General features: G+C 47.2%; 4 protein-coding genes across 4 annotated transcripts; 2 read left to right on the top strand and 2 right to left on the bottom strand.

The window, feature by feature from the left end:
• Window positions 1–76,680: 76,680 nt before the first annotated feature.
• Window positions 76,681–120,809, bottom strand: LOC132586988 (uncharacterized). Its single transcript, XM_060259160.1, has 13 exons — window positions 120,594–120,809; window positions 111,733–111,879; window positions 109,960–110,068; window positions 106,853–106,965; window positions 105,610–105,775; window positions 103,382–103,610; window positions 99,090–99,213; window positions 96,655–96,823; window positions 88,354–88,532; window positions 83,816–83,959; window positions 81,188–81,349; window positions 77,172–77,287; window positions 76,681–77,044 (listed from the first exon to the last, which is right to left on the bottom strand). The coding sequence occupies exons 1-13, from the start codon at window positions 120,723–120,725 to the stop codon at window positions 77,002–77,004; spliced, it is 1,833 nt and encodes a 610-aa protein (XP_060115143.1). The 5' UTR covers window positions 120,726–120,809; the 3' UTR covers window positions 76,681–77,001.
• Window positions 120,810–123,587: 2,778 nt separating this feature from the next.
• RNFT1 (ring finger protein, transmembrane 1) lies at window positions 123,588–147,203 on the top strand. Its single transcript, XM_060259076.1, has 9 exons — window positions 123,588–123,735; window positions 127,128–127,549; window positions 129,479–129,555; window positions 135,069–135,169; window positions 138,944–139,097; window positions 142,290–142,448; window positions 142,556–142,621; window positions 143,900–144,001; window positions 146,509–147,203. The coding sequence occupies exons 1-9, from the start codon at window positions 123,710–123,712 to the stop codon at window positions 146,641–146,643; spliced, it is 1,242 nt and encodes a 413-aa protein (XP_060115059.1). The 5' UTR covers window positions 123,588–123,709; the 3' UTR covers window positions 146,644–147,203.
• A 990-nt stretch (window positions 147,204–148,193) lies between these two features.
• RPS6KB1 (ribosomal protein S6 kinase B1) lies at window positions 148,194–185,285 on the bottom strand. The gene is made up of 15 exons (XM_060258908.1): window positions 185,045–185,285; window positions 177,367–177,416; window positions 174,658–174,778; window positions 172,618–172,686; window positions 169,459–169,606; window positions 168,524–168,581; window positions 167,077–167,177; window positions 163,300–163,390; window positions 162,656–162,746; window positions 161,196–161,303; window positions 160,345–160,407; window positions 158,482–158,559; window positions 156,519–156,626; window positions 154,516–154,628; window positions 148,194–153,652 (listed from the first exon to the last, which is right to left on the bottom strand). The coding sequence occupies exons 1-15, from the start codon at window positions 185,114–185,116 to the stop codon at window positions 153,415–153,417; spliced, it is 1,509 nt and encodes a 502-aa protein (XP_060114891.1). The 5' UTR covers window positions 185,117–185,285; the 3' UTR covers window positions 148,194–153,414.
• A 166-nt stretch (window positions 185,286–185,451) lies between these two features.
• Window positions 185,452–210,083, top strand: TUBD1 (tubulin delta 1). Its single transcript, XM_060259191.1, has 9 exons — window positions 185,452–185,707; window positions 188,573–188,774; window positions 191,546–191,693; window positions 192,653–192,869; window positions 196,221–196,452; window positions 196,690–196,854; window positions 202,045–202,185; window positions 207,277–207,460; window positions 209,528–210,083. Exons 2-9 carry the CDS (start codon window positions 188,603–188,605, stop codon window positions 209,628–209,630), a joined length of 1,362 nt encoding a protein of 453 aa, XP_060115174.1. The 5' UTR covers window positions 185,452–185,707; window positions 188,573–188,602; the 3' UTR covers window positions 209,631–210,083.
• The last annotated feature ends 2,976 nt before the right edge of the window (window positions 210,084–213,059 follow it).

The raw sequence follows: 213,059 nt of genomic DNA, 5'->3' as shown, positions 1-213,059 counted from the left end.
AGCGTGCCCAATCAGGGGAAGGATTGAAACATAAGCAGCCAATCAACATCCAGGCTCATACTGTACCCTGATAGGCCCTTAGGGCCCTGTAAATAGCCAATCCGTGTAGATAGTTAAGGACCAATCAGAAGGGGGCAAGAATTGTATAAAGGAGCGGGAAGTTTGAACAGGCCAGTGTTCCTGAAGTAAAGCTTGCTGAAATCACTCTCCGACTCTGGTCTCTTACTGCGCTGACCCCAGTACTTTACAGTTACCTTGTCTTTTCACCTAGCATAAGCATCCTGAACAGCGATAAAGCTGGCAGAAGAACCAGAGTCCAACAGATATATTAATAAAGGTCACAAAAGGGCCCAAGAGATCATTCATTAGTCCTGCAGTAAGGAGGGGCTTAGGAAGCCTCCTTCAATAGGGAGTTCCACATCAAGCTGCTGTCACCAAAACACAAATCAAAGTGCAGGGGTCATTTTGTAGAAAAATAGGTGGTGGAGCTCATTAGCATAACTCGTTAGCATATGCCACACACACCCCAACCAGCCAAAAGCAACCTGACACAAGAAAGGAGAGCCCTGGGCAAGCGAGGCCTGCTTGGGCTAGCTAGAGATCCAGCAAGCCCAAGCAGGTCTTGCTCACCTGGGGCTCTCCTTGGCTGCCCCCCCCCACAAACAAAAGGTTAGCAAGCCACCTGCCACCCAAAATCACATGAGAAGTGAAGAAAGGGTGGTGTGGGCTTCTCCAGGGGTTAATGAGGGCTGCTGGGGGTGTGGCAAAGCTCCTGGTGGCTGGCTGGCTGGCTGCCCGCTCTCCTAATCCAGGGATTGTTATGCAGCTGCACCTACTATTCAATGGACAAGGTAGGTGGGGAAGAGGAACCCTCAGAAAGGCTCAGGAGCTGCACTTCTGTGAGCTCCTGCTGAATTCAAGGCCTGATGAAGCGGATCCTTCTTTCCTCCAGAGGACAGAGATCAGTTCCCCTGGCGAAAATGGCTGCCTCAGAGGGTGGATTTTATGACATTGTACCCTGCTGAGGTCTCTTTCTTCCCCAAACCCCACCTTCTCCAGGCTCCGCCCCCAAGCCTCCAGGATCTCCCAATCTGGAATCAGCAGCTCTAAACACAAGTCAATGCAGTCGATAGGATAAAACGGCCAAGAAGCCATCTGATAGCGTGTTCCTAACCACTGGAGAGCCAGTTTGGTGTAGTGGTTAAGTGTGTGGACTCTTATCTGGGAGAACCGGGTCTGATTCCCCACTCCTCCACTTGCAGCTGCTGGAATGGCCTTGGGTCAGCCATAGCTCTCTTTTCTGGGAGAACCGGGTTTGATTCCCCACTCCTCCACTTGCACCTGCTGGAAGGGCCTTGGGTCAGCCAGAGCTCTGGCAGAGGTTGTCCTTGAAAGGGCAGCGGCTGTGAGAGCCCTCTCCAGCCCCACCCACCTCACAGAGTGTCTGCTGTGGGGGAGGAAGATAAAGGAGATTGTGAGCCGCTCTGAGACTCTTCGGAGTGGAGGGCGGGATATAAATCCAATATCTTCTTCTTCTAATTAATAAGAAAAATCGTAGTAGTTTCTGTGCTGTTACCGCTCCAGATTTTGCTTTGCAGTCTTAAACACTGTAACAGATCTCACTTCAAGGCTGATGAACGATTTCCGTGCTTCACCCATTAAGCCACTGAAACACACAGTCCTAATTCACACACGTTTAATTGGAGATTGCCCTACGGAGTAGAATGGCCAACTCCACGTCAGGAAATGCCTGTAGATTTGAGGGGAAGCCTGGGAAGGGTAGGATTTGGGAAGGGAAGAAACCACAGCGGGGTATAATGCCATGGAATCCACCCTCCACAGCACCCCTGTTCTCCATGGGAACTGATCGCTATGGTCTGAAGGTCAGCTGCAATTCTGGGGCAGTTCCGGATTAAACCCTGCGGAGGCCTCTAGGCAGTCGAAATCTTGGGGGACCCCTCCCCAATTATCTCAGAGCCTGAGCACTGGCCCCATCGCCCACAGCCCCCACTACAGCCTGCAGGCCCCTTCTCAAAAGCCCCTTTGACAAAGCTGCGGGGGAGAGGCTGAGAGAGGGAACCTTGGCGACAACGCCAGCAGCAGCCGCACCAGACAAGCTGGGCAAAGAGCAGCTCAGTTGCTGGCTGCACGTGCAGGCTGGGAGGACTGCAAGAAGGGGGGAAACGGGGAGGGGGGGAAGCCGACCTGAGGCCCCTAAAGATGTGGGGGCCCATAGGCCAGTGCCTACTTGGCCTAATTGTTAATCAGGCTCTGTTCTTGGAGATCTCTAGCCCCCCCCGAGGTTGGCAACCCTACTATGGAGACCTACTATGGAATCCTCTGTCTCAGAGCAGCCTGAGGGCCAGTCTGAAGAAGAGCCCAAAAAGGAAGAGGATCCAGCGCCAACTGTTCCTCCGAGGCCAGTCTTTCAGGCTCCCTGAACATGAAGAGAGACTCCACAGTGCCTATAGATCCTCAGGGAAGTCAAACATGTGGCCTGGGGGCCGAATCAGGCCCCTAGAGCAGGGGTGGCCAACGGTAGCTCTCCAGATGTTTTTTGCCTACAACTCCCATCAGCCCCAGCCAGCATGGCCAATGGCTGGGGCTGATGGGAGTTGTAGGCAAAAAAAAAAACATCTGGAGAGCGACCGTTGGCCACCCCTGCCCTAGAGGACTCCTATCAGGCCCTCGAGCAACTGGCTGACATTTGCTTCCTTCTCCTTCTCTCTTGCTTCCTTCTGCATAACTGCTTGCTTTGCGAGGCTTACTCCATTGCACAGGAGCTACAGAGCAAAAGCTCTGTTTTCTTCATTGGTTGAGGCTCCTCTCTTGGGGAGGAAGGGGGAGAGGCGGAGCTTGTTTTTCCAGGCTCTCTGAGCCAAGCCTCTCTTCCTTCTATTGGATGAGGCTCCCCCCCCCAGTCCCCTGGGGAGGGGAGGGAAGAGCCACAGCTTCCTTTGCCCAGTTCCCTAGATCCAATGGGAGAAATACAAAGAAAGCACCTTTAGGTCCAACGAGTGCTAATGTTTTAATCATCTTTCATTTTAAGCTTTTTTTAAAATTATGTTTGTCTGTGCCCTTTATAAAGTTTATAGCTCTGCTACCTAATTTTAAATAGGTACGCACATGGCCTGGCCCAACATAGCCCGGCCCAAGAAGATCTCATTGATGTCAGATCTGAACCTCGTAACAAATGAATTTGACACTCCTGTCTTGTATGCTTCTGATGAGGTTGCGCCTCGAGAAGGGGATGAGACGAAACTTCACAGATTGCTGGATGCTGATTTCCATTTCGGTTTTGCTCTTCCTCTGCGAGAACTGAATCTGTGAATCTTCATTTTCACACCATGGGTCTGTTGCTTCATGCCAATAAAACGTGTGCATTTTGCAGCTTTATTTGCACGAATTGCACAAAGATAAATGACACGGGCAAACAAATGTCACAAGGAAAGGAAAAGGAAAGGTCCCCTGCGCAAGCACCAGTCGTCTCCGACTCTGAGGTGTCGTTGCTTTCACGACATTTTCATGGCAGACTTTTTACGGGGTGGTTTGCCATTGCCTTCCCCACAAACAAAGGATCAAAACCATCACTAGAGACAGCTGCAAAACTTGGGGGGTGGAAAGTTCTGTCAGGTGCAGCCAACTTATGACAACCCAGTAGGAACTTCAAGGCAAGAGACGAACAGTGGCGATTTTGCCGTCGTCTGCCTCTGCATAGCGACCCTGGACTTCCTTGGTGGTCTCCTCCTGTCCAAGTAATGAGTGACCCTACTTAGCTACTGAGCTTCTGGGCCATCTGCATCAGAGCCCACAAAAATTAGGTGGACCAAAATCAGTCATGACTGCATAGGAAACCAAAAAGAAATGAAATGCCTACAGTGGGCGATTTCTTCCACAAGGTTTCCCAGATATCCATAATGTTTTAATTATTATTTGCAAGCCACCTTGGGCCAAGAAGAAAGGCAGGCATTTATGTTTTAATAAGTAAAAATTAATATAGTGGAGCACCAGGCTGGGGCTTCATTACTTATCGTTGGAACTCTCTGTCTGGGGCAAGTGATGCTCTGTATTCTTGGTGCTTTGGGGGGGGGGGCACAATGGGAGGGCTTCTAGAGTTTTGACCCCACTGATGGACCTCTTGATGGCACTTGGGTTTTTTGGCCACTGTGTGACACAGAGTGTTGGACTGGATGGGCCATTGGCCTGATCCAACATAGCTTCTCTTATGTTCTTATTCAAAGAGCTGATTCTCTATTTAAAGGCTGAAGAGGGTTCAGTCTTTCCTTGCTGTTATTTTCATTATTCCCGGGAGTTTGTTCTGTCTTGTTTGACCAAGGGCCTTACAATCAGCTACATTCTCCTTGCATCCACCACAAATCCAGCCAGTCAGAAATGCACCACTCAGAACTCAGTCCCTGGGGGCAAAGGGGTCCAATTCAGATCGAAACTATGGCGCAACAGGGAAATGTGCACCAAGAGGGTTGGACTAGACTAAATTTTCTAATGGCTGAATGGAACTTCTGCCTCCTTTGTCCCAAAACGTCCTCCCTTGTCACAAAATGCTGTTCCTGAGGGACAGGAGAACTGATGATCTAAAGCAGGGAGAGTCCGCAGCAGGAAGGAGGGATCGGTGGAAACTGGATCCAACCCATGGGCTACATGCACATTTCCCCATTGAGGTGTACAGTGGCTCCCCAGGGCCATTTTAGGTTCAGAAAAATGGTAAGGGGGGGGGGGAGGCTTAAGCTCCCTCTACACCGGATGGCACACTCCCAATCTGAATTAGGATTCTACGTACCTAAGAACTGAGTTCACAGTGCACATCTCATTGACGGGACTGAGGAAAATGTAACATGCAGCAAGGCCCGCAGACTTACCGTATTTTTTGCACCATAAGACTCACTTTTCCCCCCAAAAAAAGTGGAGGGAAAAGTGTGTGCGTCTTAAGGAGCGAATACTGCAAAAAATTCACACAAATGCCTCTAAATTCACACAAACAGCTCTAAAAACTAGGTGCGTCTTATGCTCAGGTGCGTCTTATGGAGCGAAAAATACGGTAGTTGACTGGACTTCTGCTCCCTTTTGCTAGATTCACAACATGGAGCTGTCCATTCTAGGGCTTGTTCAGCACTTTGTGGAGTCACAGAATTGCCAGATAAGGACACACATCTAAGCATACGGCACATTTACACACCAGAGTGAGTTGCAGTTGCCCTTGTATTCTGGGGTTTTTTGGTAGAAAAAGCCCAAGAAGAGCTCATTTGCATATTAGGCCACACCCCCTGACATCACCATTTTTAAGCAGGGATTTTCTGTAGAAAAAGCCCAGTAGGAGCTCATTTGCACATTAGGCCACACCCTCTGACATCACCATGGTTTCACACAGGGCTGTATGTAGGAAATGCCCAGCAGGAACTCATTTGCGTATTAAGCCAAACCCCCTGACATCACCATTTTTACACAGGGCTTTTCTGTAGAAAAAGCTCAGCAAGAACACGTTTGCCTATTAGGCCACACCCCCTGACATCACCATGGTTTCACACTGGGCCTTTTTTGTAGAAAAAGCCCAGCAGGAGCTCGTTTGCACATTAGGCCACACCCCCTGACATCACCATGGTTTCACACAGGGCTTTCTGTAGGAAATGCCCAGCAGGAACTCATTTGCATATTAAGCCACACACCCTGACATCACAATTTTTACACAGGGCTTCTTTGTAGAAAAAGCTCAGCAAGAACTCGTTTGCCTATTAGGCCACACCCTTGACACCAAGCCAGCCGGAACTGCATTCCTGCTCAAAAAAGCCCTGCTTGTATTTGATGGATACTGCATAGAGGAATACTGAAACTTTTCTCTCTGACCCAGGGGAGGGGTTGGGAGGGATCACATATATCACAGCTGCTTAAATGGCTAGATTTCAGTCCAGGAGTACCTTAGAGACCAACTAGAACAGAGGTGGCCAACGGTAGCTTTCCAGATGTTTTTTGCCTTCAACTCCCATCAGCCCAGCTAGCATGGCCAATGGCTGGGGCTAATGGGAGTTGTAGGCAAAAAACATCTGGAGAGCTACCGTTGGCCACCCCTGAACTAGAACATAAGAACATAAGAGAAGCCATGTTGGATCAGGCCAATGGCCCATCCAGTCCAACATTCTGTGTCACACAGTGGCCAAAAAAACCCAGGTGCCATCAGGAGGCCCATCAGTGGGGCCAGGACACTAGAAGCCCTACCACTGTGGCCCCCCAGCACTAAGAATACAGAGCATCCCTGCCCCAGACAGAGAGTTCCAACAATACGCTGTAGCTAATAGCCACTGATGGACCTCTGCGCCATATCTTTTTCCAATCCCCTCTTGAAAATGGCAATACCTGTAGCTGCCACCACCTCCTGTGGCAGTGAATTCCATGTGTTAATCACCCTTTGGGTGAAGTACTTTCTTTTTTTGCAGGGAAATGAGCTTCAACTCTCAAACGCTCCTACCACGCCCAAATCTTACTGGTTCCAAAGATGCTCCTAGGTTCGAATCTAGCTGTTCTACCGCAGACCGACATGGCTACCCTCTGAAGCTGTTTAAAGAGGCTTTCCGGTTCCCTGAAAGCGATGGGTCTACTTGCGCAGGGAATGTTGTTAATGTTCTAGTACAATGTGCTTTCCTGGGTTGTCTTTTTAAGTGCCTGCTGTATTTTAGACGGATGGCTTCAATTATTTCTTTCACACAGCAGCCTTGGAAAAAGAAGCGCTCTCCTTCTTGATCAGTAAACTGAATGATGAGTCCCCCTCTTTCGCCTATTCCCCAGCCTGGTGCCTGGCGTGGATTCGTCTACGTTAAAAAGTGCATTTTGCCATCTGCCAGCCCAGTTGTCTAAACGACCCTACTCCTAGCTGCAATCCGAAAGCAAAATAAAAAGTGGCGCAGCGAGCCCGGACTCATCGGCAATTGCGAGCGGGGCCACAATCAGGGGTGGAATTCTAGCAGGAGCTCCTTTGCATATTAGGCCACACCCAGGCCTGCAGCGTCCTATGGGGCCCAGAAGGCCCAGCCTCCTTTTGGATTTTACAGGCCCCCTCCCCAAGCCTTGGCTCCCCCTGGGGACCCCTCCCCCTGATTGCCTCAGCACAGGAAGCAGGTAGCAGCACCGGCAAGCTCTCCCCTGAAGTACTCTGAGCAGAGTTGGGTGGGTGGGCAGATTCCGAAAGCTGGGTGGGTAGTGGGCAGCCAGCCCCACCAGCCCTTAGTCTGGCCATGAAGAGCTGGGGGCTCCATGTGCTGTCTTTTTCCCACCGCCATGAGCCTGAACGGTAAGTTCTTGGGTGGGAGGGAGGAGAGGTCCCTAGACTGCACAGGCTGCAAGGGCAGCTAGAGTTCTTTCGGGGTGGGGAGGGAGAGAGGAAGGCAGCCAGGACATGTCTCCCCCAGCCAGCATGTACAAGCTGCGTGCATTCCCTGCTGGGGAAGGGCACAGGAAAGCAGGGAAATGGGGAAGGGAGCGCAGAGATACAAATCAGCCTTCTTTTGAATTTTGGAACTGGAAGCTGATCACTGCAGGCAGTTAAAAGGATCAAGCAGGAGGTGTTGTGAAGGACCTCTGCTTGAGACCCTGGAGAGCCACTGCCAGTCTGAGTAGCCAATACTGACCTTGATGGACCGAGGGGCTGATTCAGAAGAAGGCAGCTTCATGAGCGTTCAACCCCAAAACCTAATGATTTCCCCTCTTGTGGCTTTGGGGCTGTCAGGCATGTAGCAGCTCCAGATGCCTCCGGTCTAGCCCAGGGGTGTCAAACATGCAATCCGGGGGCGAAATCAGGTCCCCGGAGGGCTCCTATCAGGCCACCGAGCAACTGCCTGTCATCTGCTTCCTTCTCCCTATATCTTGCTTCCTTCCGCATAACAGCTTGCTTTGCAAGGATGGCTCAGGAGCTACAGAGCAAAACCACTATTTTCTTCATTGGCTGAGGCTCCTTGGGGAAGAAGTGTGGGGGGGTGGAGCTTGTTTTTCCAGGCTCTCTCAATCGCACAGCAGAGCTACTGAGCCAAACCTCTCTTCCTTCTATTGGCTGAGGCTCCTCCCCCTCCTGGTCCCCTGGGGAAGGAAGAAAAGAGCCAGAGCGTCCTTTGCCCAGTTCCCTGGATCCCATGGAAGAAATACAAAGAAAGCACCTTTAAGACCAACAAGTGCTAACATTTTAAGCATGGTTTTAAGTTTTTTTTTTTTAATTGCGTTTGCCTGTGTCCTTTATAAAGTTTATATCTTTGCTACCTAATCTTAAACAGGTACACACATGGCCTGGCCCAACAAGGTCTCATTTATGTCAGATCCGGCCCTCATAACAAATGAGTTCGACACCCCTGCTCTAGCCGTTTAGTCTGGACCTGCCATGCGTTGTTCATGCCATTTGCAGAGAGAATCCAAATGCAGTTGATGGCAAACCACTGCCTGGGAAGCAAAGGGTTTCCCCATCGTCCTCCCATCTTTTCGAGTCCTGATTTGTTGCGATTTTCTAATTATACAAAACAAGTTGCACCCTCATGTTGTTCAATGTGAATAGACAAAACACTACAGAGCAGGGGTGGCCAAACTACAGCTTGGGAGCCACATGTAGCTCTTTCACACATATTGTGTGGCTCTTGAAGCCTCCACCGCCCATCAGTCGACTTGGAGAAGGCACTTGTCTCTTTAAATCACTTCTCCAAGCTGAGTCAGCAGGCAGCTTGGAGAATGCATCTAAAGTTAAAGTTGCTTTCTTTCTACCTCTCTCTACCTCCTCCCTCCTGTCATCTATTTTCCTTCCTTTCTTCCTTCCCTTACATTAAGCAAGTTTGGCAACAGAGGTTTCTCAGAGCTGCTATTTATTTGCATTTTTTCCCTTTTCTTTCTGCTTCCAGCACACTGTTTTATTCTTCGTGATCATTTTAATGCTATTATTATACTATGGCAATAATTTTTTTAAAAAGAACAAAATAATGCTCTGTCTGCACCATGAAAACTACTTAAATTTCACCTCCCACACATGCCCATGAAAGCTTACACCCAGAATTAAACTTTGCTAGTCTTCAAGATGCCGCTAGACTCCAACTTTGTTCTACGGCTTCAGACCAACATGGATGCCCACCCCACATAAATAAGAAGTATCCACGAATACTAGAGGCACTCATTAAGAGAACAGGAAGCAATTAATTAAGCCATGAAATTAAGGCACAAAAGGAAAATTGTGAGGGGAAGCAAGACCTTCAACAAATGAAATTTATCTCCAATAAAAAAGTATTGTAGGATCTTGCCCATGGGAATGGGGGGGGGGGGAGATACTGTAAAGGTGCAAGCACTAAGTAATTACCGACCCATGAGGTGACGTCACATCACGTTTTCTTGGCAGTCTTTTTATGGGGTGGTTTGCCATTGCCTTCCCCAGTCGTCTACACTTTACCCCCAAGTGCGCTGGGAGATACTATAGCACTATATTAAATTTCATTCCATTTCCATCTGACTGTGGATGAGAGAAGGCAAAAACTACAAGTTCCACTTTTCTAACAGCTGGGTCCAGATTCCCTGGACCCAACTAGGGTTCTCTCTGGTCACACAGCAGCAGAGGGGAGTGGCTTTTAAAAATAAAGGAAGCTCAAAGGAGCTGAGAACACTGCCACGGGAGAAGCACATGATGTATTCATGTAGGTATATTTAACTTGCTGGGCACAGATTAACTCCCAAAAAAGTTACTACAGCTCCAAGCCCGGGTAAGAGAGAAGAAGGGAGGTCCCATATTAGATGGAAGATAGAAGGCAAGCAAGGGCCCAAGAGGCTCAATGTGGGCAGGACCGGCTTCCCCACTAGGCAAACTAGGTGGTTGCCTAGGGTGCCAGCAGGGCAGGGGCGCCAAATTCAGCCTTCCCCCCATCCTCCTTAGGCAAACACCTAGTTTTCCTGCTCACCAGCTTCCTACTCCTCTGGCAGGGGGTGTGTGCCTTTAGATGGGCTGCCGGGGTACGCAGCGCTCCGCTGCCTGTTCCCCAGCACTGAAATTGACCTGGTGGGGAAGGGAGGGAGGAGGAAATGGGGGGAGGCGCGTCTTTACCCACCAATCAGCTGATCAGCAGGGGGGGCATCTTTAGATGGTCCTCTGGGGACTGCAGCGCTCCACCACCTGTTCCCCAGCACTGAAATTGACCTGGTGGGGAAGGGAGGGAGGAGGAAATGGGGGGAGGCGCGTCTTTACCCACCAATCAGCTGATCAGCAGGGGGGGCATCTTTAGATGGTCCTCTGGGGACTGCAGCGCTCCACCACCTGTTCCCTGGCACTGAAATTGACTTGGTGGGGAAGGGAGGGAGGAGGAAATGGGGGGAGGCGCGTCTTTACCCACCAATCAGCTGATCAGCAGGGGGGGCATCTTTAGATGGTCCTCTGGGGACTGCAGCGCTCCACCACCTGTTCCCTGGCACTGAAATTGACCTGGTGGGGAAGGGAGGGAGGAGGAAATGGGGGGAGGCGCGTCTTTACCCACCAATCAGCTGATCAGCAGGGGGGGCATCTTTAGATGGTCGTCTGGGGACTGCAGCGCTCCACCACCTGTTCCCTGGCACTGAAATTGACTTGGTGGGGAAGGGAGGGAGGAGGAAATGGGGGGAGGCGCGTCTTTACCCACCAATCAGCTGATCAGCAGGGGGGGCATCTTTAGATGGTCCTCTGGGGACTGCAGCGCTCCACCACCTGTTCCCTGGCACTGAAATTGACCTGGTGGGGAAGGGATGGAGGAGGAAATGGGGGGAGGCGCGTCTTTACCCACCAATCAGCTGATCAGCAGGGGGGGCATCTTTAGATGGTCCTCTGGGGACTGCAGCGCTCCACCACCTGTTCCCTGGCACTGAAATTGACTTGGTGGGGAAGGGAGGGAGGAGGAAATGGGGGGAGGCGCGTCTTTACCCACCAATCAGCTGATCAGCAGGGGGGGCATCTTTAGATGGTCCTCTGGGGACTGCAGCGCTCCACCACCTGTTCCCTGGCACTGAAATTGACTTGGTGGGGAGGGGAGGGAGGAGGAAATGGGGGGAGGCGCGTCTTTACCCACCAATCAGCTGATCAGCAGGGGGGGCATCTTTAGATGGTCCTCTGGGGACTGCAGCGCTCCACCACCTGTTCCCTGGCACTGAAATTGACTTGGTGGGGAAGGGAGGGAGGAGGAAATGGGGGGAGGCGCATCTTTACCCACCAATCAGCTGATCAGCAGGAGGGGCATCTTTAGATGGTCCTCTGGGGACTGCAGCGCTCCACCACCTGTTCCCTGGCACTGAAATTGACTTGGTAGGGAAGGGAGGGAGGAGGAAATGGGGGGAGGCGCGTCTTTACCCACCAATCAGCTGATCAGCAGGGGGGGCATCTTTAGATGGCCCTCTGGGGACTGCAGCGCTCCACCACCTGTTCCCTGGCACTGAAATTGACTTGGTGGGGAAGGAAGGGAGGAGGAAATGGGGGGAGGCGCGTCTTTACCCACCAATCAGCTGATCAGCAGGGGGGGCATCTTTAGATGGTCCTCTGGGGACTGCAGCGCTCCACCACCTGTTCCCTGGCACTGAAATTGACCTGGTGGGGAAGGGAGGGAGGAGGAAATGGGGGGAGGCGCGTCTTTACCCACCAATCAGCTGATCAGCAGGGGGGGCATCTTTAGATGGTCGTCTGGGGACTGCAGCGCTCCACCACCTGTTCCCTGGCACTGAAATTGACTTGGTGGGGAAGGGAGGGAGGAGGAAATGGGGGGAGGCGCGTCTTTACCCACCAATCAGCTGATCAGCAGGGGGGGCATCTTTAGATGGTCCTCTGGGGACTGCAGCGCTCCACCACCTGTTCCCTGGCACTGAAATTGACCTGGTGGGGAAGGGAGGGAGGAGGAAATGGGGGGAGGCGCGTCTTTACCCACCAATCAGCTGATCAGCAGGGGGGGCATCTTTAGATGGTCCTCTGGGGACTGCAGCGCTCCACCACCTGTTCCCTGGCACTGAAATTGACTTGGTGGGGAAGGGAGGGAGGAGGAAATGGGGGGAGGCGCGTCTTTACCCACCAATCAGCTGATCAGCAGGGGGGGCATCTTTAGATGGTCCTCTGGGGACTGCAGCGCTCCACCACCTGTTCCCTGGCACTGAAATTGACTTGGTGGGGAGGGGAGGGAGGAGGAAATGGGGGGAGGCGCGTCTTTACCCACCAATCAGCTGATCAGCAGGGGGGGCATCTTTAGATGGTCCTCTGGGGACTGCAGCGCTCCACCACCTGTTCCCTGGCACTGAAATTGACTTGGTGGGGAAGGGAGGGAGGAGGAAATGGGGGAGGCGCGTCTTTACCCACCAATCAGCTGATCAGCAGGGGGGGCATCTTTAGATGGTCCTCTGGGGACTGCAGCGCTCCACCACCTGTTCCCTGGCACTGAAATTGACTTGGTGGGGAAGGGAGGGAGGAGGAAATGGGGGGAGGCGCGTCTTTACCCACCAATCAGCTGATCAGCAGGGGGGGCATCTTTAGATGGTCCTCTGGGGACTGCAGCGCTCCACCACATGTTCCCTGGCACTGAAATTGACTTGGTGGGGAGGGGAGGGAGGAGGAAATGGGGGGAGGCGCGTCTTTACCCACCAATCAGCTGATCAGCAGGGGGGGCATCTTTAGATGGTCCTCTGGGGACTGCAGCGCTCCACCACCTGTTCCCTGGCACTGAAATTGACTTGGTGGGGAAGGGAGGGAGGAGGAAATGGGGGGAGGCGCATCTTTACCCACCAATCAGCTGATCAGCAGGAGGGGCATCTTTAGATGGTCCTCTGGGGACTGCAGCGCTCCACCACCTGTTCCCTGGCACTGAAATTGACTTGGTAGGGAAGGGAGGGAGGAGGAAATGGGGGGAGGCGCGTCTTTACCCACCAATCAGCTGATCAGCAGGGGGGGCATCTTTAGATGGTCCTCTGGGGACTGCAGCGCTCCACCACCCGTTCCCTGGCACTGAAATTGACTTGGTAGGGAAGGGAGGGAGGAGGAAATGGGGGGAGGCGCGTCTTTACCCACCAATCAGCTGATCAGCAGGGGGGGCATCTTTAGATGGTCCTCTGGGGACTGCAGCGCTCCACCACCCGTTCCCTGGCACTGAAATTGACTTGGTAGGGAAGGGAGGGAGGAGGAAATGGGGGGAGGCGCGTCTTTACCCACCAATCAGCTGATCAGCAGGAGGGGCATCTTTAGATGGTCCTCTGGGGACTGCAGCGCTCCACCACCCGTTCCCTGGCACTGAAATTGACTTGGTAGGGAAGGGAGGGAGGAGGAAATGGGGGGAGGCGCGTCTTTACCCACCAATCAGCTGATCAGCAGGGGGGGCATCTTTAGATGGTCCTCTGGGGACTGCAGCGCTCCACCACCCGTTCCCTGGCACTGAAATTGACTTGGTAGGGAAGGGAGGGAGGAGGAGGCACAGGGGGAAGGCATGGGGGGAGGCGCGGAGGGGGGGCGCTGCGGAGGGGGCGGCAGGCTGTGGGTTTGCCTAGGGCATCATGCGCCCTCGAGCTGCTCCTGCCCATGGGAGGGGGAACGACTGCCAAGTGTACCCCGGCGAGAGAATTTTTTTTAACCCCTTCCCTCCCAGATCCTCTTGCATGCAGAATTAGAGTATCCAATGGTGTTTTCGCACACACTAAATAGAGCACTTTCAATGCACTCGGCAACTGGATTTTACTGTGCGGAATGGCAAAATCTACTTGCAAACAGCTGGTGAAGTGCATGGAAACTGCATTATTTAGCATGTGTGAAAGCGCCCATTAATGTCACAAGCAAGACTTCTCAAGTTTCAGTTTCTCTTGTAGTTTTTCAAATCTGTCTCTTGAGAGAGGCTTGGTCAGGATGCCAGCTACCATCTCTGCTGTTGAACGGTCCACCTTCTCAGTTTGGTCACGCACTAAGTGAAGCTTCAAAGGACTTGCAAATGGTAACAATCGCAACTTCTTGTTACCTCTGCCGACGAAATCTCAAGAATTCACATAGAATGTATGAACTTGAAAGAGAAGATGCAGAGCATCTCGTTCAACTGCCTCAGTACCAGAAATTAAGATGCTTGAAAATAGGAAAAGGCTGCCAGAGAGCAAATGGCTAAAATCCAAAGTTTTAGAACTGAACTGTTACCTAAAGAGGAAGGGAAGGGTGGGGGATTGATTTATAGCTTGTCAGAGACGAACAGCCACATGTACTATGCCTGTATATATTATATTAAATTTTCATTCCACTTCCATCTGACTGTGGATGAGTGAAGGTTGCAGTTTTTTAAGGGCTGGGTTCAGATTTCCTGGACCCAACTAAGAGGGGACAGAACATGAGAGAAGTTTATAAAATTATGCGCTGGGGGGGTGGGGGGCAGAATTGACAAAGATAAATTTTACTCCCTCCCCTAATATACTAGAACGAGGGCAACCAATGAAACTGACGGGTAGCAGATTCAGGATGGAGAAAAGGAAATAATACTTTACACAGGGAGTGATTAAAATGTGGAATTCGCTGCTAGACGGTGTATTGATGTCCACAGGAATAAACAGCTTTAAAAGAGGATTAGATAAATTCATGGAGGAGAAGTCTATCAATGGCCACTAGTCGTGGTGGCTGAGGGGAAGCTCCACATTCAGAGGCACTAATCCTCTGAACCCCAGAGCCACGAGGAGACATCGGGGAAGGCCTCAGTCTCTGTGCCCTGTTGTTGTCCCTCCAGAGCAAGAGTGGGGAACAGTGGCTCTCCGGATGTTTTTTTTTTTTGCCTACAACTCCCATCAGCCCCAGCCAGCATGGCCAATGACTGGGGCTGATGGGAGTTGTAGGCAAAAAAACATCTGGAGAGCCACTGTTCCCCACCCTTGCTCCAGAGGAACTGGTTGGCCACTGTGTGAGTCAGGAGGATGCTGGACTAGAAGGACTGCTGGTTTGATCCAGCAGAACTCTTACTTATTCCTCTACATTTCTAATCCATCCCCCTGCTGAGGACTGGGATCACACAGCAATTATCAACTCATTCTTAATGTACACATTCCCTTGTTTCAGCCTTCCCTCAGAGAGCCACTGCGAAGAGCCTTGCATCTTTCAAAACACAGAGCTTTTGGGAAGCACTAGTGGCCCCAGAATTTTGACTGCATTTTTTTTAATTATTAAAGGTTAAAACACAGAAGAACATGCAGGCTTCAGATTCAGTGGGAGCTCACAGGAGCAAAGCTCCTGAACCTTTCTGAGAGTTCCACCTCCTCCTTCTGTGAGTTCCACCTCCTTGTCCATTGAATAGTAGGTGCAGCTGCATAACAATCCCTGGATGAGTTCCACCACCTGTTTTTCTACAAAATGACCCCTGAGAACATGGATACACATCTGGCAGCTTCCCCTTTTATGGAGAATCAGAAAGGACACAGGAACCATTTGATATTCTGGACCTTGCAACATTAAAATCACACATCCCCCCCAGACAGGAGTTACTGAGCATCTGTGGGGGCTGGGGCTCAGTAGCAGGGCACCTGCTTTGCATGTGGAAAGACCTGGGTTCAAGTCTTGACATTTCCAGTTAAAAAGGTCAGTTGGCGGGTGATGCAGAAGATCTCAGCCTGAGACCAATGGTGGCTCACTGGTAGAGCATCTGCTTGGTAAGCAGAAGGTCCCAGGTTCAATCCCTGGCATCTCCAAAAAAGGGTCCAGGCAAATAGGTGTGAAAAACCTCAGCTTGAGACCCTGGAGAGCCGCTGCCAGTCTGAGTAGATGGACTTTGATGGACCGAGTGTCTGATTCAGTATAAGGCAGCTTCATATGTTCATATATGTTGGGGAGGGACAGTGGCTCAGTGGTAGAGCATCTGCTTGGTAAACAGAAGGTTCCAGGTTCAATCCCTGGTATCTCCAAAAAAGGGTCCAGGCAAGTAGGTGTGAAAAACCTCAGCTTGGGACCCTGGAGAGCCGCTGCCAGTCTGACAAGACAATTCTGACTTCGATGGACCGAGGGTCTGATTCAGTATAAGGCAGCTTCATATGTTCATATATGTTGGGGAGGGACAGTGGCTCAGTGGTAGAGCATCTGCTTGGTAAACAGAAGGTCCCAGGTTCAATCCCTGGCATCTCAAAAAAAGGGTCCAGGCACATAGGTGTGAAAAACCTCAGCTTGAGACCCTGGAGAGCCGCTGCCAGTCTGAGTAGATGGACTTTGATGGACCGAGTGTCTGATTCAGTATAAGGCAGCTTCATATGTTCATATATGTTGGGGAGGGACAGTGGCTCAGTGGTAGAGCATCTGCTTGGTAAACAGAAGGTCCCAGGTTCAATCCCTGGCATCTCAAAAAAAGGGTCCAGGCAAATAGGTGTGAAAAACCTCAACTGGAGACCTTGGAGAGCCATGAATGGGGCTATGGCTCAGTGGTAGAGCATCTGCTTGGGAAGCAGAAGGTCCCAGGTTCAATCCCCGGCATTTCCAAAAAAGGGTCCAGGCAAGTAGGTGTGAAAAACCTCAGCTTGAGACCCTGGAGAGCCGCTGCCAGTCTGAGAAGACAATACTGACTTTGATGGACCGAGGGTCTGATTCAGTAGAAGGCAGCTTCATATGTTCACCAGACAGGTGAGACAAGATTGACTTTGATAAACCAGCTGTCTGATTCAGAATAAAACAGCAACACGTATTTGTGTGTCCAGGTATGCTGAGACGCTTCTCTCCCGGGGCCTCTGCGCAAAAATCAGGTCTCCTCAGCAGCCACACCACCAGGGCTTTTATTGTATAAAAAGCCTGGCAAGAACTCATTTGCATATTAGGCCACTCCCCCCGATACCAAGTAAGTCAGAACTGCATTCCTGCTCAAAAAAAGCCCTGCACACAACTATGAAATGTGAGTAATTATGCATCGACCACAGTGAGCATGCCACAGATATATAATTGCATTATTGGGTATATAATGAACAGCATCTATATAAAAATCAAACAGCTGGTTTACTCTTGCAGGACTTGACACTGAGACTATGTGGGACTCAGGGTGTGTACGGAAAAGTGGGCTACAGAACCCTTGTGAAAGTACGTGAAACAGAACTGTAATTTTCAGGGGGGGGGTTGTAGCAGGAACTCCATGGAGCTGAATTGGAGCCCTGCTTGCTATAGCAGACAAGCAAAGAGCTGCAGGTGCACCATGGAGGGACGGTGGCTCAGGGGTAGAGCATCTGCTTGGGAAGCAGAAGGTCCCAGGTTCAATACCCGGCATCTCCAAAAAAGGGTCCAGGCAAATAGGTGTGAAAAACCTCAGCTTGAGACCCTAGAGAGCAGTGGAGGGATGGTGGCTCAGGGGTAGAGCATCTGCTTGGGAAGCAGAAGGTCCCAGGTTCAATCCCCGGCATCTCCAACTTAACAGGGTCCAGGCAAATAGGTGTGAAAAACCTCAGCTGGAGACCCTGGAGAGCCGCTGCCAGTCTGAGAAGACAAGACTGACTTTGATGGACCAAGTGTCTGATTCAGTATAAGGCAGCTTCATATGTTCAAATGTGAAAGGAAGAGAGCTGACCATCCCCTCCACCCTTTACAACAGGGGTGGCCAACAGTAGCTCCAAGAGCTTACAAAAAAGAGCCTTGTAAGCTCTGGTAGGATTGGCTACCTCAGGGGTGTATGGCCTAATATGCAAAGGAGTTCCTGCTACAAAAAAACCCCTGGTAATTTTACTTGCCCACTCCATTTTACCCTATTCCCTTCTGTACTATCCCATGTGGCATTTGTCCCATAATTCCCAGCATTGTCTATTTGGGTGGTCAAAGGGGACCCTTTATTCACCAATGGAAAAGTTAGTTGGATTCACCCCTGTGTGTTCTAGGTGACGGAGCTGCTGCCTGTAACACTGAGGCTTCAGAGGGTGGCTGCCCAGTTGCTAACCAGAGATGCCATTGATGTGGGACCTGCTCTGTTCCTCTAATGCAGGGGTCCCCAACCTCTGGGCTGTGGACCGGTACCGGTCCAAGGCCTGTTAGTAACCGGGCCACGGAGTGAGGCAGAGACCTTTGCCTACTCCTCATTTAAAGACCCCCCATGGGGGGCAGGGACAGTGTGTGGGCGTGGGGACAGCCTGGGGCAGCAAAAGCCCCAGCACCCCCACCGGTCCGTGGAAAAATGGTCTTCTACAAAACCGGTCCCTGGTGCCAAAAAGGTTGGGGGCCGCTGCTCTAACGGTTTGCACAGACCCTCCTCCCTCCATCTTCCATGGAGCTGAATTGGTGCCCTGCTTGCTATAACAGACAAGCGAAGAGCTGCAGGTGCACTGTCCCCTCCACCCTTTTACAACAGGGGTGGCCAACGGTAGCTCTCCAGATGTTTTTTGCCTACAACTCCCATCAGCCCCAGCCAGCATGGCCATGCTGGCTGGGGCTGATGGGACTTGTAGGCAAAAACATCTGGAGAGCTACCGTTGGCCACCCCTGCTTTACAAGATCTTGGGGTCTGGAGCCAGGCAGCCCTATTTAAGAAGAAGCCCAGTGCTACAAAGCAAGAAGCCTGCTGTTCCAGGTGCTCCCAATTGCTTAGACGAAGCGACAACACCCGAAACGCCCTCCCCGCGTGGGGTTGACCGGCACAGAGCTTTGCAGGTTGTAGGCACCAGGAAAAAGAAAAAGAAGGGGGGGGCAGGGAGAAAAGGAGAAGGAGGAGGAGAAGAAGGTATAGTAGTAGTAGTAGCAGGAGTAGCAGGAGTAGTGATTGGATTTATATCCCGCCCTTTACTACCTGAAGGAGTCTCCGAGCAACCTACAATCTCCTTTCCCTTCCCCTCCCCACAACAGAAACCCTGTGAGGTAGGTAGAGCTGAGAGAGCACTGACAGAAACTGCTCTTGAGCACAGCAACCTTGAGAGAACTTGTGGCTGACCCAAGGCCATTCCAGCATCTGCAAGTGGAATAGTGGGGAATCACCCTGGTTCTCTCAGGTAAGAGTCTGCGCGCTTCAACACCACACCAAACCCCTTTCCCCTCCACCCTTCCCCAGCCTGTCAAGGATTCTTACCCCCCAGTTTCTCCACTGCTTCCCCCTTTGCCTCATTCTTGAGTTTGCATTATCTCCAACTGCTTATTGTGAGGAACATCTGTGGGAAATACAAGAGCAACTGAACATTGCACACAAAAGCAAATGTGTTTATTTAAGACATTTATATGCTGCCTTTTCCCCGAATGGAGTCCACCAAAGTGGCCAGTGCACGTTTTTTTTTGGGGGGGGGGAAGAGGGAGGGAGGGAGAAAGACTGATTCCTACTAACAGTTGCTCTGCCCCCAGGCTTCAGCTTTCCCCAGCTCAAGTAATCAGTTCCCCACCAGTTGCTGCATGGGGACGTTTTGATAGGGTTGTCAAGTTTGATTCAAGAAATATCTGGGGACTTTGGGGGTGGAGCCAGGAGCATAGTTGTGACAAGCATGATTGAACTCTGAAGGGAGTTCAGCCACATCACATTTAAAGGGACCACACTCCTTTTAAATGTCTTTCCTTCTATTTGGAATAATGAAGGATAGAGGCACCTTCTTTGGGGACTCAGAATTCGACCCCCCAGTCCAATCTTTTTGAAACTTGGGGGCGGGGTGTTTTGAGGAGAGTCACCAGATGCTATGCTGAAAATTTGGTGCCTCTATCTCAAAAAACAGCCCCCCCAGAGCCCCAGATACCTACAGATCAATTTTTATTATACCCTATGGGAACTGGTCTCCATAGGGAATAATGGAGTGCCAAGAAGATATTTCCTCCCCCCCCCCCTGCTTTCAGATGACCCTGAAGCTGGGGGAGGGTTTCCAAACCGGGGGATCCCTTGCCCCCAACTGAGGATTGGCAGCCCTATTTTGATCCGTGGCTCTCTCCAATTCCCCTTGCAGCTTCTTGTTCATGTTTTTTGGTGCTCCAGAAGCTGTGGGGGAAATGGGAGGGAGCCAGGGATCAAAATGTGCCCGCGCAGCAACTGGTGGGGAATTGTTCGCTTGAGCCAGGGAAGGAAGCAGCTCAGGGGAGGAGCAATTGCGAGTGAGGAATTGGTAAGAGAAAGAGATGAAAAGGCAGGCATGCAGCAGGGGAAGATCTGAAGCAAAGCTGTGGCTGGTGGGAAAGAGTTCAGCACATGCACACCACCTACAACACACCTCTCTAGTCTATAACTGCTCCCTCTCCAGACAGCTTTTTCTGCCTCTAAAAATAAGCTGTCCGAGTTTCATTACAGGCAAAGGCAGAGCTTTTTTGTAGAAAAAGCCCAGTGGGAACTCATTTGGGAACCCAGCGGGAACTCATTAGGCCACACACCCCTGACATCACCATTGTTGGAAGAAAAAGCTCAACAGGAACTCATTTGCATATTAGGCCACACCCCAGCATCACTATTGTTTCACAAGGGGCTTTTTGTAGAAAAAGCCCAGCAGGAACTCATTTGCATATTAAGCCACACACCCCTGACATCACCATTGTTGGTAGAAAAAGCCCAACAGGAACTCATTTCCATATTAGGCCACACCCTAGCGTCACTATTGTTTCACAAAGGGCTTTTTTGTAGAAAAAGCCCAGCAGGAACTAATTTGCATATTAGGCTACACCCCTGGTGGCAAGCTAACCGGAACTGCATTCCTGTGTGTTCCTGCTAAACAAAAAAAAGCCCTGGGCAAAGGCATGTTGATTTCATCTGTAACCAGGCCTTGAGGGGCAAAAACTTGTTTGATAAAGTCTGCTGAAAAAGTAGAACGCTGATCTAGTACATTTTAATTCCCCTCTGCATCCGAGAAACATAGGTTTCTCTTCTTCCCACAAAGACCCAATGAGATAGGTAAGGTTTAGACTGAGGCTGATCCTGCACTTACCTTGCTCCGGGGCAGGCTTCCATTTCTGTGTGGAGCAAGCTGGCAATTGCACACCAGTTGCTCTGCGCTGCCATTTTGTATGCAGCAAACCCACAATTTGCCACACCGCAGTGTAAACTTGAAAAAACACTAAAGGTAAAGGTAGTCTCCTGTGCAAGCACCAGTTGTTTCCGACTCTGGGGTGACGTTGCTTTCACAGTGTTTTCACAGCAGACTTTTTACAGGGCGGTTTGCCCTTGCCTTCCCCGGTCATTACACTTTCCCCCCCAGCAAGCTGGGTACTCATTTTACCGACCTCAGAAGGATAGAAGGCTGAGTCAACCTTGAGCTGGCTACCTGAACCAGCTTCTGCTGGAATCGAACTCAGGTCGTGAGCAGAGGGCTCCGACTGCAGTACTGCAGCTTTAGCACTCTGCACCACAGGGCAAATCGTGGGTTTGCCCCACGCAAAATGGTGGCGTGGAGCAACTGGTGCGAAATTGCCAGCTTGCCCCACACAGAAATGGAAGCCTGCCCTGGAGTAAGGTGAGTGTGGAATCAGCCAGAAGGAGCATGACTGGTCCAAGGTCACCCCACGATCTTCATGGCCAAGTGGGGATTTGAATCCTGATCTCCTAAGATCCGAGTTCGACGCTCTGACCGCTCAACCATGCTGATTCCCTGGTTTACTGTTATCCATTTCTCGCACGCAGTGTTGCAGTGGTGGTTGCCTCCTGCCAATCTGTTGTGCTCACAAACACAAGGCTGATGCTGGAAAAGTCTTGTACAGATGCCAATTTTATGTTTGAAACTCCCAAGCTGCACGGTTTCCCCATATGCTATGTTTAAAAATGCACGCACGCGCGCACACACACACACAAACACCACAACTTGGCTTCCCACTCGAAAGCTGCTGCATTTAGGAAAATTAGCTCTTTTTCAACTTGCTTCATGTTTTCATTTATATACAAGCCCCCCCCCCCCCCCCCGCTTTTGACGCTGCCTGTGCCAGACTTTGTATTGCAAAATAATTTACAGTAAAATCATAATACATTTATATGCAGTATTGATTTTGGCATTAATTTTCAAGCCATGAATGTCGGGGTCGTTGTAAATCTGAAAATAAATTGGCCAAATGAAACACTTAAATGACAGGAGGGAAAAAATGGTTCGCCGGAGAGCTGCATGTGTCTGTTGTGTGTTATTTAGCTAGTTAGATGAGAAATATATCGGGAGAGGCCCCATAAATTCTAAGATGGGTAATAAATGTAGCAACACACAGCGATAGACAGATTCAGAGAGGAGAGAATAGCAAAAGAGTCTTGGGTTGGAGACAATCATGTTTTTAAAGATGCTTTGAAGGAGGGCTGTGTGTACAGAATATTCATTGTTCCATTTTCAAAAGAATGTGTTGCTTCAACAACCTGCAAAGGTTGAAACCTCCAAAGCGCCCGTTTTCTCCAGAAGAACTGAACTCTGAAGCCCAGAGATGAGCTATAGTTCTGGGAGATCCCCAGGTCTCACCTGGAGGTTGGCATCTCCAGGCACCACTATAAAATGGCCAGCCTCCAAACTGATGGGCACGAGGTCCTGCACTGCTCTAACACAGGGCTGGCCTGCCCACTAGGCAAACCACGCATTTGCCTAGGGCACCGGCACCAATTTGGCCCTCCCCCCCCTCCCCATGCCCTAGACAAATTGCTAGTTTGCCTCTTCCTCCGCCCACCTGCCCCTTCCCCTCCTCCACAGCTTGCCTGCCCTGCCTCCTCCCGTCGCTTCCCTGTTTGTTGCTTCCCACTTCATCTACCTGCCCCACCTCCTCCCCGTCGCTTCCCTCTCCTCCCCGGCAATTCTCCGCTTGTCGATTTTCCACCCGCCCCACCTCCTCCCCGTCACTTCCCTCTTCGTCTGCCTGCCCGCCCCGCCTCCTCTTCATCACTTCCCTCTTTGTTGCTTCCCTGAGAATTATACTGCATTACTCAAAAGAAGAGCCACAGCTCTGCGACCTGCCTCCTAAACTACTACTTCTTCTCCTGCCAGCCTCCTCCCACTTCACCCTTCCTCCCTGTTTATAGCCCCAGCTTCACACCTGGCCAGTTCGGCTCCGCCCTCTCTCTGATGCTCCCTAGGGCTGCCAGGTCCAACGAAAAAAATATCTGGGGACTTTGGGGGTGAAGCTGGGAGCAAGGGTGTGACAAGCATAGGGAGTTCTGGCCGTCGCATTTAAAAAGACCGCACACCTTTTAAATGCCTACTCTTCATTGGAAACAATGGAGGATGGGGGCACCTTCTTTGGGGGCTCATAGAATTGGACCCCCCAATCCAATCTTTTTGAAACTCAGAGGGTGTTTTGAGGAGAGGCACCGGATGCTATGCTGAAAATTTGGTGCCTCTATCTCAAAAAACAGCATCCCCAGAGCCCAAGGTACCCACGGGTCAATTCTCCATTATACTCTACGGGAATCAATCTCCATAGGGTATAATGGAATGCCCAACAGACATTCCCCCCCCCCGCTTTCCGATGACCCTGAAACAGGGGGAGGGCCTCCAAACTGGGGGATCCCCTGCCCCCATCTGGGGATTGGCAACCCTAAATTGTTCTGTGCCTTGCCTCCCAGAGGGCCCTTGTTCTTCCACCCAGACTTGCTCGCTCACTGCTTCCACTCCCTTTGAGCTTCCCGGAGGCTAGAAGGCAAAGGCTGCCCCTGTGGCTGCGGCGACTGCATCTTTCTGCCCTTGGTCCCACCCTGCTCCACCTAGGCAAGTTTTGCTGCTGGATTTAAGGGCTTGTCCTGGCATCCAGTCCATTTCTGGGTAGCTGGCCGCCCTCATCCTGAGATTTCAAGATGGTGATATTCAGGTGTGGAATTATAGCAAGATCTCCTTTGCATAGAGCCCCGTGGCGCAGAGTGGTAAAGCTGCACTACTGCAGTCGGAGCCCTCTGTTCACGACCTGAGTTCAATCCCCGGTGGAAGCCGGGTTTTCAGGTAGCCAGCTCCAGGTTGACTCAGCCTTCCATCCCTCCGAGGTCGGTAAAATGAGTCCCCAGCTTGCTGGGGGGGAAAGTGTAGATGACTGGGGAAGGCGATGGCAAACCACCCGGTAAACAGTCTGCCGGGAAAACGTCGTGAAAGCAACGTGACCCCAGAGTCGAAAACGATTGGTGCTTGCACAGGGGACTACCTTTACCTTTTTACTCCTTTGTCTATTAGGCCACGCCCCCCTGATGTAATCAATCCTCCAAGAGCTTACAAAAAAGAGCCCTGTAAGTTCTTGAAGGATTGGCTACATCAGGGGTGTCTGGCATAACATGCAAAGGAGCAAAGATTTCAGGTTTTCACGGCTGGTAACATCATTAGGGTTTGTAGAATCTTTCGGGATCAAGTGCCGTGTTCTCCTGGAGAAAGTTTTCCTTCCAGACGTTTCGTTCTCAGCTGCGGAGAACATCCTCAGTGGCGTTGCAGCCAGAGCAGGCGCTCAGACCTTCTTGGCTGCTGTGCATTGAGTGGGGCCAGGGCTGCTGGAGAGCTCCTATTTCTAGGCTGGAGGGGGTGTGATGAAAGGGTAATTAGTTTGTGGATGTGCCCATTGTTTGGTGGGGCTTCCTGGAAGGGTAGTGATAAGGAAACTGGCTGTTGAATGTGACCATTGTTCCGTGTTAATTGCTGGGAGGGTTGGAAGGGGTTTGAAGATAAGGAAGATGGTTGTTGACTGTGCTGATTGTTCTGTTCCAGGAAGCCCCACCAAACAATGGGCACATCCACAAACTAATTGCCCTTTCATCACACCCCCTCCAGCCTAGAAATAGCAGCTCTCCAGCTCTCCAGCAGCCCTGGCCCCACAGCAGCCAAGAAGGTCTGAGCACCTGCTCCGGCTGCAACGCCACTGAGGATGTTCTCCACAGCTGAGAACGAAACGTCTGGAAGGAAAACTTTCTCCAGTAGAACACCGCACTTGATCCCGAAAGATTCTACAAACCCTAATGCAAAGGAGCTCCTGTTAAAATTCCACCCCTGGTGATGCTGCAAACTACGGTGAGTCCCGCAAGGGAGAAAGGTGGCTAAGAAATGTTTTTAAATAAATAAAACAAATAAAATCTGGCGAATAGGAGGTTCTTCTGTTGATGCTTTTGATAGCAAGAGTTTTCCTTCTCAGTGCCGTGTTCATCTTTTCTTCCTCTCTTGGCTGTTTCAGGTTTACACCTATCTTTGATATATGCTATCAGCTAGATCGCTGAACGGCTCTTGACAAAGTCTAACCCCCTCCCCCTCCACATGTGATTTACTGCAACGCATTCATACATTGGTGTACGGTTAAACACACACACACACAGAGTCACTGTACTCTTCAGGAAAGTAAAGAAATATTGCCAGGAGGTCAAGACCAGCTCAGCTAGACTATCGCTCAAGCAAATTTAATAGCAGGCGACAGAGGAAGATCAATTTAGAAAATTAAAGGAAAACCTACTCTTCCCTAAGTGAGGGATTGGCTACCCTTTCGATGGCCCCGTTTTGCGGCTGCCTTGATGGGATTCTAGTAAGTTCTCTACGAGAGACCCAAAGGGGGAGGGGTGCCATTGTGAATATAACGACACAGCTTGTTCAAACCACCCCTCCCCCCCGTCCCAGTTTGTACCAGGAAGGTTACGGTTTGAGAGTTAGACCAAAAGCACAGTGTCTGCGGGTACACAAGCTCTTTCAACCACAGACAGAAAAAAATAGATCCGAGCGGGCAGCCGTGTTGGTCTGAAGTCGTTGAACAAAGCAGGAGTCAAGCTGCACCTTTAAGACCAACCAAGTTTTATTCAGAACGTAAGCTTTCGAGGGGATCAGGTATTGTGGGCCTCTCCGGGTGCCCGGATGTAGCATCCGGGCACCTGGAGAGGCCCACGATACTTGATCCCCTCGTATGATGAAGTGTGCTTAGAGAGCACACGAAAGCGTATGTTCTGAATAAAAATTGGTTGGTCTTAAAGGTGAGGTTGACTCCTGCTTTGTTAGACAGAAAAAGAAATTTGTATTACACAATGCATCTGGAAGGTCCTGATGTAGTTAACTAGTCACCTGGCCTTCTGCCTCAGTCAACAGAGCAATACCTCCTGCCTGCTCTGTTTCCAACTCAATCCTCACCCCAGCTCCAGAGACTAGAGCTGCCGGGTCTAATTCAAGAAATATATGGGGACAGTGCCGGAATAAACCCCGTGGAGGCCCCTAGACAGTCAAAATCTTGCCCCCCTTGCAAATTATCTCAGAGTCTGAGCACCTGCCCCACCGCCAGGGCCCCCCTGCAGCCCGCAGGCAACTTCTTAATAGCCCCTTTTACTAAGATGCGGGGGAAAGGCAGAGAGAAGCAAACTTGGCAAAGACACCAGCAGCAGCCACACTAGGCAAGTAGGGCAAAGAGTGCCTCAGTTGCTGGCTGCACAGGCAGGCTGGGAGGGTTGCAGGCAGGGGGAAAACCAGGGAGGAAAGCCGGCCTGGGGCCCCTAAAGGCGTGGGGGCCCATAGGCCAGTGCCTACTTGGCCTAAATATTAATCTGGCTCTGTCTGGGGATTTTGGAGGTGGAGCCAGGAGACATTGGGGGTGGAGCCAGGAGACTTGGGGGTGGAGCCAGGAGCAAGGGTGTGACAAGCATGATGGAACTCCAAAGGGAGTTCTGGGCCATCACATTTAAAGGGACCTCACACCTTTCAAACGCCTTCACAAATGTAATATTGAATTGACCACTAGAGGGAGTAAAACGCATGCGGAAAAAGAAAAAAAAACTTGACGCGACAGGGACACCCAAGCAAAGAAAATGAGAATGCGGGAGTCATTTCCAGCACTGAACTTGGTCCCTGGAACAACAGAATCAAAGAACACAGAGAACAGTGCTCTCAATGGATGTACATCAGTCATTTCCCGCCTCCCCCAACAGAGTGAAGTTGGCTGGTAACTTTAACATGACTTTAAAAAGGTAAAGGTAGTCCCCTGTGCAAGCACCAGTCGCTTCCAACTCTGGGGTGACTTTGCTTTCACAATATTTTCACGGCAGACTTTTAAAATGGGCTGCTTTGCCCTTGCCTTCCCCAGTCATCTACACTTTCCCCCCAGCAAGCTGGGTACTCAATTTACCAACCTCGGAAGGATGGAAGGCTGAGTCAACCTTGAGCCGGCTACCTGAATCCAGCTTCCGCCGGGATCAAATTCAGGTCGTGAGCAGAGAGCTTGAACTGCAGTACTGCAGCTCTACCACTCTGAGCCACAGGGCTCATTACTTCAATTCTCCACCCTCCAAAGCAAATGTGGGAATCCAAATACTACTAGCAACTTGTAAGCCATTTACCTATCAATGCAAAAGGAACCCAGGGAGGAGCATCTATTTTAAAAACAAGGCAAGATAAAGCAGCAACTGATTTGCTCCCATTTGCTCAATGTGGGGCACATATCCATAAGCTGGAAGTGACCAGACGGCACTTCAAACACACACACAGGTTGAACAGCGCTTCGTTGGAATTTTTTAAAAACACTGTACACATTAAACGATGTAGCACTAGCTGTAAGTATATGACATAAGGTTTTGGTTCCCTTCCTCTCCATCTAGATTCATATGGAGTTACTGGAAAACTTGAATATGTGTGTTTATCTAATTGGTGCCGTGTTTACTTCAGCGGTTCCTGACTTGATCTAACACGAACATGAGTTTGGTTGAATATTTTTCCTATTATAGGGGGGTTGTAAGGGAGTGGTAATTATACTTGTGAGTAACTAAAAGCTTGGGTAGGATAGCGCCCCCTGAGCTAGTAAGCATTCAACGAGTTTCACCTTAAGGGAGTACACAGGGTTTTGCTCCCTTGTTCTCCTGGTAATAGGGGAGTGGTGAAACTGACCCCCGAGGGTGGGGAGTCGGGTTATTGGTTTAGTTTGTTGTCTACATGCTTAACAGGTTTTTACTTCCTGTTAATCTTTTAGCACTTTTGAATAGTGCTAACTTCTGTTGGGGGCAATTGTGCTCCGGTTAGTTCAGCTTTTCTTTAGGGCTTGTTGCCTTGGGTTGTTTGATGGTTATACCATGTCTAGCCGTATCAAAATTGCATCTTGGAATTGTAGGGGTTTCAAAAACCCTATTAAACGTAAACGTATCACCAATTACCTGGAGAAGAAAAAGCTTAATATTGTTTGCCTGCAAGAAACGCACTTAAAAGAGAAAGCTGTCAAATGTTTCAAGTCACGATGGTTCCTTCAATCATTTCAAGCTCCTGGCACATCTAAAGCAAGGGGGGTGGCCATTCTAATATCGAAGCACACTCCTTTTGTATGCCACCAGACTAAAATTGATCCAATGGGCAGATTTATCTTTGTTAAAGGTGAACTAGATGGAGTGGCCACCACCATTGCTTCAATCTACTCCCCCAATAGCGGTCAAATTGACTTTCTAAATAAAACACTCTTAGAACTACAGCAGTTCCAACAAGGCAATGTAGTGATTGGCGGTGATTTAAATTTCGTAATAGATACATTATTGGACAAGTCAAATTATTCTAGATATGCAAGGGAGTATTTGTCATCTTGTACAGAACTGAGTACAGTTTTAGATAACTTTAATTTGGTAGATGCCTGGCGTACCCTGCACCCGAACGTTAAAGACTTTACTTTATACTCTTCGGTACACGATTTGTACTCAAGAATTGATTTTATTTTAGTACCCCAGTCATTGATCAATTCCATAGAAAATACAGAAATAGATATTAGAAATATTTCTGATCATTCCTTGGTAGGATGTGATTTAATAGCCCAGGATGCTGATGGGAAAGGTCTGAACTGGTCATTAAATAAACTGTTGTTGACTAATGCTGATGCAAGTAAAAAAATTGAGCAACATATTCTTTCTTACTTTGAGTTAAATACCGACAGTGGGGTCTCTCAGACAATAATCTGGGATGCCTATAAGGCGGTGATGAGAGGTAACCTAATTTCGCTAGCGTCGGCCTGTAATAAAGTGCGGAAAAAGTCTATAGAGGACTTAAATTCTCATATAGCGGATCTGCAAGCCAAACATTGTAAGTTTGGAGGGAAAAAAACGCTTAAAAAACTTAATCAGGGGGGAGTGGCACTGACCAATATCCGGTCAGGAGCTTTTGCCTAACGGTCTCCCAGCTGTCTCCAAAGTTATATCTTTTTTCACCCCTTTAACTATATTTTTTGAACTTTTGAAAGATGCCTCTGAAAGGGGGAAAAAAACCAAGCAGAAGGAAAAAAGCTTTCAGCCTTTAACTAACTTCTTGGAACAGCCGTCCACCCCCCACGCAAGGTTGGGGAGAGATGAGGAACCAGAAACTGAAGATAGCCCTCTCACTTTGAATTTATTGTCTCAAGCTATGTCTAAATTAAGACAAGAAATACGAGAGGACATAACTTCTATGCTTCAACCAATGTGTCAGCGTCTGGATGAATTAGAGAATTCTTGTAAACTGGCAACCCAGACTGCACAAGAAGCCTTAAAAAAAGCTCAAGAGACTACTTCAGATGCATGGACGAGGGAACGGGTTTTAACAATGGACTTTCGTAGCTGGGAGCTGTGCTTAAAATTTAGAGGTTTTAAATCGGATGTGGAAGCTGAAATGGACTTATATATATTCATGGCAAATTGGCTTGCTGAAGTAACCCACCTGGAAGTCGAAATTCTCCCACTCATTCAGAAAGCATATTGTGTTGGCAAGGTATGTGAAGACAATTCGTCTTATACCAGAGATATTGTGGTGCAGTTCAAGGATTATAGAATGAGGCAAAGAGTCTTTGCAGAGGCTAGGGAGAGGGGAGGCTTCGACTACCAGGGGTTAAAGATTCAGGTCTTTCCGGATCTTCCTCCTGAAATTTTTAAGAATCAGAAGAGACCTTAAGGACACAACTGCCAAATTGCGGGACTTAAAAATTAAATATAAATGGCTACAATCAGGCAAACTATGTGTCCAAAAAGGCTCCACTTCGTTTACAGCTTATGACGCAGCCTCGGGTGAGATACAACTCTCTAAATTAATTCCCTCCTCCCCTACATCAAGAGTTAATAAGAGAAAGGAATGCTCTCCACTCGTTCCTCCAAGGACAACCCGTGCATGTACTGAGGAAGTTCATGTCAATCTGGAAGAAAATATGGACTCTATTTAAAAGACACTGAAGCAACAAGAAAAGGGAAAAGCTGAAGAAACTTATAATTTATATTTATTGTTTTTTCTTTCAGAATTAAAGGCTGGGTGGGGTCAGCTGGTGAGAGCACATCCCTCCTTGTTTAATTCAGCCCAGGTGAAGAAAGAAGGGTTTTGGTTTTTTTCCTTCTTGACCTTAATTTTAAGGTCTCCAGGGACTGAGATATATAGTTAGAATTTATTCTTATGGATTTTTTTTTGAGAGTAGAAGGAATAATCAAGATATAGAAGAAGAAGGAAAATAAGAAGTTATATTGAATGCTTGTGGTATTAAGTTTTAAAAAATCTGTTAGGGAAAGCAGCATTGTTAAGCTTAATTATTCCTCTGCTATAAAAAAATAGAAAATATAAATAGACACATAAATATATTTAGTGGTGTGGAATGGTAACATATGAGATATTTTTAAGTTGCGTTGTTTTTGATTTGTTATTATGGTACACCTACCTGTTGGAACAGGTAGTAATTGTAGTGAGTCTATAATGAAAAATTTGAGAAGATAAAAAAAAACTTAATCAGGCTAGAAAACAGCTGGAGCTATTAGAATCAGCGTCCATTCAAAAGGATCTTCTTTTCCTAAAACACAGATTTGTTACGAAGACCTCTAAATCAGTTAGATTTCTAAAATTTTGTATAGCACAGAAAAGGTCTCAAAACTTAATACATGCCGTACGAAATTCTCAGGGTATTATTCAATCTTCCTCTAGGGGGATTTCCAAAACCTTTTTTGATTTTTATAAAACTTTATATGAGTCTGACAACCCAAATTCACAGAATATTGAAAAATACTTAAGATCCATCAAATTTAATGCCTCCCTTACGAATGATCATGTCTCCTTTTTAGACAGGCCTTTTAATTTGACGGAACTAGATGCGGTCATTTCAAAAATAAAAAATAATAAGGCTACGGGGAGGGATGGGTTCCCAATTGAATATTACAAACGTTTTAAATCTTCTCTTTTAAATCCCTTACTTGTTACCTGCAACTCGGTCCTGGAAGAAGGTTGACTTCCGCCTGGTTGGCTGGAATTTCGTATGATTCTAATCCCCAAGCAAGGCAAAGATAAAATTAATCCTGCCTCTTTCCGCCCAATCTCAGTTTTAAATCATGATTTCAAGATTTTTTCCTCCCTGTTAGCTGAACGATTGAAGAAAATCATTACGCAGTATGTTCATCCTGATCAGGCCGGTTTTATGCCAGGTCAGTCTATCACCGACAATATCCGTAAATCATTAAACCTGATTCATGTGGCTAAGAAGACCAAGTCGTCATTAATCCTTTCATTAGACGCCGAGAAGGCATTCGACAAGGTGGAAATCAATTATCTAAAAACGCTACTTAAATTTATGAATTTTGGTCCTAGTTTCATGAAAGCTATATCAGCAATCTACAGTGCTCCCTCTACGCAAATTATTACAAATTCTTTTAGGTCAGATGAACTACATTTACATAGAGGGACGCATCAGGGTTGCCCTCTTTCTCCGCTTTTATTTGCCCTTTCTGTAGAGCCCTTTGCACATGTAATACGGAATGCATCTGAAATTAATGGCATCGTAGTTGATGGGATAGAGTATAAAGTAAGTCTCTTTGCCGACGACATGGTCTTTTATCTAACTAACCCTCTAACCTCACTAATCTCTCTTAAAAACAAACTTGATCAATTTAGCTGTGTTTCTGGATTTTCAATTAGCCTTAACAAATCAGAAATTTACCCTATTAACGTTGCCCCAGACCTGCAGGGCAGGATTGAGTTCTCTTTGCCTTTTAAATGGGTAACCAACACCTGGAGACACTTAGGTATTTTATTTCCGTTGAATTTGGCAGATTTATATCAAGTTAATTATAAGCCAGCTGTTAAATTTATGACATCTATGCTAAGCGATTGGTCGAAACTAAATTTCTCTTTACTAGAAAAAAATAGATCTGCTTAAAACATTCTTACTTCCCCGTCTATTGTTTCTATTTCAAAACCTACCGATTCCGATTCCAAAGAAAGAGCTCTTAACATGGCAATCATAATGGACCTCCTTTCTCTGGGATAAACGGAAGCCCAGAATAGCGTTATCTCTTTTAGCGAAACCATATAATAGGGGAGGTCTAGCAGCTTCATTGATAGACAAATACTTCTTTGCAGCTCAGTTAAGATGCATCATTTTCTACGCTTCTCCCTTCACTACTCCTGCCTGGGTACAAATCGAAAAGGCTGATTTACCAAATGTTCTTCTACATGAATTCATTTGGTATCCAAAGACGGATAGAAAGGAGTATGTCATATCTAACCTATACTTAAAATTTACACTACAGCTATGGGATAGGTGGAGGAATACGCTGACTCCGGCCTCCTCACCAGTAATGGCATTCTTGGGCCAACCATGGTTCCCTCCAGGCAAAGATAAAAATCAGTTTAGAGAATGGAGAAAAAACAATATATTTAAGCTTACAGATGTCTCAATTAATGGGAAATTATGCTCACACTCGCAACTAGAAAGCAAATTCCAAATCTCCATTCCGTGGTTTCAATATGCCCAGGTACATCACGTATTACATCAAATAATACCAATAATCATGACCAACAGATCGCTGAACCCGCTGGAAAAATTAATTAATAAAGGAAACACCACTATAAGAGGGGTAATCTCTATTATATACACGCTTCTAAATCAAACTCTTTGGAAAAGTACAGCTAGACATCAAAATATCTGGCAAAAAGATTGTCAAACGCCAATTAATGAAGATCATTGGGAAAAACCGTGGTCCTCATCTTTATTTAAGTCTAAATCGCTTTATTTTCGTTTACAGAATTATAAAATATTTGCTAGGTGGTATGCTACTCCTCTCAAATTGTTTAAGGGAAAAGCGAAACTTGATCCCAGCTGTTGGAAAGGCTGCGGACAGATTGGTTCTTTCTTTCACTGCTGGTGGGAATGTCCAACGATTAAGGCTTTTTGGAAAAATATTTTAGAAAAAATTACAGAAATAGTGGGGAGCATTGTTCCACTGACACCAGAAGTGGTATTATTGAATTTGTGGCCTGATTCGGAGCTTTCATCTCTAAAACAAGAATTAGTTGCATTACTACTCTTGGCGGGAAAGATTGTTATTGCCAGTTGCTGGAAACTAAATAAAAGTCCTTCCTTTCAGAACTGGAGTAACAAAGTATGGGACTTACTAATTCATGACAAACTAACTACCAGTATCTCTTTATTAGAAAATGCGAAAGCGGGAGACTGGTTTCTAGAAAGATGGTTTTGCTTTCTTGAATATGTCAATAATAAGAATACTGCATTTGGTAAAATTCCGGATAAATATATGAATTTCATAATTTATTAACTTTCGATTGATGAATTGCTTCTCCCCTCTATTTCAATGGTGATTGGTATAATTGTTATCTATATATTGTTATGTACTCCGTACTTGATAAGGCTAGCGATATATGTATAACTCTTATCTATGATGATTGAACTATCTGGTTCTCGAAATTGGGTTTCTGTTATATTTTGTTAAAATGTTCTTAATAAAAAATTTAAATTATAAATGATGTAGCACAACTACTTGAGAAAGAAGAACCACGGTCTCCCTCACAAACACATACACAGAATCAAAGATGATTATTTGTCAGAGATGCTTTAGGCTGATCCTTCATGGAGCAGGGGGTTGGACTAGATGGTCTGTATGGCCCCTTCCAACTCTTATTATTTATTTATTACTTTAAATGTCTATCCCGCCCTCTCCGCAAGTGGACTCAGTGCGGCTAACAACATACATTTTTACAATTTAACCAATAAAAACTACAATTTAAAATTATTTAAAACACTTAAACATTAAAAACATTCCATTGCATTTTTGGTGCTGTATCACTATGATATAATTTAACATAAATGCAAATGGTGATCATGGTGCTCTGTAATGGTGTAGAGTGGCAGCGCTCTCTCAAATTAGGTTAGATCTCAAAGGCCTGTTGAAACAGTTCGGTCTTACAGGCCCTCTAGGATTCTATGAATTTGTTTGCCACTTGAAAGCAACACAGAGAGCCATCTTGAACTGGGCCTGCTAGGATGCAGAAAGAGAAATACTCGTGTGGTGGAGGATAAATTGTCAGATTGGACCAGGGGAAACCAATTGAACTAGGATAGGAGTGGCCAAACTGTGGCTCGGAAGCCACATGTGGCTCTTTCACGCATATTGTATGGCTCTTGCTACTGCCCTATCAGAAGAAGAAGAAATTGGATTTATATCCCACCCTTCACTCTGAATCGCAGAATTCTCAGAGTGGCTCACAATCTTCTTTATCTTCCCCTCCCCACAACAAACACCCTGTGAGGTAGGTGGGGCTGAGAGAGCTCCCACAGAAAGCTGTGCTTTCATAGACAACTGTTGTGAAAGCTATGGCTGACCCAAGGCCATTCCAGCAGTTGCAAGTGGAGGAGTAGGGAATCAAACCCAGTTCTTCCAGATAAGCGTCCATGCAAAAAAAAACCCACTACATCAAACCGGCTCTCCAATCAGCTTGGAGAACGCATTTCTCTTTTTAAATCACTTCTCCAAACCAAGTCAGCTGGCAGCTTGGAGAATGTATTTACAGCAGCGGTCATTTTGTAGAAAAATAGGTGGTGGAGCTCATCCAGGGATTGTTACACAGCTGCACATACTATTCAATGGACAAGGAGGTGGAACTCTCAGAAGGAGGAGGTGGAACTCTCAGAAAGGTTCAGGAGCTGATTTAAAGTTCCTTCCTTCCTTCCTTCCTTCCTTCCTTCCTTCCTTCCTTCCTTCCTTCCTTCCTTCCTTCCTTCCTTCCTTCCTTCCTTCCTTCCTTCCTTCCTTCCTTCCTTCCTCCCTCCCTCCCTTCCCTTTCTGTCTTGTGGCTCTCAAACATCTGACTTTCATGTCTTGTGGCTCTCAAACATCTGACACTTATTCTATGTGGCTCTTATGTTAAGCAAGTCTGGTCACCCCTGAACTAGGAGATCCACACAAGTGGGCTCAGGCACCTTCTTCTCTGTGTCCGGTGTCACTCGAAGTGAGCATGCAACTCACAAAAGCTCATCCCTTACTGCAAATTTTGTGAGTCTTTCAGGTGCCACTGGACTCTTGCTCTTTTCTACTGTTGCAGATGGACTAACACAGCTACCTAGCTTGATCTGTCTCCATAGTTACAAAGATGTTTTAACTGGATATTGTATCTCCTGACTCTTGTTTAATCAGTTCCTTGCTTGAAGTACACCCCACCAGTGAAAACTGCAAGTGGCAAAACATTTCCCCTTCCTAAGCAGTACCAAACATGGAGGGGAAAATATTTTATGTACTGCCTAGTTGTATAACAGCGGTACTCTCTATTGATTTGCAGTATTCTGGCAATAAATAGCTTTTGAGCTTTAATTAAACCTCTCAATTTGTTTCTAGCCATTAGTCAATCTCAGCAGCACCACCTCGCCGGTCCTGCACGCTGCAAAGCTGAGAGAAATTAGCTCATCATTTATTTAACAGACACATTTTCCGGGGATAACTTATTTGCTGAGGATGGAAGTTATGAAGAATGCAAGACTGAGGGTGAAGGCTGAAGAGCTGGGCCGTGCCAAGTTCTCCTTTATGTAACACGGCAGCTTCACATATCCCTTGTTTTAATGCCACGACAATGTACGTGTCCCTGCTCTCACAACACATCTTCAGCAGCAGGCTGTGCAAGCACCGGTCGCTTCCAACTCTGAGGTGATTTTGCTTTCACAATATTAGGTAGCAGAATGCAGATTGCAACAATATCAGGGCTTGGGGTACGTCCAAGGAGATGATAAATACACCCTGACCTGGACAGGCCGGGCAAGCTCGATGTCACCAGATCTTAGAGGCTGACTCTGGCTGACTTGGAAGGGTCAACTCTGTCAAGTATTTGGGTGAGAAACCCCCTTGGAATACCAGGAGTCGGGAGGCAAGGGCTGGCTTTATTCAGCCACCTCTCTGAATATCCTTCAGGCCCCCAGTAGGAGTCAGTCACCAGAGATCGCTAGGACTTCCAGGTGCAGACACACACACAATCAGGGGTCATTTTGTAGAAAAATAGGTGGTGGAGCTCATTAGCATAACTCATTAGCATATGTGCCCCCCAACAAACCGAAAGCAAACCGATGCAAGAAAGGTGAGCCCTGGGCGAAATCCAGCTGGCCCAAGCAGGCCTCACTCTCCGCTCTCCTTGGCCACCACCTCCCCAGTTAAAAGGCCAACAAACCACCTGCAGTCCAAAATCACAGAAGTAGTGGAGAAAGGGTGGCGTGGGCTTCTCCAGGGGTTAATGAGGGCTGCTGAGGGCGTGGCAAAGCATCTGGTGACTGGCTGGCTGCCCAGACTCCTTTCCCTGACTATGGGAGTGGGGTGGCTCCCTATCAGGCTGTGCACTCTCTACTCCCTTCCCCTTGGGTGATGGGCTGCTTACTGCCCCAAGACGGACAGGGAGGACTGAACTCACCACACTTAAGCCTCTTGCACTGATCGACTGAGGAGCCGTGATGGTGCCGAACAGGGGTCCTTTTGTAGAAAAAGAGGTGGCAGAACTCATTAGCATAACTCATTAGCATATGCCGGCCCCACCCCCAGCCAAAAACAACCCAAAGAAAGGAGAGCCCTGGGTGAAAGTGAGGCCCAAGTGAGTGAGGCCCAAGCAGGCCTCACTCACCTGGGGCTCTCCTGGGCTGCCCCCCCTCCAGTCAAGCCACCCGCCACCCAAAATCACATAAGAAGTGGGAAAAGGGTGGTGCAGGCTTCTCCAGGGGTTAATGAGGGCTGCTGGGGGCGTGGCAAAGCTGGCTGCCCGCTCTCCTAATCCAGGGATTGTTATGCAGCTGCACCTCCTATTCAATGGACAAGGTAGGTGGGGAGGAGGAGGGGGAACTGTCAGAAAGGTTCAGGAGCTGCGCTCCTGTGAGCTCCTGCTGAAGTCAAGGCCTGCAGACAATAGACGAAGAAGATGAAGACAACGACAACGAAGACGATAGATGGATGGATGGATGGATGGATGGATGGATGGATGGATGGATGGATGGATGGATATGACATAAGGCAAGTTGACTGCCTCTTAACCTTGCAGTCATACATAACATTGGAAAACCAATGTTCCCAACTGTTCACTGGACCAGTTTGGCAGAGGAGCCTGGCATGGTTTTTCTGAGCTGAACTAGTCCTGTATGGGGCTTCGTGCATACTGACTGCTGCATGTGGCACCCTGCAGTGGGACAAAGAGGGCCCCCTGTGGCCATTTTAGCTCAGGAAAATGACCCAGGAGGGAAGGCTGAAGCTGCACCTCCCCAGCACCATCCATGCTCTTAAGCCAAATCAAGCCTCAGACTTCTCTGGAACTTTAGTTCTGAAATGTTACATGCAACTACTCATGTCACATCTAGCTTGGTCCTCAGTGGCAGGGCAGGGCAGGGCGGATGGAGAGGCAGAGAAGGATTTTAGTGATGACTCCGAACCAGGCAAGAGCTGGACCCAACCAGCTGTTGCACAATGCCTGGGCAAAGTTTCCCAGTCCTGTGGTCGAAATCTCAAACACTCATAATAGTCTTCAACAGGGTTTTCTTTGAGTGGGAACGCACAGGAATGCAGTTCCAGCTGGCTTGGCATCAGGGGGTGTGGCCTAACATGCAAACGAGTCCCTGCTGGGCTGTTTCTGCAAAAAAAGCCGCGTGTGAAGCAATGCTGCCGTCAGAGGGTGTGGCCTAATATGCAAATGAGTCCCTGCTGGGCTTTCCCCACAAAAAAGCCCTGGTCCTCAAATAGTCAGCAATGAACTAGTTTAAAAATAACAGAAATAAATTTCAATAGCACAGCATTAAAATAATGAGGAAATTCTGTTCCATGCGAAAGGTCTCCCTCTTCCTCCCTCCCTCTCTCCTTTTGTAAAAAAGAAGGTTCCACAGAGCAGACCTCCCAATGCAGCTTTTCAGAGCTACAAATTATCAAAAAATATTTGCAGACGGGTCAAGATTTTGTTCACGAGGGGATCTTTCAACACAATATTTTCCTGCAGCCTGGGTGCCAAACGGCAGCATTTGTTAACTTTCCATGGTTTCCACGTCGTTTCTCTGTGCTTCGCAGAGAAACGACAAGGAAACCACAGAAAAACAACAAATGGAAAATTATTCTACAAGGAAGCCCGGGGCAGGAGGTGGAAGCCCTCTGCAGATTGACACTCAAACCACAGGGAGACCACAGGGAGGTCTCCTTGCATGGAGGGGGAAAAAATGAAAAATAAGAGACATTATTTTGAATTGGGGGTCAAGAAGTCATTGTGCAGATTGATTTAATTAATATTGCAAAGTGATTCTCCCCCCCCCCCCAGTGCTTCTATTACCCAATGATAACAGGAGCATTTCATCCCGGTAGAACATCACAAACCACCACTGAACTAACAAAAAAACAGGTTGCCTACCTGTAACTGATGATCTTCGAGTGGTCATCTGTGCAGTCACACTGATGGGATTAAGGCGCCTGCGCCGATCACGATCGGTAACTTCAAAAGCTGCGGATTTCCGCGCCCCAGGCCCGGTGCGCATGCGCACAGCCCCCACTGCGCATGCTCACCGAGCCCGGAGCGGACATCCCGCCAGTTCCTTCTGACCGCTGCATGATCCACTGATAGACCGGCAGCAGAGGGGAAGGAGGGCGGGTAGTGTGACTGCACAGATGACCACTCGAAGATCATCAGTTACAGGTAGGCAACCTGTTTATCTTCTTCGTGGTCTCTGTGCATCACACTGATGGGAGACTAGCAAGCCAATGTCCTACCTGGAGGAGGGTGCTCCGGTTCATCAGTAAGACAGCGACTGCAGTACCGCCTGGCCCACCGAAGTGCCCTGATGCCATCTCAGGTCCAACGCATAGTGTCTAACGAAGGTATGCGGCGAGGACCACGTGGCTGCTGCACAAATGTCACTCAGGGGCACTCCCTTCATGAAGGCTGCTGAAGTGGCCATCGCCCTCGTGGAGTGTGCTCTAATGGGGCCAGGCAAGGGCCTCTTATTTATCAAGTAACAGAGTTTTATGGTCTCTGAGATCCATTTTGAGATCCTCTGAGCTGAGACCTTGCTCCCTTGAGACGCTGGGGCGTAGGACAGAAAAAGTCTGGAGTCCCTCCGGAAGGGCCCCGTTCTGTGTAGGTAAAAGGATAATGCCCTTTTGACATCTAGTGCATGGAGTTTGCGCTCCCCATCTGTCGTAGGGTTCGGGAAATACACCGGCAGGTATATTTCCTTATTTAAGTGGAAAGAGGATACCACCTTGGGGAGGAATCTGATATCTGGTCTTAACCAGACACCGTCTGCACTAAAGCGTAAGTATGGGTTGTCACATCGGAGAGCGGCCAGTTCACCTACTCTCCTGGCCGACGTAATGGCTAAGAGGAAAGCCGTCTTCCACGTTAGCAACTGCAGAGGACATGTCGCCATGGGTTCAAATGGTTTCCCCGATAAGGCGTGTAGGACTCCAGGGAGGTCCCATGCGGGGGCTGGAACCCTTACTACAGGGTACAGTCTGGCAAGGCCACGAAGGAATTTCTTAGAGTCTGGGTGTGAGAACACCGAGTGGCCTTCAATGTTCACGTGATTAGCTGATATGGCAGCCAAGTACACTCTAGCTGATGATACTGCTAGTCCCTTGTCGATTAGGGCGAGGATGAAGTCCAACACCGTGGAAAGGCCCGCTGTGGCGGGGTCTGCTCCCTCTGATGAAGCAAACTCCACAAACTTAGACCACTTGTAGTCATAGGACTTCCGAGTGGATAGTTTTCTGCAGTTCAGAATAACTTCTTGTGCCCTGGCTGATAATGGGGCAGTTATAGCCGCCACGCCGTCAATTTCAGGTGCGGTGCATCGTGATGAGTCACCCTTCCCTGATGCGATATTAGTAGGTCTGCGGCTGGTGGGAACTGATGGTAGACCCCTTCGGATATGCTTAGAATTGGGGCAAACCAATGTTGTCTCGGCCACCAAGGGGTGACTAGGATTCCCCGTGGCCTTTCGCTGTGAATCTTGTGGATCACCTTGGTTATGAGCGGGATGGGAGGGAACAGGTAAACGTGCTGTCCCTTCCATGGAAATATCAGGCCGTCTCCCAGCGATCTCGGGTCGGCTCCCCCCCTGCAGCAGAATTTCCTGCACTTTGAATTTCTGCGAGTCGCAAACACGTCTATTTCCGGTGTTCCCCACTTCTGAAAAACTGGTTGAAGGAATTGCCAGTTCATTTCCCATTCGTGGAGTACGGCACCTCCTCTGCTTAGAGAGTCCGCACAAGAGTTGAGAGTGCCCGGGAGATGTGCTGCAGTTAGGGTTGTCCGCGTTTCTCTGCATATCTCCCAAATGCGTAAAGCTAGCAGGCAAAGCTTCCGGGACACTGTGCCCCCTTGCCTGTTTATGTATGCTAGGGCTGTCGTATTGTCTGTAAGAATTGCCACCGATCTGTTGGTGAGTAGTTTCCGGAATGAGATGATGGCGTGATGGATTGCCAACAGCTCTAAAAAGTTTATGTGAAATTCTAGGTGGCATGGAGGCCACCTGTCCCCAACGCACATGCCGTTCAGATGTGCTCCCCAGCCCCATAAGGATGCATCTGTGGTTATCGTCAGGGAAGGGGCCCTCTTGTGAAATGGGGCACCCTCCGTTAGATGTTGTCTCTGGTGCCACCACGTTAGAGAGAAAAGGACTGGTTCTGGAATACGCATCCTGCGTGACGGGGGGTCCCTCAGGCAGTTGAATGCATTGATGAACCATAATTGGAGCATCCGCATGTGGAACCTGGCAAACGTGATGACTGCTGTGGTTGCGGCCATCAGCCCTAAAAGGCGCTGTATCTGTCTCGCTCTCACCGTTGGGTTGTGGAAGAATTCTGACACAAGCGAGACTATGTCGTTTGCTCTGCTTGGTGGGAGAAACGCCTTGCATTTCCTTGTATCTAGGATCGCTCCTATGAATTGTATCCTTTGGCATGGTTGGAGATGTGACTTTTTGTTGTTGACCTGTAACCCCAGTTCTTGTAGAAGGGTTAAGGTTATCTGGATGTGGTGTAGTAGACAGTCCTTGGAGTTTGCCACCAGGAGCCAATCGTCTATATAGGGAAATATCACTATCCCTTGCAGTCTCAGATGTGCTGCCACTACTGCCATGGTCTTCGTAAAGACCCTTGGGGCCGTTGAAAGTCCGAATGGCAACGCCCGGTATTGGAAATGGGATTTCCCGATGGTAAACCTGAGGAACTTCCGATGGTCTGGGTGGATACTTATATGGAAGTATGCGTCCTGCAGGTCTAACGTGGCCATCCAGTCTCCCTGGTTGATCAGAGGTAGAATGTTTTGCAGTGAGGTCATCCTGAACCTGTGATGAGTGATGAAAATATTGAGAGCTCTCAGGTCCATGATAGGCCGGAGGCCACCATCCCGCTTGGGGATTATAAAATATCGGGAGTAGAATCCCTGTCTGTCCTGACACTGTGGGACTGCCTCTATTGCATTCTTGTGTAGAAGAGCTTGTACTTCTTCTTTTAGTATTGGAGAGTGTGTGGTGTAGACGACCGTAGGGACAGTGGGTTGTTGTTGAAACTCTATTTGGTAGCCCAGTAGAATAACAGATAGGACCCATTTGTCGGTAGTAATCTTGGTCCAAGCTGGGAAGAAAGGGTAGAGTCTTGTCTGGTTCCCAGGGGATGGGGATAGGGAAAAACACAGGGGGAGGCAGTCAAAGGCTCTGTTTGGGCTGCCTATTTCCCTTTTGGCGAAGGGTCTGCGTAGAAGTTGGTGAGTATTTCGTCTTTGCACCATACTGAGGCTTGGAGAAAGAGCACGAACTTTTTGGTCTCCACTGCTGGTCCCCTTGCTGCTTTGAGAACGGTTTCTTGTTCCAAGTCTTTGACCAAGGTCGTTTGGTCTGTGTTTTCGATGAGGTGGATACCCCTAGGTTTCTTGATGTTTTAATGCTTTTATCTAATTCTTGTAAAGCGGTGTCGGTGTTTGCACTGAACAGACCGCTACCATCGAATGGCAAATCCTCTATATATGATTGAGTATCCGGTTGGAGGGCCGTTGACCTTAGCCACGAATGCCTTCTGAGTGTCACGGCCGAGGAGATGGTCTTTGCCCCTATATCGCCGACGTGTTTTGCGGAACCGATTTGTTGTTTCGCCAGTAGGATTCCCTCTTTTTGCAGTTTCCTGACTGCTGTCTTTGCTTGTTCTGGGAGAGTAGGTAAAATGGAGGAGAGTTGGTCCCATAACGCATATTGGTAGCGCCCCATGCATGCTGTGTAGTTCGCCATTTTCACGCCTAGTGAACCCGCTGTATAAAACCGCCTACCCAGGTTGTCCAGTTTCTTGCCCTCCCTGTCAGGGGGGGTCGAATGGGTCTTCCTAGCTTTGGAAGAGGAGGCGACCACCACCGAGTTCGGCTTAGGGTGGTTAAATAGAAATTCAGCAGTCGATTCCTGAATTCTATACATGTGGTCAAGCCTGCGTGACGATATTGGTGTCGACGCAGGTTTGTCCCATGCGGATTTGGCCGTGTGTAGCATGACAGACGTTAGAGGGAGTGCCACTGCCGTGGAGGTGTCGAGTTGCACTACATCGAACACATTGTCAGTGACTACCGGTTGAGGCTGAACAGTAGTCAGGGCCAGTGTCTGGGCCATGCGTTTGATAAGATCCCCATAAGATTTAAGATCTTCAGATGGGGATATAGGTTGTTCTTCCCCGACCTTCTCCGGAGGTGATGGTTCCTCCGGGGAGGAAGGGGTGCCTTGTTCTTCTGAGGCAGACTCCTCCCCTGACTTCGAATCGTCTGGCGATTCTGAGTGCTCTGACCTAGGATGGGGTTCTGGGGTCTTATCCGGTTCTGGTGTCACCTTTTCCTGTCCTCGGGGTCGAGGAGAGCTTTGCTTTGGGGGCTTTTCGATGCTCGGGGGTTTTGCCAGTGACGCCGATGATGCATGCCTCGGTGTATGATAGGAGGTTCTGGATCTCACTGACGCCTCAGATTGCTGGTCCCAGTCTATTTGTCTGGGGGGCAACCAAGGAAAAACTGAAGGCATCTGGTAAGAGCCGTATAAGTATTGCCACTGTCTCTGGTCCCATGGTATCGGGGGTGGTGGCTTCCGGAGTGGTGAAATGTCTCTGGGCTTCGATCTCGGTGAACGATCGACCGGCGATCTGGCCTTGGTCGACTCACGTGATCGGTGCCGACGTCTAGGGCTCCTGGAGCGGCTATGTGATCGGTCCCGACGTCTGTTTCGGGAGCGATGGCGGGGGGTGAGAGGTCTGCGTGGGCTCCGCGACCGACCCCTTGGGGGAGTAACACGGTCATCTCTCTTAGGTTGCGGGGATGGGGTTCGAGGGCGGTGCTCGTCCGTAGGACTCTGTTCCGTTCCCGAGCGTTGGGCGAGTTCGATGTCGGAGTCCGATGAAATCGCTATCTGCGTCGACATGGCTGAGAGTGTCGGTGAGCTGTGACGATGGCTAGGCGAGGCGAATAGCCTAAGCGGTGGAACCTTCCCGATCGCCTGTACTGATGGCGATGTCGGGGCGGAAGAAGCAGAATGCCCACTGGGTTTGGGTTTGTCTGCCTTCTTTTTCTTTGTTTCGGTGTGGGCGACCTTCTCCTCTCTAGGCCGTTTTGCGGGCGTAGAGGAGTCCGACTTCTGTGCCGAGCCCGCTTTCTTGCTGGGGCGATCGGCGTCGGTAAGGGCCCTGTCGGTACCGACCGACTCGGATGTCGACGGTTTTGAAGCGGTCGACATCTTCTTCGGTGAAAGTGCCCTCTCCATTAATGCGGCGGCCAGCCGGGCTGCGCGATTTTTTCTGGTTTGCTTTGAAAATCTCGAACAATGTATGCAAGAGTCAGGAATATGGGACTCCCCAAGGCAGAGTAGGCAGAGGGAGTGTCCGTCTGGAGGGGCTATCTTGCTGCCACACCTCGTGCACCTCCGGAAAAATCCCCAGCGCCTTTCCATGCGTGGCGGGAAAGGATGAGGGGGGGGGGAAGGCGAGGAAAAAACGGGAACTGGAGAGGAGAATCCAAATTTCGTTCCCTCCTCTTAAAACGAAAATAATAAACTAAAATAAGAAAGAAAATAAGAAAAAACCTCTGGAAATCCACAATCTACGTATAGATATAGGAGAAAATACCGACCGTAGCGAAAAGATCGACTGATCCGAGCGGCGGTCAGAAGAGAACTGGCGGGATGTCTGCTCCGGGCTCGGTGAGCATGCGCAGTGGGGGCTGTGCGCATGCGCACCGGGCCTGGGGCGCGGAAATCCGCAGCTTTTGAAGTTACCGATCGTGATCGGCGCAGGCGCCTTAATCCCATCAGTGTGATGCACAGAGACCACGAAGAAGATCTGTTTAAACCAGGACATTTTTTGAGGGAAAAAAAGCCCAGCAAGGACTTATTTGCAAATCAGGCCACACCCCCTGATGTCACAATTGTTTCACACAGGGCTTTTTTGTAGAAAGAAGCCTGGCAGGGACTCATTTGCATATTAGGCTACACCCCTTATGCCAAGCCAGCCGGAACTATGTCCCTGTGCATTCCTGCTCAAAACCCCCCCTTGTATAAACACTGAACACAGATGGAAGAGATCGAAGGCAGACCGATTCCCCACTAGCCTTACGCTGCTCTCACTCTCCTCTTCCCCGCGGGGCTCCCATCGGATTCCGCATTATCTGCCCCGGGGCTGCAACTCGCTCCGCCTTTTTCATGGGGCAAACAAGATCCTCTAAAAACCAGTTTCTGTTTGCCATGCGGAAAAAGCAAAGCTAGTTGCAGCCCCGGAGCAGATAGAGTGAAATCCGACGGAAGCCCAGCTGAGAAGAGGAGCGTGAGAGCGGCATAAGGCTAGAGGGAAATCGGTCTCAGTAGAACAGCAGAAGAGTTCAAACAGTGTTCTGAGGAACCCCAAATTCCTCTAGTCTATCCCTAACTGGCAGGGCTGCCATCTCCAGGTTGAGAAATTCCTGGAGACCTGGGAGTGGAGTTCAGAGAAGGGGGAGTTTGGGAAGGGGAGGGATCTCAACAGGCTACGATTCCACAGAGTCTTCCCTCCACAAGAGCCATTTTCTCCAGGAGATCTGAGCTTAGTAGTCTTGAGACAAGCTGTAATGCTGGGAAATCTCCAGGACCCACCTGGAAGAAGGCACCTCTACCTTATAGTACCTCCTAAAAATTCCTGGCATAGCCTTTTCAGCAGACAAAAGGGGCCACCGTCTCCCCTTTTCACCAGCAGAAAAACTGATAGGAGTCAACTCACTATTTTTCTTGAGAGTATCGCAAGTTAAAGAAAAATAGCAGCACTGCCTCAGACTGGGCTGTCCCTACCACTAGGTGACTGCCTAGGGTGCTGGCCTTCAGGGAGCGCCAAATTGCCCCCCATATGACTCACTGATGTTATCTTTGCAGGGAGGGGGTGCCAGAAGTTATCCTTGCCTAGGGTGCAAGACCGTCTAGGGTCGACCCTAGCCTCAGATCTTGCATTCAAGTTCCAAACAGTGCAATTGCACCACAAGGCATTTCTCACTAAGCTATTTCACAGTTCTGTCCTCCTTTATCCCTTAGTATCTGTTATCAAATAACAACCATTTCTCTGACTGTCTTCTCAAACCCTGGATATCTGCTTGGTTTACTTTACTTTACTCACAGTCCTGCTTTCCCCGATGAGACTCAAGGTGGATTACAGGATATAAACAGTGCAATCAGACAGCATAAGATGACCAACAAACAACACAAATATGACTCGGATCACAGAATTAGAGACCAAAGCCAATAACAAACTCCCCGTTGGAGCTGGATGAAGAAGGAGACTGCAGATTTACACCCTGCCCTTCTCTCTGAATCAGAGACTCAGAGCAGTTTACAATCTCCTATATCTTCTCCCCCCACAACAGACACCCTGTTTGGTGGGTGGGGCTGAGAGGACTCTCACAGCAGCTTGTCAAGAGTCCACCCCCTCACTGTATCCTCTTAACATAAACTGCTCAGACAATGCTTATCAGTAACCCTGAACACTTGTGTAACTTTTGTAACTGATGAGTGAAACTGTCTGCATTCCAATCTGAACTATATAATTGCTGCTTCGCTTTGCTTAGAGAATTCATCCCCAAATGGTTATCTTAGAAACTTGTTAACATGGCAACCAAGTTCATGCTGGAGGAGATGGAGAGGCTAGTAGATAGACACCTGGACTTAAGGGATGAGAAGGGGCAGTAGAGAGCCCACCAAATGTACCCGCTTTTATTTGCCGCGCTTTGCTTGAATTGGTAACAGCCCACCAAGGCTATATAGGTGATGCCTACTGGCTGGAACCCCAGTTTCAGCAACTTCTTGTACTGCCTTAAAGTTGCTTGGAATAAACGTCTGAAGTTAACCTCTTCATGTTCCTTGACTCTGGGGTCTGATACAGCTGCCCTTTCAAGGACAACTCCTACGAGAGCTATGGCTGACCCAAGACCATTCCAGCAGCTGCAAGTGGAGGAGTGGGGAATCAAACTCGCTTCTCCCACACTTAACCACTACACCAAACTGGCTGCCTGCAGGAATGAAAGGCCCGGGGAAGGTTCCCACGGGGGGGTTGAGGATGGACCCGAACAAGGTACAAGCAGTAATCGATTGGGAGCCTCCCTGCACCCGCAAGCAGCTCCAGAGCTTCCTGGGGTTCGCCAATTTTTAAGGGGGTTCATCAATAACTTTGCTGAAGTCACCCTACCCCTCACCGAACTGTTAAAAACAAAAGGGAAGGGACTGCAAGCCTTAAAACATGGTTCCGGTATCCAGTGGACAGGGGAGTGTCAAAAGGCATTTGATGAACTGAAGGCACGGTTTACATCTGAGCCCTGCCTAGAACACCCTGACGAAAACAACAGATTTGTGGTCCAATGTGACGCAAGCGATGTCACTCGCGCAGTCGTATTGCTCCAGGAGAGGCCGGACGGCCAACTACACCCCTGCGCGTACTTGTCCCAGAAATTTAACCCAGCTGAAAGCAATTGGTCTGTTTGGGACAAAGAAGCCTCCGCCATTAAACTCACCCTAGAAAAATGGAGGCACTACCTAGAGGGGGAGAAGGAACCTTTTGAGCTGTGGACTGACCACAAAAACCTGGCTGCCCTTATTGCTATCCACAACCTCAACAACAAACAAGTGAGGTGGGCGGGCTTGTTCCGGCATTTTAATTTTAAATTGGGCCACATCCCGAGGAAACTGAACTTCCTAGCCAACGCGCTGTCCCGCCTCCCTCAACACGACAGCAAGAAGGAGGGGGTTATAGATTTGCTGTTCATGCCCTCCCAACTGAGTGCCCTAGTGACTACACGTGCGCAGAGCCAGAAGGGGGCCGAACCCCTCGAGGGATTCCTAATGGAACTAAAACAAGCTGCTTCGGATAACCCACCCGGGGGGGGGGGCGGACTCCAACTAGAAAAGTCTGAGGATGGGCTTTGGCAGAAGGGGGAGAAGCTCTATATACCCCCTCCCTTATGCAAACAAGTGATTCAGAGGTCGCACGATTCCAAGCTGGGGGGGCAGTTCGGGTTTGTCAAAACAGTACATTTGGTCCAAAGGCAATTTTGGTGGCTGGGGCTTAGAAAAGACGTAGGGGGATATACAACAGGGTGCCCCATTTGCATCATGGCATAGAAGGGGGGGTCTTCCCCTCGGCCTCCTACAGCCCCTCCCTCCGGCCTCACGCCCCTGGGAATGTATATCCATGGACTTTATAACTGACCTTTCCCGTGATCTGAGTGGTGGTAGACACCTTTTCTAAGCAAGCACACTTCATACCCTGTAAACAACTACCCACGGCCAAGCAGTTAGCCCAAATGTTTATCCAGTACGTCTTTCGGCTACACACCTTCCCCAGCACGGTGATTTCCAACCGCAGACCACAATTTGTTGCCAAATTCTGGTCGCACCTGTGTGAATTGGCTGGGATGGAGCAGGGGATCAGCTCCACCTACCACCTTCAAATGGATGGACAGACGGAACGCACCAACGTGGTGCTGGAGCAGTTTTTACGCTGTTACATATCCTTTCAGCAGGACAATTGGGTGGCCCTGTTGCCTTTTGCGGAATATGCTTGCAACAATAGAGTGCACAGTGCTACCAAAATAAGCCCATTCCAAGCAGTACATGGCTATGAAGGCAAACCTTTCCCCGAGCTCACCTCCCCCTCGTCAGCTCCAATAGACTTTGCAGAATGGTGGAAAGGAATAGCAAGGGGTTGGACAGTTATAAGGCAACAGCTCCAGAGGGTGCAAGAGGCCTATAAAGCCCAATATGACAAGAAACACTCTGAGCTGTGGGACTTGGTGGTGGGGGATAAAGTATACATCTCAACTAAGCACTTACCCAACACCCAGAGTTGTAAAAAATTGAGAATGAAGTACTTGGCGCCTTTCCCGATTAAACAGATTATAAATAAAGTAACAGTAGAACTAAAACTGCCGAAAAACCTTAAACATGTGCACCCTTGTTTCCACGCCAGCTATCTGAAGAAGGACCCTGGGCCCTCGTCATGGCACCCCCAGACGGAACCGCTGCCCCCAACCCTGGTTCATGGTCAGATTCATCATGAGGTGCAGGAAACCCTTGATGCCAAGCTCAAATGTGGTGAACTCTTTTACCTGATCAAATGGACCCATTTTCCACTGAGTCAAGCAAAATGGGTCAAAGCCACGGATACAAATTGCAAAGCATTGATCAAAGACTTTTATAACAAACACCTCGACAAGCCCGGGGGAAGGGGACCTTAGAGGGGGGCAGAATGTCAAGAGTCACTCCATGTTTGTTCCTCTTGCCATGTGTATCCAAATAGCTAACAGTTATACAATGTTAACGCTTGTGCTTGCTATGCTAGGTGATTGCTTTGAAGCATCCTCGCTGCTTATCTAGAGAGAGGGTGGTATGTCTGAGAACTTGCACGTTACTATGCAACCAAGGTCAAGAGAGCTGGTGGAGATGTGGCCGAGGGGTTAGATAACAGGCACCTGGGGTGATGAAAGAGTAGGAGGGAACCCGCACAAAATCCCCACTGCTGCTTGGCGCGCTTACTTGAATTGTAATGGTCAAGTCAAAGGGGTTATAAGAGCTGGGAACTGGCGGGAGAGCCAGTTCCGACAATGCCTGTACCTGCCTATGATGCTGGAATAAAGATCTTGAACTTTACTTGTCTGTTCTTTGCCTCTGGGCCTGACACAGTGAGGTCCTCAGTGGGAAGGAGGAGGAAGAGGAGGGTTTATACCCCACCCTTCATTTGGCGTATCAGAGTGGCTTACAATCTCATTTCCCTTTCTCTTCTTATAACAGACACTGTGAGGTAGGTGGGGCTGAGAGAGCTCTGAGAGAACTGTGACTGATCCCAGGTCACCCAGCAGCTGCATGTGGAGAAGTGGGAAATAAAACTCAGTTCTCCAGATCAGAGTCCGCCGCTCTTAACCACTACATCAAACTGGCTCACCAAACTGGGAGGGCTAGAAGCAGCTAAGCAACCTTTTATCGTGCCTGGATATAGCTCAGCTGAGAATCCCCCTTCCCTGGACAACACTTGCATGAATTTGGATAGTTATTGTGAGAGTTATTTCTCATGAGCTACTTTGGAAACCAATTTTGGCTGAAAAGTGGAATAAAAATATAACAACCGCTAAGCCAAAAGATCAACAAAGCTGCCTTCAGGCATATATGTCACACATCGTCTCAAACTGGTAACCAATATAAATTGCATTAAAAATTTAAAACGGTAACATTAAATATAGAAGTGCACGTAATAAATAATGACTGTAACCTCAATTGTTCGGTTGGGCTTTGCTCAAAAGAAATCAATTTCCTGGTGGAAATAAAGATGATTATCATGTCCATATAATTAATTTACTACTCGCAGGGTGGGTCTGTCAGGCAGAAGTGGTGGGAAGAAAACTGCCTTCCATAAAATCAGTTTGGGAGATTTCCCTGAAACCCAAATACATGTTTCCAGCTGTCAAAGCAAATTGGGAATGATTACTTAACCAACCTGAAGTTCACAGACGCTGAGTGGTCTCAACTTTCCTCTGCCTTCTGAAGCTAAAGCTACAGGCCAGAAGCCAGAAGAACTATACAAACAATTCTGCATGCTGAAGGTCTTGTGTTTTCCTGTGCTGTTTGGTAAACCACTTTTGAAAGCTGGAGGGTCATGGTCAAAACCTGGTCAAAAAGAGGAAAAGTAAAGACAAAGAGCAAAGCAATGATTCCTAAGGGTTGGTGTTTTTTCTTTTTTAGACAAACAAAATGTAGTTTGTGAGGAGAGCAAGCCCGTTTGATGCTAAGGCTCACACATTCCCTCCAGGGGTGTTCTTCACAAATGGGCAACCAGGGCAGCTTATCTGGTCCCCCAGAGGGGAGGGTAACCTCCCATGGCCCCACTGTCATGCCAAGACCAAGCAAGGGGTATCCTGTACCTTGTGTGAGGTAGGCAAAAGCTGTTGGTGGGAGCTGGCAGCTCAAACCTTATACAGGAGGGGGTCCACGTGACTACCACCAAGCTGGGGGGAAGTGCTTTGGGGGGGAGGCAATCCTAGACTTTGGTCCTGGACCCCAGAATTACTAAGAGTGGCCCGACTCCTTCCCTGTTTCTCCTTTCATACTGTGCCAAGTCTTCATTTTGTTGTGACGTTTGCAGGGGGGAGCTTCAATGGATTGGGGCTATATTTTTGTGGTAACCGGGATTCTAAATGACACTTAAATGTTATAAAATCTTGCCTACTGAAGGAAGAAAAATCAGATTCCTTAAAAAAAAAGTACTTGGCCAGTTCCACACTAGACCTTTAATCCTGGTTCAGCCCTGTCCTCAAACTGACATTCTACACTTGAGTCATAGAAACCAACTCAATGAGTTTATGATTCCATCATTCTAGTGTACAATATCAGTTTGGGGACAAAGCTGAACTAGGATCAGCAGGGAAGAACCTGCTGACTATTCCCGGGCCAAAAGACTCAAAACTCCAGAGTACCCGTACTCGGGCTTTCTCTGTTATGGCTCCACAGCTGTGGAATCAGCTTCCAGAAGAAATGCGGGCCCTGCGGGACTTTGAACAGTTCCGCAGGGCCTGCAAGACCGTTTCTTTCGAATGGCTTTCACTGATTAAATTGCTAAGTAAATTCATCATCTGAATAGCGCCAACATATCAACATACTAACACTAACTTATTGTTTTTAGAATTTCAATAGTTTTTAATTACCTGCTGGTTTATATTGTTAATTATAACCTAATGTATTTTAACTCAATGTATAATTCAATGGATTTTGTCGTGAGCCGCCCTGAGCCTGCTCCGGTGGGGAGGGCGGGATATAAATAAAATGTGTTGTTGTTGTTGTGTTAGGATTAAAGACCTAGTGAAGAACTGGATATCGCAACGAAACCAAGAAGTCCTCAATCATGCTGCATGCCTAAGTGGAGGAGGTAAGGAGTGCATGAGAACTAACCAGATGCCATCTCATCATGAGCAGATCTGGTTAGTTGGTGACATCTGAAGGCAGACCACACGGTTCTGGATGACACTGGTCAGGGCTGATTCGGACACAGGCATGCAGTTAAGTTCTAATAATAATAATAATAATAAATTTATTCTTATATCCCGCCCTCCCCCGCCAAAGGCGGGCTCAGGGCGGCTCACAGGCATGGAGTTCCATGGTTCAATAAAACAATACAATACAACAACAATTTTAAATAATCAATTACATAATAAATAAGTTAGTTAAAATAGATAAAATAGGTGCTACATTACTATGGGTCATAATATCCACAAGATGGCTGGATGGCTACACATCAATTTAGCCAGGTTCTGTTTCGAAGGCCAGCTGGAAAAGAAATGTTTTACAAGCCCTGCGGAATTGATTCAAGTCCCGCAGGGCTCGTACCATCTCTGGTAGATGATTCCACCATCGAGGGGCCATTGCTGAGAAGGCTTGCTCCCTGGTTGTCTTCAATCGAGCCTCTCTTGGCCCAGGGATTATTAGGAGATTTTGCGAGCTAGATCTCAGTGCTCTCTGGGGAACATATGGGGAGAGGCGGTCCCTTAGGTAGGCAGGTCCTCGGCCATATAGGGCTTTAAAGGTAATGACCAGCACTTTATAGCGAACACGGTACACAACCAGCAGCCAATGCAGATCCCGCAGCCCAGGCCGCACATGTTCCCACCGTGGTAGTCCCAATAGCAGCCTGGCCACCGCGTTCTGGACTACCTGAAGTTTCCGTGTTCGGTATAAGGGCAGCCCCATGTAGAGGGCATTGCAGTAGTCTAGTCTCGAGGTGACCGTTGCGTGGATCACAGTTGCTAGGTCGCTGCGCTCCAAGAAGGGAGCCAACTGCCTCGCCCTCTTGAGGTGAAAGAAGGCGGATCTAGCAGTGGCAGCTATCTGGGCCTCCATTGACAAGGAGGATTCCAGTAACACTCCCAGGCTCTTGACTTTGCGCACTGGTATCAGTGGCGCACCGTCAAAAGCCGGTAGCGTAATCTCCCCTCCCGGTCTGCCGCGGCCCACGCAAAGGACCTCAGTCTTCGCTGGATTCAACTTCGGCCCGCTCAGCCTGAGCCAGTCAGCCACGGCTTGCAGCGCCCGGTCCAGGTTTATTGGGACATTGCCAGCCCGGCCGTCCATCAATAGATAGAGCTGGGTGTCATCTGCATACTGATGGCAACCCAGCCCATACCTCCGTACAATCTGGGCAAGGGGGCGCATAAAGATGTTAAACAACATAGGGGAGAGAACTGCTCCCTGAGGCACCCCACAATGAAGTGGGTGTCTCTGAGACAGCTCCCCCCCAATTGCCACCCTTTGTCCCCGACCTTCCAGGAAGGAGGAGAGCCATTGTAGGGCTAGCCCCCGAATTCCTGCGTCGGCGAGGCGGCGGGTCAGCAGCCGATGGTCGACCATATCGAACACAGCCGACAGGTCTAGCAGCAGCAATACTGCCGAGCCGCCTCGATCCAGTTGTCGTCGGAGGTCATCCATGAGGGCGACCAAGACTGTCTCCGTCCCATGGCCCGGGCGGAAGCCGGACTGGCATGGGTCTAGGGTGGAGGCGTCCTCCAAAAAGTCCTGTAACTGCAACACCACAGCCCTCTCAATAATTTTGCCCAAAAAGGGCAAATTTGAGACCGGTCGATAGTGTGCCAATTCGGCCGGGTCTGATGAAGCTTTTTTCAGGAGAGGGCGGACCAGTGCCTCTTTCAGGGGTGTTGGAAAGGCGCCCTCTGAAAGGGATCGATTTATAATATCCCGTATAGGATATCGTAATTCCTCCTGGCAGGCCTTAATTAGCCAGGAGGGGCATGGGTCCAGATCACAAGTTGTGGATCGTGCAGTGCCAAGAATTCTGTCGACCTCCTCCAAGCTGAGCGGGTCGAAGCAGTCCAGGGTTGAATCAGAAGACACGCATTGGGCCTTGAGTTCACTTACTGCATCTAAATTGGCAGGGCAGTCGTGGCGGAGCGATTGGACCTTATCAGCAAAAAATTTCGCAAAAGCCTCGCAGCCAATCTCCAATTCCTTAGCTTTTGAGTCGCCCTGTGGCAACGTAGTAAGGTTCCGAATTATTCTAAATAATTGGGCCGGGCGCGAATTTGCAGATGCAATCTTAGCCGCAAAGTATATTTTCTTTGCGGTCTTGATTGCCATCTCATAGGACTTCATAAACTTCCTATAAGATGTTCTAGTCGCTTCGTCACGAGTACGCCGCCATTGCCTCTCTAGCCGTCTAAGGCCTTGTTTCAGCTGGCATAATGCCAGGGTATACCACGGAGCCAGCTTAGTCCGAGGTCGCAGAGGGCGCCGAGGTCCGATCTCCTCAATGGCCCTAGAGAGCCGGCTATTCCAGGTCTCAATCAGGCCGTCGAGGGAATCGCCAGCGGGCCAGGGGTCCCAAAGAGCCATCTGGAACCGTTCCGGGTCCATTTGGCTCCGCGGGCGAGCCATAATCGGCTCCTCGCCTAAACAGGTTTGGGGAGGCATATCTACACGAGCCTTGAGGGCGAAGTGATCCGACCATGGCACCGCCTCTGCGGTTATATCGCTCACTGTAACCCCAGCCGCGAAGATCAGTTCTAACATGTGTCCGGCCTGGTGGGTGGGGGTTACAACAAATTGAGAGAGTCCCAGTGTCGCCATGGAAGACACTAGGTCCGTCGCCTGACTGGAGGACGGGTCATCAGCATGGACGTTGAAGTCACCCAGGATTATCAATCTTGGGTGCTCCAGCGCCCAGCCTGTCGCCGCCTCGAGCAGGGACGGTAAGGCGTTGGCTGGTGCGTTAGGCGTACGGTACACCAGCCAAATCGCCAACCCCTCTCCAACCTCCCACGCCAGACCGGCACATTCAATACCCTCAATCTTTGGGGCTGGGAGCGCCCTGAAGGAGTAAGCCTCCCGTGCAAATAATGCCACTCCTCCCCCCGCCCGCTAGTCCGCGATTGGTGGAAGACTGAGTAACCTGGGGGAGCTGTTTGCGAGAGGGAACACTAGGCGTCTAGTTCGTTGTCTTATATCAAATCATCTAATGCCCAGCACGAGATATACCTCAATAGCATTCGTTGTCAGTACAGAACACATAATACCATTCGAGAACCTTCGCTTCTATTTTACCATCTTTAACAGCACAGCTATATGCAGCTTTACGACGGAGTAACATAAGGTGGAGATCTCCCACCAGGGCTTTTCTTGAGCAGGAATACACAGGAACGTAGTTCCAGCTGGCTTGGCCTTAGGGGTGTGGCCTAATGTGCAAATGAGTTTCTGCCAGGCTTTTTCTACAAAAAAGCCCTATGTGGAACAATGGTGACATCAGTGGTGTGTGGCCTAATATGCAAATGAGTTCCTTGCTAGGCTTTTTCTACACAAAAAGCCTTGTCTCCCACTATTATAACTGATCTCCAGACAACAGAGATCAGCTCCCCTGGAAAAAATGATACAACACAGGCACCGATGTATTAACAATGGCAAAATTCAAAACTCCACCGGTTGAATTTTTACTCTCACACAGGCTTCCCAATCCCCAGGTCCCAGCGGGGGATCCCCCAGGTTTACAGGCTTCCCCCCATCCCCAGCCAGCTGGTCGGCGGGGGAAGCCCCGCTCCCATAGCCACCATACAGGAAGTACTTCATGGGAAGGGTCAGCAACACAGTTTGTTTTGCTTTTGTTTCAGAGCAACTAAGTGTGTGTGTGTGTGTGTGTGTGTGTGTGTGTGTGTGTGTGAGAGAGAGAGAGCAGCATAGCCCCTGTTCTTTTCAGATGTCTTTGTGGAGGAACCAGACCCAGTAAGTGTGTGTGTGTGTTAGAGAGGGTTGCCAATCCCCAGATTTGGCCCTCCCCCCACTTTAGAGTCATCAGAAAGCAGCGGGGGGATGGGGAAAGGAAATGTCTGCTGGGCACTTCATTATTCCCTATGTGGAGATCGATTCTCATAGGGTATAATGGGGAATTGATCTAGAGACATTAGGGGTCTGAGGGGGGGGGCTGTTGTTTGAGGTAGAGGCACCAAACTTTCAGTATAGCATCTAGTGCCTCTCCCCAAAATACCCCCCAAGTTTCAAAACGATTCTATGAGCCTCAAAAGAAGGTGCCCCTATCCATTATTTCCTATGGAAGGAAGGCATTTTTAAAAGTGTGCTGTCCCTTTAAATGTGAGAACCAGAACTCCCTTGGAGTTCAATTATGCTTGTTACCCCCTTGCTCCTGGCTCCGCCCCAATGTCTCCTGGCTCCACCCCCAAAGTCCCCAGATATTTCTTGAATTGGACTTAGCAACCCTACTCTCACTCATAAAGTGTGTAAATAAGCATTTAGTGCAATATAAAACAATACATGCAGCAAAACATTAGAACGCACACCCTCTCATCGCTCCCCCAGTCTATTTTCCTTGTCAAGGTTTTAGAGACGTTGCCTTCTGCTGCTTTTTGCAGTCCGGACCTCCTCGGGTGAAGTTGGGGGCGAGAGCCGGTAGCAGAGATTTGTGAACGCATGCATTGATCCATGAATGAATTCAGTGTACTGTGGCTCCAGTAAAAGCAGAATTGAGAGAAGACTGACGAAGGGTTACTCCTACGAAACCGTAAATAATCCAGGAAATACGGTCTTTGTTCTCTCTAAGAAAAGTTGTACAGAATGACGCCCCCAACTCCACCACAGATCCAGACTGCAAAAAGCAGCAGATGGCAACGCCTCTAAGACCTTGACAAGGAAAACGGACTGGGGGAGCGATGAGAGGGTGTGCGTTCTAATGTTCTGCTGCATGTATTGTTTTATATTGCACTAAATGCTTATTTACACACTTTATGTGTGAGAGTAGTAATTCAACCGGTGCAGTTTTGAATTTTGCCCCTGGAGAAAATGGCTGCTTTGGAGGGTGGACTCTATGGCATTGAACCCTGCTGAGGCCCCACCCCTTCCCAAGACCCACCTTCTCCAGGCTCCACCCCCCAGATCTTCAGGTATTTTCCAACCCAGAGCTGACAACTCTAACTCCAGAAAACCCCACCACCCATTATTGCTACCTGGCTCATCAAATGAGAGCGATTACATGAGTTCTTACCCAAAGGTTGCACGCAAGCGGCCCCTTCTAAGAAGAAGCTCCCAATCAATTCAGCTCCCCCTGTTTGGGGGCTTTTAAGAGAATCTCCTAATAATGCCCAGCTGTCCACTTGACAAGTAAACAAATTCTGGGCTAGCCAATTATAACTTCAAGCGCCATGCAAAAGTTTTCCATGCTTGAATACCTTCTTACAGTATATAAAAATGGTTAGTTCATCCTCGCCATTTTTTATCAAAACAAAAACGGTTAGATCATCCTCGCCATTTTTTATCAAAACAAAATCTATTTAAAAATAATGATTACAAGTTTCTTATACGTACGAGCATAAGAAACATACGTTTTCTTATACGTACGAGCATCTTTTGGCCTTCAACCAATACATCCCGTCTTCACTTCCGTGAAGTTAGACATTCTGGCCATTCTCTGCCGCTTCTGCATCTTGGCCTCAACACATAATATTCATTGATGTCAGTGAGACAGTTCCTAATCTACAAACAGCAGTATCGCGCTACTTCTTTGTTTCTTGCCCCTCTCCCAGGCTGCTTCATTCTGGGTTTGAGGGACCAGGTGAGCCCTGTTTCTGTAAGTGTTTCTGGCCTGCAAAAGCTCGTTCCTTTATATTGCTGGCCAGGGCTTTTTTTGTATAAAACAGGGGTGTCGAACTCATTTGTTATGAGGGCCAAATCTGACATAAATGAGACCTGGTTGGGCCGAGCCATGTTGGGTTGGGTCGGGCCATGTGTGTACCTATTTATGATTAGGTAGCAGAGATATAAACTTTATAAAGGACACAGACAAACACAAAGTTTAAAAAAAAACAAAAGCTTAAAACATCCTTAAAACATTAGCACTTGGTCTTAAATGTACCTTCTTTGTATTTCTCCCATGGGATCCAGGGAACTGGGCAAAGGAAGCTCTGGCTCTTTCCTTCCTTCCCCAGGGGACTAGGAGGGAGAGGAGCCTCAGCCAATAGAAGAGAGACTTGGCTCAGTAGCTCTGCTGTGCGATTGAGAAAATCGGGAAAAGCAAGCTGTGATGCAGAAGGAAACAAGAGAGAGGGAGAAGGAAGCAGATGATGATAGCCAGTTGCACAGGGGGCTGACAGGAGCCCTGTGGGGGCCTGATGAGGTCCCGGGATGCATGTGTTGACACCCCTGGTATAACAAGTCCAGCAGGAACTCATTTGCATCTTAGGCCACACCCCCTGATGTCACTATTATTTCACACAGGGCTTTTTGTATAAAAAGCACAGCAGGAACTAATTTGCATATCAAGCCACATCCCTTGGTGCCAAGCCAGCAGGAACTGTGTTCCTGTCTTTTTTTTTTTTAAGCCCTGTTTCTGGCCGCAGTGATGACACAACATTATGTTTTGTGCATTTGCAAAGTGCTATCATGTTGCAGCTGACTTATGGTGATACCCTGTAGGGTTTTTAAGACAAGAGACCAGCAGAAATGGTTTGCCATTGCCTTCCTTTGTATAGTGACTCTGGGCATTTGCTGGTTTCCCATCCAAGCAGGGTGTCATGAGTCCTGACGAGGGGGAGCTGGAAGGGTTAACAGACCTGGAAGAGTTGCCAGCCAGTTCCTCAGCTGAACAACCAGCAGCTGGCCCATCACTTTCCCCACATTCCAGGCACCAGTGCCGGTTGTTGACCATCTCCTCCAAGCTCTCCCCCTCCCATCTCAAGAGTTTGAAGCAGGCTCTAGAAAGAACTTCCAGAGTGAAGACATGAGGCACGCCGATGCTTCAGATCTCTCAGCCCTGAGTTCTAGCAGAGTTGCTGCCACGCAGGGAGCAGGCTGATTGAGGCTCCCATATAACTTCCACCCAGGACCTGGTAACCTTGTGGAAGCAACAGGTCTATTCTCTGGCTTGCATCCATGCTTCTCCCTGATCCTGACCTGTTTGAATTCCTTGGCACCCTGATCCTTTGGCTTTTGGACACTGACTTCTGATTCCGGTTTGTGATTCTGCGTTGGTGTCTTGGCTCCTGCTTGACTTCCTGGACTTTGACCATGGACTGGCTTTGGACTCCCGCCTGCCTGCGCCCTGAGAACATGACACAGGCGTCGTTTTGTAGAAAAATAGGTTGTGGAGCTCATACAGGGATTGTTACGCAGCTGCACCTACTATTCAATGGACAATAATAATAATAATAAATTTTCATTTACCCTATATACTCGAGTATAAGCCTAGTTTTTCTGCCCAAATTTTGGGCAGAAAAAACCCCTCCTCGGCTTATACTCGAGTCACTATTCCGCCCGCATCCCCGGAATTCCAAGGACAGCTAAAGCTGGAGTTCAACTCTCCCTGTCGTCTCCCTCATTTGGCAACCTTCGGCTGATCACTCCCTCATCACCATTCTCCTCATCTTTCATTGCAGGCAGCATTGTGGCCTTACCTGCCACAGGAATAGTAACTGCTGCGTTTCCCACCCTCGGCTTATACTCGCGTCAATAAGTTTTCCCAGATTTTTGGGGTAAAATTAGAAGCCTCGGCTTATATTCGGGTCGACTTATACTCGAGTATATACGGTATATCCCGCCCTCCCTGCCAAGGCAGGCTCAGGGCGGCTTACAAGACATGGAATGAACCATGATTATAACAATACATTATATAATAAAATACAATAAAAACATTAATAGATTAATTAAAAAACCACTACAGTTAAAGGTGCTACCCTACAACGCGGTGTATATGTATATATCCGATGGCTAGGTGTCACTTCAGGATTCCATCTTATAGGCTATTTGAAAAAGGACAGTTTTGCAGGCCCTGCGGAACTGATTATAGTCTCGCAGGGCCCGTACCTCTTCTGGTAGTTGATTCCACCAATGGGGGGCCGTTATTGAGAAGGCCTGCTCCCGCATTGTTTTCAGTTTGGTCTCCCTTGGTCCAGAGATTTTTAAAAGATTTTGGGAGCTAGATCTCAGTGCTCTCTGGGGGATATATGGAGAGAGGCGGTCCCTAAGGTAGGCAGGTCCTCGGCCATATAGGGCTTTAAAGGTAATAACCAGCACCTTGTAACGAACTCGGAACACAATTGGCAGCCAGTGCAGCTCCCGCAGCCTAGGCTGTATGTGTTCCCGCCGAGGTAGTCCCACTAACAGCCTGGCCGCTGCATTCTGCACTAGCTGTAGTTTCCGAGTTTGGTACAGGGGTGGCCCCATGTAGAGGGCATTACAGTAGTCCAACCTCGAGGTGACTGTTGCATGGATCACTGCTGCTAGGTTGCCGCGTTCCAGGAAGGGTGCCAGCTGCTTCGCCCTCCTAAGGTGGAAAACGGCGGCTTTAGCAGTGGCTGCTATCTGTGCCTCCATTGTCAAGAAAGGCTCCAGTAGCACTCCCAAGCTCTTGAACCTGCACACTGATATCAGCGACGCACCGTCAAAGGCTGGTAGGGAGATCTCCTCTCCTAGCCCGCCGTGACCCATGCAAAGGACCTCTGTCTTTGCTGGATTCAGCTTCAGCCCACTCAGCTTGATCCACCCAAGGTGAGGAGGAGGGGGAACCATCAGAAAGGTTCAGGAGCTATGCTCCTGTGAGCTCCTGCTGAATTCAAGGCCTACATCCAAATATTAGCCAGGGCCATTCCTGCTTAGCTGCAAATATCTGAAGAGATCAGGCTAGCCTGGGCCATCCAGGTCAGGGTAAACTATATTTTACCAGACATATATTGTAAGTTCCCATCTGGGAACTTAATCCCAAGCATCCATGGACAGGATCTGGATTGGGAATGTAGCACGGGATTTAAGCCTCCTGACGTTCTCCCCCAACCTGAAAAGGCCTAGGGGCACTCTTTGCCCAGCTGGGGAAACTTAGGTGCACCCCCTCAGATCACAGGAAACCCCCAATGGGGCAAACAACAGCCCCTGGGGGTCTTTTCAGGTCTAAAGAACAGGTGGGAAGGGGAATGAGGCGTCTTCTCCGCATATGTTGTGGTCCCCAATTTGAATTCATCCAGCACACGCCTGGGATAAAAGCTTCCAGCACAGGACTTCCAGTTCAGGTTTGACCGCACAGACCTGGGGGAAATGTAATGTGTTGTTGGGCCCCCGAAGCAAATTCAGCCAGGAAATTTCTTGCAAGAAGCAGCGCTGCTTACAGCTGAACAACTTTTAATGAACTTTGACTCCCTACTGAAAGAATAAAGGGTAATCTTTGAGAAATAATGAAAAGTGGAACCATCACATGGATAATTTCTATCGTATATTTTTATCCTTCCCTTCCTCCTGTCTAGGGCGACATCTGTGGCTCTTTCATCTTTAATTTTGTCCTCGTAAGAACTCTGGGAGGTACGCTAGGCTGAAAGCGAGTGCCTGGCCTCAGATCACCCACTGAGCAAACATTACTTTTCGTGCAAGCAGAAAAATACACAAACACAAAGAAGGTGGCACCCTGCTCATTTTCCTCTGAAGTCTAGAAAAGGCATTTCCCTTGTATTTTAATCAAATCGCTTGGAACCCTGTTTTTCAAAAGGTTCTCTCTCCCCCCCCCCCCCCCCACCGCAGCCCAAGCAATTTACCTTCCTGCCAGCAAAAAGATAACCAGACTCTGGAAATCTTAATCAGCTCTTAATGTAAGGAGATCTTTGAAAATTGGGTACACTACCCAGAGACAGTGGCTTCTGGGCATTTGGATGGTCTTTGGGGCTTGAGTTGCCACCTCTGGGTTGGGAAATTCCTGAAGATCTGGGGGTGGGGCCTAAGAAGGGTGGGATTGGGGGAGGGAAGGAACCTCAGCGGAGTATAGGGTTGCCAAGTACAATTCAAGAAGTATCTGGGAACTTTGGGGGTGGAGCTGGGAGACATTGGGGGTGGAGCCGGGAGGCATTGGGGGTGGAGCCAGGAGCAAGGTTGTGACAAGCATAATTGAACTCCAAAGGGAGTTCTGGCCATCACATTGAAAGGGACTGCACACTTTTTAGATGCCTTCCCTTCATTGGAAATAAAGAAGGATAGGGGCACTGTCTTTTGGGGCTCGTAGAACTGGACCCCCTGGCCCAATCTTTTTGAAACTTGGAGGGTATTTTGGGGAGAGGCCCTAGATGCTATGCTGAAAATGTAGTGCCTCTACTTCAAAATGTAGCCCCCCCAGATATTCACAAATCAATTCTCCATTATACCCTATGGGAATCGGTCTTCATAGGGAATAATGGAGTGCCCAGCAGACATTCCCCTCCCTCCTGCTTTCTGATGACCCTGAAGCTGGGGGAGGCCCTCCAAACCGGGGGATCCCCCTGCCCCCACCTGGGGATTGTAGCAACCAAAAAGAGTAAAGTGGAAATTAGCCGGTGTAAGAGTTGAAAGCAGCAAGGCATCAGTCGCAACAGGGATGCATGTAATGCCCTGCTTCACTCGGGGTTTCTACAAGCTTCAAAAGACATTTAAACAATTCATTTGGGAGACCAGAGCACCAAACATTCTCTATTTGTCAACACTGGCTATAAGAGGACTTGAGCGTTGGACTCTACTTTCTCGATTTATTACACCACAACCCGGAGTTCCAGTTTTCAAGTATCAACTATAAATACGGACTTTGTATTCGGGTGTGGTTTTTGTTTGCACTTTGTGTGGAATTTGTGATATTTATTAGTGACAATAAGTTTTGTATAAATATTTGAATTACTGAGGCTGGTTTTGATGCGGATGCTTTTTGGCTCCCTAGCCTGCCCACCTGCGGATTGGCTGGCAACCCTAGTGGGATATAACTTTCCACAGCAACCATATTCGGGTGGGGGGGGGATGATCTCTGTGGTCTGGAGGCCAGATGTAGTTCTGGGAGATCTCCAGGCCCCACCTGACAACCCTGATGCTAAACCAGACCCATTGATAAGATCATGTGTATCATCAAACATGCTACGCACATACTGGAAACAGGAACCACCATGTTTTCCCCTTCAAGCAGCAAGGCAGTTTCTCTCAAGCAACAGCTCATTCCCCACCCTGCCCCGCCCCCCAACTGAATGCTGATTAACAATGCAATCCTAACACTTTCCTGGGAGTAACCCCACTGAATAGACCTGGGCAGGGCTCTTTTTTTGCAGAAAATCCCAGCATGAATTCATTTGCATATTAGGTCACACCCCCTGATGGCACCATTGTTTTGCAAGGGGCTTTTTGCAAAAAAAGCCCAGCAGGAACTCATTTGTGTACTAGGTCACACCCCCTGACACCAAGCCAGCCGGAACTGCATTCCTGTGCGTTCCTGCTAAAAAAAAGCCCTGGACCCAGGCCTCAGATTCAGCGGGAGCTCACAGGAGCAGAGCTCCTGAACCTTTCTGAGGGTTCCCCCTCCTCCTCCCCACCTACCTTGTCCATTGAATAGGAGGTGCAGCTGCATAACAATCCCTGGATGAGCTCCACCACCTATTTTTCTACAAAATGACCCCTGCCTGGACCTGGGTAGGATTCTGAGTAGACCTTCTTAGGAGGGCACTGTTCATGTTCAGCTCTGCCCCCCCCCTTTCAGACAGATTTTCCATCTCTCCCCACCCTTATGTTTACAGTGCCACTTGAAAATTCAACTGGCACATTAAAAAAACAACAACAGCCTTTGTGTTTTAAGCTGAAAATCTGTTCTAGGAAAAGAAAACAGTGGATTTGTGATATAACAAATACTGTGCTGGCTTCTGTTTCAAACTGGCGGAAACACCTGGTTTGATCTTGGGGAGAATCTTTACTTCTGATCCAAATACAGGGTGTTTCCGCCGCAAGACCACTGGTCGAACTTAGATGTACCTCTCAGATCACAGGGAACTCGAGGTACACACCTTTTATCTCACACGCGAGACTGGTCTAACACATGGTCTAACAGCACCACATCTTCAGCTCGGCACACGATTGGACCTAACCAACCTGGTGCATGAATTCTAAGCACATCATCCAACCGGTGTGTGTTAATAAACAACCTTTTTAAAAAATGATCAGCGCGTCAGCTGCCGACACTCCAATTACAGTAAATCAGTTTTTTGGCTCTAATGCTTTAGGTTAACAGGCATACTCATAGGTGAGGCTTTTGAGGCTTGCTTGAGGTTATATTATGTATATACAGGCCTATTTTGTAGCAGGAGCTCCTTTGCATATTAGGCCACACGCCCCTGATGTAGCCAATCCTCCAAGAGCTCACAGGGCTCTTAGTACAGGGCCTAGTTTGGTGTAGTGGTTATATTCTATGGTTGTTCGGTGATGTTCCAGTTTGTATAATTTTTTGCATTGGTTTTGCTTATAGTCTGGTTCACAATGTAGTAGTTTTGATAATATTGTTATTTGTGGCATTTGATTGAGGCTGGTAGTGGTGTAGTGGTGTAGTGTACACCAGTTTGGTGTAGTGGTTAAGTGCGCGGACTCTTATCTGGGAGAACCGGGTTTGATTCCCCACTCCTCCACTTGCAGCTGTTGCAATGGCCTTGGGTCAGCCATAGCTCTGGCAGAGGTTGTCCTTGAAAGGGCAGCTGCTGTGAGAGCCCTCTCCAGCCCCACCCACCTCACAGGGTGTCTGTTGTGGGGGAGGAAGGTAAAGGAGATTGTGAGCCACTCTGAGACTCTTTGGAGTGGAGGGCGGGATATAAATCCAATATCTTCATCTACCTCACAGGGTGTCTGTTGTGGGGGAGGAAGGTAAAGGAGATTGTGAGCCGCTCTGAGACTCTTCGGAGTGGAGGGCGGGATATAAATCCAATATCTTCTTCTTCTTCTTCTTCTTCTTCTTCTTCTTCTTCTTCTTCATCATCTTCTTCTTCTTCTACTGGAAGCTCCAGGAGGATTGGCTTCATCAGGGGTGTGTGGCCTAATATGCAAAGGAGTTCCTGCTACAAAAAAAGCCGTATATCTATATCTGTCTGTCTGTCTATCTGTATAGTGAGTCAGTCAAATCTACACAAAAATACACACGTTTCAAAAATTCCAAAAAGTCACGCAAGCCCATGCTCTAGCTTTGCAAGGGAATTTCATGACAGTCCCTGGCTTCTTCTGTGCTTGTTCTGATATATCCTCTGACCTAGATACCTTTGTACGGCTCTCCCTAAGCAGCAATTATCTCACGGTTTCTTATCGTGCTTTGCCAGCTTCAGGTTTTCGATATAGCTCATCAGATTCCACCACATTAGGTGACTGTGATGCGCTCTTATCCAGGAGCTGCCTTTGAAAAACTCAGCTGGTTCACCATGCGGCAGCTGAGCTACTTTCTGGGGTGGGATACAGGGCTCATATTCACCCCCACCCCGTATTGGTAGCCTGACTACTTGTGGGTACAATTCAAAGGACTGGTTCCTAACATTAAAGCCAAAGCCGGCTTCAACCTGAAGGACTACCTCCTTCTTCCCACCTGGAGAGCCAGTTTGGTGTAGTGGTTAAGTGCGCGGACTCGTATCTGGGAGAACCGGGTTTGATTCCCCATTCCTCCACTTGCACCTGCTGGCATGGCCTTGGGTCAGCCATACCTCTGGCAGAGGTTATCCTTGAAAGGGCAGCTGCTGTGAGAGCCCTCTCCAGCCCCACCCACCTCACAGGGTGTCTGTTGTGGGGGAGGAAGGTAAAGGAGATTGTGAGCCGCTCTGAGACTCTTCGGAGTGGAGGGCGGGATATAAATCCAATATCTTCTTCTTCTTCTTCCTTCTGTACTGTCCAGCCCACCCAGCTAAGATTTATCTCACAGTCAGGGCCAGTTCCAGCTCTGTGTGTAGGTCACAGAGTGCAACCTCCTTTCCCACTTTAAATCCCTATTGGGAACAAAGGCAGGGTTCAAATGAAGTAAAGAAACCAATGTCTCAAAAGAACCCTGATAGGTTAGAAAAAGCTAGGGCTGCCAATCCCCAGTTGGGGAGCAAAGAAATAAGCACAAAGCTTCCGTGATTACCAGCCTCAATCAAATGCCACGAATAACAATATTATCAAAACTACTACATTGTGAACCAGACTATAAGCAAAACCAATGCAAAAAATTATACAAATTGGAACATCACCGAACAACCATAGAATATAAAGTCCAACTTTAGAGCAGTCCAATGCTGTATTCGTAGCCAAAAAGTCCGATGATATCCTGAGAAGATTGATGTCACGTTTAGTCCAACTCTGAATTCATAAAGTAGCCAGCAGTCCAGTCATTGCAACAAGGATGTACTAATGCCTTGTTTCACTATTGTTTCTTCAAGCTTCAAAAATCCATTTCAGATACGAGGGTGTGAACACAACAACAATGTAAGTCTCCTCAAGCATTGGCATTGATTTGCTTGAAGAGACTTGTATTGTTGTGGTGTTCACACTGTCAAGCATGTGGTTTCAATGACAAGTCGAGTTTGATACAAAGCTACATTTATTGATAGACCGATACTTTCAGTGTAACAGATTATTGAGAGTGATGCTACAGATACATTGATACAATACTTTTAAGGCTAACGTCAAAAGAATTCCAAAAGGTGGGGCAAGGGATGCGCTCTCACACATAAACTATCGTAAATGTCTACATTCTCATGGCGTTATCAGGACTTTGCCCTTGCTTTCCCCAGATGTGTCATACTCCCTACCAGGAATGTATGGGAAGGTGCTGATTACTTATTCTCAAGTTAGTTTCGTTTCTCTCTACTTCTACTTTGCAAGCAATAAAGCAAGAAGGGGGAGGGGAAAGAATAACAGAGTTAACAGACCTTGGTCCTCCATGATATTTCACAGACCAGTTTCATGAAAGACCCTAAAACAATCAATTACCAATGGAATTTTACCATGCTTGACACACACCCTTGTATCTGAAATGGATTTTTGAAGCTTGAAGAAGCAATAGCGAAACAAAGCATTAGTACATCCTTGTTGCAATGACTGTAGTTTTGATATTGTTATTGTGGCATTTGATTGAGACTGGTAATCATGGAAGCTCTGTGCTTATTTCTTTGCTACCTAGGCTTGCCAATCCCCAGGTCCCAGCAGGGGTTCTCCTGCTTTCCCAGGCTCGTTCCCGTCTCCAGTCAGCTGGCCAGCAGGGGGAAGCCCCGCCCCCACAGCCACTATGTGACTTTCCACCTCTGGAGGCTTTAGTCTCCACTTGGAAAGGCTTCCTCTTGGGATGGTGTGTCTGTGTTACTTTGAAGAAGTTGGCAGCAACTGGCGAGTAGAGATGCCAGTCCCTCGCTTCAGAGCCGCCAGAAATGGGGGGAGGGAAATGTCTGCTGGGCACTTCATTCTCATAGGGTATAATGGGGAATTGATCTGGAGGGCTCTGGGGGGGCTATTTTTTTTAGGTAGAGGCACCAATTTTCAGTATAGCATCTAATGCCTCTCCTCCTAATGCCCCCCAAGTTTCAAAATTATTGGATCAGGGGGTCCAATTCTATGAGCCCCAAAAGAAGGTGCCCCTATCCTTCATTATTTCCTATGGAAGGAAGGCATTTGAAAAAGTGTGCTATCCCTTTAAATGTGATGGCCAGAACTCCCTTGAAGTTCAATTATGCTTGTCACACCCTTGCTCCTGGCTCCGCCCCCAATGTCTCCTGGCTCCACCCCCAAAGTCCCCAGATATTTCTTTAATTGGACTTGGCAACCCTATTGCTACCTATTACCGTGATCCTCTTGTGTGGTTGCTTAATCCCCAGTTGGGGGCAGGGGATCCACTAATTTAGAGGCCCTCCCACCGCTTCAGGGTTATTAGAAAGTGTGGGGGGAAATGTCTGCTGGGCACTCCAATATACCCTATGGAGACTGGTCCCCACTGGGTCTATAATGGAGAATTGATCTGTGGGTATCTGGGGCTCTGAAGGGGCTATTTTTTGAGGTAGATGCAGCAAATTTTCAGCATAGCATCTGGAGCTGCTCCTAAAAAAACAAAATATTGGACCAGGGAGTCCAATTCTATGAGCGCCAAAAGAAGGTGCCCCCATCCTTCATTATTTCCAAATGGAGGGAAGGCATTTGAAAGGTGTGAGGTCCCTTTAAACGTGATGGCTAGAACTCCCTTTGGAGTTCAATCGTGCTTGTCACACCCTTGCTCCTGGCTCCACTCCCAAAGTCCCCAGATATTTTCCTGAGTTGGACCTGGCACTCTAGATAAAGCTATAGTGACTTGGTCAAAAGATTACACAGTGAGCTGATATTAAGACTGAGAGATGAGACTCATTCATGGCCGGTGCATAGGAGTAGGCCAGGTAGGCTGCCTAGGGCGCCACCTGGCCTACAGGCACTCCTCCCCCTGACGTGCCTCCAAGGCCCAGCAGCGTGTGTGGGCTCCTCGGAACCGTCTTCCCCAAGGGATGGTAGGCTCTGTGGAGCGCACACACTGCCCAGTTGCTTTTGCATTCTCGGGTCGGTGAGGCTGCCATCCCAACTCCATTCAGCCCTCCTGGGACTTGAGAAGGCTGAGTGGGGTCGGGTGGTGGTGCAGCAATGGGCACACTCAGGGGTAGAATTCTAGCAGGAGCTCCTTTGCATATTAGGCCACACACCCCTGATGTAACCAATCTTCCAAGAGCTTACAAAAAAAGAGCCTTGTAAGCTCTTGGAGGATTGGTTACATCAGAAGGGTGTGGCCTAATACGCAAAGGAGCTCCTGCTAGAACTCCATCCCTGGGCACACTCCAGGCTTTGAGCGTGCCCACTACCGTGCCACCACACTGACTGGAAGTCAGGGGCAGGGCCTTGCCTAGGGCATCAGAATCCCCAGCGCCGGCTCTGGACCCACTGGCAGTTCTCACTGGTCAACAGGTGCCCATCTACACCTATCCATAACGCTGGCCCTGCTCACAATCTCTGAACATATATGAACATATGAAGCTGCCTTCTACTGAATCAGACCCTTGTTCCATCAAAGTCAGTATTGTCTTCTCAGACTGGCAGCGGCTCTCCAGGGTCTCAAGCTGAGGTTTTTCACACCTATTTGCCTGGACCCTTTTTTGGAGATGCCGGGGATTGAACCTGGGACCTTCTGCTTACCAAGCAGATGCTCTACCACTGAGCCACTGTCCCTCTGCTTTCTGTGTCCTCTTCCAACCAGAAAAGGTGAGGCCTTTAGCAACCAGAAGCAGGTCTTTGAGTAGAGGCACTTCGTGAAATGTTCTTCCCCTTTGCCTGGAGCCAGCCAATACTGGTCTTTTAGCCAAGTCGAAACGTTTCTTTTCATTTGTATTTTTAGCTAAGGGATTGGTCTTTTAATACTGTCTTTTTAGCTGGCTTCTAGTCTGAGAACCATTTTACGAGAGACTGATTCCTCACTCGCCTTATGCCGCTCTCACACCTCTCTTCTCCACGGGCTTTCGTCAGATTTCACACTATCTGTCCCGGGGCTGCAACTCGCTTTGCCTTTTTTGGTGCAGCAAACAGAAACTGGCTTTTAGAGGACTTTGGTCGCTGCACAAAAAATCCTGCAGCGAGTTGCAGCCCCGGGGCAGATAGTGTGAAATCTGACGGAAGCCCCGCAGAGAAGAAGAGGGTGAGAGCGGCATAAGGCTAGCGGGGAATCGATCTCACTTTCAAGCGTTCCGTGTTTGATGTTGTTTTAATGCTGAGGCTGGCTTTGTAAGGCTGGGTTTTGAAGAATTTATTATGAATTTTACACTGCCGTATACTTTTATGATGTTTTACTTTGTAAGACGCTTTGAGCAGGTTTTCCGCAGAAGTGGTAAATAAATTTTATAAATCGCCGCAAGACAAATCAGGCAAGCCTAAAGACATTCTGATCCATCATCGTCAACTGTAGCAGTTATATATCATTTCACAACATTTAGAGCGCTCCACAGACATCACTTCAACCAGGATCAAAACCAAATAACAAATAATACCCCCTCCCCCCAAAAAAGGTATCCTCAAATGACCCATAAAGGTAAAGGTAATCCCCTGTGCAAGCACCAGTCTTTTCTGACTCTGGGGTGACATTGCTAACCCTTTCTCCACTTCTTATGTGATTTTGGGTGGTGGGTGGCTTGCTGGCCTTTTGACTGAGGGGGGTGGCCCAAGAGAGTCCCAGGTGAGCGAGACCTGCTTGGGCTAGCTAGAGATCCAGCTCAAGCAGGCCATGCTCACCCGGGGCTCTCCTTTCTTGCATGAGGTTGCTTTTGGCTGGGGTGGTGACGGCATACGATGAGTTATCCTAATGAGCTCCACCACCTATTTTTCTACAAAACAACCCCTGGAGCTAGCTCACACTAACTCAGCTTAGAGGGAACACTGCCTGGGACCTTCTGCATGCACACCAGAAGTTCTACCCCTGAGTTACAGCACCTCCCTTTAGAGTGTTCCTCCTGATTTTGGTCATAGCTTGACCTCTAGCAGTAACTCATGTTTTCCAGGGCATCTGAAATCTCTCCTAAGCTATACTGGCTACTGTGATCCACAGGGGTTTTCTTTTTAACCTTTACAGTCTCCTCTTGATGCTCTTCAATATTAACATCAACCTAGTTTTTTAAAAAAAGGGATATGCTACCTTCAGATGAGCTGAGCCTCGGAGACAGATCCACAAGCAGCCTGCACATTCAAACAGCGCTAATTAGTGGGTTTTCATCATTTAACTTCCTCCATTCTCAGTGCATTGAGGGAGGGCAGCAGGCAACAATCGGAGTTAAATTCTCATTTTAATTACTTTTGGTCATTAACGTTGTCCTGGAGCCTGCGATGAGGAAACAACAACACATAAGTAGCAACAACAGACCTAGGCACTTCCGATTTTTTGTGTGTGTGTTTAAGTTCCCTTTCTGCAGAGAGCACAGAAGAAGCACACACAATTCCCCAGTATAAAATATTAATTGCAGCTGAAGGATTCGGAATTGCTCTCCTTAATTTATAAGTCAAATGAGACACAGTTGCAAATGCAAACAGCCCCCCTCTGTGCAATGAAGAAGGTGTAATGGGCAAAGACAAGAGCATAGCTTCCATGCCACAGCGGACCACGGTGTGCTGGTATGTCAGTGAACCAAAGGGATTTCAAGCTCTTGTGCTCCCTACTCTCTACCCCCTCTGCCGCCCATGCACAGGTAACCACTACAGGCTTTTCAGGTTCATTTCCAAGTCCTTCTGAATGACCAGTATAGGGCTGCAACCTTGAGAACAACATTTTGGAACTACACTCCGCTGAATGACGTGGGACTTCTGAGTTGGGCTGCTTATAGGGCTGCCAAGTCCAATTCCAGAAATATCTGGGGACTTTGGGGGTGGAGCCAGGAGACACTGGGGCTGGAGCCAGAAGCAAGGCTGTGACAAGCATAACTGAACTCCAAAGGGAGTTCTGGCCATCACATTTAAAGGGACCACACACCTTTTAAACGCCTTCCCTCCATTGGAAATAATGGATAGGGGCATCTTCTTTGGGGGCTCATAGAATTGGACCCCCTGGTCCAATCCTCGTGAAACTTGGAGGGTGCTTGGAAGAGATGCTATGCTGAAAATTTGGTGCCTTTACCTCAAAAACAAAGCCCCCCCCCCACCCAGAGCCCCAGATACCCACGGATCAATTCTCCATTATTCCCTATGGGAATCGTTCTCCATAGGGAATAATGGAGTGCCCAGCAGACATTTCCCTCTCCCCCCCCACACCGCTTTCTGATGACCTTAAAGAGGGGGGAGGGCCTCCAAACCAGAGGACCCCTGCCCTCACCTGGGAATTGGCAACCTGAACTGCTTAGGAATATACCTTAAGAATTGCACTTCGGCTTCAAACCAGGATTCCAATCCTTTCCTTTTTAACAATAAGCTCCACTGGCCTGAGGTCATGAGCCAAACAGCACAATACATTTAAACCGTGGACCACATCAGAAACATTTACAAATAATAATTGAAGAGATATTGTATTGCTAACAAAATAGCATTAAAAGTTGTTGCATGAATGCATAGCAGAGGAGTGCCATACGGATATCGTAAGAGACAAAAATCTGGCCCCTGATCGTGTCACCTCAGAGTTAGCATCAGCCAACAGGAAAGAAACTGCTGGGGGCTAGGGTTGCCAGGTCCAGCTCAAGACATATCTGGGGGCTTTGGGGATGGAGCCGGGAGACTTTGGGGGCGGAGCCAGGAGCAAGGCTGTGACAAGCACAATTGAACTCCGAAGGGAGTTCTGTGTCGGAGCGGGAGTAGCAGAGTGAGGGAGATGACTTGCCCGACACAGGGCTTCAGGGAAGAAAATCAGGCAGACACGTGCAACTAGTGCCAAAAGGTGTATTAACATATATACACAACAAGTGCTCTCTTGTGCAGTCTATACAATATCACCTCCACGGACAAAGTGCTTCGCCTAACCACCATCTCACAGGGAGAGACCTGTGTGATGCACACACAGATCATATATAGTCCAAGCAGCCAATCCTGGCCATGCTGACTCAGCAGATTGCATCACTTGGCTTCTGCCGGCTCAAGCCGGTCTGCTGATCAGGTCACTGTGACCTAGCCTGGCAGCTAGATCACCAGCTGTCATACTGTAGCTGTCAGACTGGGTTTATGTAGATTCTTGCTCCAACACACCTCCTAATCTATTTAAACCCAGTGCACCAAAACACTTTACACAGTTTACATACATGTCCACCAGCAACATTACAGTTCATATTTACGTAGCTCGGAACCCTTTCCGGAATTCGTTCAGGAACTCATCATGATTGTAAAACACATCATCGTGTTCCTGTTCAGCCAGCTCTTTCAGACGCTTGGCTTCAGCCTCCTTCTCCCTTGCCTCGCACTCTGCCACCCAGGCTTTCCATTTCTTAGCCTTTTCTTTTAACATTTCCTCAAATCCGGGTGGGTCTGGATTGACAGTCAGAGTGACATAGGGACACTTGTACCTAGCGGGACGTTGGCCTTTGGTGGACCTGGCAGACACCCGTGGCCCTGTGCTTGGACCAGCTTTGTCTTCTTCGGGTTGCTCTGTTCCCACCTCCTGGGCTGGTTGCTCTGCCCCTGTATTTGGGTGTTGAACCTCCTGACTCTCACACTTTACCTCCAGTTCCTGCATTTGAGGCTCTGCCTCCTGACTCTGCTCGTCAGGCTCTGTGCCAGCATTCGGCTCACCTTCTCCAGCCCCACTGGGTGCCACCTCCTGGGCTGGAGTTCTGGGCTGCGCTCCAACATCGTTATCGCTACTTGGCAGCAGGACAAATTGTTTCTGCAAGGAGTGCAACCTTGGCCAGCTGCTTTCTTCATTGAACTGGGCACTCTTACTAAGTGTTATCTTGCTTTTGCTATTGCAGAAACGATAACACCTGGCCCTTGGCTTGTAGCCCAGAAAAATTAGGCTCTCTGCCCGGACATCCCCCTCCCCGCTACTCGTGGAGTGGATGCCAACCCGAGCCCGTGACCCAAAGACTTTTAAAGAACTCAAATCTGGGGTCTTGTTCAACAGTAACCTGTAAGGCACATTTTTCACAGTATTACACCAAACCCTATTTTGCAAAAAAACAGCTGCATGTATGGTTTCTGCCCAATAGGTCATTGGCAGTTGTGCATCCTCTAACATGCAATACATCCCATTCTGCAATACAGCCCCATGCCCATTTTCTCGGGGCGTTGCCGGGTTCGTCAGACGGTGGGCGATGCCCTTGTTCTCCAGCCAACGTTTCATCTGGTTAGATAAGAATTCCCCCCCTCTGTCGGTTTGTACAGCTAGGAGGTTAACCCCTAATTGTCTCTCCACTGCTTTGACCCACTTGGTGAATGTCTTATACACCTCAGACTTATGCACCATGGTGAAAACCCACGCGTACCTCGTGTGGTCGTCGGTGGCCACCAAGCAGTATCTCCTCCCCGACAGACTCTTTGGCAATGGGCCAATAACGTCTAAATGGACTAGTTCCAGGGCTCGTGTGCTTTCCCTTGAGCTTTCTTTAGCAACAGCACACGCCTTGCTTTTGGTCTTCTTGCAGACCTGGCAATCCAAGTAACATTTGCAAGGATTTACTTTCAAACTAGGCACAAGCTCCAGGGTTTTCTTTAACGCCCTAAATCCGCAGTGCCCAAGTCTCCTATGGAGCAAATGTATACAATTATTGTGCACAGGCTCATTCGACACCTGAGCCACCTGGGCACAATCACTCTGGACCACATACAGTTTACCTTCCCTCTTTCCTGTCACAAGCAACTTTCCCCCACCTCCCAGGATTTTGCAGCAGGTTTTCTCAAATCTCACCTGGTATCCCTGGTCAAACAGTGTGCTAACACTCAACAGGTTAGACTGCAGTGAGGGTACATACAACACATTTTGCAACATACATTTCAGTGCAGGAAATTCCACATTGCCTGAGCAAACAGAATTGGCAGTGGTCCCATCAGCCAATCTCACATACTTATGCTCAGGACTGTCAATGTTTTTCAACAACTCCTTCTCGCAGCAGAGATGGCTCGTTGCCCCAGAGTCTAAAATCCAAGCAGACCCTGTGCTCTCTACTGCAGACGTGACCAGCCGGGTTGCTTCCTCACACGGGCTGGCGGTCCTCCGCTCTCGCCGCACACGCCCCCGCCTCTTCTCCCTCTCGGGGCAAGCTCGGAGCAGGTGCTGCGACGACCCGCATCCATAGCAGCGACGGACTGCAAACGCAGTCGGCTCCACTTCCTCCACCTTCGGACGCCTGCCAGCAGCAGAAGCTGGCTCATTCTTGGCTGTCTTCCCGGACACACCGATAACAGCACGCTGCCCGGCCGACACCCCCGGACAGCTCACGGCCGCAATTCTCTCTTGGAAGTCAAGCAGGTGGGCACAGACGTATTCCATGGTGAGGGTCGCTACGTCCACCGTCTCCAGAGAAGTTATCAGGGGAGTGTACTCAGGTGGCAACGACGACAGCAAAATGTACACTCTGTCGTCTGGAGCTACAGTCTTGCCTCTTGCCTCCAGCTCAACGAAACAGTCCGTTAGCCGTTTGATGTGATCTTTCACACACCCTCCAGCCGGCATAACGGTGCGGAACATCCTCCTTGTCAAGGCCATGAGGGAACCAGCAGTGGTGCTAACATGCACCGCACTCAACGCGTCCCAGGCAGCCTTGGGAGTGTCCTTCCCTCGCACATAAACCAGCTGGTCATCTCCTATAGACAGCACTATGTTGGCCAGTGCCTTATCCGATAACACAGTCTCGGCAGGAGATAAGTCAGCAGGGGGGTTACTCACGAACAGCCATTGCCCTTCACGCTTGAGGTAGTGTTGCATTCTCAGGCTCCACACCGCGTAGTTGGCTGAGGTGAGCTTCTCAACGGCTACTCCAAGCTGTTGCTGAGCCATCGTGCCGACTCCTCCTCACGGCTGGCTGCCGACGTCCCTCTGGCTCTCAAACAGAGAACGGTGGTGCTTCTGTGTCCTTCACCGGCGTTCCTCGCCTCCGGCTCTTTCCAAACTCACAGTCAGCTCAACTCTCAACTCTCTCCTCCGCGCAGCGGAAGCGCCCTGGGCCCATAACCCTGTCGGAGCGGGAGTAGCAGAGTGAGGGAGATGACTTGCCCGACACAGGGCTTCAGGGAAGAAAATCAGGCAGACACGTGCAACTAGTGCCAAAAGGTGTATTAACATATATACACAACAAGTGCTCTCTTGTGCAGTCTATACAATATCACCTCCACGGACAAAGTGCTTCGCCTAACCACCATCTCACAGGGAGAGACCTGTGTGATGCACACACAGATCATATATAGTCCAAGCAGCCAATCCTGGCCATGCTGACTCAGCAGATTGCATCACTTGGCTTCTGCCGGCTCAAGCCGGTCTGCTGATCAGGTCACTGTGACCTAGCCTGGCAGCTAGATCACCAGCTGTCATACTGTAGCTGTCAGACTGGGTTTATGTAGATTCTTGCTCCAACATTCTGGCCATCACATTTAAAGGGACCACACTCCTTTTAAATGCCTTCCCTCCATTGGAAAATAATGGATAGGGGCACCTTTTTGTTGGGCTCATAGAAACGGACCCCCTGGTCCAATCTTTTGTAAACTTGCGGGGTGTTTTGAGGAGAGTCACCAGATGCTATGCTGAAAATCTGATGGATCTATCTCAAAAAACAGTGTCCCCCCCGAAGCCCCAGATACCCACAGATCTATTCTCCATTATACCCTATGGGGAACTGGTCTCCGAGGGCATATTGGAGTGCCCAGCAGACATTTCCCTCCCCCCTCTGTTTTCTGATAACCCTGAGGTGGGGGGAGGGCCTCCAAACCAGGGGATCCCCTGCCCCCAAGTGGGGATTCGCAGCCCTACTTTGGGTTCAGTGGCAAGATAAGGACTGATTCCCCACTAGCCTTACACCACTCTCACTCTCCTCTTCTCTTCTCCATGGGGTTTCAGTCGGATTTCACACTATCTGCCCCGGGGCTGCGACTCGCTCCACCTCTTCCGCCAGCGATCAAGATCCTCTAAAAACTGGTTTCTGTTTGCTGCGTGAAAAAAGCAAAGCAAGTTGCGGCCCTGAGGCAGATAGCGTGAAATCCAACGGAAGCCCCACAGAGAAGAGGAGCATGAGAGCAGCATAAGGCTAGTGAGGAATCGGTTTATATTTGCTCAGTATGGCAGATCACCCTGCAGATTTAACCTGCAGGTTTTTATGTTGGACATTAAGTGCTGTTATATCGAATTGACCACTAGAGGGAGCAAAACATATGCAGTACAGGGGGGAAGGAAACCCTAAAGCAACCAGGAACACTCGAGCAAGAAAAACGAGAAAGCAAAAAAGCCCGATGTTGCCATTCCACACATTAAAAATCCGATTGCAAATTGCATTGTAGTGGATTAAAAGCGCATTATTCAGCGGGTGTGAAATGCCTTTTGTTTTGAATATTTTCTTTCTGTTGATCCCGATTCATTTGTTTCTTTAATGGCATTTTTATGCCATTTCTAGATGACGTGCCTTATATGCAACTGACACAAAAATGATGTTAAGAATAAAATTTATCTGGTGGGGCAAAATTCAACACGAGGAGACAAAAAAGATGCAAAAAACTTGCTGGTTCCATTCACAGAAAAGGAAACTGCAGGGTTGGAGGGATGCCCCTTGAAATGGTGAGGCTGCGAAATTTTACTGGATCCCTAGACTTTGTGTCACCGTCTCCCCCAAAGGATCTAAGCAACCAATCTTCTTTTGAACTTTCATTGAGACTTGTAAGACATTCTCCTTTCAATTAGCATTGAATCTATGATCTCGGTAGTGAGGTATTTCCCAGGGCAGGCTTCTGAAAAGATTTGACGAACGAGATGTTTTACTGGCCTGTTTTAATTGATATACAGATGTGTGATTTGTATTTATTGACCAAAGTTTGATACCCTCCCTCACGGTTGGAAAGTTGGCCTATAAATCATTTGAATAACTAAAATTAAAATAATGGTCACGATAAGAAAGGGATTAATTGTAAACTTTGTACAACTTGTAAATGAGGAAAGCCCTGCTACAAGGCTGAACAGTTGAGCATCCAAGACGGCATTCTCTCTAGCTGTGTTTCCTTTTCCTCCACGTAGATCAGCCACGGGGTGCAAGGAAGCGCTCTCTTCTGTGAGCACCACGTTAATCTGGCCAAATCTATATTCGTTGGGAGTCCCCTAAGAGGCCAGCAACCCTGTCCCTAAAATTAGAGAAAAGAGATACAGTGGAGACTTTGTGGAGGGGTCAAAGTGGCAGAGAAATGGTAAGTAACCATTTCTCTGAAATGAAAGAAAGAAAGAAAAAACAGTTGCGTGAAACCTCTTTACCTATGGCTCAGACTGTTATGCCCTGGAATGTCAGTGGGTAAGCCTCCTTGCTGCAGGTGAATCCAGGCCTTCTGAATATCAGCCGTGAGAAGATGAGAAGGATACGTGAGAAACACCTGGGAGGAAGAGAACATAAGAACATAAGAGAAGCCATATTGGATCAGGCCAATGGCCCATTCAGTCCAACACTCTGTATCACATAGTGGCCAAAAATTTATACACACACACACACTGTGGCTAATAGCCACTGATGGACCTCTGCTCCATATTTTTATCTAACCCCCTCTTGAAGCTTGCTATACTTGTAGCCGCCACCACCTCCTGTGGCAGTGAGAATTTGAATACATGGCCCAATACAGACCTAACTAGAGTTGCCATCAGGTCCATCCTGGCAGCTGGCAGGAGACCGGGACTGGGCTTACTGGGAGCAGGGAAGCTCATCCAATGTTTCAGCGACATGCCCATGTGACTTCCAAATGACCCAGAAGTGATATAGGCATATTGGGGTGATGCTCTGGTTTTAGTTTGAAGGGGAGGGATGGTGGCTCAGTGGTAGAGCATCTGCTTGGTGAGCTGTAGGTCCCAGGTTCAATCCCCGGCATCCCTAACTAAAAAAGGGTCCAGGCAAGTAGGCATGAAAAACCTCAGCCTGAGACCCTGGAGAGCTGTTGCCAATCTGAGTCGACAAGACTGATTTGGAAGGACTGAGGGTCTGATTCAGAAGAAGGCAGCTTCATACGTTCATATGAAGGGACCATAACTCAATGGCAGAAGAAATGCTCTGCAAGGCATGTATAAAAGTCTTGAGATGCCCCCAAAAGGTCCAAAGGGCTAGGTAACACTTCTTTTGAGGGTGGGACAGTGGCTCAGTGGTAGAGCAACTGCTTCGTAAGCAGAAGGTCCCAGGTTCAATCCCCGGCACCTCCAACTAAAAAGGGTCCAGGCAAGTACACAAGGAAAACCACAGCCTGAGACTCTGGAGAGCCGCTGCCAGTCTGAGTAGACAATACTGACTTTGATGGTCCAAAGAGGGTCTGATTCAGTAGAAGGCAGCTTTGTATGTTCATATATGTTTTAGCTTCTACCACAGAGTTTTAATCCAAAAACCAGAGCATCACCCCAATGCCCCCGATGTGCCTATATCACTTCCGAGTCATGGTGAAGCCACATAGACATGTAATGTTGCTAAAATATCAGGCATCCCCCCCGCACACATTTTTTTTTGTGGTAAGTACCCTTGCTAACCAGCTGATGGTGGAGGGGTGGGCCTGGGAACAGGGGACCCCCCCCCCCCACCGGGGAATATGGCATCCCTAGACCTAATATTAAAGATCTTATAATTCTGAAGAGCCCTTCACAGCTGGAAAAGGGAAAAAAATCACACAAGAAGAGCTGGATCAGACCCATGAGGGTCCATCTAGTCCAGCATCTTGTCTCACACTGTGGCCGACCGGTTCCTCTGGAGGGCCAACAACAGGGCATAGAGGCCAAGGCCTACATAAGAAGAGCCCTGCTGGATCAGACCAGTGGTCCATGTAGTCCAGCTTCCTGTCTCACACAGTGGCCAGCCAGTTCCTCTGGAGGGCCAACGACAGGGCATAGAGGCCTTCCAAAGAACATTAGAAGAGCCCTGCTGGATCCAACCAGTGGTCCATCTAGTCCAGCATCCTGTCTCACACAGTGGCCAGCCAGTTCCTCTGGAGGGTCAACAACAGGGCACAGAGGCCTTCCAAAGAACATCAGAAGAGCCCTGCTGGATCCCACCAGCGGCCCATCTAGTCCAGCATCCTGTCTCACGCAATGGTCAACCAGTTCCTTTGGACTGCCAACAACAGGGCAGAGAGGCTGAGGCCTTCCGCCAGTGATGCCTCCTGGCTCTAGGATTCAAAGGTCAACTGGCTCTGTGTGTGGAGGCTTCTTTTAGTCACCCTGGCTAGCCACTGATGGACCTTTCCCCTAAATGACCTCTTAAAGTATGCATTTAATGTCGCTGCAACCTTGCTTCTTTCCCCAACGCTCGCCTCACAGCTGCAACGCCGAACTGGCTTTGTCCACGGAGCTTATTTTCCTATCGATTTCTTTCATTTCGTTCACATATACAAAGTGTAATGATGACATTATTGTCATCGTTATTTATATAGCCCCCATCGATGTACACGGCGCTTTTGGTGCTTTCGAGTAACCCGAGAGCCTGCAGCCAAAGAACTGGCTCACGAGTTCCGATCAATAAGTGAAATCCAGCCTTCTCCCCCCTCCCCTCCAGCACTTCTCCGAGCTCTCATTGCCCCCTCGGGAATGCCAAGTTGGCTGAAGAAGCTGTTACTGGCAAAATCCCTCTTCTTTGCAGTCATTAAAGGAACAGCAGTGGCTGTGAGTCTGGAACTAGGGAAGCCCTGCACCCTCCTTGGCTCTCCGGTTCCTGCTCCCCACCCCTTGCCTACTTTTCCCCTGCCTCAAACTTACTTTCCCATTTGGTTTCTCCTTTATAATCATTATTAATATTATTATGTATTAAATTTATGAATCGCCCAGACCCGTAGCCATGGGGGGGCCGGGGGGGAGGCGCCCCCCATCCAACCCCCCCTCGTACCCTTATGGTCCCTCCTTTCCCTGGCCCCTGCTTTCTCCGCTGCCACTTTTCAACCCCTGCAGCTCCGGCGGCCCCCCTCCGAGCGGCACCTCCCCCTCCCTCCCTCCCACTCACCCACTGGGAGAAACTGTAAAGAGCGGGCTCTGGGGGCTCCTGCAAGGCGCCCTCCGCCCTCACTGATCACATGATCGGCTGGAAAAGCAGCTCCAAAGGTGGCGGTATCTACGCCGCCTTTCCAGCGCGATCGGCAAGTTCAGCGCTGGGGCAGCCAGCGCTGAACATGCCGATTGCGCAGGAAAGCCGGTGTAGGAACTGCCGGCTTCAGAGCGGCTTTTCCAGCCAATCACGTGATCGACGGGGCGGGGGGAGCACCTTGCAAGAGACCCCAGAGCCTGCTCCTTAAAGATTCTCCCGGTGGGTGAGTGGGAGGGAGGGAGGGGGAGGTGCTGCCCGGAGGGGGGCCGCTGGAGCTGCAGGGGTTGAAAAGTGGCAACCCTAATCAACCCACAGTATTGCGTTCCCAAATTAATTCTATTTCATCATTCCTTGTAAGCTGTCTTCAGGATCCTTCTGGATTGAAAAGTGGAGTTAAAAATCTAAATAAATAAATATACAGAATTTTTTTTTTTTTAAAGGAGAGAAAGGCTAGGGCTCCGGCTCAAAGGATTTATGGCCTTACTTCAACAGTATTAAGGCACAAGGAAGGAAGGTTAACAGTGGGAGAGCACAGGTAAAGATTTTCAAGTCTGGAGCTCTGGCTCTTAGCCCGTCTCTGTTTGCAGCCTCCAAACAGGTAAAGATTTTCAAGTCTGGAGCTCTGGCTCTTAGCCCGTCTCTGTTTGCAGCCTCCAAACAGGTAAAGATTTTCAAGTCTGGAGCTCTGGCTCTTAGCCCGTCTCTGTTTGCAGCCTCCAAACAGAAAGAGGCTGCTCTCAGTTGCTTTAATGATGATAAAGAACAAAGCTGTAACATGTATCCACCGGTGTTCCCTCTAAGCTGAGTTAGTTTTAGACTCCAGCTCACACATTTTTGTCTTAGCTCAGGAAGGATGACCCCAGAGTACACTAATATATGCAGGAGCTCACAACCAGGGCCGGCGCGTGGGAGTAGGCCAAGTAGGTGGCTGCCTAGGGCCACGAGGCACCCCCTCTCCTCACACCTCGCTGTCATCCTGATGGTGTCAAGGTTCCCCGAGGCTCGGGAAGCCTCGGCGAAGTCGGGGTGTGTGGCAGTGACATCATCGGTGACATCATCGGGGACATGCGCAATTACACAGCTTGGGGGGGGGCGGAGGTGCGGGGTTCGGCCCGGGGCACAAGAACCCCTAGCGCTGGGTTTGCTCACAACTTTAATGCCAGTGGCTCGCAAAGTAGAATTTTTGCTCACGAGACTCTGCAGCTTAGAGGGAACACTGGTATCCACGCACCTCTCTGACTGCAGGGTAGTCGCCAGCTGCCATGAACGAATCCTTTAATAACAGAAGGATCGAGGCACAGAAAGTTTGCATCACGTTTATGTTCCAGTTCTGCATGAAGAGCTGATCCCAGACCAACAGCAGGGCGGGTAAGTTCAGCACACCGACAAACCCCTACGTAAGAGAGCAGAGACAGCTACGTTTACCCCAGAGTTCCCGAAGCAGTGGATAGCCAGGCCCCGTATCCTTCTTTGAATTAAAACTGGTAACACAACCCACAAAAAATTACAACCCACAAAAAACTTTGTCAAGAGGGAGAGGAAAAAGAGGAGGAAGAGGAGGAGGAAGAGGAAGAAGAGTTAGGTTTACCCTTCACTCTAGAGTCTCGGAGCAGCTTAAGTTACAATCTCTTTCTCTCTCCACAACAGACACCCTGTGAGGTAGGTGGGGCTGAGAGAGCTCTGAGAGAAATGCTCTTGAGAGAACAGCTTTGTGAGAACTGTGACTGGTCCAAGGTCACCCAGCTGGCTGCATGTGAAGGAGGAGTGGGGAATCAAACCCGGTTCTCCAGATTAGATCCCACTGCTCTTAACCACTATACCAAGCTGGCCAAATCACTACAAATAACCTTGAGCCAGAGCCCTAGTATTAACCACTACAGCCAAGCTACGTAATAAGACATATGGCCACAAGTCATGAGAACATAAGAATGTAAGAGGAGCCCTGCTGGGTCAAACCAGTGGTCCACCCAGAGGACAAATCTGCACTTCCTACTTACAGGCAACCAAGCACCAAGGCTTTGCATTTTTTTCAGGCAAGAGAGAAAGCTCCCTGTACTTACATCAAACTTCTCCCAACAGAGATAATGGATGAGCATATGAACATATGAAGCTGCCTTATACTGAATCAGACCCTTGGTCCATCAAAGTCAGTATTGTCTTCTCAGTCTGGCAGCGGCTCTCCAGGGTCTCAAGCTGAGGATTTTCACACCTATTTGCCTGGACCCTTTTGAGTTGGAGATGCCGGGGATTGAACCTGGGACCTTCTGCTTCCCAAGCACATGCTCTACCACTGAGCCACCGTCCCTCTCCCACGGCCCTTTTAAACTGAATTAGAGCAGCAAGGGGACCCCAGTTCAGATCAAGGCCTTGTGGGGAATGGTAGAGAGGCTTTAACCCTTCTACTCTTGCACAGTTTTAAAAGTTGGTATCATCTCTTTACAGGGATTTACAGGTACCAGCACGAGGGGAGTCAAACCGGTGGTCCGTCCAGTCCAGCATCCTTTCTCACTAAATAAGAAGAGCTCTGCTGGATCAGACAAACGGTCCACCTAGTCCAGCCTCCTGTCTCACACAGTGGCCGACAACCTCTGGAGGGCCAACAACAGAGCACAGAGGCTGAGGCTTCCCCTGATGTTGCCTCCTGATGCTACTATTCACAGGTCCACTGCCTCTGAATGCGGAGGTTCCATTTAGCCACCGTGGCTAGTAGCCACTGACAGACGTCTCCCCCAGGAGTCTATCGAATCCCCCCTGAAAGCCAACTATGCCTGTAGCCACTATTACATTCTCTGGCAGTAAATTTCGCATTTTAATAACTCGCTTTATAAAGAATTATTTCCTTTTATCCATCCCGAATCCACTTTCATCCGCTTCATTGAATACCCTCGAGTTCTACTCCGCTCTGCTGGGAGAGGAAGAAAATGTTGTCTCAACTCAGGGTTCTTTTGGCTCGCCTTCTCTGCAGCAACTGTAGGGAACTTACTTTCCAACTCTGCTAGGTGACTTAACCACTGCCAATGCACAGAGACAGCAAAACTGCCTAACATCTCAACAGAGACCAGGGGGAAAGCTAGAACAATAGGTCATGCAGCTATGCAAGGTGCAGCCTTGGTGAATCTCTAAATGGCGAATCTCTAAATATTTGATTATTTCCTTGAGATGCGATAGCAGCTCTCTCACAGCCCGCAGCTTAGGGCTTTCTGCCCTAGACTGCGCCCTGAGTATATTCTACAATCCACTGGAGCTCTGTAGAAATCTGACAGTCCAGGTATTGAAGTGGAAGAGTGATAGCGCAGCTGAAGCTGCAACAGTGCCCCCTTGTGGCTTTAAGCAGCAATAGGCTCAAGGACTAAAACAGTGAGGGCCAAACTTGCTTAATGAAAGAGCCGCATAGAATAAATGTCAGATGTTTGAGAGCCACAAGACATGAAGGCAGATATTTGAGAGAGGAAGGAAGGAAGGAAGGAAGGAAGGAAGGAAGGAAGGAAGGAAGGAAGGAAGGAAGGAAGGAAGGAAGGAAGGAAGGAAGGAAGGAAGGAAGGAAGGAAGGAAAGGAGGGAGGGAGGGAGGGAGGGAGGGAGGGAGGAAGGAAGGAAGGAAGGAAGGAAGGAAGGAAGGAAGGAAGGAAGGAAGGAAGGAAGGAAGGAAGGAAGGAAGGAAGGCAGACCTAGCAAACTGATGGGGGAGGGAGGTGGAGGTGGAAAGAAAGCAACTTTAACTTTAAATGCATTCTCCAAGGCAGGTTTATACAACTATCTGATCAACCCAACAATGCTTGCAGTTACTACCTGGTTTCTACCCTGGTTTCTCTACCAATGATGTTTGCCATTCCCTTCAGTAAACCAGACTCTCTTTTTACCTCACCCATCCACTTCCTCAGGAGGAAAGCCGGGTTTGCCAGCAGCTCCTTGGCCACGCTTGGTGTTGACTGACTTTTCTTCTCAAATGCCAAGATCTGCTGAGTTCTGAATGGTTCCTGAAGTATCTGATTCACCAAGAAATCCTACCAAAGAAAGGACAGGCATCCCGTTGTGAAGGGAACAACAGGACTCAATCTAGACCCCTGGTTTCTCTACCAATACTTGACTCTTTGAAAGAAACAAAATGAGCAACATAGCAGAGAGACCACAGTAAAAAAAAATATTGTTAAGCCTGTTTCCTCTTGCCTGTTTACATGGTGCATTTGGGGGAAATAAGAAAGACAACCGAAGAAACCCACAAGGAATGACAGGAGATGGATTAACTAGGAAATCCTTCTCCGTCAAAATCAAATTAATTCCCCCTTTTCCATTCAACTGACACGCAGTTCCTCTCAACTTTCATGCCCCTTAACAGCATGCTGAGTCCTCATCAGGCAATTTGGGCTTCTTTCTTTTGGCTAATTTACAAAGCCATATTTTACTGCATACTGGGAAGCAGGGGAGGGGGATAAAGAAACCCCTATCTTGTCCGTGAGCAGCCAGGTTTTTCTACTGATTCTTATGAGTCACTAATACATCTAATTCCTAATATGACCTCATCTGTGGATACTTAAATCTGGGAATCCGGGCCATGTAGAAAGAGAAGAAAAGATCTTTTTACGAACTTGGGGAAAACCTCAGGTTTACAGAAAAGAAGAAGACCGTAGATTTATACCCCATCCTTCTCTCTAAATCAGAGTCTCCGAGTGGTTTACAATCTCCTTTACCTTCTTCCCCCACAACAGACACCCTGAGAGAGCTCCTTTCAGGGACAACTCTGTGAGAGCTATGGCTGACCCAAGGCCATTCCAGCAGGTGCAAGTGGAGGAGTGGGGAATCAAAGCTGGTTCTCCCAGATAAGAGTCCGCACACTTTACCACACCAAAATCCAAAAACCTTAAAAAACGAAGAAGGGTTTAAATCCCCCCTCCCCACATACAAATTGCCTGCGCTTGCACAGAGAGTGCCCCTCCCACTGGTCCAACCTCATCCATGTGGGGCAGGGGGCTGCAGTGGGGAAGGAAGAATGCAAACCATGTGACCCATGGAGGCGTGCAGGGGGAAGGAGCTGCCACTGCCTTCCCTGCTACTGCATGAGCTATGGAGGGTGGCTATGGAAACGGGCAGGTGATGGAGCCAGCCTTCCCATCATGTGATGCAGAGGTCACCAGCTGGCAGGTGAATGCGGGCTCAGATGGGTGGGCTAGCTGGAGAAGAGTGAGACCCCCACCACAGCCCTATGAGCTGCAGAGAGGCGAATGGAGAAGGAAGGAATTGCCGCTGCTCCTCCTCACTGCACGAGCCACGGAGGCAATGGTGATGCTGGGCTGGCCGGGGGGGAGTGAATGGAAGCCGGAAATCGGGCAGCCTGGTGAGCAGCGAGAGGATGGAATTCTCCACCCGCTAGTTTCACAGGACCCCCCCCTTGCCCAGTTTCCAATTATATGCAGTGACCACAAGTCCTAACTACTTAGGGCCAGCTCTTGGGGTGGGAGTGGGGGGCAGGGGAGGTCACACATTTGCTGGCTTCAACCTTAAAAGACCAGAGGCAGTGCAAGAGATCTCTCAGGCTGATTCCACACTAACCTTGCTCCGCACCAGGCTTCCGTTTCTCTCCGGAGCAAACCAGCAATTTCACACCGGTTGCTCTGCACCGCCATTTTGAGCCGGGGCAACCCGCGATTTGCCGCGCTGCAGTGTAAACCTGTTTTTTCAGGTTTACGCTGTGGCGCAGCAAATCACGGGTTGCCCTGGAGCAAAACGGCAGCGCGGAGCAGCTGGTGCGAAATCGCTAGTTTGCTCCGGAGAGAAACGGAAGCCTGGCGCGGAGCGAGGTTAGTGCGGAATCAGCCTCAGTTTACACATATTTTTGCTGTCACTGTTCTGACAGCCAAAAAAAACAACATGGGATCACAGTTCACCAAACTGAGAGCCGGTTTGGTGTAGTGGTTAAGTGTGCGGACTCTTATCTGGGAGAACCGGGTTTGATTCCCCACTCCTCCACTTGCACCTGCTGGCATGGCCTTGGGTCAGCCATAGCTCTCACAGAAGTTGTCCTTGAAAGGGCAGCTGCTGTGAGAGCCCTCTCCAGCCCCACCCACCTCACAGGGTGACTGTTGTGGGGGAGGAAGGTAAAGGAGATTGTGAGCTGCTCTGAGACTCTTCGGAGAGGAGGGCGGGATATAAATCCAATATCTTCATCTACCTCACAGGGTGTCTGTTGTGGGGGAGGAAGGGAAAGGAGATTGTGAGCCGCTCTGAGACTCTTCGGAGTGGAGGGCGGGATATAAATCCAATATCTTCATCTACCTCACAGGGTGTCTGTTGTGGGGGAGGAAGGGAAAGGAGATTGTGAGCCACTCTGAGACTCTTCGGAGTGGAGGGCGGGATATAAATCCAATATCTTCTTCTTCTTCTTTTTTGTAGCAGACACTCCTTTGCATGTTAGGCCACACACCCCTGATGCAGCCAATCCTACAAGAGCTTACAGTAGGCCCTGTACTAATTGCCCTATAAGCTCTTGGATGACTGGCTACATCAAGGGCATGTGGCCTAACACGCAAAGGAGTTCCTACTACAAAAAAAGCCCTGACAGTTCATATAACAGGCAATACAAAAAACAAACAATATGACTCCAAAAAAAACTGGCAAAGATGAGTAAAAAGATGTCGGATAGATGTTGGAAACGTAAGAAACATGAAGGTTCTTTTTATCATATGTGGTGGACTTGTGGAAAAGCGAAAAAGTTTTGGCAGATGATACAACAAGAAATATCTAAAATTTTGGGATATGATTTTAAGAAAGTTGCAGAGACTTTTCTGTTGGGATTACAAATGGAAAAATTTCCAAAAGAAGATAGAACTCTAATCTGGTACTTGCTCTCAGCTGCTAGGACACTGTATGCGCAGTTATGGAAGCAAGAAAAAATACCAGAGAAATGGGACTGGATCGTGAAAGTTTTATCGTGGAGTGAGATGGACAAACTAACAAGAACTTTAAGAGACTACGATTTGGAAGTGTTTAAAAGGGAGTGGAAGAAATTTAGAGGATATATAGAGAAAGAGTGGAATGTAAAAAGACATTGGACAATTTTTAAATAATGAATATGAGAAAAGGGAGAAATTGAACATTGATTGGTTAAGGGTACCTTTATAAGTGAACTCAAGTATATAACTTTGGCGGGAGTCTAGTAATGGAGGGAGGGGGGATTAGAAAATATCATATGGGTTAGGGATAGTAATGATATGTTATTAATAAAATTGTTAAAACTAAAACCAAAAAACAACACTATGATATACTGGCTAACAACGTTTAGTAAAGCCTTTTTAAGAGTCATATAATCTTTTGTACACATTATAAAGAAGTACAACATTAACAATATTACAAGAAAGGTCTATTCAGTGAGCACTAGATATAGGCTCATTTTGTCAAAAAACCTCCCCAGGAGTATCAAAGATTTCAGGTTTTCATGGCTGGTAACATCATTAGGGTTTGTAGAATCTTTCGGGATCAAGTGCCGTGTTCTACTGGAGAAAGTTTTCCTTCCAGACGTTTCGTTCTCAGCTGCGGAGAACATCCTCAGTGGCGTTGCAGCCGGAGCAGGCACTCAGACCTTCTTGGCTGCTCCGGCTGCAACGCCACTGAGGATGTTCTCCGCAGCTGAGAACGAAATGTCTGGAAGGAAAACTTTCTCCAGTAGAACACGGCACTTGATCCCGAAAGATTCTACTCCCAGGAGTATTTCTTTTTCCTTCAGGGTTATCAGCCTCTTGTTTCAATTCAGTGTTAATACTCTCTGCAAAATCTTTATTTTCTTCAAAATCTCTCATCCTCTCAGTACCACCTAAGTGTTTATATTTATATTAGGAGCTTAAGCCAGTTCTGAACTTCTTCTTGCAACCAGATGCAAAAACCTTCTGGATTTTGCTGGCCAAATGCTCTCTACAATATTTATATTAGGAGCAAGCCAGTCCTAACCTCTTCTCTTACCAGATGCAGAAGCCTTCTGCATTTCTCTGGCAAAATGCTCTCTACAATATTTATACTAGGAGCAAGCCAGTTCTTTAGGAAAAAGCCAATCCTGAACCTCTTCTCTTACCACATGCACAGCCTTCTGGATTTCTCTGGCAAAATGCTCTCTGCAATTTTTATTAAGAACAAGCCATTTCTGATTGACGGCAAAATGCTCTCAATGCCACTTAAGTGTATCGTTTAGTAGCAAGCCAGTCCTGTACCTCTTCTCTAATCAGATGCAAATGTCTTCTCAATTATGCTGGCAAATGCTCTCTAAAGAAAAAACTTACACCTATTTTTGCTGTCACTGTTCTGGCTGCCAGCAGCTCTGCCAACCACCCCCCTAGAGATTCCAGTTGATGCCCAACTGGCCATAAAGCCTACCCTTTAGGCAAAGATTTCAGCTAGCTAAACAGAAATTTACTTGAGGATCAATGGTGATATTCTTTCTCAAAGAACTCCAAAGGTGATTGAAGAATGTGGCATCTTCTCTCTCCAGAAAGCTCATCACTGTGTCAGCTGCGGCATGGACTTCTGCCCAGCTTGGGAACAGGTTCTGGCGCAGGGAATGTAGGTACATGGCTAATTCATAGGGGTGTTCATCTAAAATTAAATGATCGCATTGAAATCACAGGAAGGGGCCTTCAATTAGCAACGTAATAGGATTAAGAAACTGAAACCAAGGAGAAATCTGGCACGAAGCTGAAGTATTAATGTGGCACATCAAACAATGCAGAAATTACATAAACAGGATAATGAAGACAGCGACAGATCATATGATTCCTCATATGATATGATCATATGATTCCTCAGTGGAACAGGTTTCCTCGGGAGGTGGTGGGCTCTCCTTCCTTGGAGGTTTTTAAACAGAGGCTAGATGGCTATCTGACAGCAATGAAGATCCTGTGAATTTAGGGGGAAGTGTTTGTGAGTTTCCTGCATTGTGCAGGGGGTTGGACTAGATGACCCTAAAGGTCCCTTCCAACTCTATGATTCTATGATTCTATACGTGTTAAACACAGTACGACAGTCCACAGTCTCTTTCCCTTTATTGAAGCATTCTTCCTGGCTCATTCCATTATAAAAAGCCCAATTTCCTCTGTAAAAAATGTATTACTGATTGCATTGCCTCACATTGTGCCATGAGCCTTCCATCTCAGGGAGAAAGGCAGACTTTACATAAAAGGTAAATAAGAACTTCCTGACAAGAGCAGTTCCTCAGAGGAACAGGTTTCCATGGGAGGTGGTGGGCTCTCCTTCTGTTTTAATTTGGTGGTTCTGGTCCACCCATTTTAATTTGTTGGTTCTGGTCCACCCTTCCGAGGCAACAGAAAACTACTCTGCACCATCCTCTATATCAGGAGTCCCCAACCCCCAGGCTGTGGACCAGCCTGTTAGCAACCGAACCACAGAGTGAGGCAGAGACACAGCACCGCCCCTTTCGCCCATCCAGGTCCCAGGCGGATGAAAGAGGCAGCGCAGCCTCACTCCGAAAGCCCCACATCTTTCATTCGCCCGGGTCCCAGGTGGGCGGAAGGGGCAGTGTGGCAGTGACCTTCGCCTACCCCTCATTTAAAGACCCCCGTGGGAAGGCAGGGATTGGGTGTGAGCGTGGGGGCAGCCCGGGACAGCAAAAAAAACAGGTTGCTTACCTGTAACTGATGATCTTCGAGTGGTCATCTGTGCAGTCACACACATGGGTCTTGCCGCAGGCAACGGATCCGAACCTCGGAGCTCCAATAGCTCGCCTATAGCGTCTTTTGGCGCGCTTTCCTCCCGCCCTGGGGAGCAGGCAGCGACTGCGCATGCCTGGAGCGGGGGGAGAGCGCCCATTCCACTCAGTTTCTTCCAGCCGCCGTTGGCACTGACACTATACAAAGTTAAGCAACGATTACAAGAGGCCAGCAGCGGGGAAGGCTGGGTGGGTGTGTGTGACTGCACAGATGACCACTCGAAGATCATCAGTTACAGGTAAGCAACCTGTTTATCTTCTTCGTGGTCTCTGTGCAGTCCCACACATGGGTGACTAGCCAGCTAAATGTCCTGGAGGAGGGTGCTGGTAAAAGAAAGAAGTTAGTCACGTAATCCAATCACATAATATTATGCAACATAGAGATGGAAGCGGATGCACTCACCCCTGACTTCAGTGGAAGATGGATCTGAGGACCGCTTGACCGAAGGAGACGTCACGTCTCGCACGAACGTCTAAGGCATAATGGGAGACGAACGTGGATGGTGAGGACCACGATGCAGCCGCACAAATGTCCTCTAGGGAGACGCCTTGCAGGAAAGCCGAAGACGTCGAGACCGCTCTAGTAGAGTGGGCCTTAAGACCTTCGGGCAGAGGCTGTTTAGCCAGTTCGTAACACAACCTGATGGCACTAACTACCCATTTAGATAGTCTCTGGGTAGAGATTTTGTGTCCTCTGTGAGGATTTCCGTAGGCCACAAACAGATTGGGGTCCTTACGGAAAGGTTGTGTACGATCAAGGTAGAAAGATAAAGCTCTTCTAATGTCCAGAGAATGCAGGGCTCGTTGACCCTGGTCGGATGGGTTGGAGAAAAACGTTGGTAGAGAAGTTGAAGTCGATAAGTGGAACTGGGAGACGACCTTCGGAAGGAACGCAGGGTCCGGTCGCAGAACAACTTTGTCCTTGTGGAAAATAGTGTAGGGAGGATCGTGACGGAAGGCGCATAAGTCACTTGCCCGTTTACCTGAGGTAAGGGCTACCAGCAATGCAGTCTTCCAGGAAAGAAGGTTAAGGTCTATGGTAGCCATAGGTTCAAAGGGAACTTTCATCAGGCAGGAAAGGACTAACGATAAACTCCAAGTCGGGACGAAGGGCTTAACAGGTGGATTGAGGTGCAACATGCCCTTAAGAAAGGACTTAGACAAAGGATGGGAGAACACAGTTTTGCCATCAACCGGGTTATGGAACGCAGAAACTGCAGAAAGGTGAACCTTTAAGGAGGAATAACAGAGCCCTGATTTCTGTAGAGAAAGTAGATAATCAAGGATCAGGTTAAGGGGTGCTGACTCTGGCTGCAGGCGGTTAGAAGTCGCGAAAGAGCAGAAGCGCTTCCATTTGCGTTGGTACGAAAGTCTGGTGGAAGGCTTCCTTGCGTTGAGGATGATGTTGGCTACCTCTGTGGAGAGGCAGGAGGATGTATTCTTCAGGCTGCCAAGGCCAGAACCCGAGGGTTCTGGCCACTGGCCTGTGATAAAAGATCGCCCGCCGGAGGAAGGCGGCGGCACGTGTGGCGGGACATCTGCAGAAGTCTCGTGAACGCAATGAGGATGCAGTCTGTGCCATCTCGTGCTATCTTTACCAACACCCGTGTCAGAAGGGGGGTTGGTGGGAAGAAGTAGTGAAGAGGACCTGTCCAGCTGTGAAGGAAGGCATCGTTGCCCCTCCTGGAATAAAAACGAGGACATTTGGCATTCTCCCTGGAAGCAAAGACGTCCACCTTGGGTGTTCCGAAGCATCGGAAGATACGACGAAGGTAGGTCGGATTGATGGACCATTCGTGGTCGTCTATGCGAATCCTGCTGAGGGAGTCGGCCAGAATATTCTCCACACCCGGGAGGTGAATGGCAGTCATGTAGATGTTGTGCTTGACACACCATTCCCAGAGCAGTACGGCTATACGGCACAGGCGGAGGGATCTGGTGCCTCCCTGCTTGTTTATGTAGTAAACTGTTGCCATATTGTCCGTGGAAATCTGAACGTGTCGGTCCCTTATCAGAGGGAGGAACGATTGGAGGGCCCTGTGTACAGCAATCAGTTCTAGGCAGTTTATGTGCATGGCCCTCTCGGAGGGAGTCCAAAGCCCCCTGACGGTCTTGTCCTCTAAGTGGGCTCCCCATCCCCACTTGGAGGCGTCTGTTGTGCCGACAGTCATCGGAGGAGTCGGTAGAAACGGCATGCCTGCGAGCAGATTGTCGGGTACAGTCCACCACGTGAGAGATAGAAGTGCTCTCTGTGGAACAGTGAGTAAAACGCTCTGCGATTGCGCCTGAGGATGGTAGGCTCGTACAAACCAGAGCTGTAGTTGTTGCATCCGTAGCCTGGCAAAGTAAAGGACAGACGTTGTGGCGGCCATGAGGCCCAGCAGGCGTTGGATTGTGAATGCAGACTGACGAGGCTGTTGTTGAACTGACTTGGCTAAGGCAATGATAGTTAGTGCCCGATCCTCGGGGAGGAAGGCACGATGGAGAGAAGTGCGCAGAAGGGCCCCTATGAACTTAAGGTCCTGGGTAGGTGTGAGATGAGATTTTGAAGCATTCACACGAAGGCCCAGGGATTTCAGAAGGGTGAGAGCTGTGTTGAGGTTGCTCTGCAGTCGATGTTGAGTCGGAGCTATGAAAAGCCAGTCGTCGATATATGGGAAGACTGGGATGTTCCGGATGCGAAGAGCAGCTGCCACCACTGCCATGCACTTGGTGAAAACGCGGGGTGCAGTGGAGAGGCCGAATGGTAGGGACACATATTGGAAGTGGTCCTGGCCCATAGCGAATCGCAGATACCTCCGATGCTGAGGTCGAATGGTCACATGGAAGTAAGCGTCCTGGAGATCTAGAGAAGCCATCCAGGAATTCCTGGGAATCAGGGGCAAGATGGACTGCAGGGAAATCATTCTGAACTTCCTGTATTCGATGTGTCGGTTGAGGTTTCGCAGATCTAGAATGGGACGCTTGCCTCCATCCCTCTTGGGGACCAGAAAGTATCTCGAGTAGAAGCCTGTCCCTCGATGTTGAGGAGGGACGGGTTCTATGGCATTTTTCTGGAGCAAGTCCAGAATTTCCTGATGGAGGAGTGTAGACGGGGGGGTAGCAATGAAGTAGTGGTGGCGAGGAGGAGAAATGAACTCGATTGCGTAACCTAGGCGCACGATGGTCAGCACCCAGGAGTCGGTTGTGATCTAGTTCCAACTGGGAAGGAACGGAAGGAGACGTGTGCTGTAGGACGGTGGGGTTTGGAGAGCAAGTGGGTTTTTGAAAGAGTCAAAGAGACTGCTTAGTCTGGAGGGAGGTCTTCTTGGTTTGCTGGGGCTTAGGTCTCTGTTGGAAATGAGGTTTTTGTTGAGGACCCTTTCGCCTCCAGTAGTCACCTTGTTTTGGTGACCGTTGTCGTTTTGGAAATGATGGTCTCCAAGTTTTCGGTCGATTGAACTGCTGGGAGTTTGGTTGGGAAACTCCCAGACGTTTGGCGCGTTTGCGGCCATCGTCGACAGAGGTTAGCACTTCATCCGTGGACGCATGGAAGAGGCCTAGGCCATCGAAGGGTAGGTCCTCTATCTTCTGCTTGATGTCGGGCTGCAAGTTAGTAGAACGCAGCCAGGCATGACGGCGCAAGGCGACGGAGGAGGCGAAGACTCTGGAAGAGCAGGAAACAGCATGTTGTACGGTGTTTATCTGCTGTTTGGAGACTCTGGACAATTCTGAGACCAAATTGGAGGCCGTTCTCTGAGAGGTTTCAAGGAGAGAAGGGATCAAGGGTGTGAATTGATTGGCTAGATTGAAGACATAGGCAGAAAAATAAGCCAAGTAGTTGTTGAGCTTAGAATTGGTAGAGGCCAGAGTGAATAACTTCCGTGCCAAGGTATCCAGTTTTCTCCCTTCGCGATCTGGTGGTGTAGGGTGTCGTGAGGGCTTGGCCTTAGTTGCAGAATGAACTATAATAGAGTTGGGCGCTGGGTGAGTAGCCAAGAATTTAGCATCCAGGGCATGAACCCTGTAGAGCGAGTCAAATCGTTTGGAGGTAGGTGGGACAGAGGCCGGCTTGTCCCACGCCTCTCGCAACCCCTCGAGATGTACAGGTAGCATCGGAAGGAGCGACCCTGGTGGGAAGTCAGCCTGTACTAAATCATGTACAATGTCTGAAACTTTAGGAGAGTCAGACGGCAAGGCAATTTGGAGAGCGTCAGCCATAGTGGTGATGAGATTTAGATATGCTTTGGAAGCATCAGATGGTGAAAGGCGCAGCTGTGGTGCAGACTCCGAGGCGACAGAGGCAGGGTGGTCCTCCGAATCCGATGAAAGGGAGGATTCCCGATCAGAATGGGAGTCGTCAGCATTGGGTGAGTGGTGCGGAGCGATCGATTCCGAAGCCGAAGCCCGAAGCTTGGGAGCGTGAGTGTCCTGGGCTGGTCGAGTCGGAGAAATCCGGATGGGAGCCGTGGTGGCTCCGGAGGGAATAGTAACGGGCTTGTTGAGGTCCCGAGGACGATCAGGAACTGGAGACAGAGCCGACTGCCGAGGGAGGTGATCGGATTCTCGAAGCTCGGAAAAGTCTCGGAGTCGATCGACTTCACGGGTTCGAGGAGAATGACGGATTGGAGGAAGGTCACGGAACCGACCGTATGCTCGGGTTCGGTGAGGATCATATGCTCGGGTTCGAGGAGAGTCGTCATAGCGGATCCGAGGGGCAACGACATCACGACCGAGGTCTAGATATCTGGAGCGGTGAGTTCCCTCGTAGGAAGGAGAACGAGATCGGCGATGACGAGACCTAACCCTTGGTGAAGGCGATCGTGACTGAGAAGAGTAGTCGTAGCGCGGACGAGCATACGGGTCATACGGGTCATAGTAGGCGGAGGAGCCGGAATCGCGGTGTCTCCGCGGGGAGCGAGAGCGAAACCGAGGAGGCATAGGTGTCGGGGAACGTGATCGAATCCGACGCGGTATGTGCTGGGTCTCTGGAGAATGCAAACGAAGTCGATGAGTAGAGCTTTGGGTCGCTGAATCCCTATAGAGGGGGGAAAGTGCGACGTCCTGGAAAGATCCGATTCGAAGTGAAGACTTCGCGTAGTGTTGAGTCGGATCAGATGGGTCGGGTTCCAAGAATTCCGATGGAACCACGCTGTGGACCGATGGTGAACGAGATTGAATAGGAATCACTTCTACGGCCGTAGAAGACTGATGAGTGAGCTGCGGCATGTCAGTAATTACATCTGACGGAGCCGAGAGTTCCGACGGAAGCCGGAGTTGAGCAGTCGAGGAGGCATCCATAGAGTCAGGAGCCGAAGTCGAGGCCCGATGCGAGTGCGAGGTCGGGTGCGACTCGGTCGAGTGCGGCTCGGAAGACTTCCTCGGAGTCGAATCAGTCGCTTTCGAATGACGTGGTGCTTTCGGCGCCGAGTCCTCGGAGCCGGAGTGACGCGACTTTTTTGAAGACTTATGGCCGGTCCCGGCGTGCTTTGAAATTTTCTTTACGGACTTGTGTGTCTGCTTTTGAGAGAGAGGCGCGTCCGAAGTGGCCGAATCTCCCGCTCTAGGTGGGGGAGGCGGCGAGGCAGATGTGGGCATTGCCCGCAAAGACAATTCAAGCAGAAAGCTCCGGAGCCTTGCTGCGCGATTTTTACGAGCCTGTTTTCCGAAATTCGCACAGTGTGCACAGGAGTCGACCCGGTGGGCTTCTCCAAGGCAGAAAAGGCAATGGCTGTGGCCGTCAGTGGTGGGGATCTTAGCCCCACAGCGCCTGCACTTTTTGAAGGTAACCTTCCCTTCCATGCGCTCCGGACAAGGGAGGGGAGGGAGGGAAAGAAAAGGGGAAAGGAAGCGCAGAAATGGAATTTTTTTTTTTGTTGTATTTTTAAGGGACGAAAATAGAAAGGAATAAAAGGCGAGTGAATACGATACCAGATGGAGATAAGGATGAAGAAGAAAGCGAGCTAAGGAGGAAACGCAGCGAGGTAGGTGATGTCCGGGCGGCGGTAGGGAAGAAACTGAGTGGAATGGGCGCTCTCCCCCCGCTCCAGGCATGCGCAGTCGCTGCCTGCTCCCCAGGGCGGGAGGAAAGCACGCCAAAAGATGCTATAGGCGAGCTATTGGAGCTCCGAGGTACGGATCCGTTGCCTGCGGCAAGACCCATGTGTGGGACTGCACAGAGACCACGAAGAAGATCCCCAGCATCCCCACTGGTCCATGGAGAAATTGTCTTCCATAAAACCGGTCCCTGGTGCCAAAAAGGTTGGGGACCAATGCTCTATATGACAACCCTTTAAGTACTTGAAGATGGTGATCATATCACGTCTCAGTGGCCTCCTCTCCAGGGATACTTCTCCTTTTTTTTTTTGCCATCAAGTCACTGCTGACTTAGGGTGACCCCAGAAGGTTTTCAAGGCAAGAGATATTCACAGGTGGTTTGTCTCTGCCTGCCTTTTCAGCAACCCTAACATTCCTTGGTGGTCTCCCATCCAAACACTCTCACTCAGGGGTGGAATTCTAGCAGGAGCTCCTTTCCATATCAAGTCACACACCCCTGATGTAGCCAATCCTCCAAGAGCTTACAAAAAAGAGCCTTGTGAGCTCTTGGAGGACGTGCTACATCAGAAGGGTGTGTCCTGATATGCAAAGGAGCTCCTGCTAGAATTCCACCCCTGGTCTCAATACTCACAATGCATTTTATTCATTCATTCATTCAATTTCTATTCCACCCTCCCTGTAAGCGGGCTCAGGGTGGGTTACGGAGCCCCATAAAAATTGTGAGACAAATAGAGAATTTAACAATAAAATCAACATTAAAGTCAACTGCAAAACAAGCTGGAGCGAGCTTGCCTTTAATAGCAAGCTCAGATGAAGACGTTTCAAAGTGGTGCAGCTGATATATAAATATCTATCAACAGTACATTTGGACTGATTCAGAAGTGCCTGAAGGCTTCCCCCAGGGGAAGAATGATGAAAGGAGAAGTCAAAAGTCGTGTTTTGCTATAAATTATTTACCTGTTGGTGTTTTTTGCTGAAATGCCACCTGCAGAGGAAAGAGCCAGTGGATAAGGTACCCTTCGTAGATACCACTGGAAACGTACAAGACGTTTAAGCTTTTGCTGGACTCTAAAACCATCTGCTCATTCGTAGCAAAAGGACTCATGCAAGGGATCTTGCTGTAATTCTGTCAGGAGGAAGTTGGGGAAACAATTATTTGTTTTGGGGCACAGCTGCGAGAACAAGCCAGATGGGAGGGAGAGCTCTGTCCTAAGCAAAGTTAAACGGTTCCAAGAATGCTGAAGCCAACGAGCTCCATTAGAAGGGTGTAATTCTTGTTATGACTGCACCAGGGAAGCGCTTTACTGCCATAATTAATGCAAGACAATACAACACATTAATACAATGGCAAACAACTCTACTAAGACAGCTGCAACATCATGCTGTAGTTTAACACCACTTCCCAGATTGGCCTGAAAAAGCTCGTAGTCCTCAAAATCGCTTTACTGCTGCCCCTGCCATCACCTCTCTTTAGGAATAAACCTAGGGCTTTTTTTTAAGAAAAAGCCCAGCAGGAACTCATTTGCATATTAGGCCACACCCCCAGATGTCACCGGAACTGACGTCACCCGTTCAATAGGTTACTTGCCACATATTAACACAGAACAGTATTGTGCCATCGGCTGCATTTCATGGATGGGTGTTGTCAGACAGCCCAATGAGAGACACACACAGCCCTTGTTTTGCCCCCCTCCCCATGGCCAGAGAGAGAGAAAGAGAGAGAGCTACATGCGGTGGAGCGGGTGGCAGGGCCAGTTCTAAGGGTTTTGGTGCCGTAGGTGAGCTGCCCACTAGTGCCCCCCCCCCAAATTTAAAAAACAGAGAATTAGGAGAAACGAAGAAACTTGAAACTATTTGCATTTTTCATTTACTTTTATTTTAAATTGTGAGATGAAGCAATAAGAATTGCGAGAATACCACTCGATCCTTTTAGTTGGAGGTGCCAGGGACAAGACCTCGTGCATGCGAGGAAGAGGCTCTACCACTGAGCTAGGGCTCCCACCCCAGGGCTCCGTTAAAGTAGAAAAGAAAGGATGAGCGGCAGCAGACAACCTCAACAGGAACCAATTGTTAGAAACTGGAATGGGCTCTTCTTCGGCTTTTACAATGGGTTATTTTATCCTTCCTGGGCTCCGAGGAGCGCACTGCGCAGTAGGGTTGCCAAGTCCAATTCAAGAAATATCTGCGGACTTTGGGGGTGGAGCCAGGAGACTTTGGGGTGGAGCCAGGAGACATTAGGGGTGGAGCCAAGATCAAGGCTGTGACAAGCATAATTGAACTCCAAAGGGAGTTCTGGCCATCACATTTAAAGGGACGGCACACCTTTTCAATGCCTTCCTTCCATAGGAAATAATGAAGGATAGGGGCACCTTCTTTTGGGGCTCATAGAATTGGACCCCCTGGTCCAATCTTTTTGAAACTTGGGGGGTATTTTGGGGAGAGGCACTAGATGCTATACTGAAAATTTGGTGCCTCTACCACAAAAAACAGCCCCCCCCCAGAGCCCCGGATACCCGCAGATCAATTCTCCATGATTTTCTATGGGAATAAATCTCCATAGGGATTAACAGAGTTCCCAGCAGACATTTCCCTCCCCTCCCCATGCTTTCTGATGACCCTGAAGTGGGGGGAGGGCCTCCAAACCGGGGGATCCCCTGCCCCCACCTGGGGATTGGCAACCCTACTGCGCAGGCACCGTCCGCTTTCGCATTTCCCGGGTCTGTAACAGACCTGGGGCGTGCAAAACTGGCCAGGCAGCGTCTGTGCTCCATGCAGCCTGCTCTCCATTGGGGAAGGCAGGCTGCAAAGAGCACACACGCTGCGTGTGGAAAGAGGGGGCGCCTGGTGGCACCCCCTAGGCCAGGTGGTGCCCTCGGCAGCTGCCTCCTTGGCCTATTCCCATGCACCGGCCACGGTGGCAGCAGCCCCAGCTTTCCCCAGGAGAGGGTGCTCATGGGTGGCTCCACATCTCTGGCTCTCTTTGCAATCCCATTGAAGCTGGAGGCGGCAGAGAGGATGGAGCGCACGGTCTGGGAGCACGTGGCTGCCTAGTGCCTTCCCTCTGCCAGCAACCCTTCTTCTGAGGTGCAGCCCTGGCCAAGCTATCCGGGACTGCATTCCCATGCATTCCTGCTCAAAAAAAAAAAAAGCCGCATTTGGTTAGATGTCTTATAGTGTCCCTGTAGTGTCGTGCGTCATTCGCATAATCCAATTTGAGCCTCCGCAATAAAGGTTGGATTGCAAAGGTAGTTAACAAAAAACAAGTACTTGAATTAAAATCAACTATGGAAAAAATGCTCCACAATTAATTAAAAAAAAAACAATGAGGGGTTTTCCACAAGGGTTGTTTGCCCTGGTTTCAATGCCACTGAGAAGTGGGGTTTCCAACTCACCTGCACAACTGCACTTTCAATAAGGCCTGAAACTGGTGACCGAGTGGCAGTTCGCAGTTTCAGTTCGGCAATCCGCCGTGCTACTGCATGCCCAAAGCTCGCTCTGGCTTCTCTTTCGATAGATCTGAGAAGATTAACAAACCATATATGTGTTTTGAGCCCTGTGGCACAGAGTGTTAAAGCTGCAGTACTGCAGTCCTAAGCTCTGCTCACGACCTGAGTTCGATTTCTGGCGGTAGCTGGGTTTTCAGGTAGCCAGCTCAAGGTTGACTCAAGCCTTCCATCCTTCTGAGGTTGGTAAAATGAGTACCCAGCTTGCTGGGGGGAAAGCGTAGATGACTGGGGAAGGCAATGGCAAGGAAAAGGAAAGGTCTCCTGTGCAAGCAACAGTCGTTTCCGACTCTGGGGTGATGTTGCTTTCTCAACGTTTTCACGGCAGACTTTTTACGGGGTGGTTTGCCATTGCCTTCCTCAGTCATCTACACTTCCCCGCCAGCAAGCTGGGTACTCATTTTACCAACCTCGGAAGGATGGAAGGCTGAATCAACTTCGAGCCGGCTACCTGAACCCAGCTTCCTCCGGGGATCGAAAACTCAGGTCGTGAGCAGAGCTTAGGACTGCAGTACTGCAGCGTTAACACTCTGTGCCACAGGGCTCATGAGTACCCAGCTTGCTGGGGGGAAAGTGTAGATGACTGAGGAAGGCAATGGCAAACCACCCCGTAAAAAGTCTGCCGTGAAAACATGTTATGCGATGTCACCCCAGAGTCGGATACAACTGGTGCTTGCACAGGGGACTACCTTTACCTTTTTATTTGTGTTTTAAAAGATAATTCAACAAATTCACGGATGCAGGGCCCACTAATGCCTATTAGCCGTGATGACGAAGGGGATCCACCTCGTTCGGAGGCATTACACCTTGAATTACCACTTGCTGGAAGGCAAAAACAAGGAGAGGCTTTGCTTGTTGTCCTTCTGTGGGTTGGCCAATGAAAGAGCATGTGGGACTAGGTGGATCATAGTCCCACCCAGCAGAGGTCAGCGTTTGTCTCATCATCAGAAAAATATGTTTCAATGAGCCAGAAATAATCATTCAGTCAAAATGGTTACCAGCAGCCACAATGAAGAACTCCAGCAACATTCTAACACACATTTAAGAGCTGGGGAGAGCCAGTTTGGTGTAGTGGTTAAGTGTGCGGACTCTTATCTGGGAGAACCGGGTTTGATTCCCCACTCCTCCACTTGCACCTGCTAGCATGGCCTTGGGTCAGCCATAGCTCTGGCAGAGGTTGTCCTTGAAAGGGCAGCTGCTGGGAGAGCCCTCTCCAGCCCCACGCACCTCACAGGGTGTTTGTTGTGGGGGAGGAAGGTAAAGGAGATTGTGAGCCACTCTGAGACTCTTCGGAGTGGAGAGCAGGATATAAATCCAATATCTTCTTCTTCATAAATTACACAGATTTCAAAAAGAAGAGCTAAGCATGGGTCCAAAAAGACTCTGGCTTGTGCCTCCAGATCTTACGGTGCTCGTTCTGACCTTTAAAGTCCTATATTAGGATGGTGCGGTCTCATTTGGAATACTGTGTGCAATTCTGGTCACCGCACCTCAAAAAAGATATTATAGCATTGGAAAAAGTCCAGAAAACAGCAACTGGAATGATTAAAGGATTGGAACACTTTCCCTATGAAGAAAGGCTGAAACGCTTGGGACTCTTTAGCCTGGAGAAACGTCGACTGCGGGGTGACATGATAGAGGTTTACAAGATTATGCATGGGATGGAGAAAGAAGTACTTTTCTCCCTTTCTCACAATACAAGAACTCGTGGGCATTCGATGAAATTGCTGAGCAGTCAGGTTAAAATGATAAAAGGAAGTACTTCTTCACCCAAAGGGTGATTAACATGTGGAATTCCTTGGCACAGGAGGTGGTGGCGGCTACAAGCATAGCCAGCTTCAAGAGGGGGTTAGATAAAAATATGGAGCAGAGGTCCATCAGTGGCTATTAGCCACAGTGTGTATATATATGTGTGTGTGTGTGTATATGTATGTGTATATATATATATATATATATATATGTATATATATATATATATATATATATATATATATATATATATATATATATATAATTTTTTTGACCACTGTGTGACACAGAGTGTTGGACTGAATGGGCCATTGGTCTGATCCAACATGGCTTCTCTTATGTTCTTATGACAACCGGTGTGGTGCCCCAGTTGTGTCTAATGCACTCATGAGCAAAACAGACAAAAAGAAAGGACCTCTTCACACAACTTTTAATAAGCTTACAGAATCTAATGCCGCATGTCATGGTAAGGGAAGCTAGCTTGGATTACTTTAAAATACGTTAATAAAAGATTAGGTCTATCCAGGGATGGAATTCTAGCAGGAGCTCCTTTGCATATTAGGCCACACACCCCTCATGCAGCCAATCCTCCAAGAGCTTCTAAGACTCTTTTTGGTAAGCTCTTGGAGGATTGGCTACATGAGGGGTGTGTGGCCTAATATGCAAAGGAGCTCCTGCTAGAATTCTGCCCCTGGGTCTATCAGAAGCCATAATAGGTAAATGGAACTTCCATTTTCAAAGAAGGTGCCTTAGAACACCAGTGAGAGGGTGGAGGGGTTTGCAACAGCATGGGAAAGCTACTGCCTTCATGTCTCTTTGTGGGCTTCTGAGAGGGGTGGCTGAGGGAAACTGGATTCTGGGCTTCCAGTAAGACTGAACTGGGTTCCTCTGCTGTTCTTATTTCCAAAACTAGATTGGTGCCATGTCCTACCCAGAATCATTACATTGGAGGGTGGGGGAGAGGGAAACAACATTTTCTACACTATTTCTTTTCAAAAGGAAATGTGCGCGACTGTACTGGAGAGGTGGAAAGCACAGTCCCCAAGAAGAAAAAGCAAATGCATGTGGTTTGAAAAACAGTGGCACGTAAAGTGGAGAAAAGGAGAATGCTGTAAACCACTCTGGGTCCTCACTGGAGGGAAAAAATGGGAGAAAGGGAGAAAAGTACTTTTTATCTATGCATGGGATAGAGAATATAGAGAAAGAAGTCCTTTTCTCCCTTTCTCACAATACGAGAACTTGTGGGCACTCAATGAAATTGCTGAGCAGTCAGGTTAGAACAGATAAAAGGAAGTACTTCTTCACCCAAAGGGTGAAAAACACATGGAATTCACTGCCACAACAGGTGATGGCAGCTACAAGCATAGCCAGCTTCAAGAGGGGAATGGATAAGCATATGGAACAGAAGTCCATCAGTGGCTATTAACCACTGATATTATTATTATGTTGTAAGCCGCCCTGAGCCACCTGGTGGGAAGGGCGGGATATAAATTACAAATAAATAAATAAACCACAGCGTATTGTTGGAATTCTTTGGGGCAAGTGATGCCCTGTATTCTTGGTGCTTGGGAGGGGGGGCAACAGGGTGAGGGCTTCTGGTGTCCTGGCCCCACTGATTGACGTCCTCATGGCACCTGGGAAGGTTTTTTGGCCACCGTGTGACACAAGAGTGTAGGACTGGATGGGCCATTGGCCTGATCCGACATGGCTTCTCTTAAGCTCTTATGGAAAATAAATGAAGTAAATAAATAAATACATGAAACTCTGCAAGGACTGGGGAACAGGGTGGATATTGTCTTGTTTTTTGCAAACACGTCCTGGCTTCAGTGGCCCAAACAGAAAGGTAGCAAAGTGGTGGCATAGCAGGGCTGTATCAGGAATTGGGTATCATCACATTATCTAGAGTTTTTCCTTTGGCCACTGATGCCACTGCACGAGGAGCAGCTGAGTACTCTGGGGAAGCGGTAGCGGCAGAAAGACTTTGAAACCTGGCCCAATTTTTCCTTCTCTGACTGGCAGCAGCTCCCCAGAGCCTCTTTCCCCAATACCGGCTACCTCCTTTTAACGAGAGGTGCTGGGGATCAAAACCCACAAGCCTATGCGTGTCACTCATGAACATATATGAACATATGAAGCTGCCTTATACTGAATCAGACCCTCGGCCCATCAAGGTCAGTACTGTCTACTCAGACTGGCAGCGGCTCTTCAGGGTCTCAAGCTGAGGTTTTTCACACCTATTTGCCTGGACCCCTTTTTGGAGATGCTGGGGATTGAACCTGGGACCTTCTGCTTCCCAAGCAGATGCTCTACCACTGAGCCACCGTCCCCTCCCCTCCCCTCATTCTGTCGTTATGGCACACCTCTTCCCCGGAAGAGCATCCTCACAGCGAGGGAATCGTTAAGCGCCTCCTCGTAGTCCTGTGGATACTTACGCCAGCGTTTTGGCCTTTTGGCTTTTGGAGTCTGCCCTCAGGAGGCGACTAATCCAAATAAACTGACGAAGTCTCATGGGAAGCAGATTCCCCCTAAGCCTTTCGCACACTGTTAAGAGACTCTCTGATCCTCTTGCGATAATGGCACACAGCAAATCCCCTAGTAAGTCACTCTCTGGGCAACTGAGAACGGGAAGGTTTGTCGCAGGTCTGATATGCAAGTGGGCACCTGTAAGAAACCCAAATATAATAATAATAATATATTTTATCAAAGATTTCAGGTTTTCACGGCTGGCATCATCATTAGGGTTTGTAGAATCTTTCGGGCTCAAGTGCCGTGTTCTACTGGAGAAAGTTTTCCTTCCAGACGTTTCGTTCTCAGCTGCGGAGAACATCCTCAGTGGCGTTGCAGCCGGAGCAGGCGCTCTGACCTTCTTGGCTGCTGTGCGACTCAATGCACAGCAGCCAAGAAGGTCAATTGACTCCATGACTCAATGCACAGCAGCCAAGAAGGTCAGAGCGCCTGCTCCGGCTCCAACGCCACTGAGGATGTTCTCCGCAGCTGAGAACGAAACGTCTGGAAGGAAAACTTTCTCCAGTAGAACACGGCACTTGAGCCCGAAAGATTCTACAAACCCTAATGATAATATATTTTATTTATATCCCGCCCTCCCCACCGAAGCAGGCTCAGGGCGGCTCACAATGTATAAGAATTACAAATTACAATATAAAAACATGATCTCAGTATGATATATATAACTTACTGATTAAAACCATTATAATTGAAACCATCAATGTTTTCTAAGGAGCCACGGAAAGCAGAAATGTTGCTTATTTGAAACGCAAAAGCCCACGGCAACAACACTCCAAGGAATTACAAAGATCTGAGACGGAGCAATCATTTATATCAAGCAAGAATGAAGGACCAGCGTCAGTTTCGGAGCGGGACTTTGAATACAGAAGGAAATCAATTCAAGCTATTCGGGGCTTTTTTTTTGTAGCAAGAGCTCCTTTGCATATTAGGCCACAATCCCATGATGTAGCCAATCCTCCAAGAGCTCACAGTAGGCCCTGGAAGTTCTTGGAGGATTGGCTACATCAGGGGTGTGTGGCCTAATACGCAAATGAGTTCCTGCTACAAAAAAAAGCCCTGAAATTATTTGTCAATGACAAGTGAGCATCATTTGACACTAAATTCGCTTTTTTCCTTTGATATCCAAAAGATATTCCTTTGATCATACTTGTATCCAGTGATAGCTAGGTACAGGTCAGGACTTGCTTAGTTAACTTCAGAGATGACAGCTTGGACAGTTACCCAAACTGTTTTCATCAAAAGTTTATCAAACTTTGACACCCATCGCTTTTCTTCTGCTCCCTGTGATGCGTCTCCAGAACTTTCTGCACTCTTGAGATTTTGTTTGGTCGTAAGATCTTGGCCTCTATGGCCTGTCGTTGGCCCTCCCGAGGAACTGGTTGGCCACTGTGGGAGATGGGATGCTGGACCAGATGGACCACTGGTCTGATCCAGCAGGGCTCTTCCGATGTTCTTATGACAATGGCTATTCTCAGTACAACCAAGGCTGTACTAAAAACAAGAAACTCTACCCTAATGCAACCCAAACCTCACGACAGCAGTTTCGAGCCAATTTATCTGCCAAGAAACCCTGGCACACCGGCAGCAGAATCTACGCCTGCTGCAGCACGATGCTTCCTAAGGCAGAAAACTCAGAGCACCAGCCAAGTCCCTGCCACCCTGTGCAAACCGAGTGCGCCTCAGAATGCGCCCAGTGCTTCCATGCAGCTGAGCATTGCAGGTGAAAGACCAGTTACCAGCGGAGGAGCTGCGTTTCGAGCAGGCTGTTCAATGTGCCCCATCTTCCTGTCAGGAACTTTTGATAAGCTTCAAAGGATTCATGGTTTCAAAACCACTTTTCTTTAAGAAGAAAAGCCAAACCCAGAGGCCAGAATAAATTGCGCAAAATTAGGCAAACATGCTTACATTTGTGTAGGGGGGGCAGTGTTAGAAAAATGTTTTAACGCCCTCCGACAGATCTAAGAAAAAGAACACAACCCTAAACCAGGGATGAAGAAAGACGTTGAGTGAGGAAACGTATCAACAGCAGCTTGAAAAACAGAATTTTACAAAGATAAAAGTCTAGAATTCCAGCCAAGATACACAAATCTGAGACGAATGTGCTGCCGAATCTCATGAATACACTTGGAAGTACCTTCTCCATTTACTTGAGAAACTGGTGTTTTCAATAAGGCCAGATGGATGTCTTTACTTTCGATGGATTTGGGCCTCTTGTACTCCCTGGAAGGCTGTTGAGGGTTTCTTGCCATTTGCAGCTGGGATACTTGGAAATAACTTTCGCAATCTTGGGCATCTTTCTCCTATGAAGGCAGAAGTTGCTATAATGAAGTGAGTGGCAAATATAGCTTGACAAAGGTGCTGATAATTCTAGGTACTTATTAGAATTCCCTTCTCCTGCCTTTTAGCCCATTTCTCCTCCCTTAGAAGCTCAGGAGGAAAATATATATACCTTCTCCTGGCGGAATCTTCCATGACCAGTGTTCCCTCTAAGCTGAGTTAATGCGAGCTAGCTCACAGTTTTTTAGCCTCTGGTTCACACATTTTTGTCTTAGCTCAGGAATGATGGCCCCACAGCAAACTAATTTATGCTGTAGCTCACGATTTTAATGTCAGTAGGTCACAGTTTTTGCTCACTAGACTCCACAGGTTAGAGGGAATATTGTCCATGAGCGAGGTCACCCAGGGCAAAGAACAGGTTTAGCCTTTACTCCAGCGGAGCCCTTGAATGCACCCTTCTCATAGCAGTGAACAGCTCCAAAGAAGCAAGTGGTTGCAATTCACTGCTTATGGGGAAGAATAAAGTCCCATTTATGGTCCTTATTTTAGATGGCTTTAAAAGGGGCTCAGACAAATTAATGGAGCAGAGGGATCCAGCAATGGCTATTAGCCATGAAGACTAAAAGGACCTTCCATGTTCAGAGGCAGCTGCTAGGAGGGGTTGGGGGCTACAAGGGGAGGCCTTGAACTCCCTGCCCTGCTTGTTGGTTTCCTAGGAGCACATGACTGGCCACAGTATGGAACAGGATGATCAACCATTGGAGTAATCTAGTGTGGCTACCCATAAGTAACACTGCAGAACCAGCCTATCGCCCCATCTCTGAGTGGTCCAGCCTCACCTGAGAAGCAGGCCGGTCCTGCCACTAGGCGAACTAAGTGATTGCCTACGGCGCCGGCCTTCTGGGGCACCAAACTGGGCGCCTCCCCCAATGTGACTTGGTGATGTTATCAGTGCGGTGGGAGGGTGCCAAAATTTAGCCTTGCCTAGGGTGCTAAATTCGGCCCTGCCGAGAAGGACCTCACAGCGTACAAGTCCCCCATATCGCTGGAACTCAAAACAATAAAATCAAGGTGACCAGCAAAATGGGAGAGTGAACTACCTTCTTCTGGACTTCACAGATGGCCAAAAGCAGCTCCATTTCTGCTACAACAGTGTTGTAGATGTCATTGAGAAAATGAACCATTTCAGGAGCCAGACTGGACGCCTTTGCACCTATTTTATAGAAAGTGAAAATTTGTTTTGTAACAAAAGCACTCTTGCCCGATATCAGCTTAAAAGAATATTTGTAAGGAGGACTGCTGGCTGATGAACATTTCTAGAACCCGAAGAAGGTGCTTGTCTACTGTCTGGAAGCTACTAGCTGCAACAATTCATAACACTACCCGACTGCATGAACGAGGGCTACAGAGAAACAGTTTGGCAGTTTTGAATGCAGCCAACACAGGCTCGGGTAAAAAAGGCCCATGTTTGCAGAGGTGGGGAGAGGGGAACTGCTTAAAAGAACAGCCCCATAAGGATCCCTGCTTTCTTTTTGGTGCTCAGCTTGTACATTTGCAAATAAATGGGTATCATGAAAGTAGGGTTGCCAATTCCCAGGCGGGGGCAGGTGATCCCCTGGTTTGAAGGCCCTCCCCCCGCTTCAGGGTCATCAGAACTCTATTATTCCCTATGGAGATTTATTCCTATAGAAAATAATGGAGAATTGATCTGTGGGTATCTGGGGGTGGGGGGGGGCTGTTAGAGCAGGGGTGTCAAACTCATTTTGTTATGAGGGCCGGATCTGACATAAATGAGACCTTGTGGGGCCGGACTATGTTGGGCTGGGCCATTTGTGTACCTATTTAAGATTAGGTAGCAGATATCTATATATTTTGAAAAACTTAAAACATGCTTAAAACGTTAGCACTTATTGGTCTTAAAGATGCTTTCTTTGTATTTCTCCCATGGGATCCAGGGAACTGGGCAAAGGAAGCTCTGGCTCTTTCCTGCCTTCCCCAGGGGAGAGCCTCAACCAATAGAAGGAAGAGAGGCTTAGCTCAGAAGCTCTGCTGTGCAATTGAGAGAGCCTGGCAAGCTGAGCTATCCCCCCCTTCTTCCTCTCCAAGGGAGGAGCCTCAGCCAATAGAGAAAACAGTGGTTTTTGCTCTGTAGTTCCTGTGCAATTGAACAAGCCTCGCAAAGCAAGCTGTGATGCAGAAGGAAACAAGAGAGAGGGAGAAGGAAGCAGATGACAGCCAGTTGCTTGGGGGCCTGATAGGAACATAAGAACATAAGAGAAGCCATGTTAGATCAGGCCAATGGCCCATCCAGTCCAACATTCTGTATCACACAGCGGCCAAATATATATATATATATACACACACACACATACACACTGTGGCTAATAGCCACTGATGGACCTCTGCTCCATATTTTTATCTAACCCCCTCTTGAAGGTGGGCATGCTTGTGGCCGCCACCACCTCCTGTGGCAGTGAATTCCACATGATTCTGCCCCGAACTGCATGTTTGACAACCCTGAGATAGAGGCACCAAATTTGCAGCATAGCATCCAGTGCCTCTCCCCAAATAATTCCCAAGTTTCAAAAGGATGGGACCAGGGGGTCCAATTCTATGAGCCCCCCCCCCCAAAAGGTGCCCTTATCCTTCATTATTTCCAAGGGAGGGAATGCATTTAAAAGGTGTATGGTCCCTTTAAATGGGATAGCCAGAACTCCCTTTGGAGTTCAATCATGCTTGTCACACCCTTGCTCCTGGCTCCACCCCCAAAGTCCCCAGATATTTCTTGAATTGGACTTGGCAACCCTACATGAAAGAAGAATTCCTCCTATAAACCTCCTGTCTTCTCTCTTTCCAAAGAAACTGGTCCCTTTGCAGCTCTCTGAATTTCCTATTCCCCAGGGAAGCGATTACAAATTTCTAACCCATAAATGCTCCCAAACGTCCCCCTGCACCTCTCCGCGAATGCAAGTGGGGAGTTTTTGGTGCGTCAGGAATACAAAATCGATCCCCATTAAACTTTTCGGGAAGCATTTTTTCCCCCAGGCTTCTTTTAAAACAGTGATGTTATTAGCATGAAGCAAAACAGATGTCTTTTTCACATGCAAACTAATCTAAGGCAAAATACTGAAAGGGGGGGCGGGGTTGACAGACTGCAATGGCTTAATTTGGAGGGGGGTGGGTCTCTAGCAGAACAATATTTTTTTCCAGGTTTCCTACAATGCGAAGTTGATTCGGAAACAGCAGGACTTTTCCCGATTCGAACTGTAATTACCTCAAAGCTCACATGGAGATTCCTCCCCTCCCATTTTTCATCCCGTTTGCCCATTTGTTTTTAATTAAACACAGAATAAAATCATTACGAAGGGGGGGAATCAACAACAGGAGGCCAGTGAGCATTCCAGGGCAGGCTCAAAAAGCCCTGCTCAGCAAAGATAATTCACTTGACGGCCCTGGGCGAGTCACTCAAGTTAAAATAAGAATCCTGCAACTCACTCTGGGCCTTAACAGAGAAGAGTGCATCTAGACAGACAGAAACATGAATGCACAACTGCCTCCGTCCAATAGGCAGCCCCGTGGTGCAGAGTGGTAAAGCTGCAGTTCTGCAGTCTGAGCTCTCTGCTCACGACCTGAATTCGATCCCAGTGGAAGCTGGGTTCAAGGAGATGGCTCAAGGTTGACTCAGCCTTCCATCCTTCCGAGGTCGGTAAAATGAGCAGCCAGCTTGCCGGGGGGGAAAGTGTAGATGACTGGGGAAGGCAATGGCAAACCATAACCACCCCATTAAGAAAGTTTGCCGCGAAAACGTCGTGATGCGACGTTACCCCAGAGTCGGAAACAACTGGTGCTTGCACAGGGGACTACCTTTACCTTTTAAAGACAGAGAAGCTGGCTCCCACACACACACGCACGTGCCGCCTGGAGGATGAGGAGCTCCATATGCAGCTGTAGCTGGCACTAAAGTCAGCCTGGAAAGCCCAATTTGCAGAAAGGAAACAAACTCCGTTTGCAGAGGCACCTGCTTTTGGAGGTCACAGCAAACAGAAGGAAGCAAACAAGGAACATGTGCCACACGTGAGGAGGAAGCATGTGAGCGAGCGAGCTATCTTTGTGCCAGTGCAGCTGGAGGTTGGGCTGCTTGGCCGGGTGGCGATTACGGGCAGCTGATAAAAAACAATTTGTGCTTCTACCGGACGTCACCACTCACCGAGGCTGAGCTGACAGTGAATGTGTTCTGCTGCCTTCAAGCACTGATCCCGTAGCCAGGTCTTTGCATCTTCCTCCAGTTTGCTTTTGTCGCTCGTGCCCACGGAGGACTAGGGATAGATGGTTATTTTAAATTAATATATTTATGCACAGGAACACTGCCAAAGGGGGGGGAACGCACTGATACCTTGAAACTCGCAGCACTTCATGCCTAGAATCTCAATTTTTTAACTTTTTTTTCTAGAAAGCAACTCGTTGTAAGTTATCTGGGTCATCATCAGGTCTCTGGGCAGATCATGATCAGTTGTTAACTTATGGCTTGGTGTTGTCTATCTGTCTGTCTATCTATCAATCACTGCTTATACAGCTATTGCCTGAAGCAGAAATTAAAATTAGAAAAGGCTTTACGTAATGTTATTTCCCTGGTATTGAATTATTGCTCCTATACATTTTGCCACTGAAAGGGTGACAAGATCGTATGCAGAGCTTCTTTGGCAGGAAAAGCCCAGCAGGAACTCATTTGCATATTAGGCCACACCCCTCGACACCAAGACAGCAAGAACTGCGTTCCTGTTTTTAAAAAAAGCCCTGATCGTGCGTGTCCGATAGTAGCCATGTCACCTGGGCTTTTGTATGAAGCAATTCCATATTTTTAAGTAAAGGGGTGATTAAATTAGCCCTCAACTTGTTGTATGCTGAGCACATAAGCTCAATGGTTTCTACTTTGTCGTATGAACACCTACAAGCTCTATTTGTGTATGGTACTTTTATATCTACCCTCCGCAACCACTGAGGAAAGGGCACTCATTCTTGCCAGAGTAAAAGCTTCTGAGCTTTGGTACTGTCCAATGGGGGGGGGGGAATACTTTGGCAGTTGCATAGAGAGGGCAAGTTTGGTACTGGGGAAGGCAATGACAAAGCACCCCGTAAAAATTCTGCCATGAAAACGTTGTGAAAGCAACGTCACCCCAGAGTCGAAAACGGCTGGTGCTTGCACAGGGGACTACCTTTACCTTTAAGAGCCCCATGGCGCAGAGTGTTAAAGCTGCAGTACTGCAGTCCTAAGCTCTGCTCACAACCTCAGTTTGATCCCAGTGGAAGCTAGGTTCAGGCAGCCGGCTCCAGGTTGACTCAGCCTTCCATCCTTCCGAGGTCGGTCAAATGACCACCCAGCTTGCTTGGGGGAAAGCATAGATGACTGGGGAAGGCAATGGCAAGCCACCCCGTAAAAAGTCTGCTGTGAAAATGTTGTGAAAGCAACGTCATCCCAGAGTCGACAACGGCTGGTGCTTGCACAGGGGACCTTTTTATGTACCTTTACCTTTTTTATGTAAAGACAGACTCTTTTGGGATCATTTGTCCACCATGCATTACAATCCACATTGCTGTCTATGAAACATAAAGCCCCATGAGTTCATAAACCACTTCTCCAGCCTTCCAGAACCTATAGGAACGCCTCTCTTGGACATGTGGATCTGCATCACTGGATTTCTACTTGTGAATATTTAAATAAACACAGACAAACAAAACACGAGGCCCAGGGCCTTTTTTTTTTTAGCAGGAACACACAGGAACATGGTTCTGGCTGGCTTGGTGTCAGGGGGTGTGGTCTAACATGCAAATGAGTCCCTGCTGGGCTTTTTCTACCAAAAAAGCCCTGAGGAGGCCCATACAGCCAGAATTCGTAACTACCACTGATTTCGACAGAATAGCCATGAATCGGCAACAATGTCCTTAACAGAGATTGGGTCACCCAAGCGCAGAGCATACTTACTAGCAAATCAGAACCACCGGGACAACTGCCAAAATATCTTTTGACAAAACTCTGGCCGAGGAGACGGAGAACGACTTCTCTCCATGCGGAATCCTTCAGCTGGTGCTTCACTTCAGCGGCCAAAGCCGCTTCCAGTCTACCTAAAACCTAAAGGAGTCATAAATTGTGATAAATGTCACACGCGCAAGAGATACTCATTTTCCAATTTAATTCCCCCCCAAACACACTTGCCTCCAATAAGCCAGAGCCAGACCAACATGCAAAACTGGTCTGCATGGTTTCTCCACAGCTTTTCCTTGAGGCACAAAATGGTTCACAATAAAATTAGACAAATTCAAAACCAACCAGAAGCTGGCAGAATCAATCAATAGCACAATAGCACAAATCTCAGCTCCTTTCAGGAAGGCAAAGAATGCTAACTTAAGGGCTGTCTGGGCACATATCTACAAGTAACTATTTTTTTGGCATCAAGTCACAGCTGACTTATGGCAAACCTGTAGGGCAGGGGTCCCTAACCTCCAGTCTGTAGACCAGTACCGGTCCGTGGCCTGTTAGCAATTGGGCCATGAGTTGTATAATTATTTCATTATATATTATAATGTAATACATATTATAATGTAATAATAATACTACTACACTGGATTTACATCCTGCCCTCCACTCCAAATCGCAGAGTGGTCCACAATTTCCTTTATCTTCTCCCCCCCACAAGAGACACCCTGTGAGGTGGGTGGGGCTGAGAGGACTCTCCCAGCAGCTGCCCTTTCAAGGACAACCTCTGCCAGAGCTATGGCTGACCCAAGGCCATTCCAGCAGCTGCAAGTGGAGGTGTGGGAAATCAAACCCGGTTCTCCCACTTAACCACCGCACCAAAATAAAGTGCACAACTGTATCATCCCGAAAGCATCGCCGCTGCCCCCCCACTCCGGTCCGTGGAAAAATCGTCTTCCACAAAACTGGTCCCTGTTGCCAAAAAGGTTGGGGACCGCTGCTGTAGGGTTCTCAAGGCAAGAGAGGAACAGAAGCAGCTTGCCATTACCTGCCTCTGTCTAGCAACCTTAGACTTCTCTGGCTGTCTCCCATCCAAGTTTTAGACAGGACCAACCCTGCTTAGCTTCCAAGATCTGACAAGAACAGGGCAGCCTGGGCCACCCAGAGGAGGGAAGATAATTTCTTAGGGCATCAGAAGCGCCGGGTATGAAGAAAACTGGTTCCCTAAAATTTCTCGTTTATTTCAAAGTTCGGTTCAGGCTGAGATGCGGCCTGCTTTTGGTTCTCTGAGTTAGAAAGCGACACTGCTAAGGAAAGAACAAGCCGACCTTCTGAAACTGCAGATAACACCCAGCTGCGGAGAGGAGTGTCTCGTACCATCCAATTAACCACATTCCATTCAATTAAGGTATATGATTTTTACCTGTGGGAAAAGGGCGGAGCCCAGCTGCTGAGAGTTTTGTTTCTTTCTCCCAGGTCAGACCGCAGCTTAGGTCATCTGCTTAGTCATGGGCCCGGAAGTAGAATTCTATTCTCTAGCCCAGGGGTGTCAAACTTATTTGTTATGAGGGCCAGAACTGACATGAGACCTCCAACAACATAAGCCCAAAGGTTACTGCGACAAAAATTACTAAAATACATACAATATTTATTACAATAAAAAGGTAACAGTAGTCCCCTGTGCAAGCACCAGTCGTTTCCAACTCAGGGGGGACGTTGCTTTCACGTTTTCGTCGCAGACTTTTTATAGGGTGGTTTGCCGGTGCCTTCCCCATTCATCTACACATTCCCCCCAGCAAGCTGGGGACTCAATTTTACTGACCTCGGAAGGATGGAAGGCTGAGCCAACCTGGAGCCAGCTACCTGAGCCCAGCTTCTGCCAGGATTGAACTCAGGTCATGAGCAGAACTTAGGACTGCAGTACTGCAGCTTTACCACTCTGTGCCACAGGGCGGAGAGCCAGTTTGGTGTAGTGGTTAAGTGTGCGGACTCTTATCTGGGAGAACCGGGTTTGATTCCCCACTCCTCCACTTGCACCTGCTAGCATGGCCTTGGGTCTGGTAGAGGTTGTCCTTGAAAGGGCAGCTGCTGGGAGAGCCCTCTCCAGCCCCACCCACCTCACAGGGTGTCTGTTGTGGGGGAGGAAGGTAAAGGAGATTGTGAGCCGCTCTGAGACTCTTTGGAGTGGAGGGCAGGATATAAATCCAATATCTTATTATTATTATTATTATTACAATAAGGACAGGCAAACCATAGAAATATTAGTCACACAAAGCAGTTCTCAGTCCAATCCTTCTGAATATAGTTCACAGTACTCCTGTAGAATTCACAGTATTCCTGAAGATATCAACGTATCCCATACACGTAGTAATGTTCCATCTCCATAAATCCCATGAAAATACGTGCGCAACAGGACAGCTGGTATTTCAGTTCCTGTTTCAATAATGCTTTTCCTCAGGCGGCATATTATTTCCATAACAACTAAAGATACAAACACAATACATAAGCTTATGTTGGACAATGTGTCTCTTCCTATATCCTTCTCACAGGGAAATGCTCAGTCGGCGCACGACTTTAGCATTTTGGCCGTGAGGAGCGTATAGGAAGAAATACATTGTCCAACGTAAGTGTATGTATTGAGTTTGCATCTTTAAGGATGTTATGGAAATAATATTATAATCCCACGCGTGAGGAAAAGCATTATTGAAACAGGAACTGAAATGCCAGCTGTCCTGTTGCACACGTTATATTTTCATGGGATTTATGGAGATGGAACATTACGACGTGTATCGGATACGTTGCTATCTTCAGGAATGCTGTGAATTCTACAGGAGTACTGTGAACTGTATTCAGAAGGACTGGACTGAAAATTTCTTTGTGTGACTAATATTTCTATGGTTTGTCTATCCTTATTGTAATAAATATTGTATGTATTTTAGTAATTTGGGTCACAGTAACCTCTGGGTTTATGTTGTTGGTTTCCTGTGGGACCTCTCTCATTGTGTGTTGTTTTCCTATAAATGAGACCTCGTCAGGCTGGGCCAAGTGTGTCATAAAATGTAATGCCAGGTAGCATAAATTTATGTTTTAAAGCATAAATTTATGTTTTAAAGACTTTTATTTTATTTTAAAGGATACAAAATAAAAAAGGAAAAAGAACTGAACAAAGAAGTAACAATATATGTGTGTGTGTGTGTGTGTATATATATATATATATATATATATATATATATATATATATATGTACATAAATACCCCCCTTCGGCAATTTCCAAGCAGCTAATACATAACATTAACAATGCCTTCAATTGTGATCACACCAATACAAATCAACTCGAGTCTTCAAGTACACTGATTTCTCTTAATTGTTAATGATTAAGTAATGATTTCCTTAATTATTATCAAAACTTTCTTCTGCCATTACTATTTATCCCCCAATTCAACATACATCAATTATTCAAATATGGACAAATTTTCTAAGAGAAGGGGAACACCAATAAGCTGGAAAAACATTCATTTATACAAGATACATACTAAGATTACATTTCATATATATAAATGATATTTGAAAGAATAACTATCAAATAATTAAGTTTCTATAATTTCTTTCAAAAATATAGTTATATTCCCCTCTATTTACAATAGGCAGAATAATTTTCCCATTTTTTTTCCTAATCGCCTCTTATTTATGTAAACAGTTATTATAGAGGTAGTTTCAGAAAACAGTTATAATTCTATAATTTCTTGCAGAAGGTATATTGTTATATTCATTTTACATTTTATCCCCTTTCATTTTTTTTCAAATTCTTTTGTAGTAATGTCACACGATTCAGAGATGAGGTTCCTTCTGAATGAGGAACCGCAGCTCCTCCAAGTGTTTCTGCTGGGTGTGCGAGAACTTTCCTCCCGTACTCACAAATGAAGGGGTCGTTTGAGGACAACGGAGTGCACTCAAAAGGGGTCTGTTCCAGACGTTTTGTGAGAAGGGTCCCTGTTTGGGCGCCACATGTAGTAATGTCACACGATTCAGAGATGAGGTTCTCGCACCAGTCTGTCCATCCTGTCCGTGGCAGTGGTTGCGTTGCTTTATTTTATACATTATTCTTTACACAGTCATTCACTAACAGTCATCAGTGCAGAATGAAATAACTGATACAACTGATGTTTACTTTAGCTTGTTATCCCAAATGCGCATTCCAGGAAGGAGGTGAAAAGGTCAGCACATCCTCAGCATTCTTGCCTAGGTCAAAGTACAGGAAGGTTGGAAGCCTCCCTTCTAAGACTATAGATGAAATCCGGGCAGGGGGGTTTGCCAAGCCGTTGCCCTTTCCTTCATTCTTTAATCAACCTCTTATTTATATAGATAGTTGCATATTCCACCATTCTATCTTTCCAGCTTGAGATATAAATTTTTAAAGGACACAGACTACGCAATTAGAGTTTTTAAAAATTTAAAAGATTAACACTTGTGATGTTTTGTTTAACAGTTTCAGATAACTGACACCTCTTGCTCGGAATTATTGCATCAAAAAGAGACAATGTCAGGGCTGTAGCAACCTTGAGTATGCTGTTCAGGTGTTGTTCAAGTGTGTATTTGTAAGTTGCAAATCTACTTTTGATTTATTGAAATTAATTTCAGAAATCTCATGGTCAATGCTTTGAGCCTAAGACCCAGAGGAAAACATGAAATTCCTGGGCATTGCAAGCTTTTGTACATGTTGCTTCTTGTGCTGGTCAAGAACATGTAAAGGAACCATGACACAGACTGAGGGTTATGTGTTTGTCTGCAAAATGACAGTCTTCCCCAGAGAAAGAACTACAACTCCTTTGTGGCAGTTCAAGAATAGAAAGACAGAAATGTATACTGGACCGTATCAGCCTATTTATATGGGAAGAATAGGTTAAACCCAAAAGAAATGTGCTGGGCGAACTTGGCCTGGACACACACTCTCAGCCTAATTAACCTCACTAGCTTGTTGTTATTCCTTATCTAAATAGTTCACACTGCTTTCCTACTGAGAAAGACCAGATCATGAAGGCGTGAATACAGAGAAAAGGGAGAGGTAAATCCCAGTTGCACACAAGTGAGCTCTGACATAATGAGGTAACAACAACACAAACATGCACTTTCTCTCTCTCTCTCTCTTTCTGGTTATTTGCCTTCAACTTACTTCAATTTAAGTCTAGCATCTTAGACTGGGCAACCACCTATCAGGATAACTGCTTTTGTGAGAAACTCATTAAACAAGCCTATGTTGCAGGGCTGACTTTCTGGTTTAGTCCCAGGGAGGCTGGAAGCTTGCCTTTTGGCTTCTAATTGTTGGGAGTCACCCCCCCAGGGTTTTGTAATTTTATGTTCTGCAGTCTTTAAACAAAGATTCCTGGCCCCAGACTGAACTGGGAACCTTTGACGCAAGCTAGCCTAGGAAATGCTTGAGAGGAAAACATAATTGCCTGCCCCTCCCCCTTCCAGCCTGAAACCAGGGGCAGCTGCTTCATTTCTCACTCCATTCTTGCAGTTTCTTCTTCTCTTCCCATTTGTTTAAGGTCCAAGACCCTTGGCATTGGTGTTAAAATGGTGGGGCCGGAACCCTGGGGCCCCACTGTAGCTATGGCCTTGGGTCCAGGGAAAAGAGCTGTCAGTAAGGAAATGCAGTCATATAAACCATGCTAACCCAGCACAAGTCTTGACTGTAATAGCTTTTCCGGGTGAAAATGCCTTCAAGAACAGTCATGAAATGTCAGGAGGATCTCTATATCGGTATCACAACTTGGGTCTCACAAGTGGCATAGATCACAAAGGCCCCACTGTGGCCCTTTCTGCTTTACAGGGATGTAGTCTGAGTGCAGGCTGCATTTGGGTCAGATGCACCATGCTGCAAGGACTTTCTGCAAGCACCGCCTGTGCAAAGGCTGGGAGGTCCTTGGGGACAATATTTGTAAAAAGTCCAGCCACCTCTGCAGGGAAGATGCAGGAAGAAAGAACAGTTCCCAGCCACTGAACATTTAACTGAAACTGGCATTTGGTGGGCAGGAATAGGTTCAGACAGGGCTTTTTTCTGAGCAGGAACACACAGGAATGCAGTTCCGGCTGGCTTGGCACCAGGGGGTATGGCCTAATATGCAAATGAGTCCCTGCTGAACTTTTTCTACCCAAAAAGCCCTGGGTTCAGATAAGGCATAGAGCTTAACTTGTCAATATTGCTAGGCAGGGCTTTTTTGGTAGAAAAAGCCCAACAGGAACTCATTTGCATATTAGGCCACACCCCTAGCACCAAGCCAGCCAGAACTGCATTCCTGTGTGTTCCTGCTCAAAAAAACACCCTGCTGCTCGGCATTGCTTACAATAAGTAGGAAGCTGTTATGGAATTACTGGCCTGCTTAATGTGTCATGTTAATACTTATGCTAAACTACAATTCCTTCTGGCTAGTTTCAGACTTCTACAATCCTAATGTGTTGAATATCCCATTTGTCAATTGTATTGACTCACTGTTTGTAATCTACCTCGAATCCCTGTGGGAAAAACAGACTATAAGTAGCATAAATAAATACGTAACTTGATTGTTAATATATTGTTATTTGCCGTTAGTCCTTGGGATGGATGTAAAAGGAAATCCTATCTCAAAAGAAAAAAAAAAACCTTTGAGAGTTTTCTGAAATGGTTAACAAGCAGGTTGATATGCATGATCTTGTAGATGTGATAAAGTTTTACTTCCAAAAAAACTTTTTACCAGGTTCCTGTTCAAAGACTTCACAACAAACTTAGCAGTCATGGGATAAGAGGACTGGATTCAAAACTGGTTGAACAGGAAGCAGCAAGGTAGGTGGAAATAGTTCACATAAAGGAGTTAAGTAAGTAGCAGGGTCCCACAAGCATCAGTTCTGGGACTGGAGAGAGTGATTTATAAATGATCTGGAATTAGGGGTGAGCAATGCAGTGGGCAGATTTGCAGGTGATGCCAAATTGCTAAAGATGGTGACAACCAGAGCAGATTGTGATAAACTCCTCAAAACAGGCAAAAACATGGTGTGAAGTTCAGTGTAAGTAACTACAAGAACAGAAAAGTTCAGTGTAAGTTACCTGGGAACAGAAAACTCCTAGCTTTAGATGTATGCTAAAGCAGGAGGGACGGTGGCTCAGTGGTAGAGCATCTGCTTGGTAAGCAGAAGGTCCCAGGTTCAATCCCTGGCATCTCTAAAAAAGGGTCCAGGCAAATAGGTGTGAAAAACCTCAGCTGGAGAGCCGCTGCCAGTCTGAGAAGACAAGACTGACTCTGAAGGACCAAGGGTCTGATTCAGTATAAGGCAGCTTCATATGTTCATATGCTGACAGGGTCTGAACTGGCAGTTCCCAAAAAGGAAAGAGATCTCAGGATTCTGGAGAACAGCCCATGAAAGTGTTCGTTTGAACAATCTCCATCCTTGGGATCATTAGCAAGGGAATGGAAAATTGAACGGTCAATATTGCAATAATTTTATACGGTGCGGGCCGTATCTGGTTGAGGGCAGACGGGGTGCTTGACGGAGGGGGGGGGGGGCGCCAAATTGGGTATGGAGTCCACTGTATTCTATGGGACCATAAGATAAAATGGCCCAATAGGGGGCACCATTTTTTAATTCTGTTCCCCCTCAAAAAAAATGTAGATCCAGCCCTGCCTGGTGCAACCATATTTGGAATGTAATGTATGTTTAAATCCAAAAAAAAGAGAAAGTGCAGAGCAGGGCACTTAGCCACTAGATATAAGAGGATGCTGGAGGAGACAGGTGTGATCTAGCAGGGCAGATTTCTGCACTGGCAGCACCGCTGGGGACAGTGGCACAGAAGCCGCCAGGCATGGTTTACGCCCATCATCACCTCCCACGCTGCACAGCCAACAGCTGGGTCCCCGGCAACTCTCTGAAATGTTGCAGCCCAACTAGGCCTACAGGTCTGTCTGGCGAAGTGCAACCATCACTCTTCTATAAGAGCCATTGTCATATTGCGTTTATTGAACAGGTTCCCCTGCTGCTTGCATGATTTCCACTTGCCACGTCTTCTAGCCGGCGAAGGCAGAAGTGTAACGTTGGCCACGGCAAAGTTTATAGTCCATGTTCTTAGAATCAGGCAGGCACTTGTTAAAAATAATAATTCTGGGTTTAAGTATCAGTGGGATTACAGACTATTTCTTTCGCCAAGGTGCCTGTGGGCTTGGAGGTGTTTTAATTTTCGTACAGGAACATCCCTCCCCCACTTTGTTTGCCAGCACACTGACATCTGGTAGATGTTGCTTCTTTTATTTGTCATTTGGGCCGAAGATAGGGTTGCCAATCCCCAGGTGGGGGCAGGGGATCCCCCGGTTTGGAGGCCCTCCCCCCGCTTCAGGGTCATTAGAAAGCGAACGGGGGAACTGTCTGCTGGGCACTCTATTCCCTATAGAGATCCATTCCCATAGGGCATAATGAAAAATTGATATGTGGGTATCTGGGGCTGTGGGCGGGGCCTGTTTTTTGAGATAGAGGCACCATATTTGCAGCATAGCATCCAATACCTCTCCTCAAAAGACTGTCCAAGTTTCAAAAAGATTGGACCAGGGGGTCCAATTCTATGAGCCCCCAAAGAAGGTGCCTCTATGCTTCATTATTTCCAATGAAGGGAAGACATTTGCTGTCTTTTTAAATGTGCTGGCCAGCACTCCCTTTGGAGTTCAATTATGATTGTCACACCCTTGCTTCTGCCTCCACCCTCAAAGTCTCCTGGCTCCACCCCCAAAGTCCCCATATATTTCTTGAATTGGACTTGGCAACCCTAGCCAAAAAAGTTGGCTACCTCTACTTAGAACACAGAAAGTAAAATAAAAATGTACTTTACAGTTGGGGCTTGCTTCAATACCTTATGCCATGGCTTTCCAGGTAATAATGTCTCCTGTATGCAGAAATTTAACCAAGAAGCACCAAGATCCTGATCGTTGTTCCGTACACCTGTTCTTGAGCATTCTGATTTTTCTCCAGCTTGCTTTTCCATTTTATGCAATTTTTTAAAAAAGATGGATACAGCGACCCTTTGTCAAGCGTCTTGTCAAATGTTCTTTTGCTATGGAACACCTAAGAGAAAAAAAAAACCCACACAGATGAAGGGATGGAGTTGCAAGTTACTGCAAATACAATCCCATGAACTAGGTGAAGGGGAGAGTCTACCTTAGTGAGTCTACCTTACTCTATCCTAGTTGGGTAGCAAAGTGTGGTGAGCAAATAAGATGTATCAGGGCTGTAATCAGCAACTATTAAGGCTGACAGTTTGCTGCTAACTTCTGTTGAATTCTAGCCGCCAAATATTTTATTTTAGTGGCACTCTAACAAAGAATTAAGGTTAGTCAATGCGGTGTTGTAGCAAGAATAGGCCATGGAACCCAGATTCAAACCTTGACTACTTGGGCAAAAGTTCCCTTTGCTCTCTCTGCTTTGGTTGCGACGCTGTAAAAAATGCAGCATTCTCCATCTTTGATTTAAGATACCACTGTAATACATGATTTAAAAAAATCAACATCCACTTGCTCAGAACGCTGATTTGGACCCTTCAAACAGTAACATTTATTACTGTGAAATATAAGTTTTCAAAAAGTAACAGTAGTAGTAAACAAAATGAACAAAACACCAACAATTCAAAGATAACATACTAATAGCTCTACTACAATAAAATAACAAGAATAAAACATACTATCTCAATTGAAACTAAAGCAATGTTGACCATTTAACATATTAAAGTAAAATTAACCCACACTGTAATAAAACGACCATGCAAATAAAGCAACACTCCGCAATGCTGAAACAGAAATAAGAATCTGGAAACAAAACAAGAGACAATTATTAATTTAATAATAATAAAAAAAAAACCTATGCAAAATGAACCGGGGCGGGGAGAGAGTTTGAGTCTAGTGCCACCTTTAAGACCAACAAAGTTTAATTCTGGGGATAAGCTTTCCTGTGCATTCAGATACATAAGAATATAAGAGAAGCCATGTTAGATCAGGCCAATGGCCCATCAGTCCAACACTCTGTGACAAACAGTGGCCAAAAAAAACCCCAAATGCCATCAAGAGATGCACCAGTGGGACTAGAAGCCCTTCCACTGCCCCCCTCCCTCAAGCACAAGAATATAGAGCATCACTGCCCCAGACAGAGAGTTCCAACAATATGCTGTGGCTAATAGCCACTGATGGACCTCTTCTCCATATGCTTATCCAATCCCCTCTTGAAGCTGACGCTTGCAGCTGCCACCACCTCCTGTGGCAGTGAATGTGTTTGGATGAAGAAGGACTTCCTTTTATCCTTTCTAACCCAACTGCTCAGCAATTTCATTGAATGCCCACGAGTTCTTGTATTGTGAGAAAGGGAGAAAAGTACTTCTTTCTCTGCCTTCTCTATCCCATGCATAATCTTGTAAACCTCTATTGTGTCTCCCCTCATTTGATCTTTCTCCAAACGAACGAGCCAGATACATCGAAATCTTGACTCTAACCAGCCCTTTCCGGCAACTACCCTGTCCCTCTTTTACCCATATGTAAAACTTGAAGAAATCTTTTTCAATTTATCTGAGGAAAGAGTGCATACACAGGAAGTATTATCCTCAGAATTAAACTCGGTTGGTCTTCAAGGTGCCCTGGACTCCAACTAGGGTTGCCAAGTCCAATTCAAGAAATATCTGGAGACTTTGGGGGCGGAGCCAGGAGACGTGGGGGTGGAGCCAGGTTGTGACAAGCACAACTGAACTCCTAAGGTAGTTCAGGTCCTCACATTTAAGGGAACCACATACCTTTTAAACACCTTCCCTCCATTGGAAATAATGTAGGGGCACCCTCTTTTGGGGTTCACAGCATTAGACCCCCCTAGTCCAATCCTTTTAAAACTTGGAGGCTGTTTTAGCGAGAGGCACTGGATGCTATGCTGAAAATTTGGTGATTCTACCTCAAAAACACAGCTTCCCCAGAGACTAGGGTTGCCAAGTCCAATTCAAGAAATATCTGGGGGCTTTGGGGGGTGGAGCCAGGAGACATTAGGGGTGGAGCCAAGATCAAGGGAGTTCTGGCCATCACATTTAAAGGGACGGCACACCTTTCAATTCCTTCCTTCCATAGGAAATAATGAAGTATAGGGGCACCTTCTTTTGGGGCTCATAGAATTGGACCCCCTGATCCAACCTTTTTGAAACTTGGGGGGTATTTTGGGAAGAGGCACTAGATGCTATACTGAAAATTTGGTGCCTCTACCCCAAAAAACAGTCTCCCCAGAGCCCCAGATACCTGTGGATCAATTCTCCATGATTTTCTAAGGGAATAAATCTCCATAGGGAATAACAGAGTTCCCAGCAGACATTTCCCTCCCCTCCCCCCGCTTTCTGACGACCCTGAAGCGGGGGGAGGGTCTCCAAACCGGGGGATCCCCTGCCCCCACCTGGGGATTGGCAACCCTACCAGAGACCTGTTGATCAACTTCCCATTATACTCTATGCGAATCAGTTTCCATAGGGACTCACGGAGTGCCCAGCAGACATTTCCTTCCTTCCCTGGCTTTCTGATGACCCTGAAGGGGGGGGAGGGGCTCCAACCCGGGGGATCCCCTGCCCCCACCTGGAGATTGGCAACCCTACTTATTAAGCGAACGAATAACTGTAAAGGGGGAAAAGCCATCAAAACAAACAAGGAGAGCAGCCCCCTACTCATGAGGAAAGGCCGAGCGGGGACAGTCGCCACTTGCCGCTCTTTCCCTTCACAGCGGCAGCGGCAGCAGCAGCAGGCCCGAGGCGGCGCGGGCCGTCGCCTCCCGTTGCCATGGCGCCCGCCCTGCCTCCGCGGCCTTCTCGCCTCCTCCCCGCCCTCGGCCCAGCCACGCCCCTTCCTCCTCGGGGCCGGCAGTCGGCTTCGGCCTGCCCGCTCCTCGCCTCGCCCACTCCCGGAGCTTGTTTGTCGACTCGCGGCCGGGGATGGCGGCGGCGGGAGGCCGCGGCCTGTCATGAAGCCACGGCCGCGCTGCGAGAGGTGGGTGGTGGTGGTGGTGGGGGTTGGCGGGAAGAGACTCGCTCGCCCCCTCGGAAGGGCTGCCGCGGACGGACAGACGGGACCGGCCAGGGGGCGCTCGCTTCCTCTCATTCGCCTCCCTTCCATTTGGGGTGTTTAGATCCCGTCAGGAAAAATGGCGCGGCACTCTGTGCCCTAGGGTTGCCAATCCCCAGCTGGGGGCAGGGGATCCCCCGGGTTGGAGCCCCCCCCCCCGCTTCAGGGTCGTCAGAAAGCGGGGGGAGGGGAGGGAAATGTCTGCTGGGAACTCTATTATTCCCTAGGGAGATTTATTCCCATAGAAAATCATGGATCCGTGGATATCTGGGGGGGGGGGCGGTATTTTTTGAGGTAGAGGCACCAAATTTTCATTATAGCATCTAGTGCCTCTCCCCAAAATATCCCCCAAGTTTCAAAAAGATTGGACCAGGGGGTCCAATTCTATGAGCCCCAAAAGAAGGTGCCCCTATCCTTCATGATTTCCTATGGAAGGAAGGCATTGAAAAGGTGTGCTGTCCCTTTAAATGCGGTGGCCGGAACTCCCTTTGGAGTTCAATGATGCTTGTCACAGTCTTGATCTTGGCTCCACCCCTAATGTCTCCTGGCTCCACCCCCAAAGTCTCCTGGCTCCACTCCCAAAGTCCCCAGATATTTCTTAAATTGGACTTGGCAACCCTACTGTGCCCGCTCAGAGGCACTGATTGCTTGCTGTAGAGACCTCCGAAGAGGCTCCAGGGCTGAGGCTGAGGATGACGGTCGGAAGAGAAAAGGGGCACCAGCTGGTGTCGTCCTCCTAGCTTCCAGTGACAAGAAGAGGTGGCTGCCTGGGAAGGTGGGGTGTGTGTGTGGAGGAGACTTAGAGATCTCCTGGAATTAAAAACTTAAAACATGGTTAAAACGTTAGCCCTCGTTGGTCTTAAAGATCCGCTTCTTTCTCCTTCTCTCTTACTTCCTTCTATATCACAGCTTGCTTTGTAAGGCTTGCTCAATCGCACAGGCGCTACAGAGCAAAACCTCTATTTTCTCCATTGGCTGAGGCTCCTCCCTTGGGGAGGAAGGGGGGAGGAATAGCTTGCTTTGCCAGGCTCTCTCAATTGCACAGTGGAGCTACTGAGCCAAGCCTATCTTCCTTCTATTGGCTGAGGCCCCCCCCCCCAGTCTCCCGGGGAAGGCAGGAAAGAGCCAGTGCTTCCTTTGCCCAGTTCCTTGGATCCCATGGGAGAAATATAAAGAAAGCATCTTTAAGACCAATGAGTGCTAATGTTTTAAGCATGTTTTAAGTTTTTAATATATATATATATTTGTGTTTGTGTTTATAAAATTTGTATTTCTGCTACCTAATCTTAAATAGGTACACACGTGGCCCGGGCTGACATGGCTCAGCCCAACTCAACATGACCTGGCCCAACAAAGTCTCATTTATATCATATTCGTCCCTCATAACAAAGTTATGAGCTCGACACCTCTGCTTTAGTGGAAAGAGAAGTTTTGCACTTGATGCAACCCACTACATGTTATTTAATTAGGATCGGTTTAGACTTGGTCAGTTTAAAGCATTTGATTTCTAAAGTAATGTTTATAATTCAGCGATAACAGGAGGGTTCTCTTGAGTACTCGAATCAGAGTTACAAGACTTCTCTTAATAGCAGACTTATGATCTGGCAACTGCAGTGTACTTTGTGGCATGACTTGAAGAAGAAGAATTGCAGATTTATACCCTGCCCTTCTCTCTGAATCAGAGACTCAGAGCAGCTTACAATCTCCTATATCTTCTCCCCCCCCCAACAGACACCCTGTGAGGTGGGTGGGGCTGAGAGGATTCTCACAGCAGCTGCCCTTTCAGGGACAACTTCTGCCAGAGTTATGGCTAACCCAAGGCCATTCCAGCAGGTGCACGTGGAGGAGTGGGGAATCAAACTCGGTTCTCCCAGATAAGAGTCCACGCACTTAACCACTACACCAAATGGGAAATGCTTGCTGTGCTTATTCCAGGAACGTTAATATTAGACCCACTTTGATGAATAAATATAATTTTAACCAAATTCTATTTCCCAAGCCTTTGAAGGACTCGATCCTACAGTGATGGATTAGTTTAAGACATTTGTGCTTGAAAACCCAGATTTTGCATACACAAACCTCTGTGTAGGTTCCCAAAAGTTCTATAAGCAGCTCAGGGGATAACTATGAATTGGAATCGCTTCTGTGGTTTCCTTTTCAGCAATTTTCATCTGTGAAGAATCTCTGGAAGACTGGGAATATCTTCTTCCAGCCAGAAGAATGAATCAGTAATCAGATTCCTTGTAAAAATCACCCTTATGTCAGTGTTCTGAGGAGGACCAACAATTGGCCACCTCCAAGATCTGAGAACACCATAGGGACATCATAATGCATAGCACTTTATCCAGTCAGTGAGCTTTTCCCCATTCTCATTTTACTAGCTGTTGAGTTCCGGTTTCTTCAAGGGTTTTTCTTCCACGCTTTTTTGCCCCCTCTAGTGGCCGATTCGATATCAAACAGCTTTATTTCCAGTTTATCTCCCGTCCAGATTTAAACAGCAAGGAGATGAGCAGGAAATAAAGTTGTTTGATATCAAACTGACCACAAGAAGGAGAAAAACATGGGAAACCCTAAAGAAACAGGAACTTAACAGGAAGTAAAGAGCCAGTTTGGTGTAGTGGTTAAGTGTTCGGACTCTTATCCGGGAGAAACAGGTTTGATTCCCCACTCCTCCACTTGCAGCTGCTGGAATGGCCTTGGTCAGCCATAGCTCTGGCAGAGGTTGTCCTTGAAAGGGCAGCTTCTGGGAGAGCCCTCTCAGCCCCATCCACCTCACAGGGGGGAGAAAATATAGGATGGGTGGCCAACGGTAGCTCTCCAGATGTTTTTTTGCCTACAACTCCCATCAGCCCCAGCTAGCATGGCCAGTGGTTGGGGCTGATGGGAGTTGTAGGCAAAAAAACATCTGGAGAGCTACCATTGGCCACCCCGATATAGGAGATTGCAGGGCGTTTTTTGTAGCAGGAATTCCTTTGCATATTAGGCCACACAGCCCTGATGTAGCCAATCCTCCAAGAGCTTACAGGGGTCTTATTGCAGGGCCTACTGTAAGCTCCAGGAGGACTGGCTATATCATGGATGTATGGTATAGTATGCAAAGGATTTCCTGCTACAAAAAAAGCCCTGGGAAATTGTAAGCCGCTCTGAGCCTCTGATTCAGAGAGAAGGACGGGGTATAAATCTGCAGTCTTCGTCTTCGTCTTTCTAAAATGAGAATGTGGAAAAGGCCCCCATTACACTCACAAAGCATTAAGAGAGAAAGCTCACACGCTGACTGCAGAGCTATGTCTTTTAAACCTATCTCTTTGTTCTTTTAGAAAACATCATGCCAAAACCCAGGCATTTGGAGTGACCCACAATCCACCTGCCACCATGCAAGCCCACAATAGTCGCCACAGTGCCCCAGGAAACAACGATGCCCCCTCGTGTGGTCATGCAGCAAGACTCCCCGGAGAAGGATCGTGCCAGCGTGGAGGGGATGTTCACATCCAGCTGAACTCTGCTACAATGGAGGCTGGAGAAAATCCTGGCTCCAGGCAGCATTCGCACTCAGCGACCCATAGTCGCTCCCACCCTCACTCTCATAGCGAAGCAAGGGGGCCGGAAGAGGGCAGCGGGGATTCGGAGGAACAAAGCGGCAGCTCTCTTTCAGACCTCAGATATGTTCTCCAGTGGCTACACAAGAGTCTCCCGTACATCTTGCTCCTGTCTGTCAAACTTCTCTTGCAGCATGTCATTGGTACAGTATAAGAAATCGTGGTGCTTTGGAAAATAGGTTGATATTAAAATCAAAGTTGAAAGGGAAGCAACAGGTCAAACTGACTTCAACTCTTTCACCCTAGGCCAAGGAATAAGAAACAGTTCTGGGCTCTATATAGAGCAGATTAGCAATGTATAGTTTGCATTTTATTTTATTTTTTTTAAAAACCCTATTTTGTGTGATTTGGATTCTTTTATCTTGGGGACTGGAAGGTGTTGTGTGAACTGATGGCAGCGCCATCTCCCGTCTCTCTCTACTGGTAATTTTACTGAGCCTCCCTCAGGCGTCTGCGATTACCACAGGCGTTCACTTTCAAATTTACCTTTGTGATCATGAAGGCTAGAAATGTGCTTTTTTGAAAAGAAGCTGAAATTTTCAAAAAGTTTAATTTTGAATACAGTACCTACATATTTTGGGGGAATTGTGCCATATATGCAGCCCAGTTTAAAAATGGTGCTTCCTGTCTTTGATGGGAGGGACAAAATATGTCCCCCTCTTTTTCAAACATAGTTTCGACAGTGAAGCTCAAAAACATATGCCTCCTTAATCCTTTTTCCTGAGCTTAACAAATAAGTTTCTTCATAGGATTTAGCTGGATCCTTATAACTATCCTCTGATCAATGCTTCCTCTAAGCTATGGAGTCTTGTGAGCAAAAATTCTACTTTGTGAGCTACTGGCATTAAAGTTGTGAGTGAGCAATTTGGCTACTGTATAAATTTGCTTGCTCTGGGGCCATCCTTCCTGAGCTAAGACAAAAATGTGTAAGCTAGCTCACACTAACTCAGCTTAGAAGGAACACTGGCTCTGGTTTCCATCTTCTGTTTTTGAGCTGTGAGATCCAGAACTCAGCAGAGAAAAGAACCGGGGCTTCTCAAGAGATTTGAAATGACTGTTTGCAAAAGCATCTTGTTGATTCTCAATTACCTTCACCTAAGAAAGTAAAATTTATTTTCTTTTCACTCTGTTTTCATTTAATTCCTCTACTGAGGAAATGCTAACATATTTAATTTGATTTTCTGCCCACCTTTTCATTCTTTTGTTGGTCTGTAAAGAGGCCCCCCTCCCCCATTTACGGCAGACCAAAGCCATGTAACCTGAAAAGCAGAATTCACCACAGGTGGTGAAGACAAATGGCTGTAAGCTTTGTCACCTGCCCCATCTTCATTGCACACAGGGGTGGAATTCTAGCAGTAGCTCCTTTGCATATAAGGCCACACCTTCCAATGTGACCAATCCTCCAAGAGTTTTCAAGGCTCTTTTTTGTAAGCTCTTGGTGAATTAGCTACATCAGGGATGTGTGGCCTAATATGCAAAGGAGCTTTTGCTAGAATTCCACCTTTGATTGTACAGTAGTGTTAACAGGAAATGAGGTGGAATATTGGTGAGCAGTAATAATTTTTTTAAAAGGGCAAGGAAAGAAAGACTGAATTCCCCAGAGGGGCAGAGAGCTATGTATGATGGTTGCATTCTTAAGGAAATCTACTCAGAAGTAACTCCCATTTTGGTCAGCGGAACTTACTCCCAGGAATGTGTGCTTAAGACTGCTTCCCTAGGATCCCTCAAATCTCAGCACCCAGTACTTGCACATGTTTGAAATCTTTCTTGAACAGTGAGGTCTAGAAACATGGTCTTTATTCTTTAAATGTAAATTGGAATTCTCAGTAATGAGGGATAGAGTGCAGGCCAAGTCATGCAGCACACTTCTACTCCCTGCGCACATCATGGCTTGTCATTTTTGTTTCTCTGTCTAAATAATTACAATACACCCCTATGAGTAGTATTGCATGTATTATTGCCCGTTTAATTTTGATTTTGCCGCATTTTTAAATAATTCAGTTTGATGCATGCTTTTATTATTTGTTTTTCTGTTTCTTTTTGCTTTGTAATTGACCCTTTTTTCCTAATAGGCATTTCTCTGGGAATTGGGCTGCTAACAACTTTTATGTATGCAAACAAAAGCATTGTAAATCAGGTTTTCCTAAGAGTAAGTATTGACCTCTCCAAAGAGGTAATAAGTATTTTTTTTTTAAGTTTTATTTCATCCACAAAAGTGATTAAGTCTTGAGAGGAAAGGGGAGCCCTGGGTTAATTTTCTTCAAAAAAAGCAAACAATAGGGATTCTCTTCTTTCCCCCTCCCCCAACTTGAATGCATCTTTGCCCAAACAAAAAATGTTGACTTTTGATATACTAACTGGAGGCTTCATAGAGAAACAGTTTGAAAATGTGTGAAATTAAATACAAACTCCTGTTATTGAAAACTCACGTTTACCCACAGATTTGCAAGCCAGGTTCCACTTTGTCAGCACAAAGCTGCTGGAGGGAGACATCTGCGCCAGTCAGCTTGGAGTGACGGCAAAGAGTGTGCTTTACATTTTTGTGCCAGTAACGCTTTTCAGATGATAGATCTAAGTGGGCTGCCGTGTTGGTCTGAGGCAGTAGAACAAAGTGGGAGTCCAGTAGCACCTTTAAGACCAACAAACTTTCATTCAGAATGTAAGCTTTCGTATGCCTGCATACTTCTTCAGACTTAGGGGATAGGGAACAGTGGGCTGAAATACATGTAGTTGGTGGGTTAAGAGTGTAAACTGATACAAAGGATCAAATGGCAAAATAGTGTAATAAATTGGAAGACCATTTGGTCTGGATAGCAAAAAAAGGTAATAGAACTTGCCTGTTCTTTGCTGTTGCTAAAAGTCTAGGTAAAACAAAAGGGCATGTATTTCCTAGTTCTTGTCCACCTAAGAACTAGTCCTAAGAACTAGGAAATACATGCCCTTTTGTTTTACCTAGATTTTCAGCAACAGCAATTAACAGGCAACTTTTATTGCTATCCAGACTAAATGGTCTTCCAATTTATTACACTGTTTTTTCATTTGATCCTTTGTATCAGTTTACACTCTTAACCCACCAACTACATGTATTTCAGCCCACTGTACCCTATCCCCTTGTCTGAAGAAGTATGCATTCATATGGAAGCTTACATTCTGAAAAAAACTTTGTTGGAAGCAGGAATCAAGTTTCACCTTTAAGACCTTCTACTTTTTTGATGAGGCTGATAAACTCTTGGTGTTCTCGCAGATGAAGGCCAAACTATTCATGTTGTCGGGGGGGGGGGAGTAGGTGTAATTATTTCTCTTCTTCCATTTCTTCACATGTGAAAATCCACCGTCCTCCCTATTCTTGCATCTGGCAAAGGGAGCTTTGACTCTTTGAAAGCCGACACCCCCTAAAATTCTGTTGGTCCCTAGGGTGCGGATGGACTCGAATCTGACTGCCCTGCCTTGGTTGCTTTAAGCCCACGAAGAGAAGAGAGAAAAATAGTAAAGTGTCCAGTAGCACCTTTAAGACTAACAAATTTTATTGTAGCATAAGCTTTCGAGAAACACAGCCCTCTTCATCAGATGCATCTGACAAAGAGAGCTGTGTTTCTCAAAAGCTTATGCTACAGCAAAATTTATTAGTCTTAAAGGTGCTACTGTTTCGCAGCAATGGAGTAACATGGCTAATTCCTCTGGAGCTATGATCAAAGAGAGAAAAGGCAGATATTCTGCCCACACTGTCCTTAATTGTATACATTTCTATCACATCTTCCCTTAGTTGTCTTTTTTTCCTGAACTGGACAGCTACGAGCTAACTGCAGCCCAGAGATCACTAATGTGCTCTACAGTGAGAGCTGTCCCTTCCCTTGGCATGTTGCCAACTGTTGTGGTGTCCTAGAAACCAAACATGGACTAGGAAGGGCACCATATATGAAGCCATTCGTTAGGCAGCGCAAAGATAAGTCTTATGAAATAAAGCAGGTCTGTCTTGTGATCTTTTCCTGGGTCTGCTAGGGGATGAGCCCCTCCCCCTGCCTTCTCTTGTAGGCAAGATGCTCCAATCCCTTAATCCTTTTGGTTGCATTTCCCCCCTGTAGTACTGAGATGTGTGACCATCTTCAGTTTGAACCGATTTTGAGTCCAGTGGAATTTTATTTATTTATTCGAGATTTATATCCCACCCTTCCCACGAATGGCTCAGGGCGGCTTACAACAATCAATCAAACATAAAATTTAAACAATTTCAAATATAAAACAGTTAAATATTTAAACAGTTAAAACCTTAAAACAATCTGTAAAGATCAACAAAAGTTTACTCAAGGCATGAGTTTTTGTGTGCACACACACTTCTTCAGATGCAAGTGTGCATTGCACAGGAAAGTTCATACCTTGAATAAACTTTTGTTGGTCTTAAAGGTGCCACTGGACTCAAAATTTGGTCTACTGCTTCAGGCCAGCAAGGTTGCCCACCCAGACCCATCTTCCGTTTGGTTGAACCTTCAAGACCCTCCCCCCCCCCCGTTTAATTTAGATTGTTTAATTTTTTTAAAAAAACAGCTGATTTCATCTTTTCCCTTTCTGCCTTTTATATGTTACTTATGACTTAATTTTGCTACAATTTTAATTTCATTGCCATCGTTTTGATTGTTTTAAGACCCACAACCTCATGGAAAGCATCTAAATTATGTGTGCGGACTCTTATCTGGGAGAACCGGGTTTGATTCCCCACTCCTCCCCTTGCAGCTGCTGGGATGGTCTTGGGTCAGCCAGAGCTCTGGCAGAGGTTGTCCTTGAAAGGGCAGCTGCTGTGAGAGCCCTCTCCAGCCCCACCCACCTCACAGGGTGTCTGTTGTGGGGGAGGAAGGCAAAGGAGATTGTGAGCCGCTCTGAGACTCTTCGGAGTGGAGGGCGGGATATAAAATCCAATATCATCTTCTTCTTCTTCATATGCGCAAGTGGCCCATAAAATTGTTTTGGGAAGCTTTAACCTGTGTTGTTTTATCTTGTTAAGGGACTATGGTGTTGTTTTTGTGCCTCTGAAGTTCACTAGTTGCCTTGAATCTAAGGAGATACAGCAGGATGTAAATATTTTAAATAATAAGCATTAAGGAGAGTTGGGAACATCAGAATTAACTATGAATTAAACATAAAATTTGATTATTTTAGTTTGTAATTTAGATCAAGTTTGGCTGAATTTATTTATTTATTTATTTATTTATTTATTTATTATTTATTTATTTATTACGTTAAGCTTATATCCCGCCCTCTCTGCAAGTGGACTCAGGGCAGCTCACAACATCACATTACTTCCATTAAAAACCAATAAAACATATAAAACATAATCACATATTGAAATTATTTAAAACATTTCATGGTGCTGTATTAATACAGTACAGTATAGCGGTTCTGAAGGGCCAGGTCTAGATTTTCCGGGGTACATTCGGACTGGCCGCCCATCAATAGATAGAGCTGGGTGTCATCTGCATATTGATGACAACCCAGTCCATACCTCCTGACAATCTGGGCAAGGAGGCGCATATAGATATTAAATAGCATCGGGGATAGGACTGCTCCCTGTGGCACCCCATAACTGAGAGCGTGCCTCAGGGATGCTTCCTCCCCTATCACCACCCTTTGTCCCCGATCTTGGAGAAAGGAGGTCAACCACTGTAAGGCGGACCCCTGAATCCCCACATCGGCAAGGCGGCTAGTCAGCAGCTGATGGTCAACCGTATCAAAAGCAGCTGACAGATCTAATAACAACAGCACCGCTGAGCCGCTCCAATCCAGATGTCGCATGAGGTCATCTATGAGAGCGACCAGAACCGTCTCCGTCCCGTGACCTGGTCGAAAGCTGGACTGGAATGGATCCAGTGCAGAAGTGTCCTCCAGGAATCCCTGTAGCTGAGTTGCCACCGCCCGCTCTATAACCTTACCCAAAAAGGGAAGGTTTGATACCGGCTGATAATTTGCCAATATGGCCGGATCTGCAGATGGTTTTTTTAAGAGGGGACGGACCACTGCCTCTTTAAGAGGTGTGGGAAAGATCCCTTCTACCAGGGATCTGTTGACAAGTGGGTCACGTAGCCACGTCTGGCTAGCTTTTATAAGCCAGGACGGGCACGGGTCCAACCCACAGGTCATAGGGCGTACAGCCAAAAGGATCCTGTCAACTTCCTCCAGGCTGAGTGGGCTGAAAGAATCCAAAATTGGACCAGAAGACGTGCTCGGTGCCCCAAGTCCTTTTACTGTATCAACTATGGCGGGAAGGTCGCGTCGGAGCGACGAGACCTTATCTGCGAAAAAACTCGCAAAAGCCTCACAGCCTATTTCCAATTCTCTAATATTTTGTTTACCCTGTGATAGAGTTGTTAGTGACCGAATTATAATAAACAATTGTGCTGGGTGCGAGGTCGCAGATGAAAGGGGTGAATGTTCCCTGTTCTTCAGGCAGAGGTCCCAGGCTTTTGGGGGGGGGGGGGGGGGCGGGGTCAGTTGTGTAATAAGGTTGGGGCTAAATAAAAGAATGGGAAGGCAGCATGGTATAGTCTGATCTCATCAGATCTTGGAAGCTAAGCAGGGTTGGAACTTGGACGAGAGACCATCAAAGAAGGCTCTGCAGAAAAAGGCCATGGAACAACCATCTCTGCTTCTCACTTGTCTTCTTCTCACTTGTCTTGAAAGCCTCCCATTGGGGTTGCCATAAGCTGGCTGTGATTTGACAGCACACAAATAGAAGGATGGGTTTCATGGTTACAGATAGAAGAACATAAGAGAAGCCATGTTAGATCAGGCCAACGGCCCATCCAGTCCAACATTCTGTCACACAGTGTTTGTGGAAAGCATTTACCCACCATTAAGTCTATTTCCACATCATTTACAAAATCTAGGAGAGAAGTGGATATTGAAGTACAGAACTTGCCTGTATTACAGTTTTCTTAAGGTCGTCGTTTGGGCCAGATGCGACTGTATCAGAGGACCAGTCGCCCATTAGATTAAAAAGTGTTTGCAGTCAAGACTATTTGAGCGGAGGGTAATAAACAACTTTATTTAAAACATGTATATGTCTACCTTTTCTCCCAAGCATTTCAGGACCCAAGAAGGTGGGCAACAATATATATATATATAAAAGAAAATCAAAACATTAAAATAACAGATTTTTTTTAAAAAAGATCAAAAATGCCTACTGTCTTTACTAGCAGGGAATTTCCCCTTTTGCCCCAGCTCCGGCTGCCGCCAAAGTTCCTCAGAGTAATTTTATCTTATAACCAGGAGGGACAGGATCACCCACGTTCTCTTCTGGGAGGTGCTGGACATGTGGAGGACAGACATGGAGAAAGAATGTGCCGCGGACAAAGGGGATACCTCCCAGGAGGCCCTGTCGGGAAAAGCAACACTGCCCCACATGGAATATGCAAAGAGAAGCAGCCCTCTTTTGATTTCTGAAATTCCTTTATGCAAATTTCATCGCGTTACGGCAGATAAGTTAAAGAATTTTTTAAAACCCCACTTCACAGTCTGACTAATTTTGTGGAATGAGTAGAGAATGTCCTAAAGCCTTTGACAACTGCTGAATTGTAAGTGACTCAGTTTTGGAGAATGAACTGCACAGCAGTAATCTGGGGTCTTGTCTTTGTAGGCTGTTAACTAACACCTTTTAAATCTCCTACCTTGCAGGAAAGGTGTTCCAGACTACACTGTGCTGGGTTATTCTTGTTCCTAACAGGATCATCTGTCCTTCTGTATTACACCTTCTACGACACCTTGCTTCACTACAGGTAATTCAAACCAGGTTTATCCACAGTGTGAGTTGTTCATCGTTACTTTTCTTCTCACTGTGTCCCTTCAAAACAAAACACTTTAGGGTGCTGGTTAGAAGGGAGAGAGCCTACTAAAGAGTGCCATGTGACAATTATAAAATTATGCCTAGTGTGGAGAAAGCAGGTTGGACCTTTACAGTTTTTCTGCTTGATCTTGCTCAGTTCCTCATCAGGCAATGCTTTTGTCTGTGTGCACCCTGTGACATTTTCTTTTTGGTGGTCAAAAGGGGCCGCTCCTAACTCTTATGCCCGCAGAAAGGCTGGAACGGTCCAATCCAGTAAGCAGAGAACTTTTCTCCCCTCCCTTACAGTGATACACCAGCCCCGTGGTGCAGAGTGGTAAATCTGCAGTACTGCAATCCTAAGCTCTGCTCATGACCTGAGTTCGATCCTGGCGGCAACTGGGCTCAGGTAGCCGGCTCAAGGTTGACTCAGCCTTCCATCCTTCCGAGGTTGGTAAAATGAGTATCCAGCTTGCTGGGGGGGAAAGTGTAGATGACTGGGGAAGGCAATGGCAAACCACCCCGTGAAAACGTCAAGATGCGACGTCACCCCAGAGTTGGAAACGACTGGTGCTTGCACAGGGGACTACCTTTACCTTTTTTTACAGTGATATGGTCCACAGTGGGCTAGGATTCAGGAGAGACGAATAAATGAAATCTTTCTGTACTGCCCAAATCACATTCTGCAACTTGCAACTGCAAGATGTGATGATGACCTCTAACCTAGATGGGTTTAAAAGGCAACTGGACACATTCACGGATGGTAGATTTATCAACAGCTATTAGCCACGGTAGATAAACGGAAGCTGTGAGATCAAAGGCTAGATGTCCCAGGTGTTGGGGAAGCTAAATAAAGAGAAAGATCTGTTACTTTGAAAAGTTTACCCCTCAGCATTGAAAAGCCACTGTTGGGAACAGGATGCTAGCCTAGATTGAGGTGCTAGGGTATAGTGGTGGAGTGTCTGGTTAGGATCAGGCTTGACTCTACCACTGACACTCACTTAAATGTGCCAGTCTCTCTTTCAGCCTGACCTATATCACAGGGTATTGGTTAAGATAAATGGAAAGGGTGGGTGGTGGTGGTGGTGAGATGATGTAAGTTGCTTTGGTCCCCATTGAGGAGGAAAGTGGGATATAAATTTCTAATTAAGTATTGATCCTTGTTCTAAACCAGCTGATCTTTGGAGCCAGTTTGGTGTAGTGGTTAAGTGCGCGGACTCTTATCTGGGAGAACCGGGTTTGATTCCCCACTCCTCCACTTGCACCTGCTGGAGTGGCCTTGGGTTAGCCAGAGCTCTCCCAGGAGTTGTCCTTGAAAGGGCAGCTGCTGTGAGAGCCCTCTCAGCCCCACCCACCTCACAGGGTGTCTGTTGTGGGGGGAGAAGATATAGGAGATTGTAAGCCGCTCTGAGTCTCTGATTCAGAGAGAAGAGCGGGGTATAAATCTACAGTCTTCTTATATTGGTTAAAATGTAAAATATATATATATTTTTGCTTTAAAACATTAAGCATGTCTTCAGTCCTTGGAAGACTATGTGGAAAACTACTTTTGTAAGAGCTTGTGAAAATCAAACTATGATTGGTTTTCACATATTGTTTTTAGTTCCTCTAGGAAACTCTTGGGTGGAAATTAGAACAGTACAGGTCATGATTATATTGCAGGTGCTTCCCTACTCTTTGTAGTCCCAACATATTTTAAAAAGATTGCTCTGACTGCAAAAACCTTCTTTGGGTTTGCCTTGCCTCCCCTCCCCCCCGTTATTAAGTCTTTGCAACAGGTCTCTTACTGTCTCCCTAGCAAATATCACAACAGCAGCTTTCAGTGGACTGCCTCTCAAAATGGCAGCCTTGTGTTCAGTATGTATTCCCCCAACTTGTGCCCCCCTCTTTTGTATAGCTCAGTTTGCCCTGTGTTCTGACCTCATTTCAACACGCAGCCCCCCTGCTCCCAGTCCACATCAGTGGCTGCTAATGGTGAGGAAATGGGCATCATAATTATGTAAGTGTCTATAGAGCAAGAGGGGTAGCTGTGTTAGTTTGTATGTGGCAGCAGAAAACAGCAAGACTCCAGTAGCACCTTAAAGACTAAAATACATGGCAGGATAGTCACTGTGCGACTCTCAAATGCTCCTACCATGCCATAAGTTTTGTTAGTCTTTAAGGGGTTACTGGACTCTTGTTCATGTCAGCATCTAAAGACCATCTGGAGACCAAGTCCTATGAGGAAAGGTTGAAGGAGCTGGGGATGTTTAGCCTGGAGAGGAGGTAGCTGTGAGGTGATATGATCACCATCTTCAAGGACTTGAAGGGCTGTCATCTAGAGGATGGTGTGAAATTGTTTTCTATGGCCCCGGAAGATAGGACCAAACCCAATGGGTTGAAATTAAATCAAAAGAGTTTCCGGCTCAACACTAGGAAGAACTTCCTGACCGTTAGAGCGATTCCTCAATGGAATAGGCTTCCTCAGGAGGTAGTGGGCTCTCCTTCCTTGGAGGTTTTTAAATAGAGGCTAGATGGCCAACTGACAGCAATGAGGATCCTGTGAATTTAGGGGGAGGTGTTTGGGAGTTTCCTGCATTGTGCAGGGGGTTGAACTAGATGACCCTAGAGGTCCATTCCAACTCTCTGATTCTATGATCTAGGCAGTTTGAATGAGTTGTTGGATAGAAGGGAACTCAACACAGAGCTGCCATTTTTGACAGCAGTCCGCCATTCTTTGCAAAATCTATTTCCCTCTTAACAGTTTCCTTGAAATGCATGGGGTGGTGAAATGCTGAAGTGCTAACTGACAAAGCCATTCGTTTACTTGAGAGTTCTGTAAAGAGTGTTAAGGTTAATGGCAATCTTAGTGGGGGAACCCCTTATGGGAGAGGGGTTGTGGGAACCACTGCAAGCATCTAGCAATCCCGCTGGACATCAAGATGACAAATGAGTAAATGTACAGAAAGCAGATCCAGGTGTGTTGGTCTGAAGCAACAGAACCAAGTTTGAGTCCAGTGGCACCTTTAAGACCAACAAAGTTTAATTCAGGGTATAAGGTTTTGTGTATATTGCATGCACACTTCATCCGATAACACAAAAGCTGATACCCAGAATTAAACTTTGTTGGTTTAAAGAGGCCAGTGGACTCAAACATTGTTCTGTACAGAAAATAGGATACCACGTTGAGAATGTAGCAGAGGTCCTAATAAATCATGAAAGATAGCTGAAAATCCTTATATGACCCAGTCAACAAAGCAACAAGACATTTTTATCAAAATATGGTATCCAATCACAAATTATCTCTTTCAACAAGGTGTACTACCAGCAAACAAGTGCTATAAAACTTTGTTATTTTTTTGAGAAAAAAAAACAAACAATTTGAAAGGGGAAAATCCAATCTAAGTCTATTTTCCTTATGACTTATGCTATGGATCATTGTGTTATGTTTACTTGCCTAAAATAGAAACAGAAAAACTTAGTTACACTTCGTCACATTTATTATTTTATTATTGTTATTGTTGTTGTTATTGTTGCATTTATTATTCGGTTTGCAATCTTGTCTTTTACGTATATTTTTATTAGCAGTAATAAAGCTATTTGAACAAAAAAAAAGTTTACAAAAAAAATCAAAAACGCTGTTTGCACTCTGCTTAAAATGAAAATGTGCTTTTAGTTCAAGCAGTTCTCTAATAGTTAACAAACCAATTCCTTCCTCTTAACTTCTGGTGCCTTTTTTTCTTCTTTAAAGCTTGATTTTTCTGACTCCACATATGGATTTCATGGATTTCTGGGAGGTGCTTTGGATCGTGGGAATCACAGACTTTGTCCTGAAGTTCCTCTTCATGAGTTTCAAATGCATCATTCTCTTGTTACCTTGTTTAATAATGTCATTTAAGGCCAAGGTAAGGCATTGACTCTTTTAATGCCAGCCGTAAGTATCCAGGCGTTAACACTCTTAACATGAAAGCAGGGATGCTGAAATACAGTTTGAGCAGCGAAGGGCAGAGAAGAGGAGGGACGGTAGCTCAGGGGGTAGAGCATCTGCTTGGTAAGCAGAAGTTCCCAGGTTCAATCCCCGGCATCTCCAACTAAAAAGGGTCCAGGCAAGTAGGCATGAAAAACCTCAGCTTGAGACCCTGGAGAGCCGCTGCCAGTCTGAGTAGACAATACTGACTTTGATGGACCCAGGGTCCGATTCAGTATAAGGCAGCTTCATGTGTTCATTTTAGTGCTGACAAGTCCTCGGACAGGGCCCACAGATGTGAAATTTCCAGGAGACTTTGGAAAAAACTAAAATCTAGGCAGTACTTAAGCTTATTTTACTGCTTTAATTCTAAATGCAGGGCTTTTTTTGTAGCAGGAGCTCCTTTGCATATTAGGCCACACACCCCTGATGTAGCCAGTCCTCCAAGAGCTTACAGGGCTCTTCTTACAGGGCCTACTGTAAGTTCCATGAGGATTGGCTACATCAGTGGGGAGTGGCCTAATATGCAAAGGAGTTCCTGCTACAAAAAAAGCCCTGTTTATAACTGTCTTCTCCAGTACAAACCTAGTCTAGTCATCTTCAGAGGCCCTGCTTGGGTTGCTCCAGCCATCTGCGGCAGTGGACAAAAGTGTATTACTTGGAGGGAGACAGTAAGACCAGCATCATATTTGAACAAAAAGCTATTATTAGGGTTTGTAGAATCTTTCGGGCTCAAGTGCCGTGTTCTACTGGAGAAAGTTTTCCTTCCAGACGTTTCGTTCTCAGCTGCGGAGAACATCCTCAGTGGCGTTGCAGCCGGAGCAGGCGCTCTGACCTTCTTGGCTGCTGTGCGACTCAATGCACAGCAGCCAAGAAGGTCAATTGACTCAATGACTCAATGCACAGCAGCCAAGAAGGTTAGAGCTCCTGCTCCGGCTGCAACGCCACTGAGGATGTTCTCCGCAGCCGACAACGAAACGTCTGGAAGAAAAACTTTCTCCATTAGAACATGGCACTTGAGCCCGAAAGATTCTACAAACCCTAATGATGATGCCAGCCGTGAAAACCTGAAGTCTTTGAAAAAAGCTATTGAACATTGAACTCTTCAATAGTGTCGTATCACACATTTTGTGAGCAAAATTAGTCCTTAACATTCTGAATAAAACTTTGTTGGTCTTAAAGGTGCTGCTTGACTCCTGCTTTGTTCTACTGCTTCAGACCAACACGGCTGCCCCCCTGGATATATCCTAAACAATAAAGATATCCTTGAAAATAGTGCTGTGTACATCCGTAGCATTCACAGATAGATCAAGATGGAGGGGGGGGGTCATGTTAATCTGTCTTTAGCAGTAATAAAGAGCAAGAGCTCAGGGGCACTGTAAAGGCTAACAAAATTTGTGGCAAGGTATGACCACTGCAGATGGTGACTGTAGCCATGAAATTAAAAGACGTTTGCTCCTTGGGAAGACAGCTATGGTGAACCTGGGCAGTATAATAAAAAGTAGAGACATCACCCTGCCAACAAAAGTCCATATAGTCAAAGCAATGGTATTCCCAGTAGTAATTATGGCTGTGAGAGCTGGACCATAAGGAAGGCTGAGCACAGAAGAATAGATGCTTTTGAGATGTGGTGCTGGAGAAGACTCTTGAGAGTCCCTTGGACTCTCAAATCAGTCAGTCCTAAGGGAAATCAACCCAGACTGTTCCCTGGAAGGTCAAGATGCTGAAGCTGAAGCTCAAATACTTTGGCCACCAAATGAGAAGGGAGCACTCAGTGGAGAAGACCCTGATGCTGGGAAAGACAGAAGGCAAAAGATGAGATGACTGGACAGTGTTACTGATGTAACAAACACAAATTTCAGCAGACTTCGGAGGATGGTGGAAGACAGGAGGGCCTGGCATGTTTGGTGTAGTGGTGTTGTGGTTAACTGTGCAGACTCTTATCTGGGAGAACCGGGTTTGATTCTCCACTCCTCCATTTGCACCTGCTAGCATGGCCTTGGGTCAGTCATAGCTCTGGCAGAGGTTGTCCTTGAAAGGGCAGCAGCTGTGAGAGCCCTCTCAACCCCACCCACCTCACAGGGTGTCTGTGGTGGGGGAGGAAGGTAAAGGAGATTGTGAGCCGCTCTGAGATTCTTCAGAGTGGAGGGCGGGATATGAATCCAATATCATCTTCTTCTTGGTCCATGGGGTCGCAAAGAGCTGGACTGTGCGACTGAACAACAACAAATGATCTTTCGTGAGATAGGGTTAAAATTAAATCGCAAAAGTAGTGACTCACGAAAGCTCCTCCCCGGCCACAAATTTTGCTAGTCTTTATGGTGCTCCTGGACTCTGGCTCTTTTCTGCTGTAGTATAAACAGGAGTTATTCTCTAATGGCGTTGATTGTTTTACATGGACATTTTTATGCTACACATTTAGAGTGAGTAAAGTCTTTGTAAAAGCATTTCGCTCATTCCAGAAGAGAAGAACAAATGAAGTGTTTTTCATTTGCTCCCCCAAATTGCCAGTTCTGCTGGAAAAATGGGAGGGGTGACTCCCCCCACCAAAAGGCCATTTTTCCTCTGGGTCTACCCATCAGTAAGGGATCTGTTTTATCTTCAAGGTGGGAATATTTCCCAAAGGGAGTCACCCTCTGTGACTTGGGGGGTGGGGTGGGGTGGGGTTTGCCATCATTGGCCATTCCTCATTGTCCAGTATTATTCATGTGACTGATGTAGTAAGCATTGCCCTCACTCAAAATGGGCTTAATTTATCTTGTGTGATGACAGCACATAACCAAATGTGATTGGCTAAATAGTATTATGACCAATGTTCCCTCTAAGTTGAGTTAGAGTGAGCTAACTCACAGATTTTTAGCCTCCAGCTCGGATTTTTGTCTTAGCTCAGGAAGGATGACCCCAGAGCACATTAATTTATGCAGCAGCTCACAGCTTTAATGCCATTAGCTCACAAAATAGAATTTTTGCCTACAAGACTGCAGCTTAGAGGAAACACTGGTTATGATATTATCCTGTCTGCTAAGATAGCTCAAGAAACAGAGCTGTCTGATGTAACTGAGGAATTTAGCATCTAGAAAACATCTACTGGATTCAGCATATAATCAGGAGAATTTTCTCCCCTCTGTAGGGTTACTGGTATATGCTGCTGGAAGAAATCTGCCAGTATTACCGAAAAATTGTCCCTATCCCTGTCTGGTTCTGCTATCTTGTTGGCTTGAAGGAGGAGGAAACCATGCTCGGATGGAGTCTTGGCATCTTACTGGCTCTGCTCTATCTGACCCTAAAGGTAATTCAGTGCTAAGTTTGTGAAATTCTCTGCTGCTGAATTTCTCTACCAAAAACGATCAAAAGAGAAACTAAGTGCGGTTGTTCCTGTTTCTTTTTGCCTTTCAGTTTTTGAGCTTTTTTGCACACCTGAAGCACTTCAGGCAGGTTCTAAGAGTATTTTATTCCCAACCGGTGAGTACAGAAAAAAACCAGACTCTAGAACCCCCAGGGTGGGAGAAGGGAACAGTCGCCAAGCTGGAAAATGCCATCCTCTTAGGACGTCCATGCAGCTGTACAAAATCTCACTTACTTGAGACAGCTTTTTCTGAGAGCAGTGGCTGCGGGAATAGTGGTGAGGTCTAAGACGAAGAGTCTGTGATGGCTCAGCAAGGGATGCCATCTGAGGCCGCATTTGCATTTATTTAGTTACATCCCGCTTGTCTCCCCACAGCAGGACTCAAAGCGTCTGTAGAACATCATTCTCCCCTCCTCCATTCTCTCCCAACGACCCCCTGAGGTAGGCCAGGCTGAGTTTGTGATGGGCCCTAGGCCACCCAGCAGGCTTCCGTGGTAGAAGTGGGGATTCAAACTTGGGTCGTCCAGGGTTGTAGTCTGCCGCTCTAACCACTCGACCACACTGGCTCTCCTTCCCTACCACACCACCTAGGCCATGCAAGGCTTGATGTGCTGCCTTTAAGGAGACCCTGGAAGCCAAGAGAAAAAGGAGCATTCAGTGCTTTAGCTCCTGGGAGGGCCAGCAGCAAGGCGGAGTCTGTCTGTCACCGCCCCCATCTACCATTATGCCCGTGGGAACACCCAGTGGCTGAGCTCTGAGCAACAGCAGCTAAGATACCCTGAGACTTCCCAAGCAAGAAGAATCGATTGGAGAGGAAAGCTGGGAACTGCACAGGGCATGCCATCCCCAGGTTACATCTGATGTTCATGCCCACAGGGGGCTGCAAGCCCCTTGACCTAAGGAACAGCTGTTTTCTCAGTATCCTGAATGAAAAGCCCTTGCAATAAGCAAGACTGTTTGGCCCCAGTGCTGCAGGAGCGGGGTATACCGCTCAGCACCTCAGAATGGCTGTGCTGTACGTAAAACTGGCAACTTGCATGCTCTGTTGGAAAAGGGATCTATCCTTTGAGAGCTACTCTAGTGTCCTAGCAAAGGTGACGCAGGGAGGAACCCACTTCAAATCTCACCTTTGTTCTAGGCAAGCCGCGATCTCAAACCATCCATCCATCTGCAATATGAGACATCCTACCTGACACCGTTGTGAGCAATAATGCTCTCGCTTATACTAACAAATCTCGTGCCACCCCCGCCTGTCAGAATTCCCCAGTGCCGAAGCCGCATCCTTCCAACCTCAGCTGAGCCGGGACTGACTTCCTTGCATCCTTAAAAAATACTTCCTTGCGAAGTATTTTTTAAAAGCACCAACCTTTCTTCTCCCTTCTGCCATTCTGCAGAGCTACGGTGTGGCCGCCAGCAAGAGGCAGTGCGCCGACGCAGATGACATCTGCTCCATCTGCCAAGCTGAGTTCCAGAAGCCCGTCGTTCTCATCTGCCAGGTAACACTCCGTAGTCTTCCGCAGGCTCATCAATGGACTCTAGAGCTGGGGAACCACCTGAGGGGCAGTGGCACTAAATGGCTGAAGTCAGCATAGGAACAAATTGGTATTTCAAAATGGCAGATGCGTAATCTCTGCAAATATTATTGCAGGGGGTTTTTTTGTCTCTAATGCAGACATTATGGAGGTTTACAAAATTATATATGGGTATCTAGGGCAGTGATGCTCTGAGAGCCAGTTTGGTGTAGTGGTTAAGCGTGTGGACTCTCATCTGGGAGAACCAGGTTTGATTCTCCACTCCTCCACTTGCAGCTGCTGGAATGGCCTTGGGTCAGCCATAGTTATTGCAGGAGTTGTCCTTGGGTGTCTGTTGTGGTGGGGGGAGAAGATATAGGAGATTGTAAGCCGCTCTGAGTCTCTGATTCAGGGAGAAGGGCAGGGTATAAATCTGCAGTCGTCTTCTTCTATTCTTGGTGCGTAGGGGGGCGACAGTGGGAGGGTTTCTGGTGTTCTGGCCCTCCTGGGGGACTTCCTAGTAGCACTTGGTTTTGCCCACTAGGTGACAGTGTTGGACTGGATGGGCCGTTGGCCTGATCCAATATGGCTTTTCTTATATTCTCATAAAGCGCCTTAAACATGCTATATATTCTGGTTATGTCATAGAAACTTAGCATTTCTTCCCTCAGAGCAGTGGTGTCAAACTCATTTGCTATGAGGACAAGATCTTGACCTTGTCGGGCCAGACCATATGTGTCATAAAATGTAATTGCCAGGTCAATTTATAAAGGACACAGACACAGACACACACACACAGTTTAACCTAATCCACCTCACTGGCTTGCTGAGCCTCGACTAACAGAAGGTAGAAAGGCTTTCAGTAGTTCTGCTGTGTGACTGAGAGAGCCTGGCAAAACTAGCTCTCTTTCCCCCACTTCCTCCCCAAGGGAGGAGCTTTGCTCTGTAGCTCCTGTGTGATTGAGCAAGCCTGGCAAAGGAAGCAGTGAAGCAGAATGAGGCAAAAGGGAGGGAGAAGGAAGCAGATGACAGCGAGTTGTTCGTGGGCCTGATTTGGCCCCTAGGCTGCATGTTTGACACCCCTGCCTTAGAGGATAGAGCATTGTGGGAGAGCCTTGGTTCAGCGGTACAGCACCTGATTTGCAGCCAGGTCCCAGGTTTCATCTCCAATTGAAAAGATCAGATAGGTGATGTGAAAAATCTGAGCCACTGCCAGTCTTGAGTTGGCAACTCTGACGGACCAAAGGTCTGATTGAGTATTAAGGCAGCTTTGTGTGTTCACTGCGTATTTTCATGAGGGTTGCACACCCACTGTATTCACAGTTGGAGCCCATGTGGCTGTGTTACTGGCTTGGATTGCATTTGTATCGCATCTCAAGGAAATAGCTTATTTAGGATTGCTGGGTAGTCTCCTGTCCAGGCATGACCAGTTCCCAGATCTGCTTAGCTTCAGCAAGACAAGATAGGCAGTCCCTACAAGGCTTTTGCTCTCTCCTGCTTTTTGTTTTCTTCTCATGGACTAAATCATGGCGAGGGGAGAGAATTCCATTCAGAACAGTGTACCTAGGAACAGTTGGTGATGGGGTTATTGGAGGCTCTATAAATTCTACTGGCTGATTCTGGACTAGAAGAGGGGGGGAAAGAACATTGTTCACCTGCCTGGTCTTTGCTTCCGCAAACAGCTTCATCATCTCCAAAAACAGGGGCTTTCTATCCATAGGTAGCGGAAACGGAGTTTAGACATCTGCTAGGAGGTTTTCCCAAACACCCACCCACCCTTTGCTTCATGTTTAGCTGGAACATACAACATACCTGGCTGCTTTTTAGATGGATTTACCTGTTTAATATTGCAGTTGTCAGGTATTTCTTTAGGTAAGCCACCTTGAGTACAATTTTTTATAGGAAAGAGGGATATACGTAAATACCATAGATAAATTCTCCAAAAAGGTTCCTTCCCTCCCAAATTTAGTCTCTCCCCTCATTCCCTTTGAGATTTCAAGCACAGCTGTGTCACTGACTCCACAGGTAGGATTTGAAGTACTAAAAACTGTAGATTTTTTTCAACATATTCTTCTAAATGTTTGGTTTTTCAAATGGTGTTCTGAGGGAACCCCCAAGCGGCTTCTCACAGAGAAGACCAGTAATGGCAAGCAAACCCCGCAAAGCTCCTGCAAACACACAAAGCTGCCTTAATACTCAATCCCCAAAAGGTAGTTTAGTGTCCTTCAGAAGCACAGGTCCTTCACGTTGCAGTCACAGGAAAGGGGTAGGCACATTTTTGCACTGTACACAGCAGCCCCAGAATTCTCTGTAATTCACTAAATTCCGTGGCAGACAAATCAGCAGGGAAAGGGATGGCTGAAATGGGGGAGGTATGAAAACAACCACTCTACACCAGTTCAACCAGGGCCACCAGTTTAAGCTAAGCAACATCTATTCAAACTCAGGTTTTCCACATGCTAACGAATCCAATCGGGTCCTTTTCGTTGCAGCACATATTCTGTGAAGAATGCATAGCTCTGTGGTTCAACAGAGAGAGAAGCTGCCCTCTGTGCAGAACAGTCATCTCAGATCACATCAACAAGTGGAAAGACGGGGCGACTTCTGTGCAATTACAGATCTATTAAAAGCTCATGGCTTCTTCGATTCACCGGGTAACTTGCTTGAATACAAGGGCTTTCAGTCTAAGGCAGGGCGGGTATTTGGCACTGGGCCTGACACTTTTCTGGTCTTGCACTGCTTGATTTGTACACAGTCAAATCTTTGGCAGTGCACGTGCCACACAGCAACCTGACTGAAGTCAGCATTTCACACACAAGGGCTGGCTGGCTTCCAAAGCAACAGGATCCTCCAAGCATTGCCCCGGAAGTAATAAGAATAGCATTGGTGCCTACTCCAATAGGATTCAGCAGCACCTCACAGGATTCAGTGGCGCCTTCCTGTTCACACACTTCTTGTCCCGTTTCTTCTCTTACTGCCGAGTTACTTCAGTGATGTAAACATGGATGTTTATTCCTTGAAGTCTATTTTTTTTAAAAAAACAAAACCCTATTTGGCGTTATATTTTGACAAGGAGCAAAATTAAAAGAGGACATGTATCTACTAACTGGTATTTTGTTTAAAAAAAAAGTTGTAATAGACCTGAAAGTTGGCAAGAATAAATGTAGTTTATAAATCTATGGAACACCCTCCTCGTGCCCCCCTTTGTGTATTTTGTCCATTTTCCGCCACAGGAAACTTCACCGTACTTTGTAGCATGACTGATAGGTGTGCCTCAGTTGCGGCAAGGTGCCACTGTCAGGCCTATAAGCGGTGCATCGCGTTCCAAGGCACGCAGCACCATCTCATGTGCTTCTTACACTGAAGCACTCACAGGTACGCAGGACTGCAGCCTTAATATTGCAGTGCCGTAGTATACTTTCACCAGCCACATCTGCTGGCACCAGAGTGGCACCTCCAAAAGTTCATGCATCTGAGAAGTATTCTGCGCAAGCCACGGTGGGTATCATTTTCAAATTCGTTCTCAACACTCAACGGCTCAGACTGATAAAAGAACCTGACAAATTGGGCCTACGAAGCTGCCCGATGAGGTCAGATGGTCCCTGCCCCATCTTGCCTACATTCACCCAGTTGTCCTTGCTGTTCCTGATCAGCAAGGGTCTTTCACAACCCTTTTTACCCTGTGGCTCTTTTAGGTGAAGGTGCCAAGGATGGGAGTTGGGTCTTCCTGCCTTCAGAGCACATGCTCCAGCCCTGAAACTTTGGCTTTCAAAAGGAAGACTAAATCATCCAGTGGTCTCATGAGTACCTGTGAGAATTTAAAAGGTCACCAGCGAGCAGCCATTCCCCTCCTGTCCCAGAAATGGCAACTTATCGGATGCAGGACAGCAAGAAGCAAGCATTTATCGAGGAAGTTGCCCCTGACCTTTTATTCTATGGGTGAAAAGCCCCCTTCCCCCTCCCTTAACTACCACCTTTAAAACAACTTTCCATAGAGGGTACAATTCAACATCAGCCATTTTTGAATGCAAAGGAAACGTTGCCCCATTTAAGGAACAACTTTAGGATGTTTTGGTTTCCAATGGCTGCTGCTGCTCAGCCCACAAAAAAAAATCACGAAGGCCAGCTTGGGATGCACAAACATGAATGTAATTTTAAAAAAACCCACTCTATAACATTTGTTCAAAGTTGCATTTAATTGCTATTTACATCCATTTGTTCTGAAATCAAGTATATTTCATTACAGTAAATAGTACAGAATGAAATGCAGAAAAGGGTATTTACCCTCAATACCATTCCGAGTAAGGCAGCTGTAGAGCGATTCTTACAGATGGTTACAAAAACCAGCTCGGGTCTGGCAGAAAGAACACTTCTTTTATTTTTTTTTAAAGGTACAGATGAGAACCACCCATGCACTCACACCCCCGTTTCGGGCTCCCTCCTTTCCCCCCTTCCCCAAATGATCAGACACTAATGCAGAAACGTTATTTTCCCAAAGATACTTGCATTGTTCGCAATAATGTATAGGCTTGAGATGAAACCCAAACCCTCTTTTTTCCCTGCTCACCCCTAAATAAGGTGCATATGCTGGTTTTAATACAAGTTCACAGATGATCGCTCATCAGCACCGCTAAAGCCCAATCTCCAATTTCTTTTCAATGGGGCTTCGAAAGAAAGGTTTCCCCTTGAGCGAAGGGACATTTGGGAGGTTTATGTTCACTTTGTTGCAAAGGGGAGAAGGTCACAATGACAATCGGTGGCTCAAATTTAGAGCAGTTTCCTTCCCTGATGGCCTCAGCCAGAAAAGTCACTAGACTGTTAGGACCTCTAGGCAAAACGGAATCCACCCATCTTATAACCCTGGAGAATAGTCCGGGCTGTTCTTCCCACTCCACCCCACCCCCTGATAATTTGTAGTACCCACAGCACCTCAAAGGTGAGGGAGAGAATCTAGATCATGTTACACCACTGTACCATGATAAACATACCCCAAAGCAGCTCCCGAAAGATAAAAGCCAATATAATTATAAACTCACAATAATGAGATGCACAAACTTGCTTCAGGATGCACACAGGAGTTTATGAAGCCAGCCCACTACAAAATACAACCCCTCATCTTCACAAGATGAGTCCCCCTGCCCCTAGATCTTCAGCTGCTGTCTCTGCTATCTTTCCACTCCCCCACCCCCAGTGCCAGCTGTATTTCTTTGCAACTTGGGTCATCCCCCATTTCATAAAGATGTATGACCATTAGGACAGTGGAAGGAGTAGCAAGTGGGTGATGAATGGCTCCACCGGCCTGGTCTAGCCCACCTGACGCTATTTCACCGCAAACTTATTTTAAAAATGGAGTTTGTAGCAAGTACCAACACCCTGATGAAGTCTACTATATCAAGCCTAGCTCAGACATGCAGGGAAGCGAGGCGGTAGAACAGACTGAGCATCTTCGAACTACCTCTGCTCCCAGCTTCCTGCAACACCAGCAGACAGGAGGGCAGAACAATTCTCCCTGCTGTGTGCTAGGTTTCCATTTCTGTAGGCGAGGCATCATTCAAAGCTGAAATCCAAAACCGAAAGTCTGTTTCTACCGCCTTGCTTTGCATGTGTGAAACAGGCTTCAGTTAGGCATACCGAGCCTGGAGAGGATTTTTCCCACCATTTCCCAGTTTACTAAGTTAACTGAAATCGAGAGCATCACTTGTTCTACAGAGAGCGCTTAAATGCCCCCCCACCCTAACCCCAAATTATATCATGGGTGGGAGAGATCCTAGCCCAGATGACTTAACGTACTTCTGTACTCTTCAAAATGAACTGCAGAACTACCACTACTTTCAACATCGTGAATCTGGCTGAAATAAAACAGGATTCAAGTTAATCAAGTTTTAATACTTAATATGTGGTTAGCCTTACCAAGTATTACTCCCAGTTATTTTTTTTTAATAATATAACAGTACAAAAATCTATAAAAAATCAAATTATAGCAAAAATCCCAAGATTATAATTAAAAAAGCACAGCTTGTACAAAATAAATCTTAAATCGCTATACCCCAAGAAAAATTTTAAGACAATTTTCCTTTAAAAGAAAGCACTTGTAAGTTTCTTCGATATCCACTGCATTCCATAGGCTAGCATTCTGATTGATACAGCTGTGCCAGAGAAAGAGATTCCACTCCCTTTGAAGTTCGGTAACTACTGTATAGTGTCGCTAATAGTTATATACACAAAAATCAAGGTTTTGGATATTCTTCTTTTATACAAATAAATACAGGATAACCCATATTGCATAGTGTGTGCTTGCTGTCCCGAGTCGCGTTTCCAAAAAAAAAAAAAAAAAAAAGGATTCACAGTTAAGAGGATGAAACTATAACATGAAACACAGAGTAAAATGGTCAAGCTGGAAACAACAGTAAATGCCAACTACCACACCTAGCCACATTTCCTGCCAATTATATTATCACCAGGCCCACTGGAAAAGTCCTTATCCTGCCAGAACAGAATGGTAAGATCATGGGCGATCATATCCCTTTTTATGGGGGAGGGGAACCCCATACAGGGTATTGCTGCTCTACAACCCGAGACTCGCTGAGACTTCAGTAGCGGAGCTCCTTAACGGGGTAGTCAGGGAATCTCACTTTTACAGAAGTGCCAGCTGTCACTGCAACTGCTTCTATTTCAGACCATTCGGACTGCAGAAATGGGGGGGGGGGGTGGGGCGGGCAGGAATCTGTGCTGTGTCTGACATCTATAGAGTCAAAGCACTTTTAGGCAGCCCTAATTCTGAAGGGCTAAGAGGGAAAAAGCCAGCCAGCCTCAACGCTCTCCAGAAACAGCCACGCATTCAACCGCACGCTATCCAGTCGCAAGCAAAGCGTGGGTCAGATAAGGGCAGCGACGGTCTGTGTCCCCCTTCCCTGAGAACGTCAGGCAGAGCGCAAGCACTCCTTAGGATGGCCTACAATTCAGCTGATTTTTCCTCCCCAGGGAGGAGTTGCACCCAATGGGTTTGTGTGCATGGGGGCCCACGAGGAGCTCCCACAGCACGTTATGTCCCCCCCCCACCGCCAACACACACCACGCAAAAGCAGCTACTGCCTGTCTGAGTTAGGCCTTAGGATCAATGTAGGCCTTCCTGAGAGGTATGGAATTGCCCCATGGCAACATCCCGGACAGTTCCAATATCACCTGCATGTCCAAATCTGACATTTCTAGCGGCAGAAGCCACCTAAGCCATTGCAGAAGCTGCCCTGGTGAGCATAGCACCAGCACCATTTGCTTCTCCCGCACGATTCAGACGTACAAGCACTGCGGGAGGGGGCATGAGGGAAAGCACTTCCCATGTGGCAAGGCTGCTTTATTTGGGGCTGAGACCGCCCCCCCCCCCACGCAACCTAGCAGGGTTCAGATCCCAATTCAGTCCCCTGACTGCTGCTCTCAATGTGCCTTGCTGTTACCAGATCGCCCCCCCCCTTAAAACTTTGCTGCTCGGAAGAACAAAAAAAAGGATGATGCTCCTAGGTGATACGACGAGGTTTCGCATCCATGCTATTTCCTTCCGTGCTACTTTGTGGAAAGTGAAGCCTTTGACTGGACTGTTTTTTTGAGGGTTATGGCTTGGATCCTATGGCTCAGGAGGAAGAGAAAGAATAACAGAACAAGCACAGACAGAAGGACCTAACAAGCAGACAAGGCAGCACCAGGGGCTTTTATGCAGCCGCACCATGACTCAAAGGCCCACGCACACTCACTCCGCCCTAGCGTAAAGCTCTGCCGATCACCGACGACTCTTTTCACCAGCTACGTCCACGGAAATTCTTTAAGGCAGGAAGTATTTTTTTAAGTTAAGGTAAAGATACCTTTATTTAATTCTTTGTACCTGTAAAGTCACGTGTACATATTTTTTTTTCCCCGTTTTGCTTCGTTTCTCCAACAACAATCGCAGAAACATAAAATAGTAAATCTATTGAACGTTTCCTAAAATTAAAAGTTGCAAAAAAAAAGTTCTCTGGAAGACATTCGTTGAAGGCCATCTTAATACTTTTTTTTTTTTTTTAAATACAATCAGCAGATGGACAGCCCCACCACTGGAAAACAGTTATTGTAAGCGATCGTGGAGATGCGTAATGGAGCAGAGACGTGTTAAAACGAACCATCTCTCCATCTGACTCGTGCGGCCAGCGCAATTGTTTCTTTCTAAATCAGTAACACGCTGATGAATGTTCATGCTTGCACACGTGAAACCACACCCCTTTTCCAACTCTGTTTACATCTTTTTCGGTGGCTCAAGAAATCTGAGTATACTCTGGAACCTTGAGGTTTTAAACCAGCGTAACGCAAAAGAGGTTTTGACGGCAAAGTTTCCGCTTAGGTTGATGAAATGCATGACGGCACAATATAAGCTCGTGGCAGCGATCAAAAACTCCGTGGGACTCTTGATGCACCCACAGAACTCTGTGCCAGCAGAGGGGGGGCCCTGTTTATGTGGAACCTCAAGTGGACACTAGAGGCATGAGACTGGAGCACACAGCTTCCAGGTTGGCTTAGGTTTTAGCATAGATGACCTGATCTGTTTCTTGTAGCAAGAGAGGGTAGGCAGGGTATGTTCCACCCCCACCCAAGCTCCCCCCCACCAATCCCAACAACATAATTAACAGCGTTTTTTGTTTTCTTTTTTCACCACTTCCATCGTTTCAGTAGCAAAACAAATTTAAGTCCGCTTTTCTATTTTGTGCATCGAACCAATAATTCTGCATTTTCCAAGTTTGGGATATTTTCCATAATGAGCCAATGTGAGAAAAAGAAAAAAAAATCTATTTGAAAAATATATATTTATATAAAAAAACATTTGTTTAGATTTTTTTTTTTTGCATGTGGAACACCTATGGTGGAGTTTATCTTGGATCTTCCATTCCACACCACCGTAGGAAGCCATCCAAATAAGCCTCCGTGCGAATTAATCCTTCAGAGGCCAGTACCAGAGGAGGAATTGTGCACGCTTGCCCAGCAAAACGGGTTACCCCTTTCACAGAACGACGCCACAGCAACGTTCTACCCTTAACACTGTCAACTGCAAGCTATCACACCCTTGATCAACTGCAAAGGACGTCACACTGCAAAACTCTTAAACCGCTGCACCTACAGCTTTACACCATTTTGCTCCAGGTCCTTTCGTTTTATGCACCATTGATTCAGAGAAGGAAAAAAAAAGAGGGGAAAAAGATCCATGGGATTTTGCTTCTCTTTCCCAGTCTACTTTGCGCAATGACCCACCGCGACACTGCCACTATCTGAGAAAGAAGCCCTCCTGTTTCCCCCGGATGGGAAGGGGGCTGTTGGCAGTCTGCCATCTCTTCCTTGCACCGCCCAAAGCAGGTTTTGGAAATGATTTGCCATCGGTTGTGTCATAGATTCATGCGCAAGTGCTCTGGTCGTTTGGAAATCATGGGGAAGGCTTGTTTTTTGTACGGCCCGGTGTTGGGTTGCCGGATGGGAAGTGGAGCTGAGGCCTCGCCGCATACCGTCACGTCCATCTGTTCAATCCCACCTGTCTCCATCGGATACTCCACAGGCGTCTGAGGGTTTGTCACGCCGGCAGAAGGACCTCGTCCCCAGAAGTCCCCGGGAGAGAACTTGACGGGGCTTCAAAAGACAAGAAAGGTCCATTACGGAGTTTTACTTGATGTACTGCACTGCCTGCTTTCAAACTCTGAAAAGAAGAAGTTATCAAGTGTGGCCACTTCAGTCGCTTGCTCCTGTGTTCTCATTTTTACAGCTACCTGCAACCAGAAGCTGTCAGCAGAAGACTGCAGACATGAACATGGACAGCTGAGGTCCACCGTCAGCAAGACATTCTCAGCCTTGGTTCCTCATTTCGTAAAATGGAATTCACATCCTACTTCAGAGGGGGAATCAGAAGGATGGATAGGATCATTCCTGAAAATTACTTAACGTATAACAACCCTTCACATCTGCTTTGAGTTACTTACACGAGGAGCAAAATAAGGTAACTGAACTGACTGCACCTGTTCATCTTGAAAGGAGGGAGAAGGGTGTTGAAACAAACAGAGTACTGAAAATCTGCCAGCTTTTAGATCAGGCCTCTGTAACAAACACCCTTCCAGCCTAACCTATAAAGCAGATCAAAATGCCAAGCACTGGACTGCATTAGTTGATCAGTGGGAGGAAGGAAACCGATCTTGGAGCTCTGGGGCTAGACTGACATGCCTGACGCTCCCCTTTTCAGGCCTGCGATGGGGGAAAAAGAATTCCTTCTGTGAAATGTCAAATGCCTAACGCAGAAAGCAAGGCCAACTCGATGGTACTACTATTCTCTTTGGCCACAGCTCTTATATTGCGGAGGCAATTTAACCCCAAGCGGCAAGGGCTGAAGCATTCTAAGTAACAGCAGTATAAGAGCACTAATTTCTTGCTGGGCAATGTAAGGTTTTGTGGAGGCAAAGGACACCTAACAAGAGTTAAGCACTAGGGGTGGGGTGAAGTACCTGACTGGTGTCCGTGGGCTGCCGATGAATCTGCGGGGCGATCGGATTTTTGGTTCAAAGGAAAACTTTTCTTTTACGCTTTCAAGTACGGAGGGAGCCACGTATGTAAAGCCCTAGAAGATAAGGAAAACAGCTGCTAAGCCCACCAGAAAGAACACCCTTGGCAATGTTCCAAAACCTGAACCCCAGAACCAACTCCCATTTCTCCCTGTGTCACCCCTCCCCCCCATCTTAAACCATTCACACAGAACGGTCAAATTTGTCTCTTGCTACTAAGAGGGCATTAATGTACATTTAACTGCTAACACCAGATCTCAGTTTGCTAGCCAGTACTGTTTATGACTGTTAGCGGCTCACCAGACTCAGACAGAGGGGCTTTTACAACCAGAAATGCCACAGGCTGGACCTGGGAGCTTCCTCTACTACTGATATACAAGCCTTAGAAAAATCTAATAGGAGACAGAAGGCTGGATCAAGTCAACATTTCCCAAGAGTTAAAGAGGAATGAGGGATCTCCTTTGACCACCCAAAACTGCTCTGCTGAGAACTGCAGGATCTAAGTGGGCGAAAGCCATGTGGGATGGGTACTATATTAAGGGGAGGGGAACTGGGAGAATGTGTGTGAAAAAGTTGGCTGGGCCCCTCACATCTTTGTTTGGGTTGAACTAGAAGCGACTGCTCAGCCATCCCCAACCAATTAATATTACAGCTTTGTTTTCCTGTGGGCTGCAGACAGGAAGGCACACCTCTGCAGATAGGAAGTCCCACCTTTAATCTTCACTGTCAGGTGTTAGTGGATTTTAGGCAGGAGGTGCATGAGATGCTGAGAACACTGCAGAACACTGTGGACAATACTGAGCTAAACTGACCAACGACTTCACTCTGCAGACAACAGCCCCCATATGTAAACACAGACAAATTTATTTATGTCAATTTATATTCTGCCTTCTCCGCTACAGGCTCAGGGCCGATCAGAAGAAGGTTCTAAAACATATCAGTACAAACATTAATAAAACAGTTTAAAATCACATTAAAAAAACAACAACAGGTTGCACTATTGGTTTATGTGCATAGTTTCCAAGCTGGTGCCGCCGGAGCTCTGAGGTCTCTTAGATCTGGACTGGGTAGAGATGGTCAGTTTCAGGAGAGGCCAGGCGTGACTGATGACTACAGCAATTTTGGCAATTTATTTTTCAGTGGTGGCTTCCCCCTTCCCTTGATGTGGCCTTCCCAGAAAGTCAGTTGCCAATTGGACATGTAACACACAGGCAGCAACCAAATAAAAAATAGGGAGAGAAGGAAAGATGGATTTGAACACACCTTGTAGCAAAGCAGCAGGGAGAGCTGGAGTTTCTAGGAATGTTTCTAGGAAAGGGGAGGGACGATGGCTCAGTGGTAGAGCATCTGCTTGGTAAGCAGAAGGTCCCAGGTTCAGTCCTTGGCATCTCCAACTAAAAAGGGTCCAGGCAAATAAGTGTGAAAAACTTCAGCTTGAGACCCTGGAGAGCTGCTGCCAGTCTGAGTAGACAATACTGACTTTGATGGACCCAGAGTCTGATTCAGTATAAGGCAGCTTCATATGTTCAATGTGATTTACGCCCCGTCTTTCTTATGCAGACTCCAGCAAAACAAAGTTTGATTCCGGTGGCATCTTTAAGACCAACAAAGTTTTATTCAAGGTATAAGCTTTCATGGGCAAGCACACATCTTCAGATACAGAAAGCCTGCACTCAACAGCTTATACATGAATAAAATTTTGTTGATCTTTAAGATGGCACTGGACTCAAAACTTGGTTCTGCTACTTCAGACTAAAAGGCAACCCACCTGAATCAGACTCCAGTAAAAAAAAACAAGTTTAGCAAAGAGAGGCACTCTCTCTCTTACAGGATATTCAAGAGCTTGCACCAACAGGGATTTCCAGCAAGCACTGCGGACTCCGGGAGGAGGGGTACGGATCCTGCTGGCTCTCTGCATTCCAGCCCTAGAGTTCGTGCTCACTTACCAGGAAGACCTGGTTGGCACTTTCGCTGAGAGTCGAGTCATCAGGGCTGTCGACGGGAGTCTGACGAGTGAACTTTGCATCAAATTGGCTCACGTCCTCTTCTGATTGCTTTGCAAAGGCAAAAAAAGGATTAAAGGTTTATACACACCGCTGGTGATCAACTTAAAAACAGCTTTGGCAGCAAGGGCATGAAGACTCTAGGCAGAGAAATGCTCGGCAGGGGAAAATCCCTGGAGCAGTACAGGAGTCCTATTGCCACCAGGAAAAGCTCACTGTACCCAACTGCACTGAAAAACAATGCCTCCCCTGGATGGGGAGGGGCGGTGTCAGATAAAAAGTTAAAATGATAACAAGGACAAAGAGAGAGAGATACACAGACAGACAGACACATAGACTGACTTTTAGAAACAAACATCTGTGCCCCCCCCCCACCTAGTTACAATACTTGACATCACCCGATGCTGCACTCATTGTGAGAAATAAGGTACTGCAGTACTCTATGTAGGGCAGGTTGATACTCAGTAAAACAGCTAGATTAGAGTCCAGCAGCGTTTCAGAGACCAACACAATTTTCAGGGTATGATCTTTCAGAAGTCAAAGCACTCTTTGTCAGAAAACGCTCCTAAATCCTCCGCTCTTGCACGACGTCCCTTCTCCACTCACAGAGCGCCTTCCACCTTCTACAACCTCTCATCCAGGTTACAGGTTATATTTAGGTCAGAATGTCACACTCATCATCGTTCTTGTCTCTTTTAAAATCCAGAGTCATGACCAACTCACACTTCGGGTCCTCTCTCCCAGAAACATCCACAGACGGCGTAAGCCCAGCCCGCTTTAATATTTAGCCCTCGCTCACACTGAGCTATTGGGGACAAGTTCAAATACTGTTCCAATCAGTCGCTGCCACCATTCATTTATATTGTAGAATATATGTACGGAGACAGAGATATTAAATTGCGTGTGTGCTTCTTCCCCTTAGAGACGCAGCCCACAGGGTTAATCAAAGCAAGATACTTCTTTATAAGAACAAAACACTGAGGAAAGACATGTTTCACTTCCACGGAATTTTTGAACTGAGGTTCTGTACCTACAACTGAGATCCTTTAGTTAGGAATTTACCGTTTTCAGCTTTTTTCCAAGCAGCTCTTTTACACTGTTCCCCTCAGTGAGAAAAATCCCTTTTCACCTCAGCCCTTAAGCTGTCAGCTTCTCCGCTACTAACTCCTAAACTCTTGGGGTTTTTTACTTCTGTTTTCAAGTCTCCTTCTGTCATCTGCCCTCACGGTTGCTTTGAGAAAAGAGGCAGAACCCACCCTGCCCGTCACGTATTATTAACAGGCAGACCCACCAATGAGCTGCCCTGACATCAGAAAAAACTTGTAAGAGACCTGCTTTGAGATTCAACTATATTCATTTTTTTCTATGTGTCCAAGGGACACAAACCTGTACAGAGGCAGCTGAGCAGCACCAGTGCCTTCTTCGTGAGCGGAACATTCGTTTTAACCAGTCTGATGTAGTAGTGAGAGTTCCAGAGCACAAGCAGGGAGACCCAAGATCAAATCTCCCCTCTGGCATAAAGTTTGCTAGGTGACCTTGGGCCGATTACGCACTCTCTCCCATCATCTCTCCCAGCTTAAACCATCATCACAAGACTGTTGTTAGGATGAAACAGGAGGGACAGTGCATGTTGCCCTGTGCTCCTGGGAGAAAAGGGCAGGATAAAAAGGCAAATACACACAAAATTCCATTTCAAAATAATTCAAAGAATAGCAAGACACCTCCTTTGCGGCACTACGGGACGTGTCACCTGAGTCCATGCAAAAACCAGAGGATGTGACACACACACACACACCCCGGTCCACACACATTTGATCAAGACAAGCAACATCACCATTTCATAACAGCTAAAATTATACAGCAAGTTGTGTTCTGAAACCGGAGCAAAAGGGGGAGCAGTACATACCAATAATGGTTTAAATGGGGGTTCCACCTTCCGAGCCAGCAGCTCTTCCCAGTTGATGTGTCTGAAGAATGGATGAGCCTAAAAAACATTACGGAGCAGTCAAGACCCCCAAACCAGGTAAACAAACTGTTCGTTTCATCTCTGAGCAGAACAATGTGCTAAATGTGGAGGAACTAAAATACAAAGCAACCCACAAATTTAAAAAAGAGAAAAAGCAACACATCCATTTTTAATTCTTAGTTTCTTAAGGCGGAGATGGAAGGCACAGGACTTCATTCTAAGAAAACGTGTGCAGGAACTGGGAAGAGGCCACACAGCAAACTTAAAAGCAGGTCTGTCATAACCCCATTTCCCCATCCATAAAAACAGCCCTGTGAAAATGGGGTCAGGGAGCAATTTTTCTCCAGGCCTGTTTGGGCCAAGGGTGGTGGGGGTTTTTTGCACCATCTCCTGGGCATGGAACAGGGGTCATTGTGTGTGTGTGTGTGTGTGTGTGTGAAGGGGGGGTTATTTGTGAATTTCCTGTGTTGTGCAGGTGAATGAACTAGATGACCCTGGAGGTCCCTTCCAACTCTGTGATTCTATGAAAAGGCCAGGAACCCACAAAAGTACAGTTCAGGGGCTGGCTAATGGTAAAGCTGCTAAATTAATGAAGAGACAACCAGCCCTACAGAGAGAGCCCTCCCTACACCTGCTTGAAAGAGCAAGTTTATAATTGTTGCTGCCCCCCGCCCCCCATGGCATCTTTAATCCGCTTCAGCAGATACACCAGCCAAGGCTGCTCCCCGAAAGGCATGATTTAGCCATGTTCAGATTATATCCAGTTAGATTACTGCAATGCGCTTTATTCAGGGCTACAGACTCCTCTTATTAGTTCAAACTATGTTGGCCAGGTTGCTGTTGAGGAATGGATGCAGGGATCATTTCACTTCTGTGCTGAAGGAACTGCACTGCTGCTTATCAGTTACCACGCACAATTTAGAATCCGGGGGGGGGGGGTATTACTTTTAAGGCCTTAAGGCAGGGGTCCTCAACCTTTTTAAATAGGGGGCTAGTTCACTGTCCCTCAGACTGTTGGAGGGCCGGAATGCCGTTACTGTACAAGGCCGCGGACCGTCAGTTCTCCGTCTTCTGCATCTCTCTCCCTTCCCCACACCACACACCCTGGCCTGGGAACTCACCTCACCTCGGTATCAGCTCACACTCTATCTCCGTCGCCTCAGCCCAGTGCCGGAAGTGTGCGTTGCAAATGCAAGTTTAGGTCGAACGTCACTTCCAGTCTGATTTTGCCATAACCCGGCGGGCCGCATAAACGTCCTCAGCGGGCCGCATCTGGCCCGCGGGCCGTAGGTTGAGGACCCCTGCCTTAAGGTATCTGAAGGACCACCTTCTCTCATATACTGCAGCTTGCTGGTTAAGGTATTACTCCTGGTGCTCTGGCCATGAAAGTGAGGTGGGTTTAACTAGAGGCAGGGCCTCCGCAATGGTGGCACCACAGCGGCATTCCAGCACTCTTGCTTGAAGCTCGCCTTGCACCTACGTTACTAGCTTTCAGGTGGCAGGCCAAAATGTTTTTGCTCATCATGGCTTTCAAGGGAATTTTACCTCATTTCCCCATCCTCTTCCTACCTTTCTGCCTATTTGTGATTTTATACTGCTTGTTTCCCAGGCCGCTCTAACTTGGTTAGTTTACTGAGCTATTTTGTTATATTTTAAACCCTTTGCATAAATTAAAGCAGTCATCTCTTGACTCTGGACTGCAAGACATGGTCCCCACCCTAGCCCTGTTCTTTATTAAAAACAAAACAAAACAAAACATGATGCTCATATCCGATTTCACCAACAGTGGAGAGCAAAATATACCTGAACTTCTCCAGAATCTCCAGGACCAGCTCCTAGGCGTGAGGCAGCATTTCTCTTTAGCAGCTTAGAAGACAGAAAAGACAGCCAAGAGAAGTTAAGGACAGGAGGTTGTAATAAGAAAGGTTCCATTAATTCAGCCTGACTATTCTGTTCTTCAGAGTGTCTGGCCAAAGTATTTTCCAGTCCAGTCAGCCATGAAGAGTTGCCAAAGACTGTGTTGGGCACTTTCTCCTTCCACCTCATGTGCTTCTTAATGTATTGTATTTTCAAACGTGTAACAAGTCTCAGATCAATATTATAGTACAGGTCAGTTTTCCATCAACTATGCTTAGGCTAAATACAGTTCATACAGTATTTTGAAGCAAAAGAGGATGGAAGAGAAGGGATTAGAAGAATAGAAGGAATGCTGCACTGGCATTTATGATTTTGTCTCTTTTTAAGCTTCGTTCAAGGTTATTATCACAATTCTTTATGTAAACCCTTTTGCAAAACAGCCAAATGTTTTGGATCAGCTCCGCATGCTGTAGTCTTAAGAATTAGCTCCCTGTATGGTCAGTTTCTACTGGCAGCTCTCAACTGGAACCAACTAAACCTACTGAAGGCACTGCTGCCCGCTACATTATTTTTCTCAAGGACTTCTAGAAGCATCATAACAAGTCTCCTGGGAGGCCCTGGCCTAATGCAAATTAAGTATCTGGGCCCCAACAGCCCTATTTCTGTTCTAATAAAAGCTGAAGTTTCCAGCACTTGAAACCTAACTTGCAGCTCCAACAGATTTCCTATTTTGTGCAAATCAGGGCACAACAACTTTGGAAACCGTACTCTCTCCCCCCAAAAAATGCAGCACTTACCTTTTTAAGCAGATCTCTGGCTTCTTGCGTGAGGTAGGGAGGCAAGTTGAGTTTACACTTGAGAATTTTGTCAATCGTTTTCTTTCGGTTCTCCCCAGTGAACGGGGGCTGGAGAATATCATTGGAATGCGGGGGAAAGGGAGACAGTCATAAGGAAGAGTGCAGAATGAAACACCATTTCCACATAATATTTCAGCATGCACACAATTTATACGTGCTATTCTCTAATCACTTATGTAAAGGGCCTTAACGCACAACTTTGCAAGTAGCGCGAGTTGTTTTTTAGTTACTTTCCTGGGGTGTGGAGCAAATGGACCAAGCACTACAATCGCACATAAGGGACACCAGTTTAAATTGCCTTTCAGCCGCAGAGCTCGTACAGCAGTTGCGGACAATTCATTTATCTGCCACGCAGTTAGGCCAGCCAATAAAAGAGAGCAGAAAACGCTGGCGCTGGCAACATTGCACGTATTTTTTGAACATGTCACTGGGAAAGAGAGGTGGCAGATACAGGGCATTTATTTTTGACAGCAGCCTATAATGTCTAGCTGCACTTCTGGAAGAGCAAGAACTGTGATGCAAACGGGGCTGCATACTGCAAACACAATTCCCCACTCTATGCAATTTTTATGAACCATGGACACAAAACTTAAAGTTCGCCCCCATCCCTCCCCGAAAAGATTGTACTTGTAAGGTGATTTCCATGTCCCCTTAATCCATTCAATGTGAGCCAACCCAGGAAGTACAATGAAGGATTAAATAATGGAAGGTGTGGCTCAACATTATGCATAGAAAGCCATGAGTTCAACCTCTGGCATATCCAGTCAATGGGGCTGGCAAAGAACTTTCTCTGCCTGAGACCTTGGGAGAAGAAGAAGTCGTCTGCAGATTTATACCCCGCCCTTCTCTCTGAATCGGAGTCTCAGAGCATGGCAGGAGGAATACACAAGGGAAGACTCTTGACACTTACAATCTCCTTCCCCCACAATAGACACCCTGTGAGGTGGGGGGGGGGGCTGAGAGAGCTCTCCCAGAAGTTGCCCTTTCAAGGACAACTCTCACAAGACCTCTGGCTGACCCAAGGCCATTCTAGCAGCTGCAAGTGAAGGAGTGGGGAATCAACCCCGGTTCTCCCAGGTAAGAGTCTGTGTGCTTAACCGCTACACCAAACTGGCTCTATTGTATTGTACTAGATGGATCAGTGATCTGAACCAGAACAAGGCAGGTCCAGGTGTAACAACACCCTTCCATTGCAATAACTTTCATGGCCCTGATCAACAGGTTTTCCCAAGTCCCCCAGGCTGCTGGCCTAAGCCTTGCTGAAGGGTGATGTTGGCCTCATAACTCTAGCTGCACTTAGCACCGATAAGACAGCCCCACACAGGCAAGAAGGGTTCCAATACAATACTCTGTAAGCAGCATGAAATAAAAGCGCATGCAGTTTTTAAGTGTGCACCTACTGCTCCAGTCAGCATGTCATACATTAACGCCCCCAAACTCCACCAGTCCACAGCACGGTTGTGCCCGCTCCTCATCAAAATTTCAGGGGCCCTGAAATGACAAACACAGAAAGGATGGAAGCATTCTGCACAGCAGGTTAACAGCCAGCATTCACTCATTCGATAAGAAAATGCTAGGGACAGAAACCAGCACCTCAGAGGAAGTTTTTAATCAAGGCAGGCTTGTGAACAGACATCTGCCTGATCGCCTTATGGTGACTAAGCATCTTTTATAGGCAACAACACAAGGAAGATTTGCAAACCAGAAGAGACCTGGTCCTCTCCACCCTAGAAAGGGGCTAAGAATGACTAACAGGCAGAGTCAGGCTGGCTAGGAACTTTTGTAAGCAAGTAATTAGCTCAAGAATTTATTTACAGAAGCTCCTCTGTCAAGTCTCTCTCCACCCACTTTCAAATGCAGGCAGCTTATATGAAATCCTGCGCCTTAGGGATCCTTTGCCAAGTGTAAAACTGTGCTGTTTGCCCTGCATATGCAGGCAAGACCAAAACTCGGAAATACCTAGCCACCAAGTTTCAAAAAGGTAAAATTTAGCCATTACCCCCAAACCAGAGTAATACTTTTCTGTTTCATCATGCGGGCTCACATGTATTCTATTGTTCCACAGAACGTATGTGTGACAGTTCCATCGTGAATGGACTCTTTACACAGTCCAAAATCAGTGAGCTTAACGTGACCTGAAAGAAAACAAAAAGAGGAAGGGAAGGACAGAGGGACACAGAAGTGTCATTCCAACAGTGCTGGAAGCTTCGGGCAGCCAAACATCATCACATACAGATATTCAGATATTTAGCTATTTCATTTATAACCCACTTTGACTATAAATGAAATATTTTGTTTGTGTTTGTGACTTTCCTGTATTGTGCAGGGGGTTCGACTAGATGACCCTGGAGGTCCCTTCCAACTTTATGATTCTATTCTATGATTCACTTTCCAGCTCAGGTTCTTCCCAAAGCAGCAAACAACATACAGCTAAGTATGAAGACCTAGATTTTAGTAGAGATCAAGATTTCAGACTCTTGGGAGTCTAAGCTCCCTCTGTCAGCTAATTAAGAAGGCCACTGTCCTACCACAACCACGTATTTAAGAAGACTTTCCTAATGAGAACTTAGCCGCATGTATAGCCTTGACTAGCACAATCTCATCGGAGCTTGAAAGCTAAGCAGATTTTGACCATGGATTCAGGTAAGTAACTGTGCTGGTCTGAAGCAGCAGAACAAAGTCTGATTCCAGTGGCACTGTTAAGGCCGACAAAATTTTATCCTGGGTAAAAGCTTTTGTGTGCACGCACACTTTGCCAGATGCCTGAACAAGTGTGCACCCACAAAAGCTTATACCGGTATAAAAACTTCATTGGTCTTAACAGTGCCACTGGACTCAAAGGCTTGACCATGGTTAGTAGTTGGATGCACCAAGGAAGCCCAGGGCTGCTATGCAGAGGCAAGCAATGGCAAACCACCTCTGAGCATCTCTTGCTCTGAAAATCCCAGTCTCGGGGTCGCCATGAATCAGTTGTGACTTGACAGCACACAGTTATTATTCTAAGAAAAAACTAAGAGTAGCCAAGTCAGATCAGATCAACAGTCCATTTAGCCCAGCCCAGCATCCTGCCCCCAACAGCAGCCAACTCAAAAGCCACAGGGAAGCCCACAAGCAGGGCCTGCAAATAGCCCTCACCTGCCGACTGCTCCTCAGCACTTGATCACCAGGCCGTCTGCCTCTGAGCCTGGAGACCCCATTCAGCTATCAAGGCTAACAGCCAATCACAGACTAATCCTCCAGGAACCTGTGCAACGCCTTTTAAGACCGAGTCCATCTAAGTCAATGGCTGTCAAACCCCTTCTCATGGCACTGCGTTTCCTGTGCCATTTACTTATTGTATGAAATGGCACTTTTTGCCTGCCTTGAACCTACTGGCCATTTCAAAGGAGGATCCCAAGTTCTAGTAAAATGGGAAAGGGAGAGATCTCCATCTCTGGTACACATGTAATTTTGCAGACCTCTCTCGTGTCACCTGCCAGCTGCTGTTTTTTAAACCAAAAAGCCCCAGATGACCTAGCCGTTCCTCATGGAGCAGGTGTTGCAATCACACGATTGTTTTGGCTGCCCTTCTGTGAGCTCTTTTGAGATGTGGCGAACAGGCTTGTACAGAGCTGCAAAGGAAGCTGCACCAGGGACTTGTATAAAGACATCGCTATGTTGGCAGTTTCAGTTTTCACCCCTTTTCTAAGGATTCCTAGCACGGAATCTGCCTCTCTCACCACTATATAGAGCTGACATGTTCAGCAAGCGATCCACCACAACCTCAGGGTCCTTTTGCAGTTCAAATCCTATTTACCACAGCGTATTTGTGAAACTATTCCCCACCCCCAGCATTTAATTTGGTTGCCCATCTACCCAATTTGGGGAAGTCTGTTTAGAGCAGGGGTGTCAAACATGCAGCCCAAGGGGCTTCTATCAGGCCCCTGAATAGCTGGCTGTCATCTGCTTCCTTCTCCCTCTCTCTCGCTTCCTTCTGCATAACAGCTTGCATTGCAAGGCTCGCTCAATTGTATAGGAGCCACAGGGCAAAGCCTCTATTTTCTCCATTGGCTGAGGCTCCTCCCTTGGGGAGAAGGGGGGGAGAGCTTGCTTTGCCAGGCTCTCTCAGTCAAACAGCACAGCTACTGAGCCAAGTGTCTCTTCCTTCTATTGGCTGAGATTCCTCCCCATCCTGGTTCCCTGGGGAAGGCAAGAAAGAGCCAGAGCTTCCTTTGCCCAGTTCTCTGGATCCCATGGGCGAAATACAGAGAAAACACTTTTAAGACCAATGAGTTTGGTGTAGTGGTTAAATGCGTGGACTCTTATCTGGGAGAACCGGGCTTGATTCCCCACTCCTCCACTTGCAGCTGCTGGAATGGCCTTGGGTCAGCCATAGATCTGGCAGAGGTTGTCCTTGAAAGGGCAGCTGCTGTAAAAGCCCTCTCCAGCCCCACACACCTCACAGGGTGTCTGTTGTGAGGGGAGAAGATATAGGAGATTGTAAGCCGCTCTGAGCCTCTGAGTCAGAGAGAAGGGCAGGGTATAAATCTGCAATTCTTCTTCTAGCAATGTTTTAAAATTGTTGTTTTAAAAAAAATCTTTAATTTTGTGTTTAATTTAATCTTTAAAATTGTTTTTGTCTGTGTCCTTTCTAAAGTTTGTATCTTTGCTACCTAATCTTAAAGAGGTACACACATGGCCCGGCCTCACATGGTCTCGTTTATGTCTGATCTGGCCCTCATAATTTAGAGTTCCTCATCATCCCTTACATTTTCAGCATTCTGAAAGTTGCTGTAACCTGCGCATGTTGCTAATAGTAAAAGAGAGGACTTCAGCAACCCTACTACCCACCCCCCACATGCTGGGTCGCAAACACCTGATGGAATAAACAGACAGACTGATAGAGAAAGGATGCAGAAGTAGTCAAGTTGGTCTCGCAAGGGGGGCATTCCCTAATACAGAAGCCACGACAGAAAAGTCCCTGCTCCTTTAAAAAAAAAGAAAAGAAAAAAAGACCAGCAGCTTTCACAAGGGAGCGAATTCTACACAGTGCCTCAGACATTTAAGGGCATGTAAGATGGGAAAAGCTCAGAAGAGAGATACTGCTACACTGAACTCAAGATGGGGAGTTTAAACTTAACTTTAAAGATTAACATCTAAACCTTGAAATGATCCTGGAAACGAAAAAGTCGTTATCAAAACTGACAGTTCTACGTTGATAAAAGTTACACCCCTCTTGCGCAGCTTTACATACTGATGTCCTGTTCTGCTGTACCTATGCTAACCCTGCACTTGTGAATAGGCGTGGGCACGAACCAAAGCACAAATCGCGATTTGTGGTTCATTCCAAACCAGTTCAGACCTTGGTGATTTGTTTGGTTCATTTTTACAGTGCATTTTCTCCGACAGTCTGGCGCTGATTCAATCAATCCCTAGGCAACACTGGGAGGCCTGGAAATACCATAGCAGTTGTCCATAGCTTGACTGGCAGGTCTGGGAGCCAATCACAGAACTACCATTCTGCAGCATGAGGAGAGAAGAGTTAGTTGTCATGAGAGCTACAAATTGAGTTTTCTTGGGGGCACCTGCTTTGGGGGGCTTCAACTTGGGCATTCCAAATCCAATCTTTGCCAAACCTGGAGGGTGGGCAGAGGAAAGCCTGAAGACTCCCAGTGAGTTTTACACCTCCTGAACCAAACGAACCATAAACCAGTTCAGAAATTGAACAAAATGTAACAAACCATCATTTTCCCTGGTTCGTGCCCATGCCTGCTTGTGAAAGCTATAGGGTGTAACTGTTTAAAGACATAACAAATAAGGAACTGGTAGCTGCAGTTCTAACCTTGATGATTAAGCATGATGTTTTCTGGCTTTAAATCTCGATAGATGATCCCCTTCTGATGCAAGTGCCCCAAAGCCATTGAGATTTCAGCCAAGTAAAAGCTGCAAAGAAGAGATTTCACAAAGTTAAACACACACCAAAGCATGAGGGTTCTATAGCTCGATCCAGATGTCTTGCCGGGGTTTGAGATTCTTCTCCAGCAAACCACAACTGACTGCTGTTGACCGGCTTTTGTCTCCTACCTGCTCAGCGCTTCCATCTCATGGTGCACGTATCCAGAGAAGTGACAGTCAGTTCATCCCACTGAGCCACAAGCCATGGCTTCAGAGTCCGGTTTGCCATGTGATCCCATTCCAAGCATTGCCAATTCAGACATCATACCAATTCTGTTAAGCTTAATCCAGTATGTGGTTCAGAGTGCACAAAGAAAAAGAGCCAGTTTGGTGTAGTGGTTAAGTGTGCGGACTCTTATCTGAGGGAACCGGGTTTAATTCCCCACTTCTCCACTTGCAGCTGCTGGAATGGCCTTGGGTTAACCATGGCTTTCGCAAGAGTTGTCCTTGAAAAGGCAACTTCTAGGAGAGCCCTCTCAGCTCCACCCACCTCACAAGGTGACTGTTGTGGGGGGGGAGAGGATATAGGAGATTGTAAGTCGCTCTAAGTCTCTGATTCAGAGAGAAGGGTGCGGAATAAATCTGCTGTCTTCTACTTCTGATCCTTCAGCAGTAGCAGCTTTTAAGGCAGGGTCAACCTGCTGTAATCCATATTGTCCAATCCCCACCGGAAACTTATTCCTGCATCTCATGCAGTGCAAAGCGGGGGGCGGCGGGGGGGGGGGGATTCTTTTGATTCTACAGGTTGCAACGCAGCAAAGGAGCAGGGATTACTTTCTTAAGTGGATGCACTTGAGACCCTGCTAGGGCGACAGCTGGCAGCCACTAAACAACATCTTGTTGGGTTTGTTCTCCTCTAGTCACTGCTATTTCAGGCCCGGGTGTGCCCAGAGGCACAACCCAAAGGGATCTTTGTCCCTTGGCTTTTCACCTGAGGGCTGTAGTGGAGATCTGGGTGAGATTACTGGCCAGCAGAGAGAAAGAGAAGAACTGCTTGGCATTCAATAGCCTTCTCTCTCCTCACCGATGGCCCATGCTGGGAATCCCTGGGCTACGGCATGGGCAAGCAGGTATACAAAGAAGCCCAGCCCTTAAGAAACGCAGGTCACCAGGCACATCCAGAGTACATCTTTGGTTCCCAGACACCATGTCCTCCCAACATCTTAAACAACAAGGAGTCTGCTGCATCTGGAAGGTCCCTGGGACTCTCTGAATAGCTGTAATGCCACTAACTCGATTCACTCCCTTTCCTTCCGCAGACAGAATGCTCAGGACAAACCACTGTTCTGCACAGATTAGTATTATAAATCAAAAGCATAGCACATTTTTCTTACCAAGCTGTGTCCTCCATAAATATCCCTTCTCTCTCTAACTGCATGAACAGTTCTCCTCCTACAATGAAGCGAGAATGGGGAAAAAACGGTTAGAAATATGCTGTTTGTTTTGTTGCAACACTACAGCTGCTCGCACTTAGCTCTTGGGTACTTGGTTTGTCGCTTGTTCCCCCCTTTGTGGCAGACAAAATCATCTACCTCAGCTTAGAGGAAGAGGTAGTCCCCTGTGCAAGCACCAGTCGTTTCTGACTCTGGGGTGACGTTGCTTTCACGACGTTTTCACAGCAGACTTTTTATGGGGTGGGTTGCCATTGCCTTCCCCAGTCATCTACGCTTTCCCCCCAGCAAGCCGGATACTCATTTTACCGACCTCGGAAGGATGGAAGGCCGAGTCAACTTTGAGTCGGCTACTTGAACCCAGCTTCCGCCAGGATCAAATTCAGGTCGTGAGCAGAGAGCTCCGACTGTAGTACTGCAGCTTTACCACTCTGCGCCATAAGGCTCTTATATCACCTATATGATGCCAAGAAGATCTGTGCAAAACTTCTGCACTGATGTTCAACCTGCTGTATACTCCACTATGTCCTGGTCCTAACAATTTTATCTTTTTTTTAAAAAAAAAAAACACCTTTGTTCTGTTTTTACTGTAACATTTATTACTGCTTGGGCAGCTATCATTATATAGTTACAGTCTTAGACCTCCTGCAATAAAATTCTATTACTATTACTACTTTTAGAAGGAAAGGCCACATGAAAAGTAAGTCGTGCTGGAGCAAGAATAAACTAGAGATCTGACTGAAATTTAACAGGTGCATTCATTAGTCCTAGGTGCCTTGGGAAGGGAGGGGAAAGCCCCGACAGGAACAGTGGAAAAACAGCAGTCAAACAAGGTGACTCTTCCAAGCTACAATAACGAACAACAACTGCATGCCTACCGCTGAGATACTCAAGGATGAGGTAGAGTTTTCCACCAGTCTGAAAGGCGTAAATCAAATCAACGATGAACGGATGCTTGACTTCCTCCAAGATGTTCCGCTCTGCTTTCGTGTGAGCTGTGTCTTTTGCGTTCCGTACGATCATTGCCTGCAGAACAAGAGATTTCAGCAATAAGGACTACGGAATCGAAACCATGCCCTTATCAAATGGTAAGACCCCACCAATCAACCTCCATGATTTCCAAATCAAATCACCGGTAACTGCAGATGCTAGCAGGTGGTGGTGGACGCAATGAAGGAACAGGGACAACAGGAAGAGGACTTCTGGACCAAGGGTTGGTGCAGAGCATCCCAGACAAAGACTAAATATATTGCAATTTTAACCGGCCTCTTATTTAAAATACTTAGGAGCTACCTTTCTTCCTTACAGAGCTCAAGGCATGACACTGAACACCATAATTTAGATGTCAGGTGTGCTGGATTCCTCGTCTGATGAAGTGTGCTTAAGAGCACACGAAAGCTTACGTTCTAAATAAAAATTGGTTGGTCTTAAAGGTGCGCTTGACTCCTGCTTTGTTCATCACAATTTAATAATAAAACCGTCTTAAGTGGCCTCCTGAAGTGTGCGGGGCAAGCCACACCTCTCTAGGGAGATTTTTCCATAACAGTCACCGAAAAGGTCTTCGCTCGTGTGCCCAAATGAGCTTCTTTGATTGATGGGGAAGTCAGGAGGGCCTCTCTCTGGGATCTTAATTCCTGGGCAGGGACATTTCAGCAGCTATTTATTTATTTATTGGATTTCTATCCCACCTTCCCTGCCGAAGCAGGCTCAGGGCAGCTCACAACAATAAAAACATTACAATTCCAAACTTTTAACAGTTAAAACATTGGACAGGTTAAACAGTAAACGATTAAAACAATTTGGTGCTAGTGTCATTAATTTCCAGTGTCTTCAGCCCTCATATACTTTATTTATTTATTTATTTATTTATATCCCGCCCTTCCCACAAAGTGGCTCAGGGCGGCTTACAACAAAGAGTCAAACATAAAATTAGACTAACATTTAAATATATAAGCATTTAAAACATTTAAAACCTTAGAAACATTAAACATCACAACAGAATATATATCTTTAGAGAAGGTGCAGAGAAGGGCAACTAGAATGATTAAAGGGCTGGAGCACTTTCCCTATGAAGAAAGGTTGAAACGCTTGGGACTCTTTAGCTTGGAGAAACGTCGACTGCGGGGTGACATGATAGAGGTTTACAAGATAATGCATGGAATGGAGAAAGTAGAGAAAGAAGTACTTTTCTCCCTTTCTCACAATACAAGAACTCGTGGGCATTCGATGAAATTGCTGAGCAGACAGGTTAAAACGGATAAAAGGAAGTACTTCTTCACCCAAAGGGTGATTAACATGTGGAATTCACTGCCACAGGAGGTGGTGGCGGCCACAAGTATAGCCACCTTCAAGAGGGGTTTAGATAAAAATATGGAGCACAGGTCCATCAGTGGCTATTAGCCACAGTGTATGTGTGTATATAACATTTTTTGCCACTGTGTGACACAGAGTGTTGGACTTGATGGGCCGTTGGCCTGATCCAACATGGCTTCTCTTATGTTCTTATGTTCTTATATAACAGGAGTCTGGTAAAGCTACATTTAGTTTCTCATCAGTTAGGTGTGGGCTAGCCGGAAGAGAGTTGGATACCACTATTAGTCGAAGGCGAGTCGAAACAGAGTTGTCGTACAGGCCTTGCGGAACTGGGCAAGGTCCCACAAGGCTCTTACGTCTTCCGGGAGTTGGTTCCATCAATTGGGGGCGTGCCCATTTTATCCTAGCAACCCTGTAAGGAAGGCTAAGCTTGCATCAGTCAGTGCAAAATAATGACCAGACTGGGGAGACCGGGGTTCAAATTCTCACCCTGCCATGAGACTGACAGGTGGCCCACTACCATACTCTCAGCCTAAAATAACCTCAGAGAATTGCTGAGAGAGTAGAATGAGAGAGAACCACATGTCATGCCCTCAGTTCCTCGGACGTAGGCTGGGATTGTAATGCAATGCAGGGGTGGCCAACGGTAGCTCTCCAGATGTTTTCTGCCTACAACTTTCATCATCCCCAGCCATTGGCCGTGCTGGCTGGGGCTGATGGGAGTTGTAGGCAAAAAACATCTGGAGAGCTACCGTTGGCCACCCCTGCGATAGAGGTCACCCAGCGAGCTAGGATTTCAGCATCATTCTCCCAGCCCAAGCCTACTGCTCTAACCACGGCATTGCAGTGGCCTTCTCGCTTTCCAGGTGCCTTCCATTGCCCCTCTAATTTGGGGAGGGACAGCGGCAGAGCTTCTGCTTGTTAAGCAGAAGGTCCCAGGTTCAATCCCTGGCATCTCCAACTAAAAAAGGGTCCAGGCAAGTAGGCATGAAAAACCTCAGCTTGAGACCCTGGAGAGCTGCTGCCCGTCAGAGTAGACAATACTGACTTTGATGGACCCCTGAGAGTATGATTCAGTAGAAGGCAAAAGGTCCCAGGTTCAATCCCCAGCATCTCCAACTAAAAAGACTTCAGGCCAAGTAGGCGTGAAAAACCTCAGCTTGAGACCTGGGAGAGCCGTTGCCAGTCTGAGTAGACAATACTGACTTTGATGGAATGAGGGTCTGATTCAGTATAAGACAGCTTCATATGTTCATAATTATCTCATCATTCAGCTGGATTTCACAGACTTTTTCCTCCCCCTTTCAATTACAGATTCCCCCCTCAAAAAATCCTCCTCCTTGTATTCCCTCTCTGCCTTCTTGACCAAAATCCTGCATGAAGCAAATATGTGGCTCCATCTTTCAATTCCTTCAGCTGGATCGCAGGTATAGGAATTTGTTTCAAAAGAGGTACTGAGCATTAGCTGACCCTTAAAAATGCATGTCTAGGATTCTGCAGAATCTGCTATTCTGCTGTAGTGTAGTCAGCAATAAATAAGACCATTTATTAGCTTAAGCATCTATCTGCGCTCCCTTGCTCATGAGATGGGCTCTAAACACAACTAAGCAGGGGTTCAAAATAAAGAACTAGGCAAGCTACTCAGAAGCGTTCAGCACAATTGTTCATTAAATGTAAAGGCAAATTACAAGTTTGTTGTAGCTGAATGGTGGAAACCAACTCACCTTTTTAAGCACCTTCATGGCAAATATCTTACCAGTATTTGCTCCTGTTACTTTTCGAACTTGAAACACCTGCCCAAAGCAATTTTTAAAAGAGCTGTTAAATCCATTTTTAAAAGGCAGCATAACAACAGCAGCTGACATTTTAAATTCTTCTGCTACCTAGGGAGTAGCAAAAATGAGGAGTTAATGATTTGAAGTCACCTGTGGACTAAACCAGAACCAGCCTGAGTTTATTTTCTATCTACCACAGCACAGCTCACATTCCTCTGAGAATGCATGTTCTTCTGAAAGCAACCGTGGATTAGTGCTGACAACAAAGAATTGGCTTTGCTATGCGGACACCAACATACAAGCATCTAAGAGCCACGCCACACTGCGTTAGGAAAATAAGCACCCAGCACATCAACTTCAGGAAATGGGACAAGCTCTCCGGCTAGACTTCATAGCCAGAGAGCCAGTTTGGTATAGTGGTTACGTGTGCGGACTCTTATCTGGGAGAACCGGGTTTGATTCCCCACTCCTCCACTTGCACCTGCTGGAATGGCCTTGGGTCAGCCATAGCTCTGGCAGAGGTTGTCCTTGAAAGGGCAGCTCCTGTGAGAGCCCTCTCAGCCCCACCCACCTCACAGGGTATCTGTTGTAGGGGAGGAAGATAAAGGAGATTGTGAGCCGCTCTGAGACTCTTCGGAGTGGAGGGCGGGATATAAATCCAATATCATCATCATCATGAGGAAAAGGAGCTGTCGCAAGATGCTGAGAAACACTGCAGGGGGTGGGGTGGTCGATGAGGAATGCTTGCAATCTCTTGAGAATATAGATCAGAAGCCTGAACTCCTTTGTTACAAGGGCCAGATCTGACATAAATGTGACTCTGTCGAGACAAGCCACGTGTGCCATAAAACCTTCTGCCAGCTATTGGAGATACTTTATAAAGGACAGCAGCTGGTAAGCTCCAAGGTGGCATGTCTTCATTGCAACGCCCCATGGGCTGGGGGAGGGGAAGGGGGTACAGAGGAAATCCTGCATGGGCAGACTGGAGCCCCAACACTGCAGTACTGGGCAAAGGCACCCAAACTGCCTGGAGGGGGATGTGAATCCCTTACCCAGCTCACTCCTGCTGCCAGTGCTGTGTGAACTCCCGTCTGCTCCGAAGCTGCCATGGAAGGGAACTGGAAAGACACTGCGCTATCTCCCCTGCCTTTGGAAGTGGGGGCCGTAGCCCAGGTCTATGGACATGTGCAGAGTGGGCCAAGCAAAGCTCAACAAGCCAGAGATGCCTGTGTGGTGGCAGGCCAAGCATGCCAGACAATCCATGGTGGGGTGATGCAGGGGATTCAAGCCAGAGATTGTCAGCAAGCCGTGCCACCCCATGCAACAGCACCTGCCCTAGGCCAAAGGATTCCAGATCATCTGAGGGAGGGGGCAGCCACACAAGTGGCAGAGGTCCCAGGCCAAACAGTGACCAGTATAATCAGAGATCGCTGGCACACCCCCCCCCCCATGAGGTAGCAGCTGCCTATGGCTGAAGGCCACCGGGTGGTCCAAGGGGGAGAGAGGCCCGTACTCAGTGACAGGACTAGACCCCCTCATGTGTGGAAGAACCTGCTGAAGAACACCCCTCTATGGCCTAAAGCACAGCTGCTGCATGAGGGAGAGGCCAATATGGCAGTGGCGGTTGCCACATGCAAACACTGATCCTCATGGCCATCTGGGACAGCATCCCTGGAGCTGCAGGCTGAGCAGAGAGATGCGTGGCCTTGCCTTGGAACCCTGAACTGCCATGAATGCAGCTGTGGTGGCTCCCAACTTACGGGTGAAGCTGCCACTGTATCAAAGAGGTTCTGCCTGACTGCTGCAGACAAGGTTGTTCTGCTGTGCTGAAGCCACAATTAGAGTGGCTCCACCCCCCCCCCCCAGCAGCCTCCTGTCCCCTCCCTCACACCAGCTACTCGCTGGCTGGATAAGAGTGCTGGATGAGCCAGTTCCAGCCCCTGGGCCTTATGCCTGTCTCAGAGATGTCAGACAATTAAAGCACCTTACCTTTCCATAGCCACCTTTGCCAAGAACACGCAGCAACTCAAAGCACTCTGGCCGTATTTTTTCTGGGCCTCTGTTCACGCTAGTTTCTGAAATCTCAAATTTTTCACAATGCTCCATGCTGCTAAAAAAAAATAAATTACAGACTCAGTAGGGCAGTCTTTAAAATAATGCTAGGTCTATTAACAATAGTCTAACCAGAGGTAAAAGGTGAACCCTGCAGGGAAAAAAAAAAACCCTGAAGCACTGAACCATAAAGGAAATATTAAGTGACACAGTGCCTTCTAGCAAAAGGCAGTCCATAAGTTCAGATCTTTCATCTGAAGATATTTTGTATGTATTTGACAAATGCCAACTGTGGCCACTAACCTACATACAAAAGATGCTCAAATTAGCAACTTCCAGCTAGTGGAAAAATTATATATCTCTCCAATCCAGACTTCCTTACACAATATATAGAAGAACGCTGTACATATGAATCGAGCACCACTTCCCTCTTTTGATAAAACTGTTCACCTTCTGGGGAAAAGTATGGCAGTGGGAAAAGAAACAAATGGGACAACACGGGAATGAAAAAGAAGATCCTGATACGCAAGCTGTGTTCAGACGTAATAATAAACTATGGTTTGATCAAACCCTGATTAGCTGCAAAATCCAACCAAAGTTGATTCTGCACCAAGTTGGGGTTTCAATCTAAGACTTATAGCTGGCTCTGCTAGCTGCAGTTTATACTGATTGCAATTTCTCCTAATGCCTGAATTTACAAATAGGGATGAGCACAAACTGCACTTTTGCAGTTCATTCGCAGCTGAGCCACGAACCGACATGCTGGTTTGCAAACTAAACTAGTTCATAAGCCATTTAAAGCTTAAACCCCTGCTATCTGCTCCCCATGGCTTTTCACAAGAAGCAGAAAGCAATGGCTCTGCTATTTAAACCAAACAGTTGTTTTTTTTCATGACACCCTGCTTTCTGCTCTTCACAAGCCGCCACAAACGGCATCGAAATTCATGAAAGTTCATGGCGGTTCTTACGTTCATGAATATTGCTTCGTGAACCACAAACTGGCCAAAATTTGTGATGGACTTTAGTTTGTCAGCCAGTTCATGCCCACTCATATTTATAAACTGCAGCGTTGTTTTTTCCCTTAGTAATAGCGTCCCTTACAGTCACAGAGAGGGCATTCTAAGGATGATTTTGTCCATGTTGGGAGATGGAGAAAAGAAGGGATGTAGCAAGCTAGGAGTTATGCACAAATCTATTTGTTACTCTTATCTATTTGTTACTAACCAATATTCAGCTGCACAAGTCATGCTGTATTGTAATCTGTGAATACAAAGAGGAGAGCCTTCAGAATTTCTAGACTAAGGATTAAACATAATCTGTGGTGTGGATTTTCTGGGAAAATCACATTTGGAAATTATGATGTCCTAGAGCACAAACTGATTTAGCGTGTTTACTTTGGTTTATCCTTAGTAAACAGAATTTAGAAGATCACATACATTTTACTTCCCAATAACAACAAATATTTGAATTGAAATATTTGATTAGACAGATATATCAAATGTGATTTAACTGTTATATTCAAAGTAATTAAAATCTTTATGGGGAAATTTTTATTGGAATAATGTATATAAAAATAGTTTGCACTTCTGTTACATGGCTTTAATTTACAGGAAAAAGCAATGGCGATGGAAACTGTTGAGATTCTGATTTTAGCACACCCAGAGAACTGTACATGATGTGCCCATGGCTGCTCACTCATTTATTTCAACAGAACTTAACTCTTATCCCTGGATTTCACTGGGGCACTTCAACAGATGTATTACTTGAAAGTTCTATATCAGACTGGTGATTACAACATCCCTTCCATCATATGAAGAGAGTCACAAATAAAAATTTTGCATTTGGGTTTGATTTGACCTGTATGCATATTTGGATTATTTTACCTATTTGTGGTTCTATCCTCCCACACCCCAGTATACAAATCCATAAAATATACAAGCATTCTCACATACTTCCTAGGGATAGGCGCTCAAAAATCATTAATTACGACTTTAAAACTTCCAAGCCTGCCTAATATTGTTTTGGCAATGGCATCCATTCACTGTTAGTGTTATGAAACTGTGAATCTGTAAAAGTAAAGAACAAGAAAGCATTCTGGAATTTTGTTTTATTTTGTGAAATTTTCCAACCCACATCTCTGAATGCCACAGTGGAGATTCCGTTCATTCCTTCCTTGTAGGATCAGCAAGAAAATTTAACCCGTAACCTTTAGACATAAAGCCCACTGTGTGCCTGCATAGTGAGTTACGACACTGCAGACAAAGATAAGCAATTGACAAATCTTGGGTCAAATGTGCTGTCCTGAAAACTACTAACCCCCTTGGTGTACCTCAAGCAGAACTCAGAGTGGAGGTCAGTCTGTCCTAAAACTATTCAGTAAAAGTACCTAGTTATCAGGGCTGTTATCATTAGAAAACAGACATAAGAACTGGCTGAAAAGTCTTCCTGAAAGTTTATTGAAGGCATTCTCATACAGTACAGTTCAAATAATGACACCTATTCTTCAACAGCTGTGGTTTTCTGACCACCACGAGATTTCAAGTCAGGATCAGGTCACAGAAGTCATTAAACTGCCATCTTGCCTCAAGAAGGTGGCGTTTATTTTCCAGCTCCTTTACATGAATTAAGTACAGTGTAAGAACTTACAGGTCATATGGGCCAACTCCTCCATGGTCCATGCTTTCACTTAAGTGACCCTAGAACAAAACAAAAAAATTACTGCATCAGTATACACAAGAATCATTTTTTTAAAGCCTGCTTGGTTTTTTTTGCTTGTCACTGCAAGGCTGGCGCCACTGCAAGGTTAGCTGCCTACAGAACTTGTATAAACATGGACAGAGGGCATGAGATAGAAATTCTCACATTAGACTTTTGTGGAAAGTCCACAGTATTCTACAGGAGAGCTGCCAAACCCTCTAAGCAGCAGCATAAGGACTTGGCACTCTCTATCAGACTGCACTGTTAACCAATCACACAGTAGCCTACAATACAGAGTTGCAACACTCTTATGCTAAAAACGTAGGCAATGCATGTGAAAAATTCTTTTATACGTAGGCCTTATATGCATCTGATTTTTCTTCCTTTTCCCCACATAAATCCCCCTCCACCCTGCTTTCCCTTTGCAGGGTTAACCATGGTGCTGCATTACATTTGCCCTAAAATTAACTCTAGCCCAGGAAAGCTTCAGATAGTGGCTTCAAAATTAACTACTACTACTGTTAACTGCTGCAGACATCTTGCTATCAATGTTCCCTCTAAGCTGCAGGGTCTTGTGAGCAAAAAATCTACTTTGTGAGCTACTGGCATTAAAGTTGTGAGCTACTGCATAAATTAGTGTGCTCTGGGGTCATCCTTCCTGAGCTAAGACAAAAATGTGTGAGCTGGAGGCTAAAAATCTGTGAGCTAGCTCATGCTAACTCAGCTTAGAGGGAACACTGCTTGCTATATGCTCTGTTGGTGGATCACGGAAATTTGCTCCAAAGTCCACCAAAGCCTGAGCTCAAGTGATGAATGAATGACACAGAAACCAATCTATCTCACCCAAGAGATTCCAGTAATGTCACAGCTCACAAAATGAAGCAGACCATCGTAAGTGTATTTGATTCCACATATCATGTACCAGTTACACTGTAATTAAATCCATTGCCAAAGGTACAAAAATCCAAATGTGAAAAAACCCAGCATGCTATAAAGTCGTTAGCCTCCAGGTAGAGCCTGAGGATCCCATGGAATTACAACTCAGCTCATCAGTTTGCTGGAGAAACTGGCAGCTGTGGAGGGTGGACTCTATGGCATTTATGCCCACTGACGTCCCTTTCTGGGCTCCAGCACCAAATCTCCAGAAATTTCACAACCTGGAGTTAGCAGTTCTAGTCAGTCAACAGATGCCCCTGTTAATCCAGAGCTCCAAAAGCTGGTGCCTGTTCCTCCCCTAGAAAACCCTGCTAGTCCCTGAGCTTTCCAGAATTTGCTACCCAACTATGTCTAAGAGAGCCAGTTTGGTGTAGAGGTTAAGTGCGCAGACTCTTATCTGGGAGAACCGGGTTTGATTCCCCACTCCTCCACTTGCACCTGCTGGAATGGCCTTGGGTCAGCCATAGCTCTCTTATCCGGGAGAACCGGGTTTGATTCCCCACTCCTCCACTTGCACCTGCTGGAATGGCCTTGGGTCAGCCATAGCTCTCTTATCCGGGAGAACCGGGTTTGATTCCCCACTCCTCCACTTGCACCTGCTGGAATGGCCTTGAGTCAGCCATAGCTCTCTTATCTGGGAGAACCGGGTTTGATTCCCCACTCCTCCACTTGCACCTGCTGGAATGGCCTTGGGTCAGCCATAGCTCTCTTATCCGGGAGAACCGGGTTTGATTCCCCACTCCTCCACTTGCACCTGCTGGAATGGCCTTGGGTCAGCCATAGCTCTCTTATCTGGGAGAACCGGGTTTGATTCCCCACTCCTCCACTTGCACCTGCTGGAATGGCCTTGGGTCAGCCATAGCTCTCTTATCCGGGAGAACCGGGTTTGATTCCCCACTCCTCCACTTGCACCTGCTGGAATGGCCTTGAGTCAGCCATAGCTTTCATAGGAGTTGTCCTTGAAAAGGCAGCTTCTGGGAGAGCTCTCGCAGCCCCAACTACCTCACGGAGTGTCTGTTGTGGGGAGGAAGGAGGTAAAGGAGATTGTGACCACTCTGAGACGCTGAGATTCAGAGGATAGGGTGGGATATAAATCCAATATCATCATCTTCTAATAACTACATTTCAATACTTGATCTCATGCATACTGACAAGAACTAGGCAAGTTTATATCACTGCAAGTAGTACCCCCCCTCCCCCAATTTAAAAACAAAAATGCCTATATCAGAAGCTCCAGGGACCTGGAATTTAATCCTGACATAAGCAGGCTCACTATGATCAATCTGAAAATCTCTGCTACAGTGCTCCGGTAGGGCAACTCAAAGTTGTTGAAACAGGCATATATAACTGAGGCTGTCGAGCACAAACTAACCCATTATACAACAATGCAACCTCAACAAACAAGGGTTTTGATTTACAACACCACAGTGCTACTAACAGACATAAAACCAATGCCAGTTTTCATTGGCACAATTAACAGCAATTGTTTGAACTCTACATATAAAGCACTAACCACGCATAAGCAACTAGAATACCTTTCCAGCAATCTTGTAAAATATTTATGGAAGGCGTTGTTACATTTACAGAAGTGTTTGCCTTTTGTGAACGTTTGCAATTGACTCAGACGGTAGCCTGCAAGGCCACACTATAGAATTAATATTTGTGGAATAGCTGCCCCAATGTTTGTTCCTATGCAGGTTAAATAAGGCAAATCCTGTTGCTGTAATGTCACCAAAGAGCACTCCAGAATTACGCTAGGCATATACATTTCTCAGGTTGCAAGGAGGAGCTGCATGGAAGCTAGATGGACTCTTTTAGCACCCACCCACGTGTTGGGACAAGCAAAAAGGAAACAAGGCCATCCTGCAGCATCTAACATATTCAAGCACTCTGAATGGGGCACAGTGAGTCCTATCCAGACAGTACTGCAGGAAAAGTACACATCTCACAATGCATTATGTTCTCTGGCATCTCCACTTATTAAGCAAAGCAGCAGATATACTGCAGAATGGGGTTCCTCTAAGAGGTGGATACATCCATTTCCTGACATTTTATATCTGCATTTTTACAGCAGCACAATATTTCTCACTGCTCTAAATGTATAAGTGGTCCAAATGTAGCCATCAACCAAAATTATAAGCTTTTTTCTTCGCTTACTCATACACACCTATGAGAATCATGTTTGCGGCGTACCAACAGCCTGGGGAGCAGGGGGTGGGGAGAGGTAAACTCCTGCCTGATTGTCCACAAGACATATTTATGAGAGACAAGCAGGTTTTGATTCTACAACCCTAAAGTACACTGCCTAGCAAAAGCATGAGATTCAGCTCCTAAAACTATAAGCTTCAGCGAAGACCACGAATGGACACTTATAGCAAAGCTATAGATCTGCTTAGATACCCCTTTGCTGATATAATAAGTAAGCTCGAGAAAGAAGTCCACTGTAAACCGATGAGGCTTATTTTCCAGTGAAGGCTTGGCTAGGCGTAAAATGTTAAATGATACAGATTATTATCAGAACCTCCTACTCATCTAAGCAGGGAATTCAACAGCTACAGTTGATAGCAAGTCTAACTGACGCAGTGCTCTTTTTCACTATAGCCCTATGCTTCAGAGGACTCATTCCAGAAGCAGACTCACATTAGACTTCCGCTACCCCAAGGCAAGTGGCTGTCTATCAACAGCCTACTCTCCTGCTCTTCCTTCAGCGAAACAGTTTCAGTATAAATTTATTCTTATACATCAGTTATGCCAATTAAAACAAGACCTCAATACAACTCTTAACAAGCAAGCACTTGCTGATGTTTGAGTGTATGTGCACATACTCACACTGCTGTCATTAGTTACAAGTCTGTGCTAAGAAGTTCATGAGGGACAACGCTAATGCAACATGCAACTTAGGAATCTTTTCATTCCTCAAAACAATGTTTTATGTCTCTGACGTGCTTAGCCTAAGTTATTTTCTCTCTCAGGTTAAGCTCCTTTACAACTTATGATTAGCATGCTTGCTCAAAAATACTTAGATGGTAAGTTACCTAGAACAGCAACTTTTCTTGGGGGGGGGGTGTGTGCTAAGCAAATGGTACAATAAAGCTAACAACAACATAGTCTTGTTTAACTATAATAAATTGCAGTCTTGGTCTCCTTTTCAGCTCCCCTCCACATCTCTCAACCTCTCCCATTTTGTGTCAATGCAAGGTTTTCTAATGCAGCTATTACTCCATACAGAATTCCCTGCTTCTATAAACCGAAAGAGGATAGTGGGAAAGAATGGAACCAAACTGCAATTTTTGCACAACCAGCTCACACCGGTGACATACAAATGGATGCGGAGCACATCTGGATGTCCCTACTGAATAAGCTTCATTAAGGACATGCACTAAAGTCAACACTGATGCTCTAAAGAGAGTTCAGCTGGATATACTCTGTCCAGTGTACTTGGAACCGACCTAGCATAATGGCCAAGAGCCTCAGCTATGACCCAGGAAATGGCTGGTTTAAACTTCCAGGTACTCACAAAATTATGTAGCCTTAAGCAAGCCACTCTCATCCTCATTTCCCCTTCTGCGTTACCGGGGTGAACTAGCATAAATTACAGGGCTGTTCCAAGAGCCAGCATAAATGGTAAGTCACTGAGCATGCTATACTAGGAGTCCCCAACCCCCGGTCTGTGGACCAGTACCAGTCCATGGCCTGTTAACAACCGGGCCATGAGTAGTATAATTATTTCATTATATATTACAAAGTAGTAATAAGAAAAAGAAGACATTGGATTTATATCATGCCCTCCACTCCAAATTTCAGAGTCTCAGAGAGTCTCACAATCTCCTTTACCTTCCTCTCCCACAACAGACACCCTGTGAGGTGGGTGGGGCTGAGAGAGCTCTCCCCAGAAGCTGCCCTTTGAAGGACAACTCTGCAAGAGCTATGGCTGACCCATGGCCATTCCAGCAGGTGCAAGTGGAGAAGTGGAGAATCAAACCTGGTTCTCCCAGATAAGAGTCCACACACTTAACCACCATGCCAAACTAACAGAAATAAAGTGCACAAATGTATCATCGCAAAACCATTGCCCCCCCCCCCCTCAGTCTTTGGAAAAATTGTCTTCCTCAAAACCTGTCCCTGGTGCCAAAAAGGTTGGGGAGCACTGTGCTATACCATTTACTGCTTGTTTAACAAGCTTAATAGTTACATTTTGTTCCGATTTCTGCAATTCCAGCCCTATTACAGTGCTAATTAGCTGTCTCATCCAAACAACTACATTGACCTATACTGTGTAATCCACCTTGAGTCACAATGGGAAAGGAAGACTACAAGTAACGTAAATGTTAGTATTCCTGCAGCAGAAATAAATTTAAAATAAACACAGACACTGACCATCAGAAGTGATCATGATAGCCAACTAAAACGCTTTTGGAAACCTACATGCAGGGCATAGAGGCAGCAACCATCTCCCAGTTTCTGCCACTGCAATCGCTCCTATCTCTCTCTGGCAGTTCCATTTAAGTATCACAGCTAAGATCTTAAACGCCCTGGCTGAATCAGACCAGGTAAGCCCATCATCGTGTTTGCAACAGTGGCCAGCCAGTTTTTTTTTTTTTTTAAAGGAAACCCAGAAACGGAGAATGAGGGCAGCAGCCCTACACAAAGCCCAGCAGCTATAACCCAAAAGCATCCTTCCTCTGAATACAGGAGTCCATGCAGCTAATACAGTCATTGATCAGTCATTTATACAGTCATTGATCTGCAAAAATGTGCCTGATCCCTGTTCTTTAAACTCTCCTAAATCAGCACCCTGGAGCAGTGAATCCCAACAAGCTACACACAGAGCTCTTCCCATACCCCAAAACATCATTATGAGAGACCAGGAAAAAAGATGCTTGCTCATGCTGACAGCCTTAACAGATGCAGCTCAGCGGCGTGAGAATCTGAAGGCAAGTATGCGCACTTACAGCTTGCACATCTCCCAAAAGGACCATCTGTGCAAATGTTACTTTTAGTAACTACGTAGTTCTTCATGCCCCCTGCAGCAACAGATACGCAGGGGGTTTTTTTGCTGGTGCATTAGCCCAGAATTGGAGCAGTCACAGGCTTGCCAACTGCAGCCTAGCGAATTCCGAAAGCTTCTGGGCAGCACCCGCACCTGGAGAATGGCCTGGGCTTGCCTTGATTCTCAGAAGCTAAAAGGGTCGGGCTTTGGTTAGTATTTAGACAGGAGACCACCAAGGAAACCCAGGGTCGTGACGCAGAGGCAGCAATAGCAAACCACCTTTGTTCGTCTCTTGCCCTGAAAACTCAAGGGGGTCTCCAAATGCTGGCTGTATTTTGACAGCGATCTCCACACTGCCCTGAAAACTCAAGGGGGTCTCCAAATGCTGGCTGTATCTTGACAGCGATCTCCACACTCTGTGGAGGCGGCAGCCGGGAGAGGAATCCCACCCCAAATTCCATGATATGCCACAGAACCTGCTGTCTGAAACTGCCATTTCCCTCAGGGGAGCTATCTCTGCAGACTACTGGGGACCAGCTGAAATTCCAGGAGAACCCCATACCGCACCAAGAAGCCAGGAGTTTAGCACACTGGGGGAGAAGGAAAGGAGGAAGGGTAGTAGTGAGCAGCGTTCCCTCTAAGGTGAGTTCGTGTGATTTTTAGCCTCCAGCTCACACCTTTTCCGTCTTAGCTCATGAAGGATGATCTCAGAGCACACTAATTTATGCAGCAGCTCACAAAATTCATGCCAGTAGTTCACAAAGTAGAATTTCTGCTCCCAAGACTCTGCAGCTTAAACGGAACATTGGATGTAGGCTATCCATCAGCCCAGACACAGACTCAACAAGCAGTGTTCCCTCTAAGCTGAGTTACCGTGAGCTAAAAGGTAAAGGTAGTCCCCTGTGCAAGCACCAGTCATTTTCAACTCTGGGGTGACATTGCTTTCACAACGTTTTCACAGCAGACTTTTTTATGGGGTGGTTAGCCATTGTGCAAGCTGTAAGTCATCTACACTTTCCCTCCAGCAAGCTGGGTAGTCATTTTACCGACCTTGCAAGGATGGAAGGCTGAGTCAACCTGGAGCCGGCTACCTGAACCACCTTCCGCTGCAATCGAACTCAGGTTGTGAGCAGAGGGCTCCGACTGCAGTACTGCAGCTTTACCACTCTGCACCACGGGGAGCTAGCTAACAATTTTTTACCCTCCAGCTCACAGCTTTTAGCCTCCAGCTCACAGCTTTTTGTCTTAGCTCAGGACGGATGACCCAGGGCAGTGTTCCTTCTAAGGTGAGTTAGTGTAAGCTATCTCACAGCTTTTTAGCCTCCAGCTCACACCTTTTTGTCTTAGCTCAGGAAGGATGACCCAGGGCAGTGCTCCTTCTAAGGTGAGTTAGTGTGAGCTATCGCGCAGCTTTTTAGCCTCCAGCTCACACCTTCTTGTCTTAGCTCAGGAAGGATGACCGCAGAGCACAGTGATTTCTGCAGCAGCTCACAGCGTAGAATTTTTGCTCACAAGCCTCTGCGGCTTAGAGGGAGCACCGGCCGCGGTGAGGGGGAGAAGCGCGCGCGGGCGCCTCAGGCTCCTCGGCTGGCTCTGCCCGACCCCCACCCCGCCGCCTCACGCCGCTCCGAGAGTCCCTCTGCCAAGCTCGGGGGTCCTTCCTTCCCTGCCGTTCCCCTCAGGCCGCGCGGGCCTTCTCACCCCTTCCTCCAGCTCCTCATCCGAGGCCACCTCCTCAGGCTGGTCCAGGTCGATGTCGAAGACGCCCGCCATGGCCCGGGGGGGAAGCGGGGAGGACCGGCGCGGAGGCGCCGCCGCCGTCTTCCCTGCCCTGCCTGCCTTGGCTACCACCCAAAGCGCCGAGCCGGCGAGGGCCGCCTCCTCATGGGCCCTCCGCGCTAACCGCGAGCGCCGCCATGATGGCCTGCCAGGCCCTCCCCTCCGTCCGCGCCTGCGCGGCGCCCTCCTCCGACACGACTGCGCATGCGCCTAGTATGGCGGCGGCGTCTAAGGGGGCATCCGCTGCCCGCCTACGCCCATCCTCGTGCCTTCCTTGCCGTCAGTGCGCACGCGCGAGGCGCACCCGCCCCGCCCGTCTTCCCAGCTGCCCTTTCGCCTCGCGGCCGACGCGCTTTAATTAAAACGCGCCCGAGCTTCTGTTGGGCTGCCTGTCATCGCCTTTTAAAAAATCCTTCCCGCTCCTGAGCATGCGTCAAAATGGAGCTCGTTGCACCTCCCTTCTCCGGCCGGCGCGTGACGTCAGATGCGTGTTAGGCCCTGAAATTTTTTTCCCGCCTGAACTCGCGCAGTTCATAGACGGAGAGGGCCGTGGGAGAATGTGCGCATGCGCCTGGAAGGGAAGAGGTATTTGTGGAGGGGCGGTTGGTTTCCTGAGGGGTAATTGAGGTGGGGGGCTGAGGGTTTTGGCCATCTCATTGAAAGGGACCACGCACCTTTTAAATGCCTTCCCTCCATTGGAAATAATGAAGGATAGGGGTACCTTCTTTTGGGGCTCATAGAATTGGACCCCCTGGTGCAATCTTTTTGAAACTGGCAAGGTACTTTGGGGAGAGGCATCAGACGCTGTGCTGAAAATTTGGTGCCTCTATCTCAAACAACAGCCCCCCCCCCCCCGAGCCCCAGATACCCATGGATCAATTTTCCATTATGCCCTATGGGAATTGGTCTCTATAGGGAATAAGGGGAGGGACGGTGGCTCAGTGGTAGAGCATCTGCTTGGGAAGCAGAAGGTCCCAAGTTCAATCCCCGACATCTCCAACTAAAAAGGGTCCAGGCAAATAGATGTGAAAAACCTCAGCTTGAGACCCTGGAGAGCCGCTGCCAGTCTGAGAAGACAATACTGACTTTGATGGACCAAGGGTCTGATTCAGTATAAGGCAGCTTCATATGTTCAATGGAGTGTCCAGCAGACATTCCCCCCCCCCCCCCCCCCGCTTTCTGATGACCCTGAAGCCCATCCAAACCAGGGGATCCCCTGCCCCCACCTGGGACTGGCAACCCTAGGAGCAACAGAATTAAGTTTGAGTCCGGTTTAAGGCCAACGCAGTTTAATTCTGGGTATGAGCTTTATGAGGTAAAATGAAGAAGTGCGTGCACACAAAGGCTTCTACCCAGAATAAAACATTTTTAGTCTTAAAGGTGTTACAGACTCAAACCTATGCACGCTGTTAAGGCAGCCACGCACACATTAGTAATTCCAAATGTTAATATCTTGTAGCAAAATAAAAAAAAATCTAGTGGCACGTTAAAGATGAACAGCACAGGTCTGTCTGACAAAGTACAACAAAGTTTGACTCCAGAAGCATCTTGAAGACCAACAAAGTAATTCTGGGCATAAGCATTTCAGCCCCATGAAGGTTCATACTGAAACAGATGTATCATCTTTTAAGGGCCACTAGGCTTTTGTTTTCTGCATTTTACTAATTCTGTATTAGATACTGTTGCAATGTATTTAATACTGTGTGTGGAATATTATTAAAACATCATATGCTAGATTAGGGGTGGCCAAACTTGTTTAATGTTAAGAGCCACGTAGAATAAACATCAAATGTTTGAGAACCCCAAGGTATGAACATCAGATGTTTGAGGGAAGGAAGGAAAGCAGATTGGAAGAGGGAGGGAGAGGTGGAAAGAAAGCAACTTTAAATGAATTTTCCAAGCTGCTGTCTGGCTTGGAGAAGTGATATGACAGGATAGTGGGGGCTTTGAGAGCCACACAATATGTGTGAAAGAGCCACCCCTGCGGCTCTTTCACACATATTAATCATAGTTAAAATGATTGCCTTGGGTCTTAAAAAAATAATATATTTGTGTTTATCTGAACATATGAAGCTGCCTTATACTGAATCAGACCTTTGGTCCATCCAAGTCAGTCTTGTCTTCTCAGACTGGCAGCGGCTCTCCAGGGTCTCAAGCTGAGGTTTTTCACACCTTTTTGCCTGGACCCTTTTTTGGAGATGCCAGGGATTGAACCTGGGACCTTCTGCTTCCCAAGCAGATGCTCTACCACTGAGCCACTGTCCCTCCTTTATAAAGTTTATATCTCTGCTACCTAGCATTACATTTTATGACACTCAAGGCTTGGCCCCACAAAGTCCCGTTTGTGTCAGATCTGGCCTTCATGCCAAATGAGTTTGACACACTCCTACTCTAACCGTTATTTTCGCAGTTGTTGTTATTATTATTATGTATAATCTGCCTTTCCACTGAAACTACAGCATGCTAGTTCTTGTTAATGTTTACTTAATTTTGTTGTTCAGTCGCACAGTCGAGTCCGACTCTTTGCGACCCCATGGACCAAGTCACGCCAGGTCCTCCTGTCTTCCACCATCCTCCGAAGTCTGCTCAAATTCGTGTTTGTTTCATCAGTAACTGTTAATAGTAATTAGTAATTAAGATACTAAACATATGCACGCTTGTATTAACATGAACTGCTGTTCTTAAAACACTAAAATGCTAAAATGGTTGCATAGCATGTTTACTGATATTTTCGAAATTATTCTATTAGGTCAATACTGCATGGATGGAAACTACAAAAGTTTGTAATCAGTAGGGCTTTTTTCTGGAAAAGCAGGTGCTGGAACTCTCAAGGGAGATGAAGGAATAACACAAAGGTGTCCCCTCATGAACTTCTGAACATTTTTTTGAGAATTTTGTTTTGACAAAAAGGTTCTGGAACTCTGTTCCACCGCGTTCCCCCAGAAAAAAAGCCCTGGTGATCAGATAGGGCCCTGTAGGCAGGAGAGCAAAGATAAAAAATAGGAACTAATAATTTGCAAGCCTGTTTGAATTCAATGAGACCTGCACACAGGCAACCTAATTCTTCTTAGGAGGAGAAAGAGGTGGGCACCATCTTCAAGTACTTGAAGGTCTGTCATCTAGAAGATGGTGTGGAATTGTTTTCTGTGGCCCTAAAAGGTAGGACCAGAACCAGTAGGTTGAAATTAAATCAAAAGAGGTTCTGGCTCAACATTAGGAAGAATTTCCTGACCATTAGAGCATTTCCTCAGTGGAACGGGCTTCCTTGGGAGGTGGTGGGATCTCCTTCCTTGAAGGTTTTTTAGCAGAGGCTAGATGGCCATCTGACAGCAATAAAGATCCTGTAAATTTAGGGGGCGGTATATGTGAGTTTCCTGCGTTGTGCAGGGGGTTGGACTAGATGACCCTGGAGATCCCTTCCAACTCTGTGATTCTATGATTCTTGTTTAGGAACAAAGTTAGAACAAGATTAAGACAAACATGTCAATCATCACAATACAGCTTGGACAGTGCGGTAACCAGGTTGGCCGTGAGGTATTCCAGGCAATCTCCACAGATCTCCACAGCACTCATGGACTGTGTTCCAGAAAGGAAAACGATGCCTATCAGACAGCCTCCAAAGAGCGCTTTTTCAATGAGGAGAAAACAGGAGGTATGATAACATGTTTGTTCTTTCCAATCCACACTCCTCAAGACAACAATTCAGTGGTTAGAGGCATTCAGTGGTTTGATGCAAAGAGTTCTGCATGAAGTCCATGAGAAGAACCCTGCTGGATCAGACCAGTGGTCCATCTAACCCAGCATCGGCTATTGACTCGCTTTATTGTGCGGTTTGTTTTACTGACTCATTTTGTTGTTTTGATTCTCTGGGGGGGGGGCAGGTCTGGAGAGGTGCTATACAAATCTCATAAATAAGGGAATAATCCTATTTCATACAGTGGCCAACAGCTTGCCCTGGAGGGTTAACAAACAGGGCGTAGAAGCAAAGATCTTCTACTGCTGTAGTTTTCTAGCACCTGTATTCAGAGGTTTGCTGGCTCTGAATGTAAAAATTCCCCTTAGCCAATGGTAGGGTTGCCAGCTCCAGGTTGGGAAATACCTGGAGATTGTGGGGGCAGGGAATTCAGTGGGGTGCAATGCCACAGAGTCCAGATTCCAAAGTGACCATTTTCTCCAGGTGAACTGATCTCTGTCACCTAAAGATCAGTTTGTTCTGATTTTAAACCATTTCTATTAATAGCATATGGTAACAATATCCATTTATATGATCTCTATTCCTAACCCATATGATATTTTCTAGTCCCCCCTCCCTCCATTTCTAGACTCCCGCCGAAGTTATATACTTCAAGTTCACTTATAAAGGTACCTTTAACTGTAGGAGAAGATATTGGATTTATATCCCGCCCTCCACTCCAAAGAGTCTCAGAGCGGCTCACAATCTCCTTTACCTTCCTCCCCCACAACAGACACCCTGTGAGGTGGGTGGGGCTGGAGAGGGCTCTCACAGCAGCTGCCCTTTCAAGGACAACCTCTGCCAGGGCTATGGCTAACCCAAGGCCATTCCAGCAGGTGCATGTGAAGGAGTGGGGAATCAAACCCGGTTCTCCCAGATAAGAGTCCGCACACTTAACCACTACACCAAACCACTACACCAAACTGGCTCTTAGATTGTAACAATCTGTAACAGTCTGTAACAATCTAAATTCATATTCTACCTTTTTCTAATACTCATTATTAAAAAATTGTCCAATGTCTTTTTACGTTCCATTCTTTCTCTACATAACCTCTAAATTTCTTCCAATCCCTTTTAAACACTTCTAAATCATAGTCTCTTAGAATTCTTGTTAGTTTATCCATCTCACTCCACGATACCTAAAGATCAGTTTGTAATAGCAAATCTCCACCTACCAGCTGGAGGTTAGCAACCCTACCCGATGGCAATTATTATTATTATTATTTATTATCTGTTTATTTATATTCTGCCCATTCCCCATAGGGGTTCAGAGTGGAGCAAAATGTTTGGTGGCATTGTGTGGCAAAGGATAGATCTGTGCTGACATAGTATTCTTGATTTTGAAAGTCTAGTGATGAGTCATAGCTTGGTGTGTTACTTATTGTGTTACTTATCAGTAATTGTGTTACTTATCAGTTACGTTGCAAGCATATCAAATAAGTGTCCTTGTAGCAACTGCTTTCCACCTAGCAATCACAATAGCAACTGATGTGCTATCTGGAAAAGGTGAAAGGAAGAATTGCATTTTTTTTTTCATGTTCAAAATGCAGCATGTCTGGTTGTCAGAAGTGAGGGCTCCAGCAACAGACATGTAACCTTGCAGGAAGATGCTTGGGTCAAATGCAATAGATCAGTTTTTAAAAAATAAAATAAAATATGTGTTGTGCTGAAAAGTAGTTGCCTTGGAAGGATGCATCAAGATGAATGCACCATAGTTCATCTGTATGGAAGTCTGTCTTAAAACAGGACATCTGGTATTCAAAGATGCCTTCATAGACTTTTCGCTTCACAAGACTTCTCAGCAACATAAGAACATAAGAGAAGCCATGTTGGATCAAGCCAGTGGCCCATCCAGTCCAACACTCTGTGTCACACAGTGGCCATAAAAACCAAGTGCCATCAGGAGGTCCACCAGTGGGGCTAGAAGCCCTCCCACTGTGCCCCCCCCCCCAAGCACCAAGAATACATAGCATCACTGCCCCAGACAGAGTTCCAACAATACGCTGTGCCTAATAGACACTTATGGGACCTCTGCTCCATATGTTTATCCAATCCCCTCTTGAAGCTGTCTATGCTTGTAGCCACCGTCACCTCCTATGGCAGTGAATTCCACGTGTTAATCACCCTTTGGGTGAAGAAGTACTTCCTTTTATCAGTTCTGACCGGATTGCTCAGCAATTTCATTTAATGTCCACTGCTAAGGCCGCTTCTTGCAAGGGAGTGGGGAACAAGCTCTGAACTTGCACAGCATATTTCCACAGTAGAGAAGGTTTGTCTTCGGGGTGGCGGCGGGGGGGCAGCAGGCTCAGATTTTCCTTTATACTCAGGTTTCCAATTGACAGTTTTTACTGAGAGGGGTTTTTTTTTACAGATGTAGTTTTAGATATTTTATATTTTCACTTTTTTATTTTTCATACAATCCAGCTTTTTTGCAACATTTGACATACCAATGCTTGTGTTTGATGCATATGAATACAGGAGGAGCCAACTTTGAAGTCAGTGTGTTCGATGATGCTAGCTCTGCAAAAATCCTGTGACTGTTGACTGTCTTTATTTTGAACTCGGGGAGCATGTTGAAAGCATAGTGACAGTGTGTCTTTTCCCCCCTTAATCATCTTTCTCATTTCCTTGCTGTTTAAAACAAACCAAAACCAAAATATGTGTTTGACTTTTGTTTCCTTCTTCGTCAGTTCTAGTTGCTCGGGCAGTTCTTGTTGACATGGAACCAAAAGTGATTGGACAGACTTTATCAGTGGCCTTGAAATCTGGCAGCTGGAAATATGACCATCAATCACACTTCTGTCAAAAGCAAGGTTCAGGAAACAACTGGGCAAATGGGTATGCATGACTGTTTCATGGGTGGCAGAGGAATTGTTTCTGACTTATACCCCACTAATTCAGGTACAGAGATCCTCAATATGGTTTGCAGTTGAATATGTTCAGACGCCATGCAGACAGACTAAACTCTGTTTATAGAAGCTAAGCCATGGTTTGAACTATTATGCATACAGGCAAATTGTATTTTGGAGATGCTTTATTTTTTCAGCAGTTCAGCATTCCATCCTGTGGCTGCAGAGGCTTTTGGATGTGCTGATAAAGTCACAAAATAAGCAAGCTCACCTTTATCAAAACCTCAGCGTGGGTTCTTTTCTGAGATACCAAACAAAGCATGAGCTAATTTAGTAAACAAATACGCTATCACACAAAGCTGTAAGGAGAGGCCATCTTGAACACTGTTGAAGTCTTCTTTACTGCATCATAACAGAACCAAAATAGCCTGACAATATTGCCAACTGTACCCTTTAACCTCTCAGAAGAAGATGGTATTGGGTTTATATCCTGCCTCAGCACTCACGTATTAAAATGTTCTCTTCCCAGTTTGTCAGCTGATGGTTTTGACATTCCTTTTTTGACAGCTTTGAAAGAAAAAAGGGATTTTTTTAAAGCATAAGACAACTTATGCTTTCATAAGCAAATTATGCTATTTGTTAGAATGAATAAGGTAACTTCATTTAATTAAAATGTTTTGTAAGCTGCTCCCCCCCCCCCTGCTTTCTAATACTTAGTTTATTTGGGAGTCTGCCGCTTAAGGCTGTTAATTAGGAGGTTAACGCAGGGGTGTCAAAAGTCATTTTAAAAAACCCCTTCAAATCCTATCAGTTATTTCACCCTGAAAGGCAGAGTGATTGTTGCCTGTCTGTACTAGCTTATGCACTAAGTAGATCTTTTGTTTGTTTCTCTTGTGCTGTAATTGAATTGCCTCCTGTCATTCCCCCCCACCCCAAATGTGCACACAGTTATTGCATTCACGGGCCCAAACACAAAGAAGCAATCATGGATCTGGTACAGAAGGAGGCAGAGAAATGTGACCGGCTGAGTGGATTTCTGACGCTCTTGAGCATGGCTGGTGGGACAGGGTCGGGCCTGGGAGCCTTTGTGACCAGAAGCTTAAGGGACGCTTACCCAACTTCGTTTCTGCTGAACCATGTCGTCTGGCCCTACAGCCTGGGGGAGGTGAATACCTTTGAAGTTGCAAACTTTTTCCTGTAGGGTATCCTTTGTTTGCCCCTTCGCCTTCCTCATTTATATTAGTGTGGATCACCAGACCCTAACAATCAAAATGAAGATTTTAAAACATTGTTAGAGAACTATTGTTTTGTAAAACAAAAACACTTCCATGTGTTTTTGCCTTGTTTCACACACACACACATATCCATCACTGGATGGCTCCAATACCTAGTGATGGCAACTTCCTTGCATTTCTGGCGAAGCATGCGGCTAGAAATCTGTCAGACATGACAGATCTGTCAGACATGTGGCCCGGGGGCCGAATCAGGCCCTTGGAGGGCTCTTGTCTGCTTTCTTCCAGTTTGGTGTAGTGGTTAAGTGCGCGGACTCTTATCTGGGAGAACTGGGTTTGATTCCCCACTCCTCCACTTGCACCTGCTGGAATGGCCTTGGGTCAGCCGTGGCTCTGGCAGAGGTTGTCCTTGAAAGGGCAGCTGCTGTGAGAGCCCTCTCAGCCCCCACCCACCTCACAGGGTGTCTGTTGTGAGGGAGGAAGGTAAAGGAGACTGTGAGCCGCTCTGAGACTCTTCGGAGTGGAGGGCGGGATATAAATCCAATATCTTCTTCATCTTCTTCTTCCTTCTCCCTCTCTCTTGTTCCTTCTGCATCTCAGCTTGCTTTGCAAAGCTTGCTCAATCACACAGGAGCTACAGAGCAAAATCTTGATTTTCTCCATTGGTTGGGGCTCCTCCCCCTCTGGTCCCATAGGGAGGGAGAGAAAGAGCCAGAGCTTCCTTTGCCCAGTTCCCTGGAACCCATGGGAGAAATACAAAGAAAACACTTTCAAGGCCAACAAGGGCTAATGTTTTAAGCATGTTTCATTTTTTTAGTCATGTTTGTGTCCTTTAAAAAGTTTATATTTCTGCTACCTAATCTTAAATAATAATAATAATAATAATAATAATAAATTTTATTTCTACCCCGCCCTCCCCGCAAAGCGGCTCAGGGCGGCTAACAGTGAATAGTATATTAACATAAATAGTAAAACATTAGATTAACATTTAAAATTAAAAATATAAAAACCCGTTAATTCAGTTAAAACACTTAATTTACATTATATATATATATCTGGCAGTAATGGCTGTTCTGGCGCTGATGCTGCCAGTTTAAATGGTGTTAAAGATGGCGGTTCTTCATTCATTGCAACTCAGCAGTCCGTATCACTATAGGCGCATCTAAAAAGGGCAGTCTTGCAGGCCCTGCGGAACTGGTCGAGGTTCCGCAGGGCCCGCACCTCCTCCGGGAGCTGGTTCCACAGTGCAGGTGCCGCAACTGAAAAGGCTCGCACCCTGGTGCTTTGGAGCCTGGCCTCTCTCGGCCCAGGGATGGTCATTTTGTTTTTACTTGCTGACCTCAGTGCCCTCTGGGGTTCATACGGGGAGAGACGGTCCCTTAGGTAGGCAGGTCCTCGGCCATATAGGGCTTTAAAGGTAATAACCAACACTTTGTACTGGACTCGGTAGATAACCGGCAGCCAGTGCAGTCCGCGCAGCCCCGGCTGTATGTGCTCCCATTTCGGGAGCCCCAGTAGCAGCCTGGCCGCCGCATTCTGCACTAGCTGCAGCTTCCGAGTCCGGCACAGAGGTAGCCCCAAGTAGAGGGCATTACAGTAGTCCAATCTTGAGGTGACCGTACACACATGGCCCAGCCTGACATGGCCCAGCCCGACAAGGTCTAGTTTAAGTCCGTTCTGGCCCTCATAACAAATGAGTTCAACACCCCTGCCAGAGAACTCTAATGCCAGAGAGAGAACTTCCAAATGCAGGATTTCCCCCAGTAAGTTAGTTCATGAATTCAGTTGCCAGGCAGTTATCATGGGGAAATCAAATTATGTACATGCACGCGTGAACTGGTGTTTGTTCTCTGCTGTGAAAAAAACTACACCTTGATTTGGTAGAATACCTTGGGTGTGTCTCCAAATGCTGAATATTGCTAGCTGACTTGATAGAAGGGCAGAGCTATGTATTGCTTGAGACCCTCTTTTTTTTTTTTTTTGCATTATGATTGCATTGCTGTGCAGCTGCTATGTATGATAGGCAGAGCCTATAGCTTCATGCCGGACCACATGCTTTGCATATAAAGAGTCCCAAGGTTCAGACCTTGGTTCCTCCAGTAAAGAAGATCTTGGGTGACAGAGTTTGGAAAGATTTTGGAGGGACAGCAAAAACTGGCTTCTGGTTTTTTGAAGGCCTCCTAGGAGACCCTCATGTAAGAAGCGAAGGGCTACGCAAATAGTTGTATCAGAAAGAGATAAAGGGAGGTTCCTCTTCCACCTCCATAACCAGGTTGCCCAGAAACAGGATTATCTTCTGGACAGCTCTCCTCCCTCTAAGCTGAAGAGCCTTGTGAGCAAAAATTCTACTTTGTGAGCTGTTGGCATTAAAGCAGTGAGCTCCTGCATAAATTAGTGTGCTCTGGGGTCCTCCTTCCTGAGCTAAGACAAAAATATGTGAGCTGGAGGCTAAAAATCTGTGAGCTAGCTCACGCTCACTCAGCTTAGAGGGAACACTGCTCTCTACATTCCTCACTAGTGGGGCTCCTCTTTTGGACCCGGGGTCTGAACAACTGCCCTGTTTTGCCACTTCCTGCAGCCATCAGTGAAAGCAGCTTCCAGTCAGAACAGACCATAGCTGGCTAGATGATCTGTCTCAGAGTAAATTAGACATCATAATATTAGTGACAGCATCCACTTCTCTATAAAAGGTCTCCAGGTTCAGCCCCGGTATCTCCATGAGAAGAAGTCTCTCTAGCTTTGGAAAGCAGTTGTCAGGCTGAATACATAGTGCTGGACTAAAGAGACTGACGGTCTGATGCAAGATAAAGGCAGCATCACTTGCAAAAGAACAAACTAAACGAAAGCCCAATTGCATGTGCCCATGAAGAGTTTAGAGTTGTTCTTTCAACAGTGCTGTGTTGCAGGGCAAACCACCTTTGAACTTGCTGGAAGGGGGGCGGGAATGAAAAGGCTAACGTTTGATTGGCACCTTAAGTATCACTCTCTGCATCATGGCACAAAAGTTTCCGTTGGTTACAGATAATTCAAAATGCAAGGAGCTTATCATGAGTCAGGCTGCTGAATAGTGGTCACTGGCAGCAGGTCTCCAAAGTCTCCGGCAGGGATTCTTCCCAGTCAAAGAACCTGAGATTTATTTTTCACTAGAGACACAAGGGATTAAGTCTAGCATGCAGAGTACTCTGCTGAATCATGCTGCCTTCCTGCAAACTGATTATCTCCTTGTGGTAAGACTGCAGTACACAAAAGAAGTTGCCCTAGAATAATTTTCTGTACCTTTCTAGGTTATCGTTCAAAACTACAACTCCGTCCTGACCCTCTCGCACCTGTACCAGACCTCAGATGCACTCCTTGTTCACGAGAACGACGCCATCCACAAGATCTGTGCGCAGCTCATGAACATCAAGCAGATCTCTTTCCAGGATGTTAACCAAGTCATTGCGCATCAGCTAGGAAGCATCTTCCAGCCAGCTTATTCCTCTGACCGTGCCTTTCAGTATAGCAGAAGTCCCCTAGGTGGGTGTCTGGCATTAGCGATGCCATAATATCTCACCTGTTTTGATACTGTAATTCTCATGTGCGGACAGTGATCCTCTTACTTGGCCTTTGCCTGTGTCTTCCTTCGCCCCCCAAGCCTTAAAGTATCTGTGGAGAGACTGCAGAGAGAGAGGCAAAAGGTAATCTGGGGTGACCACAAACAGATGCGTAAGAAAAAGGTAAGCTTCATTTCATTTTTTGTTTCCTCTTTCTCAGGGGACCTGATGGAAGCTCTTGTTCCTCATCCCGAGTTTAAAATGTTGGGTCTTCGGAACATTCCACAGATGTCTGAAAACTCTCTTGCCTTCAGCACTTTTGCCTGGCCCGGACTCTTGAAACACCTGAGACAGATGCTGATTGCTAATGCCAAAATGGAAGAAGGTAGAACCCTCAGCTCATTGAAAAGCCACTTTGAGAGAGTGGAGAGAGATGGACCCAGTCTCTTATTGCAGCTGCTCCCCTCCCTCAGTGACTGGTTTGTCACATAAGCGCCTCTGCTTCCTTTACCTGCAGTGGGGGTCCCTAACCTTTTTGAGCCTGCAGGCACCTTTGGAGTTCTCGCACATGGCAGTGGGCACAGCCACAAAATGGCTGCCGCAAGAGGCAGAGCCAGCTACAAAATGGCTGCTGCAGTTTACCTTCAGTCACACCCTGAAGATCCTTGCACTGTGGTAACAGCTGCTGCCAAAGCAACATTTTGAAAAATTTGTACAGCCAATCAGAAACTTTGCTGGGCTAAAGCCCCTCCCACTTTCTAAAAACATTTGGTGGAAACCGCATTGGGGACCCCTGGCCTACACAACCAGAGATACAGTGGGCCTGATTGACCTTGAAGGGGTTGTCTCTGACCCCTACTGAAATTGATCCACAGAGGCTTTCAGTATTATTGTCGGGTCTTGTCTCTGTGTGGTAAAAGAAACTAAATATTTTGCCAAGGAAAGCTAGATTCAGAAACCCAAATTCATTATACAGATTATGGAAATTTGCCTGTATTTTGCACAATAATTCCGAATAGCCAATGGGACGAGCAGGCTGAAAGCAAAAAGGAACCATGCAGAGTGCTTGATGACTGGGGCGTAGATGTCTGTTTCCCAGGTGGAGGAAGACATGGGGCTGGACCTAATTCAGGCCCATATTTAACAATCCATATGAAATCATTTCTATTTCCCAAAATCATATGCCACCATCCGTTAATCATGAGGTTGGAATCTCAGTCAAAGAAAGAGGACTCTGTAAAAGGAGAGGAAAGCAGTGTTCCCTCTAAGCTGAGTTAGTGTGAGTTAGCTCACAGTTTTTTAGTCTCTGGCTCACACATTTTTGTCTCAACTCAGGAAAAACGGCTCCAGAGCAAACAAATTTATACACTAGCTCACAACTTTAATGCCAGCAGCTCACAAGACTCCATAGCTTAGAAGGAGTATTGGAGGAAAGGTGTCATGAACACCTTCACTGAGACAATTTGAGTCAATATTTGTGTGTGGAAGGACATATTTCTTCCCCTTCTCTCTTTTCCTCAGAACTTAGGCTGAGTGTGTGATTGGCCCAAGGTCACATAATGTGCTTTGTGGCTAAGTGGAGATTTGAACTCTGGCCTCCCCTTTCTTAGACTTTTAACAATTGCATCTTCTCCAAAGCAAGGCGCTGCTAGCTTCTACCATGGCTGTCAAGGCAAAATTTACCCAGGATGGAATCAGGGCAGAGAACGCACATCTAGGTAGGAAGGGGGTGTTTGGTAACACTTCCCCACACCTATAGCTAAAGATAAAATGGAGGTGAGACCATTGCTTTCTCTAAGGCAGGACCACCAGGACAGAGTAGTAATGCAATCATTAGTTTCCCTTCAAAGGCAAACCATAATTCTCTTGATCCATTACTCAGATAGTTTCAGAAGGCAGCCTTGTGGGCCTGCAGTAGAACAAGCTGTTCAAGTCCAGTGGCACCTTAGATGCCGACAAGCAGTGTTCCCTCTAAGCTGCAGAGTTTTGTGAGCAAAAATTCTATTTTGTGACCTACTGGCATTAAAGTTGTGAGCTACTGCAGAAATTAGTTTGTTCTGGGGCCATTTTTCCCGAGCCAAGACAAAAGTGTGTGAGCTGGAGGCTAAAAATCTGTGAACTAGCTCATGCTAACTCAGCTTAGAGGGAACACTGCCGACATGACTTTTGGAGTATAAGATACCAACAAAGGGAACTTAGGCTTGTGAAAGCTGATACCCTCAAAATCTCCTTGATCCCTAAGATGTTATTGGGCTTGAACCTAGCCATGCTGACATCAGAGTTCGTATTGCAGACTACAGGAGAGACATGTTTCAGTCCGACCACGGTGGCCTCCTGATTGCTAGATGGATGGATCTTTCCCTTCCCCCTTCCATGCTGTTTCTCTTTCCCCATTGTTTCTGAAGGCCCCCTCCCCCTCTTATCTTTACACAAACAAACAAAACCAGCTCTGTGCTGCTTAGGAACTTGTTAAGTTGCTACAAAGACAAGCAGGCCTGGCCAAACTTGAGAACTTGGCAGCCTGAGCAGCTTCATGATGCTACCTGGGGGGCGGGGGGATTGCCCCTTCTGAGAAATCCCAGAGGGCCTGACAGCCCAGAGGAAGTGTTACGCCTGCTAGGAAATCAGGGGAGGGAGAAATCCCAGAGGGCCTGACAGCCCAGAGGAAGTGTTACTCCTGCTAGGAAATCAGGGGAGGGAGAAATCCCAGAGGGCCTGACAGCCCAGAGGAAGTGTTACCCCTGCTAGGCAATCGAGGGAGGGAGAAATCCCAGAGGGCCTGACAGCCCAGAGGAAGTGTTACCCCTGCTAGGAAATCAGGGGAGGGAGAAATCCCAGAGGGCCTGACAGCCCAGAGGAAGTGTTACCCCTGCTAGGAAATCAGGGGAGGGAGAAATCCCAGAGGGCCTGACAGCCCAGAGGAAGTGTTACCCCTGCTAGGAAATCAGGGGAGGGAGAAATCCCAGAGGGCCTGACAGCCCAGAGGAAGTGTTACCCCTGCTAGGAAATCAGGGGAGGGAGAAATCCCAGAGGGCCTGACAGCCCAGAGGAAGTGTTACCCCTGCTAGGAAATCAGGGGAGGGAGAAATCCCAGAGGGCCTGACAGCCCAGAGGAAGTGTTACCCCTGCTAGGAAATCGGGGGAGGGAGAAATCCCAGAGGGCCTGACAGCCCAGAGGAAGTGTTACGCCTGCTAGGAAATCGGGGGAGGGAGAAATCCCAGAGGGCCTGACAGCCCAGAGGAAGTGTTACCCCTGCTAGGAAATCAGGGGAGGGAGAAATCCCAGAGGGCCTGACAGCCCAGAGGAAGTGTTACCCCTGCTAGGAAATCGGGGGAGGGAGAAATCCCAGAGGGCCTGACAGCCCAGAGGAAGTGTTACCCCTGCTAGGAAATCGGGGGAGGGAGGGAGAGTACAGCCCCCCTCCCCCGTAGTTTAAATACCTGCTGATGACTAAAAGTCTTGCACTTGGGCCCCAGTGTGGCTTAAGGTAGATGCTAGTGAAACATTTTTTAAAAAGTAGATCGATCCAGGTGGGCAGCCGTGTTGGTCTGAAGCAATAGAACAAAGTTGGAGTCCAGCAGCTCCTTTAAGACCAGCAAAGTTTAATGGAGGATGTAAGCTTCCGTGTGCTAGAAGCACACTTCATCAGACAATGAAATGGGGTACAGTGAGCAGTGCTACACATAGCTTGTGGCAGGGTTAAGCATGCAAAATAGTACAAAGTTAGAATCCAGTGGCAAAATAGTGAAATTAACAAATTAAAGGAATCACAGTTTGTTCTGGATAATGTAAGTTGCATAAACAGCAAAAGGTAATAAACACTTTGGAACTGGAGAATGATGGTGAGAACGGCAGTAAATGTGGAGTCTGTTAATTCCTCTGTTTCTTCTCAAGGCTGGATTAAACTGCAAACATCTTTTTCCTCAGGTGCTTCTGTCCACCCAATATACTTTTTAACATGTAGCACGACATTATAAATATTCCAGTTTGCCAATACAAAAAAAAAAAGAATACATTAGAATACAGTGGAATATGGGTTTAGCATATGAAATGAGATAAACAGCCCTTATTCCAGTTTGCCTATAAAAGTAACTTCTCAAAGTTATCGCCATGCTTGCAGCTTTGAAGCTTTCAGATACACCTACACAGGACAGAGCTGGTTTCTTATCAGATGCTAAATGGGAATCTCAGCATCTAGCTCGGAGGGGGAGGACATCCTGCCGTGGGTGACTCCTCCCACTGCTTTTGCTGATAGCGAAATCATGCGTAGTAGCAGTGTGGAGAGGTCACGATGCTTACCGTTGCTTCATTTCAAGCGGTACAATCATTTATTTAATACATCTTCAATCTACCAGGGAGCTCTAGAACAGAAAATGTGAATGGTCCCAGATGTCAGTACCTTCTTAAGGGTCGGAGGTGCTCTTAGTGATTCTGGAACCCTGGCCAGAAGTCAGGGGTGGGGCTCCTTCCCCTCCACTGCCCTTCTTATTTCGTGCCCCCCCCCCATCCCCACAGCATCCTTAGCACAGAGTCCTACTTTTGGGGGAGGGTTTGTGACCAAAAAGGCTGAGGGTTGGAGGTTTATGGGGGTGTGGGGTACAGCACAGCATTTCGAACCCTTTGGAGGGCATTTTGAATGCTTGGAGCATGGACAGCTGACTAAGGCAGCGCCTTCCTCCTCCACTAATTTAGAACTTTCACCCAAATCTTTAAAAAGGAATTAAAAAACTCACAATCTAGCAAGCTGACTTTGGGTCAGGGCGCCACATGCAGGATCTATTCCCTGCAATCCAGTCATTCAGTTAAGTTGTGTATCTTCTTCCCCCCCATCCCTGCCCAGTTGGCTTACACTTTTTCTTCCACTGAACACTTTTTGGTCAACCACAATCCTCTGCTTCGATAGCATGAGTCTCCCATTTTGTACACTTGTGATTTGTCCAGTTCTAAACTGAATAAAAGTATGTAGAACCAGGAAGAAAAAAAAAGAGATGGAGCTCCCACACCTCCTTTTAACCCCCCCCCCAACCGCCTGAACTAGAAAAAAGAAAACGACTACTCCCCAGAATGAGGGGGGTAATGGGAGCAGTGCCAGATTAAACCCTGTGGAGGCCTCTAGGCAGTTGAAATCTCGGGGGGCTCCCTTGCAAATTATCTCAGAGTCTGAGCACCCGCCCCACCTCCCATGGCCCCCGCTTCAACCTGCAGGCACCTTCTTAAAAGCCGCTTTTTCTAATCTGCGGGGGAGAGGCAGAGAGAGCCAAACTTGGCGATGCCAGCAGCAGCTGCACCAGGCAAGTCGGGCATAGAGTAGCTCAGTTGTTGGCTGTGCATGCAGGCTGGAAGGGCTGCAAGCAGGGGCGGGGAGCTGGCCTGGGGCCCCTAAAGACGTGGGGGCCCATAGGCCAGTACCTACTTGGCCTAATTGTTAATTTGGTCCTGAATGGGAGAGCCATCCTTTTACTCAAAGCCCAAGAACCACTAAGCCCACTCCTGGTGCTCCCCAGAGGAACAGTCGATCGATGCAGTGCCGGGGCTCCAAGCGCTTGATGTCCCCTCTCCTTTTTGCATTTACAGGCATTGATTGGCAGGTGCGGCCACCACTCCTTGGGCTGCCTTCATCCCAGAAACAGTCCCCAAACAGGACAGCACATTTCAACACTTCCATTGCGAACCTGATTACCCTGCGAGGAAAAGACGTACAGGCTGCAGATTTAGGTGAGGAATTGCATTGGAGGGAAGGAGGGGCACAGGAGATTTTTCTGTCTCGGTAGCTTTCTTTCTTATCAAATTCGCCTACAGCTGGTTTGAAATTGCCTGGTCACGCATTTTCCAAGACTTGAGGTTGTGGCAAGCTGCTTAATTATGCATGCCAAAATCAGGCCATGTTTCCTGACCTTGACAAATTTTCTTCAGCTTTACAAACCACCTGAAATATTTGAGAACCAAGATTTATTTTTCAGTCGCGGCCCTAAACTCTTCAGAGTTTCCTTTATCAGAAGCACTGTAGCATATAAATGCGGGGCAATGCTGGTTGTCATCACAATAAAAACACTAATCTGTATCGTTCACCTAAATAAGCTTGGTACTTCTATTGAGAATCACCAAGAGGCACTACAATAAACAACTGCTGAAAATTCTAAGCACCGCAATGAAATTCCTAGGAACCATGGTGCCCTGGCACGTGGGATTTCTCAAGCTTGTCCTTAAGCACTGTGGGAACAGAGAGACAACAGCTAGAGGCTGTTCTAGAGTTCTGCTGCCATTTAGTGGTGAATTCTATGCAGTGAAGAAGCCTGCACAGGTGTGGGGTTTCAGGGAATGGCTAAAGGAACAAAGATTAAGAGGCTTTGTCTCAGAAGGCTAGCATAGATTTTTGTAAGCAAAAATATGGAAAGGTGCAGGAACTTAAGCATTGCCTGCCAGCAGGGCTCTTTCTCTAGCAGGAGCTCCTCGGCAGATTAGGCCACGCCTCCCTGATGTAGCCAGTCCTCCAAGAGCTTAGAGGGCTCTTAGTACAGGGCCTACTGTAAGTTCCAGGAGGATTGACTACATCAGGAGGCATGGCCTAATATGCAGAGGAGGTCCTGCTAGAAAAAGAGCCCAGTGCTGCCTGAATTATGCCAAAAAAATGGTGTAAAGAAAAACTGCAGGACTTGTGAATCTTCGTTCTATCCTAGTGATGGAAAGGCAGTCCGGAATAGGCTAGCTGTCCATCATGGGATGAGAATTTGGCACATTCACTTCATCGGAACCTGGCCTCTGGGAAACTAAGAAGCGGGCTATGAAGGAGATGGCCTTCTCCCACAATGCTCGGCATCCTTCTTTCAAAGAGTAGACTCCCTCCCAGCTCGGCCGCAGCTTTGGGTGAGAGCCAGTGGGAGGTTGCTTTAAAAAAAGAAAGAAAGAAAGAACAGAAAAACAACTGCTATATCAATCCACTAATAAAGCAGTGTATACCAAAAACTCTTCTATTGTCTCAATAAACATATATCATGAACAACTTAGCAAAGGTCCAGCGATACCCCCCCCCCCATCCAAGCACCAAGAATGATCAGTATAAGTGTCCCAATAGTGGAAGGACCCCAACAGTCCTCAAAAAGGCGTGCTCAGCAATGCTTTGTTTCTGTAACATTGCTTCTGTATTAATGTTCAAAGTATAAATAAGATGGAGTCCATCTTACACTTGAGGAGGACTCCATCTTATTTATACTTTGAACATTGGGTGCAATTATATAGAAGCAAAGCATTGCTGAGCATGCCTTTTTGAGGACTGTTGGGGTCCTTCCATTATTTGGGCACTTATACTGATCACTGGGTATCACTGGACCTTTTGCTGAATTGTTCATGATATTCTAAATTCTAAACGTGGAATTCTAAACAATACATGTTTATTGAGACAATAGAAGAGTCTTTGGTATGTGTTGCTTTATCAGTGGATTGATATTGCACAGTTGTTTTTCTGTTCTGTTTCTCCATTGTGCTGCCGCAGTCAGTGAGCCTGGTCCGCCTACACAGCTTGCAGCTGGGCCATGGCTAAGTGGAAGAGCATCTGCTTGGCATGCAGAAGGTCCCAGAAGGCATCTCCAATGAAGAATCGGGTCATAAGTGATGTGAAAGACCTCTGCCTGAGACCCCAGAGAGCTGCTGCGGTGTTGACTTGAGTTGACCAATGGCCTGATTCACTACAAGGCATCTTCGTGTGAGTGGGTGAAAGCACAGCTGAAGGCACGGCCAGGTCAGGGATGTTGATATTGGATGAACTCCTCTTGTACATCCCAGCGCAGGAAACTGCTGCCCCTCGTGCCTCTCTAATCTGAGAGTCACTGTACTGCAATGTACGGGGGAGACTCTGGTTCAGATCACTACCTGGTAGACAACTCCCTCTTTCAGATTGGAGAGAGGCCACGGCTCAGTGGTTGAACATCTGCTTGTCATGTAGAAGTTCCCAGGTTCAATCCCCAGCATTTCCAGTTAAAAGGACCAGGCAGTAGGTGAAGTGAAGGACCTCTGCCTGAGACCCTGCAGAGCTGCTACTAAGAACATAAGAGAAGCCATGTTGGATCGGGCCAATGGCCCATCCAGTCCAACACTCTGTGTCACACAGTGACCAAAAAAGAAAGGAGGTTCACACGTGGGGCTAGAAGCCCTATCACTTTGCCCCGCCCCCATCCAAGCACCAAGAATACAGAGCATCACTGCCCCAGACAGTTCCAATAATATGCTGTGGCTAATAGCCACTAGTGGACCTCTGCTCCATATTTTTATCCAAACCCCTCTTGAAGCTGGCTATGCTTGTAGCCACCACCACGTCCTGTGGCAGTGAATTCTACATGTTAATCTAGATTCACTAATCAGTGAATTCCGCATGTTAATACTAGCCTGAGTAGACAACGCTGATCTTGAAAAACCAGGGCCTGATTTCAGTTTAAGGCAGCAAAAGTTTCTGGGTTTGACCTTGGTAGCTCCTTGTACCAAATCCCCAGAGTGGAAAGTTACTTGTGCACCGTTACAGACATTACACATTAGATTAGCACGCCCTCTAAACCAGGGGTGTCAAACTCATTTGTTAGGAGGGCCGGATCTGACATAAATGAGACCTTGTTGGGTCAGACCATGTCTGGTTGGGCCAAGCCATGTCGGGCCAGGCCATGTGTGAATCTATTTAAGATTAGGTAGCAGGGATATAGATTTTATAAAGAACACAGACAAACACAAATATATATTTTAAAAAAATTAAAACATGCTTAAAACGTTAGCACTAATTGATCTTAAAGATGCTTTCTTTGTATTTCTCCCATGGGATCCAGGGAACTGGGCAAAGGAAGCTCTGGCTCTTTCCTTCCTTCCCCAGGGAATCATGAGGGGGAGACGCCTCAGCCAATAGAAGGAAGAGAGGCTTGGCTCAGTAGCTCTGCTGTGCAATTGAGAGAGCCTGGCAAAGCAAGCTATTCCTCCCCCCTTCCTCCCCAAGGGACGAGCCTCAGCCAATGGAGAAAATAGAGGTTTTGTTCTGTAGCTCCTGTGTGATTGAGCAAGCCTGGCAAAGCAAGCTGTGATGCAGAAGGAAGCAAGAGAGAGGGAGAAACCATTATCAAGGACAGAATGAGTAGGCACATTGATGAACACAAGTTATTGAGAAAGACTCAGTATGGGTTCTGTAAGGGAAGATCTTGCCTCACTAACCTGTTACATTTCTTTGAGGGGGTGAACAAGTATGTGGACAAAGGGGAACCAATAGATGTTGTTTACCTTGACTTCCAGAAAGCTTTTGATAAAGTTCCTCATCAAAGGCTCCTTAGTAAGCTTGAGAATCATGGAGTAAAAGGACAAGTACTCTTGTGGATCAAAAACTGGCTAATTAATAGGAAACAGAGAGTGAGTATAAATGGGCAGTCTTCGCAGTGGAAGACAGTAAGCCGTGGGGTGTGGCAGGGCTCATTACTGGGCTTTAACTTGTTCATTAATGATTTGGAGTTGGGAGTAAGCAGTGTAGTGGCTAAGTTTGCAGATGACACTAAATTGTTTAGAGTGGTAAGAACCAGAGAGGATTGTGAGGCACTCCAAAGGGATCTGTTGAGGCTGGGTGAGTGGGTGTCAGTGTGGCAGATGAGGTTCAGTGTGGCCAAGTGCAAAGTAATGCACATTGGGGCCAAGAATCCCAGCTACAAATACAAGTTGATGGGGTGTGAACCGGCAGAGAGTGACCAAGAGAGAGATCTTGGGGTCGTTGTAGATATCTCACTGAAAATGTCAAGACAGTGTGTGATTGCAATAAAAAAAGGCCAATGCCATGCTGGGAATTATTAGGAAGGGAATTGAAACAAATCAGCCAGTATCATAATGCCCCTGTATAAATCGATGGTGTGGTCTCATTTGGAATACTGTGTACAATTCTGGTCACCGCACCTCAAAAAGGATATTATAGCATTGGAAAAAGTTCAGAAAAGGGCAACTAGAATGATTAAAGGTTTGGAACACTTTCCCTATGAAGAAAGGTTAAAACGCTTGGGGCTCTTTAGCTTGGAGAAATGTCGACTGCGTGGTGACATGATAGAGGTTTACAAAATTATACATGGGCTGGAGAAAGTAGAGAAAGAAGTACTTTTCTCCCTTTCTCACAATACAAGAACTCGTGGGCGTTCAATGAAATGGCTGAGCAGTCGGGTTAGAACGGATAAAAGGAAGTACTTCTCCACCCAAAGGGTGATTAACATGTGGAATTCATTGCCACAGGAGGTGGTGGCGGCCACAAGCATAGCCAGCTTCAAGAGGGGATTGGATAAAAATATGGAGCAGAGGTCCATCAGTGGCTATTACCCACAGCATTTTATTGGAACTGTCTGGGGCAGTGATGCTCTGTATTCTTGGTGCTTGGGTGGGGGGGCAAAGTGGAAGGGCTTCTAGTCCTACTTGTGACCTTTTTTTTTTTGGCCACTGTGTGACATAGAGTGTTGGACTGGATGGACCATTGGCCTGATCCAACATGGCTTCTCTTATGAGAAGGAAGCAGATGTCAGCCAGTTGCTCGGGGGTCTGATAGGAGCCCTCCGGGGGCCTGATTCAGCCGCCGGGCTGCGTATTTGACACCCCTGCTTTAAGCAAAGCAACAAAGCCAATCATCATGGTTACATCAGGTTAATTCAGAATGGATGTTCTCATGGCAAGAAGCATTCTTGGCAGTTCATTGCTGTGGAAATAAAATTGGGTGGGGTTAGAGGTTAAAGCGAATATCATGAGCTCTTTTGAGGAAGATGGGAGGGGGGTGCATACTAAATAAACCTTAGGGTGCAGCGCTTGATGTTTCAGGAGGTTTCAGAGACCCTGCCTTGTACACCTCATGGCTAAGTGCTCCGGAGGCCTTGACTACCTGGAAGACTCCGAGAACCTTTAACAAGTATGAGAAGTCTGCGTCTTTGGTCAGCAACAGCCAGTTTTTACTGAAGCCCATCGACGGTGTAGTGTCAAAGGCTTGGAAAATGTTCGCTTCCAAGTAAGTGAAGGGGAGGGGAGAGCGGGTTTGGGGCCACTTTTCTGCCTTGAACTTTGCGGTACGTGCCGGGGCTTATCCTGCCATGGACAGGTGCTGGTGTTGGGGAAATGGGCAATGTGTGAAAAGCAGGGCAAAGGGAAGCTGGGTCGGAAGGAGTGTGTCTGTCTTCACTCCGGCCTCACTCAAAGCACAGCAGCCAAGAAGGTCAGAGCGCCTGCTCCGGCTGCAACGCCACTGAGGATGTTCTCCGCAGCTGAGAACGAAACGTCTGGAAGAAAAACTTTCTCCAGTAGAACACGGCACTTGAGCCCGAAAGATTCTACAAACCCTAATGTCTTCAGGATCGTTGGCCTCTTGTGCACTGTAACATGAGGGGGGGAGGGGTTAAAAACAAAACTGAACTGCAGTCGTTTCAAACATTCTCCAGTAAAAACACGGCCAAAGCCCTGCTGCCTGCTAACTAGGCAGGGGCAGTCTTGGCGCTTGGGGACACAGTCCCTTCCTTTGGAGCAGGTTTTCAAGACGACCCTGCCTGGGACCAAGAGACAGGGGGCACTCAGACATGGACACAGTTGCAGCCTAGCATGGTCTAGTCTAGGTTTCATAGGTTTGTTTCAATGAGCACCCTCTGTCTGACAACTAGGTAGCCTTGTCACTGGCGGGTTAAACATTATCTTCATATCTGCCAACTCTTGGTCATCAAAAAGGCAGCCCAAACCTCTTAAGGGATCCTCAAGAAAAAAAGTTTCACACTCCAGCTTTGGCAAGCCTGTGGAGGAGGAAGAAGAACATATTGGATTTGTATCCCAGCCAATACTTTAAATCTCAGAGTCTCAGAGCGATCACAATCTCCTTTACCTCATCCTCCCCCACAACAGACACCCTGTGAGGTGGGTGGGGCTGAGAGAGCTCTCCCAAAAGCTGCCCTTTCAAGGACAACTCCTACGAGAGCTCTGGCTGACCCAAGGCCATTCCAGCAGCTGCAAGTGGAGGAGTGGGGAATCAAACCCGGTTCTCCCAGTTAAGAATTCGCGCACTTAACCAGTACACCAAACTGGCTTTCGCAGGGAGCAGCCACCACTGTGGGACAGCCACTGACATGTTCAGGCACCTAAAGGGAGCAAAAATATGGAACTCTTGGCCCAGATCCTGCTGAAACGATTGCTGGGCCCAACTGATTCTGCTCAGATCTAGATGGCCCAATCTCTTCAGCCCTTGGAACCGAAGCAGGGTCAGCCCAGGTTAGGACTTGGATGGGAGACTGTTGAGGAAGGCTGCTTCCAGGGTTGCTATGGAGAGGCAGATAACAGCAAGCCATTTTTGTTGCTCTAGTGCCCTGAAAGCCCTGAGGAGCTTGCCATGAGTTAGTCATGACTTGATGGCACAGTGTTATTATTACATTTAAAATCGAAGAGTAGCCAGGCCAGATCAGACCAATGGTCCACGTAACCCAGCATCACCTGCAAACAGACCTCACCTGCTGACTGCTCCTTAGCATTTGATAATCAGGCCTTCAGGAATCACCATCTGTCAGATGTGGCTTGAGGCAGGGCTTTTTTTCTTTTTTTTTTTGTAGCAGGAACTCCTTTGCATATTAGGCCACACAACCCTGAAGTAGCCAATCCTCCCAAGAGCTTACAGGGTTCTTCTTACAGGGCCGGCTGCAAGGCCTTGGAGGATTGGCTACATCAGGAGGTGTGGCCTAATATGCAAAGGAGTTCCTGATACAAAAAAAAGCCCTGATTTGAGGACACTTTCCACCACCTCTACCATCAACTGAATCCAGTGGAACAAATTAGTCACAGCTGTCCAAGATCCTATTGCTTCCAACATGACTTAGTCATGACTGGTGTTTTAAACAGAGGCTGGAGGTTTTTAAACAGAGGCTGGATGGCCATCTGACAGCAATGAAGATCCTGTGAATTTAGGGGGAAGTATTTGTGAGTTTCCTGCATTGTGCAGGGGGTTGGACTAGATGACCCTGGAGGTCCCTTCCAACTCCATGATTCTATAACTGTGGTGTATAGCTTCCTATGGTTTACTGACCCCTCTTTTCGTTGTGCCCAGGGCTTATGTCCATCGGTACACCAAGTTTGGGATAGGAGAGGAAGACTTTTTGGACAGTTTCGCCACTCTGGAACAGGTTATCGCCAGCTACACCAGCCTTTGACCAGTGTGGGACGCGCATGGATGGGCTGTGCAGGTCTGATAGCCCAAAAAGGGAGAAAGATGGAGGAGGAGCTCGAAATCCACATCAGAACCAATCAAGGAGCATGTTGAAGGGAAGCTTAGATGGAAGAGCCTCACGGGCCACTTTTCCATGATTGATGGTACTCTGCCATACTTGCCACATATGTGGGGAAGTTCCAACACGCACAAGGAGTTCCAGGGCCCCATTCTACACAGAAAGTAGCTCCATCTGTTTCTTCCTTTTGAAATTAACTCTGCATGTTTCAAAAGCTGAAGAGGATCTAGGAACAGGGATCCAAGGCAGAAGCAGCTGTCTTAAGGCATTTAAGCTGCATTGTCTTAAGCTATTCAGATGCCCATTTGATCACAGGTATGCTTTGTTCAGTCCTGATTTTATGCATTTTTATGTGTAGTAAATTTATTTTTCCAGCGATGTCTTCCACATGTTTCAACAGCTGCCTGTGCATTATGTCACCTTGCATCCTCCTAACTTTTCTTATACTTGTATCCCATTCTTTCTTCAGATTGCTCAGGGCCAGGGGTGGAATTCTAGCAGGGGCTCCTTTGCATATTAGGCCACACACCCCTGATGTAGCCAATCCCCCAAGAGCTGACAAGGCTCTTTTTTTGTAAGCTCTTGGAGGATTGGCTACATCAGGGCTGTGTGGCCTAATATGCAAAGGAGCTCCTGCTACAATTCCATCCTTGCTCAGGGCATTGTTAATGATTATGTAATTTTTACCCCTGAGCAGTGGTTTGGGGATAAGTCACTGCCGAGTGTCACTTGGGGAGTTTTGTAGCCTGTCACCTAGTACAAGGCCAGTGTACTTTCCAAAGAGGCTGAGGGTATGTTTTTTCTTTAAATAAGTTGATGGATATGATGTAAGAGACCCTGAACGTAACAGCACTCCAGTGGCCAGCTGTGGTTCTACCCCCATCCCTGAAGGCTCCCAGATGTTTGGCCACAGCAGTCCTGCAGCAGTAGCTGGCAGCCCTGACATCTCATGGAAGCCCCAAAAGCCTGCCTCATCCACACAATGGGTTCCTTAACTCTCATGGGACCCTGTCTTTCTCTGGGGTCCTACCTGCATGACCCTCATACAGCAGAGAGTCAGTTTGGCGTAGTGGTTAAGGGTGGCATATCCTTAATCTGAAGAATCAGGTTTGATTCCCCACTCTTCCTCCACATGCAGCTAGTTGGGTGACCTTGGGTCAGTCACAGAGCTGATCTGCTCAAGAGCAGTTCTTGGAGAGCTCTCTGCCCCACTTACATCACAGGGAGAGGGAAAGGGAAAGGTGATTGTAAGCTCCTCTGAGACTCCTTCGGGTAGTGAGTATAAATCCAGTCTCCTCTTTTACAGACTCTCAAGTTTTAAGCACAGAAACCTGAAGCTTCCAAAGCGCAGTGGGGGGAAGACTGCTGGGCAAGTCAAGCGCAGCCTTCAGCACTGGAGATTGGGCTTTTTTGGCCACCAGATGGCACCATTGGCCTGCTTTGCACAGGCTGCGTTTCTGACATCAATTGGGAAAAACCCTATGTGCTAGACACGGTGGGTGGGGGAAGCAAGCATATAAGAAGAAATTTCATGAGTTATTTTCGTTGATTCCGCACTTAGAGCCTGACAAACATTGCATGTGTGTGTGTGTGAGAGCGAGAAGTGCTCTCAAGTCGTAAGAACATGAGAATCCATATTGGATCCGGCCAATGGCCCATCCAGTCCAACACACTGTTTCACAGTGGCCAAAACCCGGGTGCCATCAGGAGGTCCACCAGTGGGGTCAGAACTCCAGAAGCCTACCCATTGTTTCCCCCCACACACTAAGAATACAGAGCATTACTACCCTAGACAGAGTGTTCCATCTAAACCTTGTGGCAAATAGCCACTGAAAAGACCTCTGCTCCAATTGTTTCTCCAATCCTTTCTTGAGGTTGTCTCTGCTTCTGGCTCCTACCACTTCCTGCAGCAATGAATTCCACAAGTTAATGACTCTTTGGTTGAAGAAGTACTTCTTCGTGCACCTGACTTATGGCAACCCCATAGGGTTTTCAAGGCAGGAGAGTAACAGACATGATGTAGCACCATTAATATATGTAGCACATTCAAAAGCAATGTTGGCTTTCTCCCCCACCCCCCAAAAGAACTTACAATCTAAACTTCAGAGAGTGGAGATAACTCAGCCTCTCCAGCTAAAGTTCCAGTCTCTCAGCAGGCCCTTGAGAAAGCTGGCCTCCGGATTCACAACCAGCACTTTTTAAGCAGTGACAGATAATGAAAGCTGGTTCTGCTCACATCATACAGTGTATTCTGTGTATGCTTCACACAAAATTGCCTCCTACAGAATCAGTTCAAATAAGCAAATGTTGAAAAAGACATACTGAACCAACGAGGGAGGATAAAAATTTAATAAATCCAATTAAAATACCATAAAAAATACATAATGCAATATATTAACAAAACCTTGCTGACCAGTTAAAATAACAGTCCATTAATCATTATAAAACTGACCAAATGTGTTTTGGCAGGAAATCGCTTTCAATCGGTGGACAAAATTTCTCCTATAAAATAATCATATAAACTTGACTGTAGAATTGATATCTTCCTATAAACCTGTCCTTAGAATGACTCCAGTCTATATATACTACTTTTCCTGACGTCTGATCAACTGTACAACTCTCACACTAGTTAGCCATTCACAAATAGTGATGCAATCTGTCTCCCATTCAGCCCCCAGTCTGTCAAGGACCATCATAATTTCACAGCCGAGCAGGGCTTTTTTTTTTTAGCAGGAACGCACAGGAACACAGCTCCTGCTGGCTTGGCATCAGGGGGTGTGGCCTAATATGCAAATGATTCCTGCTGGGCTTTTCCCACAAAAAAGCCCTGTGTGAAACAATGGTGACGGGGTGTGGCCTAATATGCAGATGAGTTCCTGCTGGGCTTTCCCCACAAAAAGCCCTGTGTGAAACAATGGTGATGGGGGGGTGGCTGAATATGCAGATGAGTTCCTGCTGGGCTTTCCCCCCCCAATAAAGCCCTGGAGCCAAGGCATCACCCACAGCTGCTGTGCCATTATCTGGGCCCCAATTCATTCAGTGTTAGTAAGAAGGAAGACACATCATATTTGGTTGCCTCCTGTACCAGTCAGTCGAGCTTGAACAAGAGCACATTCCTCCTGAATCTTGTTCAGGAAAGTGTTTAGATAGCAAAACTACAGCAGAAATATATAGACATCTCTCTTCCCCCCCCTCCTGTGAAAGGCTTGATAGAATGGTCTAATACCACTTCTGAAATGTGATGTTGGAGGAGAGTTTATAGATACCATGGACTGCCATAAGAACATAAGAGAAGCCCTGTCGGATTAGGCCAGTGGCCTATCCAGTCCAACGCTCTGTGTCACACAGTGGCCA

This window comes from Heteronotia binoei, chromosome 18 (genome assembly GCF_032191835.1).
Source record: "Heteronotia binoei isolate CCM8104 ecotype False Entrance Well chromosome 18, APGP_CSIRO_Hbin_v1, whole genome shotgun sequence".
NCBI classification, from domain to species: domain Eukaryota; kingdom Metazoa; phylum Chordata; class Lepidosauria; order Squamata; family Gekkonidae; genus Heteronotia; species Heteronotia binoei.
Note: the sequence above shows the minus strand (reverse complement) of the source record. Positions and strands in the feature narration are given on the sequence as shown.

Coding starts and splice junctions, on each gene's coding strand:
- TUBD1 (XM_060259191.1), top strand. CDS start 188,603: ATGTCAATCATCACAATACAGCTTGGACAGTGCGGTAACCAGGTTGGC. Junction 188,775..191,545: donor CAATGAGGAGAAAACAGGAG/GTATGATAACAT, acceptor CTTCTTCGTCAG/TTCTAGTTGCTCGGGCAGTT. Junction 191,694..192,652: donor GGAAACAACTGGGCAAATGG/GTATGCATGACT, acceptor ATGTGCACACAG/TTATTGCATTCACGGGCCCA.
- RNFT1 (XM_060259076.1), top strand. CDS start 123,710: ATGAAGCCACGGCCGCGCTGCGAGAG. Junction 139,098..142,289: donor TAATGTCATTTAAGGCCAAG/GTAAGGCATTGA, acceptor TCCCCTCTGTAG/GGTTACTGGTATATGCTGCT. Junction 142,622..143,899: donor GAGTATTTTATTCCCAACCG/GTGAGTACAGAA, acceptor GCCATTCTGCAG/AGCTACGGTGTGGCCGCCAG.
- RPS6KB1 (XM_060258908.1), bottom strand. CDS start 185,116: ATGGCGGGCGTCTTCGACATCGACCTGGACCAGCCTGAGGAGGTGGCC. Junction 169,607..172,617: donor CCATGAAGGTGCTTAAAAAG/GTGAGTTGGTTT, acceptor CTTGTTCTGCAG/GCAATGATCGTACGGAACGC. Junction 163,391..167,076: donor CATCATGCTTAATCATCAAG/GTTAGAACTGCA, acceptor GTTTTCTTTCAG/GTCACGTTAAGCTCACTGAT.
- LOC132586988 (XM_060259160.1), bottom strand. CDS start 120,725: ATGGAAAAGCAAGCTGGAGAAAAATCAGAATGCTCAAGAACAGGTGTA. Junction 103,611..105,609: donor TTCTCAAGTAAATGGAGAAG/GTACTTCCAAGT, acceptor GGTTTCTTACAG/GTGCCCACTTGCATATCAGA. Junction 88,533..96,654: donor TCAGCAAAAAACACCAACAG/GTAAATAATTTA, acceptor ATTTAATTTTAG/ATGAACACCCCTATGAATTA.